At 42.4% G+C, this 288,358-nt stretch overlaps 1 protein-coding gene and 1 long non-coding RNA gene across 2 annotated transcripts; one reads left to right on the top strand and one right to left on the bottom strand.

The window, feature by feature from the left end:
• Positions 1 to 137,746: 137,746 nt before the first annotated feature.
• Positions 137,747 to 246,678, bottom strand: PROX1 (prospero homeobox 1). Its single transcript, XM_077485762.1, has 5 exons — positions 245,919 to 246,678; positions 236,842 to 238,633; positions 204,004 to 204,111; positions 171,918 to 172,112; positions 137,747 to 138,095 (listed from the first exon to the last, which is right to left on the bottom strand). The coding sequence occupies exons 2-5, from the start codon at positions 238,564 to 238,566 to the stop codon at positions 137,910 to 137,912; spliced, it is 2,214 nt and encodes a 737-aa protein (XP_077341888.1). The 5' UTR covers positions 238,567 to 238,633; positions 245,919 to 246,678; the 3' UTR covers positions 137,747 to 137,909.
• LOC143987185 (uncharacterized) lies at positions 246,286 to 248,960 on the top strand. The gene is made up of 2 exons (XR_013276609.1): positions 246,286 to 246,423; positions 247,345 to 248,960. It is a non-coding gene; the product is annotated as an uncharacterized LOC143987185 (long non-coding RNA).
• Positions 248,961 to 288,358: the final 39,398 nt, after the last annotated feature.

The raw sequence follows: 288,358 nt of genomic DNA, 5'->3' as shown, positions 1-288,358 counted from the left end.
AATGCTTTACTGTAGGGATGAGGGTGCCTTCCTTCTGTTACAAGGCTGACAAGAGTAGTGATAGCGGCAGTAATTTTAAAAAGCGAGTGACTGCTGGGTGTAGGATCCCCTTAGCTTCCACATCATGAATGGGACAGGATGCAGTTTGACATCTTTGCCCTGGGCCCTGGATGACCTTGTCCTGGCACCGTGTGTGGTAATACTCATGTGAGCAATATTGTGAATTAGGGAGAATGTCTGGGACCGGCTTTTGGCACCCAGAACCCTATTTAAAGCACTAAGGAGAATTACTGAGAGGCCGTCAACTCCTATGACAAGTGACCAAGCCTGCATCCTGCTTTCCTGTGTTTGACCCAGCTTGAGTCCTAAATAAAAAGTATGCAGATCTCTTGTTGCTGACCTTGGCTTGTCTCCTCACTTCAATACTCTAACCGCTGTTTTGGTATATCTGTTGCTCATCTAATGTCAGTTCCAGCCTGAGATCTGACCCCGCTCCTGCCTTACAACTTGTTTCTTACTCTGGCTCATCTTTACTGCAGCTTTGCTTCCTTCACCTGTCAATTCCACCCAAGCGCCCCCATTCTGCACAAGTTCCACTCTAAGCATCTTAGCGGTATCCACACCATTGCTGTGTCAGGATCCACCACAGTCACCTGTGTCACTCCTTGTCCTCCTACATCCTACTTCACTAACTCAAAGGGATATTGCATGAGGGTATAAGAGAAGCCCTTCCATCGGCTCAGCCTCTACCAGGTAAATGTCCGATGGTCAGGCTGGTTACAGCGTAACAATAAACCATGCTACATTAATTAGGGACAAAACAGCACAGTGCAGGGTTTCTACATACTGTAAAGACAAACGTTTTTAATGTTTGGGATAGAATAGGCACTAATTAAAAATTCCTGCCAAGTTCTTTTTTTGCTGTCTGTGTTCCAATGGGAAGGTTTTCTGTCACTTCCTGTCTCAAGCATACAACCAAAAGTGAGAGGCTATCATTCCAATGTAGTGGCAATCACTTTGTACACAGTTTTCACTGAAACACTTGTTCCGATTGGAGGATTCCCCTCTAATTCCTTGTCTGGTCTGGTGATAACTCAACATTTTTTATTTTCCTATCACTTTCTGTCCTTGTGACAATGGCCATCAGGACAATTAGAGCGGATGAAATTCCGCCAATGAGGACACAGACAGCAACCAAAACTTGAGAGGGGTTCTTCTAATCCTTACCTACTCCTTCCAGAAAGAAAAACAAAAATGTTGCTTCAGATACTCTTTAAAGTACACATTTCCCAATACTATGTATAGCTTCTCAGTTGTCACTGGAAGAGCATAGCCCTATACCTTAATTTCCAGCATGGTTTTAATGCTGTATATAATGGCAAGAGACGGCATGGAGAAAGTTAGAATGGCACTCACATTGTGAGGCATGAGTGCTGTTTTATTCTGCATTATGCTGTGAGCCTGGGCTGCATGATGACTCTGAGCCCATGTGTAGATCTTACCCCGAAGGGGCTGTCTAAAATGTACCCAGCTCTTCAACAAAAGTACAGAGGCTGCCAGTCACACAAGCTCCATTCCACACACACCGACAATTCAGGCTCAGTCTAGGGGATGTCATTTTAGTATTTATTATTATATAACTTCAGCAGGAGAGTGGTTTAGGATCGCAGGATACTCCCAACTGATCAGTAGCAACAATAGGAGTCCAAGTCTTTCTCTAATCTTCCACTAGCTGTTTTTCCTGGAGGCAACAGGGAATGGCCAGTATATCCAGGACCCCTCAGCAGCAGTCCATATGGCAACCTCTGGAACAAGTAATAGTCCCTAGTAACGTTCTAACTCACAGTGTCCCAGGAGCTGTCTGCCACCCTGGTAGATCCTTAGTGAGAGAGATAACAAAGTCCTTCTCCAAAGCAGGACTTAAAGATAGCACCCTCCAGTGTGTATAATTCTTTGACACTCTTCTCCAGGCCCTAAGCCCAACAGCTGGTGAGGCCCAGGCTGCAGTCATTGGACTCAGGTCTTCTTCCCCTAGAGACAACAGCCCCAGGAAGACTGGAACCCTCTATGACGAGGAAAGAACACTCTGGCCAGGCACCGTTTGAGAGCATCTGACCGTTTGAGAGCATCTGTAGATCCAGGCCCCACTCTCCTGGTCTGATATCTATGATATACTCAGCTCTGATCTCTAAGAGGAGACCTCCAGTGCGGTCTTATCATTTGCAGTGGAAGAGAGAGTTGGGGAAGAAGCTTGATCCGGAGGATTGGCAGGCAATGACCCTTGCCATATCCAAATGCTCGCGCCAAGTAGTAATTTTGGAAAATGCATATAAGGTATTGTACCGGTGGTATTATACCCCAATGCGCCTGGCTCGCTTTCTCCCAACCTGTTCCCCTCTTTGTTTCAGGGAATGTGCCCAAGGGGGCACTATGGCCCATATTTGGTGGACGTGCCCGCAGGTGTGCAGACTATGGGTCAGGGTGTATGCATTGCCTACTTCGAGTAAATCTTTAAAAAGATCCGTTTGAGGCACTCCTTGGCAAACCAATCACTGAACTATTACTCCCAGAACGACAGTTGGCGCAACATCTCTTTACTGCGACTAAGTTGACAATAGCCAGAGCATGGAGAACCCCAGCCCTGAGTTTTGAGGCAGTCAAGAACCGACTGAATGATGTTATGGTCAATTAAAAATTGTCTTCTGTTCTTTCTGACACTCATGCCAAGTTCCTACGGGTCTGGCAACCCTGGATCACATACCATTATTCTCCTAGATTCGATGTTGCTATATTGTCAATGTAAGGACCGGTTGGGCACACCCTGTGAACCCATTCTCTTCCCTCTTTCCCCCCTCTCTTCCTCGACTCCTCTTCCTTCTCTTTTTTTGACCCTCACTACTCCTCCCCTGCTTTTCATTCTACAATCTCTTTTAATCAGCTCTTGACTCTTAGAACATCTTCTTCTCTCCCTCTCCTTTTTTCGTCTTACCAATTTACTGTAGATGATTACTATGGGCTGTCTATGTATTGTACGACACGCTTCTGTTGCAGTCACGTGAAAACCCGGGTTTGCCCGGACACAGGAAATGTTGACATTACTTAGGCAACAGCCTGCTATAATTTACACTATACTGTGAAACACCTGTACTGTAATCTGAATGCAAGCCTATTGTATTGGAATGTAAACTTGTTAATTAATAATAAAACTTTTGTAAAAGAACACTCTGGCCAGGCTTCCTAAATATTTATCACCTCCCAAACACCCTCTAGACACCTCCTTCTAGGGATTGTACATGGTACATATTCACACTGATCATATTACTCTCCCTGCCTTATACTCTGGAAACTTCTTTCAGAGGCAGACGGGAGGAATCAAACTCTCAGCTCAGGAAACACTGAACAGACCAAAACATTCAAACACTGCTCCACTCACTACAGTAAAGCCAAATACTAAATGTATCTTAGCAGCTACTAGAGGAGGCAGCAACACATGGGCTTGCCACTGACAGACTCAGCTCACAGGAAAAGGTTGAATGACACTGGGCATCACTTATCTAAAAAGCGGGATACAGAAGACAATGGTGGACCATGGAATAGGTCAGTGATGGCGAACCTTGGCACTCCAGATGTTTTGGAACTACATTTCCCATGATGCTCCACTACAATGCAGAGTGGATGAGCATCATGGGAAATGTAGTTTCAAAACATCTGGGGTGCCAAGGTTCGCCATCACTGGAATAGGTTATTGCATGTTTAACTTATTATTTATTTTTTACACATCGGATTAAGATTTTTTTTAAAAATCAAAGCTGGTTGGGCTTTAATGTATACCATATAACAGAAAAATCAAATGCATGTCTTATATATATATATATATATATATATATATATATATATAGTATATATGGTGTAATACCATATCCCTCTGTATCCAGAAATATCTAAGTGGGTCATCTGGTTTATGCTTAAATGCCAAAAGCCTTCTAGAGTGGCTTGCCGGCTTGAACACATGTGTAAAGTTGGCACCATTCCTTATCCTGCAGATATATTAATTTAGTATTTATCATCCAACTTCTCTGATTAAACCTGCCATTAGTTGATGAACCAAATAAATACACCGTGAGCTTCCTCTGAAATGGAATCAATAATACATTGCTAAGTAGGCAGTCTTCAAGGGGAGTATTGTTGTGTAAAATAATATATTTATTGCATGATCATAAAAATGATTAACAAGAGGGCACAGATGTAGTTTTGGGACTCAGTTTAAATAGATAATGGAAAGGCAAATCACACACTCTTCTGTAGAGCAATCTTCTGTGCCTGTGTTCCCAGCTCCACCCACCTCCCGTATGATCTCACTTTCAATACTGGATAAAATCATATAATTTACAGTACTGTGTATCTAGCAGGTTGAGGAAGACCCCCTTGCCTGACTTTTCCAGGTATCATTAGACTGGTTGTGTAATGCACTGGGTCCTCTCCCTTTCTGGTCTGATGTTGCATCTGTCCCCCCGCTGACTCCAAAACTGAGAATCAAGCAATCAAACACCGCTGATCGCTTAGTTCTGAGAGTTCCATGAGCAGCGAGGTGGTTAATAAGGATGAGCCGAACACCCCCCGGTTCGGTTCGCACCAGAACCTGCGAACAGACCTAAACTTTGTGTGAACTTTAGAACCCTATTAAAGTCTATGGGACTCGAACGTTCAAAATCTAAAGTGCTAATTTTAAAGGCTAATATGCAAGTTACTGTCCTAAAAAGTGTTTGGGGACCTGGGTCCTGCCCCAGGGGACATGTATCAATGCAAAAATAAGTTTTAAAAACTGCCATTTTTTTGGGAGCAGTGATTTTAATAATGATTAAAGTGAAACAATAAAAGTGTAATATTCCTTTCGTACCTGGGGGGTGTGTATAGTATGCATGTGAAGGGGCGCATGTTTCCCATGCTTAGAACTGTCCCTGCACAAAGTGTCATTTCTGCAGGAAAAAAAGTCATTTAAAATCACTCGCGGCTATAATGAATTGTCGGCTCCCGTAATACAGAGAACACTCATTGAAAGTCATTGATAAAAAAAAAGCGGGGGGTTCCCCCTAAAAATACCAGACCCTTTATCCGAGCACGCAACCTGGCAGGCCACAGGAAAAGAGGGGGGGATGCGAGAGCACCCCCCCCTCCTGAACCGTACCAGGCCACACGCCCTCAACATTGGGAGGATGCTTTGGGGTCCCCCCCAAAGCACCTTGTCCCCACGTTGATGAGGACAAGGCCTTCATCCCCACAACCCTGGCCGGAAAGATGATCATCCGTCGCTGGATAGCAAGAGTGGATTTCCCCCGCTGGAATCTTTTTATTTTTTTTGTAATTTTTAATAAAGGACTTTTTCAAAAGTGTGTTTGTCTTATTTAACTATTTTTTACACTTTCTTTGTGAAATGGTAGGGGTTCTTTTGTACCTCCTTACCATTTCAAACAGGGGGGGTGGGATCTGGGGGTCCCCTTGTTAAAGGGTGTTTCCTGATTCTGATAAGCCCCCCGCCCGCAGACCCCCACAACCACCGGCCAGGTTTATGAGGATGAGGCCCTTGTCCTCATCAATATGGGGACATGGTGCTTTGGGGGGGACCCCAAAGCATCCTCCCAATGTTGAGGGCATGTGGCCTGGTACGGTTCAGGAGGGGGGGCGCTCTCTCGTCCTCCCCTCTTTTCCTGCGGCCTGCCAGGTTGCGTGTTTGGATAAAGGGTCTGGTATGGATATTTAGGGGGAACCCCACATCATTTTTTTTTATTTGACGCGGGGTTCCCCTTAATATCCATACCAGACCTGAAGGGCCCGGTAATTGAATTTTGGGTAACCCCACGCTTTTTTTTTTTTAATGACTTTCAATGACTGTTCTCTGTATTATGGGAAGCCGACAATTCATTATAGCCGCGAGTGATTTTAAATGACTTTTTTTCCTGCAGAAATGACACTTTGTGAAAGGACAGTTCTAAGCACGGGAAACATGCACCCCTTTACAGGCATACTATAGACAGCCCCCAGGTCCGAAATTTAAAGGAATATTACACTTTTATTGTTTCACTTTAAGCATTATTAAAATCACTGCTCCCGAAAAAACGGCTGTTTTTAAAACTTTTTTTTTGCATTGATACATGTCCCCTGGGGCAGGACCCAGGTCCCCAAACACTTTTTAGGACAGTAACTTGCATATTAGCCTTTAAAATTAGCATTTTAGATTTCTCCCATAGACTTGTACAGGGTGTTCCGCGGCTTTTCGAATTTGCCGTGAACACCCCAAATTGTTCATTGTTTGCCGAACAGGCGAACATGCAATGTTTGAGTCGAACATGAGTTCATCTTGAACTCGAAGCTCATCCCTACTGGTGACTTAGGCCACCTCTGTCTGCTCTGCCGCAACCCCCCACCTGTGCTCACTGGAGCGCTGGGCTATGGAGGGGCCAGGAGAGGCTGGTGCCGAACAAGGCTTCTGGGTGGATCCCGACCATATGGTTGCCAGGAGCGGCCGGTCCATAAGGGGCACAGGGATAGCTTTGCATGTGGTTTTCATGCGGGGCGCTGGACTCAAAGCTTGCTATGTTTTTTTTGCACATGATTAGAGCCTGAGGGTCTAATTGGCTTGAAAAAGGTTGGGCTTGGGGCGCAGAGCACTGCACCCTGAACCCATCCACTTGGGACACTAGTGTTACTAGAATTAACATTCGCTATTGGCTTCTGGCTACCCCTCCAGGCCAATCAGGGCAGGAGGGTGGATCTGAAGAAAACCGGTTTGACTGGGAGGAGAGTGCTACTGTAGTATACAATTCTGAATATACTTCTCTGTGGTGATAGTGTATGGAAGAGCCCTGGGGCAATCATAGAAATAAAAATAAAATAAAAAATACAGAATTATGAGTTTGAAAAAAACTTTATTTTATTTTTTTACAGAATTCTGAGTTTCATTTTTTTTTTTTACAAAATTCGGAGTTTGAAAGTCAGAATTCTGACTTTGAATCTCAGAATTCTGTGTTTCAAAGTCATAATTCTGAGATTCATAGTCATCTGACTTTGAAAGTCAGAATTCTGACTTTGAATCTCAGAATTCTGTAGAATTTTTTTTTTAAACATACAACTGAGTTTCAAAGTCCGAATTCTGACTTTTAATCTCAGAATTTTGTTTCTTAAACTCAGAATTCTGACTTTCAAACTCAGAATTTTGTAAAAAAAATAAATAAATTAAACTCAGAATTCCTTAAAAGAATAAATGTTTTTTTCAAACTCATAATTCTGTATTTTTTTATTTTTATGCTGGCCCCAGGGCTTTTACATAATAGTATGTGTTACAGATGTTTATTTTAAAATCATAATTGTCATTGCTAATATTGTGAAAGGTTGATAGGCCCAAAGCTATCTGGTGGCAGTGTAAAGAGTTAATTGCTTAGTTAACTTAACCCAGTGACAATCGCTCCCAGCCTGCTGGCAATAAGATTGTGGTCCTGCAAGCTGGAAATTTTTTGTGCAGGGTAAGGCTGAGAGTGGCATTGTTGTGCAAGTGACAGTGCGGTGTGAGTTGACCAGTCCTTTGTGATGAGTTGGTGAAAAGGGCATTATACCACATTTGTCATGCACCCCTTTGAATAACTTCCCACCAGGCATTAAACAGTTAACAGTAACTTTACTGAAGACTTGCCGCAGTACAGTCAGGGCTTTTTTTCAGCGGGAATGCAGTTCTGGCACCTCCAGCACAGAATGTATGCAATGGCAAGGGGTGCCAGGATTTGATAGAGGGTCTACAGTACTGACGCTGGCTGCTGGAGGATCTATTGTTGCTAGAGATCTATTTTTGTGTTGATGGTGGAGCATCTATTGTTACTGGGGGGTCAATTGGTGCTGGAAGGGATGGCCTACTGTTGCTGGCTTCTGGAGAGTCTATTGATACAGGTGGTGGTGAGATGGATGGATGGCTGGCTGGGGGGGGGGGCTCTAAGTTCTCCCCTGAAGTTTATGTGGTAGCAGGGGGCAGGACTCAGAAAGCTCAAGAAAGAGTCCAGACATAGTTAAACCCTTCCCATCCAGGGCACATGCTAAATAAAGCATGATGCACACGCAACATTTGAATAACATGACTTTGCATAGAAACACAGAACTCTAGCACAAAGTTTTACAAAATTAAAAAACACTTACATTTTGTACAACATTGTAAGCATCTGCAGGAATGGGTGTTCTTAAACAGATTACCTTTGCCCGCAGGCCACCCTAGGTAATGCCCACATATGCTGGGCCTCCATGATTGAAAGAACTGAAATCCAATGGATGAATGGGGTGGGCCAGGGACAGTCAGGCAAGAGAGGACTGGAGGGGAAGATGCTGGATGTAATGCAGGCTCCACCCAATTATAATGATTTGAAGCCCCCTTTATCAATGAAGCCCAGATGATACTAGATTTGAGGTGGGCCCTATCTGGCTTCCTGTAGCTTCTAATACACACTATGAGATGCTAACAGTGTGCGGTGAATTCAGAGTAAACAATTTCATGACATGTGAAGGACCTAATCCACAGTCGGTTAAGCCACCCGTTACACATAATATCCAAACCCTCCAAACCCCCTCACAAATGACATGACAAGATTTTTGGAGTAAATGGCCTTGACGGCCTTTTATTAACAATTACTTTAAACTTAAACAAATAACATTTTTTTAAATAAATCTTAACCCAACTTATGTCCTCTTGGGGTATTCGAGGGTAACACACATCACTGGTCACTGCGACAAACTTCTTTTAACTTTAGGCCTCCAGTCGCAAGCCCCCGGAGACGGTACTCAACTTTCGCAGTGACCTACCTTTTACCCCTTCCAGGTTAACCCCTCATTAACCGGAAGGTACCTGATAACCCCATCCACAGATGGGTACCACCATGTTAATCCCATACCACAAATGGGTACCAACCATGTTAACCCCATACCACAGATGGGTACCAACCATGTTAACCCCATACTACAAGATGGGTACCAACCATGTTAACCCCATACTACAAGATGGGTACCAACCATGTTAACCCCATACTACAAGATGGGTACCAACCATGTTAACCCCATACCACATATGGGTACCAACCATGTTAACCCCATCCACAGATGGGTACCAACCATGTTAACCCCATGCCACAGATGGGTACCAACCATGTTAACCCCATGCCACAGATGGGTACCAACCATGTTAACCCCATACCACAGATGGGTACCAACCATGTTATATATGCATATAACATCCATATTCTCATCCTCCGAAGACCCAACCACTGCCACAGGCTTTCCTTACCGCCCCTACTATAATGAACCATACTCGGGAGGGTGGGTGGGAATCTTCTCCACCGTCGCTCAGTGCTGATGTCACTCCCCCTCCTTCCTGCTAGCTTCCTAACCCAAGTGCCTCCCCTGCTCCGGCCACTCCCCTTTTCTTAAAGGGGACACATTTTTCTTTCCCAATAGCCTGACTGTGCTGTCCACACCTGTCATGCCATCCCTGCGCTAATTCTTTTCTCTCCTTCTGCTCCGGGACTCTCTTGACATGTGAAGGACCTAATCCACAGTCGGTTAAGCCACCCGTTACACATAATATCCAAACCCTCCAAACCCCCTCACAAATGACATGACAAGATTTTTGGAGTAAATGGCCTTGACGGCCTTTTATTAACAATTACTTTAAACTTAAACAAATAACATTTTTTTAAATAAATCTTAACCCAACGTATGTCCTCTTGGGGTATTCGAGGGTAACACACATCACTGGTCACTGCGACAAACTTCTTTTAACTTTAGGCCTCCAGTCGCAAGCCCCCTGACCCGGAGACGGTACTCAACTTTCGCAGTGACCTACCTTTTACCCCTTCCAGGTTAACCCCTCATTAACCGGAAGGTACCTGATAACCCCATCCACAGATGGGTACCACCATGTTAATCCCATACCACAAATGGGTACCAACCATGTTAACCCCATACCACAGATGGGTACCAACCATGTTAACCCCATACTACAAGATGGGTACCAACCATGTTAACCCCATACTACAAGATGGGTACCAACCATGTTAACCCCATACTACAAGATGGGTACCAACCATGTTAACCCCATACCACATATGGGTACCAACCATGTTAACCCCATCCACAGATGGGTACCAACCATGTTAACCCCATGCCACAGATGGGTACCAACCATGTTAACCCCATACCACAGATGGGTACCAACCATGTTATATATGCATATAACATCCATATTCTCATCCTCCGAAGACCCAACCACTGCCACAGCACGAAAGGGGTAAAACCTTACCCTTGCGTGCGCCTCCACACCCTCCTTGCTCACTGTATGCTTTCCTGCAAACCCAGAGTCCAAAGATCGTTTCCCACCTCATTAAAGTGCACCCCATCGCTCCTAAGATACCTCCCTCTAACCACCTATAGCACTCCCTGACGTATAATCCCACCCCTGTTCCTAATCACAAACTCACTCACTTCCGTGTTTCCTTACACTCGGGTCCCCCTCAACCTTTTTAGCTGGACAAGACGTACTGCCCGCCATAACTGCCCAATAACCATCCCGGCCGGGCTTCCTGACTGGAGATGCCCCACTGCCTACTGTTCAGCTGAACATAAGCTCTTCCGGCCCACCCCAGGAAATATATGAGTGACCCAGGATCCACTTGGCCAGCCTCTGCACCTGTAAACCATAAAATGACCGACCAACCAGCAATTTCCCCCATACTTAACACCAAAATAAAGCCTGAAAAAAGCACATCTGTAAACCAATTCTGCCACGAATGTGGGAGACTATATAACTCAAATCTGTTCGAGCCCCACATACCAAGGTGCCTATGTGTTTCATGATGGAGGATGGCCCAGGAAGCCTCCGTGTCCGCCCCAGTCCAGAAAAACTGGGAGGCCTAAATTTTTTGGATCATAGCCACCGCTGTCAACCATTTTCAAAACCTGGCCATGAACTGTAGCAATGGCAAGGACGACCCATCACTATATCTCCGCACAGAGCCCGTGAACCCAGGCCACTTGTCCCCAAAGATCATGCTCCTCTCACCGGACAAATGTGTGACTTAAGAGTCCGGAACCTTGCAGTCGCATGTACTTACCGGTCAGACCGGTTGTCTGTTCTTTGACCACCTTACCCACCTACTGACCGAATCTCGCAAATACCCACAGCCCTCCATCAGCTGTCCCCCTGGAGACATTTTAAAGGGGGTTGCCAAACTCGCTTATCCGCAACATCCCAAAGAAAAGCAGTGTGAAGGCCGAGCGGAATACGGCACATTCATACTCTGAGCTACCAATGTTGCTCAGCCCCGAAATCAGGCCGTGTAGCATGGCAATGGAACTGGTTGCCTCATACTTTGAAAAGAAAGGCCAATTCTGCCAATTAACAATCAAAGGCGGCTGCCGCCATACCTCTCCCAAATCTTACCTGAAGAAAAATTAGAGACCTGCGTGGCCTGCCTATCGACCCTCAGAGGCAGTGCTGCACCTGTACCAGCCTACTCCAACTTAACTGCCCTGCCGTGGAATAGCCCCCCCCCCCAAGTTGTCGCAACCACAGGGATTCTAATCCCCTGTGCTGCGATCCCCAAGGCAATGCTCCACCCAAGTCAGAACAGCTGACCCGTGTTGTTCCACGTCCGGTGCCAACTCCCAGCACCTGGCCTGCTGAAAACAAAACAAAGCTGCCGCCAAGATGTTATCAATACCTGGCAGGTACACCGCGTAATCGAAAGCATTCCATTTTGCAAGCAGCACAATGCCCAATGTCCCAACCACCGAACCACCGGCCAGCCATTACGAACCGCCACCCCCAGGTTGCCACAAATGAAATGCACCTTTAAGTTCCAAAAGGATTGCACCCACGTTTCCATCCCCATCCCCATTGGAAACAGTTCCAGGAGAACAAAGTTCCTCAAGAACAGGCCTACCCCCCCACGCTGGGGGGCAAACGGTGGCGCTACGTTTCTCCCGACAGAAGGCCCGATAGCACGCGGAGTCTGAAGCGTAAGTGAACACCCTAACCCGTCATCGCTGATGGGACCAGGCCTCCGTAAAGCGTGCCCAGTAAAGACCCCAGGAATTCCCGCACCCCTTGCACCCCCTGCAAGAGACCTCTGTGCTCACAGTTGAGCTCACAAAGCACTCCGGGGGCATTGACTACAGCAGATGTTGCCGACAGTTGACGGCCAAACCCTACCTATGGGAATTATATGGCAAGCAAAATATTGCTCCCCCACAGCAATTGTAACTGACGCTGCTGTACTCGCGCCTAGGAAAGGTCCCACGATGTCTGCCTTGAGATTTTCTGCTTGTCCGTCGACAATCGGCAGTCCATGCCATGAATCCACTGCAATTCCCAGGAAAACAAAGGTAGACGTGGGGATTTGCTAGCAGGACCCCAAATGTACCACTATATGTTGCAATGTCCCCCAACAATGCCAATATTGTAACCTGGTTGAAAAACGCATACGAAGTCACCCATATAGTGAATGACTGAGTTGATCCCGGGAACGACCCGTACTACCCAATTTATGAAGAAAGCGCCTGACGTGGAGCCTCTCCTTGGGAGACAATGATCCACGTATTACGCCACCTTCCAAGTACAACCTGGCAGATGGCAATTGACTGGACGAACTGGCAAAGGCCGTAAAGCTAAGCCAATATCCGCTTGGAAACCGTGACCCCTACCCAAAACGACAAACCCAAGATATTGCTGCACCAAACAAGTCTATGATACTGCCCACCCCTCCGGAGCAATCCAGTCATTAACCAACCCCCTAAGGAAGGAAAAGTGGTGAATCAATCAGAGCTTATTTGACCTCGGACGGATGTAATTGGGCCAAACGTAAAACTCGACGCTAATGAGCATTTTATCTTGAACCCGCGTGAGAAACCCAATTCCAACACCTGAGCCGCTTTTTTGGTCGGGGCACTCACTGAGAAAAGGAAGTGTCCGATCCCTCCACTGGCGTCATCCCTCCTCATTAGAACCACCTGCCAGTGCATGGGAACCCCCGCGGCCAGAACGTGTGCGATTGGAGAGACAGCTAACCCCAAACTCACCTTTTCAGTCGGTTATCCAGAGGCAGCGGTACCTCCGACCCCTCCTGAAATTGCTCGGGAGCCCGCTCCGCTGTCTTAAGCTTCACACACAGGCGAATATCCACGTAATCTCCATCGGCGTAGCTGTAGGGCGGCCCCATCGTCGTCAAAAACAGTTTGCCGCACCGCAGCCATGCCCTAACACCCTCCGTCAGATGTGTCTCGCTAATGGCCTCCAGGCATACTAACTACCCCAAGAAGGCAAACGCCTGCAACTAAGTTGAAAAAAAAAAAAGGTATGAGGACTAGCAGATCACTGCGTTTCCACTCCCCAGATCGAACTGCTCTAACGGCACTAAAGTCAAGCCCTCCACCTATTCCCCCCTTTCGACTTCCTGTCCCTGATAAACTGCCCACAATCGGGGACCCAGCGTTTTTTTTTTTTTTTTTTTTTTTTTTTTTTTTTTTTTAAAGAAGAAACAAGTAAGGAAGAATTGCACTCACCGGGCTACCCAGGACAGTGCCCACTAGCCGCCACTCTGGAATCCGCCGCTCCCGAATGTCCCTGGTCCTCGCCCTTCCCGGACCCGGACAGTTCTCCCTTCAATCCGTCGTTGTTATCCTCTGGATGAACGACCCCTGGCTACACCCCAGAGGGTCCTGCGCCGGTTGCCGGGGGTCCGCATTGCTGTTCCCATCCTTCTCTCCGTCCTGATGCACCAGACTAGCTCGTGGCCGCCTAGCGGGGCTCCTGGTCCCACTCCCGGTCTAGGCATTTGTTGCTCGACCTCTGACCTCGCTCCCATCTTCACAGCGCTCCTCCTGTCCTCCCATTGGTCACATAGGACAGCGGGCCTACCCTGCCGCCTGACCCGCATCACGGCTCTCCCTTGCTGGGCCATCTGGTTGCTCCGACCTTCTCCTGCAACCCTGGCCTCCTGTTCCTGGGGGGTGGGGGGGTGTGTGGAGCCGAGCCATGTGTTGAGCTCTGCTCCCCCACCCTTGTGCTCCTGTCCCAGCGCTGTGTAAGTCTTGATCCCCTTTCCTGGATCCCCTGGGGCTGCTGTTCACTGGAGGGGGGGAGGGGTGGATGTTCTCTCCCTCACCTCGGCTGTGATTGCCCGCCACCGCTCCCCTGGTGAGGTAGCGTGCGGAAGTGCTCCAGCGGTAATGACCGCTGAGCACGTGGAGTCACTGGTCCCCCCCCTCCTCCATGGTGGCGCCGCTCACTCTTCGTAAAACAGGCCCCTTACCTGTGCCAGCCACAGTCACATCCCCCTGTGCCGCTGCCGCTATGCTCAGTCGCTCCGGAAGGCCTCCTCCGCCGCCATTACCGTAGTGTATAGATGGGGAGAACGAGCGGTGAGAGCGCGTGTAATCCTCTCCGCCGCCGCTCGCTACTCTCAGTACAGACTGGCCCCTCACCTGTGCTTGCCACAGGCTGTCCCCCGTGCCGCTGCTCTTGGTCGCACAGGGATGCCTCCTCCGCCGCCATTACTGTAGCTTATAGGATGGGGAGAACGAGCGGTGAGAGTGTGTGGAATCTTCTCCACCGTCGCTCAGTGCTGATGTCACTCCCCCTCCTTCCTGCTAGCTTCCTAACCCAAGTGCCTCCCCTGCTCCGGCCACTCCCCTTTTCTTAAAGGGGACACATTTTTCTTTCCCAATAGCCTGACTGTGCTGTCCACACCTGTCATGCCGTCCCTGCGCTAATTCTTTTCTCTCCTTCTGCTCCGGGACTCTCTGTACAGGAGAGGAACCTGTATAACTGTGCAAGACTGAAGAGAAGGCTGGAGTCCAGCTTTAACTTCATGACATTCAGCAACTTTTCCTAACACTGTCATCTTTCTCTTTCAGCTTTACAGTTATGCGTTTCAAAAACTTAAGAGCAGAATTAAATATAATTTCAGATTTATATGTCTTTTGTTCACTTCAATCTGAACTTATAATAAAAGCTTTGCGAAGACATTTTTTTTATATTTTCCAGCTTGGTGAGGGGAAGGTCAGCACCTGAACTTTCACAGGTCTATCCCTTTCACATGGACTTCATTCTCAGGTCAGTTCTTGATAGCATTGTGGTATGACCTGAAGATGGTGGGAAAGATAAAGTAGACTACCTTTGATTTTCCTACTTTGCAACCAGAAATGAAAACTTCTCTCCTATGATTGATCCTGGCCTTTGCAACAAATGAAAATGTATGTGACCTTTTCTATAGTTTGCTGGGACCTTCAGCTAATTGCAAATTCGGCACTACCACAAATGATTGCAATGGACTGTGTGTCCGACCCATCTAGCATTCCTATTGAGGTTCTTGTGTCTCAAAAATAGTGACAGCATAGTAATGCTGACATCTTGCACTGTGCAACAAAATCTGTTCTTGCAATTAAAGTGTCTGTAAGGCCCAAAACTTTTTCTTTATTTCCAGGTTTCTAATGCTGTCTTTGTCCCCATGGTGGAGATTCTTGCTCGTGTGTCATGTTGCCATTGTCTTCAGAAGCCAAGTGATAGAAAATTAAAAATGGGCTGTCATAAGAACACAAGGTGAGCCGAAATCTTCCAATGGGATCACCTGTTCTGGTGACAACAGTCTAATAGAGGATTTCCCCTGACTTTGGGGAGATTTTCTCTCTTTTTCTGTTGTGTTGTTGGGACAGGAAGTCACTGCAATGACTTATTCAAGAGGAAGTAAACCCTGATGAGTTTACTTCCTCTTTCATTCCCTGCAAAGGTAAAGCATAATGGGCTACTATGCATCGCATAGTAGTCCATTATGTGTCACTTACCTGAGACAGGAGCCAGCGAAGTCACCGCTGTCCCCTGTAGTCCGGCGCATCCATCTTCTCAGTGGGTCACGCTGCTCCGCCGCTGTCATTCGGCGAATGACAGCATGCGCACGGGAGCCGCCACTCGCGGCATATCGCTGTGGATTGCAGCGCCATTGCCCGCCGTTGACCGCGGTGCCTGTCTTTCGGAAAAAATCTCCTAAACCGTGTAGATTTAGGAGATATTTCTTGGACCTACAGGTAAGCCTTAATCTAGGCTTACCTGTAGGTCAAAGTTGGTTGTAAGGGTTTACAACCACTTTCAGTTGTGTGTGTAAGTTATGTACAGTGCCTTGAAAAACTATTCACACCACTTGAAATTTTTTTCATGTTACAACCAGAAATGTGAATGTATTTTATTGGGATTTTATGTGATAGATCAACACAAAGTAGCACATAATTGTGAAGTGGAAGGAAAATGATAAATAGTTTTCAACATTTTTTACAAATAAATATGTGAAAAGTGTGGCGAGTCAATACTTTGTAGAACCACTATTCGCTGCAATTTCAGCTGCAAGTCTTTTTGGGGAAGTCGCTACCAGTTTTGCACATCTAGAGAGTGATGTTTTTTCCCATTCTTCTTTGCAAAATAGCTCAAGCTCTGTCAGTTTGAATGGAGAAAGTCTGTGAACAGCAATTTTCAAGTCTTCGCACAGATTTTAAATTGGATTTAGGTCTGGACTTTGACTGGGCCATTCTAACACATGAATATGCTTTGATCTAAAACATCCCATTGTAGCTCTGGCTGTATGTTTAGGGTTGTTGTCTTGCTGAAAGGTGAACCTCTGCCTCAGTCTAAAGTCTTTTGCAGACTCTAACAGGTTTTCTTCTAAGATTGCCCTGTGTTGGGCTCCATCAACTCTTCTCATCAACTCTGACCAGCTTCCCTGTCCCTGCTGAAGAAAAGCATCTCCACAACATGATGCTGCCACCACCATGTTTCGCATTGGGGATGATGTGTTCAGAGTGATGTGCAGTGTTAGTTTTCCGCCATACATAGCGTTTTGCTTTTAGACCGAAGAGTTAAATTTTGGTCTCATCTAACCAGAGTACCTTCTTCCACATGTTTGCTGTGTTTCCCACATGGCTTCTCGCAAACTGCAAATGGGACTTCTTATGGCTTTCTTTCAACAATGGCTTTCTTCTTGCCACTCTTCCATAAAGGCCAGATTTGTGGAGTGCATGGCTCATAGTTGTCCTGTGGACAGATTCTCCCACCTGAGCTGTGGATCTCTGCAGCTCCTTCAGAGTTACCATGGGCCTCTTGACTACTTCTCTGATGAATGCTCTCCTTGCCCGGCCTGTCAGTTTAGGTGGACGGCCATGTATTGGTAGGTTTGCATTTGTGATATACTCTTTCCATTTTTGGATGATGGATTGAACAGTGCTCCGTAAGATGTTCAAAGCTTGGGATATTTTTTATAACCTAACCCTGCTTTAAGCTTCTCTACAACTTTATCCCTGACCTGTCTGGTGGGTTCTTTGGTCTTCATGGTGCTGTTTGTTCCCTAAAGTTCTCTAAAAAACCTCTGAGGGCTTCACAGAACAGCTATATTTATACTGAGATTAAATTATACACAGGTGGACTCTATTTATAGAATTTTAAAAAACATTTATCATTTCCCTTCCACTTTGTGTTAGTCTATCACATAAAATCCCAATAAAATACATTTATTATTTTGGTTGTAACATGACAAAATGTGGAACATTTCAAGGGATGTGAATACTTTTTCAAGGCACTGTATAGCACCCTCCTAGTTAAGTTGCTAGTAGGATTAAGGAAAATGTAATTGTTGGCTCCTCTGTAGCCAGTGGGGCAAAGTTTGATTGCTTTTGGCTGTTCTGGGTTTTTCTGGTTGCAGGCTCAACTACTTCCCCATTTTCTAGTAAGTTCTAGAATTTTGTGGGTTGAAAGAGGCAAATCCTGGACAAAACCTCAGCCAATTCCTGGGAAGAAGAATGTCCAATAGGATGCTGAAGTGTGTATAAATAGGCTGGGGCCTGCAATAACAGGGTCCTTGTCCTGGTGTTGGAGAGCAGGGGCCCTCTGGATCACTTAGCTGAAGTCCGCAGGAGGCCAATGAGGTCCCAGCTCATTGAGAGTCAAAGGACCTCATTCTAAAGTTGCTGAGATCAGTTTGGAGGAAGTCCACTGAGATTCTGACCTAGAAGGTCACAGTACAGAAGCTGGTACTGGAGGAAGGCATCCAATTAGACAGGGCACAGTGTGTAAGAGTTGGAGTAAGAGGGACCCTTTTGACTGTTCTTGCTTGGAGGGACTATTCCAGAATTGCTGTCTTAGGATTGCTTATGCATTGGAGCTTTATGAACTGTGTGTTCATCTACCACTAGTCAAAAGGGTTGTTCACCCTGAAGAGTTCAGATATAACCAGAGAGGGTCCTCTGTTGTACTTTGCACTTAATTTGGAGTTTTCCAGGGCTCACCCTACACCCTAACCAAGTTTAACCAGCATTAAACTACAAGAAGATATGCACTGCCTGTTTCCTGAGTTCTTGAGTGCAGGGTAGCCATGTACCTCACAGGGAATAGAACCTGGGGCAAAACTGTAATACTGGATTGGGGTCTCCACTATATATGGATTAAGTTTGTGGACAGCAGGCTTTTTAAGAAAAAAAAAGAATCAAGAAAGCAGATGCTGAACACAGCATTGGGTCAGAGTGCTAGCTTCTGTGTAGAGGAGGGACAGCCGACAATGGATGTCCCATAGTATGTCTATGGCGCCTTCCGCAGATCCGTTTAGTGGAGTCTGCCAGCTAAGCAGGAGATCACTCCATTGACAGGTGGATGACAGGTCCGTCTTTGCTCATTGACCAGGGAGGGGCCTGTCAATTCCTATGGGGAGATCGGATGAAATTGGACAGCATGTCCATTTTCATCAGACCTCATCCAATCCACCAGATGAATGGCTGAACGTATTGCCATATGTCTGATTTTAGCGAAGTGGAATTCCACTTGTATTTAGGATTTAAGGAAATGTGTGGTCTTTTCAAATATTTTTATTGCTAAATATATAAAAGAGATCAGTTAAATGTATTTTTTTTGTATCATATATAATATATGTACATGGGGACAGCCCTACTTACTGTTACATGAGCTTGTAATCCTCTTATCTGATCGAATTAGTTTGCTTGCTTAAAAACAACATACTTGTGTAGTTCCTGATAATGTGAAAATACCACAATGCACCAAGTAGCCTGTGACCACATCATCTTTACCTAGGTTGTAAGAGACATGCTGAATCTTAGAAAAGTTTACTTTTCTTTATTAAAAAATGTGCATTTTGGAAATGCTGGCATGACCTGTTGATTCATGTGTACTCTTATTTTTCATGATCGGTTCACTTTAATCTGCGAGTGTACATCTCTGTACATTGTGCACCTTCACTGCTGCATAACAGTGGCTGAGCTGGAGTGCTGACAGCCAGAGTCACCTGGGTGCAGAGCGAGGACTGGACTAATCGCTGTGTGTGACTTGATAGTAAGTGCTTTGGGAACTGAACATACAACCATCTAGTAGCTTTATTGCTGCACCCATTCTTGACTGGGCCTATTCTCATGTGCACCAATGGTACAACTGGACCCCAACACTAGCCAGCTGAAGAGTTAGGTCTAAAGACTTCCCCTTTACCGCTGCTATACAGAGACATTTACCTATTACCTATGCTAAGAGGTACCTCTCAGGGGACATTGCGCCACATCTTAGCCATTCTCCTAGAATGCACTCTGTACTAGTTATAGTACTATTATTAATTTGTCAGTTAATGCTTACTGGCACTGTGTTATTGCTTACTTTTCTGATTCATACGTTAATCCCAGTCTAGTGGTACAGAACTATGCTCTAAGTTTCCAAAATGTAAGGATTATAGTGTCCAGCAGACTGTGTCTGAACCTTCCTTCTGTGTGCTCATTTATACTCAAACCACCATTTATTCTAACCTGTACCAATACATTGAGCTCATTTACCACTAAAATGTCTTGTGTCTATTTCCTGGTGCTAATTCACAGCCGAGTTAAAGTAATCTACACTTGTGTTCTTATAAGTGCTTGCAGTAACTTTCAATCAACCTGTTGTGTCAGGGGGACTGGGGTTGTTCTTGAAGTCAAGGTGCAGAACAAAGAACCCAAATCACCAAACAGCTCCTTCGGAGGTAGCATTGGGCATTCGTTCCAAAATCATATGTTAAAAGCAAATTAAATGTTGACGTATTTTTGAATGTTATTCTTCAAGTCATCGAATGTCCTGAGAATTATCATATGAATGTATTTACATTTATTATATATATTATATATTAGTATAAACTTTCAATCATAAACTAGTGTATGGACAGCTTAACACTGATACCGTTCTAAAAATAGAAAAAAATACATAATATATACGAGGGATCTTCAAAAAGTTTCCACACTTTTATATACTAAACGTTTTGAGGTACCCTCGTACTTAATAAAATCTGACATTGTTTTGGTAAAAGCAGAGGTTCTCCCTTCACCCTTTTTCTCTAGTGCCGCCACCTTTACATGGGCAGACTTTGCGTGAGTCCCTTTCAGGGCTATGTGCATGTGCATAAATGCCGTAGGGTCTCTGACAGTACTCTGGCAGACCCCAATGGCGTGCCCGCACACGTGCGACATTTCACAAACAACTTCTGAGATGTAACACCACACAGCCCAGGAGCTAGCTTGCCAGATGTTGTGTATGTACAGATAGTACTGGCAGAGACCCACAACGTTTCTACACATGCAAGCCGGCTGTGATGTCATCCTAGCCTGGGCCAGGATTTAGAGAGTAAAAACAAAAAATATTTAACATTTTTATTTTTGCTAATGTGTAAAAAGGAAGAGGAGAAGGCAAAAATTAGTAAAGTCCTGCTTTAAGTTCAACACATCCCTTCCCTGACTTGGGAACACTACCACTAGGTGTCAGGCAGACATCTCTGCAAGCTTGTAGGACACAGAACGGAGATAATGTACAGTGATTCCCAAGCAGAACTTACTAAGTGATCGCACACAATGCGCTGAACCCATTCCATGAATAACCCCTTCTGAGCTCAGCTGGAATTCACCCTATCATCAGCATGCACTCTCTTCCCGCAGCAATTAAAGGGTGGACCACTAATGCTTGTTGAAGGTCCATTTAAAGCACCCCTTTATAATATCTCCCATTCTGCTTTCCAACATAAATTATAATTATATGTATACAGCACTGGCTAATTCAGAAAAAACAAAGGTGATACATAAAAGCAAGGGAAATGAAGAAAAGTGAAGAGCACAACAGTGTAAAATAATGCAAAACTTGTAATGCAAGGACACAACATGGTTGAAAGTTACAGTTACAACCTGTTCTATCTTTTTTTTTAGCTTTTTGTTTATGTTTTAATTTATAAAGCATTGATGTTTTTTTATAGAGTATATGGAATTATTTTCATCACATCTTGGTACCATCAATTAACTTTACTAGATGCTGCCATAGATGAAGTTCCAGAAGGAGCGCAAGTCCTAGGGAGGGTGCATCGCTACGGGCGTGTTTAGCTCTATAGGTGAGTGCAGAGGTGCTGCATGAGACAGGTGCATTGTCACGCATCAGTGTGTTCACTTTGAGCACTGACATGCATTACTGGCTGCACCAATGAGTTTTCGATTGGATAGAATTAACTGCCATTGACCAAGGCATGTTAATACTAGGGCTGTGAAAATTAAAGATTAATTCCTTGATTAATCATTAATTTTTTTGATCGATCAAATTTTTTTGATCAATCAAAATTCTTTTGACTGGTACTCGCCTCTCCGCTGACTTCCCGAGTCTTCAGGGAGTTCCGCCGGAGATCCGGTGACATCACCGGACTCCTCCCCTCTTCCCCAAGTGCCTCCGTCTGCTAACGAAGGGAAGGGGGGAGGAGTCCGGTGATATTGAAGTTTCTGATTGAACATAAAGTGTACGGGGGAGGAGCTATGCATGACGCCCCCCGATGCTGCTCTACGGAACTAACACGATTGTCGGCTTTACATGCTGTGTTTTTATCATCTTTATGTGAGTAGTTTGTTTGAACACAAAAGTTAAATCCTATTCTTAAGCGGTGAGCACTTTGATCTTTTCTTTCTACCCACGACCTGAGATTGTGAGAGAAGTTTATGGTCCTTGTTAACCCTTTTGATACCCGCATGCATGACCACCTGTTTGCACAGGGGTGCATGCCATAAGATGAGAGTGATTCATTAGACCGGAGGTGGAGGGCTTGTCACGTTACTGTAGGGAAAAAAAATTACTTACGTCAGTGCTACAGTTTGAATTTAAAACGTTTGTGTGAACTGTGAAGTTAAGTCATGGATTGTGAAAACTAAGTAGTGTCAGGTGATTGTATATAGTGTATACCACATTTACCAATGACTTATGCAGAGTTGCAATGCAAGGAGATCAGCTAAAAGTAGTTGTATGTGCGTTATAATTAATCAAAATTAGTCGATTAATCGATTAAAAAAATATATTGATTAATCGAACACAAAATTTTTGATCAGTAACAGCCCTAGTTAATACCTGTTGCCAATGCATCAATTGCATGTAAGATGCACTTGGGTACATTGACTTTTATGGGTCTCCCAATGTATCAGAAGACAAGAAAAAAACAAAAATGTTTTTTTCCAAAACGCACTGTACTGCAATTCTGAGATAAGAGTGGGTGCTATTTTTATTATGGGGAACTTGGATTCATGAGATTTTGATACGTGTGTTAAAATGTTGCCTTGCCTTAGGCCCCTTTCACACTGTCGGACCGTTCAGGTCCGCCTGTCAGTTTTGACGGCGGACCTGAATGGGCACTCCATACTGGTCTATGGAGTGACGGATGTCAGCGTTGACATGTCCACTGACATCCGACCCGGTCCGATCTGCCAAAAGCAGACGGATGTCCCTATGTCCGGATCCGTCACTGGCTGATCGGATTGGGTGAGATCTGATGAAAACGGACATGCTGTCTGTTTTCATCTGATCTCTCCATAGAATCCAGCGGCGCTCGACAAGCCCCTCCCCGCTCAGTGAACAGAGAGGGACTTGTCACCCGCTGGCTAAGCGGATATCAACGGAGAGATCTCCCACTGAGCCGGCGGACAGAGGCAGACTCTGTGGAAGCGGATCCACCTCTTGGGAATGAGGTCTTACTCTCAATGGTGATGGAACTACCACCACCATTGAGAGTAAGCTAAGGCAACGTTCGAAGAATCCTCTGACTGGAAAAGGTGGAGAGCATGATATCATCACTTTACCTCTATACCCTGTCCACCCAGAGAGTGCTTTGCATTCTCTGAATGGCACCCACGCTGAGCAGCCAACCTCCTGTGTTCAGGATGCAGCAAGTCAGCCTCTCACCACTGGACCTGGAAACAATTGGAGATCCCTGGAGTAGTGGTGTCTACTTCTGTGATTTACAGCTTCCAAGGGCATTTGCCAAGTATGGTTTGTACATAGTTACATTGGTCCTAGCTGGAGCAATGTCACTCTGTATAAAATATCCATACCTGGATTTCATCAGTAAACAACCATGGCTAGAAGACACCTATGAGGGCAAGTCGTCTACTTTATATGCAACTGTATAAAGCACCAAACAAAAGAAAGGAGAGATGGTTTCATTCCTATATACAACAGCCCAAATATCAATTAAAAAGCAAGAATATATATTTTCTGGGTGAAAGGGGGGGGGGGGCTAGCGGTGGTCACATGGCCACTTGGTCCCCTTCTTGTTCCAAAGAAGAGGGCTGTGGGTGAAGATTGCAGAGGACATTACAGGTCTCAGGCAGTGGCGGCTGGTGACATTTTTGGATTGGGGGGGGCGCCAGACCCCACCTATCATTTTTGACCACTCACACTTCTCATAAACCACACCCCTTATATAATCCCACTCCGTCCCCTGTATTCCACTTGCTTCCACCCATAGTGTCAGGAGTATACAGCTCAGATCATAGGACAGAGTATACAGTCCCAGTATCACAGGACAGATTACACTGCTGCGATGCAGGAACCCTGCAAATCCACTGCGGGTTCCTGCATTGCACCCGACATGCACGGCAGTTCACAATGCCATATGCAAACCTCTGGGGAGTGTCATAAAATGTTAATGATACCCCAATTTCAGCTCGCATATCGCACTGTGAACTGACAGTTCGGACATGAATTGGATCGCATGGGTATGAATTGGATCGCATAGGAGTGAACACCCATGCGATCCGATTCTGATCCGAACAAAAAAAAGAGTCCTGTACGTGTTTGGACTGAATGCGGTGAGATAACAACCATACTATCTGTATGACTGAAATCGCATCGCACAGACATCGCATGTGATGTGAACAGCAGTGCGCTGTGAATCACATGCAATATCTGGCATCACAGCAGTTTGAACTGGGCCTTCAGAGGCCTTCACAAAAAAAACTCAAAAACATAAATATATTACTCCCTCCAAAAAAAAAAAAAAAATATGTGAATGTGAATGGGTAAGGGTACATTGTACCCCTACTCATTCACCAAAAAAGTCTCAAAGTAAAAATGACAGGAGACGGTTTTTGACAGTTCCTATATTAAGAAAAAAATAAATAAAGTGTCTCGCAATGTCCATCCTTCTTCAATCACGGCACAGACGGACCTGAAAAAAAAATCTCTGCCTCGATGGGAGGTGCCCCGCCGACTGCTGTCTTTTCGCGATCACAGCTGGTATATAGCTAAGGGCGGGGCCACCAAGTGACCCCACCCCCTTCTTACATCACGTGACTTCAGAGGGGGACTGGGTCACCCGTTTAAGTCACCAGGTGGCCCTGTCCTTGTCTATACAACAGCTCCCAAAGCAAAAAGACAGCAGTCGACAGGACGCCTCCCATGGAGGCAGAGTTTTTCTGTTTTTTTCAATGATTTTTTTACATTACAGCCGCGAGCACTTTTAAATGATATAATTTTGCTGCAGTACTGCTATAAACATGGAAACGATGCGCTACTTTACAGGCAGTCTAAGGGGACCCCCAGGCACGATATTTAAAGGAATATTTATTTTTTATTGTTCCACTTTAATCATTATTAAAATCACTGCTCCTGAAAAAATGGCAATTTTAAAAACTTTTTTTTGCATTGATACATGTCCCCTGCAGCAGGAGTCGGGTCCCCAAACACTTTTTATGGCAATAACTTGTATATAAGCCTTTAAAATGAACACTTTCTATTTTTCATGTTCATGTCCCATAGACTTTAATGGTGTTCGAATATTCGCAAGAACTTTTTGACAGTTTGCATGTTCTGGTGCGAACCAAACCGGGGGGTCTTCGGCTTATCCATACTAGCCACCAACATTCTAACACCAACCTATCTAGCTCTGTAAAGAAAAAAATCAGTATACATTCCATTTCTGCAGACGATCCGACCCGATCTCCAGTGACGGAAGCTCTGGTGAGTACACATTCGACAACGGCTTTGAAATGAATCGGGAGTGACGTCCCCCAAAGACTTACTATGGGGCTTCCATTGTTGGACGTGTCCTCTGCACCTGCCTCCACAGCGAAGCCACGGCTGACAGCTCAGTGTGAGATCATAGCTTTCACCGCTGGAGATCAGGGTTGGAATGCCTGTAGAAAAGGTATATATACTCCTTTTTTCTTTACAGGGCTAGATAGGTTAGTGTTATGCCCCGTACACATGGCCGGTTTTCCCATCTGAATAAACTCCGAAGGTTTTTCTGACGGAGTTCCGCTGAAACTGTCTTGCATACACACAATCACACCAAAGTCTAATTGCTAAGAACGCAATGACGTACAACACGTACGACCGGACTAGAAAAAGGAAGTTCAATAGCCAGTAGGCAATAGCCTCCGTCTCGCACTTGCTTCAGAGCATGCGTCGTTTTTGATCCGTCGGAACAGCATACAGACGAGCGGTTTTTCCAATAGGAGTTGGTTCCATCGGAAATATTTAAAATATGTTCTATTTCTAGGTCCGTCAGAATTTTCATTAAAAAAAGTCTGATGGGGCATACAAACGATTGGAATATACAATGAAAAGCTTCTGTTTGACTTTTTTTGTCGGACATTCTGCTCGTGTGTATGCGGCATTAGAACATTGGTGGCTATAGATGCAGAGATTTTAGTTTTAGCATGGACTTCCACTTTAAATGCTTTTTTTTTTTACCACTAATATTCCTTTATGTTGGCTTTTGACATTTACAAATGCAATTTAGATACTGGATAAAAAGCTTTATCACTTAGGCCCCTTTCACACGGGGCGGATCAGTAATGATCCGCCCCCGTGATGATCCGCTTGCTCAGCGGGGATCGCTCCGTTGTCCCCGCTGAGCCGGCTGCAGACAGGGCGGTCTCCGCACACTGTGCGGGGACCGCCCTGTCAGCTCTCCGCTCTCCTCTATGGGGATCGGATGAGCACGGACCGTCTGTCCGTGTTCATCTGATCCGCTCTGCAGACGGACAGAAAAATAGGATTTTCCTCCGTCTGCAGAATCGGACATTTGCGGAGGCGGACAATAGCGGGTGTCTGCGGATGCTCATCCGCAGACACCCGCTATCCCATAGGGATGAATGTATGGCCCGTATTTCATCCGCAAACGGATGGATGAAATACGGACATACCATCCGCATGTGTGAAAGGGGCCTTAGTAACATTTTTTTAAAGATAAATAGTGCATTTTATATACAACTATATAAATCAGACCAAAATAAGGAAAGAGGGACAGAGGGACTTTGTTTAAAATCAGGCACAATCCCTTGAAACCAGGGACAGTTGGGAACTATGTGGAGAGTGGAAGAAGGGGAGAATCAGAGAAGACAGGATCAAACAGCCTTTTTACACAATGCAGATGATTAACCCCTTAAGTTCCACAGTGAGTATAACAAGTTTTGCTTTACTGCATATACAGACTGATTTTACTGTTTTGGGTATAGTAACACTTTAATGAATATATAACATTCGACGAGGTGAGAAAATAGCCAAGTAACATTCAATTTTGTCCTCATTCACACAGAATGACTATACAGGTAGTTTCGCAGAATGAATAGCTCTGCAATTCTTTTTATAAATACACCTGTTCATATTTGGTGTTGCCCCCAGTAATGCTGACGCCCTAGGTTATTTGTAATTCATCTCTGCTTGAGGAAGGCATCCCCTTGTCTTACTGTGCAGCTAATGAGATCTACCCATTTAGGAACTAAAAGTATAAGGAATCAGAAGAAAATCATTGTGGCGTGGCCTTCTGCTGTGACGCTCATATAGTTGACGACAGCTAGGGGTAAAACAATTAAAAGAAAGGCTGCACGAGAACACACTTCATTACAACCATGTACTTGTGAACCAAGCCTGTAATTGTACCGGACAAAAACTATTAGCAATAAACCTTTCCATTTTCTGTGACTGCAGTGGACCTTTTTCCTTCAGTGTTCCGTCTCTCCCCCTCTAGCACTCCAGGCGCTCCCGAGGAGGTCGCACATTACAAATATACTCACACCGCTGGGTTAATTAATGGCTCGGTTATTTGCCCTTGTGCTAATACGATCACAGCTACCTGACATTAAGAAAAGCTATCTTGAGAACTTGACCAGTTGACGGGCTTGAGAATTTAAAGGTACGATAAGGTGATAAAACCTGCTCTAAGGGAGCCAAGTCTTCTCTGAAAAGTTGGTTTGGAATGCTTATTCCTGAAGTAATTTAGTAATAAGGTGATCAAGATAAATATAATGATAACAAAAACAGTGGGTCCACTTTTAGTAAATAGATTTCTGCGTATTTGAGGGTTTTAGACTACTTGCTTGAAATAAGTTCTAAGGAATTTTTTTGTTTATGTTTCTGACTTGATACCACAATCAGAAAAAAAATACAATTAGGCACTACAATTATGAGGTTACTTTTATCACTTTGTCACTGTGGCCTGACTCTCCCTGACTTCATGGCCAAGCCCTGCCACTTGCCGTCCCTCTTACTTTTTAAACTTTAATGCAGGTCTACTTTTCAGCTGAATTCCAAGTATGGATGCTTTTGCATACAGTGCATTCGGAAAGTGTGCACAGCGCTTCACTTTTTCCACATTTTGTTATGTTCCAGCTTTTTTTCAAAATGGATTAAATTAAACTCAAAAGAGTACAAAAAAAGTAGTACAAAAAAGTACATACATATTGACAGCCTTTTCTCACAACTTTGTTGAAGCACCTTTGGCAGCAATTACAGCCATTTTAAGTATGATGCTACAAGCTTGGCACATCTATTTTTGGGTTGTTTCTCCCATTCTTCTATGCAGAACTTTTAAAGCTCCATCGGGTTGGATGGGGTGCGTCGGTGCACAGCCATTTTCAGATCTCTCCAGAGATGTTCAACCGGATTCAAGTCTGGACCACGCACGGAAATTTACAGTGTTGTCCGGAAACCACTCCTTTGATATCTTGGCTGTGTGCTTAGGGTCGCCTTCCTGTTTGAAGATGAATCTTTGCCCCTGTCTGAGGTCCAGAGCGTTATGGATCAGGTTTTCATCAACAATGGCTCTGTACATTTCTGGATTCATCTTTCCCTCGATCCTGACTAGTCTCCCAGTTCCTGCCCCTGAAAAACATCTCCACAGCATGATGCTGCCACCACCATGCTTCACTGTAGGGATGGTATTGGCCAGGTGATGAGCAGTGCCTGGTGCCTGTTTTCCTCCAGACATGACGTTTTCCATTCAGGCCAAAGAGTTCAATCTTTGTTTCATCAGACCAGAGAATTTTGTTTCGCATGGTCTGAGAGTCCTTCAGGTGCCTTTTGGCAAACACCTGGTGGGCTGTCATGTGCCTTTTACTGAGGAGTGGCTTACATCTGGCCACTCTACCATACAGGTCTGATTGGTGGAGTGCTGCAGAGAGGGTTGTTCTTCTGGAAGTTTCTCCTCTCTCTAAAGAGAGACACTGGAGTTCTTGGTCACCTCCCTGACTAAGGCCCTTTTTCCCCGATCTCTCAGTTTGGCCGGGTGGCCCGCTCTAGGAAGAATCCTTATGGTTCCAAACTTCTTCCATTTATAAATGATGGAGGCTAGGAGGCTACTGTGCTCATTGGGACCTTCAATGCTGCAGAAACAATCCTGTCTCAGAGGTCTACAGACAATTCCTTAGACTTCATGGCTTGGTTTGTGCTCTGACATGCACTGTTAACTGTTGGACCTTATATAGACATGACTATTGTACAACAGATGATTCATACTTCCCCATACCTGCCTGACCAACCCATACTCCAAGCACCCTTACCATTAACTCCATTAATGGAGACTACACCAAGTTGGAGTAAATATTGCCCGTAGCAGCCTCTTTACTAACAAACTCAACTTAAATTAACATAACTGTATAAAACATCTTTTAAACCAAAAACCCATCAGTCAATACTCACGTTGGTCTTTGCAGGAAACCCCAAACTACTATATGATTTAATAATGCACTGCGGTATCTTTTCTATCCTCGGTCTGTTACAATAAAGACAACCATTCTCTCCAGACCCTGCTATATGCAGCCCACATCGCATCACTTACAGACCATCTGATCCAGCAACCCCAAGGCAATCTTCCAAAGCCAAGTTGGTACAAGGAACCCTGTGTCACTCCACCACCAAGGCCAATTCACAAACCTGTCCCACTGAAAACGAGACAAAGTGTCAGCTATGACGTTCTCAACTGCAGGGAGGTGCACAGCATAAATGAAAACATTTAACTGCAGACAACGCAACACTAAGTGTTGGAGAACCGAACCATGGGCAGAGATGAGGCCAAAACCTTGTTGATGACATGTACCACCCCAGATTGTCCCCATGAAAGCACACTTTCAGGTCCCTAAAAGGCTCTGCCCACAGCTCCACTGCCAGCACCACCGGAAACAATTCCAGCAATACCAGATTATGGAGAAAACCTGCCTCTTTCCACAAATCCATCCAAGGCCCTGCACTCCAACAGCCCTGAAAGAAAGCTCCAAATCCGGCCGCATCCGTGTAAAGTTCCAGGTCAAAGTTACTAACCGGCCCTGATATATACAATGCCTGCCCATTAAAAGAGTCCAAGAACGAGTGGCACTCTTGCAAATCCTCTCTGTGCTGTGGATGATGGAGTTCACCCCTGCAATGTCTCAAACTACTCACTCCACAAAGGAACTGGACATCTCAAACAGTGCACACGAAATAGAATAGCCCATGGGCAGGCAGTGATCCACATATAATTCCTCCTGCCAATGACATCCAAGCAAACGAAAGCTATCTGGATAAACGGGAAGCAATCTGAATGCAGATTCAATATCGGATTTGCCCATCATAGCCCCCTTGCCCGTAACATCGTACCCAGAAAACAGTTGCATCAAAGGAAGTGTAAGATACAGATACAATACATCATTGACTGGCCCTCCCTTCGGGAAGGAAAGGTGGTGAATTAGCCTAAATTTATTGGGCTCCTTCTTCGGCATAACCTCTAAGGGTGAGATAACTAAATCCGCTAAAGGTAATGATAGGAAAGGGCCGCCCATGTGGCCTAATGCAACTTCCTTCTTTAGTTTCTCAGAAACCACTTACGCATGTTACAAGGCCGAGTTCGGGGACACTGGTGGCGCTTTAGCCAGGGTAGAAAGTATATGAAATCCCTCAGAGAAACCCAAGCCGGGTATCTATTGAGGAAAATTATACAAGTAAAGCCGCGCTTATGGGATGGGTCTTGATCAGCAGGAGTATGTATAGGTGTTAGTTTATACCTGTAACCTTGTGTTTTATATGATTTTTTATTGGTTACAATTCTTCTGTCTAATTTTTATCCTATTAGTTTAAAAGGTTAAATAGAAGCTCTCTTCGTTTTGTGAGGTTGCTGCCACCCTGATATGCAAAGGCTGCACTAAACAACCTGCATTAATGGAATGGAACCATCTATTGAGGAAAGGCTGCATTCTCTCCCATCCTTTCCACCTTTACTGGCGTCATACCTTTTGATAACAGACTCACCGGCATGACCCTTTCCCTGCTTGAAGCATTGGGACAAGGGATGGGCACCTCCACAGCCGGAGCATTCATGCTTGTGTTGGCAAGACCCCCAAACTTGCAGGAACCCTCATTATACTGCCAACAGACCCTCTTCTTCTTTGCGGACGATTTTTAGAGGGTGGATGAACCTCCGGCCTCCCCTTGAAAAAACTGATTTGGGGCCCTCGCCGATGTCATAAGTCACATCCACAGACTAATGTCCTTGTGGTCGCCCTCCGATGTCAGAACTGTTCATCGTACCTCAACCATGCAGTTCCCCCCTAGACTCTGTAAGCCTCCCAGATGGTGTTCAGATTGCAGAGGAGTGCCGAACAATGTTCTGGGTTCTTCTCACCAATCACCAATCACACTAGCCATAATGGCAAAAGCCTGTAGCCAGTTAGGGAAAGTCAGCGGGATAAGCCTGTACTGTCTCTTCTCCTCATTCTCCTTCTTGTGCTGCCCTGGTTTGACCCTATCCAGATTGAATTTCCAAAGGTAACAGTGAGAATATCTCCACATACTCACCTTTCCAAATTTTTTCCCGGACCTCCGATTTAAGGTGCACTCCCAGGGGCCCCTCAAAACACACATAGATGTCATAATTACCCGAGTCGGCCAGCCTAACGGAGTCTTGTTTGGTAGCGGCCTCCCCCGCCATCAGCGCCTTGTCCCCTGCCGCCGACTTATCTGCCACAACTAGCCCCTGTTGCTGCTGCCCCACCCCCTACTGGGGTGGCTTGTTCGCTTGTCTCAGGTTCAAACCTCTTGACCAGTTCCTACAAACCCGCCAGGAACCCCTATAACCCTGTATCCGCCGGGGCATGGTCGCGGACCGAACTGGCCTGGGAAGACCCCGCTGGCAACTCTGCCTGCGTGTACGGCAGCTCCATAATGGACTTATGCCCACCCCCTGAAACCACTCACTCATCCCCCTCAGATCCAATAGAACAAAAATAAGCAAAATTGGACCTGGCGGCTGCTGCTAATCGATTCCCATGCCGAGGTCCCGCCCCCGCTGACTCCTCATCAGGGGCGGCGCCCACATGGTCCTGCTCCTGCTGGGCTCTGTCCTTGAGGGGGATTCCTCCCAGGACCACCTACTGTGGGCACAGCGGAACACTTAGCAGGCAGTCCTGAAGTGGCCCATAGGATGTGATGCCGAGCTCTGGGGGAGGCGCCCAGGGAGAAGTGCTCCGGAGGCCGAAACCTCCAAGCTCATGTGGACTCCTGCCCCCCTGTAGTTGCTCCGGAGGCCCAATCGCTAAGTACAGTAGACAGCTGCTCCTGCAGCCACTCCGCACCCCATGATGCCACCTACGCCCGCAGCTGCGCCAACAATCTTTCCACCTCCGACATGCTGGACGCCAGCCAAGTTTGCTCCTCATGCTGCCACTGGAGGCTGGGGAGGGGCCATCTCTTTTTACTGCCTATATCCCCTCCTCCTCCAGCTACCCCAATCAGATGAGTTCTCTAATTTTTACCACTCTGTCCCCTGTTTCCCCTGTCATGTAATTTTATTTTTATTTTTTTGCTTCGGGCTTCTCTGATGTGTGCCTTTCCAAATCATGTCCAATCAACTGAATTTACCACAAGTGGACTCCAATAAAGTTGTAGAAACATCTCAAGGGGGATCAGTGGAAACAGGATGCACGTGAGCTCAATTTTGAGTGTCATGGCAAAGGCTGTGAATACTGTACTTAGACCCCTTTCAGACTGGGGCGCTTTGCAGGCACCCTGAAACAGGGCTGTGTGTCTCCAATGTGATAGCCCCGACCGCTTTCACACTGGAGTGGTGCGCTGGCAGGACGGTAAAAAAAAGTCCTGCTAGCAGCATCTTTGGAGCGGTGTGTATACCGCTCCTTCACCGCTCCTGCCCATTGAAATCAATGGGGCAGCGCGGCTATACCGCCGGCAAAGCATCTGTGCAGAGGCAATTTGCAGTGGTTTTTAACCCTTTCTTGGCCCCTAGCGGGGGGCAAAACCGCCCCGATAGCGACCGAATAGCGTGGCAAATCGGACGGTAAAGCACTGCTAAAAATAGCGGCGCTTTACCGCCGACGCTCCTCCCGCCCCAGTGTGAAAGGGGCCTTATGACATGTGATTTTTTTTCGTTTTTTATTTAATAAATTTGCAAGTATTTCAAACAAGCTTTTTCAAGTTGTCATTGTAGAGTATTGTTTGTAGAATTTTGAGGAAAATAGTGAATTTAATTCATTTTGGAATAAGGCTGCAACATAACAAAATGTGGTAAAAGTGGAGCGCTGTGAATACTTTCCGGATGCACTGTAGTTACATGTAGGTAAGTATGCATGTCCCTTACTTATGGGATCCCTGTGGAAGCCGGAAATCCCTGTAGTAGGCACCACTACTTTGGTTACCTGCACTTGCTCCAAGTCCAGTGTTAAGCCGCTGTCCTGCTGCATTGTGAACACAGAACATTGCACATTTCCAATTCAGAAGATACTTTCTGCATTTTCTAAATGAATGCTATGGGGTTCATTTATTAAAGGCAAATTGACTGTTGCTCCAGAGCTTGGTAAATGAGATAAAGCTTTGCAAATACCCAATTGCATGGAAGGAAAAGAAAAAAAAGAAAAAAACATTTTTGCATGCACATGATTGGATGATGGAAGTCAGCAGAGCTTCTGCTAATTTACTAAGCTCTGCAGCAACTGCTATTGCCAAAAGTATTGGGATGCCTGCCTTTACACGCACATGAACTTTAATGGCATTCCAGTCTTAGTCCGTAGGGTTCAATATTGATTGACCCACCCTTTGCAGCTATAATAGCTTCAACTCTTCTGAGAAGGCTGTCCACAAGGTTTACGAGTGTGTCTTTGAGAACTTTTGGACCACTCATCCAGAAGCGAATTTGTGCTCATGTTGGAACAGGAAGGGGCCACCCCCAATCTGTTCCTACAAAGTTGGAAGCATGAAATTGTCCAAAATGTCTTGGTAGGCTGACGCCTTAATGCCCCGTACACACGAGCGGACTTTTCGACATCCAAAGTCTGACGGACTGAGTCCGTCAGACTATTCGATCGTGTGTGGGCTGCAACGGACTTTAGCTTCGCTAAAGTCTGACGGACTTTAGAAATGAAGCATGCTTTAAATTTTCCCGACGGAACTCCGCCGGACCCGGTCCCCTTCGAAAAATTTGCTCGTGTGTGTGCTACTCCGACGGACTAAAACCGACGCTAGGGCAGCTATTGGCTACTGTCTATGAACTTCCTACGTCGAATCCAGTCGTACGTCATCACGTTCGACTCCGTCGGAGTTTGGTGTGATGGTGTGTGGTCAAGTCCGTTCGGTCGAAAAGTCCGCCAGAACTCCGTCGGAACTCCGGCGGAACTCCTTTGGAGGTCTGTCAGACTTAATCCCTCTCGTGTGTACGGGGCATAAGAGTTCCCTTCACTGGAACTAAAGGGCAAAGCTCAACCCTTGAAAAAACAACACCCCACACCATAATCCCCCCTCCACCAAACTTTACAATTGGTACAATGCAGTTAGGCAACCGCCAAACCCAGGCACGTTTATCGGATTGCCAGACAGAAAAGTGTGATTTGTCACTCCAAAGAACACGTCTCCGTTGCTCCAGAGTCCAATGGTGGATTGATTTTCACCACTGCATCCAACACTTTGCATTGCACTTGGTGATGTAAGGCTTGGATGCAGCTGCTCGGCCATGGAAACCCATTCTATGAAGCTCTCTATGCACGGTTGTTGTGCTAATCTGAAAGCCACACAAAGTTTGGAGGTCTGTAGCTATTGACTCTGCAGGTAGTTGGTGACTTCTACGCATTGTGCGCTTCAGCATGTGCTGACCCCGCTCTGTCATTTTACGTTGCCTACCACTTTGTGGCTGAGTTGCTGTTGTTTCCAGTTGCTTCTACTTTGTTATAATATCGCTAATAGTTGACCATGGAATATTTAGTAGCAAAAAAATATATATTTATTTATTTTAATTTTTTTGGGGAAGGAAATTTCTTGGATGGACTTATTGCACAGGTGGCAACCTATCAAAGTACTATGACTGAATTCACTGAGCGAATTCCTGAGAGCGACCCATTCTTTCACAGATTTGTAGATGCAGTCTGCATGCCTTGTTGCTTAATTTTATACACCTATTGCCATGGAGGTGATTGGCGATTGGAGGGGTGTCCCATTTTTTTGCTGTCACTCTTCCTCTTTATCACCAGAACTTCCCTCAGTGGCAAAGCCATTGAAAGTACTGAGAATATTTGTATGAATTTCTAAATAAATGCTATGCTCATACAACCGTTTGTTCGAAACTCTACTAGTGTATGGACAGCTTTAACTCTCTAGTTGTCTTGGTGACTGTTGTTTTGATGGGAAACCCAAAATTTCACAGTTGTCACCAAAATGGTAGGTGAGGGTAAATATGCTGACAACCTCTACAACAGGAATCCCTCTGACTTTATAGAGCAGCTATGATCAACCAGGGTATATTGGGACCCTAGGGTTCCTCCAGAGGTTGCTAGTAGTTTCTTGAGCTGCAGTGGGTGGGTTAACTTCCTATCTAATTGTGTGTGCATGATGCTGGGTACAACTTCACTTGGCAAAGCCAGTGGCATGACACCAAAGATCTATTAAGCTGTTTGTGAAGATGGCATTTTGACCATCACTGCAAGGAGCCTTCTTCCTGCTGATCCCTGATGAATTATTTTTTGGCAGGGGTTCCCTGAGACCCAAAAGCAGAAAGTGCAGGGTCTGAAGGAGCCACAGCTGCAGGAGAGGTGTGAGGGCCACATGCAGGAGTGACCTGTCCATTGAGGGTGCATGGGTGCCGCCCCCTCTCTCTAGCCACTCCCTCAATGACTAATGAATATTTGCTTATCTAACACTGAACCACCTCTCCGCCAATCAGGTAGCATGGGTCTAATACCCATAACCTAATTGGCTGAAGGAACAGATGTCCCGATTGGATGCGTGGAGGACACAGGAGCCGTCCCACAGCTCGCCTCTGTCACAAGCTGCCTAACCCGCCATTTAGATGGGGTAAGTGCTGCGCAGACAGCGGGTGGGTTTACAATGGTGACATATGATGGGCATGAGTGGCTACATATGACGGACACAAGTGGCTGCATTTGATGGGCACAATGGCTGCATATTATGGGCACAGTGGCTGCAAATGATGGGCACAGTGGCTGCATATGATGAGCACAATGGCTGCATATAATGGGCACAGTGGTTGCATTTGATGGTACAAGTGGCTGCATATGATGGGCACAGTGGCTGTATATGATGGGTACAGTGGCTTAATATAATGGGCACAGTGGCTGCATATAATGGGCACAGTGGCTGCATTTGATGGGGCACACATGGCTGCATATGATGGGTACAAGTGGCTGCATATGATGGGCAAAATGGCTGCATATAATGGACACAGTGGCTGCATTTGAAGGCAAAAGTGGCTGCATATGATGGGCACAGTGGCTGCATATGATGGGCACAGTTGCTGAATATAATGGGCACAGTGGCTGCATTTGATGGGTACAAGTGGCTGCATATGATGGGCACAGTAGCTGCATATGATGAGCACGGTGTCTGTATTTGATGGGCACAATGGCTGCAATTGATGGCACAATGGCTACATTTGATGGGCACAGTGGCGGCATATGATGGGCACAGTGGCTGAATATAATGGGCACAGTGGCTGCATATGATGAGCACGGTGTCTGTATTTGATGGGCACAATGGTGTAATTGATGGCAAAATGGCTGCATTTGATGGGCACAATGGCTGCAATTGATGGGCACAATGGCTGCAATTGATGGAACAGTGGCTGCATTTGATGGACACAATGGCTGCAATTGATGGGCACAATGGCTGCATTTGATGGGCACAATGGCTGCAATTGATAGGCACAATCGCTGCAATTGATGGAACAGTGGCTGCATTTGATGGCCACAATGGCTGCAATTGATGGAACTGGGGCTGCATTTGATGGGCACAATGGCTACATTTGATGGACACAGTGAGGCTGCAATTGATTTTTTTTATAGTATTTTTCAGTTTGTTTGTGCCCCCCCCCAAATTTTTTTTAGCTCCAGCTGCCACTGGCCACATAAGATGGCCTGGCGGGCCCAGATTCAGCCCACGGGTCTTGTGTTTGCCACGTGTGTTTCAGAGAATTCCTTGCACCACGTGTTGCATATTTGGGACAGATAGTAATGGAAGATCTTCTCAATAGGGCATAGACTCTACCCTGTTCTGTCCAATACTAAAAAGAAAAGTTTTGTCTATGCAAACACTTTAAGACCCAGAACTATCTAGCACTTCTAAATAGAAATCCCCTTCTTTAGAAAAAAAAAGGTGAACAAAATTGATGACTAATCCCACGGGAAGTATCTGAACAAATAATCTCCTGTAAAGCACTAAGAATTTACTGAGTTTACCCACAGGCGTTGCAGTTAAGCCCTTCCTAATAATGACATGCATGAGTGTGCGTATCCAAAAAATCCAAACTCACTCACCTGGAAAATGTCATCACATGACCTGGCCTCACTTCGGAAAAATACACACAGGGTCCTTCTAGACCCAGTGAATAGGGAGATGCTGCTGGGATAATACATCCGCTGTGTCAGGAGCCTGCCGAACAAAAGCAGGCTAATACAGTTTTATGGGTTTTCTATATTTTATAAACGCCACAAGTGCTCTGCAGTTTTTCTTTACAATGGTGCTCATCGATGCACGTGAAGGCATTTAAGCCTCATAATGAAAATGCCAGTGCTTTTCTTTTTTTCATGTTAATAGGTGTCTTCAACTTATTGTCTGTAGAAAAAAAATAAAAAATCTCACAATGAATAAATGCCATAAATGTACAGTGGAATAATAACAAAAAATTCTATACCATTGTAAGACAAGACAGAAGCGCATATCGCATGACTGCTACACGTACATCACTCGGAGCGATAAAGAGGAGTCAACAATTATAAGGGAAAAAAAAAACTAAAAGAAAAACGAAAAAATAATAGAATAAAATACATGAAATGCAGTTAAGATAAGACCTGATTATGATTATACAGCGTGTGATTGAATTAACAGATGGGAGTAATTTAATAATACAAAATACAGTTTTGGAAGATTGAACAGGTTGGATTGCTTAGGCTGCTCAATAAATTTTTTAAACACTTGACCTCTTGAAGATTTACCCCCCTTCATGAGCAGGCCATTTTTTTGTGATATAGGACTGCGTTACTTTAACTGACAATTGCACGTTCATGCTGTACCCAAATAACATTTAGGTTATTTTCTTCCCACAAATAGAGCTTTCTTTTGGTGGTGTTTGATCAACACTGTGTTTTTATTTTTTTGCACTATAAACAAAAAAAGACCGACAATTTTGAATAAAAAAATATTTTTTACTTTCTGCTATAAAACATATCAAATACATTTTTTTTAAAAATCAAGTGTTCTCATAAATTTAGGCCAATATGTATTCCTCTACATGTTTTTGGCAAAAAAATCCCAATAAGCGTATATTGATTGGTTTACACAAATGTTATAGCGCTAACAAACTATGGTATATATATATATATATATATTGGAATTTTTTTATTAATTTATACATTTTTTACTACTGTGATATTGCAGCAAACAATCAGACACTAACTGACACTTTTTGGGAACTAGTGACACTAATACAGTAATCAGTGCTAAAAATATGTACTGTCACCATACTAAGGACACTGGCTGGGAAGGAGTTATACATCTAGGGCGATCAAAGGGTTAAATGTTTGCCTAGGCAGTGTTTTGGTGTACATTGTGTGCTGTTTTCACTATGGGAAGAAATGCATTGCAGTCCTCGCTTTGCAGGAACATAGCATCTATTCCTCTCCCCCTGTCAGAATGGCGATCTGCCTTATTTATATAGGCAGATCACTGTTCTTTGTTTTTGTACCGGTGATCGGTGGGTGCCAGAGGACATCGGGTGCCTGGCACCCCCATATTGGCTTCTACTGTGAATAATAACAGCAGAAGTGGCCCTCTTCTGGCAGAAATGCCAAATCACGTATATATACATGATCTGGCACAGCGTTGCCACCCTGTAGCAGTAAAACTGCTATAGGCCGGTCAGCAAATGGTTAATAGTAACTTCAAGGTACAAGTAAAATCATTCAGTCCACAGCTTGTACTACACTAGATTTGTGCTGCTCTAAATTTTTTATATACATTCAGAGGATACTTTACTAGGTACACCTGCTCTGGAAATAGACAAACAGTGAATCATGTGGCATGAAAACATGGTCAAGAGGTTCAGCTGTCCTCTGACCAAGCATTAAGATGGTGAATAATCAAAGTGACTTTGATTCTTAGTGGCACCTCAACAAATTGCTGACCTTCTGGGATTTTCAAGTGCTACAGTCTTTAGAGCTTAATGAGATTTGGGCAAAAAAATAAAAAAAACATCCAGGGTGTGAAAAAGATACCTCAATAAAATGTATGTTAACCTAAAAGATAAAAGTTGGGGGCTGATTTTCTTTACCCCCCACCTAAATATATTTGTTCTTTTTATCTATAGACAACACCACAGCATAGTAAATATCTGGTGATCCTGCCAGCTCTGAGAAAAAAGCCCTTCCTGTTTATTCTTCACCATGCTAAGTATAGAAGTAGATCCATGGTGCAAAAATGGTCCTGGATCAGTGAGTGTGCATGACTACTGGTCATCACTAGCAATCTCTGCCCCTACTCCTTGGTATAGCGGTATAGAGGTTATAACAGGATGAATAATCGGCTGTGTCTACATGTCTACTTTGGTGGGGGCTGAGTGGGCACCTTGCATTCTTTTGGGCCTCAGCAGCACTATGAAAACCTTCCAATATTATAGTATGAACTTTATTTGCTCCCTGTCAAACTGATATAAGCCTCCGTTTTATACACTCAGGAGGAACTACAATTACTGAAGTCCACTTGTATGCCCTCATTCCCCCTGCAGTTCCATGGAACAGTTTTTTCTAGGCCTGCATCCATGGACATAGCATAAGGGGATGCAGGGGTCACAATCGCAACCCCGCCCCTAGCTCTAGGGGGCCCCTTCAGCCTCCCTGTCATATTATCATATCCTCCACAAAGTGCAGCTCCGATTTGCCCTAGGACCCCACAGCCAAGCTCCAGTACTGGGCTTCCACTTTGCCTTCCACAGTCCACACCCCTCGGTTCTCATTGACTGGGGAGAAGCTGTGAGCCATTTCCTGAATGGAGAGGAGCAAGGGGTGAGAACAGCCCAGGATGGGGAAGTGTCTGTGCTGTGTGCTGGCAACATATAATGGTAACCGAGCTCAGCGAGTTAAGAGGAGAAGAATGCCGGCCTGTAGCCATGATGGGACTGATGTCACTGGTGAGATATGACACTGCTCAGTGTCTTCTAGTCACCAGCTGGGATTCTCTGTACCGCCCCCCTCACCTGGGGATGTCCGCTTACCCCACTTCCCTGACAACACGGACAGAAAAACCTTTAGAAACTGCTAAAACAAATTCCTTAACACCTCCTGAGGGGTCCCTGAGGGGCTGCAGGCTCCAGATTTCATGTCACATGGCTTTACCCCATTAGATCTAAGTTGCGCCCCCCCAAAAGCCCCCGACCATCCTCTTCGCCCTGCATGCTATGCCCGCCTGCTGAGCTCCTTTCCCATTACAGCACTCTATACTGTTCCTTCTCTGCAGGGCTAAAAATCACATTCCTTTACAACACCGCCAGCCAGCCATGATCTGCACAGGGGGTATCTGCCTACTGTAACTACACTGCTTTTCTGATCAGGGGATTTCACAGGTCAGAAGGGCAACATAAATGCCAGATACACCCTGTGAAGGCTGACAGACTGTGTGTAAAGGAATGTGATTTCAGTCCTGTGTATTGTGGTGGGGGGGAGCTGTATACAGTGCTGGGATGGGAAAGGAGCTCTGCCAAGTGACCTGCCAGGGGTCCCTGTCCTCTGATCCTCCCGGAGTGATCTCTGTCCTCTAATGTAAGGAGGAACTCTGGGAACTCTAAACTCTTAAGCCACTTTGAGTATTTTGGCGTGCGGTGGGTATATCTTGCACACACAGTGGAAGAGGTGGTGGTAGTGGGGAGGCCCATTTCAACTTTTGCACCGGGGCCCACAAATTTCAAGCTACACCTCTGCCTGCAATGGAAGGCAAAAAGCAAATATGATGTAAAGTCCCATTACTGCATGAAGAAGCAGATCTTGTGTGACACGTTCCCAGCTTTTCGGTGCTGACTACCTGGAATTTCAAGTATTAGTTGAACCTGTTGCAAGTACTTGAGATCCTTATGGATACATAGGAAATGGCGTAATGTATGGGTAGAGGCATATAGAAATATACTGACTACAAATGTAAGGTGACTTTTGATTGAGTTTACGGATACATTTTGAAAATAAAAATGTATAAATGTTCACCTAATATATGTTTGTAAACTCTTCAAGTAATTCAAATGACCACATGCCCACCATAAAGAAAAATTCCCTTATTTTTCATGTGAAAAGACCTATTTTTTTTTTTATTATTTTTTTTAAAAACGATGTCAGGATGTGGTGCTACCAATAACATACAAGGGGAGCTAGCAATTTTATTCCACTCCTATTGAGGAGGGGCTCTCCACAGTTGCAGGCTTGCTGGTCCTGGCAGTAAAGGGCCTCCCACCTGGCTGCAGATCACATGCTCAGCTAGCTCCGCCTCATTAGGGGTTGCAGCTGAGAGCTGTTTAGGAAGGGAAGCAGAGAAACATATCTATCCTGGGAGTGTCCAGGACGCCAGGGAATTATGAGAAAAGAAGTTCATTAGCAGATAGTAGAAAAAAACTAATGACCACTTTATATCAATGCAGAGCACCACTACATATGGTGTGTACATTATGGTGGGCTCTGGTACATTGTGGGTCGCACTCTACTGTAAAGAGAAGCCCTGAGTCAAAGAAATTAAAGAAATAGAGGAAGGGTGGGCATGACAGGGTTAACAGTGGGGGAAATGGATGCAGGTGGGATGTAAGGAGAATGAGGATTGGGTGGAAATTAGATGGGGAGGAGCTGAGATCATTTAGGAAGTGTGGGTCCGTCCCCAGATCAGTGTGGAAGAAGGAATGAGCTTCCCACCCTCCCTCTCTGATTGTGGTGAGTATGGGGTTTTTATTGTTAACCCATATGAGTTTGCTTTTACAGAGTGGTGGATGTCGTGGCAGAGGCGGGGTGTTGGTCTTTGCGGGTGAAGGAAGAAATCCCGGATATGGAAGAGTTCGGGACTCATCGGTGGTATGGGTCCCATTGGTGGGATTCAAGCTAATGGTGGTTTAGCTGGAACTTTGGTTAATGGGGGCACTGCAGTCAGTGGTTTGTTGTCTCCGAGCTAGTATGTCAGCTGGAGGCCTAGTTCAAGTTTAAGGTACTGCAGTGCCGGAGTGGATTGAGTGGCAAGATTGTTTTTTTTTCCTGAAGAGTTCGGGACCCATCGGTGGTATGGGTGCCATTGGTGGAATTCAAGCTAACGGTGGTTTAGCTGGAACTTTGGTTAACGGGGGCACTGCAGTCAGTGGTTTGTTGTCTCCGAGCTAGTATGCCAGCTGGAGGCCTAGTTCAAGTTTAAGGTACTGCAGTGCCGGAGTGGATTGAGTGGCAAGATTGTTTTTTTTTTCCTGAAAAGACCAACATGAGTATTTAAATGATGGGGGTGGTCAGAACAGATGTTTACCTAATGTTAATTTTATTTGAGTGATTAATAAAATGACTGCTATGGCCAAGATTTACTCCAGCTTGGTGTGGTCTTAGTTTTTGGGTAAAAGGTATGAGGGGAAGTAGTAGTAGCTAGGGAGTTGGTCTGGCAATAGAGTGTAAGCATTTAACATCTGTTATACAATAGTCAAGTATGTTGATTTGCCATTCACAATACAGTAAATGGCTCCCCGTCACACCACCAAAACACTGAGTGTAAATGGGCTCTTTATGTATGTGGTGTGAGGAAAGTAACAGGAACATCAGTCAGAATCAGCCAGGGCCAATATAAAAATGAAGCTGCGGCAGGCACAGTATTAACAAAACTGATTTGGAGAAGTGTCTATTATGACAAATCTATATTTCTGTTGCTGCAAATCATAGATTTGGAATTTTTCTAGCGCATATTAGGCTCCTTAGTGTCAACTGTGCTTCAGTTGAAGATCACAGCTTGCCTGATTATTATTTCTGACCATGAGCTTATAATTGGCATACCTAACAAAGGGGCTGCTGACTGTACATCTCATTGTAAGACTAAAAATGGCTTTCAAAAGGGACTACAGCCTCTTTCTAGTTTAGTTCTAGTCGGTGGATCTTCTGCCCATAAGAAAAAAGAAAAAAGTAGTGATATTAAAAATTGTTCTTACTGATCTCCAGATTACTAAGAAAGAGGAGTGGGGTGAACTGATACAATTCATCAAACTCTGGAAGAAAAAAACAGGTGCACTAAGCAAATAGGATCTGCTCTTCGGACCTTGTAACATTTCATTTAAAATTTTGACTATCTTTAAAGCTAAACAGAAGTCAGTGGCAGCCCGTCCATGCCACCCGCCCCCCCGGCAATATTGGCTGAATCGACAGGCGCCACTATTGGACGCCTATCAGGAGGTAGGAAACGCATGAAGGACCCCGATCGTCGCCATCACCAGCTGCCCCACAGACACAGGGTTAGTGCCGGGCAGACGGCGAGCAGGTGGGTGGGGGGCAGCATTTAATGGGCACACTACCAGCATTTAATGGGCACACTGCCAGCATTTGATGGGCACCCTGGCAGCATTTGATGGACACACTGACAGCATATGATGGGCAGTTGGGCACATTGGCAGCATTTGATGGGCACACTGGCAGCAGATGATGGGCAGTTGGGCACACTGGCAGCATTTGATGGGCAGTTGGGCACACTGGCAGCATTTGATGGGCACACTAGCAGCATATTATGGGCACACTGGCAGCATTTGACACAGTCAGCATTTGATGGCACAGTGGCTGCATTTGATGGCACAGTGACAGCATTTGATGGGCACAGTGGCAGCGTTAGGCACAGTAGCTGCGTTTGATGGCACAGTGGCTGTGTTTGATGGCACAGTGGCTGCAATTGATGGCACAGTGGCTGCAATTGAACTGCAATTGAACTGCACTAAGTCATACTGTAATTATTGACCCCCTCCCCTTTTCCTTTCCAGCTCCTCACAGCAAGTGTTAAATTCAGTCCAGGGGATAAGGAATAAACAGGAATAGATCTATTATTCCTCACCAGCATGGTCCTGTATCATACAAGAGGCCATCAAGGGTCCTCCAACATATGTTACCTGCTGAAAATATCATCTTCTAGGGAAGCTAGAATTAAGGTCGAGTATTTCTGCTTATCATTTAGCGTGTAAACTAAACAAGGAAATCTGGCCCACCACCCTTTGCTCCCATAAGTATGTAAAAAAAACTTAAGCTGGAAGCCCTTTTTCTAACCAAAACCCATGGCCATGTGACACGCCATGTCCTGAGCATTCTATCTTTTTCAATGTAGAGAAGGAGGATTTTAATTAGGATGATCGCATTGCGCCTTAAATGATATGTACACTTTCTGATGACTGTCCATTGGTGGATTACCTTATCCACGGAAGCAGGGCCAGTGATGGACATAGATGGGGGAATTAGGTGAGTAATGAGGAGCTTCAAAAAAAATATTTTCTTAAAGCTGATAAATGGATGGAAGGGGATCCCACTTTGCTTGGAGGTGGCCTTTAAATGGAATTGAACAAGCTATTTTTAAATATTTGACCCCCCCCCCAAAAAAACAACCTTATTAGTAGCATCACCATGGTTGCACTGAAGGTCCTTGAAGCCTGTTCTTTCTATAGTTATAAAGATGAGTCAGTGTAGATCACCTATGTAGATAAATCTGACAACACCACATGTGAAGTTCATCTGTGTTTGCAAATAACTCTACATTACAGTTGTTTCTGTTTTAACAAACTAAATGCAAACAGATGGGCCTAAGTGCTTCATTATTATTTGGCAGAAATATGCTCTCTGCTTAACAGGTCTCTTGGAGACATCGGTTAAATAAGAGCTCTAGAAGGTCACTGCAAAATTGCTAAAACATTTGTATGTACAGTTATGGAAGTAAAACTATTTTCAAGAAAATTATTACTATTATTATTTTTTCAGCGTGCCTATAGTAAACAACTTTAATATGCAGTATTTTATGTTGGTAGATTGCAATGTGCATGTCCAGGAAATATTATATTTAAAAAATATTTTATATTGTTGGGCATGCAAAAGAAGCAAAGGTAGGTGAAAACATCAAAGACAGATATGGCAAGAGGTAGGTGAAATCATCAAAAACTGAGATATGGAAAGACATATAAGAAGACTTATATGTTACTCACCAGGCTCCACCTATAAATACGTATCCTTTTTGAGTGGATTGACCTTTTAACTTTGCAAGAAGAGTCATGTTCCATGGATTAAGGCTTAATCTAAAGTTTAGACATAGTTAGAGTAGTCTTTGGTGATGCTTCACAGTTATGGGCCCTAGGTTTAGTTCTACCCACATTAGCAGCATGGCAGCATGGAGTTTGTGTATTCTTCCCAAGAGCTGTAATTTCTTTCTACAAGGCAGAAAAACCCCCATACCAGTAATTCAAATGACTTACATACACATTGGCTGTAGACATTGACATATGTGTTTTGTGTTTGGCCACTCTCTGTGTATGAGTGCAGGGTGAAGTGGTGATGATTCCCTGGGTGGGGGGTCCACACACTCATGGGATGTCCCCAGAGTTGAAGACTGAGGCCATATAGTGATAGAAGGGAATTATTGTAGGGGACACCCTACATTAAATCCCTTTAAAAATGCTGCCATTATTAACACATATCTGTTGTTGTCCCAGAATTCCAGTTTGTTCCCAGCTTTCCGTTTAAGGCTAACAATACAGTGCCTTTTTTTGTACTGAAATCCCAAGCAGTGTTTTCAGTCTTGCCTGCTGGAACACAGAACTCCATCTATCCCCTGCCATTCTTCATGCGCATTGACATCTTTCCCACTGAAACAATTTAGCTGTCTCTACTCAAAAGAGCTCTTTGGTGATGTAGTTCTGGGGGTGTGGCTACGTCAGTAGAAACCTACTTTGCAGAAGCTGCCCTTGCAAGAATTGTACAAGCCTTTTTTACAAGACCATGGCAAAAGTAGAAAATGCTGGGGCATGATCAAGAGGTGTAGGGGGATATTTGGGTGTAAAGGCGGGTAATGCTCGGACATTCTCTTTAAAGCTGAATACCAAGTATGGCTATTTTTGCCTAGTTACATTGGAACAGCTTGGGCCAATGTAACTATGCATGTGGTATACCTGGAAGATCCCTCTGAAAACTGGAAATCACTGTAGTAGAGGTGCTAGCTTCCGGGTCCCATCAGTGATTGCTGCTAGCTTCTTTCTGAGCAGCTGCCCTGCTGCTTAGTGAGCACAGGAGGTTGCATACTTAGCACAAGTGCCATTCAGAGAACACTTAGCATACGCTCAATGAAGGGGTTGATTTACTAAAGGCAAATAGACTGTGCACTTTGAGAGTGCACTTGCTCCAGAGCTTAGTAAATGGGGGGAAGCTCTGCTGACTTCCATCATCTAATCTTGTGCAAGCAAAAATTTTGTTTATTTCCTTGCTTGTGATTGAGTATACTTTGCAAAGCAACGGTACTTGTGTAGCACTTTCTAGTGTGCTAGGTATATATGAGTTTAGTTGTTAAGCTTGGAAAAGCTTCCAGAAGTAGTGGGTGGAGATTAGGAGGAGCTGCTTGGTGTATTTATGAGGGCCCCAACCATTCCCCAGCAAATGGGCTGGCAGGGGGCAGGCCACCTCATTAATACTCATGGCTCCTGCCAGTAGGGAGTCAGGTGGAGATGGAGTGCTTGAGGGTGCCCCCTAGGTGACCTTGGGCCTGGGGCTTGGGTGCTGGATGGACCCTCTACAACATATGGAGGAATCCTATCCTGGATGGCATGGGAGCAAGGAGATGACAGCGGAAGAGAGTCAGCATGTCTTAGAGATCTCCTGAGGAATTAGTCGGGTGGGCTGGTGAGTGTTTCAATCTGTATAGGCCAGTGGAGAAGTTAGCCAGGAGGGCTAGTGAAATGGGCAGATGCAGCCAGGCATGTTGGCAGTGCCTGAAGAGGTGGTGCTGGATCAGTAGCCACTGGGATGTATGCTGGACACTGAAATTTGCTACACACTTATAGGGAGCCTTGGGTTCCTGCCTGTAAAGGGCTACTGATTTTGATCTGACTGAGTGACTTTTTGTGACATCCACAAAATAGTGTGCTAGCTGGAGTTCTGCAAGCAAGTTAGTGTCGGAGGAAGAGAAGGAGTGTATATAGACTGTATATATGAAAGTTGTCCCTGAAGTTGTTTGAAGTCATATGAACATCCCATAATTTCCCAATCCCTATCCAAGTTCTAATCCCTCAATAAAACAAAAAAAAAACACTGGACTGTTCTCTGACTTGAAGTGCCTGTGGAAATTCAGTGTGCCTGGCTGTGCAGGATGGGGGTCCCATTCTACTTGCAGCTCCTTAGGGGGTGCGCTATATTTGGGGGAGATTTACAAGGAGTGGACTGCAGCTGGTGTCACTGCTTCAAGAGTCACCACATACAGATGTATCCCAGATGTAGGCTGTTGCATTACTTGTGTCAAACCACTCCTGAACCAGAGACAATGCCAGAAGTTGTCCAAAGTCCTCTTGAAAGTAAATTTTGCATTTCATTTGGAAATCAAGGTCCCAGAGTCCAGGGGAAGAGTGGAGAGGCACAGATTCCAAGTTGCATGAGGTCCAGTGGGAAATTTCCACAGTCAGTGATGATTTGGAGAGCAGTGTCATCTGCTGGTGTTGGTCCACTGTGTTTTATCAAGTCCAAAGTCAGCACAGCCCTCTACCAGGAAATTCTAGAGAACTCCAAGCTTCCCTCTGCTGACCAGCTTTATTGAGATACTGATTTCATTTTCCAGCAGGATTTGGCACCTGCCCACACTGCCGAAAGTACCAATACCTGGTTTAATGATCATGGTATCCCTGTGCTTGATTGGCCAGCAAACTTGCCTGACCTAAACCCCATAGAGAATCTGTGGGATTTTGTCAAGAGGAAGATGTAAGACACCAGACCCAGTAATGCAGATGAGCTGAAGGCCGCTGTCAAAGCAACCTGGGCATCCATAACACCTCAGCAGTGCCACAGGCTGATCACCTCCATGCCATGCCGCATTGATGCAATGATTCATGCAAAAGGAGCCCCCCGACCGAGTACTGAGTGCATACTATACTGTACATGGAAATACTTTTCAGTAAGCCAACATTTCTGTATTAAAAATATTTTTTTTTTTTTTTTTTTTTTTTTATTGGTCTTATCTAATATTCTAATTTTTTGAGATACAGAATTTTGGGTTTTCACTAGCTGTACGCCATAATCCTCAAAATTAAAAGAATGCAATGCTTGAAATATATCACCCTGTGTGCAATGAATCTATATAATATATGAGTTTCACGTTTTGAATTGAATTATTGAAATAAATGAACTTTTTGATGATATTCTAATGTTTTGAGATTCACTTGTATTTACATTTACATGTAACTATACAAAAATAGCCATACCTGGAATTCGGCTTTAACATTTTCCAATTTTAGACTTCAAAATGGCACAAAGAACAACATAAGTGAGGACACATTTAAACAGCGTGTGCTTAGATCTGTTTCATCCTTGGATGTAGTGGGATTGAGGTACTTCTAAGATACCAGGGATTCAGCATGTAATTGATGACAGTGAAAATATTCCCGCTAGGCTGTTTGTTTTGTTAACATACTCTTTGAAACAAGGCTGATTCATTCTTAGACAAGGAAGGGAGTTTGTCATTGTTCGGCACTCGCACCTGAAACTTTGCCATAGAACAATTAGTTGGACTGTAGATTTAAGAACTTCTTCAAAAAAGATAAAAGGCCATTATGAGTACTTACATCGTGATAACAATACGCTGTTTGTGCTTGAAATAGAAAAGTCGTGTCAAGGAGGAAGTATTAAGTTTACTTCCCTGTGAAAACCTTCCGCACATGTCTTTACCTTATAGAAAATACTTCTTTAAAGTAAAGTACATTGGTATGAGGTGAATTGTTTACAGGTTTTTTATTATTTGTATAAGGATCTTTATTGTATGTAAAACTGGCCATGGTTTATTCATTTTTTTTCATCAGCCAACGAACTAGGTGAATGGAGGACTTCACCTTGCTATGCTATTATAATCTGACAGCGGGGACTCCTCCACTGTCAGAATGCACTGATCAGCACTGCAGCTGATTGGTTGCAGCCCGCTGATCAAGAAAAAAATTCTAACAGTCCCTCTTGACAGAAATTGATCATTATATTATTTTATATAATATATAATCGCCTGCATCCCACTGAACTCAAGGATATAGTGAGAGAGCTTTAACCCTGTCCTGCATATTTAAGCCTCTTCAGCCAATCCTTGGTCAAGAGAGTGAGTGACCAGCAGGGGACTGAGAGGGGTATAAATAGGCTGGGGCCTAGAACAGCTTCCTCTTGTTCCTGGGGGAGTAAGACCTAGCTTGAGGGCTGAGACATTCCTGGGAGATTACCTCCAACACTAAATACATTATTTTGGGGTCCCGGCTCCTGTTAGGGCTTACAGACCTCTGGCCTAGCATCCTGAAAGCACACAGAAAGTTCTACTGAGGACCCAGGTCACTGGCAACAAGTACAAAAGCTGAATGATACTGCAGGTGGCATTATAGTACACAGGGAACCTGAGTGAGTACCTGCCATGGGGATTCTAGAGTATTTTCTTTGCATTATTTGGGAGAGCTTACTACAGTACATTTAGAACTATAATCCTGTTGAGGAGTACCTGTTTGAATTCTAGTTATTCTTCTAGAGGGCGGTTCTCACCCTGAAGGAGCAGATCAGAATTAGAGTCCTTTTTTAAAGTTTTAATGTTTTGTCGGAGTATCCTAAGGCTCACTCTATCCCAGTTCTCCTAACAAATAAACAGCAATACGGCATGCACAGACTGTTGGCTCAAGTGAGAGTGAGCTTCTGTGTGATTGACTGCTATGTGCCCATCAGGGAATGGAGCCTGGGACCAAACAGCCAGACCAGTCCCAGTTCTGTGCTACGTTTATTTTCTTAGTATGTTCTCTTGGGTCACTTTATTTGACATCACTTCCTTTTAAGCACATGACCAACATTGCTATCTCTGAAATTGTTTGATCTCAGAGCAGCCTTTCTCAACCTTTTCAACACAGAGGAACCCTTGAAATAGTTCTCTGGTCTCAGGGACCCCCTGCTAAAAATTAGAAATCTACAACTCATGATACATTAGTGTGATGGTCAGTGGGAAGAATGGTCCTTAGACTTGTGGTCATTGGGAAGAACTACCTCCTTACATATTTTTAAAAAGATCAATGGTGTCAGTGAGAACTTATCTGAAAGGCAGAAATTGCCCAATGCTGAAGGAACCCCTAGCAACCTCTGGAGGAACCCTGGTTGAGAATCACTGCCTTAGAGGATAGACAGTTACCTTAACTATAGCAGCCCTAAGTCAAAGATGGAGTCAGTGGAATAGACATAATTTCTGGTTGAACCATCTTCTGGTTGAGAATAAGAAAAAGGGGCAGTTCTGGACCCTGTAGAATGACTTGCTAAGATACTTGGACAAATTGTTCAACTATAATTAAATGAGGGCATACAGGGGCCATACAAAACTAATAGTAGTCAACAGGGTGTTTGAACCTTTACAAGTACAATACAGGTGAACATTTGAAACAGGCCTATGACCATACAGTAATGAATGCTACCCTTAAAACTTTACTTGTTGCATTTAAACAAGAAAAGATGTAAATAAATGAATTCCTTGTAATTAGAAAGATTAATAAGAGTTCATGGTCCCGGTAGCTGTCTAGAAGTTGACATGATTCAGCCTATTCTACTCATCTACATTACCAACGCAGAGAATAGAGATCAATTTATTTTTAATTGAATTAAATTGTTCACAAAGTACAGGAAAGATACCTTCATCAAATATTCATGGCTTCATGTGGTAAGCAAAGGCGACCTCACAGCTCCCTTATCTCGGAGCTTTCATTGAACATGACCTGCACCGCTAACTTCCCCGCCATCCTAGCCTTGCCTAATGCTCTCTAGAAAGGGAAAGCTGTTTGTTCTTCGTTATCTGTGTCTGCAGAGGGAACAGAGAGTGGAGGGTTAGGGTTTCCAGTGAGTGCCATACAGGTCCTGATTTACAGATCCCTCAATCTTATTAAGCTAATAGGACTCCAAGGACTCCTAATGTTTATTTCTTTTAAACTTAGAATTGGAAAGCCATGAATGGGATGTATAATTACCGGAAAACAAGCAAATTCATTTAGACTCAAGGGATAGTGGCACTTCTAAAACACCCTGGCACATTTTATATACTTTATATTGAGACTATGAGCAAGTTTGGAAAGTAACCTCTTTCCTCTGTCTTTTCTGAACACAGACCCACACCTGTGTAAGTAATGCTTTGTTTATATTCAGCTTGTCTGCAGTCTTCACTGTATAGTGCAGAGAGCAATATGTCTGTCAAAGTTTTCATCCAGGTCATAGTTTTGCTTATATTAACTAACCATATTTAACTGGATTAGTTCTGTAATGTTGAAGACATTTCACTGTTTATGTGAGCAGCATCTTCACTTAAAGAGGAAGTAAACCCTGATGAGTTTACTTCCTCTTTCATTCCCTGCAAAGGCAAAGCATAATGGACTACTATGCATCGCATAGTAGCCCATTATGTGTCACTTACCTGACACAGGAGCCAGCGAAGTCGCCGCTGTCCCCTGTAGTCCGCCGCATCCATCTTGTTGGTGGGGGTCTCGCAGCTCCGCCGCTGTCATTCGGCGAAGCCGCGATGACGTCACTCCCGCGCATGCGCACGGGAGCCGACACGCGCGGCAGCTCCGTCGCTGAGAATGCCGCGCTCAGTGCGCCTGCGCGCCGTAGACAGCGGCGCCTGTTTTCGGGCAAATATCTCCTAAACCATATAGGTTTAGGAGATATTGCTTGGACCTACAGGTAAGCCTTAATCTAGGCTTACCTGTAGGTCAAAGTGGTTTGTAAGGGTTTACAACCACTTTAAAGTGTTGCTAAACCCACAAAAGTAAAATCAGTGTATATATGCAGCAAAACATGCTTGTTATACTCACTGTAGAACCTAAGGGGTTAATCCTCTGCATTGTGTGAAAAGGCTGTTTGATCTCATATGCACAAATCCTCCTCTTCTTCCACTCCAGAACAGGTCCAGATAAGACAGAGTTACTGGAATCAGGTTGATCATGCTCAGTTTGGTGTGTACAGGCATACCCCACTTTTAAGTACATAATGGGGATTATTTACTAAAACTGGAAAGTGCAAAATCAGGCTCACATCTGCGTAGAAAGCAATGAGCTTCCAGATTTTATTACCAAAGCTTAATTGGACAAGCTGGGTTTAGAAGCTCATTGGTTTCTATGCAGAAGTGAGCCTGATTTTGCACTTTCCAGCTTTAGTAAATAAACCCCATTGTTTACTTAAAAGTGGGGTATTCCTGTATTGCTAGAGAGGTTTTCTCTTGGGAGTATGCATGTGATCAGCACAGGGCCAATCAGCACAGTCCAGAAAGAGGGTCATGGATACCTGATCCTGCTAGGACAGCTCAGTGCAATATAAAAACTCCCCCTACAAGCTTTAACCAGGAATTGATCGAAGTCACAAGGCTGCCATATACTGCTGATGAGAAAAGGCACTTAGCAGTTTATATTTACTAAAATGAATGCATTTGTTCTGTGTACTGTGGGAGACCAGATATAGTGAAGTCACTGGCATGCATGCGCAGGAGTGCAGTCATCCCAGCACACAGGCACTGTGCCAGAATGTAAGCTAAGCTGTGTATGCGCAGCTCAGTGTACATTCTACAGAGAATTGCAAACAGGCAGGTAAGTGTGTTGCATGTTTCTTCTACAATAAAGAGAATGACTGTTCATAATATTTTTGTTCAACTTTAGTTCTCCTTTAATTAATAAAAACTTTTTTTATTGAGTGACTACTGTAAGTTTATGCTTTGACATGTCCTCTCTAATGCAGTTTGGGACAAAAAAAATTGTTAGGTTCCCATGATGCAGAATGCACTTCCCTGAAGCTGGCCATACACGCATACATTTATTTTGTTCAGTCTGCGTGCTGAACAAGCTAAAACCTAACAAATTCCTCCATTCATGGTTTACAACACAGCACAAATCTCCCACTGGGGCTAATGAATTCTGTCAAAATACCCAAGCAGTGCCTCCAGTTGAGTGGATGCAGGTGCTTTTTGGCCACCAATTTTCCACCTGGACCCTTTGATTTTTATAGGTAAGGATGTCAGGCAGGAGGGTGCTCAAAGGACCACTTACACAGCTAAATTTTGCTGGTCAGCTTTACACATAGTTATCAAGATACAGAATAGATTGAATAAGCTTTTTAGGCTGCACATTATTAAAGATCAGCTCCACCCTATTTGCCTTTTTGCTTTAGTTTTGGATAGAGCAGTGGTCTCCAAACTTTCTAAACAAAGGGCCGGCTTACTGTCCTTTAGACTTTAGGGGGGCCGGACTGTGGCCATCAGGAATAGAAAATGTTATAGTATCAGTTAGAATAAACAATGCCCCATCTTTCGTGGTATTGGTAGAAATTATGTCCCATCATTGGTATCATTGGACCCCGTCCTTTGTGTCATTAGTAGGAATTGGGCCCCATCATTGGTGTCATTGGGAGGAATTGAGCCCCATCATTGGGAGGGCTCATACCCCATCATTGGTGTCATTGGGCCCCATTGTTGGTATCATTGCGAGGAATTGGACCCCATTGTTGGTGTCAGTGAATGCAATATTGCCCCGGGGGTCAGATAAAGCAAGCAAAGGGCCACATCTGTCCCCCGGGCCATAGTTTGGAGACCACTGGAATAGAGGATGGAAGGGTTAAGCCGGGCCATAGACGAACATGGATTGCAGGAAAGAAATTTGCTTGATTCCTGTCTGTGTTGATAGGGGAATCCCTACCACCCAGCCATTATGTTCTCCCAGCTGGGGAGGCAGGGGAAGCTGCCCCCACTGGGCAAACACAGTGAAAATTGCTAGTAGCCCTAACTGCAAGCAATAATAGCATGTAACATCCAACAGGATGGTTGTACCCAAGTTGATCGATCGATCAACTTGGGTACATGCCAGCCTGCCCATACATGGTTTAAATGTTGGCTGGTTTCTGCTGAACCGACTATGGCTGGCTTTCTAATTTTTGTTTTAAATACCATCTATTGGGCCCTCGCTTAATTTTGACACTAGTCACTTGGACAGGAAGTTAAGAGAAATTTGCCCATGGGGAAAGAGACAGCAATAAAATCTAGACATTGTATGCAAAAGTAGTAACAATTCGTTACTCTACTAGAATATAAAATGTATTGCTACTTATGTCTTTGTTTGAGGATATATCTTATTTCTTTTTCTGTCTGACACTGATCAAATGGAGAGGGCGTGGGTATAATTTCCCCCGCCTTCTGTTTTTGCATATAGCCATCAAATAGAAAGGCAGAGGGTAAGGGCAATTAAACAAGAATACAAGCAGCAATGAAAACCTGACAGGTTCTAGCCCTTACACCCACTCTAGCCAAATATAGGTCTTAAAGCGGTAGTAAGCCACATCCAAAAAAAACATTGCCCCCAGGCAGTTTTACTAGCACATTATGACAGCACTCATCAGTGTATTCTGACAGTGGAGGGGTCAGAATGCAATAGAAAAACGGGGAGGATTCCTCTATCCACCTAGCTTATGTGGATAATGGAATCTGTTCATTTTTTTTTTTTTTTAAATGAGCCCACTGGCTAATAAAAAAAATGATCCATCTATGGGGAGCTTAAAGTGATTCTAAAGGAAGTAGGTTTTTTAATTACATTTTAATGCATTCAATGTGCAGCAGCCCCCCTCAGCCCCCCTTATACTTACCCGAGTCTGATCTTCCATCAGCGATGTCCACGAGTGCCTCGGCCTTCCGGGACTCTTCCTCCTGATTGGCTGAAACACAGCAGTGTGTCTGAATGGACACACAAAGCTGCAGCTCGTCTCCGGTGACCCCATAACAAGCTGCTTGTTGTTGGTGCACTCAATAGGAGCGAGGGGCCAAGAAAGCCGGCAAGGGACCTGAGAAGAGGAGGATCCGAGCTGCTCTGTGCAAAAACACTGCATAGAGAAGGTAAATATGACGTGTTTGTTATTTTTAAAGAAAAAAAAACAAGACTTTTGTATCATTTTAACCATTTGCTTACCGGGCACTTAAACCCCCTACTGCCCAGACCAATTTTCAGCTTTTAGCGCTGTCACTCTTTGAATGACAATTGCACGGTCATACAACACTGTACCTAAATTAAATTTTTATAATTTTTTTCACACAAATAGAGCTTTCTTTTGGTGGTATTTAATCACCCCTGGGGTTTTTATTTTTTTGCTAAACAAACAAAAACAGATGGGATTTTTTTTTTTTAATTAATGTTTCATAATTTGTTATAACATTTTGCAAACAGGTAATTTTTCTCCTTCATTGATATGCGCTGATGAGGCGGTACTGATTGGCACTGATAGGCTGCACTGATGGGCACTGATAGCACAGATAAGGTGGCACTGATAGCCACAGATAAGGTGGCACTGATGGGGATAGATAAGGTGGTACTGATGGCCACAGATAAGGCGGCACTGATGGCCACTGATAAGATGGCACTGGTGGGCCCTGATGGGTGGTACTGATGGGTACTGAAAGGCACTGATAGGTGTTAATGATAGGTACCACTGATAGATGGCACTGATGGGCACTGATAGGTGTCACTGATGGGCACTGGTAGGTGACACTGATGGGCACTGCTAGGTGTCACTGATGGGCACTGGTAGGTGACATTGATGGGCACTGATAGGTGTCACTGATGGGCACTGGTAGGTGACACTGATTGGCAAGACTGTTAATGAGGCACTGATTGGTGACATTGATAGGTGGCATGGTGGGCACTGATAGGTGGTACTGTGGGCACTGATGGGTGGCCCTATGGGCACTGGTAGGTGACGCTGGTGGGCACTGGTAGGCGGCACTGTTGTGCACAGATGAGCTGGCGGCTGTTCTCCTTGATCGGGACTGATGTCCTTCTGACAGCCGCTAATGATCGGCTTTTTTTTCTCCTCGCACTCTGTTTACATCACATGATCAGCTGTCATTGACCAACAGCTGATCACGTGGTAAGGGGTCAAGATCGACCCCTTACTCCGATCTGCGATCCAGCAAGTCTCATAGACTCGTTGATCACAGAATGCGCCACACACGCCCTGCATGGGAGGGTGTCTATTGACACCCTCCCGGCAAAGTAGGTCCGCACTGTATCCATCATTGGGCTATAGCGCGGATCTAAACTGGTTAAGCTTTGTGGCTATGATAGCAGAGCTCCGACCGAGAGAGCACGAAGCAGCTCAAAGAGCCAATCATTTGTGCTACAGTCCTCATAGAGTAGAACAGAGAGATAGAAAGATGTGCTGATCAGTGATCAATCTGCTGATTCTCCTTTCAGTGTCCAATCACAGGAAGGGGGAGGGACAAGACCTGCAAGTGTTACTTAAATTCAGCAGAGAAACATCAGGTCTTCTTCCCTGCCAGACAGGGCTGTGCTGTCTGGAAGAGCTGTGTAAACCTTATTGGATAGACTGGATAGATGGACAGAACTTCAAATCCTTTGAAAGATAAAGCAACTCCCATATATACTGTATATATATTTCATCTGTGTATTTAGTTATTTGACATGTGTTCAGCTTTAAGCTGATCCCATTGACACAGACAGAAAAAAATTATAAATTTAACTGTAAAAGGCTGTAGTTTTTCTTTCCAATCCTCTGAAGCTAAATTTCAAATGGAGCTTAGGCCAAGAAAATGTATGGCCTTTTCCCATAAGTATAAAGGAATATCATATATCCCGAACAGGCAACAAATAAGTGAAAGATTGTGAAGTCTTATACTGAATGACAGCCAGCTAACAAGCAGAACACACAAGTGCAATAAGTCTTTTATTTCACAGCTTAGCGTTTTTTGTTATTAAACTGGACGTAATCCCGCCGAAGTGCTTTTTATGTTCCAGACAACTTGAAACAAATGTGACCTTTGAGCGAATGCCTTCTATTCATGAACTTATCAACATAGATATATTTAAGGTACAATATATCAGACATCTATTGTAATGTAGCGACTCATTAAGAATAGGCTCTTGTAGGCACAGTTGTTGTACGAAATTGAGCCGGAGAAGAGTAACTGGCATGCTAAGAGATTTGCCCTCATACCAGGCATTCTCAGTGTGCGGGGCTTGCCGATGAAGGAATGGTCAGGCCCTTTGGGGAATACGACTTGTGAGATGCATATGTTTCTCGTTAAGGCAGAAGGACAACACAAGGTATTACAAGCATGCCAGCTACAAGTGACGGATTGCGATAACAAAGGACTTGTTTGCAAGGAATGAGGGGCCAAAAGGTCTTTCTTGCTATTGTTCTGGGACAATCATAGACATGTGAGTGGCTATAATAGCACTGAGGTCAGGTTCTTTTAATGCTACCTTTAAAATATCTGACGTATGATTACCCCTTAAAGCTCCGGATGATCTGTTTCAAAGTTTTTATCCCTGACAATATGCCATTCATGCTTTAATACATTTAAAGTGGACATCCTCCCTCACAATATTAAACCCCAGCTTTATATTGCCAGTATTATACACAATTTCAGATCCCATTTCCTATTTTTCATCATCAGTGTCCATAACCTTCTTCTTACTTTTTGGAGTCGATTCATCAATGACATAAATTCCTTAGGAAGTCTTAGCCCCCGTACACACGATCGGAACTGACGTGATCGGATCATGTTGTCGGAAAATTTTATAGCCAAGATGTAAAACTTGGTCCGTCGGATATTCTGACAGAAACAGTCCGATGGAGCCCACACACCGGACATTGTCCATCGGAATATCCAACCGTGTGTACAAGGGCTTAAAGAACACATATACAGTATCTCACAAAAGTGTAAATATTTTTATAAGTATTTTTTATATATTTTCATGTGACACTTTGCTACAATGTAAAGTAGTGAGTGTACAGCTTGTATAACAGTGTACATTTGCTGTCCCCTCAAAATAACTCAACACAGCCATTAATGTCTAAATCACTGGCAACAAAACTGAGTACACCCCTAAGTGAAAATGTCCAAATTGAGCCAAAAGTGTCAATATTTTGTGTGGCCACCATTATTTTCCAGACCTGCCTTAACCCCCTTGGGCATGGGGTTCACCAGAGCTTCACAGGTTGCCACTGGAGTCCTCTTCCACTCCTCCATGATAACATTACGGAGCCGGTGGATGTTAGAGACCTTGCGCTCTTCCACCGTTTGAGGATTCCCCACAGATGCTCAATAGGGTTTAGGTCTGGAGACATGCTTGGCCAGTCCATCACCTTTACCCTCAGCTTCTATTGCGAGTCAGTGGTCATCTTGGAGGTATGTTTGGGGTCGTTATCATGTTGGAATACTGCCCTGCGGCCCTGTAGTCTCTGAAGGGAGGGGATTATGCTCTGCTTCAGTATGTCACAGTACATGTTGGCATTCATGGGTGCCTCAATGAACTGTAGCTCCCCAGTGTCTGCAGCACTCATGCAGCCCCAGACCATGACACTCCACCACCATGCTTGACTGTAGGCAAGACACACTTGTCTTTGTAATCCTCACCTGGTTGCTGCCACACATGCTTGACACCATCTGAACTAAATACGTTTATCTTGGTCTCATTAGACCACAGGACATGGCAATCCATGTCCTTAGTCTGCTTGTCTTCAGCAAACTATTTGCAGGCTTTCTTGTGCATCATCTTTAGAAGAGGCTTCCTTCTGGGATGACAGTCATGCAGACCAATTTCATGCAGCACATGGTCTGAGCACTGACAGGCTGACCCCACACCTCTTCAACCTTTGCAGCAATGTTGGCAGCACTCATATGTCTATTTCCCAAAGACAACCTCTGGATATGACGCTGAGCACATGCACTCAACTTCTTTGGTCAACCTTGGTGAGTCCTGTTCTGAGTGGAACCTGTCCTGTTAAACTGCTGTATGGTCTTGGCCACCGTGCTGCAGATCAGACCAGAGCCGCGATGATGTCACTCCCGAGCACGCGGAACACTAGCTGAAGCAACAACAAAACGTGCCATTGCTTCAATGTCTACATAGCACAAAATTTTTTTTTATTGCAGCTTACCTTATTTAGATGCTCTGTTCTGGGCCCTCCAACAGGGAAAAATTATTTGTAGTTCTCTTTGTTATGAGGGGGCTGGACAGCTGTATTTGCCATTGTTAACCCTGTCTGTACTTAGGTAGATCTTCATTACCAGTTGTAACTAGATTTGAACAAAGGTTTAAAAGTGCAGAGGCTGCTCTTCTTACATTGCATGTTAATGAGAGCAGACTTGGGATGGGCTCATGCTAACAGCTTGCAGTTAGCCGCGACACCTCCTTCTAAGAAACATCCTAAAGAGAAGACATTTTTTTTACATTTTTTAAGCATTCTGTTTAAATGGGACCAAATAGTGAATATATGAAGTTTTCTGAAATTTGACTGCAAAAGTAGAAATACTCTTTAACCACTTAAGGACCGCCTCATGCCGATATACTTCAGCAGAATGGCACGGCTGGGCACAATCACGTACTTGTACGTGGCTCTTTAAGTGCCCAGCCATGGGTCGGGAGCGTGTCGCCGGCAGCACGCTCCGGACCCGATCCTGAGCTCCGTGACCATGCCCACGGGACCAATGGACCCGATCGCTGGTGTCCCAAGATTGGGTCACATAGCTGAAGAACGAGGAGAGGTCTGTGTAAACAAACCTCTCCCCGTGCTTCCTAGTGTGGCTGTCCCTGATCGTCTGTTCCCTTTTATAGGGAAAGACAATCAGAGACGTCACATGCCAGGCCACGCCTCCTACAATAAAAAAAACACATAACGTCACACATAACCCCTGCACTGCCCCCTAGTGGTTAACTCCTTCACTGCCAGTGTAATTTACACAGGATTCAGTGCATTTAAATAGCACCGATTGCTGTATAAATGACAATGGTCCCAAAAATGTGTCAAAAAGGTCCGATGTGTTCACCATAATGTCACAGTCACAATAAAAATCACTGATCGCTGCCATTACTAGTAAAAAAAAATATTAATAAAAATGCTATAAAACTCTTTTGTAAACGCTATAACTTTTGTGCAAACCAATCAATAATCGCTAATTGTGTTTTTTTTACCAAAATATGTAGAAGAATACGTATCGGCCTAAACTGAGGAAATTTTTTTTTATATATATTTTTGAGGGATATTTATTATAGCAAAAAGTAAAAAAATATTGCATTTTTTCAAAATTGTCGCTCTATTTTTGTTTATAGCACAAAAAATAAAAACCGCAGAGGTGATCAAATACCATCTAAAGAAAGCTCTATTTGTGGGAAAAAAAGGATGCCAATTTTGTTTGGGAGCCACGTCGCAGGTATGCGCAATTGTCAGTTAAAACGGCAGAGTGCCGAATCGCAAAAATGGGCCTGGTCCTTTGGCTGCAAATTGGTCCGGGGCTTAAGTGGTTAAAGGATAAGTTCACTTTAAAAAAAATAAAAATAATTGCCCATTTTTTGAAAGTAAAGAAATTTGCATTTATTATTTTGTTCTTTTGATGCCTGCAAAGCATTGCACCAGCAGAACGCTGGTGCCATGCAGGTCTCCCTCAGATCTGTCAGTATTTCTGTATCCCCATACATCCCGTATGGGCAGGTAGATACACTGACAAGAAGAAATCAATGGATTACCATGACACTCCACAGCGTGGTGGTAGTTCATTGAGAACTACAAGCCGACAACTGCAAAGGATGTCGGGCTTGTAGTTAATTCACACACAGAGCTGTGTAAAGGAATGATGTGGCCATGTGGATGGAGCTCCACATGGCTACGCTGATTCTAAAAAGTGACAGTACGGGAAACTTCTTCCCCTACTCTGCCACGGGTGGAACATGTAACGCCTAGAAACAGGTGCAACATGTAACGTTCCCAAAGGTGAACTTACAGTATCTTTTAGTTCCACCATAATGAAAAAAAAAAAGATATTTATCGAAATGTAAACCAATAGTCTGATAAGCGATTTTGGAAGAGTGAGGTGAAAGGAAAGAAAAGTGAGTAAGTTCAAACTTTGGTGAAGCGCCTGTGGGGATCTTCTCCCGGCCCCGCTGTCACTATTTAAAAAATAACGTGGCCATGCGGGGCTCTGACCACATGGCCACGTTATTCATTTACAGTTTCCTGTAAATGCATAAACTACAACTACTGTCAGCCATTGCGACTGACGGCTTGTAGTTTTGAATGGACTGAGAGGTCGCTGATGAGCGGCTTTGTAGTTCATTAAAAAGCCCTGCAGCTTGTAAGCAGTCAGCTCATATGGATGACTTGTGTTCAGGAATCTGGCCTTGCAGCTGTGATCCACTGATCTTGGGTGGATTGCTTTCTAGGCTCCTTAGGGAAAAACTAATAAATGCACATTTTTTTTCCCCTGCAAAAAATACAGTATGTGCATTTATTATTTTTCACAAAAGGTGAAGATCTCTGCTCTGCCCCTTAAGCGCTCATTGGAGCACGAGGCTGTGGAGTGAGCTGGCTCAGGCTGAGCCAGCTGCCAGTCAGGAATCTTGGCTTATCCCAACATTATTGTAGGGATCCCTGCAGAGCCTAGACCAGCTCTGTGACATCAGTAAGTGCATTCCTGTGACCCAGAAGAGAAGTATGACCAAACTAACTTTGACCAGACCTCTCTTTTGATACATTCAATTTTTTTTTTTTAAATATGTAAAAATTTCTCTGCAACTTACTCATCTTCCCCCACAATCTTATCTACAAGTCCTAATCCATCCACTAGAAATAAAAGAAATGTAGATTGACAAAAAAAGCCTAATTCCGCGTACAGACAATCGGACTTTGTAACAACAAAACCGTGTATTTTTTTCCGACAGATGTTGGCTCAAACTTGTCTTGCATACACACGGTTACACAAATCTTGTCAAAAATTCCGAACATCAAGAACGCGGTGATGTACAAGATGTAGGACAAGCCGAGAAAAATGAAGTTCAATAGCCAGTGCAGCTCTTCTGCTTGATTCCGAGCATGCGTAATTTTGTGCGTCAGAATTGTGTACACACGCTCGGAATTTCAGGCAACGGATTTTGTTGTCAGAAAATTTGAGAACCAGCTCTGAAACATTTATTGTTGGAAAATCCGACCGTGTGTATGCTCCATCAGACATTTGCTATCCCTGCCCTCTTAAAGCGGGAGTTCCGCCGTTTTTTGTTTTTAAAAGTCAGCAGCTACAAATACTGCAGCTGTTGACTTTTAAAATAAGGACACTTACCCGCCCAGCGCGCCCGCAATGTCGGCACCTGAAGCCGATCTCTCGATCGGCTCTTGGGTGCTGCCGCCGCCATCTTGGCTATGGGAATCAGGAAGTAAAGCCTTGCGGCTTCACTTCCCGGTTCCCTACTGCGCATGCGCGAGCCACGCTGCTCAATAAGGATGGTCCCCACTGTCTCTGGGATCCGTGTGTTTCCCAGCAGACAGCGGGGGCCCCGAAGGAAGTGGCGTAAATACCCGCAGAATCTGCGGCTATCTATGCCGGAAGTGGGTGCAAATACCTGTACTATACAGGTATCAGCACCTCCCCCCCCCTGAAAGGTGCCAATTGTGGCACCGGAGGGGGGGAGGGTTCCAATGAGAAGAAGTTCCACTTTAGGGTGGAGCTCCGCTTTAACTACAAGGAAAAATATGGGTTTATGTGTATAAGATTTACCCACAACCCCATGTTTTTCTCACACAGCTAAGAGGGAGAATGAGAATCTGCTGCTGCTGCTGAAAAGTACAAGCTAAATCATATATTATTACGCTATATGTTATAAGACAATAATTTATTATTGATCTATTTACCGTGAAATTACTGGTTGGAAGTTATAACTTCAAACTTCAGTGTGTCCATTAAGCCCCCTGCTTGAGTACAGATTTTAAAAATATAGTAAATGACCTTAACCACTTCCCGACCAGCGCACGACGATGTACGTCGACAGAATGGCACGGGCAGGCATATTGGCGTACATGTACGTCCAACGTTCGTTGCCGCCGTGCCATCGGGAGCGCGCCGCCGGCGGCGCGCTCCCGCGCTGGTCGGGACCCCCGTGAGTCCGGTCGCGGGACCCGCGGACTCGATCGCCGCGGGCATCCCCGCGATCGTCTCACGGAGCGGCCGAATGGAGGAAATGCTGTATAAACAACATTTTTCCATTCTGCCTAGCAACTAGTGACGCTGATCTCTGCTCCATGTGATTGGAGCAGAGATCAGTGTACACTAAATGAAAGCCCAACCCCCCCACAGTTAGTAACACACCCCTAGGAACACTTAACCCCTACACTGCCACCCACTGGTTAACCCTTTCACTGCCAGTGTCATTTACACAGGAATCACTGCATTTATATAGCAGTGATTACTGTATAAATGACAATGGTCCCAAAAATGTGTCAAAAATGTCCGATGGGTCCCCCACAATGTCGCAGTCACAATAAAAATCGCAGATCGCCGCCATTACTAGTAAAAAAAAAAATAATAAAAAATTATTAATAAAAATGCTATAAAACTATCCCTATTTTGTAAACGCTATAACTTTTGCGCAAACCAATCAATAATCGCTTATTGCGATTTTTTTTTACCAAAAATATGTAGAAGAATACGTATCGGCCTAAACTGAGGGAAAAAAATTTTTTTTATATATTTTTGGGGGATATTTATTATTACAAAAAGTAAAAAATAATGCGTTTTTTTCAAAATTATCGCTCTATTTTTGTTTATAGCGCAAAAAATAAAAACCGCAGGGGTGATCAAATACCACCAAAAGAAAGCTCTATTTGTGGGAAAAAAATGACGTTAATTTTGTTTGGGAGCCACGTCGCACGACTGCGCAATTGTCAGTTAAAGCGACGCAGTGCCGAATCGCAAAAAGTGGTCTGGTCTTTGACCAGCAAATTGGTCCGGTCTGAAAGTGGTTAAAAACAATATATAATAATTATTTGTATATTACTTATGGTAATTAACTCCTTGCCACCCAGGCCAATTCTGACACTTCTCTCCTATATGTAAAAATCATCATTTGTTTTGCTAGAAAATTACGCAGAACCCCCAAACATTATATATATTGTTTTAGCAGATACCCTAGGGAATAAAATGGCGGCTGTTGCAACTTCTTACATTACACGGTATTTGCGCAGCAATTTTTCAAACGCATTTTTTTTTTTAAAGAATCTGTTTCATGAATAAAAAAAACAAAAAAAAAAAAAAACAGTAAAGATAGCCGGATTTTTTTGTATAATGTGAAAGATGATGTTACGCGGAGTAAATAGATACCTAGCATGTCACGCTTTAAAATTGAACACACTTGTGGAATGGCGCCAAATTTCAGTACTTAAGAATTTCCATAGACAACGCTTTAAATTTTTTTAGAGGTCCTGTTTAGCGTTACAGAGGAGGTCTAGTACTAGAATTATTGCTCTCGCTCTAACGTTCGCAGAATATGTAATTATGTAACCTGTGTGTATCTGGCTTTGATGCTAGCCAGTACCTCACCAGCCACTGACCGCCCCGCTCGTCCTTGGCGTTCCCCCTATTTATGGTGTTACAATGAGAAGAAGTAGGTGAAAATATTTGTAGTGGGGTCACAAACTAAAAAAAAAAATATCTCTACGCAATGCAAAAGTAGAAAAAAAAAAAGACTGAAATTAGGCTTTAGGAAGAAATTAGCACTGATGCCATTACTGGATTTTATTTTTAGTTTCTACGTTCCCAACTTCCCATGAGTATAAGTATGGAAGAGCCTATACAAATGACTATATGGCCTACAGGAAAACTTTGTTTTTCTTTAATAAAACTATCATCTTTGTACATTTTATTCCATAAGTTATTTAAAATTGTTTGGTATGTTTAAGTGCAAACAGAATGATTTAACTTTTACTTGATTTCCCATGTTTCCTCTCTTCCTCTTACTCATTAATGGCACTTATTGACATTTTAAATAGTCAGGTTTAAATCTGTTATTAGGAAAATGATTTTTGCATTTCCATTCCCTGTAGAGGCTTTGCAGATGGAGAAATAAAGGTAATTATTCTCAACGAGGGCCAAGTCATCCATTAGGTTACCATAAGGGTGTTATTACATTCACCTACATGTGATCTTTTCTCTGCACCGATGACCTTAAGAAGGAGGAAATGATAGGCTATGCACCTTTAAGAGCCTTCCAGCCTTAAGCAGTCATAAAAATAGGACAATGTTTGTGCCACTGTCTGTCAGTGGACTTGTTAAGGTTTGTCTTTCCTCTTTTCCTACAACATATATATTGATCCTTATAATATTTAAAGGAAAGGTATTGGGTTTTTGATTAATTTTATTTAAAGCCAATCTCTGGATGTATCGTACATAAATCCCCCGTCAATTTCCTCCCACCCACCCTTCTGTCTATTATAAAGGTAAAACACTCTACTCACCGTCTATGTCCTCTTCCTGCAGTGGGTCTTGTCGCCTCTTTTTGTTATATCATCATACTGTTGCAGTCTGAGATGATCCTGCCACTGGAGAGCTGATAGGAAGTGTCCAGTGTAGGAGATATTGATGGAGGAAGGTTATTAACCACGTCAATACCGGTCACTTTCGCCCCTTCCTGCCCAGGACAATTTTCAACTTTCAGAGCTGTCGCACTTTGAATGACAATTGCGCGGTCATGTAACACTGTACCCAAACTAAATTTTTATAATTTTCTTTCCACAAATAGAGATTTCTTTTGGTGGTATTTGATCACCTCTGTGGTATTTATTTTTTGCTAAACAAACTAAAATCGACCACATTTTTTGAAAAAAGAAATTTTTTCTTAGTTTCTGTAATAAAAATTTGTTTTCTACTTCACTGATGGGCACTGATGAGGCAGCACTGATGGGCACTGACAGGTGGCACTGATGGGCACTGACCGGCAGCACTGTTGGGCACTGATAGGCAGCACTGAATGGCACTGACAGGTGGCACTGATGGACACTAATAGATGGCACTGATGGGCAACACTGATGATGAGGCAGCACACGGTACGTCCATTACACAACCTCTTAAACAATATTCTCTACAGTGCAGACCACTTTACAGCCTACAGCTATCACAAACACATCACGTCCAGCCATCTTTCCCCTTGCTCTTCGGTGAGTCCCCCAGCAATTGGTCCTCACATCAGGTGTCACTCCAGAATTAACGTGGTTGTAAACCCTTACATATACCCAGTGAAGTGACTGGGCTCAGGTGATATACAGAGATGAAACAAATGCTCCTACATATGTTGTATCTGTTTATATGCAGTGTTCTATTCCCTACAGCTATTCAAAGTCCAGATATTCTATAGCTTGTCTGAGAGTTCAGAAAAAAAGGAGGTGGGGAGCTGAAGTTACACTACAGAGCTCAGTAAGGAGAGGTCTGAGGGCCGATTGGAGGGAAGGGACACCCCCCCCCCCCCCCTTTCGCACAGCACACAGGAACATAGCTGAGGCTGTCAATCAGCTAGAGATCCTTCTCCTTTCACCTTTTTTCACTTGGTGTCAGGAAAACTTGACAAAAGTGATTCATACTGATAGCAGAGGAAAGAAGCGGCAGACAGAAATGACACTTAGTGCTCTTAATTGATACAAGTACACTATAGAGGCATATGCTTTATGTATATTTCATGTCTGAGGTTAACAACCACTTTAAAGCGGTAGTAAACCCGCAATTTTTTATTTTATTTTTTTAAACCTGCAAAGCAAAAGGCATAATGAGCTAGTATGCACCGCATACTAGCTCATTATGAAATACTTACCTTAGAACGAGGCCCCGACATCTGGCCCGATCCATGCCGAGGGAGCCGACATGCTCCCTCGGCGTCTCTTCCGGGTATCGCGGCTCCGGCGCTGTGAGTGGCCGGAGCCGCGATATCGTCACTCCCGCGCATGCGCGCGGGAGATTTCAGTCCGGCCGCACGAGCGCCGCCGGATTTCCATGGAGAGAACCCCCTTGTGCGCATGCGCCGCTGCAGTCAGCGGCGCATACCGAGGGGAATATCTCCTAAACCGTACAGGTTTAGGAGATATTTTTTTTACCTACAGGTAAGCCTTATTATAGGCTTTCCTGTAGGTAAAAGTTAAAAAATTGACCATACAAACACTTTAAGTACTGAAGGCCTCCTCTGCTGTAGGTTACAAGCTTGCTTATAAAGGTCAGGGGTGGCTAAAGTCCTTTTGCTTCCTCACTTATTAGTCCCACTCGTGTGTATCCTCCACTTCATCCAACTGGCAGTTCAGCTCTGCAGAAATCTCTCTATCACACTCTACACAGAACACAGATGTACATAACGTTGGTCAGGGGTGTCCTGTTCCCATACCTAATTCATTGGCCCCACCAACATTGGCTAAAAATAAGGGGGCACCAGCTCCACCCACTGACATCACCAGGGGAAGGGCAATACTAAAAGGGCACTACATCTTTCCCCTGCCAACACTTTGATTGGACATCAGCTTTAAAATCCAATTTCATACATAAAGTAAATGTAGCGCCGGCTCCTGAAGAGCATGCGCTATGTGTTTTTGAAATGTAATATTACCCTTAAACCGCAATTTGGTTTGGGTTTGATTACTCTAAATTTTGACCTCAGCATCAGTCTGACTGGACTGAAGGGTGTTCTGCCTGGCCATAGGGAGCGCTGTCACTTGGTATGGAGCACAGTCTAGTTGGGTGCTTTAAGGTTACCAGCCCAGTGGGAGTGCTCTCTTGGAGGAGGTACTTAAGATGCGGATGTCACGTGTTTCGGGGTTCCGGTTCAGAAGTATGTTCTGACTGCATGGTCCTGGTCCTCCTGACCAGCCCCCAGGACTTTTATGGCCTGGGGTGCGGATCCATCCGACTTTAGGCGAGGAAACTGAAAAAGGATTCGGAGGTGGTCCAGTGCCTTCTCGGTTAGTGGAGAGGCCCAGCAACTGTGAAGTTATCCAGGGGAGGACTCTTCGGGAGAAGGCCATGTAAGGGTTGACTTCTCAACAAGAGCCTAGACAAGCTGAAGGACCCAAGTGAATCCAATCCCGTGCGGTATCGCCGGACCGGCTGCAAGATACTGGTACCACACAAGTGTCCTACAAGTTTTCAAGTTTCCTTTACATGTTCTATAACAAAGTCTGTGGCAGAGACTTGTTCCTGGCTCAAACACCCTGTTGGCTGCTAGGCCTGGTGAGAGAAGGACTATCCAATTAGGGTGAGGATCCAGCTGTGAATGGCTATTCTCTGGATTTATTCAAAGTAAGAGAGTTATTCTTCATTCTGACTTTGATGCTAAGACTTGGACTTTTCACCTAAACCCTCTGATCCTATACTGAAAGACTATTTGTTTACCTACTTTTTGCAAATAAAAATCCCTTTAAGTGGATCTGGCGTCAGTCTCTGCAGTTTTTGGGCCATCTACCTCGGGAAACCCCTAGACGCATACGAGCTGAAGAAGGTAACGGTAAGCCCAATAAAATCAGCCGCTCCTTCGGGAGTCAGTGCTACATAAATATATCAATATACAGTGGGGCACGCAATGCCAGTGCTGATTTTTATTTGATCAGGGAGCGGGCCAAGGGTGGGCGGGGCCTTGACCTCCACTGACACTGTGGCCCTGGCCCTTACTGTGCTGCTTGCAAGCAAGCGTGATTGGACTCAGAGGAACAGAGGCCTCGGTAGGAGGAGTCTGACCATGGCACGGAGTAGAGTGGGGTCAAGTGAAACTAGCAGCAGCAGTGTGGAGGGATTGATCAGATTCGGAGCTGAGCTGGCCAGGAGGACAAGGTAGGTCTTCTTTCTCCTCCCTTGGCTCCTGCACCCCATGTGTAGAACAGGAAAAGTAGAAAGTTTTAAAATTTAATGGGCACACTGGCTGCATTTGATGGGCACACTGGCAGCATATAATGGGCACACTGGCAGCGTTTCATGGCAGTGTGGCAGCTTTTGATGGCACAGTGGCAGCGTTTGAGGGCACAGTGGGAGCGTTTAATGGGCACAGTGGCAGCGTTTAGCACAGTAGCAGCATTATCATATTTGGGTCAAGAAAGACTGAACAGTTTAGCTTTACTTGCTAAACTATGAGTTTGCCAAAAGAAAAGTTAGAACTAAAAAATTGTAGGGAGTTTCTTATTGCTATAATCTTTAAAAGGCATTTTCTGCATTACAGAGTATTTTCAGTCTGTACAATTAAAGCCAGTTATTTTCAGTGTTCTCATGTGTGGAGATATGTTTTTAATTGATCTATTGTAGCAGTCATCAATAAAGGACGAGAATGGTGGGGGGTGTGTGTGTGTGTGTGTGTGTGTGGGGGGGGGCATAAATGGACCCGGTCTTGGGGCGGCAAAGGGAGTAAATCTGAGCCTGCTTACTCCCATGCTTTAACTGCAGTAGGACTCCCCCCCAACCTGGCTTGTATATTGGCACCGACTCACCCATGACATCACTACAGGAGAGCTCTAACTAAAATGGGCCTAACACCTGACGATACTGCTTTCTGTAACCAGACAGTACTCTGGAAGAGAGACACCTAGTGGCAGACTAGCTAGCTGCACCTGCTTACAATCCCCTAGTTCTAACTCTCCCTGTAATTCTAACAGCCACCTCATGCTGACAATTTCTTTTCTATGGAATCGCTAACCTACTAATCTTACAGCAGTTTGTAGCTCAGTTGCTTAGTGATTGAGTTTGTGCAGCTTCTCATGTTAGTGACAATCTCAACAGTGGCAACTACTCTGAAATCATGTTTACGGCTTAGCTGCAGATCGCTGATAGAGAGTGCTTTGTAGCTGTGAACTCTAAAGTATTAATGCAACGCGTATGACATGTAGCTGCAAAAAAATGTCACCAACTACAGATCGCTGACATTGATGATAACTCACCAGTCTGACATACTGTAGCTCCAACCCTGTTAGGCTGCTATCACACTTATTGTTTTTTCTTCGGTTTTTGCAGAAACGGAAGAAAAACACATGACCACTAAATCCTTTGGAACTATTCACACTTTTTATTTTTCAAAGTCCTGCAAGCTGCATTTTTGGTACATGTTTGGTGCAGTAAATAAAATAAAAAACACACCAAAAACACACCTCCCTGTTGAAATAAATGGAAAATGCATGAAAAACTTAAATGCATTTTTATTGCGTTTTTGAAATAGAGCAGTGTGAAACTAGCCTAACCACTTGATGATCAGCTGCAGCAGAATGGCATGGCTGGGCAACTGACGTTATGTAACATCGCTTTTCCCTGTGGCCACTAGGGGCGCGCGCGTGCTACTCGAGGCGTACGCGATGCCCCCTGCTCGCCCGTGGAGCAGATGCAAGTGCCAGGCAGTCGCGATCACTCGGGGCATGCGGAGAACTGGGATCTGTGTGTGTAAACACACAGTTTCTGGTTCTCTGAGGGGAGAAGTGACAGATCATTGTTCATACAGAGTATGAACAGTGATCTGTCATCTCCCCTACACAGTCCCCTTCCCCCTTCAGTTAGAACACACACTAGGGAACACAATTAACCCCTTGATCGCCCCTAGTGTTAACCCCTTCCCTGCCAGTGACATTTTTACAGTAATCAGTGCATTTTAATAGCACTGATCACTGTATTAATGCCAATGGTCCCAAAAATGTGTCAAAATTGTCCAACGTGTCCGCCATGATGTGGCAGTCCCGATAAAAATGGCAGATCGCCGACATTACTAGTAAAAAAAAATTAATAATAAAAATGCCATAAAAATATCCCCTATTTTGTAGACGCTATAATTTTTGCACAAACCAAAAATACGTAGAAGAATGCATATCGGCCTAAACTGAGGAAAAAAATTGTTTTTTTAAAATATATTTTTAAGGGATATTTATTATAGCAAAAAGTAAAAAATATTGAGTTTTTTTCAAAATTGACGCTCTTTGTTTGTTTATAGCGCAAAAAATAAAAACCGCAGAGGTGATCAAATACCACAAAAAAGAAAGCTCTATTTGTGGGAAAAAAGGACATCAATTTTGTTTGGGTGTAACGGCACAATTGTCAGTTAAAGTGACGCAGTGCCGAATCCCAAAAAGTGCTCTGGTCAGGAAAGGGCTAAAATCTTACCAGGCTGAAGCGGTTAACTTTAACCCTTGCACTAACCCACCTTACATCAAAATCCTATCACTAACCCTTTTTGTAACTCTAAAGCTCCATACGCACTATTAGATTTTCTACAGATTTTCTTCAAATTTACCAAAACCATGTAGTGCAAGGGCCTGCCTGATTGCATACAAAATGAAGCTCTTATGCCGCGTACACACGATCGGAATTTCCAACAACCAAACCGTGGATTTATTTCCGATGGATGTTGGCTCAAACTTGTTTTGCATACACACGGTCGCATAAATGTTGTCGGAAATTCCGATCTCCAAAAACGAGTTGACGTACAACATATACGACGGGACTAGAAAAAGGAAGTTCAATACCAAGTGCCGCACACTTTGGGCTACTTCTGCTAATCTCGTGTTAGTAGAAGTTTGGTGAGAGATGATTTTCAGCCTCGTGCTTTTCAGTTCATTACTGCTCTTCAGTTTGTGCTTGTGGGTTTGTATCTGTTCTTCAGTGCGTGTAGTCAGTTTGTATCTGTTTTTTAGTGCGTTCTTGTCCGCTCGTTTTTGATTTTCAGCTCGCTCTTCTCAGGTCTTTCTGATTTTCAGTGCATTCTGTTAGTTCGTTCTGACCAGTCAACTGATTTGAAGCCATGTTGCGGGTACGTACTCGGGGCTTGGTGTTGGGGTTCTTACGTTGACCCAAGTCCAGTCCATGAACAGGAGGAGGAGAAGTTCATGGACAAAGAATTGGTTGCTCCAGCATGACCAATTCTCACATGTGCCTTTGTTGTGGGAGATCCAGGAGAATAATCACAGATACTTTTGTTGAGCGCAGGAACAGGCAGAAAAATTGGGCCTTAGGCGATGGTGGTGGTGGCACAACACTGTAAAGCCTCACAGATACTTTTGTTGAGCGCAGGAACAGGTCCTGCTCTAAAATATTAGATCAAAAATTGTAATTACGCACCCCTGTTAAACAGGGGCATAAAAATTGGGCCTTAGGCGGTGGTGGTGGTGGTGGTGGCACAACACTGTAACGTCTCACAGATACATTTGCTGAGTGTTATCCTCCACCTCCATGCTGATACAATCCTCCTCCTCCTCTTTTTCTTCCTGTGTGATTGGCGGGCCTCCAAGAATACTAGTATCTGGATAAAGGTGGCCTTGAGAGGAAAGATAGTCCTCCTCTTCGTCCGGCTGTTCTGCCTCAAGTGCTCTGTCCATTATTTCACAAAGCGTGTGCTCCAACAGGAAGACAAGAGGGACAGTATCACTGATGCATGCACTGTCAGTGCTCACCATCCTCGTGGCTTCCTCAAATGGTGACAGGACAGTGGCGAAAAAAAAAAACAAGCTCCTCTGACTCTGTCCTGGTGCCATACTCACACAGGTACTCATTGATGACCCTCTGCTGCATGTGCATCCGCTGCAGCATTGCCAACGTTGAGATCCACCTGGTGGACATGTCACGAATGAGGCAGTTCTTGGGCAGGTTGCATTCTCTTTAAATGTCAGCCAGCCAAGCACTGGCATTATATGACCACAGACTTTCCCGGCCTGCCTCAGGAGATCCTGTTAGCCCGGGTACCTGCTCAAGAACCGCTGCATCATCATATTCAGGACGTGAGCCAAACAGGTAACATGGGTCAAGTGTCCCCGTCGGAGGACGGAGAGGAGGTTGGTGCCATTGTCACACACAACCATTCCTGACTGAAGCTGGCATGGCGTCAACCACCTCTGAGTCTGCCCCTGCAGAGCTGACAGAATCTCTGCCCCAGTGTGGCTCCTGTCCCCTAAGCAGACCAACTCAAGCACCGAATGGCATCTTTTTGCCTGAGTGCTTGCGTAGCCCCTTGAATGCCTATGTAGCACAGAGGAGAAATTTGCATAGGAAGAGGCCATAGAGAAAGAAGAAGAGGAAGGGGCGAAGGGGAGAGCTCTGGCAGAATCACCACTACTAGCATTTTGGAGGCATGGTGGTGGAACAAGCTCCAACAATACTGAACCCTGTCCTGCATCCTTACCAGCTGTCAGTAGAGTTTCCCAGTGCACCGTGAAAGAAAGGTAACGTCCCTGTCCATGCCTGCTGGACCATGAGTCAGCAGTAATATTATGCACCTTACTGCTGACCGCGCTGTCCAATGAGGTCAAGACATTGCCTTCCACATGCTGGTAGAGAGCCAGAAGGGGCTTCTGTGAAAAGAAATGGCTTTTGGGAACCTGCCACTTCGGTACTGCACATTCCACAAATTCACGAAAAGGGGCAGAGTCTACCAGCTGAAAAGGCAGCAGTTGCAGTGCTAGCAATTTGGCCAAGCTAGCATTCAGACGCTGAGCATGTGGATGTCTGGGACCAAATTTCTTTTGACGGTTTAGCAACTGGGGCAGGGAAATTTGCCTGCTAAAATCCAATGTTGGTGTACCACTAGCAGATTGGCCGCAAGTACTTGGGACACCTATTTCTACACCTTCATTCCTCTCAGTGCAGGTTTCTGAGAGGACTGGAGGTATAGTGGGGTTGGAGATCCCAGCGGATGAGGAGCAAAGAGAGGTCCGCCTTGTTCTTTGATGTGGGTCTTTTAAGTACTGTTGCCAATGGAGGGCATGGGAGGTCGTCATATGTCTGGTCAAGCATGTGGCTGCTGTTTTGGCCACACTTGATACGCTTCAGACATATGTTGTAAACAGCAATGGTGCGATCTGCTGCACATGTGTCAAAAAAGGCCCATACCAAAGAAATTTTCAAAATATGTGGGGAAGTCAGCAGCGCCCGGCACCTGCTTAGCTCTGCGGTGTGATGCAATAGGGTGGCTGCCCTTAAGCTGCCCTTAAGCTGCCCCCTGGAGGGCATCCTGCCTCATTGGAGATGTGCCTCCTCCACCTTCTCTTCTCTTCTATCAGGCACCCAAGTAGAGTCAGTGAACTCATCATCCCCTCCGTCCTTGTCACTGGAGCAAGCTTGGCAGTATTCTGCAGCTCGGGAAACATGACTGCCAGTTTCTTGACCTTCTTGGGCACCCCCTCTCTCTAGGCTCACGTTACCCCCTTCCTCAACCTGGGTACCATCATTGGAGCCTTCAAATCTCTGTGCATCCTCCTGCAGCATATACCCAACACTGTGGTCGAATAGTTCGGGGGACTCCTCTGTGCATGATGGTGGGGCTAGGGAAAGAGTGACTGTTGACATGGAGCAGATGGAATAGGCCACTTTGGCAGCTGCATTGACAGACAAACTACTCTGAGCCTGGGTGACAGAGGATGAGTAGGATGACAAGGGCTTTGTTATCTATTCCACCAACTCTTCTGCATGTTGTGGCTCACTAACACAGCCAGCTGCAGAAAAAAAGACAAGCGTGCCCCACGGCCATGTTCTGAGGATGCACCGTGTCCATGACCAGCACTGCCGACTGCAGACACAGAGCCGGCTTGCCCCCTATATATAATATATATATATACACAAGTCTGACTATATACGGTATATATAGATATATATATATATATCTATATATAAATATATGCTGCAGCTAGCTGAATAATCTGCCTGCCTGCTCAATCTACATGAGACTCTCTCTCCGTCCATGCCAACAACTCACTACACGAGGCCGACGTGCAGATGGCCTTATATAGTGTGGGGCGTGGACTTAGTCCCCCTGAGCCATGATTGGCGAAAGGCACCCTGCCTTTGGCCAATTATGGCTCTCTTAGCTGAGGGCGCTGTGATTGGCCAAAGCATACAGGTCATGGTGCATGCTCTGGCCAATCATCATACAGCAATCGCTCGATTTTGGCGCAAACGGCCGATAATTTTCGGTTTTCAACGAACGGGCAGACAGCCAATATTCAAGTCTAACTCATGTTCGTGACCTTAACAGAAAGCTCATCCCTAAGGCTCCTTTCACACTGCGGCGGTGCGGGCGTCGGCAGTAAACCGCTATTTTTAGCGGTGCTTTACCGTCGTTTTAGCGGCGGTCTGCGGCCGCTAGCGGGGTGGTTTTAACGGGCGAAAAAGGGTTAAAACCGCCCGCAATGCAGTGCTAGAGCAGCGCTTTGCCGGTGGTATAGCCGCGCTGCCCCATTGATTTCAATGGGTAGGAGTGGTTTAGGAGTGGTGGGACTTTTTTCACCATCCTGCTAGCGCATCGCTCCAGTGTGAAAGCCCTTTTGGCTTTCACACTGGAGTGAAAGCGGCCAGTTTTTAAGCCCCAGACCAATTTGCAGCCAAAGGACCAGGCCCCTTTTTGCGATTCGGCACTGCGTCGCTTTAACTGACAATTGCGCGGTTGTGCGACGTGGCTCCCAAACAAATTTTTTTCCCACAAATAGAGCTTTCTTTTGGTGGCATTTAATCACCTCTGCGGTTTTTATTTTTTGCGCTATAAACAAAAATAGAGCGACAATTTTGAAAAAAATTCTATATTTTTTACTTTTTTACTATAATAAATCCCACAAAAATATATTAAAAACATTTTTTTCCTCAGTTTAGGCCGATACGTATTATTTTTGGTAAAAAAAGTGCAATTAGCAACTATTGATTGGTTTACGCAAAAGTTATAGTGTTTACAAACTAGGGGATAGTTTTATAGCATTTTTATTAATACTTTTTTTACTAGTAATGGCGGCGATCAGCAATTTTTATTGTGACTGCGACATTATGGCGGACACATTGGACATTTTTGACACATTTTTGAGACCACTGTCATTTATACAGCAATCAATGCTATTTAAATGCACTGATTCCTGTGTAAATGACACTGGCAGTGAAGGAGTTAACTACTAGGGGGCAGTGTAGGGGTTATGTATGACGTGATATTTTTTTTTTATTGTAGGCTGCATGGCCTGGCTTGTGACGTCACTGATCGTCCTTCCCTATAAAAGGGAAGAGACGATCGGTGACAGCCACACAGGGTAGCATGGGGAGAGGTTTGTTTACACAGACCTCCTCTCGTTCTTCAGCTCTGTGGTCCTGCGGCCACGGTCACGGAGCACAGGACCGGATCGGGAGCGTGTCGCCGCCGGCATGCTCCCGACCCACAGCTGGGCACTTAAAGAATCACGTACCTGTACGTGATTGTGCCCAGCCGTGCGATTCTGCCGACGTATATCGGTGTGAGGCGGTCCTTAAGTGGTTAAATATGCCTTAAAATAAATGTTATACTGATGTTGGCCAAAAATGGTTGTGTCTAATCTGCTTGCAATGTTATGTGCAAAATTTTTTGTTTTTCTTGTGTGACTAAACAGTTTCATTTAACCCCACAGGAATTGCAGACTGTGGCATCCCACTTTGCCCAGTGGTGGGACTTTCCTAACTACAGAAGGGCAATCAATGGGCAACACGTCCACATCGTATCACCCCCCAACTCGGGGTCATACTATTATAATTACAAGGGGTTTAATAGCATAGTGATGTTGGCAGTGGTGTTGGCGACATACGAGTTTTTGTATGTGGACATGGGGAAGAATGGCAGGATGTCGGATGGTGGAGTCATCGCCCAGACGGAGTTCTACAGACAGCTTCAGAATGGTGGCTTGGGCTTGCCACCTGTGGAAGATAATGTGGGTGGTCTTCCATTTGTTTTAGTTGCTGATGAAGCGTTTGGGCTAGGAGAACATCTGATGCGGCTATTCCCTATGAGGACCCTCACCCCGGACCAGAGAGATTTAATTACCAGCTGGCCAGAGCCAGAATAGTGGTGAAGAATGCTTTTGGAATAATGGCCAGCCGGTTCCACCTATTTCTAACACCAATCCACATGGCGGAATATAAATTCAACCATATTGCACTTGCCTGCTGCATTATGCACAATTTCCTACGTAAAAATACTATGAACTATGTGGCCTCAGTTGGGACTGAGGCGGGATTTCCTGATCAATCAACCCTGATGGCAATTGAAGCTGGCTGTCCTGGCTTGCCACCCCAAAGCTTCCGCAAATTCAGACAAAAATATCTGGAGTACTTTGCGGGTAGGGGGGCCATTGATATGGCAGCAAATGTGTAAAACATTTTTTTGATACATTTAAAAACATTTTTTTTATATTATATTGGATTTACTGCTTGTGTTACTTTTAGCTGTCTCCGAGCCACTAGAGATGAGCCGAACAACCCCCGGCTCGGTTCGCAGCAGAATACGCGAACGCCGTTAAAGTCTATGGGACACGAATATGAAAAACCGAAAGTGCTAATTTTAAAGGCTAATTTTAAAGGCTACGGTTCGGGGGGGGGGGGGGTCTGGCATGGATTTTTGGGGGTTCCCCATGCCATTTTTTTTATTTTTGCGCGGGGTTCCCCTTAAAAACCATACCAGCCCTGAAAAGTCTGGTATGGATTTTGAGGGGGACCCTCACGCCATTTTTTTTCAATTTCGGCGTGGGGTTCCCCTAATATCCATACCAGACCTGAAGGGCCTGGTATGCAATTTCGGGGGACCCCCATGCAATTTTTTTTTACATTTTGGTTCGGGGTTCTCCTTAATATTCATACCGGACACAAAGGGTCTGGTAATTGACTGTGGGGGAATCCCATGCCCTTTTTTCAATGACTTTTATTATAGCCGCAAGTACTTTTAAATTACTTTTTTTCTTTAGAAATGTAATTTTGCTCTCGGACTGTTCTAAACACGGGAAACATGTGCCACTTTACAGGCATACTATAGACACCCCCCAGGTACTACATTTAAAGCAATATTCCACTTTTATTGTTTCACTTTAAGCATTATTAAAATCACTGCCCCTGAAAAAACGGCTGTGTTTAAAACTTTTTTTTGCATTGATACATGTCTCCTGGGGCAGGACCCAGGTCCCCAAACATTTTTTATGACAATAACTTGCGTAAAAGCCTTTAAAAGTAACACTTTTGATTTTTCATGTTAATGTCCCATAGACTTTAACGGTGTTCCGGCACCTTTTGAATTTGCCCCGAACACCGCATATTTTTGGTGTTCTGCAGAACACCCGAACAACCAATTTATGCTCAGGCTAAGCCATTCGCCCATCCCTACTTTTCAATCCAAATGCAGTAAGCCGGCTGCATGAGAGGCATTTTCCGTATGTCCTAAATAGTACCCCTACCCAATGACCCCTCCAAAGAAGATGTAGTGTCTGTAGGAGGTAATTTCACCACCACAGTTAAAAACAAAATGGTGCATGTATGCCCATCAGTAGAAGTGGGTGGATGAAGGGAGGTATTCTAATAGTGGGCATACCCACCGATCAATCTCTTTTTTTCATTCAGCCCACAGGCTGCATGAAAAAAAAAAGATTACAAATATATGCCCAGCAAGGACCAGCAACGTACTGGTATGTTGCTGGACTGTGAGTGGTTATACCAGAATGATGCCTGCGGGTTTAGGTATCATCTTGGTATCATTCTTTTCAGCCAGCGGTCGGCTTTCATGTAAAAGAAATCCTAGAAACGAATTAGCCTCTAGACTACTTTTACAAGCAGTGGGAGGGAACGTTCCCCCCCCCCCCCCCCCCCACCGTCTTCTATGATTTTCTCTGGCTCTCCTGTCCCAACAAGGAACCAATCATTTATATGGCCTAAGAAATCGGTGCCATTGGGAAAGCATTTTATCACCGATCTTGGTGTGGTCAGATGCTTTGGGGGCAGAGGAGATATCTAGGGTCTAATAGACCCCAATTTTTTTTCAAAAAAGAGCACCTGTCACTATCTATTGCTATCATAGGGGATATTTACATTCCCTGAGATAACAATAAAAATGATAAAAAAAATTAAAGGAACAGTTTAAAAATAAAATAAAAAAGCAAAATAAATAATAAAAAAAGCACCCTGTCCCCCTCTGCTCTTGTGCAAAGGCAAATGCAAGCGTCGGTCTGGCGGAATATTTAAACAGCAATTGCACCATGCACGTAAGGTACCACCGCGAAGGTCAGATCGAGTGCAGTAATTTTAGCAGTAGACCTCCTCTGTAAATCTAAAGTGGTAACAAACAGGTAAAGGCTTTTAACCACCTCAATACAGTGCACTTACACCCCCTTCCTGACCAGACCAATTTTCAGCTTTCAGCGCTCTCACAGTTTGAATGACAATTACTCAGTCATGCAACACAGTACCCATATGAAACTTGCGTCCTTTTTTCCACACAAATAGAACTTTCTTTTAGTGGTATTTAATCACTAGTGGGTTTTTTATTTTTTGTGCTATAAAAAAATAAAACGTAAATTTTGAGAAAAAAAATCATTTTTCTGTGTTTCTGTCATAAATTTTTGCTAATTAGTAATTTTTCTTCAGAAATTTTGGCCAAAATTTATAGTGCTACATATCTTTGGTAACAATAACCTACATTAGTGTATATTATTTGGTCTTTGTGAAAGTTATAGAGTCTTCAAACTATGGTGCCAATCACTGAAAATTTATCACATCTGATCAGGCCTTCAGTACATCAAGTGTACCTCATTTCTTGAGACACTAACAAGTCAGGAAAGTACAAATACCCCCCAAATTACCCCTTTTTACAAAGTAGACATTCCAAGGTATTAAGTAAGTAGCATGGTGAGTTTTTTTTAAGTTGTCATTTTTTCCCACAATTCTTTGCAAAATGAAGATTTTTTTTTTATTCTTTTTTTTTTTTTTTTTTTTTACAATATCAGGTTATTTCTCAAGCACAGCATATGCATACAACAAATTACAAGCCAAAATACATTTTGCTACTCTTCCCGAGTATGGCGATACCACATGTGTGAGACTTTTACACAGCCTGGCCACATACAGAACACCAACATTGAAGTAGTACCTTCAGACGTTCTACAAGCAAAAATGACGCATCTCATTTCTCAACCACCTATTACATTTTGAAGGCCCTGGAGTACCAGGACAATGAAATTTCCCATAAAATGATACCATTTTGGAAAGCAAACACCCCAACGTATAATCTTTGAGGCATAATGAGTCTTTTGAACGGTTCATTTTTTTCCAGAAGTTTTTAAAATATGTGGAAAAAAATGAAAACACATTTTTTTTACACAAAGTTGCCAATTTATAAGATATTTCTAATACATAGCATGTATATAGCAAAAATTACACACCAAAACACATTCTGCTACTCCTCCCGAGTATGGCGATACCACATGTGTAGGACTTTTACACAGCCTGCTCACATAGAGAGGCCGGACATTGAAGTTGTACCTCGAGGCGTTCTAGGAGCATAAATGACACATCTCATTTCATTCCTACCCATCACACTTTTGAAGGTCCTGGAGCGCCAGGACAGTGCAATTACCCACAAAATGACCCCAAGACTCTGAGGGGCTGGTGACAGGTACTTGAGTACTCTGATGGCCTGGTGACAGGTACTCGGGTACTCAGATGGCCTGGTGACAGGTTCTCTGATGGCCTGGGGACTGGTATTTGGGTACTCTGAAGGGCGGTGATAGGTACTCAGGTACTCATATGGACTGTGACAGGTACTTGGGTACTCAGATGAACTGTGACAGGTACTCAGGTACTCCGATGAACTGTGACAGGTACTCTGATGAACTGTAACAGGTACTCGGATACTCAGATGGACTGGGACAGGTACTCAGGTACTCAGATGAACTGTGACAGGTACTCAGGTACTCAGATGGACTGGGACAGGTACTCAGATGGGCTGTGACAGGTACTTGGGTACTCTGATGGGCTGTGACAGGTACTCGGGTACTCTGATGGGCTGTGACAGGTACTCTGGGACTTTGATGGGCTGTGACAGGTACTCGGGTACTTTGATGGGCCGTGACAGGTACTCGGGTACTCTGATGGACTGTGACAGGTACTTGGGTACTCTGATGGGCTGTGACAGGTACTCGGGTATTCTGATGGGCTGTGACAGGTACTCGGGTACTCTGATGGGAAGTGTTAGGTACTCGGGTACTCTGATGGGCTGTGACAGGTACTCGAGTACTCTGATGGACCGTGACAGGTACTCGGGTACTCTGATGGACTGTGACAGGTACTCTGGCACTCTGATGGGCTGTGACAGGTACTCGGGTACTCAGATGGACTGTTACAGGTACGCGGGTACCCTGATGGGCTGTGACAGGTACTCGGGTACTCTGATGGGCTGTGACAGGTACTTGAGTACTCTGATGGACGGTGACAGGTACTCGGGTACTCTGATGGACTGTGACAGGTACTCGGGTACTCAGATGGACCGGGACAGGTACTCGGGTACTCTGATGGGCCGGGACAGGTACCGGGGTACTCTGATGGACTGTGACAGGTACTTGGGTACTCTGATGGACTGTGACAGGTACTCGGGTACTTTGATGGACTGTGACAGGTACTCAAGTACTCTGATGGACTGTGAGTGACATGTACTATGAGGGGTGGTGACAGGTCCTCTTTATTGGGGGGGCAATCAGTGTGATTGGTGTACACTGTAAGCGAGATGTTACCGCAATCTCCTCCTCACACACGATCGGTGTGTGAGGAGGAGAACCCGGTAACATCTCGTTACCGCGGTTTGTTTACACTTTAGTGATCGGCTGTGAAATGATCACAGCCGATCACGTAGGTAAACAGCTGGCTGTTTACTATCGTCGGTGACGAGCAGTATTCCCGGGGAACACGCCACCACCGACGTGCACGCGCAGCGCGCTCGCAATCGCGCGCATGCGCCGTGCACAGTGGGGGTGTGACCATCTGTGATCGGCCGTGACTTCATCACGGCCGATCACGTGGTAAACAGCCATACCCAAAGGCTGTTCACCCCCTTCGGTGGCGAGAGGTGTCTCCGTGACAAGCCGCCACCGAAGAAACAGGGATGCGCGTGCACGATCGCACGCATTCCCTGTTTAAATGGGAGGACATCATATGATGCCTTCCCGTCACAATAGGTCCACCGCCTGGCCGTCATTTGACAGCCACCGGTCGGAAAGTAGTTAAAGGCTTTTAAAAATGTATATAGTTTGTCGCCGCACCACGCTTGTGCGCAATTTTAAAGCATGTCATGTTTGGTATCCATGCACTCGGCCTAAGATCATTTTTTTTTATGTCATCAAACATTTGAGCAATATAGTGTGTTTTAGTGCATTAAAATATATGTTTTTCCAAAAAAATGTGTTAAAAAAATCGCTGCACAAATACTGTGTGAAAAAAAAAATGCAACACCCACCATTTTAATCTGTAGGGCCTTTGCTTAAAAAAAAAAGTAACGTTTAGGGGTTCGAAGTAATTTTCTTGCAATAAAAAATATTTTTCATGTAAATAAAAAGTGTCAGAAAGGGTTATGTCTTCAAGTGGTTAGAAGAGTGGGTGATGTGTGACATAAGCTTCTAAATGGTGTGTATAAAATGCCAGGGCAGTTCAAACCCCCCCCCCCCCCTCAAATGGCCCCATTTTGGAAAGTAGACACTGAAAGCTATTTGCTGAGAGGCATGTCGAGTCCATGGGATATTTTATATTTTGACACAAGTTGTGGGAAAAAGACAATTTTTTTTTGCACAAAGTTGTCACTAAATGATATAATGATATATTGTTCAAACATGCCATGGGCATATGTGGAATTACAGGCCAAAATGCATTCTGCTGCTTCTCCTAAATACAGGGATACCACATGTGTGAGACCTTTTGGGAGCCTAGCCATGTACAGGACCAGTGGCGGCCCGTCCATAGGGGGCACCTTGGCACCCTGCCCCCCCCCCCCCCCTCCAGGCAGTCACAAAAAAAGTAAAAAACATTTTTTTTAAAGCTGGCTCTTTAAAAAAAAAAAAAGCTCCTTAAGTGCACTGTGTTCGGATGTCGGGACACAGTCCGACGTCGGACACAGTGCACCTATGGGAAGCGCCACATCTATGCAATCACGAGATTCATTTGCGGACGTTTAGCCTGCCTTGCGGCGCTTTCTAAAGCGTCGAGTAACTTCCACCCGCTCGTAGTATATATTACTACGGCCGGGAAGTTTGATTGACATCTGAGTCTGATGTCACTTCCTGTTTTCTATCTCCAATTGCGCTCAGGAGAGAGGAAACAGGAAGTATGAGAGGACGGACCTCTCCACAGGACACACTGCTGGAGAGGACAACACACTGCAAGGTAAGTAAGGGGGGAGGGGGGTTTGATGTGAGGCTGCTGCAATTTGGTGGGACACATGCTGCTGCAAATGATGGTGACACATGAAGCTGCACTTGATGGTGAGACACAATATGCTGCAATTGATGGTGACACATGCTGCTGCAATTGGTGGTGACACATTCTGCTGCAATTGATGGTGACACATGCTGCTTCAATTGGTAGTGACACATTCTGCTGCAATTGACGGTGACACATTCTGCTGCAATTGGTGGTGACACATGCTGCTGCAATTGGTGGTGACACATGATGCTGCAATTGATGGTGACACATTCTGCTGCAATTGATGGTGACACATGCTGCTGCAATTGGTGGTGACACATTCTGCTGCAATTGATGGTGACACATGCTGCTGCGATTGATGGTGACACATGCTGCTGCAATTGGTGGTGACGCATGCTGCTGCAATTGATGGTGACACATGCTGCTGCAATTTGACGGTGACACATGCTGCTGAAATTTGATGATGACACATGCTGCTGCAATTTGGAGGGACACATGCTGCTGCAATTTGGTGGGACACATGCTGCTGCAATTTGGTGGTGACACATGCTACTGCAATTTGGTGGTGACACATGCTACTGCAATTTGGTGGTGACACATGCTACTGCAACTGGTGGTGACACAGGCTGCTGCAATTTGGTGGTGACACAGGCTGCTGCATTTGGTGGGACACAGGCTGCATTTTATGTGACACATGCTGCATGTAAGGAGGGACTCCACTGGGGGCACCTGATGTAAGGACGGACTCCACTAGGAACAACTGGTGGCAGGCAACGTGGCTAGTAACATGCTCAGGGCTCCCACTGATTCTGCATTATGGTGAGTTGAATGATTTCATTTTATATTACAATGTTATAATAGAAATAATGCGCTTCAATCATCCTGACACCATAACAACCATGGTGCCGGGGTGATTGAAGTGCTAACACCAGGTGTTTGGAATATCTTTATCTGCTGATTGTTAAACATTCTAGAATACATGTATTTCTATTGTTGTGTAGGATCTGGGCCTGCTGTCCCTCCATACCTCTCTCCCTCTCTCTCTGTCCCTTGTTCATCTCAGACACTAACCACACCACCTTAGAGCCACGCCCACTATTTCACTGAAATCATGCCAATTTTCACCAAGTGGGAGGGGTCAAAAAGGAAGGGCAGGGTCTGGCGCCACCCCATCCTAAAACTTCACCAGCCGCCACTGTACAGGAGCCCAAAAACCAATCACCGCCTTCAGGCTTTCAAAGGGTGTAAATTTTTGATTTCACTCCTCACTGCCTATCACAGTTTTGGAGGCCATGGAATGCCCAGATGGGACAAAACCCCCCAAATGACCCCATTTTGAAAAGTAGACACCCCAAACTATTTGCTGAGAGGTATGGTGAGTATTTAGAAGATCTCACTTTTTGCCACAAGGTTTTGAAATGTAAGGTAGTGAGGAGTGAAATCAAAAATGTACGCCCTTAGAAATCCTGAAGGCGGTGATTGGTTTTCGGGGTCCCGTATGCGGATAGGCTCCCAAAAAGTCTGACACATGTGGTATCCCCGTACTCAGGAGAAGCAGCAGAATGTATTTTGGGGTGTAATTCCACATATGCCCATGGCATGTTTGAACAATATATAATTTAGTGACAACTTTGTGCAAAAAAAAAAAAGGTTTGTAATATTCCCGCAACTTATGGCAAAATATAAAATATTCCATAGACTCAACATGCCTCTCGGCAAATCGCTTGGGGTGTCTACTTTCCAAAATGGGGTCATTTGTGGGTGTTTTGTGCTATCTGGGCTTTTTATGGCCTTCAAAACTGTGATAGGCAGTGAGGAGTGAAATCAAAAATGTACGCCCTTAGAAATCCTGAAGGCTGTGATTGGATTTCGGGGTCCTGGACGTGGCTAGGCTCCCAAAAAGTCCCACATATGTGGTATCCCCATACTCAGGAGAAGCAGCAGAATGTATTTTGGGGTGCAATTTCACATATAACCATGGCATGTCTGAGTAATATATTATTTAGTGACAACTTTTTGTAAACATTTTTTTTTGTCATTTTTCAGTCACTTGGGACAAATAAATGAAATATTCAATGGGCTCAACATGCCTCTCAGCAATTTCCTTGGGGTGTCTACTTTCCAAAATGGGGTAATTTGGGGGTGGATTGTACTGCCATGCCATTTTAGCACCTCATGAAATGAGACAGGCAGTCATAAACTAAAAGCTGCATAAATTCCAGAAAATGTACCCTGGTTTGTAGACTATAACTTTTGCGCAAACCAATAAATATACACTTATTGACATTTTTTTTACCAAAGACATGTGGCTGAATACATTTTGGCTTAAATGTATGACTAAAATTGAGTTTATTGGATTCTTCTTATCAGGGCCATTTTTAAGGCAGGGCAAAAGGGGCAGCTGCCCTGGGCCCTGTTATTGTCGTGGGGCCCAAAGCAGCTGCCTCATACTTGCCAACTATCCTGGTTTAAATTCCCTTGTCCCTTGAGGTTTTAGTCCTGTGCTGTGTCCCGATATCTCAGTGTGAAGTGATGCTACTAATGCTGCCCAGCTCTGCCCTATTGTTGTGTACAGATGACTCACCTGCAGACCCTGTGTTTCCATGTAAATTACCGGAATTCATATGTAAATAGCGGCGGCCAGTAGCATTGATATGTATATCATGCCCCCATGAGGTCATATCCACAGTAATCTCTAGCAACCAATTAACAAGCAGAAATCATGTGTTGTAACCTCTAGCAACTAATGAGTGAGCCATAATGTGTGCTGTAACCTCTGGCAACCAGTCAGTGAGCGGTAATGATGACACTGCAACCTCTGCAAAACAATCACAATTGCTGCCTGATCTGATTCAGTAAACTGATTTTGAGTCTAGCTGCTTTTTATTGTATGTCTCAAAGCAGGTGGAGAGCAAAACTGCATGGGGGGGCCCCAAGAAAAGTTTTGCCCAGGGTCCAATCAATATTAAAGATGGCCCTGCTTCTTATAACAAAACGTAGAAAATATAATTTTTTTGAAAAATGTTGATCTTTTTTCGTTTGTTTAGCAAAAACTAAAAAACACAGTGGTGATTTAATACCACCAAATAAAAAAGCTCTATCTATCTGAAAGAATGAAAACATTTTTGTTTGGGTACAGCGCTGCATGACCGCGCAATTGTTATTCAAAGTGCAAGAGTGCTGAAAGCTGAAAACTGGCCTGGGCAGGAAGGAGGTGAAAGTGCCCTGTAGACAAGTGGTTAATGGCCCTGTAATCAATTTTTCATGAATTAATTTACTGTGTTTTCTGCCACCTTTTCGTGTCCTCTATGAGCTCCTGAACCTCTCCATTTGCCTCTCACTTCCATTTAGAATAAGCAGTGCATGTTAGTTGCGGTCACATGTACTGTTTTATGTGTGCACACTACTAATAGTCTTTTTTGGCAGTGAGCAAGGGAGGGTGGCTATGCTCCTACATACAGTGGGACCACGGAGACCGAATGTAGCCACCCTCTAACAGGAAGCCAGATCACAGCTGAAAAAATACTTGTGAGATTTGAATAAGGCTGAGAGCAATAGAAGGAACTTTTAATATTATTATTGAATATAATTTTTCAGGGCACTTTAATGCTATCCCTTTCTGTAACCCTAACATTAACACTCCATTGCACCGCTGTCCATTGAAAGCACCCTTTTTCGGCCAAAAGCAGGGGGTTAAAAGCATCCCGCTAGCAGCTGAAAAGCGCCACAAAAATAACGGTAAAGCGCAGCTAAAAATATTGGTACTTTACCGCCGACGCTTGCCCGGCCCAGTGTGAAAGTACCCTTACAGTGAGACCCATAGGAGATAATGGACGGAGGGGCTGCATGACTAGGGGAGGAACAGGGGTCAGGTAACGGTCAGCTAGGTCAGAGGTGGAGGTATGGGCATAGATCTTACCTGATTGGAGGTAGAAGTCAGAAAGGGCAGGGTCCAAAGGAGAGGGACTTGCGTGGGGGGAGGATCCTTCATCATTCCAAGAAGTTAGGAGAAGAGACAACTACTTCCTACCCTTCCGCCCTGGTGTTAGGAGTTAGAACACTAGACAGGTAATGGGCGTATTGGGTATATGGTGTTGGGTGAATTGTTATGTTTTGATGTTTTTTTGTTTGTTTGTTTTTTGTATGTGTTATTAAAAAAATAAAATAAATATATATATATATATATATAGATATATAAATAGAAAATGATGGGCCCCATCGAAGGTATGGCGCTTACATTTGGTTAGCGGTGGTTCTCCCAGGAGCTAGGCCCCCTGGGGGACGGTAATATGGAAGTATGTGTGATGTCAGAGAGCCCTCGAGCCGGTTGAGGCACAGCTGAGGACATAGACTGTTCCAGTTATAAATTGTGCCTTATAAGACACCCAAAGACCTCTTGCTTTGTTAAAATTGGCACTTACGGGTATGTTTTACATGTTTTACATGATGTTATTTTATTCTTTGGTTAATAAAATTGGGCTGCTGTGACCTTACAAAACTCGTGTCACGCGGTCTGTGTCTTTAATTTAATGTTAAGGCCCAAGGTTGACGAATCCTTTAGTCATGTAACTCTAACCCTAGCACTAACCCTTACTGTAATGCTAACCTTTGCTGTTACCATAACCCTACTACTAAACCTGGCCATACACTGTTCGAATTTCAGTCAGTTCCCGGGGAACCAGACAGAATTCTCCTTAAGGATGTCAGGTGGGTGGCCCCCTGCCACCTGACATCCTTCAATTGAAAAATCAAATGAGCCAGGCCGAAAATCATTGCTCAAACAGCAGCTGTAGCCAATCAGATGCAGCCGCTGGTCAAGTATGCTGACAGCTTCTGTCAGAATACAATAGCCTGGCTGGGAAAATTTGCTTATCCACACAGCTAGTTTTTTTTTTTTTTTTTTTATTTAGTTCGAAGGCTGAACAAATATAATCTATTAGTGTATGGTCAATATAACCCTCCCAACAACCATAACATGAACCCTACCTGCAGCCCTAAAGCTAATCGTCCCTGTACTCCTAAAACTTAACCTACTTGTAACAACCACACTGACTTTCACACTTACCTTCCCTAAAATTCTCACATCAATCCTTCCTAACACTTCCTACTCTAAGCCCTTGTACACACGGTCGGAGATTCCTACAACCAAATCCGTCAGATTTTGTCCGAAACTGTTACATACACACGGTCGGACAAAGTTATCGGAAAATCCGGCGTGATGACGTTATTTAGTTACGACGGGACTACGTTCACGCTAGTAGCCAATAGCTTTGGTGTAGCAAATTGATCTGAGCATGCGTGGCACTTTGTCTGATCGGAATTCTCTACACATGATCGGAGTATGTCCGATCGGAGCATTTTGTCGGAAAATTTTACCAACAAGTTGGAAAACTTGGTCCGTCGGATACTCCGACGGAAACAGTCCGATGGAGACCACACACAGTCAGAATATCCGACAAAACGGTCCGATCGGACACATTCCGTCGGAATCTCCGACCGTGTGTACAAGGGCTAACTCTCCCTTAAAGTGGAAGTCAACATTACTACATGTCCCCTTCTGCAATCTGCTTGTTGGTACCATCAAAATTGTTCAAAGCTGTTTCATTCATGAGATATTGATGTTGTTAAATTCAGTGACATCACTTGCACATGCTCATTTACTCTCACATTCACAGCGTCCTGGCCATGCAGAAAGAGTGCCCTGCTATGATGATATCCTCATCTGTCTCCAGCACAGGATCTTGCTCTTGCGAGTCTTTGTTCACTTCACTTCCTTCATGTGACTAGCAGCCTCACAGGGGTTGGGAACTCATGTCCGGTTTTAGTCACAGTGAGCCCTTGTAGATCACCAATTCGGGGTTCCCCAGGGCGTGGAGTCTAAGCTCCAGCCTGCTTCTTTACCAAGGCCCTTTATGGTGGGAACGGACCTGCAGCAAGCTGGAACCGGGTTCTGCCCCCGGGTATGCCCAGCTGAAGACACAGAGACCACTCACATGTGCATGTGTAGAGTACAAACAGCAGGAGACAGAAGCAAATCCAGGAAACAAGCCAAGGTCAGTGCGGCTGGCATGCAGGAAGCCTGAACTGGTGTTGGCACATGGGAAGTAAGACACTAAATACATGTAAAGGAGCTCAGAGACCTAGGCAGTTGATCAGGCAATGCAGACTGTACCGAACACTATAGGGAATCAAACTCGGAGGCAGGCCTGGAAGTGATAGAAGGGAAAGGAAATAAAACCCCACAGAATAGCAGGCAATGCCCATCGGTGAACACAGAAGCCAAACAACACATGAATAGAATCACAGGTCTAGGAGAACCTCTGCAGCAAGGAGGTAAAAATTACACAGGCAGGAACGCTGCAAGCTAAATCTTGCCAACCCAGTGCGGTATAGGAACCGAGGAGGAAGCCTGCTCCATGGCAAACTTGAATTGAAAGCAAAGCCTTACTTTTTTGGCCTATGCATGTGCGAGATTTGATGATGTTTGTAGAGGGTGGAGGAAGAGATAGGGGAAGCAAACATTGAAACTCGTACAAGATGGTCCCTGCTTCAGCAAGGGCGGGGGCATGGCAAAGTGTGCAAGGCCACAAATACAGGTCTTCTGAGCATTTTCCAAGTATTTGCTGAACCGTGGAACTGGAGTTCAGAGTGTTTGTGTCAGCAGGCATCAGAGTTTTCCTCCGCTTCAATCTTTTGCATGCCTACATCTCCTGCATCGGTGCTGAAGCCTAAACAGTAAACACTTTACACTGAAAATCCTACAGTCTATATTCTGGTGGCAGAAACTACTCCTTATGGGGTTGATATAATAAAGTCAAATAGACTGTCCACTTCGCAAATGAAAAATGAAAAAGGGATCTTTCCCAGAGGTTAGCTAAAGTGGTTGTAAAGGATCAAGGTTTTTTACCTTCATGCATGCAAGAAGATAAAAAACTTTCTGTGTGCAGCAATCCCCCCCCCCCCCGCCTCGTACTTACCTGTGCATCATTGATACAGTGATGTGCACGGGAGCAGCGGCTCTCCTGGGTCTCTTCCACCTCATTGGCTGAGACAGCAGTGAGAGCCATTGGCTCCCTCTACTGTCAATCACAGCCAATGAGGAGAAAGCAGAGGCAGGAGCAGGGCCGAGCTGCGCTCCATTATGAATGGATACACAGGCTGGGGAGTGAGCCTGCTCGGGTGCCTCCATAGCAAGCTGCTTTCTATAGGTGCACTCAGCAGGAGGGAGGGTCAAGAAGCGCTGGCGGGGGGACCCAAGAAGAGGAGAATCAAACTACTTCACAGTCCCTAACACTTTTGTTCTCGTTTCTTTTCTACTTCACAGAGCAGGTAAGTATAAGGCGGCGTACACACGGGCGGACTGTCTGCCGAAACTAAGTTTGTCAAACAGTCCGCTCAAACTTTTGAATGAACAAACTTGCCCACACACGGCACTTTTTGAGCGGACAAATACGGCAAACTTAGTTCGTCGTACTAAGTCCGCGCAACTTTTGAAATGAACGGACTCGCCCACACACGAGGCAACAGTCCGTTCATTTCGAGCGCGTGTCAAGGTAGGCGGGGCCCGCGACGGAGACGTCGCGGGCTCCGCCGCCTGGAATGAACTTAAAGGGGAAACCCAACGCCGAAAAAAATCGGCGTGGGGGTCCCCCAAAGTCCACAACAGACCCTTGTCCGAGCACGCTACCCGGCCAGCCAGGAAAGGGGGGCGAGCGAGCGCGCCCCCCCCCTCCTGAGCCGTACCAGGCTGCGTGCCCTCAACATGGGGGGTGCCTTGGGGAAGGGGGGGCCGCGTGGCCCCCCCACCCCAAAGCACCTTGTCCCCATGTTGATGAGGACAAGGGCCTCTTCCCGACAACCCTGGCCGTTGGTTGTCGGGGTCTGCGGGCGGGGGGCTTATCGGAATCCGGGAGCCCCCTTTAATAAGGGGGCCCCCGGATACCGGCCCCCCACCCTATGTGAATGAGTATGGGGTACAATGTACCCCTACCCATTCACCTGTAAAATAAAAGTACCCAAAAAAAAACACAACACACGAGATAAAATATTTTATTGCACAGCTCCGGGGGTCTTCCGTCTTCGGGGGTCTTCTCGCCGGACTCCTCCGCTATCTTCTTGTAGCTCTTTTGCTAGCGGAGGAGTCCGGCTTTCTTCCTCCCCGCTGCCGGCCTCTTCTCCCGACTTCGGGGGTCTTGTCCCCCTCTTCGGTTCTTCTGCCGGGCCACCGCGCCTTCTTATAGCTCTTTTAGAGGCGGTGGCCCGGTCTTTAATATCACTTTAACAAAGTGAAGCTTTGCAGACTTCCATCATCCAAGCATTAGCAAGCAAAAATTCAGTTTTTTTTATTTTCATTGCATGTGATTGGGTATTCCTTGCACAGTAAAACTTCACTGCATTCACTAAGCTCTTGTGCAACTTCCCTTGCAAAGTGAACAGCTTATTTGCCTTTAGTAAATCAACCCTCTATCAGCCAGCCTAAGTTTAGCAATAGCCATAATCGGACAAATGTCTCACCGAAAGTGGTGGTTGGTAAGATCCCATTTGACTGTAATACTAAGCAACAGATGGAAACGGCTCATGTGTGGAGACAAACCCATTCCCCTCAATAAACAGATAAGGGAAAGATGTGTTCGTTCATACAGAGATATTGTCCTGCAACTTGAAAATCTATCTGCATCTCTATTTATCTATGATGGTTCGATGGTCAAAGACCCTTTTTATCATGTCCCCCTAGAGATACCCAACAAAGCTTGATCCTTGGCCAATTGTCTACAAGCTTGGATCAAGTGCAAGGCTCACCATGTCATCTATGAGCACCCTTTCAGTGCTCAAAATGAATATTTGGTGAACATAATAAGCTAGCTACCTTTAAAATCATTAATACATGTTTGGAGAAATTAACATTTATTTAATCCCACAAAAAAAGGTGCTTTCCAAAACAAAGGTTGGAGACAGTTTGTGCGCCTGGGCTCGACAGAGAGAAATGTTTCCTAATATTGCTGTATCCTCTCTCTGCCATTCCCGTTTCATTATACAGCTACAGAGGGAGGATGCGACGCTATGCTTGCCTTCACTCGCCATCCTGTAACTTGGAACCCACGACATCTCATCAGCTTCCAGAGTGCCAGTCTTCTACTTCATTAGGCAGGCCCCCCGTTTAATGGTTTTCAGCAAAAGCCATCATTTTAGCCCAACTGCCTTGACTAAATTAAAAATTCCAATCTCTGTTTTAGTGTTCTGTAACTGATGTATACATAAGCAGAACTGGTCAACATCTGCCAGTGGGCTGGCCGCAAGTTCTGCAAAGATGTACTTGTCAATTTCCGAAGGCCTCTTTAAAGCAGCGACGTCGCCGGTTCCCATACCCCCTGGGGGGCCATCGGCGCTTTCACTTCGCCATTTGCTCCAACACACTTAAGCAGCGTACAAGCCATCGCATTGATTCCCCCCTTGGTTGCCGTTTTTATCCGTAGTGTCATTTTGAGCAATTGGGGTATGGTCGCTGATCAACTTTCAGGTTCCTCATTGGTAAAGAGGGACTCTGTTGGCACCAAGACACTGTTACCGCTCGTCCTTTTGGTGCCTAAGCAAGTGTCCCCCCTTTTGCACTTGGCTGCGTTAGACCATTAGGAAATTAGCTTATTAGAGCAACTAGTGAAAATATCTTTTTTTTTTCCAATCCCCTGGTCAAAAGAGGGGAAAAAAAAGCTGAAGGAATATTTTAAGTGAACATGAAAAATGGTAAAACGCACATATTTAGCCAGTGATCTGTGAAAGTTTTTGAATTGGTTTTTAAAGCTTTGTTAAGACCAGGACGCACAGATGTTGAAAACAAGTTCAGATGTAGCGACAGATGGTATTTGATTATGAAGCAGACTGTTCCTATAATACAAAGATGCTGCTTCTGCCATACGCAAGTAACAGCGTAGAGTGCAATAGAAAATTTGGAAAGGAGGCCGTTCCAGAGGTTCTTTGTGCGGCAATAACTTTTACATTTTCCCAGCCGAGCCTAGATTGCATTTTTTTTGCTAATTTTTTTTTTTTTTTTATAATCCTTTGTTTTTTTTTTGGTTTTTTAATACTTTTTATTTTCTCTCTGTCTCTCTTTCTCTCTCTCTCTCTTCCTAGTTCCGAGTTCAACACTAGTTTGAGTCTCCTTTATTCTGGCGCTATTTGATGTACGTTAAAATGCGTGTTTGTTATTAAACCCATTGATGTTTCGTTCTTTGAAGGCCTTATTCATGTTGCTATAAAATAGGGTCAACATTCAATAGACACAAACTTTATTTGTATTGATCACTTCGGCAGATCAAAGTGACATCATCGGATCGTTTTTTTTTGTTTTGTTTTTTTGTATGCTGAAATCCATATCAAAAGAAGCTGAGCGGAGACGCAACGCTGGCATTTAAATCAGCATATTTACTTGTTGTGGCTGGGAAAGAACATGTGAAATGTTTTATGTAGATTTTGATCAGCGAAAAGCATTGCTTTTTAATGGGGCAGCGCAAACTGGGATGAATTTCAAAGGGTGAAAAGATCTTTCAGCTTGAAGTACAGAAATTAAAGATTCATTATGTGGCTTAGTTTTAATGCTTATGTTAATATTTTTTTTTTTTTAAATGTGCTTTAGGCTATATGCTCTCGGGCTTGATTTTTCAGGTATTTTATTTAAATGCCAATAAACATAAAATAAAAGTTAAAGGTACACTCCAGTCAAAAGTTAACATTTTGCATTTAAAATCACCCAGGGGGAACACAGTTTACCTGCTGCGTGATTCTAATTTCCATCCTGGAATTCATCCTGGGCAGCTGTCCTGCCTGTTAAATAATTGCGACTGCTGCTCTCCTTATTTTTAGATTGATTCTTGATATGAGCTGGCAAAAATGCAGGCAATATACACTGCCCTCTATAGTGCTGAGAAGAGTACAGCAATAGCACAGGATCATGTGATTATAGGTTGCAATCCTTTTTAGAAGCACTGTGAAAATTCTGCACAATCTGATAGCTATTGTATATAAAAAATGAAAGTAAACTTAACAGATTTTATATTCTTAAAGAATATGTAAACCCAACATTTCATATCCTTGATATGTGGCTGCTATACCATGTACTTGTATGAAAGAGTATCCTGTTTTTTTTGTATTGCTTGTGTAAAATCCCTTGTCTTCCTGTCAGTCCCTCAGTTTTCCGATTAAAAACTGTCCACACTGGGGGCATGGCCTGGAGCCGCAAGGCGTAGGGTGTGCAGAGTGAGAGCTCCGTCTGAGAATTCATCCTTTACATCAATCCTGTGGGGTAAACCTCCCTTTAATACATTGACAGGCTACCTGTAGTGTCTCCCTGCAATCCCGCACTCAAACTGGATAAATATCGCCATGAGGGACGAGAACAGACGGAGGAAGATGGTGCCACTCCTCAATCAGGAAGCAGAAGAGCTACCCTCCAGAGACACTGCCAGAATCGTTGAGGCTGTCTTCCTGTGCCAAACAACTCTCACTTTTAAAACAGAGGAGATGAAAGTCGACATCTCTGTCATCTGCCAGGACATCCACGATTTGAGGGAGAGAGCGACTGAGACTGAACGCAGGGTAAATCACATGGAGGCTGAAAACCCACCATTGCAAGTGACCACTGAACGGCTGCAGCATCAGCTCAGTGTCATCCTAAGTAAGCAGGATGACATGGAGAACAGACTCCGCAAATGCAATCTTTGATTTGTGGCCCAAGAGAGGGCTCTCATCCCCCCATATATCTTGAGAACCTGCTTATAAAAACCTTCAGCAGGGAGGTCTTTTCGACAAAGTTCGTGGTGGAACATGCTCATCTCCTGGCTGCTCACCCTCCGCTGTCTGCCCCCCCCCCCCCCACGCACCTTTATTGCAAAGCTCCTAAACTACCGCGACCGGGACACTGTTCTGCGCTTAACCAGCAAGAGAGGCAACATCCCATTCGGAAAAGTGAACGCCTCTGTGTTCCCGAATTTCTCAGCTGAAGTACAAAAGAAGAGGGCACAGTTCACCGAGGCTAAGCGACAACTCCACATCCACCACCTAACCTATGCAATGCTGTTTCCAGTGAGGCTCCGCGTGGTCTGTGATGGCAAGGCACAATTATTTGAAGTAATTTGCAGTCCTTTCATGGCTGGAACATTGCGACGTGGCTGGCCCTGCACCCGCCTAGGTCTTCAATCAACTCCCCTCTTCCTCCGCATGTGCCTCATGAGTCCTCTCGATTATGACCCCACAGTTTTGGTCAATTTTCCACTAAACGTAATTCAGGCACTGCCTGTTATTTCTATCAGCCCCCCCCCCCCCACACCCATTTTTATCCTTTTTGGCCAGTCCTGGAGCTATCTACACCCCTTGTTCCATTGTTGTAACCCAGGTCACCACCCCATCCCCTTCTACTCCCCACTAATGATCCTAAATGTCTTTAGACACACCTTAGATGCACCATCTGCACCCACCTGAACTGCCGGTAAACTTTCCACCCCACACCGCTGTGTGCTCTTCAGTTACTAGCCTGAGCCCACCAAGGTCCCACTTGAACTCATGTTCCTTTTTCTGACCTGCCGAACACAGGCGGTTTTTTAAGTTTTGTTTCCCTGGCCAGCCGCTAACCCCACGGCCATGGCAGGTAGTCTTTTTTTATTCTGCCATGCTGGTCCAGTGTAGGTTCATGTGTTCTGTGTATTAAGTTACTTACATTTGACTTACCTCATATCTCAACCTCACTGTATTCGCTATATACTGAATTCTCATGGTTATTTGCTACCCTCCTTGGCTCTCTGCAACCAGAACTAACAGACCGTTGGCCCCTGCCGTCTTGTTGCACAGACCTGCACTTGCATATGTAATGCTTTTTTTCTGGTACTGCATGCTGTTCTGCACTGTATTTCAAACGTTTGACTGCTCTAAAGGAGGCTGTTCCCAGTGGGCACGACTGAATGCCCAAATACCCCCAAAACTGCCATGGCTTCTTTCAAATTAGTTACATGGAACGAGCGTGGACTACGCGCTAAAACCAAATGCGTAGCTGTCTTTTCCCTCCTCAAATCTGCCGCAGGGCCCCCCTTCCCCAAAGCACCCCCCCATGTTGAGGGCACGCGGCCTGGTATGGCTCAGGAGGGGGCGCGCCCGCTCGTCCCCACCCCCTTTCCTGACCGGCCGGGCTGCGTGCTTGGATAAGGGTCTGCTATGGACCTTGGGGGGACCCCATGCCGTTTTTTCAGCGTAGGGCTTCCCCTTTAAATCCATACCAGGTAACGGGGCTAGCGAGGTGTGAATCTTGCCGATGGAGGCGGCGACATTCACTACCTTTGCTAGTCCCGGCTACCTGGAGCGACGTTCAAAATGAACAGACTTTTCTCTGTGTGGACAAGTCCGTTCATTTCAAAAGTCCGGTGGACTAGCACACACATGGGTGGATTGTCCGCTGGACAATTTTGAGTCAAAACTTCTTGCTAAGTCTGCCGGACTTTTGGAAAGAAAAAGTCCGCCGGAGCCCACACATGGGCGGATTGTCTGGTGGACTCTGTCCACCGGACCAAGTCAACTGGATAGTCCGATCGTGTGTACGCAGCATAAGGTGAGCACATATTTTAGTAATTATTGCAGGTATTTCGTTATTTTTGCAGTATGTAATTTTAACTTGACATTGGCATAACTCTTCCCAAGAGCCAATCCACTGCTTGTATCAGGGCTGAGGGCTCTTGAGAGGAGTACCGAGACAGGGTGCTATAATGTTTTCAGGAAGCTATTTACATCACCCTACTGGGCCCTTCAACCAGCCATGATCAGCCCGCATTGAATAGAAAATCTGACCGACCGAATGATAACATTATTTAAAAATATCATTAGCATTTTGATGTAGAGGGGGCAAAACCAGAAAAGGCAAAATATAAGCAGATTAAATGACAACTTTAATGAAGATTTACCATTATAATTTGTATTTTACAGTTCTGTCCCTGTACATTTTGTAGTTTGTCCCATGTTGCTAAGTACTTTCTAACCCTATTTATGAGTACTAATCTGCACCCCCTCCCCTCCTGCCATAGTCGATCTGACAACATCTATGGAAGAGATGTCTAATTCATAGCCGCAGCTTGTCTCAGATGTGAGAGATTTCCAGAGACATGCATAAGCAAGAAGAACGCAGGCTAACACCTGTTCACCCTCTCTCTGCATTTCTCTTGCCATTGCTTGTCTTTAAGCTGTTGTTTCTCATTTTTTTTCTGTCCTTGTTTGATTGTTGACCTATATGCAACTAAAACTGCAATGACACGGTTGTGCAGCCGGCTGCTGGCTGCTCTATGCAGCTGCCGACTTATTTGCCTTCGCCTGCCTTGCCTACACTGTCTTGCTGGGAGCCAGAGCAGCCTGTGAAAATCCTTTTCTCATGCTGGCTGTGCTGCACTCCTGTGTGAGACCCTGCCCTCTTGCTAACCCCCCTCTTTCTGGCAGCAGAGCAAAGGACCAATCAGGGTGCAGGAGATCTATCAAAGCAATTCCATGGATTGTAGTGCAGAGTGCTTTGAATAATGGGAGAAGTTAAAAACAGCATCTCTATAATGCAGAAATTGACTTCCTGAACTAAAAATCAATATAGACTCTAAGACTCAGGAGGAGCAGGAGGAGGACACAGGACTGCTGCAAAGCACACCACACTGGGACATGTAATCCCTTGGAGAGACTACTATACTGTGTGTAGGAATGGTTGCAGAACTACAGATCTCAACAACCTCAGTTGATTAGTAGTGAATTAAGAAGTTTTGTCACATTGCACAGGAAAAGTAAGGGGTCTTTGGTTCCAGAGCGGAGAAAAAGGCAAACATCCAGGGAGAGTGTTAAGCTCCAAGGCACTCATCCACAAGTGCAGTGCAGCCTATTTATCTGCACCCAACACCCTACAGAGCGGGATCACCGCTCATCATCTGCGGCTGCAACCATACAGAGCGTGTTCTCTGGAGCTTAAGCCACCATTCCAGGAGGGGCCCCTCTGCCGCCAGAACACACAGTTGAAGCCCGGGTTGGTGAGAGGGTTACCAACCAGCACAAAAACCTAGCGAGACTTCAGTTAAACAGTTTGTCATAAGGCTCCTTAGACAATACTGTACTTATGCAGCATACCACTGAGCAGTACCATATCACCTGTTCTGGATTACCTTAATAGCTCAGATCCACTTAACCCCTCTCTGTACTTGTTGCTTGCACTTTTCATTACTGTTAAGCATCCTTCAAATTATTCCTACCAGAGATCTTCCTCAAATCCTTACCTTCTTGAACTAGGAATATATGGAAGTCACTTAGCATCATCGTTATTACACCACTGAAAACACCCCAACCATGCCGGCAGAAATAACTATTTTTTTCATGTTTGTGGAGAAGTTTCCTCCCTGTTTCATTGCCAAAAGGTTGGGACTTTAAAGGTGTAGAAACCTTTTTTCAGAATCATTATCCGAACTCAAACATAGGTTAAAAAAGTTTTTATTGTTAAAAAATTCATTAAAATTGTGTTAGGGATATGGAGGAATCACTACCTTCAGGGGTGTTGGGTTTTGAAACATTCGTTGGTAAAATTAGTTGAGACAGATTTATTTGGTTTAAAAAAAAGAAAGGGTGTGAGAGAGAAAATCTCCCTCAGAAGATAGTGGGATTTTAGTGACACTTTTTGCAATTTATATAATGTTATAGATGCATGCTGGGCCTTCTTGAAGAAGCAATTTGTGAAACACGTCGGCTTCTCCGCATATTTAAAGCACCTTTTTCTTATCGTGTGCACTAAGTATCTTCCTTTGGTCAAATTTTAACTGACCTATGATATTATTGAATTATTACTTTTTAACTATACTTCATTGTAATAAATCTTTTGTAAAAATGTTACATTATTTACATGTTTTTCTCAGCCTGACACTTTAAACAATTTCACTAAAATCCCACTATCTTCTGAGGAAGGTTTTCCCTCTCACCCTTTTTTTCCAATAGGGATGTGGAATTGTTGATCTGTCCCTAGAAACCATCCAACATCTTCAATATATTCTTTGGTTTTAAGGGATGTTACATATTGTAACCCTAACACAATCTTTATGAATTTTGTAACAATAAAAACTTTTTTAGCCTATGTTTGAGTTTGGAGAATCATTCTGAGAGGCGGTTTCTACACCTTTTCCGTTACATCAGAGGGGGCGGGGTCACCCGCACGTCACTGGGGAAGCCCGGGTTTCCCCTTGCGTCAGAGGGGGCGGAGAGGGTGACGGGTGGCCCCGTCCTCCTCAGCTAAGACGTGTCAGGCTGCCGGGATTCCCGCAGTGTCTCCGGTGGAGACAGGATGGATGCACTGAGCTGGAGGGAGAGATCACCCATCGCTGGATCAGATCACCCATCGCTGGACCCCAGAGAAGAGATTAGCCATTGCTGGATAGCAAGAGGGGATTACCACCGCTGGAATCTTTTTTTTATTTTTTTATTTTTAATAAAGGACTTTTCCCAACGGTTTGAGTGTGTTTTTAACAATTTTTTACACTTTCTTCGTAAAATGATAGGGGTACTTTTGTACCCCCTTACTATTTAAAAGGGGGGGCCAGGATCTGGGGGGTCCCCTTGTTAAAGGGGGCTTCCAGATTCTGATAAGCCCCCCGCCCGCAGACCCCCACAACCACCGGCCAGGGTTGTGGGGATGAGGCCTTGTCCTCATCAACATGGGAACATGGTGCTTTGAGGGGTCACAGACCCCCAAAGCATCCTCCCAATGTTGAGGGCATGTGGCCTAGTATGGTTCAGGAGGGGGGGCGCTCTCTCGTACCCCCTCATTTTTCTGCGGCCTGCCAGGTTGTGTGCTCGGATAAAGGGTCTGGAATGGATTTTTGGGGGGAACTCCACGCAATTAAAAAAAAAATTGGGGTGAAGTTCCCCTTAAAATCCTTACCAGACCTGAAGGGCCTGGTGATTGAATTTGGGGGAAGCCCACGCTTTTTTTTTTATCAATGACTTTCAATGAGTGTTCTCTGTATTACGGGAGCCGACAATTTATTATAGCCACGAGCGCTTTTAAATTACTTTTTTTCCTGCAGAAATGACACTTTTTGCAGGGACAGTTCTAAGCACGGGAAACATGCGCCCCTTTACAGGCATACTATAGACACCCCCCAGGTACGAAATTTAAAGGAATATTACATTTTTATTGTTTCACTTTAAGCATTATTAAAATCACTGTTCCCGAAAAAACTGCCTTTTTTAAAACTTTTTTTTGCATTGATACATGTCCCCTGGGGCAGGACCCGGGTCCCAAAACACTTTTTAGGACAATAACTTGCATATAAGCCTTTAAAATTACCACTTTCGATTTCTCCCATAGACTTTTACAGGGTATTCCGCGGCTTTTCGAATTTGCCGTGAATACCCCAAATTGTTCGCTGTTCGGCGAACAGGCAAACAAGCAATGTTCGAGTCGAACATGAGTTTGACTCGAACTCGAAGCTCATCCCTATCTGTCACACACACTCCAAGCTGAGACTGTATGAGGCCATTTTTAACCACTTCAGCCCCGGAAGATTTCACCCCCTTCCTGACCAGAGCACTTTTTGCAATTTGGCACTGCGTCGCTTTAACTGACAATTGCGCAGTTGTGCGATGTTGCACCCAAACAATATTGACATCCTACTTTTCCCACAAATAGAGATTTTGATGACATTTGATTACCTCTTCGATTTTTACTTTTTGTGCTATAAACAAAAAAAGCAACAATTTAAGAGCAACAATTTAAAAAAAAAAAGGCAATATTCTTAACATTTTGCTATAATAAATATCCCCCAAAAATATTTTTTTCCTCAGTTTAAGCCGATATGTATTCTTCTACATATTTTTGGTAAAAAAATTGCAATAAGTGTATATTGATTGGTTTGCGTAAAAGTTATAGCATCTACAAAATAGGGGATAGTTTTATGGCATTTTTATTATTATTATTTTTTATTAGTAATGGCAGCGATCTGCAATTTTTATTGAGACTGCGACATTATGGCGGACACATCGGACACTTTTGACACATTTTTGGAACCATTGTCATTTATACAGAGATCAGTGGTATAAAAATGCACTGATTAATGTGTAAATGACACTGATGGGGGAGGGATTAACCACTAGGGGGCGATGAAGGGCTTAAGTGTGTCCTAGGGAGTGACTCTAACTGTGGGGGGGATGGGCTACAACTCACATGACAGCTATTACTGTTCCTGATGACAGGGAGCAGTGATCTCTGTCATGACACAAGGCAGAACGGGGAAATGCCTTGTTTACATAGTCTGCCGGTCCCGCAGGCACAGTCACGATGTATGTTGCTGCGCCCGCTAACCCCACCGTTTAAAGGGGATGTACATGTACACCAATTTGCCCACCGCTGCCATTGTGCTGACGTATATCGGCGTGCGGCAGTCGGCAAGTGTTTAAAATACATTGCAAAAATAGTACAACACGTATTTAGATTAAAGAACATATTTCTTTATTACAGACAGTGCTTTATTAAACTAAATATCATTCAGTTAGGGTATACATATACTTTAAAGTGGATCTAAACTCTCTAAATCAACATTTTTAATCCTTATGCTGTATTAATACCACCACTAAATGACAATTTCCCACTGTGCAAACCACAAGCATCTTTGGTTGACAACTCCTGGCCTGCAGCTGAAAGTAAACAAAAGGAAGGGTATCAATAACCAAATATGACCAAATATGGTAAAGGAAGGGAGGGAGAAAGGAAGGAAATAAGGAAGGAAGGGAAATATATATACTGTAGTGTAGGATGCTAGGCAAATTTACTTTTTGGCTCACTCTGCTGCAAGGGAACAGTGATTGTTTGTTCTGGTCTGTTCAGAATTTCACAGGTTGGAAGTTTAATTGCTTTCTCCCTGCCTCTGGAAGATCTTCCGAGAAGCTGGCTGTGGGACTTCACCATAGGGATCTGGTCTGAAGAAGTATTGTCTCCCTCACTGGACCATGTCTGAAGGAAGCTGGAAGGTGGCAGCAGTCCTGGGGAATTGTAAGCAATAACCCTGACTTTATTCCTGGTGACTGTGCTCTTTTTGGGGGATGTAGGTATCAGTGATAGCTATGAACTGAGACAGCTCAGGGCCTTAGAGCCCAGGCCATTCCCCTGTCTGCAGCTGGATCCTGGAGTGTGAGCTTGGAGAGAGAGTGCCCCTATTACTGTGCAGTGTTCTTGAACCCGCACTGGGTACCAATAGTTGTACAGTGGCACAAGGTAACCAGATGCCTAAGGAACTTGCCTCATGGTCCACTGCTGTGAGGCCCTAGACTGTTCAATGTTCACAAAACGCTTAAAGCGGGAACCCCGCAATTTATTTTTATTTTTTTTAAAACGTCAGCAGCTACAAATACTCAAATAAGGACACTCACCTCTCCAGGGTCCAGCAATGTCGGCACCCGAGGCCGAACCGTCCCTCAGTCCTCAGATGCTGCCACTGCCATCTTCGGTAAGGGAATCAGGAAATGAAGCCTTCCCAGTTCCCTACTGCACATGTGCGAGTCGTGCTGCGCAATCCAAATACTCCCTGCTGTCTCTGGGACTTGTGTGTGTCCCAGCAGACAGCACGGTGGGACGGCAAGAGGCGTAGACTCCCGTGAGAGTCTATGCCTGGAAGTGCGTGCAAATACCTCTCTTAGATAGATATCTGAACCCCCCTCCCCCTGAAAGGTGCCAAATGTGACACCGGAGGGGGGGGGGGTTTACGAAAATCAGAGGTAAAATTTTTGTGTGAACCTCTGCTTTAAGGAGAAGATTATCCTCTCATAGCTATTTGCTGAACAGCATTTTGAAGTATCCCATACCTCTCCTGTTTAAGATTTTTCAAGCAGTAAAATATCAAAAAGACATCCCCTAGGCCTAGACTGAGTTATAGGAGCCGGCGTATGTGGACTAGTGCTTATGGTGTGGGCAGCCTCTGCATTATTAAGAAAGGACCAGCTATTGCCAGCGGCACCTATGGGGGTAGGGCTACATATACTGTATAGTTACTAACCTGCACCTTGCAGTAAAAATAGGTAGAATGAATGTTCAGGTCGAAATAGCTTCATATACAGTGCCTTGAAAAAGTATTCATACCGCTTGAAATTTTCCACATTTTGTCATGTTACAACCAAAAACATAAATGTATTTTATTGAGATTTTATGTGATAGACCAACACAAAGTGGCACATAATTGTGAAGTAGAAAGAAAATGATAAATGGTTTTCAAATGTATTTGCAAATAAATATCTGAAAAGTGTGGCGTGCATTTGTATTCAGCCCCCTTTACTCTGATACCCCTAACTAAAATCTAGTCTAACCAATTGCCTTCAGAAGTCACCTAATTAGTAAATAGAGTCCACCTGTGTGTAATTTAATCTCAGTATAAATGCAATTGTTCTGTGAAGCCCTCGGAGGTTTGTTAGAGAACCTAAGTGAACAAACAGCATCACAGAGGCCAAGGAATACACCAGACAGGTATGTCAGGGATAAAGTTGTGAAGTTTAAAGCAGGGTTAGGTTATAAAGAAAATATCCCAAGCTTTGAACATCTCACAGAACACTGTTCAATCTATCATCCAAAAATGGAAAGAGTATGGAAAGAGTAACTGCAAACCTACCAAGACATGACCGTCCACCTAAACTGACAGGCTGGGCAAGCAGAGCATTTATCAGAGAAGCAGCCAAGAGGCCCATGGAAACTCTGGAGGAGCTGCAGAGATTCACAACTCAGGTGGGAGAATCTGTCCACAGGACAACTATTAGTTGTGCATTCCACAAATCTGGCCTTTATGGAAGAGTGGCAAGAAGAAAGCCATTGTTGAAAGAAAGCCATAAGAAGTCCCGTTTGCAGTTTGTGAGAAGCCATGTGGGACACTGCAAACATGTGGAAGAAGGTACTCTGGTCAGGTGAGACCAAAATTTTACTTTTTGTCTTAAAAGCAAAATTCTATATGTGGTAGGAAACTAACACTGCACATCACTCTGAACACACTTTCCCTACTGTAAAACATGGTGGTGGCAGCATTATGTTGTGAGGATGCTTTTCTTCAGCAGTAGAAAAAGGGGGGGAAAACACAGCGCTATGCTAAACCAACACAGAAAAAATGAAAAAACAACTGCCAACACTTCAAACAAACAAAGTTCAACAAATATAAAACAACAAATAGTGTAGCGCTGAAATGGATAACAAATCTATATAAAAAGATATTGAAATAGTGAAAAGGCAAAATATTAATATACAAAAAATCGTGAATACTGAGAACAAGTAAAACACGGTAGACAAAGTCCACTTGAATAAACTAGTGCGTAAATATTGTGGTAGATCTTCCTCAAAAAGGAATAGGAGTTTCAACAGGGGACATACTTTAACAGAGACATACTTTGTCGAAACGTGTCGGGCTTGCATCTGGCACCCCACATTGCTTTTATTCTGCTTTTTGTGATCACATGTCATAACTTCTGTCCATTTTTATGACCTTTTAAATAAAACCTAACCTGCACCATTTGGAGCTTTCTTTTTTCTTTTACTATATTTTTGTGAACCCTCTCCTACATTTGGGGCTGGAACCCCAAACGGGCCATACCTGATCCGGATAACCTGAGGAATACTCCGAGAGACGTCCTTCATGGGCTCCCTTCGTTTGAAGTCTCCCCAGCACCCGGTTTGACCATTTTCAATCCATTATTTGGTTCCATGTTTGGATCCCAAGCGTTTTTGACTCAACTGTCATAAGACTGATGAGTCCACCTGCTCTGGTAAGAGTACTCTACCTACCTTTTAGATCACTTCAGACAAGTTGATACATCTGGTTGCACTTGATCAGTGAAACTCCTATTCCTTTTTGAGGAAGATCTACCACAATATTTACGCACTAGTTTATTCAAGTGGACTTTGTCTACCATATTTTACTTGTTCTTAGTATTCACGATTTTTTGTATATTAATATTTTGCCTTTTCACTATTTCATTATCTTTTTATATAGATTTGTTATCCATTTCAGCGCTACACTATTTGTTGTTTTATATTTTTTATTTTCTTCAGCAGTGACAGGGAAGTTGGTGAGAATTGATGAAAAGATCGATGGAACCAAATACAGGGCAAGAAAACCTATTAGCCCTTGTACACACGGTCGGACATTCTGATAACCAAATCCGTTGGATTTTTTCAGACGGATTTGGTCCGAAACTGTTGCATACACACAGTCGGACAAAGTTGTCAGAAAATCAGATCGTACTTAACGTGATGACGTTATTTCATTAGGACGGGACTACGTTCAGGCTAGTAGCCAATAGCTTTGGTTTAGGAATTTGATCTGAGCATGCGTGGCACTTTGTCCGATCGGAATTCTCTACACATGATCGGACAAAGTCCGATCGGATCATGTTGTCGGAAAATTTTATAGACAAGTTGGAAAACTTGGTCCATCGGATACCCCGACGAAAACAGTCAGATGAAACCCACACACAGTCGGATTATCCGACAACGCGGTCTGATCGGACACCTTCCGTCGGAATGTCCGACCGTGTGTACAAGGGCTTAGAGTCTGCAAAAACTGGGGTGGAGGTTGACCTTCCAGTAGGACAACAACCCTAAACACACAGCCAGAGCTACGATGGAATGATTTAGATCAAAGCATATCCATGTGTTAGAATGGGCTAGTCAAAGTCAAGGCCTAAATCCATTTGAGAATCTGTGGCATAACTTGAAATTTGCTGTTTACAGCCGCTCTCCATTGAATTTGACAGAGCTTGAGCTATTTTGCAAAGAAGAATGGGGAAAAATGTCACTCTCTAGATGTGCAAAGCTGGTAGAGAAGTCCCCAAAAAGACTTGCAGCTGTAATTGCAGCGAAAGTTGGCTCTACAAATTATAGACTCAGGAGGGCTGAATACAAATGCACCCCACACTTTTCACATATTTATTTGTAAAAAATATTTGAAAATGATTTATAATTTTTCTTCCATTTCACAATTATGTGCTACTTTGTGTTGGTCTATTCTAGCATATAGAATCTCAATAAAATACATTTACGTTTTTGGTTGTAACATGACAAAATGTGGAAAATATCAAGGGATATGAATACTTTTTCAAGGTACTGTATACAACACATGAGAAACTGAATGGGTGTTACCACCAGAGAGGGATCACTTTGAGGCAGTTGGCCAGCTTGAACATGTATTGCAATATATGGCAACCAAGAATCCCCATTTTATAAGCAACAGTTTTCTATAGGAAAGGATTAACAAGTGGTAACACCCATTCAGTATCTCATATGTTGTATATCTGAAGCTATTTGGACCTGAACATTAATTCTACCTATTTTCACTGCATGGTGCTGGTTGGTGACTATTAAGGGCAGGGATACCTGAAGTTTCTAATTTACTGAATAGAAGTGTATGCTCACTGTGCTGTAACCCCTAATGCCCTGTACACACGACCGGACTTCCCGCCAGAAAAGGTCAGACGGAATCATTCTGTCGGACATTCCGATCGCATGTGGGCTTCATCTGACTTTTTCTTTCTAAAATTCTGATGGACCTAGAAATAGAACATGTTTCAAATCTTTCCGCCGGAACAGTTCCTATTGAGAAAACCGTTTGTCTGTATTCTGTTCTAATGGACCAAAAACGACGCAAAGGCAGCTAGGCTACTGGCTATTGAACTTCCTTTTTCTAGTCCTGTCGTACGTCATTGTGTTCTAAATGATCGGACTTTGGTGCGATTGTGTGTAGGCAAGTCCGTTTCGGCAGAACTCCGTAGAAAAAGTCCTTTGGAGTTCAGTCTGACGAGAAGTCAGCTCATGTGTATGCGGCATTAGTAATATATATATATATATATATATATATATATATATATATATATTTATATTTCTCTTCGGATTGAGTTTATCATTCATCTATATAAATAAGGAGAATAATGCAGAATACCTTTCTTTATAAATGAAATAGCGCTGTAAAATGAATGTTGCGCATATTGTAAAGGTTGAGAAAAATACATTTTTTCCAAAGCCAAGAATAGCTCCTGCATTACTTTAGAAAAGTGTCTGCAAGAAACAGTGTCATGCCCCTAGCAACCCATCAACTTTTTGCTATCATTTTGTCCAGTGCACATTTCAGAATGAAAGTAAAAATGTTTGATTCCTGTTGTCTGTCCTGATTTAAGGCTGGATTCACATCTATGCATTTTTAGTGCTTTTTGCATTTTGCAGATTTGCATTACAGAACATGTTCCATAGGAATCCATGTTAAATGGATTGTAGTGCAAATCTGCAAAATGCAAAAAACACTAAAAATGCATTGGTGTGAATCCAGCCTAAATCCTTTTAGGTCTTGTTCACACCATGGTGCAGAGACATAATTTTTTCCGCACATGTTCTGCAAGGGCTAAAAAACAAAAAAAAACAATGATTCTCAAAATAAAGAAAACAATGTGTCCTGTTCACACCACACTGTGCAGATTTTTTCTGCGCAGGAATCTTTAAGGCCGCGTACACACGGGCGGACTGTCCGCCCAACTAGGTTCGTCAAACAGTTTGACAAACAGTCCGTTCAAAATTAGCATGAACGGACTTGACCACACACGACGAACGAACAGTCCGCTGAAAACTTGCACGATGACGTGAACGGCACGTACGACGGGACGAGAAATTCGGCGTCCGATACACTGCAATGCAACCTTCGCCGTGTAAATTCTTTCTGAGCATGCGCGAGACTTAGTTTGCCGAACAAGCCTACACACGAGCGGACTGTCCGCTCAAACCAAGTTTCAGCGGACAGTCTTACGGAAATTCCGAAAAACTTTGTTCGTCAGACTGTCCCTGAAGCCCACACACGAGCGGACTGTCCGCTGAAACACTGTTCAGCGGACAAAGTTGGACGAACAGTCCGCCCGTGTGTACGCGGCCTAACGTGTATGCAGTTTTCTGCACAGGGAAAACAAACTGACATGACATCAACATTGGTGTAAATACAATAGGGCATATAACTGACACACATGAAAACTGATAACATTGTGCATAAAAACTGATGTTCATGTGCAGGGGCATACTGACCAGTCGGTCCATTTGCCCATGGTCCGAGGGTCCGACCACGGAAGATGGCTCGCTGGCCTAGAGTCGCCACCTGTCCTATTTTAAAGGATTCAATGCCAGTCACAGTGCCATGATTGCTCCAAGCCCAGCTCAGCGATGGGCGGCAAACACCCTGTGATTGGCCAAACGGGGTCATGTGCAGGTGGCCGACATGGGTGTCTGCGATTGGCCCGGATGGAGCTGGTCACGTGTGGAGGCGGGGCTGGTCTGTCGATGATTGCAGCCACGCTGTGTCTTCTGAGGTCTCTCTCTCATCCCCTCTCTGTCAGTGCCCCCCTCTCTGTCAGTGCCTGCCCCTCTCTGTCAGCCTGGTCCTCTCTCACAGTAGAGAGCCAGGCCAGCCACCCACAGCAGAGTGCACTGTGATGGGAGTCACTTTGGACGGGGGGCTTAGGGAACCCAGGTTACCTTGAAGAGCACTGTAAGCTCCTTATTCAGCTTTCCCAGCCCCCACTAGGTGTAAGTAATATTGTGACAGAGAACCCCAGTCTGACCTCAAGAATATATGAAAATAAAATGCACAGTTCATCGGAGACCATTGCTAGATGGTTTGAGGTTGGGTGGGGGTTGCTATGTGTTTGTTAGGTGTGGCTGTATCCCATTGTTCTATTGTGTCTGTCTGCCTTAAAGTATTATGGAATATGTCTATGTGTATTTGCTGTGAGGAGGGAGGGGGGAATTCCTCCCACAGCTCTCCCTGCTGATTGGACAGTCTTCTGATGAGAAGTTTGAATATCTCTATATGCCTGTGTTCAAATAAACAGTTCATGTTCAGCAGCCAAAATGAGTACTGCATAGTTATTGGTTGTCAGCAGTTGGATTATCTGATATCTATATTCAGACTGGAAGGAAGCTGCATATGACAAAAGCATTCAAGCAGAGAGTTGGACGTTTTGTTACATTGGTGATAAGTAGTAGACATGTGCATTCGTTTTTGTCCGAATGCATTTTCATCCGAATTTCAGGTATTTTCGTTATCATTTTGACAAACGATAACGAAAGCACAGAGTCCGAAAAACGAAACTTCCGACATAAATAAATGCTTTATTTTCGTTTTCGTTTTGACACAGTTTGATACAGATAAGAGATTCGACGTGACTCTGACAATAACAATCTGTGTCTATTGAACTTGTATCATAACAGTCCATTCACACAGGGGCAACACGACTTCCAGCACGACTTTGGGAGGCAAGGCAACAAGGACACGACTTGAGTGTGAATTACAGCATGACTTACAACACGACTTTAATGCAAAAAAAAGGCATTAGTTCCCCTTCAAGAGCATACCAGGCCCTTCAGGTCTGGCATGGATTTTAAGGGGAACCCCACGGCAAAAAAAAATGGCGTGGGGGTCCCCCTCAAAATCCATACCAGACCCTTATCCGAGTACGCAACCTGGCAGGCCGCAGGAAAAGAGGGGGGACGAGAGAACGCCCCCCTCCTGAACCGTACCAGGCCACATGCCCTCAACATTGGGAGGATGATTTGGGATCCCCCCAAAGCACCTTGTCCCCATGTTGATGAGGACAAGGGCCTCATCCCCACAACCCTGGCCGTCTCTTCTTCGTTCTCGGGCCATTCCGCCCAATGGAAGGCTCCTGCTGTGTGACGCTTCTCTTCTTCTGACAGTTCTTATATAACGGAGGGTGTGGCCACCTGGTGACTCCGCCCCCTCTGATGCATGGAATTGTGCGTCATAGGGGGCGGAGTCACCGGGTGGCCCCGCCCTCCACTATATAAGAACTGTCAGAAGAAGAGAAGCGTCACACAGAGGGAACCTCCCATTGCGTGGAGTGGCCCGATAACGAAGAAGAGACGCCGTGGAGGAAAATGCCGGACAAGAACACCGGAGCAAGAAGAAGCGGAATGAACGAAGAAGAGGATGGAGGAAGAAACCGAAGGATGAAGAAAGACCAGAAGAAAGAAGATGAAAGAAGACTTTAATAAAGGACTTGTCAAAGACCGTTCCCTGTCATTTTTAACACTTTTGTCACTTTTTTGGTGAAATGGTAGGGGTACCCCTTACCATTTCACACAGGGGGAGAGGCCGGGATCTGGGGGTCCCCTTGTTAAAGGGGGCTTCCATATTCTGATAAGCCCCCCATCTGCAGACCCCCACAACCATCGGCCAGGGTTGTGGGGATGAGGCCCTTGTCCTCATCAACATGGGGACAAGGTGCTTTGGGGGGACCCCAAAGCATCCTCCCAATGTTGATGGCATGTGGCCTGGTATGGTTCAGGAGGGGGGGCGTTCTCTCATCCCCCCTCTTTTCCTGCAGCCTACCAGGTTGCGTGCTTGGATAAGGGTCTGGTATGAATTTTGAGGGGGACCCCCACACCATTTTTTGGGCGTGGGGTTCCCCTTAAAATCCATGCCAGACCTGAAGGGCCTGGTATGGATTTTGAGGGGCATCCCCACACCATTTTTTTTGTTGGCACGGGGTTCCCCTTAAATTCCATGCCAGACCTGAAGGGCCTGGTATGGATTTTGAGGGGGACCCCTACGCCATTTTTTTTTGTTGGTGCGGGGTTCCCCTTAATATCCATACCAGACCCGAAGGAAACTGATGTCTCTGCAAGTGAAATCTGCACGGTTTTCCTATCAGTTCCTATCAGTTTTCATGCAGGTATGGTGTGAATGAGCCCTTAAAGAAGTCATATCTATTGAGGGGTAGTGATGGACGAACTTCTGATGGGGCGTTTCGCGAACGTGGACCGCGAACGCGGCCGATAGTTCGCGAACCGTAACGTTCGCGGCGGGCCCCATTGACTTCAATGGGAGGCGAACTTTGCAAACCTACAGGTCAAATTTGCAGCCACAAAATAATTACTAGCTGTGCAAACATAGTCCCACCACATGGCCAATGACATAACACATGTATGAGGTGAATCTGGGATCGACAACTACAAGCATTATTTTTTTATATGTGAAATTGTTGTGACAATTCAGGACTGTGGAGCGCATGAAGGCAATGGAGGAGAGGGAAGGTCAGGGTAGGCAAAGAAGAGGGTGCTGGAGATGATCACCAGCAGCGTGACATACAGCAATGACACCTGCACCGTGATAGAGTCATCTGACACCAGTACCGTGATAGGGAGCACTGACATCAGCAGCGTGACATACAGCAATGACACCTGCACCGTGATAGAGTGATCTGACACCAGCACCGTGATAGAGAGCACTGACATCAGCAGCGTGACATAAAGCACTAACACCAGCACCTTGATATACAGCACTGACACCAGCACCGTGATAGAGAGCACTGACATCAGCAGCGTGACATACAGCACTGACACCAGCACCGTGATATACAGCACTGACACCAGCACCGTGATATACAGCACTGACACCTGCACCGTAAGCAGTACCAGGAGGAAGTCAGCATAGCACAGGGATGGTGGGAGCCCCTCATAATGAGCATAGCACAGGGATGGTGGGAGCCCCTCATAATGAGCATAGCACAGGGATGGTGGGAGCCTGTCATAATATGCACAGCAGAGGTACAGCCCCAGGAGGAAGTCAGCACAGCACAGGGATGGTGGGAGCCCCTTATAATAAGCAGCCCCAGGAGGATGTCAGCATAGCACAGGGATGGTTGGAGCCCCTCATAATAAGCAGCCCCAGGAGGAAGTCAGCACAGCACAGGGATGGTGGGAGCCCCTCATAATGAGCATAGCACAGGGATGGTGGGAGCCCCTCATAATATGCACAGCAGAGGTACAGCCCCAGGAGGAAGTCAGCACATCACAGGGATGGTGGGAGCCCCTCATAATAAGCAGCCCCAGGAGGAAGTCAGCACAGCACAGGGATGGTGGGAACCCCTCATAATAAGCAGCCCCAGTAGAATAATGACACTGCTCAACCTCTTCAAACAGGAGGGTACGGGCATATAGTGCGGTGTGCTTTTTTTGGACAAGGAAGTGAGCCAAATGAAGAAAGGAGGTCTGTGTGCTCGATTAAAAAAATTGTTTATAGACATATACATGGTCTACTGATCACATGTGTTGAATTCCTCCGAGATCCATGCCTCATTCATTTTTAGAAATGTGAGGTAGTTAACACTGTCGTGAGCTAGGCGAGTACGCTTATCGGTCATGATCCCCCCTGCTGAGCTGAATGTCCTTTCGGACAGGACACTGGACGAGGGGCAAGCCAACAGTTCGATTGCAAATTGGGCAAGCTCCGGCCAGAGTTCAAGCCTGCCCACCCAGTAGTCCAGGGGTTCATCACTCCTCAGAGCGTCCACATCGGCCGTTAACCCAATGTAGTCGGACACCTGACGGTCCAGGCGTTCCCTGATGCTGGATCCGGATGACACCTGTCGATGGGTCGGCTGAAAGAATGACCTTATATCCGAAGTAACCAACCCATCTTCAAACCGGCCTCTTCTTGCAGGCATTGTTGGATTGGTACCCGCAACTCCTTCTCTGGGAGTGGGAATTGATCCTCTGCCAGCGCACGCAAAAGCAGAATGCAGCATTTCTCGAAGCAAGGCTTGGAAGTGCTCCATTCTGACAGCCCTCTGTGACGGCAGTAACATTTCCGCCATTTTGTGTTTTTACCGGGGGTCTAAGTACGTTGCCACCCAGTACTGGTCCTTGACCCTTATGCTTTTTATACGGGGGTCCCTATTAAAACACTGGAGCATGAAGGCCCCCCTTTGCACTAAACTGGAAGCGGTGTGGTGGCCTGGCTCCTGCTCATCATCCAGGATAATGTCGTCCTCTTCATTCTCCTCTCCCCACCCACGCACACAACAACAGGGATCCCAGAAAGGTTTAAAGCATGCTCTTCTTGCTCCTCCTCATCCGCCCTGGCACCATCCTCCTCTGACTCCTCTTCAGACTCCTGTTGTTCACTTGTCTCAGATAGAGTAGCCCCCCTGGGAATTCATCCAGCATTGCGACTTCCTCATCTTCCCGCTCCTGCTCCTCCACAGCTTGATCAATGACACGACGCAATGCACGCTCCATAAAGAAGGCATAAGGTACCATGTCACTGATGGCGCCATGGCTGCGACTGACCAGTTTGGTGATCTCCTCAAATGGCCGCAGAAGTCTGCATGCGTCGCGCATGAGCAGCCACTGGCGCGGTGAAAAAAATCCCAGCTCCCCAGAACCTGTTCTGCCGCAGAGTTCATACAGGTATACGTTAACTGCACGTTTCTGCTGGAGCAGCCTATCAAGCATATAGAAGGTTGAGTTCCATCGCGTCGGGCAAACGCAAATAAGACGTCTGACCGGCAGATTGTGTCGCCGCTGAATGTCAGCAAGGCGAGCCATGGCCGTGTAAGATCTTCTGAAATGGGCCAAGATTTTCCTTGCCTGCCGCAAGATGTCCTGGACCCCAGGGTATTTGGCAACGAATCGCTGCACGACCAAATTTAAGACGTGTGCCATGCATGGCATTAGCGTCATTTTGCTCTGTTTCAATGCGCTAAGCAGATTGGCACCGTTGTCACACACCACTTTACCAACTGTCAAATTGAGCAGTGTTAGCCACTGATCTGCCTGTGAACGCAAAGCTGAAAGGAGTGCCGGGCCAGTGTGGCTCTTGGCTTCCAGGCACAACAGACGCAGCACGGCATGGCAACGTCTCACCTGGCATGTCAAATAGGTTCTGGGGAGCTTGGGCGGCGCAGCGGAAGAGACACTAGCAGCGGAAAAGGAGGAGTCAGCCGAGGAGGAAAGGGAGGAGGATGGAGTAGGAGGAGGAGGAGAAGAGCCAGGCCTGCATGCAATCCGTGGCGGTAAAACCAAATCTACACGGGTGCCACGGGTTACATGCTTGACGGCCGCCAGAAGGTTCACACAGTGGGCAGTAAAAGTGATATACCTTCCCTGCCCGTGTTTGCTAGACCACGTGTCTGTGGTCAGATGTATCTTGGCACCGACACTGTGTGCCAGAGATACATTCACTTGCCGCTGAGCATGGCCATATAGCTCTGGGATGCCCTTTTGTGAGAAATACTTCCTTCCTGGGACCTTCCATTGTGGTGTTCCAATGGCCACAAATTTTCAAAAGGCCTCCGAGTCCACCAGTTTCTATGGCAGTAGTTGGCGGCTATCAGTTCTGACAAGCCAGCCGTCAACAGTTGGGCAAGAGGGTTATCCGGCGTCATCATTTTTTTACGCTCGAACATTAGGCCCACGGAAGCCGGCCTTTTTGCAGAAAAACGTGAGCTTGGCGTGGTGGAAGGTGGAGTGAAGGACAATTGTGAGGAGAGAGGAGAAGGAGAAGTAGAAGACGAGGCTGGACGGTGAGAGCCTGGAGTGTGGCTTTGTGTGTTCCGTTGCTCCCACTGGGCTCGGTGATGGCTGCTCATGTGCCTTCTTAAGGCGGTCGTCCCTAGATGAGTATTGGGCTTACTGCGACTAATGCGTTGACTGCAAAGATTGCAGATGGCAACGCTATTGTCAACAGCGGACACGTTAAAAAAAGCCCACACTGCGGAGCCATGTGCCGGTGTCCTGGGAGTGCTAGATGTGACTGTACATGGTCGATGACTCGCTCCTGATACATTTGCAGTCTGCTTTGTCCCTCCTGTGCAATGTAAGTTATTCCTGCTTCTCCTCCCTATCTGCTGGTCCATATCTCCCTCTGAACTCCCCTCCTCTTCCTCTCTTGTGTGCACCCACGTGACATCACTAGACACGTCATCATCGACGTCACGTAGAGATCTCGGAGTAGGCAGCAACACCGGGGACCAACCTCCTCCTTGGGCTGATCTGGGTACTGTCGTCAGACTGCTGAGTAGCGGTTGTTGCTACCTCCTCTTCCTGATCCAATACCAAGAGTGGCTGCGCATCAGAAATGTCTTGATATGGATCGGAAAATAATTCCTGTGACTCAAGCGGAAGGTATGTGGTGGTGGTGGTGTTGTTGGTGGGGGTGTCTTTGGGGGTGCACATAGCAGAGAGTGAAGAAGAGGGTGCAGATCGAGAGAATGAGGAGGATGCAGAAGAGTAAGGCTGAGTGAGCCACTCAACCAAGTCTGGTGCGTCCTTTAAAGTAATTGAACGCACCTTCTGCAACTTCCCACTTTGGCTCAAGCCTGTTGCTCCTGCCCTACCCCTACCACCCCTGCGGAAGGGCCTGCCTCTTCCTCTGCCTGTCATTTTTTAAATGACCCTGTGACAAAACTCTCAGTCCCTATACTGATAAAGGACTGCTGCAGTATAGGGCAGCAGTCAGCAGTAGTGCACCTCAACACTATGTATTGTGGACCTATACCAGTCCTTAAGGAATAGCAGACTGTACCTCACTCAACCCTATGTACTGTAGTACCCTAGACCTTACCAGTCCTTATAAGGACCTTTGTGGAACAAGTAGGTTGTGAATGATTAGCAGACTGTACCTCAGTCCCTATACTGATAAAGGACTGCTGCAGTATAGGGCAGCAGTCAGCAGTAGTGCACCTCAACACTATGTATTGTGGACCTATACCAGTCCTTAAGGAATAGCAGACTGTACCTCACTCAACCCTATGCACTGTAGTACCCTAGACCTTACCAGTCCTTATAAGGACCTTTGTGGAACAAGTAGGTTGTGAATGATTAGCAGACTGTACCTCAGTCCCTATACTGATAAAGGACTGCTGCAGTATAGGGCAGCAGTCAGCAGTAGTGCACCTCAACCCTATGTATTGTGGACCTATACCAGTCCTTAAGGAATAGCAGACTGTACCTCACTCAACCCTATGTACTGTAGCACCCTAGACCTTACCAGTCCTTATAAGGACCTTTGTGGAACAAGTAGGTTGTGAATGATTAGCAGACTGTACCTCAGTCCCTTTACTGATAAAGGACTGCTGCAGTATAGAGCAGCAGTCAGCAGTAGTGCACCTCAACCCTATGTATTGTGGACCTATACCAGTCCTTAAGGAATAGCAGACTGTACCTCACTCAACCCTATGTACTGTAGCACCCTAGACCTTACCAGTCCTTATAAGGACCTTTGTGGAACAAGTAGGTTGTGAATGATTAGCAGACTGTACCTCAGTCCCTATACTGATAAAGGACTGCTGCAGTATAGGGCAGCAGTCAGCAGTAGTGCACCTCAACCCTATGTATTGTGGACCTATACCAGTCCTTAAGGAATAGCAGACTGTACCTCCCTCAACCCTAAGTACTGTAGCACCCTAGACCTTACCAGTCCTTATAAGGACCTTTGTGGAACAAGTAGGTTGTGAATGATTAGCAGACTGTACCTCAGTCCCTATACTGATAAAGGACTACTGCAGCAGAAGGGCAGCAGTCAAGTATAATATTCTTTCTATATTTGGAAGAAAGAATATTATACGTGTACAAGCCTATTACCATACCAGTCCTGAAAAGAACCTTTGTGGACCTAATAGTAACAGCTACTGATTAAACTGACTGTCCCTCACTGCCTCACACACAGCTTCCTGCCTGACCCTATTTAAACTGACAAAACAGAGGCTGCTGGAACAATAACTTGAATAGCACTTTTGCGGACCTAATAGTAACAGCTACTGATTAAACTGACTGTCCCTGCAGCACACAGCATACTGTCCCTCTCTCTACACCGACAAGAGACAGGCTGCTGCAACAATCAGTAGCACAGCAGTGCCTCAAACCTATATCCTGAACTACACCTAACACCTATACCAGTCCTGAAAAGAACTTTTGTGGACCAAATAGCTAGCGATTTGGGTCACTGCAATCTCTCCCTGCTCCACACAGCAACCTCTCCCTATAGTGACAGAAGAAAGAATGTAAAATGGCCGCCGGATCGGGTCTATTTATAAGTTAGGGGGAATGTCCAAGTGTCCATGTGCTGTAATGTCTCAATTGGCTGTCCTGTACCCCATGATGGATGTGTCATCATAGGTCAAAGTTCTTTTACACAGTAAACACGGAAGTCTGTTGGGCGAACGGCGGCAATAGTCCGCCGATCGGGAGGACGGCGAACAGTCGAAATTCACCGCGAAACGACCGCCGGGCGAACCGTTCGACCATCCCTATTGAGGGGATAATTCTTTTGGAAAAGAACCAGTAAATGTTATTGAAAGAGGAACTCCTGTCAGATATAAGAGACTCAGATTATTGCAGCTCTGTATTTTTTTTTTTTAATGCAAGCAGTATAGGTATCTGAATTTGATGGGAGTGGCAGGCTCAGGCTCTCAGCAGCTCACTGAGAGGCTGGCCTGGGTTCTGGTTCAGGCATGTGGATGGATCCCGACCGCATGGTCACGATCTTTACCGAGCCTGGACCAGCTCTGTGATGCCTGCTGTCTGCTGAAAACGGGTCACAGAAGTGCAGAACAGACTGCCCTCCTGTGGCCCACAGGGGAAGTACAGACAAACAAGCTTTGTACTTCTCCTTTAAGGCCCTGGCTCCCAGGTTTTGCCAAGCTTTGGTGAGTGGACAGAGTAGAGGCAAATACCCTGTCTGTTATCGACAGTAACAGAGCTAGGGAAAGGTTCCTGACAAGGAGGGTAAGCATTGGGCCTCATCTCTTCTGACCAACCCCAAATGAGGACTAGATGGCCAGGCCGTATTCAGTTCCCACTCAACAGACGCTGTCATTCTGGATGGAATCTACTCTGTCACACCACTGAACTGTGAGTTTTCCCAGCTGGGTGGCCATCCCACCAGGCTTGTTGTGAACTTTTGTTGCATTTCTTCAATACAAGTTCTATTGCCTGTGTGAATTATTGTCTCTGCACCATGCTGCACCCCACCTACAAGGTGCTAACAAGGAGGATGCTGAAAGAAGGAGACAGCAGAGTGATAGAGAGATATGCCAATCAGTGTGGTGATTTTCCTTTCACTGTCCAGTCACTGGCTGGGGAAGGGACAAGACCTGTATGTAAAAATCAGGTCCCCTGCCCTGACAGACAGACCTCCATATATCTCAATACTGGGTGGAGAGGACTACAAATCGTTTGACAGCTAAAACAGCTTTTTACCACTGTATTTAGCTGTTTGCCTGGAGTTCAGCTTAAAAGGAAAGAACTGCATGAACATAATATTCAAGGTCTTTATTTCTGGGTGATTTCCATGGTTTCTGACTATGAAAGAAATGTGGTGCTATCATCGTAAAGCAATATTTTCAAATCCGCAATAAGAAAAACGATCATGATAATCACTGTCCGCTCTGTACTTTTTTAGGCAAAAATATTATTACTTGTTATTCTGATGGGCAATTTGTGTCTATAATTTCGGCACATTGAGAAAAATACTGGATTTGAAGTGTCACCGATCGTCAGATGGGAAGCTACTGTATTGCACTGTGTAGGTATTTTTCTGCAGCCGGCTTAGAGCCTATTGCAAAAAAAAATAAAAAAATTGTATAGCAGAAAAGCAATTTTTGACAAAAGAACTTATTGAAATTATAGGCATACAAACAGCCTACCAAGCTATTTGATTGTAAGATTACTTGAGTCTGGCCCTCCCGTGTAGAAGTTAATTGTGAAATAACCGGCACATTATAGCAAGACAACGGCCGTTTTATCCTCTTCGTTAAGCTGTTAGTTATCATAATTAAGAACGTCCTAATCAAAATGTTGGTGATTATTGAACTGTGGATGCTGTGACACTTATCTCGATCATCTATTTAAACTCCTCACTTAACTTCCTCGAAGTTCAGGCCGACGATTATTGGTCATAAATTCATAATTATGAACGTTTCATTAAGGGGCTATTAAAAAATGGCGTTAACCTGTTCCCAGCCACGGGGCTTAAACAAGTGCGGTCTGGAATGCTGATGAGAACAGAAAGGCTTATCAACCCCCAACTCCAAGTCCTCATGAAACAAAGGGTCACTCTTTCAACTGTAATGTATTTGTGCGTTTTTCTCATCACAAACATGCACAAATACTCACACAATTATCTAGGGCTAATTTCCCTTATAGCTTCATTGGAGCACAGTATATTGTTTCAAGGTGATTTGTAGGGAGGGGAACCATTAATTGCCTCTCCAAGCTGATGGGAAGATCTTATTAATAGCGATAATGTAATACGTGAATGAGAATGTATAATCTATACACTTAAATGTCTCATTGTATTTCCTGCATTTGCATACAAAACTGCCCTCTTGTTTTTCCACACATAGAAGATATAGGATTGTTTTAACTCCTTCTTTCCATGTACATCTGTAGTTCATTGCCTAATTACTGAAAGGCTAGCTGGGTTAGGTTAACACTAGGTTCATACCTATGCGGTTTTTAGTGTGTTTTGCAGTCCTAAGGTGGACATTCACAAAACGCATCAAAAACACATATTCAAAACACACCGCAAAGCACGCTTGAAAAGTGCATCAACTGCACCTGCAAATTTCTCTCAAAATGAAATACATTTTGCATTAGTTTGAGGCAGAGGCTTAAGTAGAGCCTTCAGGACCCTGGGGCAAGAAACCATGAAGAGCCTTTCTCACCCCCAGACAGGGCCCTTCCCTACAAGGCCCGGTGGCAAAAAGCCAGGGGCCAGTAGAGTTGCCATTTCATTCCTTTAAACCCCAACACCTTTGAATTAAACAGGTTCTGAGGTTAATTAAATGCAGATAAGGCACCAATTGAGTTTAATTACCAACTTAATCAGTCACAGAACCAGTGTTATTAATATGTGTTTGGGTTTAAAGGGATGAGGTGACAACCATAGGGCCCAGTGTCAAGTGTAACCTTTGCAACCCTGGTAGTTCAATATAGCTCACCGCTCTCCCGCTATCCACCTTAGCAACAGCATCAAAGCCGAGCTGACACTCCACCCATTTCCAGAGGGGATGGAAACCACGGTGGGGTGAAAAGAGACCTTCATCCGCCTCCCCTGGTGTCCCAAAGGCATCCAATGCCGTTGATGTTTCCGTGTTATAATGCCTGCATGTAGATAGGGTACTCCAATATCTTTTTCAGATCTCCCAGGGAATACGGAGGGTGGTTGTCCGCTAGTTGGTGGTCTGTACTCACTACAAAGAGCGTGATGGCATCATGTTGATGCGTTTCATTTGTGACCCTGAGGTTCTTCAGAGCATGTGTGAACGTCTGGTAAGTATCCTTAAATAGCCCATGTGAGATACGGCACAGGGTTCAACAGACGTCCACTTCTGGTTATTCAGCCATTCACACAGTAACAATAGACATGGCTGGCCATGGAATGCAGCAGAGCTCCGAACACATCAAACTAATTAACAAAAATGGTAATAAACATTGAAAATAATAAAAATTATCATAATAATGAACAAAAAAATTAAAAATTAAAAAAGTATAAATGCAAATAAAAATAAAAATAATATTAAACAAGAAAAATAATAAATAGAAAACAAAATGAATATAGATGAGATATAAAATGAATGATAGAAAATTTAGAAAAATGAAACCCACGTAAGAATTCCCCACCATACCATGGTAAATCCTTGATGTAATCCAGATTGAAATAACTACTGGAATGTATTGAGAACCAGGAAAGGGAGTACCTATAGATATAGAAGAGGAGAAGGGGTGGGGGAGGGGAAAAGAACAGGAAAAAAAACAGAGTCCTTAATGGTGGTATATAATTTAGCCTAGGGAAACTCCTTATTTAGGCTCATATTGGCCTCAGTTGGGAAGTAAGGTTGACTGGAAGAGGCGGGTGATAGGTTCTGGGGTTCCAAGTAGGTCTTAGGGTTCAAGGAACACAGACAGATTGCATTAATTGTTGAGCCCCAGGAGTTGCATACTATTTAAATAAAAAACAACAACCGTTTTAAATGGAGATACATTTTTTACTATTTGAAATGCAAAAAACGATTCTAAACCCAAACATGGCTAAACGCGGCATGTAAACATGGCATGTAAATGCAGAACAACGGATGTTTTTAAACGTCGGTTACTATCTGTCAAATTAAATCGTTCAGGAGAGGTTTTAAAACGTCCCGTGTACATGAAGCCTAACTCTATCAGTTACATGCTCTGTCTTCAGTCTCCCATCCCTCCAACCAGCAAACAGGTACCCAAAACCTTTGCCATCCTTCTCTTCTCTATTCCTTCCTACTACCTGGCCACTTCTGTCCACAACAGCTCACTCTCTCATCTTCTCTGGACATGCTTGCTCCCCTCTCAGTACACACAGGATTAAGCCCTGTCTGCTACAACCCTGGCATACAGATGACAACAGTGATACGCCAAAGCCATGTTCTGGAGTGACTGTGGTGCAAAACTAAATCCCTGCAAGACTTTTCCCCTATTTCATCACTTTAAGAGGAATTACACTTTTGTTGAGAAAAAAACATCCCCCTCTGGGTGATCTATGTATATTGCAAGGATTTTAACATGCTTTGTGGCAGATTCCTACCTTTTGTTATTGTGAATAAATCCATGTGTGTTTGTCTATGCCCATGTGCTCAGTGAGTCTAATGGGAGTGGTTTCATAATTATCTATCAGCTGCTGCACCTTCAGAGCTCTAATGAGGAAAATTTCTGGCTCTGCATCCCTTTAGACGTGATTCCCTGTTAAAAATTTAATTTTTTTTGCAGGGGATGCCAAAAATCTGACTTGTATCTTAGTGCAGACTTCTGGGAAAATCAGTAAGCCAATCACACAAGCAGGAAATTATGTTTCTGGTGGGAATTCTGTACACATTTTGTGTACAGAACACCTCTAGGTTGCCATATTGCATTGCATTTTGTAGAAAATGACAGAGCTGCAGATTGAAAAGGAAAGGTAATTTGTAATAACATTCAATTACATTATGACTTGTGTTGCAATTGTATAGGACATGTTGTTTTTTTGTTTTTGCTATTTTATTCCAATGAAAGTAGAGTTGCCATTTAACACTCTCTCATCCAGTTTTTGTCAACTCTTTTCTACTTTTAAGGCTCGATGCACACAGGATTTCCAGTCTCCGTGGGTGCAATCCCTGTCTTTTAGTATGCTAGTCCAGCCCTACTACCTGAGGCCTGTCAAAGTCCATGGCAGGCTGAAATACACTACGGCTTGACGGGGCTTAACAATGTAAAGAGCGGTATTCATGTCCAGGGTCCTAATTCCTCAGCGAGGAATGCCCGGAACACTGAATACCATGCCTACAACCACATTTGGTACTTTCCTTATTTGACTCTGTTAATACAGAGCAGGTTGCTAAACTATTTTCTGATGCCCACCTAACCCCCTGCCTCCTGGACCCATTTTTCCTACAACTACTCCTGTCACCCTCTATTCTATGCATCTCTCACTCTGTGAGAGATGCATAGAATAGAGGCATCTTTTCCAATAGGCATGTTTTCCACCCCCCCTAAAACATGCACTGACCACCTCTATATTTAAAAGAAGCCCTTGTTGGACCCCATCTACCTCTTTGATCCCATGTACCTTCAAACTTCTAGAATGCCCAATCTACAACTGACTTAGGTACCTGCTAAATAACAAAAACCTTCTTGACCCCTTTCAGTCTGGTTTTCCCATGCAACATTCTACTGAAACTCACTAATGACATTATACCTGGTAAATCCAATGACACTACTCTATACTCATACTCATAGACCTTCTGACCACTCTCTCTTCCTCAGAATGCTCCACTCCATTGGCCATCGAGACTTTCTTTTTTTCTGGTTCTCTTCCAGCATATCTCAATACACCTTCAGTAAAGCCCACAAGTCTATCTTCTTCTCTCTTTTTCTTTCTATAGGAGTCTCCTAATGCCCTTCTAATCTCTATCTCTACCCCCTCCCTGAGTCATTTGATAACTTCCCATAGCTTCCAATATCATCTCTATGCTGACAACACCCAACTTTCGTCCTTTTCTCCTCAGGTCACCCCTTCAGTCTCTTCACACATTGCTAATTAGCTCATACTACACCACTCAAACTCAATATTTCCAAAACTGAGTACATAACCCTTTCTTGCCCATGTTCCCTACCCTGACTTTTCTATCCATATGAATAGCACAACCATCAGCCTTTGCCCTTATGCCAGTGCGCTAGGTGTAATCCTGGATTCTAATCCTGACCACTGGCTGATTTTTAATCACTGTCCATAGCTTGCTGCCTTTACCTCAAACATATTTTCATAAAATGTCCCTTCCTAACAAATAACAGCAAAAAGCTAATAGTTTACTCCCTTGTTATCTCACCTGCCTTGAGAATTGCAACCCCTCCCTTGTTGGCCTGAATTTACACAGGCTATCCCCCCTCCAGTTTATCATGAATGCTGTCATCAGCAGTGACGGCCGGTGGTATGTTTTTTTCTGCAAACAACCACCCCCCCTCCTCCCCAGTCAGCCGGCGGCACCCCCCCCCCCCCCCCCCCCCCCGGCTGCTGCTCCTACTCCTATCTGCGAACTTATCCACCATTGGGTTCCACTCGCCAATAAATTAAATTCAAATACTAACAACAACATTCAAAGCCATTCACAACTCTGCCCAAAGCTTTATTGCCTCTTTCTCTCTAGCCCCCTCATTCTGGAACTGTCTACGCCAGTCTGACTGTCTCCCACTCTGTCTGCTTTTAGGTTATCTCTAAAAACTCATCTCTACGGGGAAGCCTATCCTGCCTCCACCTGAAACCTGTAGTTTGCTTTTTTCATCAGCTCAGCCCTCACAATTATCATCTATTCTTTTATACCACTTGCCTCACTATCTTTGATTGTTTTAATTTGCTTTAAAAATATCCAGTTAATCATGTGAAAGGATCCTAGAGCCCCTGCTGCTGGTTGGAATTAGGTAAATGTCAAAAATTCATATGCATATTTCATATTTACCCGTTCAGGGCAGGACCAAGGGATAAGCAGAAGGGGTGACCGCATTGGGCACATCAGCAGAAGTAGGGTGCAAAAAAAGGGAACACCTGCAATCTTTGTTGCTGAGGACGTTTGTTAGCTGCTCAGCTTATTGTCAGTAGCAGACTAACTGCCCTCTTGCTACAGAGAAACAACCCACTGGTTGCAAGCATTGCTGTACATCATGAACATTTTTAATTATCATTGGCTGTCTACAACCAGCCCAAGTGCACCATTGGGCTATCATATGTCTGTCAAGGTTACACCTAATTGTTAAGTCATCAAAACACAGCATTAATATGCTATATTATCTTATCTGGTATGGATGGCATGTGAAATCATCATACGCCAGTGACTCTCCTATTGATGGCTCATTTAATTAAACAACCAAGCACTTTTTATTCCGAGCCCAACAGCAATCTTCCAATGGTACCCTTGTTCCAGTAACAACTGTCAGAGGTGGGATTGCCATTTATTCTGTAGAGAGTTCCTCCTACACCTTGTTTTCTCTCTGGAGACAGGTATTGCAGGGAAAACTTCCAAATGGGGTCAATGACATTAAATAAAGCCTGATAAAGGTTCGAATGGTGTAACTAAAAAGTTTTTGCTCATGGGTCCAGGGACAACTGAAACCTACAAACCTACTTTTATATTTGAAATAATCCCAAGGAAGCATTGACATTATGAAGGAATAAATGTAAACAGACACAGTGAATTTGTAATTAATATTTTATTTTGCACAAGCTTGCATATATACTGCACATACATTCAGTTTAGAGAAGATGGAAGGCACACAAGGCAATTGAACTACTTAATCTTTCAAGTGGTACAAAGCGAAAAGGTTAAATCTGGAGAGAATACAAAAGCTTAAAACACACTAAATAAAATACCCTTAAACCCACCAACTGACCCTGTCCCCCATCTCCTTTTTTTTCTAATTGACACTGAATTAGCTGCCAAGCATCAAATTTGGAAATCAACTGTCTACTGCAACCTTATTTTTATTCCATTTATGGAATGGGCATTTTATTTATTAATTGTGTAATCAAATATCATTCTTCATTACAGTACATCCTTGGCAATACAAATAATGTACACCTTCATCGTAATAAATTAGGATAAATTAAACCAATAAATTATGCAACGTTTTCAGAACATTTGACAAAGAGAAAGAAAAAAAAAACAATCCACAGTCGATAAATTGTGCCTAACTAGAAAAAAAAAAAAAAAAAACTCATTTATTATACTATCTTAAAATTATATGATTTTCATTAAAAAAAAGAACATAAGAATGCTATATACAACATATTGCTAAATAATATAAAGGCAGTGTTTCATCACAATTTATAATTATTTACACATACATAAAGACTCATTTTTTAATTTATCTATCAACTTTTTCACTCATTTGAATAATGCCAGTTTTATTAATTTATTTGTTTCCTATCAAAACAGCAAGAGCAAGCAACTCATATCAAAAATTGTAAGTGTAAAATATACAGTACTTAGAAATGATTATAATATTGTAGCGGTTTTGGCTAGGATAAAAGGGGCAATGATGAAGAAAGACCTTCTTATTCATAAAATTCCACTCAAGGTCTTTTTTTTTTCAAACTGTTTTAAATATAAAACAGTTGGAGGGTTAGATTGCAGAAGTTGTTTATATTTGCAGAATATTTTCCAGTTTATTTTCTTATTATGTATATAAAAGTAAAAGATTGTGCTAAGTGCAATAAGACAACTGCTATATCTTTAAAATGCAGCTTCTGTTTTTTTATGTTATACATAAAAGAAAGCAGTAAAAAAACAAAACAAAAAAACTGGGAAGCTAATACACAGCTAAAGCAGGGAAAAAGATAACAATGAATACGCGATTTCATATACTGTACTGAACATATAATACATAACAGTTAGCAAATAGATTTTTAACCTGGTCTTTTCTCAGATAATACTTACAAGCAATTATAAAACTCCAATAGCACTGTATTGTACAACATTGCTGGTGAAAATCTTTATTTTTTTTTATTTTAACAAAGTTAAAATTAATTTCTAATAGGCCTTGAGCTTTTTATAGTGTCACAAGGGTCTACAAGACCCTTCCGGACACAGGTGTCTACATCAACAAATAGTTTATCTTGTATCATATAAAAAAAAACACGCTTGTATTTTTTATGTACATCTTACCATACTAAAAGATTTTGTTGCTTTTAACTTGTAAAATTCTAAACTTTGAGCAATGCATGTTACAATTGTATCTATTTTTATACAAAGTCAACAACTTCAATTTTTTTTTTCATTTTGAATCCCTGGTAAACTTCATAATAAATTTATTATATACACTGTTTTATAAAAGTTCCCCCACCCCTATTTTGTACATTATACTCTTTCACACAACAAACATGTCCACAAACATAATACTCAGAGGCACAAAGCAATCCTTAAGAAAACTGTCTTAATTAACAACTATATCGTAATGTTTTCACATATCAAGGAGTTAAAGACCTGGATACGGAAATAATTAAATGTGCTGCATTTTTTTTAATCAATTACCATAAATGTGCTAAATATTGACATTAAGACCAGGACAACAGAAACACATAAGTATAAATGAGTATTCTAAACAATGGTTAAGACGTCGTCGATGTGTCGTAACCAGGAAAAAAAAATCAATAATTTCCCCAGCATAGTACAGACTAATAACAGCATATTTTTGTTAGGTTGTTTAAGAAAAAAAGGTTTTTCACTAAGGTATTATGCTATTTACGTATTATGAGGCAGTACTCTCTTTTTTTGTTGATTATAGCACTACGGTAGAGGCTTTTTCTTTAAAAAAAAATAAAAATAAAAATACTTCTAAAGTTATAGTCAGTTCTGAGCTATACTGCAAGGGACTAAAATTGGCATGACTATTTTTTTTTCAAAACTCTGAATGAGCCCTCCCACACTACACCATTACATTGGTATAACAGAACTGAAGTTATGACAAAGTGGACATTAAGTAAGCCATTATTGTGTAACAAGTATATAAACAAAGAATAATTGTCTTTTGCTTTTTAATATTGGTAAATAATAAGAAAATAACTTTATTAGGCTGTATTTGAAAAAAAAAATCCAATAAATCACACAAAAAAAGAACATGGGATGATAGTTTATTAAAAGTTGGCCAACTCACCACTTTAGGTGTGATCCTAGTAACCAAACATCAAGCATGCACAGACCAAGGCCAAAGAAGGTCTACTTAAAGTTAATTACTAGTAAGAAAGCATGTGGTTTAGCTTTATTAGAATTTATTAGAAAAAAATGCTTAATTTAACAAAACCAATATATGTACAAAATAACTAACCTTTACTTTTCACCAATAAAAATGACAATGTTGTACTTTTTAAAGCTCGAAGGTTAGATGTTTTGACCTTATAGTCAAGTTAAACCACATGGGTCCTTACTGGTAACCACTTTAAGTAGGCTTAGTCCAAGAAATATTTGAAGTGTATCTAAAGCCAAAACTGTTTTATTTTATTTTATTTTTGAAGTCCGTGAGGGCTTGTTTAAAAGCTTTGAAAGATTTTGTAACTTTGTGTAAATTTGAATGTCCTGGCTACAGTTCCACTTCTAAAGCCGCGCACACACACGGTCGGATTTTCCGACGGAAAACGTTTGACGTGAGCTTGTTGTCGGAAAGTCTGACCGTGTGTATGCTCCATTGAGCATTTGCTGTCGAAATTTCCACACACAAATGTTTGAGAGCAGGTTCTCAAATTTTCTGACAGCAAAATTTGTTGTCAGAAAAGTCCGATCGTGTGTACACAAGTCTGTTGCACAAAAGTTCACGCATACTCTGAATCAAGAAGAAGGAGCCGCACTGGCTATTAAACTTTTTCTTGGCTTGTCCTATGTGTTGTACGTGTAACTACAAGCAAAATGTAAAATGAAATATATGATGCAATCTGCCACTAGCATTAAAGCCGATTATACACTGAGCGAATCTTGTTTGGTTCTTGATGAACCGGCTGAACTTCGCTCCATGGTTGGCCCTGTGGGCAACCTTCTGCCTGCCATCCTTCGGTTGGAATATAGAGGATTGGAAAATTGTCAGCTGAACGTCTGCATTGAATCAGATGCAGTTTAGCCTGCAGGCCGAATGCAAAAACACATCAGTTTTTGTTTTTCTAAGCCCCCAGTAAATCCCTCTGTAAGTTCCCCTGAAATATGAATCACCTATTCAGCTTGCTGGTAGTTCTGTTGCTTTTTGACTTCCTGTAATGGAGTGGCAATGCAGGCCATTCTGAAGTGTAATTTCACAGCATCATTATGAGCTCATGGATAGTGTAGTCTTAGATGGATACATTGTTTAAAATCAGGGGTCTCAAACTGGTGGCTCTCCAGCTGTTGCAGAACTACAAGTCCCATGAGGCATTGCAAGGCTGACAGCTACAAGCATGGCTCCCACAGGCACAGGCATGATGGGTCTTGAAGTTCTGCAACTGCTGGGGGGGCCACCAGTTTGAGACACCTGTTTTAAATGGAATTAGGTAAACAATGGTTTGTCCTGTTACACGAAGTTAAAAAAGTATCTACTGGCAGGATCAGCAGAATATTAAACTATGTTAGAAGGAAGGACTGTCATGTTAATTATTTCGGTAAACTGCATCATATCTCTTATTTTGATTTTGCCCAGAGATGCTTTAAGCAATTACATTAAAAATATCCAATCCCTAATGATTGACACCATACAAATCAGAGTACACTAAACCAAATACTTCACCATTAAATATCCAGTAACTACAGCAAGCAGCACTGATAGTTTGCTGATTGCATTCATTTGCTTTGTTTTAACAGACAGGGCTCATCCACAAACAGGTAACATTCTGCTGTAGGAGAAAGTTGAAAAAAATGGTAGAAAGTGTGATAAAAGAACAATCCCTAATGTTCTTTCACATGTCATTACAGACTCATTGGTACATTCCTATTTAGTTTGTGTAAACTTCTGTGCTTTGCAGCTGTGTTGTTGTATCATCTGTCTAAATGTGCTTATTTTGCCAAACACAAAGCTGCTGTTGGAGTCATAAACCGAGGCAAAGAAAATAAACAACAGTGCAGATATGATAAAAACACACAGCAAACTATTATAAAAAATAGAGGATGTTTTTACAAAACTTTCAGAAAGACGTGTACAAGCTAACAATCTCTGGCCTTTCTGCTTCTGACAAACGAAAGGTCCGGCAATGTGTATCAATCACAGTGACATAGCTAGGGAAAGTCAGACTGATCCACTTCCAATCTAGGCCACACACAATGCAAAAGGACTATATTTTTTGTGCGACAACATAACAAAAAAACTACCATTGGGATGATGAGAGGAAATCGCTTTAACGGAGCCTAGCATAGCAGTAAAAACCCAACAGGGGTTCTAATCTCTAGTACTCCCCACTCTACAAAACAAAAAAAAAAAATTTTAAGAAGGTAATTTTAGAAACAAGTGCAAAAACAATTATTAGTTAATACATAACTAAACTTAAAAAACAAAATGTAATATATTGCAGCTTACCATCTCTTATGCAGTGATTGCATTCAATTTCTTTTTTTACTGTTTTCAGGTGATCCATGCTTCTTGTACTAATGTGGCAATGCTCACTCACTCTACTTTATCTATGTAGGGAGCCGAAGTTGTCACCCTAGGTTAGGACTACAAGAAAATCTTTCTTTATTGATTTTCATTACATAGGTGGGGGGATTAGTAGTTTGTCTATGCTTTCAGTTCAGCTCACAGGAAGTGACAAGGACACTGGATTTCTGTCTAGATCAAAACGTGTATTCTGTACTTACTGAAAATGCACTTGCCTCAAAAAGAAACCAAATGCAGTCACTACATTTAGGCCAGCTTCACACTGAGGCGGTTTTCAGGCGTTTTAGTGCTAGAAATATCCTCTAAATAACGCCTGAAAACCGCCTCCCATTCATTTCAGTGTGACTTTTCACACTGGGGCGGTGCGCGTTCATGGGACGTTAGGAAAAATCCTACAAGCATCATCATTGGGGCGATTTGGGAGCGATGTATACACCGCTCCCAAAATGCCCTGTCCATTGAAAAGAATGGGCAGCACTTTCAAAGCGCCTGAAAAGCACAACACGGGTCTGTTTAACCCCTTATTCGGCTGCTAGTAGAGGTTAAAAGCACCCCGCTAGCAGCCAAAAAGTGCCGCAAAAACAAATGCTGCCATGTGAAACTGGCTTTAAGAGCTGCTAAGCAGCAATATATTACGTTTTTGTTCTTGGCTTTATATAACCTTGATTTTGCAATTAATCTCCACAATATTGCCTTGATGCTTTCTTATGTTTATAAATCAAAATAATAATAATTTAGTATTCATTTATTAAAAGTGAAGTCAATTAGGCTTATTTACTAAAAGCAATGAGTAAATCTTTCTTAGCAGTCGATAAAGAAGTGGCATTTCTGATTGGCTGTAATGGGTTGCCGCATTGGCTCGTGCACTTTACTGCATGAGTCTGAATTTTTTCATTGGCTAAACAGAGATTGGTTGCTTGTCCCTTGCTAGTCAATGGGACAAATGAATTGTTCAATTGAAGGGACTTCAAGGTGGCAGAGACTAGGCTATGAAACTCATATAACTGTCAACATTTTCTTGTGTAGAGGAGCCTAACTTGTGCATTGTTTAAATGTCCAGAATTGCCTTATTGCTGCTTTCATATATCCTTCTACCTTGGAATTGGCTCAAACTGCCTCGAAACTTGCTCTGGTACACCGCAGTTCAGGTGCATTGTGTGCTTATTCCATTGACACTGTCAATGCCTGTATATAATGATAGCTCGTCATAGGATTGTCCTGGGTAGCTTGAAGTCAGCAGGTTTTTTTTTTCTAAGGTTTTGTGCTGACAATAATCGCTTTCATACATTTCAATCTCTCAGCAGAATTTGCTGTAAATGAAGTAAAATGGCATAGATCAGGTTAGCATTGTGTTCAAGTGGATACATTTTCACTCTTCAAAGTCAAAATGGGAAATTGAAATCATTACACTAAAAAAAAAAAAAAAATGTACCTGCCATTTGTGTAAAAAAAAAAAAAAAAAAAGTCTGTACACTGGAGAGAGAGGAAATTTCCAGGCTGAATGTGCAGAATATTATTGCCACTGAGGCATGAGGTACCAAGTACCCCATCATTTAACAGTTGTAGGCTGCATTGTCATTAACGCTGAACTCCAGGCTAACAGCTAAATAAGTTGATGAAAAACATACAGTGTATGGGATCTGTTTTACCTGCCATAAAATTTGTATTTCTGCCCATCCAGTCTTGAAAATAGTATAGCCCTGCCACATGGCACAGCCGTCCCTGTCAGGGCAGGAGACCTGATTTTTCTCTGCTGCAATTATCTAACACTTATAGATCTTGCTCCCTCCCCCAGCCTGTAAAACAAGAAGAAGAGACCAATCTCTTTATCACTCTGCTTTCTCCTCCAATCAGCATCTTGGGTGTTAGCACTGCAGCACAACTGATTGGCTCCTTGTGCTGCTCCTCCCTCTCCTGGTCTAAGTTCTTCTGTACAGGGACTGCAGGAGGATAATACCAGGTCAAGTTCTGGTACTTACACTGCTTGGTTTTTAAAACGACATGCAAGGGCCCTCTGATTCCTCCGGTACTGAATTATATTGTAAATGTACTGCCTACCCTCATGGTGTAAAGCACTGCACAAGCTGTTGGTGCTATATAAATCCTGTATAATAATAATAATAATAATAATGTATTAATAATAAAGAATGCATACATTTGTGCCTTTTATATTTGCCAGGAGTTCAGCTTTAATGCTAACTGAGTAATTAAACGGTTTCCATAGGAATTGAAGAAACATGTTAATGTGCCCTTAGACACTAGACAACTTTAATCTACTTAGGGAACATCTGCTTTCTTTGAAGGCAAATTTAGAACTTGAATAAAATTATTTCTTTATAAGGGATTTATTTAATGCGTTCATCTCTAAAGGATGCCTCATAACATTACATGTTACCATAAAAAGCACCACTCTACCAACCTGCAATTTGTGTGCACGTTTAAATAAAGTTCTCTGGTTCAAAATGTTCCAGTTTACCAATATCCTGAAACTGACATCTCTAAACGTGTCTACATTCTGGCTTCTACCTTAGGGATATATTAGAAATTTTCTATACAAGCTGATTTTCTTTAAAGAATTCACCCAATATGGATTCCAAAGCAGAAACCATATTAATAAATGATCAGACTGAAGAATATATCTTAGGCCTAGATGGCATAGCGAAAGGCAACCATCCAGGATGGCCAATGACTCTGCCCAGGAATCTCACTATGGCACCCATGTCAAAGAACACAACATTTTACCTGATTACCCTTTTGACCATGCCATGTCATTTTTACCATTGATTAGGTTCAAAACGGCACATGGTGGCCATATTAGTTGACATGAACAAATGAACACAAAAAAGTAGTTTTCTGAATTAGCCCCCTGAAATCTCATTAACTGGCCTCTGCATGTTTTTTTTTTTAATAATACGTAAAAACAAATAGACTGTACCACCTTTGTTCATCTCTACATTGATGGATGTAGCCAAATTTTGGACCAAGGTGGCACAAGGCAGGGCCCATTCAAAAAGGAAGCCATGGAGGCAGAAGACTAAAGCCTGTATGGTGGATTTAGCCATATTTTGGACCAAGGTGACACAAAGCAGGGCCCATTCTAAATGGAAGCCATAGTGGCAGAAGGTCAAATTCTCTATGGGGGAAGTAACCATATTTTGGCTCAAGGTCACATCAAACAACGTCCATTCAAAGTGGAACCCACAGAGGCAGAAGACCAAAGCTAGGAAATGATCAAGGCGCTCAACAAATTTAGATTTTTGCCACTGAACTGATTTCAATAGGTATTCAGACTTACCTCCCAAACACAAATAAAATCTGAGTGGTGTTACTACTTTTTTGAATACTGCTCAGCCCTCCCAAAATATCAACCTTACTACTAAAGTTCAAAAGGTCACCTTTAAAACATAAAAGGAACCATGTACCCAATTTTCCCTTTTACTTCTGTAATTCCTACTAAAAACATGCCATTTAGGATAAAAGTCTAGACATTTTCTAATTTCGATTTTTTTTTCATTTATAATCTGGTGCAAAGAGCAAGGATGCTAAGTGGAACAGTAGCTCAGTGATCACTATTCCTCTGTATTGAGGAGGGGTTGGGGGTTTGCTAAAACATCTTCAGTACAATGGTATATTTGTATGAAGATCTTGCAATTGTAGATAGGGATGTTAATAATTACATGAAAGTCCAAGGCATTTTAGGACGAGACTTCATAAGTGCCAGTGACACGGTCAATGTGGAGGACAGTCCAGCCACAGGTATGTACTTTAAACTTTTATGTTGAAAGGCCAAAAGATAGCAAACACAGCCCTCCACTTCCTTATAACTGTCCTAAATATTTCCTGAGGGAAGATGGGTTCGCATTTCTAAAATATTTTTTATCATGGTCATACCGTTCTGGTTGCCATTGTGCTATAGCCCTCATGTTAGTTTGGACTGGAGCACTCTATAGGCTTATTTAGTTGTCAGTGAGTGGGAAAAGTTTAGATATCCCGTAGCAACTAATCAAATGTGGATTATATATAGGCAGATCAGGATTTGTCATATTTAATAAGACATATATCCATATTCAGTAAATGCCTACACATTTTAGGGCTCACCACACAGAAATATTTATAGGCCCATGGCCATACAACACAAACTACTCCTCTATTTGTGGCACCCAGGAGTCCTATCTGCTGTGTAATTCCAGCAACAGGAATGAATTACATATGTGTACACGTATGGGCGAATTTTGCAGATTGTGCATTTTGAAAAATATGCCCATATGTGTGCATGTGTAAACGCAAGTGTATACCTGCATACAGTGTATTTTGTAGTTCATTCCAATGGGTAGAATTACACAGCAGCTTGGGCTCACAATTTTAAGCTGTATGGCCATAGGGCTGCATGTACGTCCATGTGCATGAGCCCATAAATCCATGTCAGTAGACCAGTCCAATATATAAATAGTGGTGGTTACAAGGAGCAATGCAGGGTCTATAGCTTGCACCTATTGTGGGTCTATAGAAGAAAGTAATATCTGCATCACTGTAGCTTGTAACAAACATACCTCAGTCAACCCGACTGAGTTTAGACAAAGTTGAGACTTGCCCAAGGCATGGGATTTTTCACTTGATATCTGGTGGAAATCAGGTGCTGCTAAGTACTTGTAAGTAACCCTTTAAGCCATATTCTACAATAACCATTATATACAAAACTAGAAATTCTGGCAATATAACTGGACCCCACCTATACAGACATTGGTGGCAGCCATTTTGTGGTCAAACAACCATTCATGCCAAAACATCTTATCGATTTCACCAACACCCAGCAATATCAACACTTAGAGAATAATCACTGGACTATTTCCACATATTAAGCCCATCATAGGTCACAAGCAAACTCGTTGACGCTACAACTGATTCCAGATATTACAAAGTGAAGTAGAGGTAATACAGCACGATAGCATACTCAGTAGTAAATCACTGTACAGTAAAAATATGTAGTGTTACCAAGGAAGCCAATCAAAGATCAGCTTTTAAGAAATTAAAGTAGTAGCAAAAAACGGACTTCAAATTGTAATAGGCTGCTAAGAGTTACTTCTGTCTCTTTATGCCATTTTTTGAAAAAAATTTACATAATGCAGCCTACTGCTTATTTGGAACAAATAACAGCCATAAAGTCAATTTTCATTGGCCCACCAGGTGGCAAACCTATATAGTGCTGGCCAATGCTAAGCCCCTAAGACTTAAGCCAGCCTGTTTAAGAGGCCCAGTAGGTTTAAATGAATATCCTATTTTAGTTTAGCGAGCTTAGTTAACAGAAATGAGTAAAAGTGCAACCCACTGCAATCAATGAGAAATCAGCTTTTTAGCAGATCAGGCAGTGAAATAAAAAACGGACTTCTGATTGATTGCTCTAGCTTAATGATCGCACACCAACTGTTCTTTGAACCGCGTTACTTAAAAATGCCTATATACACTATACCTATGTATTAACTGCTCTGAATTAAAAGTAATATCACTTAAACACAAATTAAAGGATAACCTTTTTTATTGTAACCTATAATTATTTCTAGCAGGGATAGCAGCAAAATGTCAAGTTCTTTGAATTCCAGTGATGAGGAAAGTTCACCCAACTCCGTTACAGTGGTCCAACCCTCCAGGCACTCAAAGGGTTAGTTATGCCCCTTTCACACCTTTTCTGCTTGAAGCTTGTAGTTCTAAAACGCTCAACAAGCCAAATCCCATTTATTTCAATGGCCCCTGTTCACGTCTGAGCATTCTGTCACCTGAAGCAAAATGCCTGAAGTTCAAAAAAGTACATAAGCTTCTTTTTTTGGCAGATTACAAGCGTTTTTGGCCCCATAGACTTCAAAAGAAACGCCTGACTTGAGGGTTTTACGAGCACTTTATGAGCTTTTTTATGAACATTTTCTCTCCACCCCTAATTGCCTCTCCTTCTCCTCCCCCTAGTGCTTTCTATTGGCTAAACGACAACACCTGAAGCTGTAAAACGCTTGTAATACGCTTCTAAAATGCATTAAAAAAGCCTGTAAAAAGCTACAAAAAAGCTTTAAAAAACACCAGTAAATCGATATGCTCAGGTGTGAATGGAGCCTTAGTGTTGTTGTGCAGGTACAGTTCTTGTTCCTATAACATGCATTATTTTGATGAGGTGGACAGACGTTTCCAGTTATTTATGGCACACACTGGACCACACATATCAAAAGCGGGTGTGTCACTTAAAGCAACCAGTTTTGAAGCAAAACTAAACTCTCAGATTTACCTGTTACAGTCAAGGCATACTGTGAAAGATAACTGGAACAGTTGCTTGTTGCTGATGGCAAAGCTGATCATATGTGCAACGCCATGATGACTGCAGATCAAGCAGAGGCTAAAATGGCAGCTTCCTTGTCTGTAAAGGCTAGAAAGGTTTAGTTCCACTTTAAATTAGCAAAAAAAGAAAAAAATATCTAGTTGCTATGGGTGACATAGACAATTTTGCTAAATGAGGTCTAGTATTTCCAAGAGAAATTCATAAATGGTGTCACCTCACCTGAAATGGCATTTAAAACAATATATATATATATATATATATATATATATATATATATATATATATATATATATATATATATATATATATATATATTAAAAAGGTTGTTTGAGTTCTCGAATCTTCACATGCAAGCTGAGGGTATACACTCAAAATAAACACTGAGGCTGGGTTCACACTATAGAACACAGCGGCTCACAATAGGAGTCTGGTGCATCTCCATTCACCGTATCAGGTCCAATTTCAGCCCTAATTTTGGTCTGAATTTTGGAAACGGGGAACCCAGCCTAAAACTGTATAATGTGGTTTGACTACCACATCACAAATCACCAGTTTCCTGCTGGCCATGATGGTGGCATTACACCTTCAACATGCAAGATGACTGCTGGTCTGCTGGCATGTTCAGTCAAGTATCAGAAATAATAACTTTTTTATGTGCCATGTTAATATATATATATATATATATATGTATATATATATGTATATATATATATATATATATATATATATATATATATATATATATATATATAGTATATAAAACTCAGGTTCTGACTATCCCTGAATAATATAAAAAGGGGTGAACTTGATTCCTCACATTGGCTAGATCATATTTTTCAAGCAACACTAAAAATGATTCAGGAATGTCTAGATAAAAGTGTAAACACTGCTCACACAGTGGAGTCGGCCATTTTTAGAGCTGAAAAAAAAAACTTTAAGAAAGGATAACCCTTAAAGCAGAACTTTTTTTTCATTTTGAATAGAGTAAGGGAGGGTTATAACCCCTGTCAATTTTTTTGCCATATGTGTTCCATTAGGGAGATTTCCCTTCACTTCCTGTCCCATTGCAAAAACAGGAAGTGAGAGAAAAACCCTCCAAACTCAGGGAATCCTGAGATGTCACCAGGGTCATTAGAACTAGTGTTCCCATTGAAAGGTTTCTCCTCTATTTTTGTTCTGGGGAAAACCCAAAATTTGGAATTTTTGGTTGTTTTCAGTTTCGATGATGAGGGTAAACATGACAAATAGAGTGGGTGAATCTCTCTAACGGGGACACAGACAGCAAAAACACCTGACTCATTTTGTAATCCCTCTCCAGTATATACAAAACTAAAAACAATATTTCCTACTAAAAAATGACCTCCACATAGTGTGTGAATGACAGGTACACTTTACCATGACCTCCACCATAAACTTGCCATACTGGCATTTTTTTCCTTCCTGAAATAAAATGAAGTAAAAGCAGATCTGAAAACCACAGACTGACAAAAATAACAACGCATACATATAATAATCTTTCACGTATCAGGTTAAAATGAACTAAAATGCTATATACATGTCAATCTCATCTCTCCATACTCTAACAGAGAGCTTCATGAATCATTTAGTGAAGGGGGGGTGACATATAACAGCTAGCCCCATGCTTATAATTAATAAAGAATATAAATAAAATTCAATACAGAGTTTATATGTCGGGGTATTGCAGATGCACAGCTTAAATCACTCACACGCACGCTGAAATGGGGGGGGCGTTCTCGGAAAAAGAGAAGGGTGGGGGGGTACAAAGTCACTTTTGTACATTCAGAACCAGCCATGGAATTTTTGTTTTTTCATTCGTGGAGAAGCTCCTGGAGGCAGTTTGGGGAGCGAAAGATTTCAGGGACCTCGCTGTCCAGTTTGCAGATGACCTTGTAGATGGCCTTCTTCCAGGAAGGATCAACGTCTTTGCCTGCGATAATGGCATTGAAAAACTCTCGTAATGTGATCTGAGCCACTTCCAGGAATCTCTCCGGAACCTGCTGATACAAGGAGACAATGGTATTAATAAAGTTTTTAGTTTCAAGTCCCTGGTTCTTCAAAGGGGGGAGGATTGAGAGTGTTCTTCCTAGCAAGGAGAAGGCTTAGCAGACACCTGCACATTCTAATTATGGCAGACGCTTCCATTGTCATCTGCGTTTTAAGGGAGGCTATTTATAGGCAAATTTTAATGACAAATGGCCATCTTTGTAAAAGAATAGGGAAGGAACTTAAGCTGGTGAAGGCTGGAGATCTTGGCAAGAATTTTCTCTGTCATTGTCTACTGCCTGTCTGTTGAGGACTTACACAAAATGGCTGCCTGAGGTCATTTGTGTTCTTTCCAAAATGCAGAGGGTCTTTATGGGCTGTGATTGTGTGTTTTGTTTTACTGACAGAGGCAAATGATGACAGATTGTTGAAAGCTTTGCAGTCATTATTTTTCTTATACAACATTATTTTTATGCAGCAAAAAGTGGACATTGAAGGTTGTTTGTATTGAGCTACAAAAGCTGAAAATAACATCAAACTCACAACAATACGATTGGATTGTCACCCCCATTCCATTTCTTTCTTTACTCACTTTATTTTAATTTATAATATATAATATATCTACACAACAGTCCGGGCTCTGTGGTTGCTTTGCCCAGTGCAGTGAATAGCATCTTTTGTATTGCATTTGGCAAAATTTACACCGTCAGCCCAAGGAAGGAGAAACACAAACTGTCTCTTAAAGTGGAACTAAACCCTCCTATGCTTTTCAGCCAAGAAAGCTGCCATCTAAGCCTCTGTTTGATCTTCAACTGCCATGATGCTGCACATGAGATCAATTACAACACCAGCCATTTGCAGGTTTGACAGTTTGGTTGAGAGCACAAGCAAATGTGACAGTTAGCATTCCTGGCATGCCAGTAATGTAACTGTTTTTTTTTTAATTGATGGGTTTAGTTCCACTAAGTGCCTGTTAACACCACAAAAACGTCCTCCATAGCTGTTTCGGATGCTTGTTTTAAACTCTTTTTTGTGTGTTTTGGTGCATTTCTGATGCATTATGGGATGCATTCCACATGAATGAATGAATGAATGAAATACTTGTATAGCGCACAATGCGAACTGAATCGCCACATAGTCTTTTCTTCTTTTTTGATGCATTTTTGTTGCAACATGGCTTGTGTAGCAATTGTATATGCTATATTATTATTTTTTGCCTTATTTATATATATATATATATATATATATATATATATATATATATATATATATATATATATATATATATTTTTTTACAAAAGTTAAATTTTTTTACAAAAATTACTCTTTAAATATCAGTCTATACCTGCGCTAAAGTATACTCACTTAACTCTACAAGGAATCTGCAGCAGAAGGATATTTGGAGTCATAAAGTGACTTCCTGCACACCATCACTTTCCCCAAATTAAAGTGGCACATTAATAGACGTAGAATATCAGATTAAATGCTTGGTGTCATAATTTGTGTCCATTTTACATGCAAGATGACCTGTTTTATGAACTAAATATATAGCAACAGAATATCATATCATCTAATTGGAGTTCAAAGTGCTGGTCTGATGTGCAAAAACACTCAGGGCTCGTTCACACAAGCCTCTTCAGCGCCTGTTTTAACCCCTTGATGCCCTCCCTAGTGCACCTCAACTGCAGCTTGCAATGTGGCCTTACTCACTTTAATGGGTTGCTTTCGTTGGGCATTCTTGGGGATATAGTTATTGCAAAGCACCCTTTTGCAGCCGCAGCATGTGTGCACCCCTGGCTGCTGCCTCTGCAGCTAAAAGGGATAGCGGTTGGGGGGCAATAAAAGCGCGCCTTAAGCACAGGCTTTTACCACCCCATTCATTGGCTTGAGGATATACTGAAGACACTCAGAGGATATACTGAAGACACAGAATAGATGCAGCCATGTTGGATCTGCTGTGGCTATTAGGGAATAGGGATAAAAGAAGTAATTTGGTAAAATTTTGCAAAAGGTCTTGCTAATTTCACTAAGTTTCCTGGACAAAATTTGCTTGAAAAACAAATAAAATGTCTCTTTTTCCCCTCTTAATTTAATTTATCCCTAGTGGCTATATACTGTAAAGGAAGAGGATGCAGACAGGCCTTTATGCAGGGAATGAAGTCTTGAAGAAGCAGAACTGCTGTTCCGGTTGAGGGATTTATTATGACCAACCATTATATATGAATATTTAACATTCAGGCTGGCCTACAGCTAATGTTCGATGCAGGTCTTTGGGACTCCTTTAAACTAGTGGCTATAAAGGAAAAGACTCTGGAGGACAGCTGTGGTCGGAGAAATAAGCAACGTTCTGCCTCCTCAGCTACATTTTGTAACTTGGTATAAAAACTTTGGGCAGTTAATGAGGAGGATGTTGTAAGGAGACTTTTCTATTTTGTGGAATCACAAGTTTATCTCCTGAGCTTAAATTAAGTTTTCATAGCTGAGCCAAAGCTTGTCAGGACTGTACAAGTTCAAGCTATGGGTCAGGGATGTGCGGTGCGGTCAGTGGCTGGTAAGGCACTGGTTAGTATCAGAGCCAGATACACACAGGTTACATACACTGCGATCGTTAGAGCGTGAGAAATAATTCTAGATCTCCTCTGTAACTTTAAACCTGTCATCTGTAAAAAAATGTAAAACGTCGCCTATGGAGATTTTTAACCACTTCCCGACCAGCGCATGACGATGTACGTCGACAGAATGGCACGGTCAGGCATATTGGCGTACAGGTACGTCCAATATTCAATGCCGCCCTGCCATCGGGAGCACGCCACCGCCGGCGCGTTCCCGCGCTGGTCGGGACCCCCGTGAGTCCGGTCGCGGGACCCGCAGACTCGATCACCGCGGGCATCCCCGCGATCGTCTCACGGAGCGGCCGAATGGAGAAAATGCCGAGTAAACAGCATTTCTCCATTCTGCCTAGCAACTAGTGACGCTGATCTCTGCTCCATGTGATTGGAGCAGAGATCAGTGTTCACTAAATGAAAGCCCAACCCCCCCACAGTTAGTAACACACCCCTAGGAACACTTAACCCCTACAGTGCCACCCACTGGTTAACCCCTTAACTGCCAGTGTCATAAGATGGCCTAAGACCAGCACCAGGAAGAAGCCAGAGAGAAGATGCCAGTAGGGGAGCTTGTGAGCTTTGGACCGTTCAAGAAAAGGTAAGTATTGCCCAAGTTAGTTCTGCTTTAAGCAAGCAACCAGCAAATGTTTTTTAAGCAGTTACAGCAACAGTTTTATTCCTTTGTGAAAAAATGTTTTCTACGTCGAGAATAAAACCTGATCATTGTAAACATCTTTGTCAGTGTAAGGATTTATCTCAACCCCTGTAACTGTAAGTTATGCTGGATAGCTTGGTTAAAGTGATTGTAAACTCTTATTTTTTTTTTTAAATAACAAACATGTCATACTTACCTGCCCTGTGCAATGTCTTTGTACAGAAGCCCCGATTCTCCTGTGCTCAGGTCCTCTCCCCAAGGCATTTCTTATGAGGGCACTCATGAATGCTTACTCCCGAGCTGGCTCTGTGTCCACAGACACACAAGGGTCAGCTTGGCCCTGCCCCACCCTGCCTCCTCAGTGGCTGGCCAATGGCTCCCACTGCTGTCTCTGAGCCTATGAGGAAGGAGGGAGCTGCTCTTGTGCACAGCGCTGGATCAAGGTCAGGCTCAGGTAAGTCTAAGGAGGGGGGCCTGGGGGGGAGCTGCACTCAGAAAGTTTTTTTACCTTAATCCAAAAGAGTGCATTAAGGTACAAAAAACCTTCAGCCTTTACAACCACTTTTACAAATCAGGAGAGAATCGCATTAAAGTGGAACTAAAGGCAAGAATACTCACCTCTGCTCCAACCATCCAACATCCATGAGGTCCCTCACCAGTGCCAACATCTTCTCCCCAGCTTCTTTCACATGCCAATCTTTGGCCGTCTTGGGTTCACCGGTGTTAGGTAAAATCATGCTAACGCATACATAGCCATTCATCTCAGCACCTTGGCACTGTGCCGGAAATGTAAAGGGAGCTTTGTATGCCAACAGGCAATTAGGTGTATTTTATTGTGGAAAAAGACATAGCATGTTTCTTCTGCAGTAAAGAACTGCCTGTTGGCAATGTATTTTTTTTTTGCCTTTAGGTCTACTTTAAGGTGGAGAAAAATATAAATGAAGGCATATGAATTTATAATAGGAATTCACATACTAAATACTGCAATTGCACATATTGACCCCATACAGTTACCAGAATACGGTATTTTGGTGATAGTGGTCCTTTAAATTTTTCCTGTTGCATTTAGCATTGTTGTAGTCATGCAGTGCAAGATTCCCCTCGTTCCTCCTCCTCCTTCCCCATTGCCTTACCTTCAAGGCTGATTTGTTTTATTAAACTGACTGTCCCCAGCATCTGCAGTCCATAATAAAAGCCTGACATAGCAGCCTGGCTGCCTTCTGTGTCCTGCAGATACTCATCATAAGTGTCAGGACATACCAAGGTTAGCGGTCACTGAAACGCGTGCGCTGCCCCAGTCTTGCCAAGCGCTCTTGGCAGCTGAATGAATGTCACAAAGAATAGACAGGGAATTACAAAAGGTTAAACGGAAGGCGGCCTCTCCTGTTTTCCAAAGAAGCACCAAGCGCTTTTTTGAAACACTTGTAAAACGAACGCCGGCTTGTTTGCAGTCCGCTACCCACACTTTGGTATGATCGAATAACGTGGGCATTGTTTGCAGTGGACTGGGTATTATCTCTTAGATCGACCAACCCAAATGCCTACCATGGATGTTTTGTCTTCTCTCCCGGTTGAAGAGGACCAATTTTCAACTAGCAGGATTTTAACCCTTTGCTGGTGTTTTATTCGATCCTACAATACTTTTCAATGGATTTTTATTCAACGCTATCAGTCCCTCCCCAGAAGAGCCTACAATCGAATGGCACTATCCACAGTCATACAAGGACATCATACTGCATGGAAGCTCAGTAAATTTGACTTTACAAGTCTGCATGAATAAATTCCTGACATATCACAATATACAGCAACGGTATTATTTTATCATATTGTTCTATTTATATCATCATTATATCAATATTTATCATGAAAAAGACAGCCCTTGAGCTCCAGTCCTATACTAAGACGATGTCATCAGTCTGCTACAAGCAGGAGGAAGCATTTTCTCAGTCTCCCCCCCCCCCCCCCCCAAGTCATCACACAGACTGTACGCTGTAACTTTGTAGCATGTCTCAAAATTAGGGGCTGCAACAGAGGGCTGATTTGCACCAGATGTTTGTTAAAACAGAGCTCCACTCCCCCCCCCCCTGCCACATTTGGCATTTTTCTTGGGAGGCAGGGAGCAGGTATCTGGTTTTGACAGATATCCGCTCCCACATCTGGGTACAATCGGCGCTCTACAACATTTCTGGCTCCACATCCTTCCCCCTGTTGCCTTCTGGGACGCACACGGGTCCCAGAAGATGTTGGGACCATTCAGAAAGCGCAGCTCGACTTCGGCATGCGCAGTAGGATACTGGCAGTTCCCCTTTCTTACAATGCCAGCGCCTGAAGCTGATTGACAAAGTGGCTCAGGGTGCCGACATCGCTGGATCTCTGGACAGGTAGGTGTACTTATATTAAAAGTCAGCAGCTACAGTACTTGTAGCTGCTGACTTTTTTTTTTTTTTTACAGACTGGAATTCTTTTTAACACAGCTGAGAACTGCACAGGCACCAGGGGTTAATATAACTATATCATTCCTGAACTGGTATCCCAGTTCAGGAAGTAGATGCTGACACTGGATGATGCCTGAACATAGATGGTGCCTGACTTCAAGTGATAAAGGCATTGTCGGGGGAAGTCTTATCTATCTATATTACCTAGTTTTCGGTATGTATACACTTAACATGAAAAGTCTTAAAAATAATGTAAATGTACTTGCATATTACTTACTACTTCCATCACAAATAAAAAAAAGAGCTCATTTCTTATTAGGGAAAGCAGGGGGGGCCCTGAAAATCATTGCCTTATCTCCTTGTAGCCAACGATGCATCCAGAACTGCTAGTTTGCAGCAGCCTAAGATCAAAACCCGGGTGGCTGTCAGCATGTTTCAAGTGTTGGCAGCATCTTGGTGTAATCCTGGCATATCAATCTTATGTCTGTGTTGTGCTTATTATAGTTACACTCTATTTGTCACTGACTGTGAATGCAGAGTGCACTAGTGGATATAATGCCCTGTACATTTTATATGCAAGACTTTCCATTGTATTTCCTAAAAATGAAAAAAACTGTTAAAAAAATACGACTATGCACTGCCTTCAAAGTCGAGAGTCTTGAGACTCCCCTCACAGCCCCTAGCATCACTATTTACATTTATATTTATTTATTTAGTTAATCCTAAACGCAACAATTTAAAGGTTTAAAAAAAAAACAATTACATCCTGGCATTCCAGGAATTCTAACTGTCACATTTTCTTGTGCTTTCAACCAAACAGTCAAACAATCCAATGGCTGTGGTCATAACTGATCACATGTGCAGCACCATAGCAACTGCAGATCAAACAGAGGCTAAGATGGCAGCTTTCTTGGCTGAAAAGGATAGGAGGGTTTAGTTTTGCTTTAAAGTGTAGAAAATAAAACAATCCCTTGGACATACTAGAAAACTTTTATTGCCCAGTCACTTATATTGCGACACATGAATTCTGCTCACTTCCTAATTCCTGCAGTCTCTTCCCGCTATAGTCAACATGACCACTGGGAGCAGCAGGGAGCCAATCACATGAGCATAGAATGACCATTCCGCGAGCCTTCCATATACCAACTGTTGTCACAATGACCCAATACCAATTTTAGAAACCCTATATGGCCTCAGATTGATTAGAAAAGTAATTTTTTGTTATTACTAACATACAAAAAGGCTTGTCTAGCAATCATATATATCAATATATATATACATAATTACAATCTTATAATCTGCGTGGAACATGCATGTTCTCTCTGTGTTTGCATGGGTTTCCTCCAAGTACTCTGGCTTCTTTTCACATTCTGAAGGCATGCTTGTAGGTTAATTGGCCCTAGTATGTTTGTACAAATTGGCTACACGTACACGTGTTATCAAACTTTGCCCGCCAGTTACAAAGCCCAAGAAATTAGAGGGGGTGTCATATCACATTCGGCTACCCATCACATTTTGCTATCAGCTGGAGTGCGCATGAGCGCGGCCATATGCGTTCCAACACTGTTGTAAGACACCACTTTGCTTCGCTAGGCATAATTATAATCAAACTCTATGTCCACTTGAATGGTGGGGCTTGAACCTGGACTCAGGGGTGTGGCCACTGTGTTGGAACGCATATGGCAGCGTCACGCATGTGACGCATACATGATTCATGATATGACTGGATGTATATACTGTATATATATATATATATATATATATATATATATATAAAACTAGTAGTTGATATATTATGGTATATAAGTATATTTATTGATATACATATATATATAGATTTTCCAATATATTTAATATATACTCTATCTATATATCTATCTATCTATCTTTATTTTTATATTATATATATATATAATATAAAAAAATATATTTTATATATTATATATTATTATATATTATATATTATATATATATATATATATATATATATATATATATATATATATATATATATATATATATATATATATATATATATATATATATATTTAATGCTGCTTAACTTGAAAGTTTGCTGGGGTGCCCTTTTTGTATGTTTACATGTGCATCTTTCTAATTTTTGCTAATTTCAAACTCATCTGAGCATCGGCCATTGTTGATATATATATTTATATTTTTTTTTTTAACGTGGAGTTACCTCATGTATTTAGCAAATTGTTCGTTGGCCTGGAGTTCCCCTTTAAATAGATGGACTGGACCTGAACCGACTTCCAGGGGAGAGAGCCGGACTATCAGGTGAGGCGTTTAGCTGGCATCAGCTGGAAAGTGCGAGTTATCGGTATCTTTACTATAAAAGGGCACCACAGTGCTGACAGTAAGGAGAAGACAATGTCAAGGAGAAAAGGGTATTGGTATTTTGGATACTCTTGACTGCTCGGCTTGGAGAGAGAGTTATTCTTGTCACAAATCCTTTTGTCTGCATCTGCTGACTGCTTGCCTGTAGCCAGCAGCATACTTTAACTGTTTTGTCACCTCCTAACATCACATGGATCAGCTGTCGCTCTTTTGTTCCGGGTATTGTAGAACTAATCCACTGAGGCCATTCTCCTGTGCAGTAAATAAAACACAAACTGCTTCTCAGACAATTCTCCATGAATATTTCAGATGGGGTTTTTACAGCCCTGATTCACCAAAAAAAAATTCACTTTGTTCTCGCCTCGGACAGTTTAGGGCCGGAGGAGTCAAACGTCTGGGGCCCATGTAGCCTCTTTTGCAATTAATTGTAAAATGTCCATTTTTCTCGTTTACAGTTTTTAAACTTTTTCTTGGCCATTGGTGTGAGATCACACAAAGTGTATACGTCGCAATCATACCTTCATTCACAGAGTGTGAAAAGAACATAGAGTACAGGAGACTTCAGCATCTAGATTTACCCTTTACTTTTTACTCTTTACTTTTTACTTTTATAGTGCTGTTCAGAATGCCCCCCTCACAGTCATGGTTCTGGCTCAGCCAAGGGGTATTGGCCGTGTAACTATGCAGGCATCATCACATTGGTGGTCAGTTAACCATAACTTCAGCCTATGTTCACACTACTGCAATGCGATGTAGTGTGGATTTGATCCGTTTTTTGTCCTGTATGAGGTGGGAATTTGCCTTGCATTTTGAGGTAGACTGGTGCAAATTTACTGCAATTTTTCTGCAAATTTTGGGAGGCAGACAGGGTACAATTCTCAGAGATGTGAACTGTGTGCTGTGAGTTTACTGCAAGTTCAATTGAAGCCTGTGAAGATAAAATTTGCACTGCACCATAGGAATTCGCATATCACCCAAAGTCAATACGCACAGGACCCTTTTATTTCTCGCACCAAATTCGCAATGCACAGATGTGAACCAAAGCGATGGAATACTATGCATTTTACATGACCTGTGCATCTGTGTGTTCCTAAACACATCAAGCCTGCTGTAAATTCGAATCAGTGTGAACCCAGGCTAAAGCTGAACTAAACACATTGATATAATGGTTTAAAAAAAACAGTTACATTCTTGGCATGACAGGAATGCTAACTGTCGCATTAGCTTGTGTTCACAACCAAACTGTCAAACCATCAAATAGTTGGTATCATAACTGATCACGTGTGCAGGACCGTGGCAGTTGCAGATCAAACAGAGGCTAAGATGGCAGCTTCCTTTGCAGAAAAGGATAGGCCCCTAGAACAGTGGTCTCCAAACAGTGGCCCGGGCGTCAGATGCGGGTCTTTGCTTTCTTTTATCCAGCCTTTAGCATCCAACAATGGGACATAGTTCCTGCTACCGACACCGATAATGGGTCACTATGCTTCCCACTGAAGCCAATGATTGGACACTATTACTGACACCAGTGATGGGACAGTATTCCTCCCACTGACACCAATGATTGTGCATCATATCTCCCACTGATAGCAATGATAGGGCACTATTCCTCCCACTGACACCAATGAAGGGGCACTATTCCTCCCAATGACACCAATGATGGGGCACTATTGCTCCCCCTAATACCAATGATGGGGCACTATTCTTCCCACTAAAACCAATGATGGGGCATTGTTTAAACTGGCGGAAGGACATTTTCTTCTCCCAATGGCCACAGTCTGGCCCTCCTAAAGTCTGAAGGTCAGTAAACTTGCCCTTTGTTTATAACGTTTGGAGACCCCTGCCCTACAGGAACCCTGGTTCAGAATGGCTGGTTTAGACATTTGATTCACTTTAGGCTCTTCCCTAAACTAATTTATTTAGTCTGTGTCCACTTTAAGACAAGCCTGGCCCCTTAGGCTTCAAAAAATAGGGCAAACTCATTAAAATTGGGATTTTTGGGTTACTCTGCTCTTCTTTTTAAGTATTTATAAACATTTATGGAATAGAGAAAATAAAAATTGGCACTGATGGGAGTTTTGTTAATAAAATCTCAATATTCCAAGTTCACTAAAGGTAAAAGAACAAACTAATCCACATATGTTTGTGAATACTTTACAAAGTTCTATTTTTCAGGTTTGATGCCCTTTTACCAGGTTCAGAGTCTACTGTGCACATCAGCCTCCTAAAGAAACCCAAATATCAAAGGTGAAAGGGAAAAATAACAGAATTGTATTCATATGATACCTGAGGAAAAGAAGACAAACAGTTCAAGTACTTTACCGAGGATTCATTCACCCTTGTGTGCACATGATTCCTCTGAGCAAACCTCCTACTGTTTGTCCTGTCAATATTGATGGAGGAGAAATCTATCTCCTGACACACTGGCATATGCTGTCTTCACTTGGACATAACTTGGATGAGGTGAGGGGTCACTAAAATAATAAAGATATATTAATACCCCCCTACACCCCCAAAAGAAACTAAAAGGTGTATGTACTCCTGAGTAGAACATCAAGTCAATAAAAAGTTCCAATCTAAGAATACATACACTTTTTAACACATCAGTGTTATTTTAAAATATTGTAGAAAATCAAGCAAGTTTGCAAACAAGTGTTTATCTTTTTCCTTTATCTTGCTATTGCAGGGGAGTTTTACAGAAAACCTGAAGTCAAAATTATTAGTTGATGGCTGATAAAGAGGCCTGCAGTTGTTTTAAAACCTAGATGTAGTTATATTACCTGGATATACAGGGAGGTACAGCGAACTGGAAAACTTAAAGACTTTCCATTGATTTCCTCCTCACTGCACTGAAACTACAGAATATCCAATGCTCCTCCAATTTCCTTCTGTATTTCTTTATTCCTAAGTATACATTTGGTGTGTAGGGAAGAAATGGACTCCAGAAATTAAAATTGTTGGGACTTTATGCTTCTCAAGGAAGCTTGGGGAGCAACATAACAGTTGAAGCCAATGCCTCAGCATGACAGCTAGGAAACTCCCATGTTTAAAAGAAATGGTCAGCATCAGCACCATATATAATCATCTCAAGACAGCGATACTTTGGGTACCTTTTGAGCATTACAGCAGTCAGATCATCATAGTCATCAGTTACAAAATTTTAATAGTTCCTTAAAGTCCAATTGAACCTGAAATAGCTAAAAACAATGTCTGACTATTTGTATTCTTGCTAAAACGGTTACAAAGTAGAAAAGGCTGTCCCCTCCCAGCAGCTACAGAGTGGGACCCTTTTTTCTCTGTAGGGAATCAGTTGCCTCTTTGCAGAGGTGCAACACTCCCCCTACTGAGTCAGAATTATGGTTCTGCAACCGGCAAAGCTCAAAGCTCCCTGCTGATTGGAGAGCTCTGGCTGGGTCTCAGCAGGAGGCGTGTCAGACTTCTGAAGAAAGACCACTGCTTCTGCACAGAGAAGGTTCTCCTTTGCAGCATGCTGGTAGGAGACAGGCTTTTCTACTTAGGCTGTAGCTGCTATCTAAAGAAAAGAACATTTGCACACACTTTGTTTTGAGCTGATTTAAAATGAAGGTTTAGGTTGGCGCTGCCTATAGGGGTATATCTAGTCTGCGCATCAGACTGGTCTTTTCCCAGCCACCAATGATCACAGTCTTCGATAGCTAATCTCTTGGGACATGCAGTTTTGTGGCTTGTACGTACATCAATCAGATGTGCTGTGCAAAGCCTCATAGAACCAACTTGGTATTCGCAAGAAAATTGTCAACTTATGGTGACAGATATAAAAATATGACTTTTCTGTATGGCCATTGAGGCAATTGACATTAAAACAAATTTGTGTATGGACTGCAAATTGGGAGAGGAAAGACTGGATGTGTTACAAGCTTCTTCTTAACGATCAGATTTAAAGTATAACTAAAGGAATTTTTTTTTTTACATTTAGATAGCCGAGAGGGAGTATAATATCTGTCATTTTTTTTTTTTTTAATACTACTGTCTGTACCCCCATTAGGGAGAGTCGCCCTCAAACTGTCCTGTTGACTGTTCACCAAGAGTGAAATAAAATCACAAATTTTGGGTTGTCACTAGAACAGAAATAGGGGGAAAATCTTCTAATGGGGACTCTAGCTCTGGTGACCCTGATGGCAACCAGAGACTTGATCACTTTGGAGGAATTTCATCTCTATTTTGGCTATGAAACAGAAAGTGAAGGGCTATCTTTCTCCAATGGGACGCAGATGGCAAACAAACTGACATGGGGTTACAACTCTCCCTTGCGCTATCCAAAGATAAAAAAAACAAAACAAAAAACCTATAGTTCTACTTTAAGAAATGTTATTGTGCTTCCGCCTATGGGATCTATTGAACAATACTAACAAAGCCTCCATACACAATTAAACGCTGTTTTCCAAATTCAGTAGCATTCTTTTGGACATTAATTTAACAAAATCAATAAAGCATGAGCTGGATTTCAGCTTCTAGATAAACACTAGCCAGGGAGACACTTTGTCAAATAGAAATGACTTTTCTCTTCCAGATAAAGTCGGTTTCTACAGGGGTCAGTGTGTTGCAACTAAGGTTTGAAAGCTATGTGACCTTCACATGTTTTGCTTACTTGCACTACAAAGCTAGGCAAACAAACTTCAGAAAGATAAGATGTGTTTTGGGAGATTTTTTTTGTTTCAATTTTTTTCTTTTTTGCGTGGCATAAAATCCCCAATTGTGAAATTGTGGCAAGACCTCCTGTATGGAGCCAAGTAACTGATAAACAATTACACTACAAAACATTTTTTTTTCGAGTTACAAAACAGTGCTTCTTACTGCCTGGACATTAGGCCTTCTGATGGTCTTCAGTCCCACCAAAGGGTCCTACCCTGTGACCACTTGTCAGAAGAATAAATAAAAGCTACCGAACATTTGTGCAGGATCTGAACAGACCCTTTCATGTCTCATTTAAAAAAAAAATATGATTTTGTTCAGCCGTTGATCTGTAAATTTTTAACAAATTGGATATAGTCTCTTCTTTTTCAAGAAGTCTAATAATTCAGCTAAAATAGCAAAGAAAATAGATATATCATTTATTTTTAGTTAGGGTGCCCATAGACAGCAGAGGTGCACAGGTTAACATAAATGGATAGCAAAGGGTTTGTGGGAGTGAGGAAGAACCAAGGGTCCACCGGAAAAAAGAAAAACCTAGGTTTAGTAGGAGTGAGGAAGCATTTAGGGTCCGTAGGAGTGAGGAAGAGCAGTGTGGAGGAAGCAATGGTCCACAAGAGTGAGGATAACCCAGGATACATAGTAATGAGGAATTACCCAGGGTCCAAAGGAGTGAAAGAGACCAAAGGGGCTGTAGCAGTGAGGAAGAACCCAGGATCCATAGGAGTGAGGAAGAACCAAGGGGTTGTAGGCGTGAGTAAGAACCCAGGGTCTGTAGGAGCAATAGAAGAACCCATGGTCCGTAGGAGTGAGGAAGAACCAAGGGGTTGTAGGTGTGATTAAGAACCCGGATTTTGTAGGAGTGAACAACCCAGGGTCCATAGGCATGATAAAAATCCAAGGGTTTGTAGGAATGAGTAAGAACCCAGGGTCTGTAGGTGTGAGGAAGAACCCAGGGTCCATAGGCATGAGGAAGACCAAGGGTTTGTCAGAGTGAGTAAGAACCCAGGGTCTCTAGAAATGAGGAAGAACCAAAGGTCCACAGGAGTGAGGAAACACCCAGGTTCATAGAACTAAGGAAGACCCAAGGGTCTGTCACAGTAAAAAAGAACCTAGAGACCATAAGTCTGAGTAAAAACCCAACTTCACCAACATGCAAATGAAATAAAATGAGCATATCATGCAATACAGGCAGATCGTAGGACATAGCTTCCTGAAACAATGTGTGTGACATTAAAATATGTGTGACATTGAAATGTCATTCCAAATGTTCAAACTTTAAATCTTTAGCTTTCATTGGACCAAAAAAACAAAAATAAAAACAACTTGTGGTTCTGCATTGACGGATTTTGTTCAGGGACTTCCTGTTAGGGGTGACAACTGTCTCCAATTTGTGTTCCTGCCTTGTCACATGCACTACTGTTGATCACTAAATTGTGACAATACCAATGTACATTGCGCAGCATGGACCGCTATTCTTGTCACTATCAGGAAGCTGACCTAAGAACAATGCTCTGCAGCAAGACTGGAGCGAGCGCATGTAGACAGGAAGCGACTGAAAGAAACTGGAGGAGATCAACACTGAGATGAAAAGAGTGAAAAGAGTATTTTATGGAAAATAAAACATGGCAATGGTTTATATGCTACAAACTAAATCTGATTCAGTTATGGTTTATATCTACATTTATTTTATTTCTTTTTTGTCTGAAAGCCTAGAACCAAACAGTTACTGCACAATAAGATTCGCCTGGAAAATGTAAGACATGTTAGTAACTATGCATGTAAATATTTGAGTACAACTCTTATAGAAAACGACAATTTAACTACGCTATTTTTTTTTTCCTTTTAGGCCGCCGAGGGGTAAGATCCAGGCTAAAGGTCATTTTCGGTCAGCGCGGTCCCACAGGGGTTAAAGAGTCATTTTCTTCTCCCTATGTGACTCGGGAGATACGGGAGAGAGGGAGGCATGCAGACATCTGCTCTTTAGAAATTCAAGGAGATAAAAAAGCACAAGAAATGCAAAGATGACTAAATGAACAAGCAGGCACAAAAGGAGCTCAGATTTGGGCATTCTTGTCTGGCAAGGAGGCAGTCACTAAGGCTAATGAAGCATTGGCGATACGGGACGTATGCCAGCGTAACAAAGAAGATGTACATCAGTGGCGCAGATGAGCCAAAGACCCCCAGAGTAAAATAATGACATAATCACCATCGGTGTCACAGACCAGACTGTACACAAGGTGAAATAGGGGAAAATAAATACGAGTCTTTAACGTCCCTCATGCATGTACATCGGGAGGAGAATCACTATTTCTTATTTGTAGCGGCTTTATACACAACGATGGAGATGCAGAGCAATGCCAGAGCTTAAATAGATCGCATAATACAAAGCAGACAATCATTAGAGGAGACGGTTAGGCTGCTAACATATTAAGGCTTGATTTAAGAAATTGAAGAATCACCAATAACAAATCAAATACTTTCTTACTGGTAAAATGACAGCCAATGTCTGACTGCTGTCATCTGATTGGTTGCTAGAAGCAACACAGATGCTTTTCTATATATTTCATTATTTTGTTTAGCTGTAATAATGAACATTTATTTTTGGTTGGGCTTTACAGCTAAAGTTTAATCTCCTTATATTTTGGTTTTCATCAACATAGTTACAACCTATAAAAGGGATAAAGAAAAAAATAAATCATTTTTTAAAGAAATCTACTGAGCTGGAGAGAATCAGCTCAAGAGAGTCTATATACGTTTTCACAGCTTTTACTGTGAAGAAACCTTTCCGTATTTTGGAGATTAAATCTCTAATTCTAATGAAATGATAAAATAATACCTTTTGCCATTACATATCTAATTTTAGTCCCAATGACCTCACCACTGTGTCTCTGCGCTTCTCTATGCAATGCAGGCAAATTATAGCTGGTGGGAGGAGTTGGCAGGGGTGTGTACATAGCTTCCTAAAATCAGGAAACTGTGGTAACACCCACATATGATTCTGAGCCTCCCTGATTGAAAGAACGCAAATCCAATAAATGAAAAGGGTGAGTAGGGACAGTCAGACTTTGGAGAAAAGCGATAGATGATGATGGATGTCCTCTAGCCAGGGAATAAGGCAGCCTCTATCTTACCTTTTTCATGGCTGCTGTATTCTTAGCAGCACTTTGTAGTACTTTAATAAAATTTTTCTCCAGTATTAACTCCCTTTCCTATAAATGCCAATGGCTGGCAAAAGTTTAGCCGTCAGGACAAATCCCAATGATTTGGAATGTAGAGGTAAGCATTCTACAGTTCTGTTGTGCAAATGAAGGCATCCATAGAACCCTTATGGATGTGCTTGCTCATTGCTCCTCAGGGGTGGAGCTTGGGGGCTTGGCGCATGAATACTAGAGTGATACTGGAGAGGCTGTCTTTTTATTTTTCTGTACCTACGTTTGAAGGCCTAATCAAGTGCTTTCATCAGCCACAAGACAAAAGTATTTTTCTTGCTTATTCTTTCAGCTTAGGGTGTCACTACCAAGAAATTATGTCAGTGAAATATGAACCAGACACAACAGGAAGTAAGAAGACATTTCTCCAAATCGAGAGATTGTAAACATGGCCCTCCTAATGTTCTTGTATTGAACTGTACCGTCTGAACTGTATTATCTCCCTTTAGTGTTGGTGCTATATAAATCCTGTAAAATTAATGTAGAGGAGGAAATATAGATTTAAAAAAAATAAAATAATATATATATATATATATATATATATATATATATATATATATATATATATATATATATATATATACGCATTGTTTATTTTCAGCTGCAACTTTTGTTATATTTATATGTAAATAAATATATATAAAAAATAAATATGATATGTATATTATATATATATATATATATATATATATATATATATATATACACACACACACAGGTGCATCTCAAAAAATTTGAATATCATCAAAAAGTTTATTTATTTCAGTAATTCAGTTCAAAAAGTGAAACTCATATATTATATAGATTCGTCACACACAGAGTGATGTGTTTTAAGCATTTCTTTCTTTTAATCTTGATGATTATTGCTTACACCTAGTGAACACCATTTTTATACTGTGATACTGTGTCTATATAATTATTTTCATATACACTATATATATATATATATATATATATATATATACATATATATATATATATATATTTATAAAACTGTAGATGCTATGGAACTATCGTATCTTTGTATATCTTTATATATTTTTTATATATTATTTTTTAATACATTTTGAGTGGACTTTTTCTTGTATTTTGGCCTGTAGAAGGGCCTGATTGCACACCTATAGCTTTATATATATATATATACAGTATATCGATATAGACATATCTATATAAATACATTATTTTTCCTTCCATATATTAATTACACGTTTTATACCTCCTATTCCCATATTTTTATTATTCACTTAACTTATTGCAATTTCATATAGAATTCAAAAAATATTATTATTACACAGGATTTATAAAGTGCCAATGTGCACAGTGTTTTATAATGTACAGGGAGACAGTGCAGTTACAACACAATTCAATACAGAAGGACTTGGAGGACTTGGCTCCTGAGAGCTTACAATCTACAAGGGAGGGGGAAGTGATACAAAAAGGTAATAACTGTGAGGGATGATATAATATTAATTATAAAATAGAGTCTTATGAAATGTATTGTTTTTGTTTCCTTGTTTTAGGGTTATCATTCTATTTTAAGATTAGCAATCAAATCAGGAATGATAATACTTGCTACGCACATCCAAAACCTTTGTATAACATGAATAAACATTATATCCATGTAAAAAAGATGCTTGTATGTAGCCTGTATCTCAGGAGTATATAAAAAAATCTATCTTGGTAATAGTTTGCCAGTCGGGTCATCAGTACAACTGCAGTCTCCTTGGCACTTGGTCCTCATCCAGCTCCTGCTTTGTAAGTGCATTTGTTTATATTGTTAATTTCTAAGTGAGAGGCCCTGCTGGAAGATTAAAACGTCGCCTGCAGGAAGCATGGTTTTGTTGTGATGAAAATAAGCGACGGGTCTGGAAAGTGCTAAGAGGCCCCCGTCACCTGACAGCGCCTTTCACTGAATACGTTAGGTGTTTGCACTCAGGCAGCTGCCTGTCTGCTTCAGAAGTGACTTATGTCGTTTTTTTTTTTTTTATTAAAGTGAACGTCGGCTTGAGAAAGTGAAAAAGACAATAGCGAGCAACCCCGAGGAGAGTCAGAAAACAAAACACTTGGCTGTGCCCGTGTCCCTTTTCATTGCTTCCAATTAAAGATTCATAAGAAGGGCTTAAATTTTTGATGAGACTTTTTTTTTTTTTTTTAGTTTTGCATGGCTGTGTGAGCTGTGTCTACCTACCATAGAATCTGTACTTTTTTCTTAAGTAAAGGAAACCTGTTGGATGTGTTTCGTGGAGCACAAGCTTGTTAGCTCTTGGTTCTCTGCTGACAAAGCCACCATGTTCTCTAATAAGGAACCATAGGATCTTCTCAATGCCGATCTCTCTGAGGTTTCGGACAATTTTCCAAAGCCATTTAACACCTTGCAGTTTCCTGCAGGTGAGTGACACCGGCGACCGAGAGGTCAAATTGCTCAGCACATCAGTCAAGCCGCTGACAGAGATCTCAACTTTACTGGCGTATCCACATCAGACTCAACGTGCTTAAAGAGGACCTTCAGTCACTTTTTCAACTTTCCATCTATTAAATCTTCTGCCCTTGTTGGTATATAATAATCAAAGCGAGGATGGCCATCATTAAAGCAGAACCCAATTTGAAAGAAAAACTTTTTTAATGGTTACAGATGAAAAGGGATGCGTTTTCATATTTAGGCAAAAATTTTGCCCATGTTGGTAAAACACAGATGTCAATGGGGAAAGTTAAATTAAGATGGATCTTAAGGGCGCAAAGGCTTTAGAGCAGACCTTCAGTCATTTTTTTCAACTTTCCAGCTACTAAATATTCTGCCCTTGTTGTTTTAACTTTGGATAGTTAAAACAACAACAACAACAACGTAAATATACGTCAAAATACCTTATACAGCCCACTTCCTGTTTCTTGTCTGGTCATTAGCCTAGGCTTATGACCTCATGCACAGCCCTCTCTCTCTCTCTCATGAGAGTTGGCCAGGGAGGGAGGGGGGATGAGTCATAAGAGGGCCAATGAGAGCTACAGAGCTGTAGGTGTGTGTCTGTGTAAATCCAGGCTCGCAATCAGCGCTCAAATTCCTCCCAAAGGTGTTCTATAGGGTTGAGGTCAGGCCAATCAAGTTCCTCCACCCCAAACTCGCTCATCCATGTCTTTATGGACCTTGCTTTGTGCACTGGTGCGCAGTCATGTTTGAACAGGAAGGGGACATCCCCAAACTGTTCCCACAAAGTTGGGAGCATGAAATGGTCCAAAATGTCTTGGTCTGACGCCTTAAGAGTTCCCTTCACTGGAACTAAGGAGCCAAGCCCAACCCCTGAAAAACAACTCCACACCATAACCCCCCCTCCACCAAATGATTTGGAGGGGTGGCTCAATGCTTTTGGCAACACAGTGTACGTTGTTCTTCCATATATGTGAATCAACCACTGCTTTAGTAATGGATAAAAATTCATAGTGATGGGCAGTACGATGCTACGTAGCTGGCTGTAGAGTCTAAATATAAACCCTAATGGTCCACATATTTTGTGATACTTTTCCCTTTGTATTAGAATATAAAATTATGTTTCCATAGTAGCAAAGGGAAAAGAGATAGGAAATAAGAGTTAGGCCTCATGCACACGAGACGCAGATGAAACCTCTGTCAAAAAAAAGCTGAAACGCGCGTTTAGAAACGCGCGTTTTGCCGCGTTTGCATGTCGCGTTTAGACGCGTTTAGACGCGTTTGCGTTTAGACGCGTTTATAAAGATAACATCATGTAGACCCTCCCCAAGCTCTCAAAGCATTTTTTTTAACTATTTCTGCTATTTTGATCAGAGTGAGCAGCAGCAGCATAGAGAGCAGTTGTACACTTGCATTTGCCGTGTCACTTGGCACGGCACCTGCCACAAGTTGTGGATTGTCCACTTGCCACGTCACTTGCCACAAGTTGGGGATTGTCCACTTGCCACATCACCTGCCACAAATTGTGGATTGTCCACTTGCCACGTCACTTGCCACATCACCTGCCACGTCACTTGCCACGAGATGTGGATTGTCCACTTTCCACGTCATCTGCCATGCCACCTGCCACAAGCTGTGGATTGTCCACTTGCCACGTCACCAGCCACATCACCTGCCACAAGTTGTGGATTGTCTACTTGCCGCGTCACTTGCCACATCAAATGCCACGTCACTTGCCACATCACCTGCCACAAGTTGTGGATTGTTCACTTGCCACGTCACCTGCCACGTCACCTGCCACAAGTTGTGGATTGTCCACTTGCCACGTCACTTGCCACAAGCTGTGGATTGTCCACTTGCCACATCACTTGCCACGTCACCTGCCACGTCACCTGCCACGTCACCTGCCACGTCACCTGCCACAAGTTTTGGATTGTCCACTTGCCATGTCACTTGCCACGTCAGCTGCCACGTCACTTGCCACGAGATGTGGATTGTCCACTTTCCACGTCATCTGCCATGCCACCTGCCACAAGCTGTGGATTGTCCACTTGACACGTCACCAGCCACATCACCTGCCACAAGTTGTGGATTGTCCACTTGCCACGTGACTTGCCACATCACCTGCCACGTCACTTGCCACATCACCTGCCACAAGTTGTGGATTGTCTACTTGCCGCGTCACTTGCCACTTCACCTGTCACGTCACTTGCCACGTCACCTGCCACAAGTTGTGGATTGTTCACTTGCCACGTCACCTGCCACATCACCTGCCACAAGTTGTGGATTGTCCACTTGCCACGTCACTTGCCACAAGCTGTGGATTGTCCACTTGCCACATCACTTGCCACGTCACCTGCCACGTCACTTGCCACGTCACCTGCCACAAGTTTTGGATTGTCCACTTGCCACGTCAGCTGCCACGTCACTTGCCACATCACCTGCCACGTCACCTGCCACAAGTTGTGGATTGTCCACTTGCCACATCACCTGCCACGTCACTTGCCACGAGATGTGGATTTTCCACTTGCCATGTCACTTGCCACGTCACCTGCCACGTCAGCTGCCACGTCACTAGCCACAAGATGTGGATTGTCCACTTGTCACATCACCTGCCACATCACTTGCCACATCACCTGCCACAAGTTGTGGATTGTCCACTTGCCACGTCACTTGCCACAAGATGTGGATTGTCCACTTTCCACGTCACCTGCCATGCCATCTGCCACAAGTTGTGGATTGTCCACTTACCACGTCACCAGCCACATCACCTGCCACAAGTTGTGGATTGTCCATTCGCCACACCACTTTCCACGTCACCTGCCACGTCACCTGACAAGATGTGGATTGTCCACTTGCCACGTCACCAGCCACATCACCTGCCACAAGTTGTGGATCGTCCACTTGCCACGTCCCTTGCCACGTCCCCTGCCACGTCACCTGCCACAAGTGGATTGTCCACTTGCCACGTCACTTGCCACGTCACCTGCCACAAGTTATGGATTGTCCACTTGCCACGTCACATGCCAGTCACCTGCCACAAGTTGTTGATTTTCCACTTGCCACGTCACCTGCCAAGTCACTTGCCGCGTCACCTGCCAGGTCACTTGCCACGTCACCTGCCACAAGTTGTCTATTGTCCACTTTCCACGTCACTTGCCACTTCACCTGCCACGTCACTTGCCACAAGTTGTGGATTGTCCACTTGCCACATCACTTGCCACCTGCCATGTCACTTGCCACAAGTTGTGGATTGTCCACTTGCCACGTCACTTGCCACAAGTTGTGGATTGTCCACTTGCAATTGCAATTGTTTAAAATATTTTTCTAATGGTTTTTCATCATTTGCAATCATTTTTGAGATTTTTAATGTAAAAAAAAAGGTCACCTTTAAAAACGCATATAAACGCAAACGCGGCTAAACGCGGTTGCCGCGTTCAGCCGCGTTTAGCCCCGTTTTGCGTCTGAAACGCAGAAATTTTTGTCTCTGAACGCATTTTTTTGCTTCTGGAAAAACGTGATTAAACGCAACTGCATATAAACGCAAAAAAACGAGACTGTGTGCATGGACACATAGGATAACATTGAATGAGTTCAGGTGCAGTTGAAAAAACTGTCCAACTGCATCTGAACGCGCGTTTAACTGCGTCTCGTGTGCATGAGGCCTTAGGGTCAGGGCTGGGCAACCCTTAGTTCATGAGCCTAAAGAGTTTCAAACTGCTGGTCCACAAATAAGCCGCCCCTGCTTGTGTACCCCACTGCACTCTTGGACAAGTGAAAATATTATTATTATTAGCACATTTAGCTTAGGATTGTCTTTAGCATTTATCACAGGTATAGAGTTTTGGATACATTATCACCATTTAGCGCCATGATTTCTACTTCATTATATTTTTGAGCTAGGAATACTTATACACAGCCTAAAGAATTTGCATTTTCTACTACCCATGTCACAATTCCATGGCATGCTTGAAAAATTCCCTTGTTAGTCATTAACTATTGTTCCCCTTTCCCCTCTAGGTTGGGAAATGGTCTATGCTTATATAGCCAAATAAAAAATCAATTCAGGCAATTAATCCATCTGTACTTGTGGTGTCAGGAAGAATTTTTCTCTCCTGCAATGCTCAGTGGGTTTTTTTTGTGTTCGTCTTTAAAACTCCAGGAGTTTGTGGAAGATGAAATTGACTATCATGTGTTTATTAACCCAGTTAAAGTGGTAGTAAGCCCTAAAACCCAAAAAATAAGATATTGCAGCCTACCAAACTTTAGATGCGGTGGCTGCATTTGTTTTCCTTTTTTAGGCTATTTTCCCTTTATTGTCAACTGGCCAGTGCCACTCTTCCTGTATTCACTCTGGATGGAGAAACAACGGCGACACCTTTGGACAGCAGCATTGTCAACCCGTAGAGAGGGTAGTGTTAGATGAACTCGCAGATTTAGATGGACTTGGTTAACAATTTAAAGCCAAACTCCAACTAACACTTTTTAAGCAGTTACAGGAACAGCTTTCTTTCCTTTCTGGGATAAAAGTTTCACATAAATGAATAAAAGCTGACCATTGTAAGCACCCCTGACACTTTTGCTGGACTGCTTAGCCTGTTGAAATATAACTGGCTTACTGGTCAGGTCATCAGGTGAAAATAAAGGAAAAAATTGCGAATAACGAAATGTGGTCATCAAATCTAAGAATTGGTAAGCTGCACTAAAATACTATTTACTTTTTTAACTGACCTAAAGCCCGGTTTCTGGTAAAACCTTTCGGAGAGAGCATGGATGGGTTAGAACCTCTAGCAGGTTTTTATTGCTATGTTCCATTTGAGAGACATCATATCCATTCCCACTTTCACTGGAGCAGGTTAAAAAAATATATATGATGATCTTGCTAGAAGTCTCATCAGCTTATATCTCCCAAGTCTGCCTATGATGTGCTTTTGTCAGCTACATCATTCTAAGCCCTTGTACACACGGTCGGAGATTCCAACGGAATGTGTCCTATCGGACCGTTTTGTCAGATATTCCGACGGTGTGTGGTCTATATCGAACTGTTTCCGTCGGAATATCCGACGGACCAAGTTTTCCAACTTGCCGGTAAAATTTTCTGACAAAATGCTCCTATCGGACATACTCCGATCATGTGTAGCCTACTCCGACGGACAGAGTACCACGCATGCTCAGATCAAATTCCTAGACCAAAGCTATTGGCTACTAGCCTGGACGTAGTCCCGTTGTAACGAAATAACGTCATCACGTTATGTACAATCGGATTTTCCGACAACTTAGTCCGACCGTGTGTATACACCATCACTTCCGGGCCTCTTCCGGAATTAATCCGTCAGAATTACTCAGACGGATTTGTGTGTACAAGGGCTATGACATCTTTGGGGACTACAGACCACCTCTCCTTTTCTCCATAACATAGGAGGAGGTGTTCTTAGTGTTTTTACGTATATACAGTACAGTGAGCAAGCCTAGGATAGGGAATGCATTACTAGCAGGATCACCAGGTGAATCTGGATTGGTAAAATGCAATATACTATGTTCTTGGGTTTAGATACATTTTAACTATACATCTCTGTAATGCAAGTTACTCAAGTTCAGGAAAAAGTTACATCAGACTTAGTGTTGCTGTAAGGCATAAAATATTCCTCATCACTTTAAAAATAGATTGCACATATGTACAACATTGGCCCACCTTCTTAATTAGCAGGCAGAAATTCTGACATCTCTGATAGGAACAATATAACCATATACCTGCAAAATCATAATAACGCACTACAGAGCCAGGCTATCTGACAGTGATAGGATTCCCTCCAATTGAAATCAAATTACACACAGTATATACCTCCTAATTAGCAAAATTATCTTGTAAGGCAAGAAAAGAGAAAGTCATGATACTTATCAACTACAAGTCTCTGCATGAGTGCTCACCAGAGAATTGGAGTTTTAGATACAATATATAGGACTGGTATAGCTTAAGAGTCTACCATCATACACATTTTACATTGTCCTTGAATAAGCATCTCCTTTAATGTTTTCTGGGTACATTTTGTTCAGGTCTAAAGAACGTTATAGATACCTCGGGAAATTCCACTTTATCATAGTAAGGGTGAATATATATGGATCGAAATTTGACTGGTCCATGCTTCGATCCATGTATGGCCAGGTTGGTTTTACAGAAGTCGATCTACAGATCAACTTTTGTACAATCAGCCTTTTGGATTTTTTATGAAATGATCAGTGCGCCTGGCTATACCTGGCAGCACTGACCTGTTCAATAGCTCAGTGGGAGTGATTCACCCATCCATTGAATGTGTGGATGGGGAAATCTAGTCATTACTTTTTTTTTTTCAACCCACTGGTTGACCAAAAAAAAATAAGATTAATGTATGGCCAGCTTAAGCCTTGCTTTATCCGTTAACAGCCATTCTTTACCATGAATGAAACTTGTACCTATTTACTGACTCTTTGGTGACCACTAGACACAGCTTGGTTGTTGGCTAGTTGTATGTGTATGTATAAATTGGTTCAGTCATATCCTACCCCTGGTTATTCTATGGGCCAGCTCTCTGGCACCATAATTAAGACAAGGCTTATCAACCGGAACACATGAGCCTGTTTGTATCTTTTAATCTTTTTCATGTGTCAATAAAATGGATTAAGGATTATTGGAGTTGCCGGATTCTGAATTTGTGACCATGATTGAGACAATTGAAAGCCTTTTTCTATAGAATTTTCTTGCCATTTTTTTTTACAAGGTAGGCTGCCAGATCTATCCTCAACTGCTCAGGCTTGGGAATGGTGTGACGAATGTGATAACACAAATGTATAGCTAATTTACAGAAACATACTAGGGCCATTTAAGTAAAAAAAACTACCAGCATGTCTTTAGAGTGTGGGAGAAACCCCACATAAAGACAGGGAGAACATGCAAACTTCATGCATGTCCTGGCCAAGATTCAAACCAAGGAACCCCCTGCTGGAAACCACTAGCCACTATACCAACCTTGAGGTGGTCATAAAAAAGTTAGTCACTAAACTCACATCTGCATTCAACAATGACAGCCATACTTATTGACACTTGTGAATTCTATCTGGCAGACACAGGCACAATTGGGTACATTTAAGGACATTTATATGTCTAAGCCATTAAAGAGTTTGCCACTGCCACTGCTAATCCAAGTTTTCTGGCTTGCATGTTTACCCTCTTGCTTCAAAATGTTTTGTTGTTCACCTGGACCAAAAATTTTAGAAAGGCATTTGACTATACTCTGAGTTTACACTTATACATACTTGTTCCAGGTCAGTGGCTTCAACCTTACTGAACCCAGTTGGGTTCAATAACTTGACAGCTAGCATCTTCAGGAGGAAACCTTCAAGTGATCCTCAGTAAAGATTTACTTTAACACACAATTAGCAGAAATAATCTCAACATCCCGCACAAGACAATCATGTATAAAAGAGAAGTTTCATCCAAAACCACCAATCTATTTCCAACTGCCATTTTGTTTTTCAAATTTGAAAGCAAAAACAAGAATCGGATTAGTTGCTACAAGATCCGTTACCTTTCCTTTTTTATATATAAGATCTAGATTTTCTACTACCCCCTCTTTTTATGACCCCTTAAGAATTTAGCGGAAGTACTATATACTATAATCCATGCAAATAACAATTTTTAAGATCTGAATGTCTAAATTAGAACTTGTTCTTCACAAGACTTTTGGAAAAAAATGTACTCCATGGCCTCTGTAGTTAAAGAAGCATGATCACTCAAAACACTGAGCATCAACAATTGTCAGCCGTGTTAAAAGTGACTCTCCCCCCTTCCCTATACAGAACTGGAGAATCAAATTGATTTCTGCCCTGAAAGCCATATTAATCATTAGCAGCTGTGAGAAATAAGCCCATGCTAGGCCTATTGATAACCTTTATGTGCAATGAAGGGGATGTGAGTGTCAGACAATGAGCATCACCCGTGCACACTGCCTTTGAACTTTCCCCATCTCCAAAGGACAATTAATTACCAGGGCCTTAAGGGTAGGTCACAGCAAGGGAAAGCCTACTGCTGCCCAAGCAGGATGCGTTGGCTGTTGTCTGCACAGGAGGGGAGAAGCAATCACAGAAGCAGCCAAAGTATCAAATAGAGGTGGGAAGACGGGGAAGGAAAAAAAATAAGTTTGTTTTGTATGGGGTTCTGTTATTGCATAATTGTATTCTGCCTGTGAAATCATCCGTAGACAAGACACAAGACCGCACTTTTTCTCTGTCCCTCTCTCCAAAAGATCCACAGGGTAGGTTACAGCCAGAAATGGCGTATTAAAAAGGACGCTCCTTTCACCAAATCATTTCACAGATGCAAAACAGAGCGACACAAAGCGCTGGGACTTTTTCTCCTACATTAAATGGAGTAACTGATAAGGTCAGACATATGATACCTAAAGACATGGAATCTGTGAACTCTTGAAGTCAAAGGCCTGCTCTGTGCACAATCTTTCAAAGGAAAGAGATCACAGGACTCCACTGAATCCCCTTTAAACTTTATGAAGCAGGAGGAGAGAAAGCTCTAAGTAGGGAAGCTTGACAGAAGAGCCTTGAACTATTTTCTGAAGGAAAGATGAGACCCTCCCTAGGCTGCCACAAAACATCTTTTTTATTCCAAAGGCTCCTCTGAACTTTGATATGTGCCAAGACACTGCTATTGAAAGCTGTATAATTATGGGCTATAGCCACTGTGGAAAAGGCTTTGTTCGGCTCAACAAAGGACAATAAGAAAAGTAAAGCAATGTTACACTGTATCTTTTTCTTTAAGGATGTTGAAAAAAGGTCACGATATGGTAGAACTAATAGACGTTGAGTAAGGAGGTTTAAAGTGGATCTCACAGGGCTTCGGATGGAGCCAATGATGTGAAATAAAGAAGGATGACAAGAGGGAGACACAGCCGTAATGACTGACGTAAAAACAAAGAGGACAAACCAACCGCTTGGTCTGTCACTGTAATCAGTGAATGTCGGGGTTGGGACAATGAGGAAGGGGCAAGAGGGAAATATAATTATCGATTAGGGAAGGATATGGCAAGCAGGGCTGAGATGACTTTGGACTTTCATAATCTCTACAGTTGGAGTTAATTAAAGATTTCTGTAGTTTTTTATTTATAATATGATAGATGGGCAGAACTGAGTGAGCATAAATTAGAACCTAAAAATTCTGGTGGCCTTAGGTAGGATTTTCAGAATTTCAGAGGCGTGGCTGTGCCCAAGCTTTGACCTTTCTGGCTCCTACACCTAATACTTGTATGGCAATTCTGTAAGTGGAAGACAGATTCCCCTAGGTGTGTGTTAAAGTGGTTGTAAACTTTTACATATACCCAGTGAAGTGTCCAGCCTCAGGTGCTACACGGAGATTAAACAAATCCTCCTACATAAACTGTGCCTATTTATCTGCAGCCCCTTCTCCTCTACAGAACCCCAAAGCAAACATTTTACACATCATTTTTGAGCTCCAGAGGTCAAGGGGCAGGGATCAGATGTTGCACACTGCACAGCAGAGAGCTAAGTGTAATCTGAGACCTGAGTGGATGTAACCTATAAACCTATGTGAAAAAGCATGTAAAATGTGAAGGTCATTGCAAACATAATGTAAAGGGTAACTTCACACTACTCATTTGCAATGTGTACTAGCTTCATATTCACTATAAATTATCTTTAAAGCCTAACTGTAGCCTTTGCCATTCCCTAGCCCTGTTCTCTTCCAACTCTTTCCCTGAAGGCCCCTGCCTTATACATCATACATGATACATACCTTAAATTCAGGTGTCTTCCAGCCAGTCACATAACAAGTGGGGTCCTTCCTCTTGTTGTCCATTGCTGCTGGTGGGTGGACCTTATTGCTGTGCAGAGCAATGCTCACATAGCAACATATGAGCACAGCTCTGTACAGTGGTACTATAGGCCTAGGCCAACATTAAAGGTTGCCGTACACCAGTAGAATAATGCTCAAATATTCAAACAGAAATACTGAACAAAGTTCTTCAGAGCATCTGATCTTGTCACCATTGAGTCAACTAATTTAGTTTAAAAACCCTTAAGATTTTGTCCAGGCCTGCTGCTTGAATGGAATCCCAGACATATTAATCGTGCTCCTTTTGTGCCCAGCACATGTGCACTACAATACTTACAATTTTACCAAAACCACATTTGTGGTTATAAATGTTCCTATGATTCTTGCCTTGACTATGGTTGAAACTGATCATTGATTTGACCCCACTAACCATTAGAAAATTGAACCATGCTCTGAAAATATTTTTTTTCAACAAAATTCTACTGGTATTTAGCTAGCCTTACTTCTTACAGCCTAAGTAAAAGTAAAAAAAAAAAAGGTTTAAAAAAAATCAGCACAAGGGACAGTACTTAATTAGAAGTGTCCTTTGTGCTGGTGCCAGCTGTCCTAGTTGAAATCGGAAGCCCTCCTTCCCCCCCACTATATGGCAGCAGCTGTAATATTCCAGTTCTGCAGGGGTAATGTAAGGCTGAACCTCTCATAGGCACTCTAAGAGTACAGACTATGCCCGCCCTTTCCAACCCCCCTCCTTCATTCATAGAAGCTATACTGTAGCTTTATGAATGGAAAATCACTCTATGAATGGAAGACAGCATGAATGAAAAATCTGCCTCCTCCATTCATAGAGTGCTTCTCGTTGTAACGGTACATCCCTTATGCTGATTTTTTTTTTCATTTTGCTTAAACTTAGGCTTTAATTCTGCTGGTGTGCAGACATAAATCAGCTATATTTAGTCCCTTCTCAAAGGCTAAGATTCAATTGGTTGTCCAGAGCAAACTGGTGCCGTTTTCACACTAATTAAATAACTGCTTATTTTTTTTAAATCCATAAAATCTACAAGACAAACAAGGTCCCTATGTATTTGCTGTAAAACAGAATTCCGCATTGAATTACTTTGCATTTCTTATCCCCCTCCCCCCCATGTAAAAATGTAAATGTATAAAATTTTGGTCATCAGCAGAGAATAATGGGAGCCATTGTATTCTAGCACAGTAAGCACCGCTGGGTATTGGCCATAAGGCTACCGCTTAAATGACAAGGCCAAAATCTTCCCCTACATCTAATGTGACTTTGCTTTTAACTGCCTGACGCAGGGCACACTACAGGGAATGGCAAGTCACTGACACGGTTTATGACGGGACAAGTTCACTGCTTAATCATCTCTGGTCCTTAACCTATATCGTCAGTGGAAGTGAAAGTCAAGTGCGTTTGAAAAAGCACGCTGGGGTAAAAGAAGCATCTGAAGAGCACGCCGGTGATTTTACAGAAACAGTCTCCTCTCCAGCTTTAATCACGTTGAAAGATCAGCAAATTGTGTCTGCAAGGAAAGGGACGAGGCTAAATATGGCAAATGCTCTGTTTGCTAAAAAAACTCTCCGTCTCCAATTTCATCATTAGCTGCCGATTTTTATTCCTTGCAGTAGGAATAAGGAGGAAGGTTAATGCCGTAATCAGCAGGCACAGATCAGTCACCCTCAGCTGAACAAGAGCATGAACCCAATGTTATGTGCCGCCACATATGTAATATAAGAGACGGGTTGCTCAGGTCTGCTAAGAGGATATTAAAGTCAGACATTTATATCTACTATTGTGGCGATCTCTGGAGAGTGGATTTTTACCATCTGTTGGAACTACGTACGCCTTAAAATGATTAAACTTTGCAAATCGATGATCATCTTCCAAAATGTGTCAACTTTTCAGAGGTAGTTACATTGTCAAGGTGGACTAGCTTTCAAATTCAAAGCACAACTAAAGTCCCAATACTTACCTCCCTTTTAACGGTCCAACGCTCCTTTGCTGATCCCGGGATCATCTCCCCGGTTTCTTCCAGATGCTAGGTTGCAGTCATCTTCATTGGCTGGTGCGGGGTGGTGTCACTCCTGAGCATGCGCAGGAGTTCAGCTACCCTGGGACACACACAGGTGCAGCAGATATGAAGGTAGCCGGCTGACTCATCGAAATCTCCATTAACGTCACTTCTGGTGACTCTCCAGCAGCAGATTTCAATGAGTTGGCTCTACTGCCCATGTGCTTGTGTGCACCTGACAGAATAACTCTGTATGCACTGGCAGCTTGTGGAGAAATCGCTTTTCAAAAAAGGTTAGTGACGTACTTTGCGCATGCGCACTGCGGTGATTGGAAGAACCGATCCGGTGTACACGTGCGCATGGGTAGTAAAACCAACTTGTCGAAATTTGCTGCTGGAGAGTCATCGGAAGTGACGTAATTGGAAATTTTGACCAGTTGGCTATTTTGACAGAACACCAACACCATGGTAGATCATAGCATAAAATTAGTCTTATTAAACAGTGGTGTATATAGCACAGAATGCCAATGCCTTTAAGCCTCAAAAGCCTTACTCATGGATCCTGATTAAAGATGTTTGTGGCTGAATATGGATACACTGCGCTCTACCATGGTGACAACTACCTTCGTATCTACAGTGTATTGGCTGCTTTCAGCAATCGCTCTGAGGAAGAAGGGATCTCCCCTCGAAATGCGTCAGTTATTTGGAAGGTCCTCTGGCATGTCGGACACAGTCCTGGTGACCTGGTTGCTTTTTGTCCATTGTGGAATCTGATATGCTTTTACCATCCACTTGTTTGTGAGTGTGCTTCCTTCTTTTTGATTTTAATAAATATTACTTGGGCAATGCGCAAGTTTGGAATGCCCTCTCGTCACTCTTTTTCAGCAACCCACGCCTGACTAGCGGTAATCCAGCCATGGATGATGATTGGGAAGGTAGAAGCGCTGCATATCTGCATGATTCCAGCGCTAGACCTCCTCTGTCATCATCTTTCACATTATATAAATAAATTGGGCTAACTTTAGTGTTTTGTTTTCTTTTCATTCAAAAAAGTGTATTATTTCCCAAAAAATGTATTTGAAATACCGCTGCACAAATACAGTGTGACATAAAATATTGCAACAATCGCCATTTTGTTCTCTAGGACAGTGATGGCGAACCTTGGCACACCAGATGTTTTGGAACTATATTTCCCATGATGCTCATCTACACTGCAGAGGGAAATGTAGTTCCAAAACATCTGGGGTGCCAAGGTTCGGCATCACTGCTCTAGGTTCTCTGCTAAAAAAAAGTATATAATGTTTGGGGGTTCTAAGCAATTTACTAGCAATAAATACTAATTTAATCTTGAACACAAAAAGTTATAGAAAAGGCCAGGTCAGCAAATGGTTATATCTGGGACTTTAGTTCAGCTTTAAAGCACCTTCATGTTTGGTGTACTGATGACATTCGAAAAAGCTTGCTAAACCAAAGCCAGCACTACGGTAATATTGAGGCCATGGTCCTCCAGAAAATGCCAGTTGCTTGGCTGGCATGCTAATCCAATGACTTTATTACTTTCTGAACTATGCAGATCAGGAGATTTACCATTCATTCGAACTTATAGGCTTGTTCCAGAGCTGTGATACAGAAACCATTTTGTCCAGAGAAGCTAGGCAAGTAACATTGATAAAGAAGGCTCAACAACGCCTGCTGTTTCCTTTGGGGTATCGGGATTTCAGCCCAGGCCAAAAGGTAACGGCAAGGGAAAACACTGGATACCAAAGCAGGGGGAGCTTGCATTTTTCAGTATACTGGTCATTGTGAGATGGGTCCTATTTTCCTTGGCACTGTTTGAAACATTTGACCTAGAACAAAGTTCCTTATCAGTTAGGGTTCCTGGCCAGATATGGAAGTGCAACTACACTGTCTATGACAGACATAGCTTCTGGCTATTTTAGTAGCTACAAATTGATCAGTGGTTATTGCTAACCTTCTAGGCATGGTCTACACACAGCAAAATTATGTGACCTCATTCCCATAGCAAATAACTGTTTCCTATCGGAAATCCATGTATTGCTATAGAAGCTTTTAACAGACCAAGATTGAACAGTCCAGGCAAACTGACCCCTGTAAGTAGCTAAGGGCTGCACACTGAAACATTTCAGGTCAGGGACCATTTTTAATTTAAGCCCCATTAGGCCATAATTGCGTGGGACGCCACCACCTCTCAAGGTTGACAGACACTTAATAAATAATCAGGATATTTGAACATATTATTTCTAAATGTAATAAGTGTAAAAAATTAATTGATCCAGTGTTACCCATACATGAGCCCAGTTATCACACAGCACAAAAGGTTGTGGTGCGGCCCTGTGACTATTTAAGTGCATGGAGTGACAGCAATCTTAGCACTTCGCCTGTGTCTAAAGCCAAAAACCTTTTTTTGTTTATTTTTTTATTTTGGAAAGAGAGATTAGGGGTTAGAACCTGTGTCTTTTTTTTAACTACCATCTGTGTTACTGCTTGGGAAATTCACCTTCTCCATTTCTTTTGGCAACCATGGTCACTTAGACAGAGAGTGAGGGTAAATCCAAAATTTTCAGAACAAGAATAGAGTGGAAATCTTCCAATGGAGACAATTGATTAGGGAAGTATTTACCTCACTTTGGAGAGATTTTCCCTCACTTCCTGTGATGTCTATAGGACAGAAAGTGAAATCTCTTCAATAGATGGCCAAAAATAGGAAAAACAACTGTTCAGGTGGAAATTTCTTCTACTTTGGAGAGATTTCCTCTCACTTTTGCTTGTGTCTCCAGAACAGAAAGAGAGCTGAAATAGAGAAGATCTTCTCTACGTCTGACCTACTCTAACCACAAGAAAGTTTTGGATTAATATAGATACTTTAGGCATCACAAAACTGAAGTACATGGGAAATTGGACAGTAGACTTATTGGCATTGATTTACTAAGGGGAAATAGACTGTTCACTTTGCAAGGGAAGTTGCTCTTTGCAAGGGAATTTGCCCCAGAGCTTAGTGAATGTGGTGAAGCTTTGCTGACTTCCAGGATGCAATCACGTGAAGGCAAAAATGCATTTTTATTTTTTTTATTTTCCTTGCACATAATTGAGTATTCTCTGTAAAGTGAAATCTCACAACAGTCACTAAGCTCCGAGGAAAATTCCCTTGCAAAGTAAAACTTTCCTTGCAAAATGAACTTCTTGTTTGTCTTTAGTAAATCAACCCCACTGCATGCCTTTAAATGATGTAATGCAAGAGGACTTCTACCTCTCCGCTGTGGTCAACTCTACAGTTGTCCAACCAAAGTGTTAGATTTGGGTTATCCTGGTGGGTTCTGACACCCATATCAAGCCTGAGAAAATAGTAATGGCCATTATTGTCTTTTCATGACAGAATCTTTCATCATATCACTGGGATATCTTCTATTCTATACCAGTTTGCTCAAGAAGCTAGGAGTGGCTCATACATAGATAGATCATCACTAGAAAGGATTCATGTGATCATTTCTTTGTCTGCATATACAGAATATAGGGTCTGACCAATTCTATTTAGAAAGCATAAATACTTCAGTGTATATAACATGAAATGTGGTAATGTAGGTGATGTACAAGAATGGCACGCACCTCAAAGTCATTGGCTTTGTTGTAGTGCATGTTGAGGGCTCGGTAGAGTTCACAGTCCCGAGTGATGGACAGTTCATCAGTGCTGGTCACCCCATCATTGATGGATTGCCTGGCATACTTCTCCATCTGGATGTAGTAGAACTCTCGGAAGTTGCTGAACCACTTGATGAGCTGGGAGGTAATGCACCTGTTGAACTGGAACACAAGTAAAGGGATCATGTAATGTACAATAGATATTAACAAATAAGTGCACTGATATATTCTAGGAAAACCATCAGTTTTGAAAATACGACCTTCTCCCTTTACTTTACTATCTGTTTAGAGCTTTACAGGAATCATCCAAAGTCCAGCTATTTCTGATTTCCCAGTTTACTTGGTGAACACAAGCAGAGGTCATTGTGCTGTGTGTATGGAATTGTCCCAAAAACAACCCTAGATGCCTTGCCTTTGCGTCTGGCTTATGACTGAGGAATAATCTACATTTTCAGTTTTTTTTTTGTATACATGATTTCTGGTATTGAGCTCAAAGCAGGTCCTTACTAGAAACCTTTATTAATGTTCTAATGGTTTTCATTTTAAAATTTTAAAGGTGCTCTAATCCTTAGAAGTTGTCCCAATTTTTTATAGTTTTAGATGGAGCAGGAAGGGATTAGAACATCTGTCAAGTTTTTATAGCTCTCTGTGTTTCCATTGGAGAGATTTTAACTTGCTTCCTGTCCTAGGCGTCACCAGTAGGAACAAGACATGAAGAGAAATCGCCATGAAGGCTCACAGGCTGCATAAATAGCTTAAAAATGTTTTTCATACTGCGTTCATTTCCCTTCCTGTCTAGGCACCAGTCACCAGAACCGATATTGAAGGGAAGTCTCCCTGCTGAGTTTCTAACCTTTTCGTACTCCAAAAATAACATAATACATTTTGGGTGGAGTTCAACTTTAAAGGACTACTAAAATCATAATTAAAACTCTTAGGTGCACCCTTCCTTCTGCTGCCAATAAAATAGGTATTTCTAAAGTCAAATAGGTATTTCTAAAGTCAAAAGTTTTTTGGATAGAGTAGGGATGGCTTAAATCCAATGTCAATTTCCCATCAGAGAGATTTCCCATCACTTCCCATCCTGTAGACTCAACAGTAAGTGAGAATATATATTTCCAATGTAGGGGACATTCCCTCTAAGACATTTGTCATGGGAAATGTGTCCCCATTGGAAGATTTCCCCTAGATTCCTATTTTGGTGGCAACTTAAAATTTTTAATTTACCCTACCTTTCATTTTCTGTGAGATTTTTGAACTAGACAGTTAAAGATAGTGAATCTCCCTATCGGGGACACAGACAACAATAACAATTGACAGTAGTTTTAACCAATCACCACTCTATTCAAATGTAACAGAAATTTTTGCCTTTCGGTATACTTTATTGACATACTAGACCTCAGACGGAGTTATGTGTATGTTTTAGCTTCCTGACCTATCTGTCCATCTTGTGGTGCATGCCATGTTTGTCCTTAGGGTCCTTTCACATGAGCTGTCCAATCAGGTCCACCAGTTTTTCAGGCAGATCTGATTGGATCCTCCAGTCTCTTCCATTGAGCGGCGGATGTCGGAGGACACGTGTCTGCTGACATCCACCGCCATGTCTCCAAAAGCAGACGGAGGTGGTCCTATTTTCCATCCGTTCGGCGGATCGGATGGAAACGGACTGTTTCTATCTGATTTCCCCATAAAGGAGAGCCGGACTGTGTCTGTGTCCGCTCTGCAAAGCTGAGCAGACATGAACCTGTCATCCGCCTACTCAGCGGGGATCAGCGGAGCAATCGCTCACTGAGCAAGCAGATTCCGTTAAGCGGAGGCGCCCCTGTGAAATGGGCATTAGACTGTACGTAGCTTCTTAAATACACCAGAGATGCTCAGAATTCTCTGAAGGTCTAAGCTTCCACCTGATAGGCCCCAAAGTCCATCTCCTCCCTCTCCCAGTCTTAGTGTTGCTGTACAGGGGATTGCAAGAGGCTGAAATGTAGTGACATTCAGGTATATACACTAGCTGCAATTAAAATACAGTTGATTTTTTTCACAAATACATCACTGTATTCATTGGTGTTTTTTTTTAATTATCTGCCTGAAGTTCAGCTTTAAGTCAAGCGGAGTCAGGCAACTTAGGTCGTCCATCAGCTTGAGCTTAAGCTAATATAAGGACGATGGAAAACAATGCTCAGCCATAATATTTATACGTGAATCTCCATGACAAAGACAAGCACATGTGGCATTGTCCAAGCTATTAATAAAGCCTAGATCCCTGTGAAGTCAAGTAAACTATAATAAGAGTGACATGCAGACGTGCTCTGTTACTGGAGATAATACAAAGGTACAGCTGCGGCTTAGGACAGCTTCGAAGGAGAGGCAAGGTTGGCCGTGCAGTCTTGTGCTCTAAAAAGGCAGTCATGTTTATCCTCCCCGGGTCTCCCGAGATACACTTTATATAGAAGGTAATCTCTAATGCACAATGAAAACATTTGGTAACGCGAGCCTCTGCTACATCTGTGTGCTGGGATGGCACTGCTGGCACAGATAATAATCTCAATTGAACTTTAGTGGAAGCTGCGCTAAGATGTCATTTGTTGCCATGCTTTCTCATTAGGCTGTTCCCATAAACTTCGCTCAGTTATTCAGTTTCATTACATCAAGAACGGCAAGGCCATTTTCTGGGAGTCGTTACAGGGGTCATTTACTGCACTCTGATACACATGGTTAAAAATGATTATAAAGATAAGAATTTAGTACACAAAGTCCTTTATTTAAAATAGATTAAATGAATTTACCCAGATATGCAATCCCTCCTTAAAGTGTATGCAAATCCTAACAACGAACTTCTCTTCTAGTTCAAACCTCCACACATCCAGCACCACTCCAGACCATGCAATCTCCATGGGCGTCTAGGGTGCTGGCCTGTCTCTGCTTGCTGTTGAAAGATATAGATGAATAGGAGCTGCACACCAGAGATCTCTTCCTTCTAAATATTCTTTAGTGAACCATCCATATTATAGCCACTTTATGATGTCACAGCCCAAGGATCACCTTGCCTCCACACGTTTCATAAAAAAGGCTTGATTACAAGATACCTTGTGATCAAGTAGTTTTGTTGAAATGCATTGGGGCAAGGTTATCCTTGGGCACGGACATCATAAAGCAGTATATTATGGATGGTTCTGTAAAGAAAATTTAGAAGGCAGGGATTACTGGTGTGCAGCTCCTATTCATCTATATCAGTGGTCTCCAAACTGCAGGCCTGGGACTGCATGTAGCCCTTTGCTTGCTTTTATCCATCCTTGAGGCAATATTTCTGCCACTGACACTAACAATGGGGCATGATTCTTTACACTAACACCAAAAATGGGACATAAATACATTGACAACAAAAATGGGGGAACTTTTCCTCCCACTGACACCAACTATTTCTCCCTCTAATACCAAAGATCGGGCATTATTTACTCCCAGTGGGCAGAGCCTGGCCCCCCTGAAATCTGAAGGACAGTAAACTGGCCCCTTTTTTGGAGACCCCTGATCTATATCAAAGAACGTTTCTTATTTTTCCCTTTTGGTCTGGTAAAATATACCACCGAATGCATTTTGTTATAACAATTCAATAAGTACAAAAAATACAGGTTGATTCTGCCAGAAGTCCAGCGCTGTCCTGGAATGTTATATCTAGAGCTGTATTGCCAAACCAGCACAGGTCTCCCTTATGTAATACAGAACACCTGCTATGGCACTGAGAAGAGGGGAAAGAATTTGGTATTCCTAACATACTTTCTTTCCTGGAATGACAACACCGATCCTCTATAAATACAGTACAGTGAGAGTCAACCTGTACTACTGGCAGGATTACCAACTAAAAATAAAGGGGGAAAAAAAGCCTGAAAAAGAAAACAAATGCACTTTCATCTAAACATTTGCAGGCTTGTGTTGGGGAGAGGTGTTCTGTTAGATCTCCTCCATGAGCAAAAAGGATGATGGTTCTTTCATTGCTTTTCTTTATGCTAGTTACAGGTCTGTGATCTTCTACAGAGCTTTCATAAATGATAGGGAAAGTGACTTTTATGGCTGCCATGTAAAACTTGTGTTCCCCTGAAGTTCTTTCTCTTTCTGGAGAAGTTCATTTGCATACAATTACAAGGGAGTATGACTTCAAAATCTCCATAATTTATATTTTCTAATCCAGGTAGGGCTTTAAAACCTGTAACTCTACCTTGAGGCAAAAGCTCAGGTGAGGCAACACAGGCCAGCATCCAAACCAATAACAAATGGGTACTAGCTGTTTTTTAAAGAAGAGCCTCCAAATAAAAAAAACATGGTATTGTGAAAAGCCGTTGACTGCATTTCAAGGATAGGTGTACTTTTTTTGCATCTATTTTATTCCTCCCAAATACCCATCCTCGCTCTTACTATCCCATAACTATACAATTCCACTGTGTTTAGCTGAGCTGGTACTCTCCTCTACTGGCCATGGCTAACTCCTACTAAGGAGGTTCCAGTCCTTTCCACTGAGCTTGTGGGGTTAGGTACTTTGTAGCACCTGTTGGAAAAGCATCTGTTTGCAAAATCATGGGGGAGGGGGGCTGTTCCTGTTGGGTTAGGAAGGGATGGGAAGGTGGGGTGGGGAAATGTGATGATAAATATAACTTAACTTTTTACTACCTAAATTTACCACAGTACCGGATAAACTTGAAGACTTTGTACTTGTGCCTACCTTCTTCAATACATAACATATTCTCCCTGTAGCACACTTAGCCATCTGAAAAAAAAAACAAAAAAAAAAGTCTGTTGACCTGAGTTGTCAATGATGGCTTTTTTTTCTTAAAGAGACTCTGCATTTTGCCAATTTTTCCAATCACACCCACTTTCCCATTGGGGCCAGGAATGCCAAACCTGTGAATGTTCTGTACTGAATTTGGTTGGAGCTTTCATGACGTAATTTTTCTTCCCAGGTGACAGTATTCAGGCCTGGTGATTGGCCACTCAAACTTGAGCACTGCATCCTGGGAGGAAGTAACATGCTACCCCATACCCAGAAGTATCAGGTATTTTTACAGGGCTCTGAAAGAGTAATATAGCACTGCATGGCCAATACAAAAATAAGGTCTTTTAAGAGTCTTTTTAAACCAACAAAATGGCTGCCACCATTGACATCAACAGGTGCCTTACCAGTGATACCTTTTTATTCTGAAAATTAAAGCTTTAGGTATACAGCTGTGGTCAAAAGCACCCTTTAGACACATTGCCAAGTATTAGCAGAAGCTTCAAAATATTCTTTTGCACAGGAGTGGCATACATTTATCTAGAATTTCCCTTGAAAGAACAGATGAGACTCTAGCTTGCCAAGCCAAAGCCAATAAAGCTGAGGCTTTAAATCAAGCAAGCTGATATGTAAGGCTCCCCCCCTCCTGTCTTTTGTCATCACAAGCATTCACTTTTCCTAAGCTCCAGGAAGACATGTACATTAATCAAAAATCAACAAAGACCACTTATCCGAGGCTGCAGTGAGGACATCCAGGCCTCCATCAAGATGACAGCTAAAGTGTGCACTGGGGCTGTAATTACTGCACAGAAAGTTCGTCCTATGTTAACAGAGATAATGAAGTGAATGAGGATTCGTGGCAGGGAATCTGAGGAAACAGGGGCAGGGAGACTGGTGTTTGTCCCAAAAGGCCATCTTGCATCATAATTGCCATGCAGTTGCAAGGGTCCTTGCAGATAATTGACCGAAAAATGATTAAGTCATCATCAAATCTCTTCTGCTTGCAAGAGTTCAAACATGTACTTAACCTATCCAAGAATTATATTTTCTCTCTGCGTGTCTGTTCTGTCTCTGTTCAGCCTTGCGGGGATCCTGATTAAAAAGACAACTAAAGGACCCCGCTTATCTGATCTTCTGGTTTTTGCCGATCTCAATAGAACTTAAAGCCATTACGATATGCTGAACTTGGACTTCTTTTTTTTCCCCCCATTTTATCTGAGCAGTAGAATACACTGTCCAAAATTTCCAGACACTGAGATAAGGACAACAGGGCCCCCGTGACGGCTTACTGTTCCTTTTTTAATTCTTTCAAGAGAAGAAACAAAACATTACAAAATGATAGCAGCCTGTGCACTGGGGAATGAAAATTGCTTTGACATGGAGATTAGGCTCCTGTATTGTTACAAGACATTGTCTCACATGGACTGGAGTACTGTAGAGAACCGAAAAAAAAAAAAATAGAAAGGGTATTTTTTTTTCTTTTCTAGAATGCCCATGAATGACCTAATGAAGGCGAGAAAAAGTGATTGCGCATGCCATCGTTTAGCAACAGAGTGTGAAAAGAGATTTTAAGCTTTTTTACTTTAAATCTTTATTGAAGCGAGAGATACTAGTGTACAGAAACAACAAAAGCAAGCAACACGGAGTCAGAAGCATCAGCAGAAAGGCAAGCCCACACTTCCTGATGGAAAAGTTATAAGGGCTTAACTTCTTGTCTACTGGGCCCCCCTTACTTCTTTTGGTGGTAATCACCACTGTTTTATTTTTTATTTTTTGCTAAGCATATAAAAAAAGACCAAAAGAAATGGAAAAAAACAATATAAAACTTTTTTCTTAGTTACTGTTAGAAAATTTTTGTAAATAAGTAATTTTTTCCCCTTCACTAATGTGCACTAATGAGGCTGCACTGCTGGGCTTTGACAGGCTGCACTGATGGGCACTGAAGATGTGGCACTGACGAGGCTGCACTAATAGGCAGCACTAATGGGCCCTCATAGGCAGCACTGATAAGTATCACCGATGGGCACTGACAGGCAGCACTGTTGGGCACTGATTGGCAGCACTGATGGACACTGATTGGCAGCACTGATGTTCACTGTTGGGGCTGCCCTGATAATCAGGACACATGATCTGTGCCCTGATTATCAATGTAGATGTCTCCTGTATGAATAGCTGCTTACCGGCTCTCCAGGCTCTCCTGCTAACCAGGAAATCCTGTTTATATTGTCATCAGCTGTGATCGGACACAGCTGATCACATGGTACAGAGCCGCTGTGATTTCCTCTTTACCCTGATCTGTGATCACAGATGCATGCCAACGCACGTCGCAGGGGGTGCAATAGAAGCGAGATCACGGAAGGACGTCAATAGACACCCTCCCAGAAATGTGCGACCATGCTGTAGTTGTCATTCAGCTATAGCGCAGTCGGGAAGAGGTTAAAACTGAACTTCAGGCAGATATGAAAGACAGAAATGAATGCAGCTCTGTAACCATTAATATATCATTATGGGCCAATTCACACTATATGTGGTGACAGGTGTTTTACTGCATAGTAAAGCGTCTGTCACCGCAGGGATCCACAGGAAAAAATTGTTTCATATGTGCCCCATTCACAATGTAGACTAGCACTGCGTGCAGCATGTTGCAGTGAAATACAGACATGCTGCATTTTATCTCAGTGCACAGGGCCGAATCACACTGCAATGTCAGGCAGTGCAGTGCATCGCACTGCCCAACATTGCAGTGAATGAAATGTATGTTTTGTACACTTCACATAAAGCTGGTAAAAAAAAAAGGGAGCCATGTGATGCACTGAATCACGCTCCACACTGCCCCCCTGGTCACAGGGCTGCTCTGCGATTTATTGACTTACTTTTTTTCTTTAGTAATTCAATCCCTTATAGCCTACTTTATAAGCAGAGATGAACAGATAAAACTTTTGAACATGTTCCCTGATTGGTTGCTGTTGTTCATAATGCATTAAAGGATAGCTAATGGTAAATGTAAGCTAGATTTAACGTCTAACTGAAACTTTGGTTCAGGTACATGTCAGAAAAATGATCACAGGTGCAGGGAAAGCATCTCATAGATAAAAGATGGAATTCTTTGCTGGGTGCTCTGGCCCGAATGTCCTCCAGCCAAATGTAGCCGGCAACTCCCGTATCTATTAAAAGATCTTTATTGCTACATAATAGTCATTTTAAAAAGGGCTAATGCATTTTAACATATAGCCTTGATCACAAGGCAATATACAGCCTGTGATCAAGGCTATATGCTGAAATGCGTTAGCCCTTTTTATACTGACTATTATGTAGCAATAAAGATCTTTTAATGGATTATGGAGTTGCTGGCTACATTTTTTTTCAGGTACATGTATATTGTAGCTTTCCCTGCCCCTTCTGCTAATTATCCTCACCTGTCCACGATCCAGTGATATATTGCCAATGAGACCACTTGACAGAATTTGGACCACACATGTACTGTGAATTCTCCATTCAATCCTATGAAGATTTCATACTCCTCCAAGACAGAATGTCAGCATTTCCTTTCATTCTTGCCCTTTTTTGCTTTCAGCACATGGCCAGTAAGGCAATCCATACAAGTGATGGCCCAAGAGAACTGTGGAAGTGGTGGGAGGAAATGAGCAAGCTCTGACACTACCTAGAAGTCCCATCAGGTGGGTTTGCAGGGAACAACTAAAGCTAGCTACACTGAGGGATGCACTTTACACCTACTAGCCTATTTTTTTGTCATTTAAAGTACACTTGCAATATATCCTGGTAAATTAGAAAATTACGGAGAAATTTTACTTGCCACGTGTGTTGTTAAAGGTTGTTTTTTATGCTTTCTTTATTATGCCAGCACTACTACCACTAATAATAGCAAATGTTTGCATGCAAATTATCATCTGGGCAAATTTCACATTGGCCAGCCTGGGTTATAAAATATGCACATGTAAAATATAACTGCATTGAAAAGCATGACATGAATAATTTTGTGTACTTAAATGACACAACAATAGGGAATTCTGCCTGCAGTTGTGTTCCACTGTACTTTCTGCAGAAGTGCGCATAAGAGGAGTTTTATTGTTTAATTTTCCTAATTGTGCACCATCCTCTCTTTTGTCTTGCAGAGACAGAATAGGGAAAGAAGGAACGATTGTTCTGGAAAGATAAGCTAAGACATCTGTAGTGTGTTCATATAGCAGTGCTAAAATGAATAGCAATTAAAAAGAGCCTTGGTTTCCTGTCGGTAAAGCCGCGTACACACGGGCGGACTGTATGGCCAACTTAGTCCGTCAGACAATCCGACGGACAGTCCGTCCTACTTTCGAATGAACGGACTTGACCACACACGATGCACAAACAGTCCGTTGAAAGCTTGCGCGATGACGTGTACAGCACGTACGACGGGACTAGAAATAGGAAGTCTAATACACAGCAATGCAACCTTCCGCCGTGTAAATCCTTTCGGAGCATGCGCCATACTTAGTCCGTCGAACTAGCCTACTCACGAGCAGATTGTCCGCTGAAACCAAAGTCTGACGGACAATATTACGGAAATTCCGAAATACTTAGTCCGCCAGACTGCACGCTGAAAAAGTCCGCTGAAGCCCACACACGAGCGGACTGTCCGCTGAAATGTGTTTCGACGGACTAAGTTGGCCAGACAGTCCGCCCGTGTGTACGTGGCTTAAGAGTCACAGCGAATCATAAATTTTTCCCACGAAACAGCTGACCCCCAATTTAAGGAAATTCCTTTATATGTCAAGTAGATCCCCATATTACATTTGGTGCTGTATTGTATATGTTCATGTTAAATGGGATTCTTTTTTTAAACCAGGTTCTTTAAATTTGTTTGGTGGTCTTGGCGCCTTACTAGATTTAGTGACTATATAAATGTGTATGCAAACTCTGACTTATTCTCATTTGCTCCCTTTTTGATTTGTTAAATATACCAACGGCCACTGATGGTCCACGAGAAAATTTTGGTGGTCCCCAGGGGTTCTGACATAAATCAACATTGTGGTGCATGGATAACCCCCTAAAGTTGTTTTCAGTGTTGTTCTCAATGCGTGCTGACAGGCAATACTGCAATACTGCCGCATTGATACACAATGCCTCCTCTGTAGTCCTGTGAACTCAGAGGGAGGTGCCAGGAGTAGTGCAAGGAGCAGGAGGTGAAGAAGGAGGGGACTTCCAATGGCAGTGTTGATCACAGACTGTGAGAGGGAGCACAGAGTTGGAGCAAATCCAGTGAGGTGAGATCCAGTGATGTGTAAGGCAGCAGTGTGATGCAGAGTGCAAGGGGGAAGTGGGGGGGCAACGAGTCGAAGCATTGTGTGTATAATGCATGTAAAATTCATGTTAGTGGTCTGCAGAATTCAAAATTGTGAGTTTAGTGGTCCATGAGGTCTGAAAGGTTGACGACCACTAAAACATACCATTGAGCCCTGGGTTCACACTATTGAGATGCAGGAACCAGCGCGATTCCGGTGGCGGTTCCTGCATTGCATCTCCCCCACAGGCAATTCACACTGCCTTGTGCGCTGCGGGTGTCAATACAAAGTTAATGGTTCACAGATCGCAGTGCGAACTGTGAACTCGGACAGGAATCAGATTGCATGGGTGTGAACACCCATGTGATCCGATTCTAGTGCAGGGAAAAAAAAAGGTTACAGCACTTTTTTTGTGTGAATCCAATGCGAGTCCGGCCATACAACTGCATGGCTTTGTGAATCACATGCAGTGTCTGTGTTCACATACATGTGAATCTAGCCTGAAAGTGTTTTGTTATATCTGTTTGATAAGTACAAAAAAATATGTATTGGTCCCGCCAGAAAGCTTGTCAGTTGATCCTGCGCTCTCTGTCAGTGTTGCAGTCTTATCAGTCGCATTGTTCCTAGCCATCTCTCAGGATTACAGAATCCCTCCCTTCTATGTTATGGAGAATAGGGAAAGTTATTTTAGCCCCTTCCTAGAGTGACAACACTGCTTCTCTGTAAATATAGTGGAGAGAGTGAACGCTGTCTCCTTAGGACAGGCCAGATCGTTAGGTGAAAATAAAGAAAGAAAAAATTTAGGTAGCCACATCTTAACATTAATAAGCTGTGATCGCTGTGCAAACTGTTGGCGCTATATAAATTCTGTAAATTAATAATTTTTGGTTTTAGATATTACTTAATTCACCCACCCTTGTAATTTAAGTGAAATAATCAATTTGGGATCACACTTTTTGCTTGGTCAAGTGCTATGTTATCAACATTTTTCTTTTACAAACCCACATTGATTTCCCCTGCCCTAGATTTTATTAGCTCTCAGGGAACTGGATTATAAGGATTTGATCACGATTGGTGGTAATGCTATCTAATGAAGAGCAAGTTTATAAAAATGTGTTCATCTTTACCGCTTGATCACATTTCCCAAAATGGAAAAGAAGGACACATTAAACCCCAGTCTGGACAGCACTCTCTCATATTAATTGTTGTTTGTGCCCCCATTGGGAAATCTTACCCTCTACTTGAAGCACTGATCATTGTCCCCTGAACAGAAAGTGCGGTAGATCCAAACTTTTACATAAGCGTAAGGATAAATCTTCCAATGGGGAAACCTGTTTGGGTCATAACTGTCTAAGAATTCTCCTAACTTTTGTAGATTTCATTTCAGAATTACATTTTTGGGACAGCAAGTGAAGGAAAAACTCACCAACAGTAAACAAACAGCAGAAAATAACCAGAAACCCTGATCTAGCCCAAAAAAAAGTTTAGCCTATTTATCTGCTCTGCTTCTTCCTTTGACCCCTGACTAGATGTGCCGAAGGGCTCTGCCTGGCCTACGGCTCCTTGCAAACTCCCTTAGCACATCGGTACATGTGTAGGAGATTTTTCCTCAATGCTCAAAGATGGCAAATTTTTGGACATAATTGCTATGTTTGTGCATGCTTAGGGGAAACCTGTGCAAGTACATATGTGCCTCATGGCCTACTCGGGACCTGAATCCCTCTGGGGACAACACACATCATTCTCACCTAGGCAAGAAATGAGGAAGTGCTGTTTTGCAGCACAAATAAATGTAGAAAGAAAAAATGAATTTAAAACCATAATATTTAATTGTGAAAGAGGGAGGGGCAGGGAGGCAGGCCAACATCACATTTGTTTAAGGGTGGAGATCCTCCTTAAGTTCCACAATTTTTGGAACCTGCTTAGAGATATTATTTATAAATGAAAAAAGAAAGATAAAGGGAGTGTGGCAGATTTAAACATATGCACATATATGAACAATTTTTTAAAGTAGTATTTGTGCTTCAAAAGGCTTTCAAGGACCCTTGTTATGAGTATGGGTTAGAAGATCCTAAGTCAGCATAGGTAAAACGACACAGTTTTCCAACTGAAACTAGGCTTTATGAGATCTTTTGTTGATTTCTTATTGGCAATTAAATAATAGCTAAAAATAAGAAAAAAGTGGAAATGTATTCTCCTCAATAACACTTAATATAACAAAATTATCAACAATGTATCTCTCTGGAATTTTTGAAAGCTTATGTGTAGCTCCAAATCTGCTGCCGCCATGGAGAAAAAGTTGCATTGTGCAAACAAAAAACTTCCTATTTATTCATATCACAACTGGTGAGAACATTGACAAAAGACCAGATGATTGCAGTTCACAATCACAATGTATCTGCATGTGTAATGTGCAAATTGTTGATGCAAATTCTCCTTCAATTAGCAAATTACGCTAATTCTCTGTTTAGTAAATCTAGCACATGTAGGGAGACTATAGTTTCATTCACACGGGCTCCAGCCTGATTGCCCAACAAACAACAATGGCTCTTGTCTTCTTCATGTTCATTTATGCGAAGAGCATCATGTTGGTGATCAATGAGCTACAGTTTTTCAACTGAAGAACTTATGAACAGTCTGAGGACCAGAAGGCCAGGACCAAGTTGTATTATTCCTATCCTGATATTGTTCATTCAGATTAACAGAAGAACACGTCAAAACCTCTCTGTTAAAGTAGACTAACAGTACTGCTCCCTTCCTCCACCCCAAATGGTAACCTAACATTTACACAGTAGGTACTACATTTCACTTTTTATGGCAGTGAATGTCATGTGTCCTTTTATTTGTAGCATAAATGCAAAGAACACTACATTTCTGGTGATGTTGAAAGGCTTCCTGTTTGTTTATGACCAGGATAAACACAAAAGAAGATCGTGCTAGATTGGTCAGCTTCCTTCTTCTCTAAGCCCTTGTACACACGGTCGGAGATTCCGACGGAATGTGTCCGATCGGACCGATTTGTTTGATATTCCCGAATGTGTGTGGTCTACATCGGACTGTTTCTGCCTGAGTATCCGACGGACCAAATTTTCAAACAAAATGCTCCGATCGGACATCCCCCGATCATGTGTAGAGAATTCCGATCGGACAAAGTGCCACGCATGCTCAGATCAAATTCCTACACCAAAGCTATTGGCTACTAGCGTGAACGTAGTCCCATCGTTACGAAATAACGTCATCACGTCGGATTTTCTGACAACTTTGTCCAACCGTGTGTATGCAACAGTTTCGGACAAAATCCGTCAGACAAAATCCGTCAGACAAAATCCGACGGATTTGGTTGTCGGAATCTCCGACTGTGTGTACAAGGGCTAAGACCTACAGAACATGCCACTATACCAATGCACGATTGGCCTGTAGTTATGTAGTTAGCTTATGACACCACAGGATATATCCCCTCCCCTCAATCTCCAACCACCGACCTTAAATCTTGGGGAGAAAGAAGGGCAATAGTAATGATATGACTGCAAGAAGAATGAGGTAATAAATTTTTTTTTTTAAATAATTTATCAACCATTTTGTAAATAGTTGATAAAGCATTTGCAATGAAACTTGATACGTTATATTTTTTCCATCTACTTCTACTACTAGGTTTTTACATTCAAAAACACATTCAATGATCGTAAGTGGAAGAAAACGTATTATTTGATGAATGTGGCTGGCTCCCAACAACTTGTGAAATCTGAAAATGGCTTACTGGCTGACGTATCTCTAAAGCCCCGTACACACGAGCGGACTTTTCAACATCCAAAGTCTGACGGAATGATTCCGGCAGACTATTCGATCGTTTGTGGGCTGCAACGGACTTTTGATTCGCAAAAGTCTGACAGACTTTAGACATGGAACATGCTTCAAATTTTTCCGACAGAACTCTGCCGGACCCAGAAATCCGCTCGTGTGTGTGCTAGTCTGACGGACTAAAACCGACGCTAGGGCAGCTATTGGCTACTGGCTATGAACTTCCTTATTCTAGTCCAGTCATACGTCATCACGTTCGAATCCGTCGGACTTTGGTGTGATTGTGTGTGGCCAAGTCCGTTCATTCGGAAAGTCCATCAGAACTCTGTCAGAACTCCGTCGAAAGTCTGCTGGACTTAAGTCCTGTCGTGTGTACGCGGCATAAGACCTTTAAGGATCAGTAGCAGACATGTTCGAGTTAAACTAGAATGTGAATTTTTTGCAAATTCAAAAGTCATGGCTTCAGTTAAACTGCTGAACCCTCAGCATTGGTTACCGGCATCATGTTTGCTATACTGGAGCATTTGGAATAGATTCTTTCCAGAACTTGTATAGGAGGACAAATCTTTTAGATATTTTGTTTGTACATATGGTATTCTATGTACAAAATTGCTTAAAATTGAAACCTGGTTTAATGTGCTAGGACAATTTTCAGGACATACATTAGAAGGTCACGATACAAAGCTGTCAAGATTCGCCACACATAAAATAAAACTCTAAGGCCGCGTACACACGCGGGGACTGTTCGGCCAACTTTGTCCGTCAAACAGTTTCGGCAAACAGTCCGCTCAAAATTAGCATGGACGGACATGGCCACACACGACGTACGAACAGTTTGCTGAAACCGTGCGCGATGACGTGAACGGCACGTACGACGGGACGCAAAATACGACGTCCTATACATTGCATTACAACTTTCGGCGTGTAAATCCTTTCTGAGCATGCGCGGAACTTAGTTTGACGAACAAGCCTACACACGAGGGGACTGTTCGCTGAAACCAAGTTTCAGCGGACAGTTTTTCGGAAATTCCGAAAAACCTTGTTCAGCAAACTGTTCGCTGAAACTGTCCGCTGAAAGCCCACACACGGGCGGACTGTCCGCCGAAACACTGTTCAGCGGACAAAGTTGGCCGAACAGTCCCCGCGTGTGTACGCGGCCTTAGGCTGGGTTCACACTTATGCGAATTGGATGCAGGCTGAAATCGCACCTGAAACGGTGAATGGAGACGCACTGGACTCCTGCTGGGAGCCGCTAAACCTAGCCTAAATCTTGTATTTACGTTAAGGCTGTAACAAGCCATGGTATTTAGTTGCCCACTTTGGTCAGTTACAGGTTTTACCTATTAGGAATATTATGAATAATGAAAGATGATTTTGATTTTGGTTAGGAATGACACATGTCCAGAAAGTGTGGCTCATTTTCCACAGCTTGTCTGTTTTGTATCTGGATTGTAGGAAAATGCAGAAGGTATGGCTAGGTGCGCTGTCCAGTCCAATCAAACCACAGAAACTGTCAGACTCTCATAGAGTTGCAGAGGCTAACGGCAGCAAGCTGGATGGGACTCCTGTGCCCTCCATCCGTCCTTGGATGGAGGGCCCAGTGTGCATGGGGCCTTACATGGACCTTGCACCTCCTCCCCCCTTATAAAAAAAGCTGCATTAAACTGAAAAAAGAAATCTTATGGGGTGAAAAAAAGTTAATAATACTCTTAAATTTCTTCTGTCTTTTGCTCACAGTGCCTAGGGGAGGGTACCATCATGATCCTTGGGATGATGAAATCCTACAGTGTCCTCAGTAGCCCGATCCTTGTGATTAGATGATCCTGCACGGTGTTGCAGCATCTTTTTGTGAGTAAATTGTCTTTTTTCTCCCAAAGGTGTTTCTTTAAAGTCGAATGATTCATTTTAGCAAGGGGAAAGGGACCACACTAAAAAAGCTGACTGTACTTGGAGTGCAAGGTCTGTTTTAAATACGTACTGAATATCAAGGTCTCAAGGCCAAATCCAAATCTGAAGTTCAGTGTTATCTTTGGTGGTATGGATTTTCAAAAGACTTTTGGGAGAAAGGGACTAAAGACTGCTTCATAGAACTGGTAAATAATAAGTGCCCTACTTCCCTCCCATCCCATCAGAAACAGTGTATGCACATGGGCAGATGTATGCCCTGTCTTTCTGTTTGGGGCTACCCTAACCCATCTATGGCCAACCTCATTTTAATGCATAAACATGTACCAGTATTAGCAAAATCTTTGTACTATATTCATAGTGAGCACTCAACTGACTGATCACTTGCCCTTTTGATATATTTTGAAAGGTAAAAGCTATCACACTTGGAATATCTTTGTTTTTCTCTATGGAAAATCAATATATTTTCACAACAGAGCAGTCAGATTTGCAGTAAAGTGTGCTGTCCACAGAAAGGAAATCCCTGTTGCATGAAGGCCTGATTCAATTATGTGAATGATTAACCGTTTTGTTACTGGGAAACCTGATGCTTCCCTACAGCTGTCCCAAGTCAAACAGTGTCATTGAAGACAAACCCCTAAAATTAAACCACTTGTGATATGGGGTATAGAGATAACCTGTTTCCTCTGCAGCTTTGTTCGGCTCAGCTCGCAGCCTGTACGCTGTTAGAAGGCGAAGTTTGAGAGAATAGGCAAGATGCTGAGCGATACAGGATAAAAGGATTCTTTATGCTTGACCCCACGGTGCCTCTCAATCAGGATCTAATGAGGTCAAAGCTGGCTATTCCCACTGGGGCACTACAGAGGGATTCCCAGGAGGCCACACTTTACAAGAGATTCAAAATTAATTTACAAATCCAAGTCAGAAGAAAAGCTATTGCAAAACCTCTGTTAAAATCAATAATTACCTATGTAATGTTTAATAAGCGTGTTTAGTTGAACATGGCGGTGCAGTTAGGGCTGATATCTTACAAGGTCGGTGTCCAGGTTTAATTTTTCCACTGGGAACTATAGTAGTGGTCCATCAAGTCTGGCCCATTTATTTGAGTTAAGTATGGTTGTTTTTTTTTTTGGGGGGGGGGGGGGGGGGTTGTTTGTTTTCTTGTCTGGATATACAGCTGTGATTGTCCCAAACTTGTTTAAATCCACTTTTTGTTACTGTTTCATCCAAGAGGTCCAGAAAACCAAGTTTAGTAACAAATTACAATGTAGTTATTGCTAATATCTTACGAGATTGGTTCCAGAATTAATGTCTCACCAGAGTCCCTACAGTTATTAAACTGTACCCTAAGTTGGTGGGGATTTTAGTTCCAGAGGTGAAAGCCGACCTAAATGGTGTCCTTACACTTTTTTTAGAGGCAAGGATCAGAATGTCCAATCTATAGACCCTCCATCTCACCTTCCCACCTGGAGCATAGTAAACACATAGTTAAACCTGCCTACTGACCAATATTTTATTTGTTTGATCTGATTTTGTGTGTGGGGGGGGGGGGGGGGTCTGGGCAATCTACTAATCTATTTTTGACAATTTGGGGTTGGTATTTTCAGATTCAAAACCCACCCCAACCTGTTAAGGAGAGATGAGTATATCAATGAATTGCTGAATTTCCAACTGCATAGAAACTGCACAATGGACAGCAAATTTTAAGGGGGAAGACTGAAATTACCGAATCACCTGGCAGTGTCTTTTGTTGACTTGTAGTTTCACAAATGTGGTGGATATATATACCTTTTGAATACAGGTACACAAGCTGTTAGTTCGGAAACCACAAAATCTGCTCTAAGGCTCTTTCCTGTGACCTAAGGGCCAGGAAATTTAGATCACCTGAGCACAAGGAGTTCTTAAAGAGTATGAAAACCCAATATTTCATATTCCTGATATGTGCCTGCTGTACAATGTACTTGTATAAGAAAGTATCCTGTTCTCTTTGTATTACTTCCTTTGTGTGAAATCCCTGGTGTTCCTGCCAGTCCCTCTGCTTTCCTAATAAAAACTGACCACACTGAGTAGGAGAACATACAGTGGTCAGTTCTCTAGCTGTGCTGAGAACTCAGTGTGCTATACTCCAATGATCAGACTTGTCCTGACACACACCCCTTGCACAGCCTTTTGCTGGGAAGTTCAGGGTGCTGCTGTTTCTCCTCCCCCCAGCTCTTATGCAGCTGAGAACAGAGGGAATGTGATCACTTATAAAAAAAGGTAAAAAAGGTATTTAGATGGGGTTTTTTATATCTATAAACAAATGTTTTGCCTTTCTTTTCTATTTTAAACTGAATGGGTTGTTTTTCAAGGTGATTGTTTACAACAACTTTAAACAGATACTGCAGATGGTCCATTGCTTTCTGTTAGACTGTCCCTGCTTAGTGTTTTTTTTTCCTGAAATTGGATTGGGGTTATGTCATTATTGAACAATCTTTAAACCCACCCTACATGTATAAACTATTGGATTGGTCACCTGGTATTCAGAGCAGAGTGACAGTGTCTCCTGAAAGCCCATCCCCAGTAAGGTATACCCACCCAGCTGCTCTGCTTTACTACCACCTCACTGCAGAACTTTACCCTGGGTAGCATCTGATTTCAAATGGTATCAACGCTTACTGAAGTGGATGACAGCACTGCGTCGTCCCATGTAACAGTGTTTGAGTGTGATGGTTGGCTGCTCAGGCCCAAGCACTGTCACAGAAAGAATTTAGAGCAATGGAGGGGGTGACATGAAGGGTATCCTTAAATGGGCAAAGTAACAATGGCAATTTCACTGACTTGCAGACATTGCCAATCCAGCTGCTCCAAAAATCAAAATATGCTACAAGAATGCACATTTGCCCTGGACAGAGAAAAACTGAAAAGAGTGCCTAGGGCGAGGGGAGTGCATAGCATGTCGACACCAACTACCTTGAGTAAAACAATAGCAATCACCCAGAGAGAAAGTCATTCAGTCAGTAAACTCTGTCCTTGAGAAAGATCGGGTACAATTTGGTGTTTGTGCTCTGGTGTGACTTAGAGACATACAAATGTTCTTCCTGATCTGAGGCAGATTGAATGAAAAGTCTCCAAAGTGTGTAGGTATCTCTAGGCAAGGTAAGAAAGAGATCGGTTTAAGAACCGAGCAGCCCTTATCTCTTGAACTGGTCGTGCTGGATGGTCTGAGCTTAGATACAAATAGAGGACTCAATAGATAGGACCCCAATTCTGGAATGTTCTGATTGATGACAAAATGTTTTGCTTGGTTGCTATGTGGTTATATACACTATTATTGCTCTTTGCATCGCCTCATTAATTATGCCTCTGTCTTATAAAATTCTGCCCTTGCTCTGTGCAAGACCTATTAAAGCATTACATGCAAAGTGATTACATTCACCTCCCAGCAGCTGTTCTTTTTTCTGCTTCTCTTGACAGCAGTAAAAAAGGCTTAGTTTTCTTTCTAAATCTCTTCTGAACCCTCCTGACCCTTGAGGTGATAACACCTGCAGAGCCTACAGCCAGCTTTGGATGAGGGAGAGAGCCATGTGGCCTAAAGACCTGCACAATTAATATAACACTAGGGTGAAATCAATTCTCTTATCTGGGCTCTGACACTGCCTCTCACAAAGGCTCCTGTTTCAGAAAGGAAGCGGCACCAGACGTAAAACCACTCTGGCACAAAGGCCTACTCCGAGCGCTATCACCAGTGATACTGTTTGTGCCAAACCAGGAGATGTTTGAGGCTAAATAAAGCCTTCTACTCTTCCAGGTGGCACCTCTTGAAAAAAGAGAACGGTGTCATTTGCCAGCTCAGAGGTTCTCAACAATTTCTTGTTTTTTGCAACATTTTATTATTAGATGCTGTTTTGGAGCTCTCATATATTTACATCCAAAATCAGCAATAGGCATGGTGGGTAAGTGCTGCGAGACTGGGGGAGTATGGCCTCCTAATGCGCACAGCTCTTATATTAATTTCTGTAAAATGATAGCTTTGGAATTTAATGTGTGTGGCTTTCATTCTGGCATCATTATTTTGAAGTTCACTGGTAAAACCCTTGTGGCTGGTGATATCCTTATTATCTAAATGGTCCCAAATCTGAGCCTGAAAAAATGGAGGCCAGTACTTTCCTTGGTTCCAACCATTTACTGTTGTTCTCATAAAGGGACTTTTTTACAGAACCGTAACAGGAAACTCAAGTGCCACATAGAAGCTTTGTGAAGCAGCAGAAGCTGAATTTGCCTATAATGTATTAAATTAACTTTAGATTGGAACAAGTTTGTGATTTCACTTTGCAGTTTATGCTTGCTACTTTGAGAAGAACGTTTATTTTATGCAGTTATAGCGGGCATAACCTACTCATAAATGAAATGCTTTTCAGCGCATACATTCCTCTGTTCCATCAGTATTTCACCTACTACATAGCTAATATAGACCTTGTGCATGAATTAGTAGATTCTATCTCTGGGACTTTGGCTCTTTTCACATCGGAAGGGTTGGTCTTGATACAGAGAAACCTGGCACTGTAGAGGTGAGTATGCAAGGAAGGGGTTACGTTTACACAAGAATGGTTGAGTGATAGGGTTAGAATTAGTGATTAGAATTAGGCATATGGGGAGGTTTGGAGTAAAAATTACAGTAAGGGTCAATATAAGGGTTACAGGGATGGTTAGTGTTTGGAATACAGAAAGGGTTAGTGTAAGCCCTTGTACACAGGGTCGGAGAATCCGTCGGAATGTGTCCTATCGGACCGTGTTGTCGGATAATCCGACTGTGTGTGGTATGCATCAGACTGATTCCGTCGGAATATCCGTCGGACCCAATTTTCCAACTTGTTGGAAATATTTCCCGACCAACTGGGCCGATCGGACATACTCCGATCATGTGTAGAGAATTTTGATCGGACCAAGTGCCACGCATGCTCAGATCAAATTCCTACATCAAAGCTATTGGCTACTAGCCTGAATGTAGTCCCATCGTAACGAAATTACGTCATCACGTTCTGAAAGATCATATTTTTCGACAACTTTGTCCGACCGTATGTATGCAACAGTTTCGGACAAGATCCAACAGACAAAATCTGACGGGCAAAATCCGACGGATTTGGTTGTCGAAATCTCCGACCGTGTGTACAGGGGCTTAGAGTTACCAGGGGGATTAGAGTTAGATTCACAAGGAGCATTGGTAATGGGAATACAGAGCACATTAGAGCTAAGATTACAGGAAGGGTCAGTGTTAAAGTTTCAGGGAGGATTACCATTTGGGTTACAAGGAGGGTTAGTGTTAGGGTGACAAGATGGGTCAAGGTAAAGTTACAGGGAAGGTTATTGTTAGACTTATGGAAGTCAGTGTTAAAGTTACAGGGAGGGTTAGTGTTAGGGTGACAGGGAGGGTCAATGATAAATTTATAGGGGGTTATTGTTAAGCTTACGAGAGGGTCAGTGGTAAATTTACAGGGAGAGTCAGTGTTAGGGTACAAGGAGGGTTATACCGTGTACACACGACCGGACTTTTCGACGGACTAGGTCCGACAGTTTTCCTGACGGACTTTCGGCGGAGTTCTGGTGGACTTTCTGAATGAACAGACTTGGACACACACAATCACATCAAAGTCCGAAGGATTTGACCATGATGACGTACGACCGAACTAGAATAAGGAAGTTCATAGCCAGTAGCCAATAGCTGCCCTAGCGTCGGTTTTTGTCCGTCGGACTAGCATACACACAAATGGCTTTCTCGGTCCGGCGGAGTTCCACCGGGAAAATATAAAACATGTTCTATTTCTAAAGTCCGCTGGATTTTTGGCAAGCAAAGGTCCGATGGAGCCCACACACGATCAAATTAATTGTCTGACGGACTCGTTCCGTCAGACCTTTACTGTCAAAAAGTCTGGTCGTGTGTACGAGGGATTAGTGTTAGGGTGACAGGGAGGGTCCGTGGTAAATTTGCAGGTAGGTATATTGATAAGCTTATGGGAGGATCAGTGGTAAAGTTACAGGGAGGGTTAGTGTTTGGGTTACAGGAAGGGTCAATGTTAGGGCTACAAGGGGGGTTAGTGTTAGGGTGACAGGGAGAGTCAGCAGTAAAATTATGGGAGGGTCATTGGTAAAGTTACAGGGAGGGTCAGTGTTAGGGTTACAGGGAGGGTCGGTGTTAGGGTTACAAGAGAGGTTAGTGTTAGGGTGACATGAAGGGTCAGTGGTAAAGTTACAGGGAGGGTTAGTGTTTGGGTAACAGGAAGGGTCAGTGTTAGGGTACAAGGAGGGCTAGTGTTAGAGTGACAGGGAGGGTTAGTGCTAAATTTACAGGGATGGTTATTTTTAAGCTTATGGGAGGGTCAGTGGTAAAGTTACAAGGAGGGTTAGTTTTATTGGTAACAGGGAAGGTCAGTGTTAGGTTTACAGGGAGGGTCAGTGTTAGGGTTACAAAGAGTCTAGTGTTAGGGTGACAGAGGGGGGTTAGTGTTTAGGTAACAAGAAGGGTCAGTGTTAGGTTTACAGGGAGGGTCAGTGTTAGGGTACAAGGAGGGTAGTGTTAGGGTGACAGGGAGGGTTAGTGCTAAATTTACTGGGAGGATTATTGTTAAGCTTATGGGAGGGTAAGTGTTAAATTTACAGGGCAGGTTCGTTTTTTTAATTAGGGAAGGTCAGTGTTGGGATTACAGGGAGGGTTAGTGTTAGGGTTACAGAGAGAGTAAGTGTTAGGGTTTCGGGGGGTTAGTGTGAGGTTTAAATGAAGGGTCAGTGTTGTCTGAAAATTCCAAGGTTGGCAACAAAAGAGTCAGTGACTGTGCCAGACTTCACCTGTACCTGAAATATCACTTTTGAATCATTGGCTTCCTTTTTTCAACTGAGCTGCCCACACCACATCAAGATAGTCCATGAATATTTTTGCACACTCTCTACCTTCTGACAAATGCCATAACAGTTAAACAGCCAGTCGACGCCTGCAATTTATGTACTAGCTATAGATGAAATTCATATGCGTAGAACTAACGTAAACCTACACTCTAACACCAAGCGGCTTCTGACTATTAAATAAAGTGGACAAACACAGCTGACTTGTTTCAACCACACAAGAGCCCATAATGATTAACGCCACGTGCCCGGTATAATTGAAGAAGAGTTTGTTGCTTTTTAAAGCTCTCGCCTAATATAAAATTAGTGATTACAGCTGACAAGAAAAGACAGGTGGCCGTCTCCCTATCAAATCTGCAAAGCTGTATACAAACTTAATAAAGCTTTCAAACTAGGCATCTGCTTTAAGTTAAACAGCCTTTTATAGTTTTATCAAAGCATCAATGTTAGGGTTCTGGGGCTGGTCCGCATTTGAATATATACTGATAAGAGGAGCAAATCGGTACAAAGCAGGAGCAGACTTTGTAGGAATACTAATCAGAATAGCAGCTTAAACAACAGAGATGGAAAATTGCAGTCTTATGAATGCTTCACTTCAGATGGTGTTAATTATTGATTATGGATGGGTAATTATTAAGGCTAGTAGTAAATAGTAATATTCAACTGGATTATTTTTTGTAATGTTATAAAAATGTTTTGCAGCTTCTCCAAGCCACTTCTTCAGTTCCACCTGAACCTTTATATCAACACATGTGGCACCAACACCTTAAAGAGAAAGAAAAGCCTAACTCTAACAATTCTTAAAAAATGTTCCCCTTCCTCATACCTATCTTGCATAGCCTGTATAAACCTATCTGTGTACTTACCTATTTTTATCCAATCTGGTCTGGTCACGTGATCGAGCAGCTCCGGCTTACCGTGCCAGTGAGCGGCTGCTGCAGGGGAGAGGAAAAAACGACCACAAGGGCTGGGCTATGGGTGCCTTTGGGTCACGTCACCACTGCGGGAATTCACAGTTGTTGAGCGCTCCCTTAAACAGAGCTTCAGGATCAGATGACCGGAATGGATTGAAAATAGGTAGGTACACAAATCTTTTTTACACAGGTTAGGCAGCAGGAGGGGGAAGGGAACATTTTTAAGAATATTTATAGCCAAGAGTTTCTTCCACTTTAATCCAACTGATGAAAGAGGTTGGAGAAGTTGCGTCATTTCTTCAAGGTTACAGAACAAATACAGCTGAACGTAACTAGCTATACTAGCTGTACTAGCTATGACCTGGTTAATTAAAGGGGTTGTAAAGCTTAGTTTTTTATTTTCTAAATAGGTTCCTTTAAGCTAGTGCATTGTTGGTTCACTTACCTTTTCCTTCCATTTCCCTTCTAAATATTTTTTTTCTTTGTCTGAATTTCTCACTTCCTGTTTCTCCTCAGTAAACTTCACACCATCATCTGAGCGGTGTTTAGTCAGCCAGAACAGCTTACTGAGCAGGAACAGGAAGTGAAAAATTCAGACAAAGAAAACAAAGAAAAAAAACATTTAGAAGGGAAATCGAAGGAAAAGGTAAGTGAACCAACAATGCACTAGCTTAAAGGAACCTATTTAGAAAATAAAAAACGAACCTTTACAACCCCTTTAAGACCATTCAAAGACAAATCAGTAATCAAGGTAAAGACCAGTCATAGCATGCCAGTTATATTACATACGTTCTTAGTGTATGTCCAAACAAAACCTTTTTACTTAGTTATTGGTAGAGTGGAGAAGGATTAGAAACCCTGCAAGTTTTTATATCCCCTCTAGAAAGATCTCTTCTTCAATCCTTTCCTGCTGATAATGGTTTACCAGACAAGAAGTAAGAGGAACTCTCCAACTAGAGTTGCCACCTCATCCCTTTAATCCCGAACACATATTAATTAGGCAGGTTATGTGGGGGATTAAGGTGGTAATTTAACTCACTTGGTGCCTTACCTGCAATAAATTAGCCTCAGAACCTGTGTAATTCAAAGGTGTTCAGGTTTAAAGGAATGCAACTCTATCTCCAACAGCAACACAGACAGAAATAAAATGCTTTAATGCTTTTCTTTAGTAGAGTAGTAGAAGCCTAGAACTCCATCAGATTTATATTTCTGTCTATGTCCTCGTTGCAGATTTTCCCACACTTCCTATCTGGTGAAACCATTGTCAGGATGGTAGGATAAATCTTTCTAATGGAGGCTTGAACAACTACAAAAACCTTAGCAAGGGTTCTTCCTTCCATGCTTCATCAAGAAACATTTTTTAGCTTGAACTTTTCCCTACCTTTTGCAGCCAATTGGTAGGCTAAAGTCCTGTTATAAGGGAACCATGTTACCAATCACTCTGGTCGCTGACAGTGGTGATCTCAGTGCTGTGATGGAGGAGGGAGTGTCTAGGGAGCACATAAATGATGATTCATAAGGGGTTGGGGGGGGGGGGGGGTTGACAGTGCCTCTTTAAGAAAAGTTTTAGTTGAGGTTTTTGATTTGTTCATGACTTTGGATAATAACAGGTGCATACCCCCCCCCCCCCCTCCCTGCCAGTCAATCTCGGCAAAGCTTGACATGTTAGCCTTTTTCAGCCAATTGTTTGTGAACAGATGAATCTTAGTGGTGCTGGTTTGCATTTCTCCTCCTTTTCCCATAGGGTTAATATCTGAGGTCAACGGGGTCTATTTTCTAAAGAAGAGGCTGTATACACTATGAGGATGAAGTCATGTTCAAGGGAAATCAGAATAAAACAGGATTTATGCTTGATTACGATTGGATGATTGGTTTGAATCCAACTTCAGCTAAGTTAACATTCACTTTCCAAAGTAAGAATATCCTACTCAAGTCTTTCTCAAACGTTTTACCGTTGAAGAACCCTTGAAAACATTTTTGCATCTACAGATCACAGATAAAGCAACAAAATAAGCAGCTATAGCAAACAGTATTAAAATCTAAAACAAAATTGAACATCTGAATAACTGTCACAAAATAATGATGTGCATTGGTGCTCAGAGGTAACACTAAAGCTGGCCATACACTGTTAGCTATAACAAGTTCCTCTATCCGTGCTAAACAGCATGTATGGTTGAATCCCCCTGCTGGGCAACTGTATACTGACAGCCAGTGGCGGCAGCTGCCAGAATACCCATACAACGGTTGCATCTGATTAGATGCAGCATCTGTTTTGATTAAAAATGTCCAGCAGGCTTGTTCCACCAAAGTCACATGATTGGCTTTAGTCGAACAAAGCAAGGCTGGCAGGGTCACCTGGTGGGGAAAAAATCCCATCAGAGTATGGCCAGCTTTGTACTGGTGCTCAGTGGCAGCACTAATGTTTAAATGGTGCTCATTGCAAAAGTCCAACTTTGCCTGGATGTTCAGGGGAAAAACTTTAACATTGCATTGGTGCCCAGAAATGTCAAAGACTGCACAAAAATAGAAGCCAATAAAAAAGTTATTTTTTTATTTTTTTTACTAAAGTTCTGAAATTAAAGTAGCAATAAACCCAAAAGCAAACACTTATTTTGCAGCTTACCAATTCTTAGATGTAATGGCTGCATTAGATATCATGTTTAGGCTTTCTTTCTTCTATTTTCATCTGGTGATCCAGCCAGTAAGTCTGTTGTTCAAAAGAACAAGCTCACTTGCAGAGGTAGCAGTTACAGGGATGAGACTAAGCATTTAATAGTGGCAGGGGTGCTTACAATGATAAACTTTTATTTATGTAAAAGCTTTATCCCAAAAGGAAAAAAAATAAAGTTTGCTATAACTGTTATAAAGTGCAAGCTAGATTTTGGCTTCAATTTGTTAGTGTATCCAAATCTGCTAGTACATTTAACACTTCCCTCCCCCCAGGCTGACAATGCTGCTGTCTGCTGTACCCCCTGTACTCATTTATCCAGAACTATGTTACAGGAGATGTGTTACTGGATCACCAAGTGAAAACTGAGGGAAAAGGCCTAGAAAAATAAAATGAATGCAGCCACCACATCTAATGATTGGTAAGCTGCAATATATTACATTTTTGTTTTGAGTTTAATACTGCTTTAATCAGCAGGAGATAAAAGTATTAGTAATACCACTAGCAGTGTATATACAGGCAGACATTGGGGGTTATTTACGAAAGACAAATCCACTTTGCACTACAAGTGAAAATCTGAGGGGTAGATCTGAAATGAGGGGAAGCTCTACTGATTTTATCATCCAATCATGTGCAAGCTAAAATGCTGTTTTTTATTTCCCTTGCATGTCCCCCTCAGAATCTACAGTAACTGCGCTTCCAAGTGCACTTTCAGTGCAATTTCAAGTGCACTTTGCACTTGTAGCTTGCACTTGTAGTGCAAAGTGGATTTGCCTTTCATAAATAACCCCCAAAGTGTAACCTTTGATGCACTGTACTAAGTCAAGACTGCCATTACAACCGTCGGCATACCACAAATCTGACAGAGAATATCGATTTTAACAATTGATCACTAAATGTACCACTATTTTTATTACTTTTTATGTTCCATTTGAACGTACTGTACAATCTATGAATTATTTTGATGTTCCTGTAAGTTATTTATATCATGTTTAATTTTTCTATAAACTAGTCCTGATGAAGAGGGAAACATATCGCCTGAAACGTGCTGGCTTCTCTTCCTACTCTAAGGCCCGTTTCAAACTGGGGCGGGAGGTGCATCGGTGGTAAAGTGCCGTTATTTTTAGCAGCGCTTTACCGTAGTTTTAGCGGTGCTATTTGGCCACTAGCAGGGCGGGTTTAACCCCTGCCAGTGGTCAAAAAAGGGTTAAAACCGCCCGCAAAAGTGCCGCTGTAGCGGCGCTTTGCCGGCTGTATAGTCGCGCTGCTCCATTGATTTCAATGGGCAGGAGCCGTTTAGGAGTGGTGAATACACCGCTCCTTCACCGTTCCAAAGATGCGGCTTGCAGTAGTTTTTTTTCCGCCCTGCAAGCGCACCACTCCAGTGTGAAAGCCCTTAGGCTTTCACACTGGAGACAAAGCAGCGGCTGTTTCAGGGCACTTTGCAGGCGGTATTTTTAGCGCTGTAGTGCCTGCAAAGAGCCCCAGTGTGAAAGGGGCCTAAGGCTTTGTGTACAATACAGCTCCTAAACTTTAGGAGCTTTTGATATTTCTTTTACCAAAGCTCCTAAACTGAACTCCATAAATGCCTATATGTCAATATACACATAGGCTTTTACAAGAGTTAGGAGTTGTTGCAATTAGGGGAGCTTTGACCTCCCTCAACCTTCATCTCCTGAACGCCGAAGAATCGCATTCAGGATAGAAACGTTTTGACAACACAGCCGGCGGTCAAAGTAGGCCCCTTTCACATGGGCAATATGATCAAGTCTGCCTGTCTGTTTTGTTTTTTTGGCAATATTATCTATTAATCTCTATGGACCTCAGGGTCCCACCAGGCCGGCTAAAAATCAACCTCCCCTGTTTAGGTAAAACAGATTGAAGGTAGCCGAGTGTAAATGAACATCGGAGTCCATTTACTCCTAGTTGCCCATAGAGCAGAGCCCCCTCTTCTCTGATCAGTGGGGGATCTGTGAGCTTTTGTCAAAAAGGGGCCTTTGTCAAATGAAAATTTGGACTGAAACTCTGGAAGTGTTATGAACTTTTCTACCAGGGCGCCCCTCAACCCTAATCTTTTACAAATCTGAGATGGAAACTTAGAACTCCTTATTTGGCTTTGCAGGAAATCTTAGCATCCACTTCAGTCTGCAACCTTTCCATTCAAAAGGCACTGTGCTTGTAGGAGAGTCAGGCCTATCTTCTACGCCCCAGGAATCAGACCTATACGCATATCATCAGGCTAATATCAATCCACCTGGTGGTAATAAATTAGTAGTAGCTGCAGAGGGAAAAGTAAAGCCACCACTGGGCAGATATAAATCTACTGCAACAGTGGCGGAACCCTGGATGAGGAGCCCTTTTCTACTCCTTCAGTAAATCAAGCTCAATAAAGAGCTTCAGGCAAGTGACACTTCCGAGCGCCAAATAATTTTTTTTTTCTTTTTCTTATGTCACCAATTTAATGTGAAGAGGCAAAAATACCATATGCAAGATTAGCATAATGAAGACCAGATAATGCAAAACTTAAAATTCTCAACATAAACTCCAAGACAATGAAATATTTACATCGGTAAAAAAAAATAAACAAATAAGAATGGAGCGCCCGATATTGTGTGTATTAAAGGAGTGTGCAGCTGGAAGTCAATGCCTTTCATACCCTCATTTGAATAATGTGCCCTGAATCTGTCACTTTGTTCATCTTCCTTATGCTCCGCGTAGACGGCATCAACAACAAATTAAGTTGTAAATAAAGGACAATCAACACTTTTGTTTTTTCGGTTTTTTCTTCCGTCCGCAAGTGCAGGGGGAAAATGTCAAAGCCGTGTTTTCTTTAGAAAGGGAGAGTGGCAAGCTACTGTTTGCTTATATAAGCAGAAGCATGGGAAAGTGGCGCAGACGGGGCCAATTAGAAGAATGTCCCTGAACGGAGTGGAGGCTGCCCTTGGACGTCGTTTAGGCGTCCCTTGAGTTTTATCACACGATTATTACTTAATGTGTAAACAATGTCTTACTGTGGACCAGAATGGCTGAACCGCGTTTCCTGTTTACACGCAGCCTATCTGCCTTTTTCTTCATCAAAGATCGGTAGAAGATATGAAGCGTTGCTAACTTTTTAATTGTCCTAATGAGTGATTAAAAAAAGCAGCAGTGAAGGGCTGAAGTTTTTCTTTTAGAGTCTAACTACAACCAAAACCAATGGCAACAGGTAATGTTTGAACACATTGAGCAAAATTTATCGTCTAAATGATATCATTAAAGTTTAAACTTTTTTTTTTTACTATCGCTTCAGTTTTTTTTTAGTGTATTACATCTGTCAGATAGATAAAGACTTTCCGGGTGAAAAATAGCAATAGCAAAAGCAAAAAAGTTTGTATTTTGGGAACTTTATGGAATTAAAACCTGTAATGATAGCATAACATATTTAAATTTTTTATTTCACGTCTTTATTTATTTACTAAATAATACATTAATGTTTGAATAAATTGCTTGAAGTCTATCATCTATATTATTTAAATAATTCATTATTGTTTGAATACATTGCATGAAGCCCACGATTTAAACTTATATGTATATTTAAATATCATTACATTTTGAAAGTTTTGATATACTTTTACTTAGACTTAATTAGATCTGTCAGATGGATATGATTACATTTACACAACTTTACTGGTGAAAACTACAATGAAAGGAGCTCTGTAGCAAAAATATTGTATTCTGTATATACTTATAGATTGTAAGCTCTAATGAGCAGGGCCCTCTGATCCCTCCTGTATTGATTTGTATTGTAACTGTACTGTCTGCCCTCATGTTGTAAAGCGCTGCGCAAACTGTTAGCGCTATATAAATCCTGTATTATAATAGTAATAATAATAATAATAATGATGATGTATTAATAATATATATATATATATATATATATATATATATATATATATATATATATATATATATATATATATATATATATATATATATATATATATATATGTACTGTTTAACCACTTAAGGACCAGGCCTCTTTTTCAGACTTGGTGTTTTCATGTTTAAAACTGTTTTTTTTGCTAGAAAATTACTTAGAACTCCCAAACATTTTATATTGTTTTTTTCTAACACCCTAGAGAATAAAATGGCGGTCATTGAAATACTTTTTTTTACACCGTATTGGCGCAGCGGTCTTACAAGCGCACTTTTTTTTGAAAAAATGCACTTTTTTGAATAAAAAAATAAGACAACAGTAAAATTAGCCCAATTTTTTTTTATATTGTGAAAGATAATGGTATGCCAAGTAAATTGATACCCAACATGTCACGCTTCAAAATTGCGCCCGCTCGTGGAATGGCGTCAAACTTTTAGCCTAAAAAATCTCCATAAGCGACATTTAAAAAATTCTACAGGTTGCATTTTTTTGCGTTACAGAGGAGTTCTAGGGCTAGAATTATTGCTCTCGCTCTACCGATCGCGGCGATACCTCACATGTGTGGTTTGACCACCGTTTTCATATGCGGGCGCTACTCACATATGCGCCCGCTTCTGTGCGCAAGCTCGTCGTGACGGGGTGTTTTTAAAAAAAAAATTTTTTTTTTCTTATTTATTTTAATTGATTTTATTTATTTTTACACTGTTTAAAAAAAAAAAAAATGGATCACTTTTATTCCTATTACAAGGAATGTAAACATCCCTTGTAATAGAAAAAAGCATGACAGGTCCTCTTAAATATGAGATCTGGGGTCAAAAAGTCCTCAGATCTCATATCTGGGCTAAAATGCAAAAAAAAAAAAAAAAAGAAAATCTGACATTTAAAAAAAAATATAGCTTTAAGAGGTATGGGTGGAAGTGACGTTTTGACGTCGCTTCCGCCCTCCTATGGTATAGAGACGAGTGGGGGCCATCTTAGCCTCACTTGTCTCTATGCCCAGCTAGGAAGAGGACCCGATCGCCTCCGCCGCTACCGACGGCTCCGGTAAGCGGCGGAAGGTGCGGGAGGGCGGCAGGAGGGGGGTGGCACCTCTCCCGCTGCCGATAGTGGTGATCTCGCGGCGAATCCGCTGCGGAGACCACCGTTATCTTACAGCCGACCGCCGCCTGAAGAGATGGATATCTCGGTTGTGGCAGCAGCTGCTGCCGTTACCGAGATATCCCTCTTCAAAAAAAGGACGTACATCCCCGTGAGGCGGTCCACAAGTGGATATATAATACAAATATAATAATATAATAACAAATAACAAATAATAACAAATATAATAATTCCAGTGATTATACATTTCTTTTTTTTTTTTCTTACCTTGCGTGCCTTTATTTCTATTTTATTCACAGTTAAAGACCAAGCTGTCCAGCAAAAGAGTCAGTTATAGGGTTTGGGACAAACCATATAACATGGCCAGGGGGTGCTCACAATGGCTTACAAAAGTTGCCACCAGAACAGGTGTTTCTTTCTGTTCCTGTTCTGACGTAGACTGTAAGATTTCTCTTCACTCTCCATCTCAGAGACAATGGCCGTTAGTAAAGTTAGGAAGATTTGCCAGGGGGAACTCAGAGAGCAAGAAAAGCCTGACAGAAGTTCTAACCCTTCCCCATTCTAGCCTAAGGTTTTGACTGTACATTTATTTCAAAGCCAAAGACCAATTTATTGTCAAAAAGTATTGACCGGTAATAGCTTTTTCCCCTGTATGTATCAAGCAATAATAACACCCATTTTTGTTCTGTATGTTTTTGTGTTTTTTTCTGGATACACTTTAGGCCTTGAGGTGAGGGCCAAGCACATAAAATCCAACATGAAAACCCTCACCGCTGGAACTGGTGGATGATTCCAATCATTACAATACTGAGATTATATGTACAACATGAGAGGACTTACCTTCACATCGGAGAAGTAGGTTTTCAGCATGTTGGAACTGGGGTAGCGTGTGTAGAAAAACATAAGCTTGGCCTTTTTCAAATGATTAGGAGACAGACCTTCCTGCATGTAGAATTGTGCTAGTCAAGGAAAAGATTTCAAGAAACTAAAATATATACAAATTTGAATTAAAAATGTTAAATGATGTAGTTTTAATACATGTATGAACCATTTGTATGAACAATATAGAAGTCTCATGCATATAGAAGCAACCATATTATTGTATAGCAGGTGGATAATATTCCTTTCTAATATACGCTTTAGTGGAAAACATATTCTTTCACTAGGTAACATTTAGTTATATCCTTATATTTATATCCATATTTATATTTATATCCTTATATCCAGTATATTTACTATATATATACAACAGACAGATATGAATTTTATAATGAGTAATGGACAACGGTCAAAAATTCAGTGTGTTCTTCAGTTATTTCATATAACACTGATCTATTCACTATTGAAAACCTCTAAATACATTGCTCCAAATTTACAAGTAATGAATCTTGTCCTTGTGGTCAATTTCAGAGTATTTAAAAAATCACGACAATTATTTTTTTTAATTTTTTTTTTAAGATTCTCCATTTAGAGGAAACCTGTAATGAGAAAAAAATATCAACCACCTTCCGGAAATATTGCTGGACTGCCACAGTGTTGCTCTGGCTCCCCAAATAAATACGTTTGGAAAATATATGTAGCTAGTGAAGGCTGAACTTCCATCCTGCATGCATGCTAGGGGCTTACTAAATAGTGAAGCCAGGGGGTTATGATGACTATCAAGCAACTATCAATAATAAGGAGAAAGAAAAGAAGGAAGGAAAGAAAGAAAGAAAGAAAGAAAGAAAGAAAGAAAGAAAGAAAGAAAGAAAGAAAGAAAGAAAGAAAGAAAGAAAGGGAAGGGAATGAAATGGAAGGGAGGGAAGGGAAGGGAAGGAAGGAGGGAAGGAAGGAAAGAGTTTTCATTTTTAAAAAAAGGTAACTAGTGGAAATATACTAAGCAAATATAAAATTACATTTCCAAGTATAGAGAAATGACATGTTATGTTTGCTTTCTAGAACCTAAAAGTGATGTCTATAAATCCATTGGGTAGAACGGAGCTCACCAGTCCTCGGAGGACAGGCGACGAAGCCTAACACTTAGGACTTTTCATTCTCCTCCAGCACTTCTTGGCATTTTAGTGAGCTGTAAGCCTGTCTGCTTAGGACACATCTGTGCTGCAGGCTGGTCCCTCCATCTCCCCAGCAAATTAATGGCTTCATAATTTATCAGAAATGAAGATGCATGTGGAGAAAATCAATGTAGCCCCCCAAGGTCAATTAAGTCCTCTTTCCTACTGTGTTTTCGGGATTCTTCTAAGCATTGGAAAGATGATCGCTTGTAAATGAACTTATTGGATGACACTTGTGTAAGTGACACATCGCAGGTTATATAAGATACAAAGAATTACATTTTTAAATAGAAAATACGAATTATCTATCTATTGATCTATATTTCAATCTATATTTAAATCTATGAAACGATAACCATTAGTAGCTGAACTTGTTGACTACCACTTGTATAAATTACATTCTACAAATTATATAAGCTCCAAACAATTATACCTTTACAAAAAAATAAAAAAATAAAAAAAATAGAGATAATCATAATCTATCTATCTATCTATCTATCTATCTATCTATCTATCTATCTATCTATCTATCTATCTATCTATCTATCTATCTATCTATTTATTTTTAAATCTATGAAAAGATAACCATTAGTAGCTGAACTTGTTGAATACCACTTGTATAAATGACATTCTACAAATTATATTAGCTCCAAACAATTAAATCTTTACAAAAAATAAAATAAAAAATACATTAAAAAAATAGAGATAATCATAATCTATTTATCTATCTATGTATTTCTATCTGTCTATTTCTCAGTCTATGGCAAGATGTTGATAAGTGTAACAACTCACTAAAACACACAGGTGTGCGACATTCCACTGATTCAGTAATATTCAAAGAATGAAATTGTCACACTGAAAACACTAATTATCCTAATTAATTAATTTAATTGTCTGTTTGTTTTTCAATCTATGGAAATATGATAACTTGTAAAGGAACGTATTGGGTAACCCTTGGGTAAGTGACAGTCTGCGTAAACTGCATGAATTGCAAACAATGAAATCTTTATATAGAAAATACAGCAGATGCTGCAAGTTATATGCGATCCAATAAATTAAATTTTTCCCTAGAAAATACAAGACCTCTATCTATCTATCTATCTATCTATCTATCTATCTATCTATCTTTCTATCTAGCTATCTAGCTATCTATCCATTATCTATCCATCTATCTATCTATCGGTCTGGTTATAACACACAACTTACATTTACCGAATATAAATCACGTTAATTAAAGAGATATAAGGAAGTGTCTACAGCACACCCATATGTAAATGTTTACCAGAGTTCCCGATATATAATTGTAACAGTTTCTGCCTGTGAGGTTTAATCATTACAAAGAAAGGTAATTTCGCTGACATACTTCTTGTGCCAAGAGAAGAATTGAAAGAACCTTCGGTTACCTCCATTAGACTGATGGAGAAGTCTAAAAGTGCATTATACTCTCCAGTGCCATCTGTCAAAATGCATAAATGAAATAACGGCAGCAAGCTGTCACCTACTGCTCGCAGATAAGGCTCACTGGAAAGTCAAAACTTCTGGATAAAATACATCTTTCTATCTGCACGTCTTAATACATTGTAAAATTTGAGGAAGAAAAGTGCAGTTGCTACTTAAAACATCATGACATTTGCTCTATTATAGTAAATTATTTTCTTATTGTGACACTCTACTCCTATTTACTGAAAATTAAGAAAAAAAACACATAATCTGAACATTTATGCAGATATATGCCTGACTTCAATATAACCTTGGGTTTCTATTATTCCGATTTCTTACATGATGTAACTTTTTAAGATTCTGGTTTGCGATGGTGGGAATAAAATGAGTTGCACTGTGTATGACTTACAATTACAGTCAGACTAGGATTATTCCAAGAGACACTTTTGTTCCATACACATCTTTGATGTACAGGTCTTCCATGGCAACCTAAAAAAACAAGTAAGGCCAAAAATACAAAAAGAGAAGAAACACAATGGAGGACCTGATTAAATAATTATGACAAATTAATATATGTATGGGGGATATGTCACATGTAGAACATGGAAGACCATCTAAGGAAGATAGATACAATATCATGTGTATTTATTTTAACTAAATCAGCCTTTTTTTGGTGATAATAACATGTGCTAATTGGTCATGGCTACTTTGATTTCCACCCAATTATTTCTCCTTTGTTCTTCCAGAATAATCTCATCCTGAGGCTGCTGTAAGACAAACTAAAACAGCCCTGATGTCTGCTGGTTTGCATCACGCAAGAGGTGTCAAAGGAGAATGAAGATTGTAATACAGGGAATCCTAACTCTTTAACAGTGGTGGACAACCTACTGCAGGGTTTTAGCCACCTTGAATGTAGCCCTAGGTTTGAAAAGTGTCCCTAGGTTTGAAAAGTGTTGCATTTTACTATTTAAAAGTTGCTTAAAGTGGAACTTTACTTGAAAAAAAATGTGAACAGGCATACTTTTTTTTTTTTTACAGAAGAGACATACTGGGGAGTTTTACAAAAACTGGAACACTCTGAACTTGGTGCAGCTGTGCAAGGTAGCCAATCGTTTGAAAATGGACAGGTAGTCCATTTTCATCCGATCTCCCAATAGAGGAGAGCAGGGCTCTGACAAGCCCGTCTCTGTCTCTGCACAGTGAGCACAGATGGACCTGTCATCCGCCTGCTCAGCGGGGATCAACGGAGCGATCCCCCGCTGAGCAAGGCGGAGCCTGCCAGGATGACCATCCGTGTGAAAGGACCCTAAGGCCGCGTACACACGCGGGGACTGTTTGCTCAACTTTGTCCGCTGAACAGTGTTTCGGCGGACAGTCCGCTCGTGTGTGGGCTTTCAGCGGACAGTTTCAGCGGACAGTCTGCTGAACAACGTTTTTCGGAAATTCCCCTCGTGTGTAGGCTTGTTCGTCAAACTAAGTTCCGCGCATGCTCAGAAAGGATTTACACGCCGAAGTTTGCATTGCAGTGTATAGGACGTCGTATTTTTCGTCCCGTCGTACGTGCCGTTCACGTCATCGCGCACGGTTTCAGCGGACTGTTCGTTCGTCGTGTGTGGGCAAGTCCGTCCATGCTAATTTTGAGCGGACTGTCCGCTGAAACTGTTTGACGGACAAAGTTGAGCGAACAGTCCCCGCATGTGTACGCGGCCTAAGAAGCCATATGATCTAGGTACCTGAGCTGGCCAAACACTGCCCTGAGAGTCAACCATTACTAACGTCAATGTATACCCAACAAGGTTAATTCAGTGTTCTGGGTGAATACTAGAGTTGGCCTATCTAATACATATGTGTTCAAGCACAAATGGTATTATATGTATAACATCGGCAGAACATAGATATTTCCAACCATGTTCTAATTGTTATTCATACGCTTCACTCCCAGTGAAGACTGTTACATGACCTGATCTGCTGACTCACATATGTTAACATTACCTGTATTAACTATTTTATTTCTTTGCTTGAAACAAAGTTTTTTTTTTTTTTAAATCCCCCATGGTCTTCAGATGCCAGGTGCACTGTGGGTGTATTACATCATTAGAGACTGCAGAGTGTCTATGCCAGTGATGGCAAACCTTGGCACCCCAGATGTTTTGGAACTACATTTCCCATGATGCTCATGCAGTCCTCAGTGTAGTTGAGCATCATGGGAAATGTAGTTCCAAAAACATCTGGGTTGCCAAGGTTCGCCATCACCGGTCTATGTTTTCAATCAGATTGACCTTGTCGGCAAGATAAGAGGATCAGCTGGAAGCAGAGCATTGATATTTACATGTAGTTACAAATTATGATTTAAAGAAGTTGAAAAAAAGTTTACACCAGGACAAAAAAAAAAGTCTCATCTACATATCAACATTTCCATAAGTTAAAGCCCTTTAAAGACAATGCAAGTACTGAAAATATCTGTTGATCTGTGATCTTGCAGAAATCCAGCTTGCTTCTGATTCCCTTTTTCAGTTGACATTACAATGCCTTTGGTGCACCGAAATCCCTATAAGCATTTCCATCCTGCCTGATGGACTACAAAACTTTCTTGACTCTCTAAAGTCTGCCCACACACTGTTTATAGTTAAAGAACTCTTGGCAGAAGTAGTTCTGGTGGATAAGCCTGGGTAGGAAAAACAGGAGCAGATTGTTTTAAAAAAAAAAAGAGCTGGTTGCATTCCTAAATGCACAACATATAACTGGACATTTATAGGTAATAACACCAGTGATTGTTGATCCAGAGAATATCCAATTGCCTTTGGGGGGATCAGGAAGGACCTTTGTTTTCCACTGCTGCAGAGAGTTGAATTTTTTTTTGCCTTCCTCTGGATTAACTGTGGATATAGAATTCTGTAAATTAAGTTTTTTCTATTAATTTATTGTTGCTATTTGTTGAACTATTATTGAGCCCCGTACACACAGGCCAAATGGCAGGCAACATCGGCCAGTTCAATAAAAATGCTTTCTGTTGGACAAGCACACTGGAAAACCAGCAGCAGACCGACTCCCGATCAGCTCCCCTCCCCCCCCGTCAGAACGCAACAGCTCAGTAGGGGAGATCGCTATACTAATGTCGGTTTGTTAGGACAGCAAATCCGTCCTGAGCTGACAGTTTTTTTTTATCGTTCAATGGAAAAAACTCTTAGTGTGTACCCGTCTTAAGTAACAGGGGGAAAAAAAGGTTTGAAGGTAAACTTAGGCAATGCATGGGTGTAGACTTTAACACATTTCAATGAAATTTTCTATATTATCTTATCTTTTTTTACATTTAAATCTAATAAAGACTAAAAATAGCCTAATGTTCTTCCTTTAATCGATCTTTAACCAATTGAATCTTCCTTTAACCGATAGGATCTACCACTGACAAGGCATCAAGTCAGCAGGAAAAATGAGTGCAATGCCTTCTTGCAAAGGCGCAGTTTAGTAAATAAATGGACGATGGGTGCGTTTCCCTTTTAGGTGATTGCACTGATGACCCAACTGTTCTTCCAAGAAAACCAAGCCGGTTTCCAGGATACTTACACACGCATAATGAGTCATGATGGAAGCGACTTGGTAAACATACAGCTGTACCGAACACGAGCTAAGCCCCATTCAAGGCCAGGAAAGAAAATGAGCACAAATAAATATTAAGGAGCTAAGGGGGGGGGGGGGGGGGGAGTGATGGAGGGAGGGAGGCAGGGTGACGGGGGTGGCGGGAGGGGAAGGTAAGTGTGTACACGGCTAGAACAATTTTCTAACCCAGAAGTTCATGCAGCCTGCCTGGATGCTCATAGCTCTAGCTTTGTGAAGACAGATGACATTCAATTCTACATGCAATGCAAAATAGACAATAACTGCTGAAACTTGAGCCAGCTGCCAGGTGTAAAAAAAAAAAAAAAAAAAAGAAGATGATAAATCCATAAATTAATGAAAGACATCTGCTCAGGAACATAAAAGATCACAGGAACAGTGTACTGCAGCTGAACCTAAAGCAGTATTCAAACAGCCTGAGACTTGTGTTGTCTGTTTACAAAGTACAATAATATAGCCTTAAGTAAACAACAGCAACACAAAAGTGTATGGAAGAGGCTGGGGCGTGTGCAGAGGATGGGTAGACGGCGGAGGAACACGGCGGCCTCAGACTTTACTGTACATCCTGACTTGCTATTGACAAGGTCCTCTAAACTCAGGTTTTGCTATTCAGATTTAAAAAAAAAAGTATTAATTGTAATTATTCATCACCTGCAAAACAGGAAACAAAGTCGTCGTAGCAGACTTATGTTACAAGACGAAAGAATGATTTTTGGGCAATCCAGGCGTAAATTGTCATCTAAAGCTAAAACAATTTTTTTGTGGATAAGGGATAGAACTCCTGATAGTGTTTAATGCTTAACCCCTTGGAGCCAACCTTCTTTTCTGGTGATGACTCAAGATTTTGGCTTTTCCCTTGATTTTATTTCCAGTTTTTGTTATGTCCAAGTGGGAAGATTTTCTTTCACTTCTTGTAGAACCAACAGAAAGTTTGAGGAAGCCTCCCAAAAGTGAGGGAAATGCCCTCTTGGACAAAGAGTGTTCCCATTGGGGGTTTTCCAGCTACCCCCTTTTCTGGTGATGACTCAAGATTTTGGCTTTTCCCTTGATTAAATTTCTAGCAACAACAATCCCCTAGCGGGGGGCAAATTAACGTCTGGACGCTGGCTGAACACAAGGTAAATGCATCAAATGTAGCTGAGGCTACATACAGCATACTGCACTGTGTTCTGGGTTAGAACCGAGACTTTCTGTCTTATACAAGCAGAAAATACCCAAGCTCAACCGCACAATTGGGAAATACTTGCCGAGGATCGGTGCTCAGGCTGGGGGGATCCCCACTCCCCTATACGAACATTCAAAGCAGAAAATCAGCCGGCAACTCGATAACTCCTAAGTATTAGCCTTTATTTGGCTATATCATATACACAGGATCAATGCTGACATGTTTCGGCCATTACAGGCTTACTCCTAGCTATGAGTAAGGCTGGAATGGCCGAAACATGTCAGCATTGATCCTGTGTATATGATGTAGCCAAATAAAGGATAATACTATGCAGTTATTGAGTTTCCGGCTGAATTTTGGCTTTGGACTTTCTGTCTTATACCCGGAACACATTAGAGGCTATCTGATCGGCATTCAACCATTCGGAGAAAGCAATGTATTCTAGCAATGAATACAAAGCTTCCTCTGATTGGCTGGGTCAGAGAGGTGGGCTGTTGATGTCACAACCTCTGACTTGGCCAATCAGAGGAAGCTTTATATTCATTGCTAGAAAATTCGATCAGATAGACTCTACTGTGTTCCGAGTATAAGGCAGGAAGTTTCGGCTCCAACCTGGAAAACAGTGCGGTATGCTGTATGTAGCCTCAGCATCCAGCGGTCTAACATGTTAGTGAGGGACATGGTACGTTTGGACCAAACTGGAAAGTTTATCAAAAGCTGGAGTCCAGCTTTAAATGCTTGTTAAGTATAGGGACAGCTAAAGACGTATTACTTACGACATTGTCCTCTTCTATGTGAAGCTCTAGCTATGCGTGATCCCTCAATGTCATCACGTACAATGCATGGCTACCAACCCTGCATTATATATGGAGAAGGAAGGCGCGCAACCGTAGCCAGGAGTGCCTTAGAGAAGAGGCTTCTTGGAAGAGGTTGCACAGATGGAGGTAGCCTACAGCAATGATTAGGGTATTACTCCCTATCCCCAGAATCCTAAACGCAACAAGCCGTTAACCCTTACAGCGTGGAGACCCTATGGCAAAGAACATTATTTTCTTTTGCCTGGGGTTGGGCTTTAAAAGGCACACTTGCATGCAGTTATGTAATTATTAATAAAATATTAAGTGCATTTTAAAGGCAACAAGAACCAGAATTTGTTTTCACACCAGCTTCCTAAAATCTCTTGTGCAGTAGAGTACAGACTGGGAGAAGGGCACATCCTAATCACCTCGTGCGCGTGAGCATTATCACTCTATATGCAGACTCGGAGATGGGAATAATCTCCCTCTTATCGGCTCTGCCATAAGAGAAGTGCTTATGGCTTGTTGAGCATTTTAGAACTACGAGCTTCAAGTCTTGCTAAGCTGCAATATAATACATTTTTGATTTTGGGTTTATTACTGCTTTAATTGCAGGAAAAAAAAAGTGGGGGTCACCAACCTAACATTGCTGTTTAGCGAAGAGGAGTAAATCCCCAGACTGGGCACTTTGACTGGCATTCTGCTTGAAGTAACCAAACAGCCACTTCTGGACCACCCACTGTATTTATATGTCATTACTTTGGCGTCACATACCCTGCTTATGGCAGCAGCTAGCTGTCATAACACCAAAAAAATTTTCAACAGTAGGCAATCCTCTTTCACATAAAAGTGGTCCGGGTGGCGGATTCACCACGGGATCACTTTGTTGGGCAGCGGGAGAGGTGCCCCCTTCCGGCAGCTTCCCAGTCGTTTTCCCTGCTTATCAAAGCCATCGGTATCAGCGAAAACAATCCGATGCTGTGGAGCGATGGGCAGGAAGTTGAGTGAGGGCAAGATGGCCCCCCACTTGATTCTATGCCCCTGGAGGACCGGAGCGGCGTCTGACGTTACTTCCGCCTAACAGCCTTAAAGGGCCACTTTTTTTATTAGAAAATGTAAAATGATATTATTATTTTATTTATTGTTTGCTCTTAAGTGTAATTCCACGTACACACGACCGTTTTTTTCCGTCAGAATAAATTCTGATGGTTTTTCCGACGGAGTTCAGCCAAAGCGCACTTGTCTACACACGATCACACCAAAGTCTGATCGTTTAGAACACGGTGCCATACAACACATACGACGGGACTAGAAAAAGAAAGTTCAATAGCCAGTAGCCAATAGCTGCCCTTCGTCGTTTTTGGTTCGTCAGAACAGCATACAGATGAACGGATTTCCTGATAGAAATTGATTCAGTCGGAAAGATTTAAAACATGTTCTATTTCTAGGTCCGTCAGAATTTTCGATAAAAAAAAAGTCCGCTGAAGCCCACATATGATGAAATGATTCCGTCTGACTTTTTCTGCCAGAAAGTCCGACCGTGTGTACATGGCATAAATGTGAGATCTGAGGTCTTTTTGACCCCAGATCTCGCAATAAAGAGGACCTGTCATGCTTATTTCTATAACAAGGGATGTTCACATTCCTTGTAATAGGAATAAAAGTGATCAAAACATTTTTTTTTTTAAAGGGATTGTGTAAAAAAAAAAAATGTAATAAATAAGAAAAAATAAAATTTTAACGCGCCCTGTCACTCCGAGCTCGCACGCAGAAGCAAGCGCATACGTAAGTCGCGTCCACATATGTAAACAGTGTTTAAACCACACATGTGAGGTATCTCCGCGATCATTAGAGCAAGACCAATAATTCTAGCACAAGACCTCCTCTGTAACTTTAAGCAACTTTAACCTGTAAACATTTTTTTAATGCTTTGCCCGTGGAGATTTTTAAGTACCATAGTTTGTCGCCATTCCACGAGTTTGCGCAATTTTGAAGCATGACATGTTAGGTATCTATTTACTCGGCGTATACATCATCTTTCACAATGTACAACAAAATTGGGCTACCTTTACTTCTTTTTTTTTTTTTTTATATGAAAGTATATTTTTTCCCAAAAAATTGTGTTTGAAACACCGCTAAGCTAATACAGTGTTATATCCGTACACATGATCAGACTTTTTGACAACAAACATGCAAATTAGCTGTTTTAAGGCAACATCCAACCGTGTGTACGCTCCATTGGACAAACTTTTGTGGGTTTTCATCGGACAAATGTTGGCTGTGCGAACAGGCAAACTTTTCGACAAGTCCGATGGAGCAAAGTCCGATCATGTGTACTGAAAACCATCGGACTTTACAAACACACATGCTCAGAACCAATGCAAAAGATCAGACAACAATACAGAAGTTGACCAAAGGTGGAGGTAAACAGCAGAAAAACCACGTGATTTGGTGAAAGTTGGCTGAAAAAGTCTGATCGTGTGTATGCAATACAAGTTCACGGCCGACGCCCTCTGTACAAAAGTCCACGGGGAAGTTTGTATAAAGTCTGATCGTGTGTATGCGGCTTATGTATGAATGTGAGTTAGGGACCTTAGAGTGTAAGCTCCTTAAGGGTAGGGACTGATGTGAATGTACAATGTATATGTAAAGCGCAGCGTAAACAGACAGTGCTATATCAGTACCTGAAATAAATAATAATAAATAATATGAAATATTGCAACAACAGCCATTTTATTGTCTAGGGTCTTTGCTAAATATATATATATATATATATATATATATATATATATAAAATATTTAGAGGTTCTAAGTAATTTTCTAGCAAAAAATACAAATTAAGCCTAGGTTCCCACTGACATTAGGAATTAAATCATCAGCTGAACTCGCACGATTTCATTCCCGCATGTCAGTCCCGACTTGGGGGGTGATTTCAGAGACATCTGTGTGGGTTTCTGTACAGATGTCTATTGAAATTGCACCCTGAAGTTGCCAAAAGTAGTACAGAAACCAATGCATTATCTCACCAAATCGTGACGGTGCGATTGCCGGCAATAACTGCCGATTTGGCATGCGATTTGACAAATCAAATCGCATGCCAATATGCTACAATGTGAGCCTGGGCTTAAACTTTGTAAACAACAAATGTCAGAGAAAGACCCGGTCCTTAATCGGTTAAGGAACATCTTCGGCTATCAGCTATATTTACCGTTCGCCTACAAAATACAATAATGACATGGTGTTTGCAAGCCTTTTGTGCAGCTGAACACTCCACTTCCCCCATTTAAGGTTAGAGAAAGTGCACCTGTACGCCTGGAGCCGGGTTTATAAAGGCGCTGGCAGTCTCTGCAAGTGAATATGTTTAATCAAATATTAAGTTTTATTCAAATAGCAGAAAGAAATAGCAGGCAGTTGTTGTTTTTCTGTCACTGATTTCCTTGCCATGGATCTTTTTTGCATCTTAAGAAAAGCAGCCTCGTCCAAGCCCAGAATTTGCATTTATCAAACTGAAGCACAACTAAAGGAGTGTGCGCACCGGGGACATCTGCCCAGGTGGAAACACGTCTTCCGTGCAGATGACAAGGCTGTCACAGGATTGGCACGGCTCCTGCAGCAAATTCCGCTTCTCATTATTGACACCCATCGCTGTCAGATGTTGGAAAGATTCTTTTAAAAATGTAAAAAATTTAAAAAAATTACACAAAATATATTTTTCCTATGTATTTTTTATTTTTTTTGTTCAGGACCCTAAGGGTCACTATATACATTGCAATCTGTGTAGAATCAGCTTTAGATTCACCATAACGATGGAATATTAGGACCTACCTAACCCATACCTCCCAACATTTTGAGATGGGAATGAGGGACACCTACTAGCAAATGTATGTAGGTATAGGACACACCCCTGCCACACCCCCTTAAAGGAGAATTAACCAAAAAAAGGTTAATTGAATCCACAAGGGACTTTTGTTTACCACTACTGGGCAATGTGGGATCATGTGAGGTGGGGGGGGGGGCACCACAAGGAGATTGGGGGGAGGGTTTTTTGTTGGTGGGGGAAGTTGGGGGGTGGCAGGTAGTAAGTATTGTTCTAGGAGGGGAAAATCGAGGGTATGCTAAGAGTGGTGATTTAGGGGGTTTTGTGTTGGGAGGGGGGGATGGGGGGAAGAAAGAATGTTTGTGCTAGGAGCGAGGATTTGGCATGCTTGCCCTGGGATCTAGATGACCTTGTCTCGGCACTGCCCCCATGGACCGGTGGTGTAAACCTTTTACACCCACCAACCACTGAGCTGATATGCCAAAAAAACGAAAAAAATAAAAACTAAAGGCGATCTCTCTTCCTCCATCTAGGTGGATCGTTTTGGAGGGCAGATCCTCTGGTGACCAAAACAGTCTGCCCCATGTGAAAGGGGCTAATGGTGGCCATACACACTTCTAGTGAGCTTAAAGTGGTTGTAAACCCCTGACATGAAATATAAACAAAGCATATCCCTCTACAATGTGTTTTTGTCTCACTTCAAAGCACTAGGTGTCATCTCTGCTGCTTTGTTCCTCTGCTATCAGCTTAACACTTCTGACAATTTTTCCTGACACAAAGAAAAAAAAAGGTGACAGGGAAGGGATCTCCAGCAGATTGACAGCCTCAGCTCTGTTCCTGTGTCCTGTTTAAAGGGGGTGTTTCCCTTCCCTCCAATCAGATCTCAGAACTCTCCCAACTGAACTCTGCTGAGTGTAACTTCAGCTCTCCACCCCCTTTTTTCTGAACACTCAGACAAGCTTTATAAATTCAGCACTTGGGATGTAAAGAAGAGAAGACTGCAGATACACAGGTAACAAATTATGTGGGGGGGGGGGGGGGGTTTGTTTCATCTCTGTGTATCACCTGAGGATAGTCACTTCACTGGGTATATAGAGGGGTTTACAACCAATTTACAGCTCTCTGTTCCCTTTTTTTCAGAATTTTCAGACAAGCTTTATAAATCCAGCATTTTGAATGGATGTAGAGAAGAGAAGACTGCAGATAACCAGGTACAACTGACATAGGAGGATTTGTTTAATCTCTGTGTATCTCCAGAGGATAGTTCTTTCACCGGGTATATGTAAGGATTTACAACCACTTTAATAGTGGCCATAAATGATCAATTTCTTTTCTGATTGGTCTCTTCCAATAGGGATAATCGATCTATAGTGGACAGTGTGTGGATTTTGATCCATAGTTAAGATACAATCCTACATACAATTGTAAGTTATTGATCGCATCTCTGTTTCCACCACATAATCACATAATCTGATTGATCAGGTATTCATGAACAAAGTATCCCAATGCTAAGGATCAATGCAGGTTGACTCAGTTTATTCAAATCCAATCAAAATTGAGTCTAAATCGATTGAAAGAAAAGTTATGGCTATGTTATATGTTTGCAGATTCAATTGTTTTAATTAAATCTCACATTGATTGGATAAAATAATCGAAGCGAGTATGGTCACCATTGAAGCAGTACCCAATTTGAAAGGAAAACGTTTTCAATGGTTATGGATGAGTAGGGATGGTTGGTGAAACACATAGAAGTCAATGGGGAAAGGTAAATGAAGGTGGATCATAAAGGCGCGAACGGCTTTAAATTGTGTCCAAGGGATAGGAAAATTCAATTATCCCGAATTTGTGGAAAAACAGCTTCTTATTAGCTGGGAACATTAGATCCTAAAGACAGCCTGTCACCGACTTATAAAATCGCAGTTAAAAGCACAGAAAAATCAAGTATTTTAAGAGCTCATTTGCCGTGTTTTTCCTTTCCATAAACTATTTTTTGTATTCACTTGCGATCTCTGAACTAGTTTGAAAATTTGACGTCTTTAGGAGTCAATAGTATAATTTACATGCTCCTTTCATGTCCTAGTGCTCTCCTCTTCTGGGAGTGTCAAACTACTCTCTGTGCTGGCCCAGCTCCTCTGACCCTCCCCTCCCTATATAACTTTTTTTATGCAGTAGCTGCAGAAGGAGTGAAGGGGAATACTAAAGAATGTCACTTCATTGACAGCATTGAGGCTGCTGACAACAACCCCTCCAAGTTGGTGGCCCCAGCAGTGGTCTCAGGGTTTTGGGGTGTCTACACAATTGAGGCTTTTACAATAACATTGCTAAAAATACATTACATGCACATATAATGGGTAGATTGTTGTTGAAATAAATAGTCTGTCAACAGGGTCTATTGCTGACCATGCACACTCCAATTTTATTATCCATTTGATGTGAGAATCAATTTAACCTATTCAAATCAGCAAGAAATCGATCAGACATAACTTCCCTTCTGATCAATTTAGACCAGGTTTGATCAAGTTGAGTCAATCGGATGGGGTGCAAAATTATTGATTGTGTCCGCATCACTGAGATTATTATTATTATTATTATTATTATACATGATTTATATAGTGCCAACAATTTGTGCAACATTCAGGCAGACAGTACAGTTACAATACAATTTAATACAACAGGAATTAGAGGGCCCTTATCGTTATGTTTTGTTCGTGAATTTGATTGCATTTCAATCAATCAGATGATGAAATTGCTTGGGCAAAACAGAGATGTGTTTGATAATTTACGATAGTATCCACCAATTATCGGTCTAAATCCACTTCCCCATGTGTGTCATATCGATCGAATGGTTTTCAATTATAAATTAGTTATTCCTATTGGGAGAGATTGGTTGGAAAAAAAACAAAAAAACAATCATTATAGAGGTGTTTATGGCCACCATAAGGGACCAAAGACCCGCAAACTCTAAAGCCCCGTACACACGACCGGACTTTTCAACATCAAAAGTCTGACGGAATGATTCCGGCAGACTTTTCGATCGTGTGTGGGCTGCAACGGACTTTTGATTCACAAAAGTCTGACAGACTTTAGAAATGGAACATGCTTCAAATTTTTCCGCCAGAACTCCGCCGGATCCAGTTCCTATCGAAAAATCCGCTCGTCTGTATGCTAGTCCGACGGACAAACAGCGACGCTAGGGCAGCTATTGGCTACTGGCTATGAACTTCCTTATTCTAGTCCAGTCGTACGTCATCACGGTCGAATCCGTCGGAGTTTGGTGTGATTGTGTGTGGCCAAGTCCGCTCATTCGGAAAGTCCGTCAGAACTCTGTCAGAACTCTGTCAGAACTCCGTCGAAAGTCTGTCGGACATAAGTCTGGTCGTGTGTACGCGGCATAATGCCTTGTACACACGGTCAGACATTCCAACCACAAAATCCATCTGATTTTTTCTGACGGATTTTGGCTGAAACTTGTGTTGCATACACACGGTTGGACAAAGTTGTCAGAAATTCCGATCGTTCAGAACGAGGTGACGTTTGTTGCGTACGACAGGACTACTTGGAGGCTAGTAGCCAATAGCTTTGGTCTCGTAATTTCATTTGAGCATGCGTGGCACTTTGTCCGTCGGAATTCTCTACAAACGATCGGAAAAAGTCCAATCGGATTTTGGATCCAGCTCTCAAACTTTTTCCATCTGAATATCCGACGGAAAAAGTCTGATAGAGCCCACACACGATTGGATTTTCCGACAACATAATCCGATCAGACCTTTTCCGTCTGAATATCCGACCGTGTGTACAGGGCATTAGGCTATTCTTAATTCTTTGTTTATAAACAAAGCCATGTGATCGCCATGTCAGGACTATTAATGTTTTAACTTAACTAGTGACACTAAACTCTGGTTTAAAAAAATCCCATTTAAGTATTTATTAATTACTCAGATGATTGAGGCAAACCATTTACCACTCACAGGGGTGCTCACAATGAACAGATTTATTTCATTTAAGAAAAAACAGCTGAAACTGCTTAAGAAGTGTTACCTGGAGTTCAGTTTAGTTTGTTAGTCCATCTACATCTGCTAGGCTATCCTAACACTACCCTCTCCCCTGATTGACAATACTGCCTAGTTTAAAATGCTTGTAAAATCCCATAATCCACTCTATTACAGTAGTATATAATGTGCAATGTGTGTGTTTCTGTAATATAATTGTGCCAAATACCTTCGGTACATCGCCGCTCAGCTGACCTCCCACTGCTCTCCTCCTCTTCTCCCAGCTGTCAGCGGGGGATCTCGGAACTCCCCCCCCCTTTGACGTGCTCGGAGCGGGGAAGAGAGCCCTGGCGGGTCACAGAAGCACAGAGCAGCACAATAATGAAGGTATTTGGCACAATTATATTACAAAAACTCACACATTGTACATTATATACTACAGTAATAGAGTGGATTATAGGATTTTACAAGCATTTTAACTCAGTTCACATTGGGGATTCCTGACAGGCAGGGAAGGGGGGGGGGGGGGGGGGAGAAGACAGCACACTACATGATAAGACCTACCCCGAAAATAAACCCTACTGTGTCTTTTGTTGCCAAAATTAATATAAGACCCGGGCTTATATTAAACACGGTAGCAGTCTTGTGACTTCTATCAGTGTCTGATTAAAGCTTTTAGGATGAGTTTTCATTCTCCTCTGACCGTCCTCTCCATGAGGCTGCAGGACCCCTGACCCTCTGTCTAGACCAGGGGTCTTCAAACTATGGCCATCCAGTTGTTCAGAAACTACAATTCCCATCATGCCTAGTCATGTCTGTGAATTTCAAAGTTTTACAATGCCTCATGGGATGCGTAGTTCTTGAGGATCCCTGGTCTAGACAGTACTAATTGGCCTTGTGCTGATCACATGCACCCTCCCAAGACAAAAAAAAAAAACTCTCTAGCAATACACACCAAACTGAGCATGTGCAGCTTGCCTCCAAAGCTCTGTTCTATCAGGAGATGGATTGGGGAGTTTAGAAGAAGGGGAAGAACATAGAAGACAGGATCAAACAGCTTTTTTACACAATGCGGAGGATTAATCCCTTAGATTCCTGAGAGTATAACAAGAATGCTTTACTGGACATACAGGCTGATTTTACTGTTGTGGGTTTAGTAACTAAGAAACTAAGATTGGTAAGCTGTATTATATTACATTTTTGTTTTTTTGGGTTTAATGCTGCTTGAACTCAAAAAATTCTCTTCTTTTGCACTCCAAATTCCTTTTTTATTGCTGATGTGATGTGACTTTCTGTTAGAGGGTGTCTACGTTCCTTGGGAGTCCCAATGGATATAGGAGCCTTGCGACCCTCTCTTGCTCTCTCACTTTGGGACTATGGGATTTACAGTGGGCATAGAGCAGTCCACAGGACCACAACTACCATGTACTGCTTGTTCCAAACCAATGCAAGTGAGGGTGGAAGAGGAGAGGGTCAGGATCTCGTGGAGGATGTTACAAGGAGGTCAAAAAACAAGAAACAATTTCATGAACATGAAGATTACAGGGCCTTCAAGTAGCGGATGCATATGGATTATTTTTGAAGAATAAGAATATTGTTTAGTGCAACTTCAAAAAAATTACAAGTAATATGAAAAAAAAAAAAATACTAATTGCCATCCATTGAATTCCCCCCGGAACAAATAAAAAAATAAATGACATTGATCCATTAGCTCATTAGTTTAATGTTATCTGTTGTTAAATTGCCCTGTAATTCTTTGGACTCTGGCTAGAATATATAAATAATTACATACTTTTTAATAATAATTGCTTGAAAATATTTAAAAAATTTGCTAACACAGGTCTTCCTATCCTTTACGGTTATGGACAGTCAGCCTATCTTCAGCCTGTACATACAGTATATGGCAATCTCAGTTACACAGGATACATCTGTATTTAAATATCATGATAAAATGATCACCTTAAAGTGTTTGTTACCCCAACATTTCATACTCCTGATATGTACTTGTACGAGAAAGTATCCTGTTCTTTTTTTATTGCTTCCTTTGTGTGAAATCCCTGGAGTTCCTGACAGTCCCTCTGCTTTCCTATTAACAACTCACCACACTAGGCAGGAGAGCACAGCATGGTCAGTTCTCTAGCTGTGCTAGCCTGCTCTCCTCCAATGATCAGACTTATCCCGAGACACCCCCTCCCCCCTACACAGCCACTCACTGGGAGGATCAGTGTACTGTTGCTTCACCTCCCCCCATATTGTATGCAGCTAACAACAGAGAGAAACAGAGGGAATGTGATAAAATTAAAAAAAGAGAAATAAAAATGTATATATAATTTTTTTATTTTTTTTATATCTATACACAAATGTTTTGGCTTTAATTTCTATTTTAAACCGAATGGGTTGTGTTAAAAGGTGATCGTTTACAATCACTTTAATGTAAATATAGACATCGGTGTGTGTTCAAATTTCTGTAGATAATGTGTAATTATTAAAATTAGTGTTACCATATCGGTTCATTAAATAGGAATTCTTACATATTCAAATTCTACTCCCAGAGAGGGACATACAAGCAAAAAAACACAATGATTTTTCCCAAGATTTATACAACTTTCACATATGATTCACCTATTTTCACCTATTTTTTAATGGACTCTTACATGAAAAATGTGTGAACCCTAGTCGAAAGTTGTGTGAAACTTTGACACATACATACCAGTCTGGCACACACATGTCCCAGAAGGCAACGGGGCCACTCGTTGAAAAGGAGGAAGCGCCACGGAATAGGAAGAGGCAGATTAAGAAGACTTCCTAGCAACAGCAGTTTCAGGTACGGTAAGTTAAATTTATATATATATATATATTACTATTTATTCAAGAATATTAATGCAATTTTTTATTTTAGGGTGGCCCTCCACTTTAAAGACTGAAATCGGACTTCCAGCCTCTCAGTTCTAGAACAGACACTGATCTGAAGACACCTTGTTCTGGGTCAGATCATAGGACAGGTTGTTTTTTTTACCATAATTTGAAAACTGCTTTTCTAGAACAAAGTGATTGTGTGGATTGTGTCTTCATCTGCCAAGATTATCCCCCACAAATCAGTGACGTCATCTGCCCTTCTCTGATATGATTCTGCTGGATTATACTCATCGAGGTTTAATAAGTGGACGGAATGTAGAAGATATATTCACACACAATACTGAATTCTCTTTCCAAGCGACTGTTTATAGGATGCATATGTGCAATTTTCATACATTATCTATCTATCTATCTATCTATCTATCTATCTATCTATCTATCTAGCTATCTATTCCACTGATAGATACTTTTCCAAACCATTTATCTACGGGATATGCAGTTTTCCATCCAGCATCTAATTATCTATCTATGTAGACTGTGGGGTTGATTTACTAAAGGAAAGTAGACTGTGCACTTTGCAAGTACAGTTGCTCTAGAGCTTAGTAAATGAGCAGATGCTCTGCTGACTTCCATCATCCAATCATGTGCAAGGAAAAATTCATTTTTTTAAATTCCCTTGCACGTGATTGGGTACACTTTGCAAATTGAAGCTTTAACTCATTTACTAAGCTCTGGTGCAACTGAACCTGCACAGTGCACAGCCTATTCGCCTTTAGTAAATCAACCTCAATCAGTCTACCTATTTTACTGATTCATTCAAATGTGTTCTTATTTTCTCTCTTACTCTATCTAAATATATCTCACTATATACTATGTTCATGTATATATCTCTATATCATTACTTTTGGCAGTTAAAATTTGCTTCTCTCACTTCATCAAATCATTTTCTGTGTAGCATGAATATAATCTACCTATCTTTCAGACTATGGAAATAGGATTGCTTGTAAAAGAACTTACTGGATAACACTTGGGTAGGTGACAGGCGGTGAATTACAAGTAATGTTATCTTTAAATGGAAAATACAAATGATCTATCTATCTTTTGGGCAAACTGCCTAAATATTCTATTGATAGTTAATTAATTTACATTTGCTTTTTCCAAACCATCTCAAAGCTATTTTCGTATCTATTGAAATATTTATCTACCGAATCATTCTAACTTGCATTTTCAAAACATCTATCTATCTATCTATCTATCTATCTATCTATCTATCTATCTATCTATCTATCTATCCCTTTTTTCTCTTATTCTCTTTTTCTAGCTTTTCTATTTCTGTACCTTCTCCTCTCACTCTCTATATAAATATATATACAGTATATCTCTGTCTGTCACTCTCGTTTTCTCCATCTTAGAGACATAGTAAACGATCACCTTGTAAATCAACCCATTCAGTTTAAAAATAAAATGAAAAGCAAACATTTGTGTATAGATATAAAAAAAATTATAAATACCTTTTTCCCCATTTTTGATAAGTGATCCCATTCCCTCTGTTCGCAGCTGCATAAGAGCTGGGGGGAGCAGAAGCAACAGCACACTAATCATCCCAGTGAATGGCTGTGCAGGTGGGGGGGGGGGGGGGGGGACAGGACAAGTCTGATCATTGGAGGAGAGCAGGCTGAGTTCCAAGCATAGCTGGAGAACTGACGACGCTGTGCACTCCGGTTTAGTGTGGTCAGTTTTTTAGGAAAGCAGAGGGATTGGCAGGAACACCAGGGATAGCACACAAAGAAAGCAAAAAAAGACAACAGGATACTTTTTCATACAAGTACATGGTACAGCAGGCACATTTAAGGAATATGAAATGCTGGAGTAACAAACATTTTAAGCTGGCCATATATGGATCGAAATCTGGCCAGTTCAACAGACATCGTCTGATATATGGGCATCCTGGTTTCAAACAAGTCAATCAGCCTGTTGGGTTTTTCCTTAACTTAAGTGGCACCGGCTATAACCGGAAACACTAATCATTATGTCCTGCTGGCATGGAAGGCTTCTTGCCGGCAGAACACAATAGCACTGACTATGTTGATATGGGGATCTAGCAATTTTCCTTCTGTTCACCTTGGGCCTATCTATCTATCTATCTATCTATCTATCTATCTATCTATCTATCTACCCGTTCTACTAATAGTTAATACATTGGTTAAATGTTCTTCTTCCAACTGACTTACCTACTGCATATGTAGTTTTCCATTCAGTGTCTAATTATCTATCTATCTATCTATCTATCTATCTATCTATCTATCTATCTATCTATCTATCTATCTATCTATCTATGTATTAATCTGTTGTTGTATGTATTGGGATATTTGTCTACTAGAGATGCACCGAAACATATTGGCCAAAAATAGTGTTATCAGCATTTTGCTGATAAGAAAAAAAGATAATGGCACTAAAACGACCGTGATTTTGCAGCAATTTTACCGTGATTTTGCTGCAATTTTACTGCAATTTTTCAATGATTTACTGTGCTTATTGTGTATTTTTCATAGGTCATGTGACTTAAAACCGCATCAAAGGTAACATGGGTGCGTTTTTTAATGTGTTCTTGCTGCTTTTTTTAATGCATTTCAATGGGGAGGTGCGTTTTTGGTGTGTTTTTTTTAACTGACCAAAAATGCTGCAAGCAGTATTTTTAACACCACAATGGAAGCGCAAACGGTCCATTGTGAAGACAAAGGGATACATTTTTCTTGAGCTTTTCTTGCACTAAAGGTGCCAATAATGGCCAACAATAAATTAATATTCATTTAAATTCATGATATTAATTAAAAAGTCAAATATAATACAATTATATCTAAAAATACATATATATCCTGCACTTTCGGTTTCCATTTCCATTCCATTCAGAGCACCTCTATTGTCTATCTATCCTACTCATTTATATATTTATATATATCTATCTGGTGTTATTTATTACAACAAAATAAAAAGTTGCCTGTGACCAGCCAGGTTCCTTATTTTATTTTGCTAAAGAAGACGGGAAAACTGGAGGTGCAACAGGGTCACGTTTGGACAGCAGCATTGCCGGTCTGGGGAGAGTGTAGCGTTAGATGGATTATCAGATGTAGATGGACTTGACTAATCAATGAAACTAAACTCCAGCTAACACTTTTTAAGCAGTTATAGGAAACAGTTTTTTTCATAAGTTAATTAAATCTGATCATTGTACGCACTGTGAGTGAGTGATCATTGTGAGTGGTAAATGGTTTGTCCCAACCTTCTAACTACTGTTTTACTGGACAGCTTGGTCTGTTAAGGGAAGTAAAAATAAAACAGACTTACTAGCTAGATCACCAGGTAAAAATAAAGAAAAAAAAAACGAACAAAATTACAAAACCGATGCACTACATTTAAGAATTGGCAAATATATATATTTTTTAACCCCCCTGACGGTATTCCCGAGTCTGACTCGGGGTGGATTTTTCATACCAAAAGCGGTATCCCCGAGTCAGACTCGGGACAGCGTCGCTGGATCCAGGAGGAGGTTTACTTACCTTCTCCCTCGGATCCAGCGTTGTCTCCCCGCTGTACGAGCGAGCCGTGTCTCGCTCGATGCATCACACCGCCGATCTCCGTGCCCTGCGAGCGTTGCGACGCACGGGCACGGAGATCGGCGCCAAATTCAAAAAGTGAAACAAACAGTAAACATACAGTATAATGTAATCTTACAGATTACATTGCTGTATGTAAATATTTCACATCCCCGTTGTCCCTAGTGGTCTGCCCAGTGTCCTGCATGCAGTTTTATATAATAAAAACTGTTCTTTATGCCTAGAAACTGGAGATTGCCCATAGCAACCAAAACTGTCACTGTACATCAAAAATGATTTTAGAGCAGCTAGAAAACAGCGATAATAAATTAGAATCACTCGCAGAATTGAGCGATAGCGATTTGTAGGGAGATCTGTCATCAAATACTGAAAAGTAATGACAGCGACAATTCTGCAACTGAGCAAATTTCAGTGTTTTTGATTTGATTACATTATTGAATAATTTTTATTATTGTTATATTATTATTTGGTACAATTATTTATAATTATTTATTATATTATAATTTATGATTTAATTTTTCAAACTTTATCATACCCGGGATGTCTGCTAGACTCTGGTTTGGACAGATTTAAGAGAGTTATTCCTAAGAATTGCAGGACTACAATATAAAACGCCAAATTTTCATGCAAAATAATGGTACCGCTTTTAGCACCTAAAATCCGAAATAATCGTACCGCCAGGGAGGTTAAACCAGAGCTTAGTGTCACATCAAGGAGAGAAGATGTATCCATACAGAAATCTCATTGATAGGGAGGAGGATATTCAGCCACATCCACAGCAACCAGGATCTGAGATGGTCTTATCAGGAAATAAATAAAAAAAAGATAGCAAAGGCAACTCCTTGGTAGCTTAATACAGCTGAATTGTGTGTTTAATTGTGCTCAGTGGCTTTCCAAAATAATTTGCTTTGTGTACGTAAGGACAAAAGATTTCTATGTAAGGCTCACCAGAGGTTAATCATGCATAGCAGGCAGCTGCATGGAGCCTGCAGAGCGGACTTCTGGCTGGATGGGGCAACTCTGTGCAGCCGGAATACATCAGTACCTGTGTCTTGGTGCCTACTCACTAGAAAACACACAACACACATCTCTTCTACACATACAGACCCCTATCACACATAGCAGGGGGTCTCCTTTCAATTTTATGCTTCCGTCTTTTCAAGGGATTTAACCAAAAATTCAAAATCCTAAACTACCTACAGTGTATCTAAACCACAGAACAAAAACTGAAAATATTGCCAGTTACCTGTCCTTAGATGTGGCACTGGTTTCGTTTTTTTTTTTGTCTTTTTTCCCTTTATTTCCACCTTTTAATTCTGCATGTAAAATTCTCCCTGTCCTGGGGTGACAACGCTCACCCACTGTACTGTATCTATGGAGGAGGAGTGTTGTCACCAAGGATAAGAAGTGTATTAGGACTACAGGGCTTCTTCCCTTTTCCTCCATTATATAACAAATGCGGTGGTGTTCAGGACACAACTGGATTTCACACTGTATCGGATCTATCTATCTCTATCTGCTTTACAATATAAGGAAGTATAATAGCTTGTAAAGGAACGTATTGGATACCACTTGTGTAAAAGAACTGTCTATCTGTCTACAGTTGACAGTTAATTATCCAAATTAGCCTTTTCTAAACTGTCTATCACACGCAGTTGTCCATGCAGCATCAAAATCTATCTATCTACCTATCTACCTATCTATCTATCTATCTATCTATCTATCTATCTATCTATCTATCTATCTATCTATCTATCTATCTATCTATCTATCTATCTACCTATCTATCTATCTATCTATCTATCCCTCTATCTATCTATATATCTATCTATTGGACTATCTGTCTTGCTATTCTACTATTTCATTCAAGCTAGCCTTTTCTAAATATCTATCTATCTATCTATCTATCTATCTATCTATCTATCTATCTATCTATCTATCTATCTATCTACCTATTTGCTTCACTGTAGGGCACTGTTTAAATGTAATATACAGCAGCCTACAAGTCCTTTTATGTGGCTGCATTCGTTTACTTTTTCTGGCTTTATAATACTACTGCAGAGTGCCCAGGACAAAACTGGATTTCAGACAAGATCAACAGGTCATTTTTTTTTTACATCTATTGAACAAGTGTAGCAAAATGCAGGGGCAGCTTAGTGGTTAGCACTTCTGATAACCCCAGTTGTTGGCACTGGGGTCCTCGGTCTGAATCCTGGTCAGGGCAGTATATGCATGGAGTTGGCATGCTCGCCCTTTGCTTGCATGGCGTTCCGCCCACAGACACGCTGATAGGTTAACTGGCTCCTAACTGCCTACTTCTCTAGTATGAAATTCTACTGAATGCACAATATGGCTTCATCCCTGGCCCAACACCAATTTGATAAGCCATGCTGATAAAGCAACCAAGCTTTTTTTTTGTCCAATAAACTATATGAATTTCAGAATGTCTTGATGGGTTGGTGTCAGTGTGGAAAAGTGGGCACACAGATGACCCTCGGTGACACCCACATTTAATTATGAACCTCCATGATTGAAAGAACTGAAATCCAGTAAATGAAAGGGGGAGCCAGGGACAGTTAGACCCCTTTCACACTGGGTCGCTTTGCAGGCGCTATTGCGCTAAAAATAGCGCCTGCATACTGACCTGAAACAGCCGCTGCTGTGTCTCTGGGGCGGTGCTCTAGCAGGACGGTAAAAAAAAATCCTGCTAGCAGCATCTTTTGAGTGGCTCCTGCCCATTGAAATCAATGGGGCAGTGTGGCTATACCCCGGCAAAGTGCCTCTGCAGAAACGCTTTACAGTGGTTTTTAACCCTTTCTCGGCCTCAAGCAAGGGGGGTAAAAACTGCACCGTTAGTGGCCGAATAGCGCTGCAAATCCGATGGTAAAGCACCGCTAAAAATAGCAGCACTTTACTGCCGACGTACCTCTCGCCCCAGTGTGAAAGGGGCCTTAGGCTGGGGTGGCAAGAGCTATATGATGCTGGACAGAAAGAGAAAATATATATAGTACAGTATGTATATATATATATATATATATATATATATATATATATATATATATATATATTAGAGCAGACTTGATAGACCACTTAGTCTTTCTTTCTGCCGCCAGTCTTCTATGTTTCTTTCATCCAGGCAGGACCGTATCTGGGCTATATCTGACGTAATGCAGCTTCTAGTGCGCACTGTGTGAAGCTTATATTTAAGTAATTTGGGTAAGCAATTTCAATACGGGAAAGTAGCCTGTATAATTGTGCAAGACTTGAACATAAGGCTGGATCCCAATTTTCAAATTGGTATTGCTTATCAGACAGGAGTTCCCGCTGAGACTTCAGTAACCATGAAATGCACTGTCAGGTTCAGACAGGTAGGAATCAATACCTCCCTAGTTTATTAGTTCCCCTGTATTCCCCATCTATTATTTCCCTAAAAGCTGTCACTTTCTTTGACTCTCTCCCTTTTCCTTTATCCCTTTATCACTCTTTCATTCTTTCCTTTGGATAATTTTTACAGCTGATCATCAGTTGCTCTGTTCTTTTCATAAAGAGCTTTTCATCACATGGTGCAACTTTAGATTGTCAGCTCAGTTGCTGAGGAAATCCAACGATGACAGCTCGAGAAGAGATTGGGTTTTGTATCATCACCTCTTATTCCTAGTGACAGATCAGGCTGTGTCCTCTCACAGTCTCATTCCCATGGACCCCTGTCTTTCTCCCTTCCTTTCTCATTTCCAGATCTTTATGCTTTCCCCTTTATTCCTCCAGCTCTTCCTTCCTTCCTCCTTCCTTTCTACTTTCCTGATCTTTCTGCTTGTCTTTCCCTCTGTATTCCTCCAGTTCTCTTTTTTTCTTTTTTCTTTCCTTCCTTCAATCCTTCCATCCTTTCTTAGCTTTAACGCTTCCTCAATCTCTCTCCTTTTTTCTCTTTCTCGTCTTCATTGTTTCTCTTTCCTTCCTAGTCTCTCTCTGTATTGCCTCAGCCTCTCCCCTTCTTCCTCTTTCCTTCTCACCATCTCTTTTTGTTTTTCTAATTTCTTTTTTTTCTCTCCCTCTCTAACAAGATAGTTGTCTCCCGTAATAATTAACCTAAGATTTCCATGAGATGGGAGTCAGCCGTTGACTCATACTTCCCCTTATCTTTCAGCGTTAGCTAGTGTTTCCATATTCCAAGGAAGCAGGTTAAAATCGTCTGCGTCACGCATTCAGCTCACCCCAGCCAAACTACGAGCGTGAACACTTTTTGTTTTTAATGCCTGCCTCTGTCAGAATGCTAATAAAAAATTAAGGGTGTAAGTCATGGTGCCCCTGCCTAAATGCAGATTGGAAAACGCAGGGCCTTTTCAGTGGTTTCCAAGGCCCTGGGCTCTTTTATATCCATGTTCTGCCAGTGCTGTGAACCTAGCCTCTCCAGAGTCTTATTCACTAAGCAATCATAAGCTGAGACTTGTGCCGTCCAAGACACCATACTCTTCAGTTCCAAATTTGCTGGGTGAAATCCCATAACGATAAAGGCAAACTTTTATTAACTTTGGGATGAAAAGAACCTCGCTAGAGATTGAGGACCAAATGTTGCCCAAGGCAGCTGGTGACATTTTACCTCTCATTTTATTTCTATTGCTCAGAAATGTAAAGCCCAACTGAAGTCTTGTTTTTTTTTTTATACTTGTTATGCGGTCAGGTTGAATATGGCATTTTTTTTCACTTTTTTTAACGTATTTGTAATTAAAACAATAAGAAGCTTCTTGCTTGTGGTGTCAGCATGCTGGAGAGTCAGGCAAATTCTTTCACATAAAGCACATTGGTCTGGGACTCCAGCGTTCCGAGACACTCCCTGCACAGTGCTCCAATCAACAGTGTTGTTCAGGGAGCATGAGCATTGCTGAATGTAGTACTGTTCTGGGGGTATATTGGACTTCTGAAGACCTGGACCTCTGCGGTGTGTGTCTGACTCTCAAGTGTGCTGGCAGCACATTACTGTTTTAATCATGAAAACAAAAACACTAAATTAAATAATGCCTTAATCTTTTTTTATTATGCAGCCTGACTACATAACAACAAGTAAAAAAAAAATACTCCAGTTGAGCTTTAGCAAATAACTCATATAATAGAAAGCAGGATATAATTAAAGACAAACTTTCAACAAATGAATTTCTGTAGTTAATAGTGCCAGAGCTACTTGAATCTTTTGATATAAAATAATAACAATTTTGTCTCAGTTACTATACTAATATAATGTATAAAAACTTTAAATAATGAGGCAAATTTGGAGCTGTTTTTTTTAGCATAAGGAAATGTCCAGGATTAATAAGTTATTCCAATGCATTTTTCCCAAACTGCAAAATTTCTCCCTTTCCAAATTCCATCTTTTTTTTCCTGGTTCAGACATGTTAGGCTTCAACATGAGTTACCAGCAAATGGTTACTTACAGCTCCTATTTTTATGGAGAAACAAAAAGGATGTGTTTTAATATAGGAATGGTTTATGTTTTTTCCTTAAAGCGAACTGTGATATTTATTATTTGGTCAGTATAGATACAAAAAGGAGTTTGACAGAGTCCCTCTTTAAATCTGATCGGTTATCATCAGCAACTATACCACTCCTTTCCCTCATTTTTCATAAAACGGTCCATCAATGCACCGCTGACACAATGAGGGTTATTTACGAAAGGCAAATCCACTTTGCATTACAAGCGCACTGCAAGTCGCTGTAGATCTGAGGGGAAGATCTGAAATGAGGGGAAGCTCTGCTGATTTTATCATCCAATCATTTGCAAGCTAAAATGCTGTTTTTTATTTTCCTTGCATGTCCCCCTCAGATCTACAGCGATTGCTCTATCCAAGTGCACTTGCAGTACAAAGTGGAGTTGCCTTTCGTAAATAACCCCCAATGGGGTTGATATTACTAAAGGCAAATGAGCTGTTCACTTTCCAAGGGAATTTTCCTTTAGCTTAATGAATCAAGTGACAAGCAGCTGACTTCCATCATCCAATCATGAGCAAGCGAAAATACAGTTTTTTAAAATTGTCCTTGTACGTGATTGTGAATTCTTCGCAAAGTGCATTTTTACTATATTCATTAAGCGAAATGAAAATTCCCTTGCAAAGTGAATGGTCTATTTACCTTTAGTAAATCAACCATAGTGAAGTACTGGAAATCTTAACACTCAATCAGAGATCTGCTTACATCCCATAAATAAAAAAGAAAGCAAACAATGGGTTGTTTGGACTGCAGCCTTATATACCTGTGCAATTAGCAGTGCATATACCATTTGTGTGTATATGCAGCTGCACAAAGTCCCTTTGGGACTTAGGGCCCTATTTATACTAGATGTAGTCCTGATAGTTGCTTGGACCCTTTTCTCTGTCTCAAAGACTGGGAACATAGATTACTTCAATCTGGTGGCCAACTGATTGAGTGAAAAAATATTTGTTGCATTGGGGACCTAAAACCTGTTCATGCACTGGAACCTTTTGGTGACTCCTTCTGCCAATGTGCGGCTCAATGAATACCAGCACCCCAGAAGTATACAGAGCAACACTTATGTGTAAAGTGGAAAAAAACCATAACAACCACTTAGATTTCAGTTTAGTAAAAGCCCATTTCTGTTTGGCAGTTTTATTGAATAAGCCTAAAAGTGAACAACAGCTCTCAAGATACTCAAGACTCTTCAACAGATTAAGGATAAATATTTCTCCCCTCAGCTGACAACATACAGTTATATTCAAGAGCAAAACACATCACAAGAACTTTACATAATCATACATCATTGTCTGCGAATATAAACCAAACTAATGTAGACCTCTTCTGCCATGTAGAGACCCGTATTCCCATTCCTGAATAGAGAAAGTGGCAATCAGATTTATACTAGATGAAATTAAAGCTCTGATTGGCTGTTATAAAATGCTGGGCCTCTGTTTTATGGTTACATGTCAAGCACTTTTCCATATTAGTAGCTCATTTTAAGTCGTATTCCCTTTGATGGACATCATAATCCAACCATAAAAAAAAAAAACTGTGTCTAACAAAAGAGGCAGTTTTTCCCCCCAAACTTGCCTATCATATTCATTATGTATTGTGTTAGTGTGCACATATACATCTAAGAAAAAAAAAATTATAGTAGTAAAATGGTCACCTCCACCCAAAAATGAATACATTGTTTTCATGCATGTTGTCAACTGAAACTACATGCTGGCTTCAGTTCTTATATATTTCAAGGATTCCAGTGTTGAGGTTTTCTGATCTGAGTTTCTAGTTTCATCAAACTTTCAAGGTGATTACAAAGCTAAATTATGTTGGCACTTTGTCCATATGGCCTTTCCATAATGTAAGGGCCTGAGATTCTCTAAAACATGTTGGGTTTGTCTTCTAACAGCTACTTTGTTGTGGGACCCCTGAAACATTTATCAGTAAAGCCTATAAAATCTAATATTATAAAAGCTAATCATAGAAAGAGTACTTGGGGAGCCAATTTAGGTTTCCAATTCAAATTTGCATACTTAGGAAAGAGGATACAGACAAGGGCAACATGGGGGCTATGTAGTTAGAACACACGTTATGTAGCCCTGGGTTCGATTTCTACCAAGGACTCTTGTCTATGTAGAGCAGTGTTTCTCAACTCCAGTCCTCAAGGTGCTCCAACAGGTCATGTTTTCAGGATTTCGCTCAGATGAACCGGTTGTGGTAATTACTAAGGCAGTGAAGCTGATCAAATCCCCTGTGCAAAAAAATGGAGAGCTTGAAAACACGACCTGCTGGGGCGCTTTGAAGACTGGAGTTGAGAAACACTGATATTGAGGTTGCATGTCCTCTGCATGCTTTTGCTGTGTCTTTCCCCTTGGTTCTCCAGTTCTCTAAAGCCTACCCAAAAGCATTTGTTAATTAACATTCCCCAAACTGACCTTATTATGTGTACATGGATGTATCACTGCATTAAATTATATTAGGTAGCTAAATTCCTCAGGGACTGCAGTGAATCTTCAGTGCTGCCCTGTTAGGCACTACGGCAGTTTGGTGCTTTATAAATGTGTAAAATAAAAAATAATTAGGGTGTCCATCTTAGTAGCATGAGATTTTGTCAAATGGGAGTTGTGACCCTATACAATAACACTGCCACTGATTTACAATAGAGCTGGAGGGTGCAGAGACTAAACTCATTGGGAAACCTTCCTCTGGAAAATTTGAGAGATACAAGATTCTACCAAGCTATATCAGTTTTCAAAGGGTTGGCTTTTAGGTCCCAAGACATAATAAAAAAATCTTTGGAACATCAAACGTGTTGGTAGTATATATACACATTTTTCAAGAGGAGTGGTGGTCACCATTTCTAAACAAAAATGTCTATCAGTGCTTGGCCAAATGCATTTTGCAAGCGAATCAAGGAAAAATGTTGGGTCTGGCAGGAGGGTAATCTTCATGAGATCCATAGCGAGGGATCTTTTTGTATATATCTGGTCATAGTCAGACAGTGTCACGTAAATTATACAATTCCTATCAAAGTTATCTGACACTTGAATCAAACATGAACATTTACAGTTCCTACCTGATGGTAATAAACATATTAGTTGTATAATTGTCAATGTTAAATGTTACAGTAAATGTTATGACTAAAATGCCTTAATGCTGTCAATTAAAATAACCCTTATAATATTACCTTTCAGCAGCACAAACAAAGCTCCAGTGCATAAGGATTGGGTAAGAAGGCAGCAAGAGAGAGATACTTTAAGTAACACTTTGAATTGCAAAAAAGTTTAAACAGTAGCAGTGAGTTTTAACAACAGTTGAAGATAAGCATAGGGGGTTATTTACGAAAGGCAAATCCACTTTGCACTGAAAGTGCACTTGGAAGTGCAGTCGTTCTAAATCTAAGGGGTAGATCTGAAATGAGGGGAAGCTCTGCTGATTTTATCATCCAATCATGTGCAAGCTAAAATGCTGTTTTTTATTTTCCTTGCATGTCCCCCTCGGATCTACAGTGACTTTACTTCAAACGTGCACTTTAAGTGCACTTGCAGTGTAAAGTGGATATTCCTTTAGTAAATAACCCCCACAGTAATCACTTTTTATCATGGCAAACATCATACTGTTCACTTTTAAATGGAACCAACTAGGTAAAAACAACAATAAAGATTTTTTTTTGCCAAGTTTTGAATATACATTCACCCTCATATTCTATGTCTTTGTTGTCACATGTATTTCAAAGCTGAAAAATTAAGAATCAAAGAATTCTCAGATATCTTTACCCACTACGGTGTCCAACAGTTGTCCAATCACTGAAAATTGACTGAAAAACTGTGATGGTAGAATAAAAATATTCTACATTGTTTAAGTATAGCTATTTGCAGTGTAAGTATCCTAGTATCCTGAGTAATCATTAACCATATAAAGTATATATATATATATATATATATATATATATATATATATATATATATATATATATATATATATATATATATAACGTATATAAAGTATATATATATATATATATATATATATATATATATATATATATATATATATATATATATATATATGTATATATATATATATACGCATATATTATCCATTTAAAAATATTCTAAATATTTGGAAACATTATGGCCCTTGTTGACTTGGCTGGATAGATCTAATATATTATGAGAGCATAGTAATTTCAAACCCGCATAGAATTACCAAAGAGGATTACCTCATAGCTTGGAGAAATATCAATATGAGTATTACCTTATAAACATGTTAAGTACAGCGGACTGGACGGTTATTCAGTGGCCCATATAAGCTGCCCAGCACAGTAGCATGCGCAGTCCTCTACATTAGCATGCACATTTAAATATTCCAAGCTAAAATTGCACACACATAGGAATGGTAACACAACATATGCTTGAATGGTGTTGACCACTAATTTTACACAACAGTTAAACAACTTTGGGCAGATACCCTTGGTAACATCATAATCTCAACACTCTAAAAACTTTGTGTCACAGGAGGCCCCAAGTAGATGCATCATGGAGCAGCAAAAGTCACATTTATTGCTAGCGCTGGTCTATAAGAGTCACACCTTGGACTCTTGTGAGCTATAATAATCCCTGGAAATAACTGTAATCTAATTCCACTGCCACTGATTTATAGCATAGAGTAGTATGCCCTGCAAATATTTACATTCTTCTCAACAAATTAAAGATGCAATTCTCTTGTTTTTGTCTTTCGGACAAGTACATTAACTATAAAAAAATGTAAAAGTCTAACTTACTTACCAAAATTATTAATATGTCATATACATTATGGAGACAATGACATGTTTACTATATTTATCTTAATAAACACTTTAAAAAGGATATTGCACTTCCCGAGTAAGGTGAAATGTCAGACATATCTTGCATGTCTCCACACTCCGATTTGATGAAGGATAAGGAAAGCCCATCTGTTGAGCTGGGTGGATGGGCTGGAGAGCAAGGGTGGTGGTTCATGTGGTGGGATGACATCTTGGTCCTCAAACTGGTAGTCTCCCTAGTCAAGTCTAGGGACTCTGGGGATGACCTGTCTTTTCCTTGAAAGGCTGATGATGGGGCACCCAAAGGATTTTGAAATGGGTAAGCCATAAGTGGAAGAGGGAATGGGTGGCGGAAAGAAGAGGATGAGAAGCTGGCAGCAGCTGATAGAGGGGACTGATGTAATGAAGGATGGTGACTACCAGGTGGAGGCCCAGCAGCAGCCTGCTCATTTGAATTTTTTCGGACAACTAATGGCAGCGCTTCAGTTTGGTCATTGGAACTAGGCATAGGAACGTTGCCAAATGTGTCCAGGGGGTTTGGAATGATGACATCGCCAAAGCACTGCAGACGTGGGTTGGTGGTATGAAAGTTGTGGTTTTCTCCACTCATTGCAAATCTAGCCTGAGGCATTTGGAGGGGTGGGAAGACCTGAGGAAGTTGGCGTATAGGTTTGGCAGAAAACACTTTGACCACAGTGTCCACTACTTGGGACATGGCTGTGTTCAGTTCTTGTTTTAGTGTTTCTGCCAAGTGTTTACCTTCAGGATGGAAAGTGCTATGAAAATGATCTTTGTCTTTAGGTCCCTCTCTTTTGGGTTGATTATCTGGTGCCATGTCATGCTCCCTGATAAGGGCTCGAGCACGATCAATAAACTGCGCAGCATCTAAGTCAAACATTTCACTGTCTGACCTGCCCACAGAATCCCGGGCCCTAGCATCAATGAGTTCAGAATTCATGCTATCTTCGGAAAGATTGCCATCTTCGTTATTTTCTGAATCAGTGCTATCGTAGATCTGGTAGAACTTCTCCTGCAGCTGGCGCAGCTGTTTTTGCATGTCCTCCAGCTGCTGTTTCAGCTGTCTACGTTCCTCTCGCTTCTGCTCTTTTCGAGCTGAAACCAGCTGCTGGAAACTCTGTTGCTGCTGCTGAGGCAGTTTTTGTTTGCGCTTGTTCTCTCGATAGCTTTCTCGGGGGCTTATGGACCGAGGGGCTCCCTCTCTTTCATTTTCATTGCCCCTCATGGCCAAATTTGGGGAATGGCTCATACCTCTAATTATATTTTCAACCCGGGCACGCTTTGCTCTCAGGTGTTCATCACACAACCGTTCCATTTCTAACTGGCTCAATGTGGGCCTGCCAAAAGGAGAAAGACACTCTTGGGGGCTGTCTCTTGAAGAGTTGCTGCATACATCCTCCTGATGTATCTCGGAGCCTGTGCTGGAGAGCCCACTGGCTGGGAAACCAGGCTCAACGCCACCATTTTTGTTCATGTTATTTTTCAACAGCTGGGAAATGATGGTCGCTCCTGGAAAAGGCATCATGGCATCTTCGTAGGAGTTCGCTCTCTTCAGCAGCTTGCGGAGTACATTTGACTTTTCCCCATCTGCATGCTGGACCACTGAATACTCAACATCCTGCTCGGAACCTTGGGGATTCATGGCACTGTGAAATGCAGCTCTTGCTTTAGCAAAAAATGCAGATGCTGTCCCTACAGTCCTTTTCACTCCAATGTCAACTCTTCTTCTCTTGGTCTGCCTGCTTAAGAGAGCTGCGCTGTCATGGTCAGGCATCACTGGACTGTTATTGTGCCATCTTCAAAAGCTTGTCAGCTGGGCACAGCTCGAGAATCCTGGGACCCTGGCCAACAGAACAAAAGGACTGATGAATCATTTTCTTTAAATTTCTCCAAATTTCCTGACCTCAATCCTGAATAAAAATGCAAAATGCATAGGCTGTGGGATTTATGGCACATTACAATTATTGCAATTTATTATGCACTCTGCCTGAAATGAAACATTTTTAAATATTTCTGCCTCACTGGTTTAAGATGGATTAAGATTTAAGTAAAAAAAAAAACAAAAAAAAAAAACAGGAATACAAAATAAAATAAAAACTGCTTAAGCACCCGTAATATGATTCTTTTGCTCAAGTGCTTAAAAGGATATGGTTTATCTCCAATAGTAGATTAGAAGAATCCTACTATAGACAAGCAATTGATTACATTTAGATATTATGGACATAGATGAAAGTACTATCTACTAAGGAGAAGAGAAATACAAGATGAGAAGTACAAGCAGAAAATCATTTCAGGCAGAGTCATATTATAAAACTGATGTGCTTAAATACTATAGACCCATAACTAGGTTGTACATGCTTTTATCAAATGCCCTTGGTATCTAAGATTTTTTTGACATTAAAGAAAAATCACAATAAAGAGAGAAAATAGATAAAGTAATTTTTTTTATTTTCTTCCTGTTTGGACTACCCAATTTCCTTGAGTTTCCTGGTGAGGAAGCTAAGTTTACTGTAGTACATGGCACTTCATAGAAGTTTTCCTGCAAGTTATTAAATACTACTTCCACTTTTTTTGTATGGCACCAAAAATTCTGTATTTACTAGGATTGATAAATAATTAAAAAAAGAGACATGGGTCTAGTTTACATTAATAAATGAAGCAATTAAAAAGAAAAAACTAATGTACAATGTACAATGGAAAATAACACACATTCTGCACCCAGGGATGACTTACTAAAGGATATATAATTTTATACGTTTATTTTGATTGGGCCAAAAAGAAATTTAAAATTGTGATGATGACTGCAATGGACAAGTTTATGAAAAGTCAGCTTCCTCTTATAAATAAACCTTTGCCATAATTTTATATTATAGTATACTATTTGAAAAAATGAACTGTGATTTATCTTCGTTTCAGATCCATCACAGAAACTTATCTTATGGTAAGTCCGACAATTGTATATTTTTTCTTGTTCATGTAACCTAATAACTAAGTGGATAGTATGTACAATTCAATGGTGTTTATTTTACTACTACAATTTTTTGCCAACTTGAAGTCGAATATTCATATGTGTGAACTGCCTTTATTTCCTGTTTGCGCAAGACCCTTTCTAGCCCTCTAGATCTTATGCTTCGTTTTATGGAAAGGCTACTAGTGCAAACAGATCTTTTCCTAAAGGTGTCATGTGACCTCATGTTTGTCCATCCCTGTGTGGAAGACCACATCTTGTTGCATGCCTGGTACGTACAAAACATTTTAGTGACAGAATGAAAAAAGAAACACAAAACCGTTTTTGTAAACGGATGTGTCTCAAATTTTCTAAACTGCCATTGCCAACTCAGCAGTAAAGTTAAATAACTAAAACAAGTTGGCCAACTAACTTAGAAAAAATAAACTTTTAACGTTGCAGTCATCTCTGTATTTCTCTTTATTTTACTATGATTGCTTCTCTATCTCTCTCATTCCCACACCCCCCCCCCCCCCTTTTTTTTTGCATCTCTATCTATTTTTCTCTCTTCTTGAGATGGAAATGAGCATAGGGAAAAAAAAGCTATTTTTTCATGGTGTGTTCACCTAATATTAAACTATGCATTTGCTTAACAGAGCACATCTTAGAAATCATAGGGTATATTGCCAGAGGCTGCCTGCAGACTTTTTGGAATTGGTCCCATCTTTTTCGGTTCACCTGTAAAAACATCTACGCGCTCCCTAGGACTGCATCTGTGGCTAGTTTTAAAGGATGACTGTTCATGCAAATAGGCATCATTTCAGCATGACAAAACCATCACTTATCCAGAGAGTAGTCATCAAGAGCGTGTAAAAAGATAGGTCAACGTGGAAGAAGATGACAACACAGGTCCAGTTAAGACTGGCAGACACCATTATTATAGTAAGAGATTTTCTTTTCTTATTTTGCCAAATAAAAAGTCAACCAGGGATATATTGAATGACTATAAAATGCTTAGATTGCAAGGCAAACACAAATTTACCAATGTCAAAAAATCTTTACGAAAACATAAAATGAGATAAGAAGCATAAAATGGGTCAAAATGCAATTGGTCATAAAGTACATTTATTAGCACCATCACTCTAAAATATGAATCGCAACTAGAAAAATAGAGAAGTGACGGCAGAAAAGACCAAGTGGTCCATCAAGTCCGCCACCCTTTTTTAACATCTTCTTTTTTCCTTTATTTATTAATCAGGGTTTTGTGTTATAATTTAATCTTTTTCCCATCTGCGTATAGACCTGTGTTTATCCTTATCAGGTTTAATTTCACTTGTTGATTGAACTAGGCCTTAATCCTACTATGAAATGAAAACTAGTGCACACATATGTACTCTTACCCACGCAATGTTCTTACATATAGATGTACACACACCTCTGTAGGTAGAGTAAATGTTTATTGGCACAAGATATTAATAAATATTTATTCATATAATTCCCTTTCCTTTATTTATAATGCTTTGAAAATGTTTCTTATATTTCTTTAAACTTCCTTAATTTTTGGCATATGTGGGTAATAGGGCTACAAAGCTATCACAGCAAAATGTATATGCAGCGTATTACTTAATGTGAACCTGTACTTATATTTTAGACCTATAGTTAATATATAGTTCTGCATGTTGTTTTAGAACAGGCAAGCCTATGATTTTCTGTATTTCAATTTAAAAGTTGTCTAAAGTGTTCCTGACATTCACTGTCTGTAATTTATCTCAGACACAAAACAATGTTTAAATTCAATATAAGAGCAAAATAATTAATAAAAAGAAATCTGTTTAAACTAGAAATGTTTAACTGCTTGTTTTGTTCTGGTTTTGCAGCTGCCAGCCGGTGATAAATTGACCCATTTAGCTACATGTCAGCGGCTGTGGAATACACATGTTGATCTTGAAAATAAAATGAAAAAGAAGAAAAAAGATTTAAAACATTTTAAATGACTATGTTGCTAAACTATTCAATATTACACCCTATGAAATATTTGTGGGTCAATAAAATATTTTCATATAGTTAAATTTGTAGCACCCAAAACATCTGTTTATTCCTTATGAGATATTTTTTTGTTAAATATTACCAACTCCTTTTAACAATAAAATGTTTTTGGAAACATATTCACTGTCAATAATATGGCATATTTGTTTGTATTATACAATAAATTGTGTTTGTTTTAATTAATTAGGTACAATATAATATATATTGAAAAGGAAATACGAGTTTAACCAATAAAGAAAATTTTAAATGAACTTTGAACTATATCAGGTTTATTGCAGATGATAAAAATACATAATTGCTCATAAGGGGGACATTTGTTATTAAATAATTATATATATATATATATATATATATATATATATATATATATATATATATATATATATATATATATATATATATATATATATATATATATATATATTTTTTTTTTTTATCTGCTTCACAAATAATATTAAAGCATTTCATTCTCTAAAAAAGTTACAAGAAGTATCATCGTAACTTGTAAGAAATGTCATCATAACTTGTATATTATGTTAACATGACACCAGTTTCCAAAGTGTGCAAATTTCATGCACGATACATTTTTTATTTTTTATTTCTCTCTACAGGTAAATGTATATTTTTCTCATATAATTCTGGGCAATACCAAACTATTACCTGTACTAGTATTCCTAAAAATACAGAAATGCATACATTTTATATTTTTACAAAAACATTTACATTTTACTTATTTCAATTTGTATTCAGTTTGATGCTCACTTAAACATATATGCTTCCATTATACTATGGAAAAGTTACAAGTTTTTTTTTTGTTTTTTTTTTTGCTTTACATGCTACCTTCGCTTTAAACTGTCAGCAACTGTAACAACCTAAATCGTGAGTTTCACTCACACACATATATTATATTTTCATAGATACTTCCACAGAAATTGTTTTGGATTGCACTCTCCATCAATGTTAAAAAGTTTATTTTAACAAAATGCAAATCCATCGTGTTTTTGGAGAGGGAGTGTATTGAAAGCACTATTTAAGGCTTAAAGCTCTGGCATCATTTTAAAAATATTCCAGATTCTAAAAATTTACAGGAACAACAACCAAGTCTCAGTTAACTTATCCAACACCACAATATAGTCAAGTCAACAAAATTGTAGCCAATATATCTCTGTATGTCAGACCAACTATGTAGAATGATTTTAGCCATATAGATTATTTGCATAGCATAAAAAGGACTAGAATAATTGTCTGAGCTGCATAAATAAAAAAGTCAAGGGTACCAATCATGCAAAACAAAACCAAAGAAATTCACAACTCAACTCACCGACCGTACCAATCATACCTGCAAATACACAAGAGGTGGCCACACTCTCTGTAATATAGACACTCCTAGGTGTGGGTAGTTACACTTTTGAAAACTGTAGACAGACCAGCTTGCTAGTTTGTTAAGAGTATAAAGAGTTAATTGTAACTATCTTATAGCATAAAAAAAGACTAATGTCAGGTGCAGCAAAGCACTGCAATAAAACTACACATGCCACTTGCACATCCAGCTAGTTTATACCTTTATATCTTAAGTTCCTCCTTGTATGATTAATAAAAAGCAGAAGTGTCGATTGTACAAAGGGGCACAGAAGTGGAAAGTGGAACTGTCACGAAGAAGCTGTTGCTGTTTAAAAGGATCAGATAAAGCTCTGTATCCAAACAGGTTCAAGGTAATCTCGAAGACCCTAGAATCTGTGACTTAGTTTTCAGGCAGGGGCGCTCCAAAATTGACCCTGTGGACAGATACTTTTGTGATCCATATGCCCCGTACCTTGTTGTAAAATGTAAAATACAAGAACGATAATCAACACAATGCTATAAATGCTAGCGACAAAAAATTGTGAACAAGATATTGTTTGGTTATGGAAAATGTTTAAAATGGGTTGAGTGATTCTTAAAACTCTAAAGGAAAAAAAAAACCCCATAAGGTAATCAACAACAAATAAAATTTAAGAACAAATGTTGTTTTTTTTTCATATGCAGTTTTATCAACAATGTAAATCTTTAATTTAAAGACTGCATAAAGCCTAAAGGGGCGAAAACTGCACAATATCAGTGGTTTGTGCGAGAACACCTGTACTAGAGAGGGAAAGGTCAAGAGTGATATTAGAAAGTATTATTTTACAGAAAGAGATGTAAGTGCTCAGAGAAAACTGCTGGCAGATGTAAGGTGCAAATTAACAGTAATAGAAATTATACATGGCCAGCATAGCCAATAAAAATCTATCTTTAGACATTTGTGATAGCCAAGAAACCTCTCTCCATCTGCCCCAAGCCATCTATCCTAAGGTTAAAAACAAGCAAAGGAGAAGGACCAGGTGGTCAAATTTTTGTGTTGATCTACTGTTAATTTGCGACGAGCCAATGTTTTTTAAACTCAAGAAAGGTCTGGTGCACTGTGGAACTTGTTAACCAGCTTAACTTATAAATGCAGAAGTAATGATAAAGGAACAAAACTGCTAAAGTTTACTTTCAAGCATTCTGGGAAGCTGCACGGTTTAATGATAGGCAGGTAAGCAACAGACCCTCTCAGTCCACCTTCGGATTCCCCATAAAACCGCCACGAAGGGTAAACCTAGAACTTCACCTTTTGGTTTGTGGAAAATGATGATTAATAATAGAGTCGGTGCTCAGCATGCAACACAGCTTGATACAAAAAAAGCCTCACCAGGTCTGTTTGCAAGTCCCTTGCAGAGCTGGGAGTCCTTATCTCAGAACTGACCATAAACTCATAAACCACTCAACAATAGTCGTCTGGTAAGAACCTACTGAACGAAAAGTTGCACCTGTCTTTCTTGACACAACGCACCTGTCTTGTGTTGCCCATGCGCGTTTTGTTATGGTCCTACAATAGCAGAGAGCAGGGAGGGGAGGGGGACAATATAAAAAGAAAGAAAAAAAATCTTTCATTGCAAATTAGTCAGCTCAGCTGCCTTCAAGTGAGGTTAATCTTGCAGAGCAAATAAGCTCATAAGAACAAAAGAAAATTATCTTAAAATCTAAAAGAAAAAAAAGGGGAAAAATAAGTGACAAGTGTCTATGGTGAAGTAGTTTGCATACAAGAGGATGCATGCTCCTTCTGTTTCTGAACTTCCAAAAGAAAACAGTGCTCCTTCGATTTCAGCACTGAGCAGTTCCTTATGAAAGCAACAGCATGTGCTCGATGTGTGGCTCTAAACCGTCCCCACTCGCAGCAGTTATCTCACTACGGAACGCACTTGATCTGAGTTGCTCTCTTGTACAGCTTTCAACGTAGGCTGTTCTGCTGCAACACAAGGCGATCGCCAAGGAAAAAAAACCTTCACCATTTAAATGAATACTTGAAAACGGCAGTCTCTCTGTCTACGACATCAATGCTCTCCATCCTTAACCCTGGTGATGCTGAAGACATGATGCCAGGCACAGAAACACAGGGCCCCAGTTCTACAGCTATCACAACCATTGATAGTAAATTTACCTTCAAAATTAAAAATAAACCTTGATCTAACAATCCAAGAAAATCAGGTTCACACCAAAGTCAACACTGCCCTACAAAGTGCCCTACAAAGTATAAGGGTGGGCAACAAGCATCCCAAACAAGCCAAGACTAAAAACTTATCAGTAGCACCAACTTTCCGACCATCTTTTACAATTAAACCATCACGGCCCTTAAAAGGGACCCATAAAGTCATCACTGTTAAATATGATATGTTCAAGAAGGGGCAAAGTACTACAAAAAAGGGGAAGTGCAGGATGCATGCAAATAGCAAGCAAATCAATACAGACAGCAAGAAAGCACCTTTAGCACATTGAACTAAACAGGCAAAAAATAAATAAAAAAATAAAAAGTTAAAAAGCTTAAGTTTAACAGCATTCAAGAACAAGTAAGAGCGGCGCAAATAAAAACAAAAAACAATCAAAAACATAATAGAAATCAAAAACTGTCAACTTAACAAAAAAGATTCCATCAACAAAAAAATAATAATACTCAGTTCACTTACTCCACTTAATGCTTATCTCATTTAAGTTCCCATTCCATTCAAAGGGAAAAATCCTTAGCATGGACTGGCGAGAAGTTATCTAGGGGAAGCCAGGCTGTAGGCAATACTTACTCAAGAGAAGCTGTGCAAACTGATCCTTCTTGCCGGTCAAAGACAGAAACCACGATGCTTAGTCTATCTGCTGATGAGCAGTACAATTTGACAAGGGAGGGAGGATGTGTGAGTGCTTGTGTGTGTGTGTATGTGTATGTCTGAATGACTAAGAGACAGAGTGTATGTGTGTGTATGTGTGCGTGTGTGTGCGTGTGTGTGCGCGTGTGTGTGTGTGTGTGTGTGTGTATGAAGCTAACAGAACAAACAGGAGGCAGAGTACAGAGAAGCTGGGAGAAGGCAAGAGAGGGAGAGAGAGAGAGAGGGAGAGAGAGTTCTTTTGTGCTCCTCTCCTTTGGCTGGCTGTAATTGTATTAGTTCAGCAGGCAGAGCTCAGCTGAGGCTCCGCGCTACCACAAGATTTACTTTAAGACACAGCTGGAGGAAACAGGAAGAATCAACGTCATATTCCGAGTGACGTAAGGGAGGGGGAGCACACCAATCAGGAGACAACTTCAGAAGCAAGGTGGGACAGCTAACAGTCAACTTGGAGAAGCAATAAAAAAAAAAAAGGGAAATTCAGATGGGGACATGAGAGATGGATAAGTCTGAGCCTTGCCTGGTCATCAACGCATCAAGGATTTTCTTTTATTTATTGCGCTCCTTTAATTTAGAATTTTGAATTTTTAAAAAATTTTTGCAACTGAAGAATCTAGAGAACCCAACTAATTTTTCATACCAGCGTCTTCTCTGGGCAAAATTTGTACGCCACTGGACAGAAAAACGTCACTTTTGTTTTGTCCGAGTTGACATAAACGTTCATACAAAATTAGCCTTTTTTTTGGAAGGGCTGTTTTTTTTTAATGAAGACCTGGCTACTAAAGGGTTGGTGTATGTCAAAGTGTTTGGTGGCTCCTACGTTGATAAGTCCTCCTATAAGCAAGCAATGAGCTTCACTCCAACTGAAAAGCTTTACATGGTTCCCGGTAGTCTACTGAGTCATCAGTGGGACCAGTAAATGAATATTAATAATCAGTTGGGTTTAGGAAAAAAAATGTGATCACTTACTTAGGCGTGTGCTTCGTATGTCAGGGCTCTTCTTCAGCCCCGATACAGGAAACAAATTCAAGGTTATCCAAACTGCCCAACACTAGTCGTGGTAGTACGCCTAACGACATCTGATGATCTTATAGAAGGCATTGATTGACTTTGATAAGTATGCAGATGTACTTTAAATCTGCATGTTAGAGGATGTGTATTTTATCACAAAAATCGAAGGTTTCATTATTAATATTGATTATTATCATTGATCATTCAATATTATTATAGCGCATTTAAAACTTTGTAAAAAAATAAGAAACAGTAAAGGAAAAATAAATATACATAAGTAGATATATATTTTGCAAAAAAAAATTATTTTTAAAATTTTTTTTTCTCTCATAAACAGAAAATAAAAAGACCTTAAAATGAATGGACTGAACCAGGCAAAATCAACCATGGACTTGAAACTGAAAAAGAAGTGTAGATTTAAATTTGAGACAGATTATGCAAGATAATACGTAGATATGTTCTCTCTTATCAGTTGGGAATATTTCAGTGATTTGTAAATGATTGGTTGTCTGATGTTGCTAATATTATTTGCTTATCACAGTTGCAGTTTGTTGGGTTTACATACTTTCTTATGATACAAAGTGACACTTATACATATTTATGTTTGTACAAGTGGTAAGGGAAAAAAAGAGAAGGGTCTGCACGGTACACTACACTGCCGTGTCTCTAGTCTCTCACTATCTCCCTATAATTGACATCTCTCATTGTGCTTCCCAAACCACAGCACGCTAAATAGCTGCTTCTGATCTAGCAATTACTGTGTAACGTCTGATGGACTAGATAGAATTTCTCGAGGAATCTGAAGGAAAATGTCCAGAATGTTGTTAATATTCAGAATATGACAACCATCTCTCATGTCAGTAATCCTGAGGGGCAGAAAAGGTGACCCACTAATCGAAAAAGACGAAAGATATGTCAACACTTTATAAATAACATTCATACACACACTTATGCGTCTTCTACATGTAAACGCACTACATACATAGGTTTTATCCAATGTGTTTAGTACTGCCTGCATCAATTTATTGTCCAACAATAGGTGTGCCAAACACAAGGGCATTTATATGTGTTTTACAGTGCGTTTACATCGTGTTTTTAGTTCTTTTAGACCTGACAACATTGATAGACTGCATAGCAATTAAGTCCAAGACTGTTGAAAAAAAAACGCAAGACACCAGTACAATGAAAATGCATTGGATTTTGCTTGTAATCGCTCATACCAAAGCCCCCCACCCACCCAACCTCCCCGAAAGTCAAAAGCATTACAGGGCAGCCGGATGACAGATTTTGTCAACACGGGACACCTTGACGCTCTGTCTGTTTATCTAAGTGCATCATGGAAAATACTAGCTTGGAGGACTACAAATCACTATATAACCAATCGTGACACATTTACCGAATTGGAGTATAGATATTTTAATAAACATTAACTTAAAAAAGCCAAATTGCTTTGACAGGTAACAAAAATCGCTCTAATTTACAGAAAACTGGCATGTTTTTCTTTAAAAATAGTCTAGTTTGAAAAACCAGGGGCAATGTTTTTCAGGAACAAATCTTGGACCCCTCAGATTCAGCCTGGATGTCAGGGACAGCCGATGACTGAGAGTTTAATTAAAAAAATAAAAACTGGCCAGGAACGATAGCACTGTGTAGATTACTAGAGTGTATAAGGAGAAGTTACATGAGTATCTACAAAAGATGTCTGAATGTCACCGATAGCCATTAGTAATCTTTTGCATGACTATGACTCAAGTCTTCATTGTTCTGGATTGTTTTCCAACTAGGCTGAGATAAACAAAGTACCCAATTCCGGTTCCATACATGTGCATAGGCTGGAAAGGTTCGTAAAAAACAAAACCGCAAATGTTCCATAGAAATCTAGTTCTCGGCCTCTAGTATTTGAAGAATGAGTTTGTTCTGATTGGGAAAAATAAAAACGAGATGGTGAACAAATCATTTTTCAAAAACTTTTTGTTTCTTTTTTGAAGTCAGAAAATACATTAAAACAGGTAGAAAACAGAACCAAAATTCTGCAAATTTCTCTGTTACATAAAAAATACTATACCTTTGACACAGTCTTGTTCAAATGTTTCAAGGATAACTCTAGGTAAATATAAGAAAAAAAAGCCTTACTTCAGTTAGATTTTAACTTAAAAGTCTTCAAAAGTCAAAGTCTTAGTTACACTGCTAGTGTAATGACCTGCAATATATATTTGCAGTAAATTGATGCAATCCTCTGCACGCCTGGGTGAGAATCAGGCTGAGAATGGGAATGGCATACATCTCAAGGAGTCAGGCTCTGTTGCATTGCAGTGTGCTGTCATCCTAACAAGTTTCAGGGATGGGAGGAGTTTGGGCTCCTTGTAGAAGGGAACAGCACAGGGAGGACCTCATGGGAGGGGTAGCGATTTGGCTATAAAGTATATTTATTTTAATTTTAATATTTACTGCTTACATTGATGTGTGACTCACAAGTTTGGATTGACAGAATGACAATTATGGCATGTCAAGCAGTTCTATGTGTGTTTTATTTTTGTATATTGGGTGTATTTTGTTCTTTATAATAGCAAAATATGTACTATGAGAAATATAGGCATTGCTGACCTTCTCCGGAAAATTCTAACTTCCTGGCTGCCTTAGGCCTGAATGTTTTCTGAGTCACAGAATAAGCATGCAGCTAGTCAGAGGAAATCAGTTCTGATCTGTACAGTGGTGGCCTGTCCATAGGGAGCGCAGGGGCGCCACCTCCCTAATCCATGCATTCCGGCCCCAAATCTACATGAAGAGCACTGAACACATGGATTTTTTTTTTGTAAGCAGGTGATTAGAGCCTGAGGCTCTAATTGGCTTCAAAAAAAGGTGGACTCGGGACGCAGAGCACTGCGCTCCGAGCCCATCTAGTTGTGTGGCAATAGCAAATTAATATTAAATATTTAATATTAAATTAATATTCGCTATTGTCTTCCTGATTCTCCTCCTGGCCAATCAGAAAGCAGTTCCTGTTCTTCCAGGAGGAAAATCAATGGCCCGGCTCTTCATTCCCCCTGGCTCCAAAGGTAATTCCCTGATCGCCGCCATTCCGTCCAACTCCCATGGGTGGGGGGTTGTTCGATCGCCGCATTCCCGTCTGTCTCCCCCCGGGTGCCAGGAGGTGGGGGTTCTATCACCGAATTCACATCCGTCTCGGGGGGGGGGGGGGTGGCAGGGTGGGCTGGGATGTGTGCAATCACCACATCCCTAGCTGTCTCCCACACCCACAGGGGGGTTTGGTCTTTGTTTGCCGCCCCACCCCCCCAATATATTAAGCACCAGCCGCCACTGGATCTGTATACTTGTTCATGTCAGTTTCCAAAATTTGGGTACAGCAACAGCAGCCTGCATAGTGTCTCAGTACACATTTCCTTAATGTAGTTGTAAATCTCAGACAAATTAAATGTGAACAAAGCATATACCTCTATAGTGTGTACTTGTCTCAATCCAGAGAACTAAGTGTAATTTCTGTCTGCTGCTTCTTTCCTCTGCTATCAGCATAAATTGCGTTTGACAAGTTTTGCTGACACCAAAAGAAAAATGGTGACAGGGGAGGGACCTCAAGCTGATTGACAGCCTCAGCTCTGTTCCTCTGTGCTGTGTGAAGGGGAGTGTGTCCCTTCCCTCCAATCAGCTCTCAGAACTCTCCTCACTGAGCTATGTAGAGTGTAACTTCAGTTCTCTGCCCCCTTTTTTCCAAACGATCAGACAAGCTTTACAGATTCAGCACTTTAAACGGATGTAAAGAAGAGGAGACTAAACAGGTAACAATGTTACCTGAATAGGGGTTTTTGTTTAATCTCTGTGTATCACCTGAGGATAGTCACTTCACTGGGTATATGGAAAGGTTTACAACCAATTAAAGCTAAAAGCCAGTCGGTCTGCTCCTGCCCGGCAATGTGGACAGGCAGTCAATATCATCAGTAAAATGCAGGACCAGTGGAGACCACTGGTCTTGCATGGTACGTAATGCTGTCAGTGAAGGGCAGTCACATGACCAGCAGAGCAGCGGTTTCATAGGACCGGTTGTCAGTACTGAGACTAGGGGTGAGGAAGCCTCCAAACTGTTTAGGGTATCTGATTAAGGTAAGTGATGCTCTACATCCCTCCAGATCAAACAAACTTTAGACCCTTAATTCCTGGTTGGGAAGGGGGGGAGGGAACCTACATGACTGAAATTTACCTTTAAAAAAAGCCTACCAAAGTGATAAATAGATGTGAATATCTGTATAGAATGTAATTGTAGAGTACAACTGATACAACTGGAGGAGAAGCAGACATTTGTGGCACCTCTTTATCCTACAGAGAGCTGCACGCCCCATGCCCATTCCTGCATGGGGGGAAAATCCAGGATTTCCAAATTTTCCTTTTAGTTGTAATGACCTATTCTGTAGATTTAAATTAACCTTTAAATTAACCTTTTTTCAAGGAACATCACTTCTATATAGGTCTGTAAATCACAACAAACTATCTTTTGTAGGACATCTAACCTTCTGTGACCTTGCCTTCTCTATTTTGTATAGTATTGCAATAGGTCAGCCATTCTCAACCAGGGTTCCTCCAGAGGTTGCTATGGGTTCCTTCAGCTAATTGACTATCTAGCTTAGTTCTGGGTGCAACGCCACATGAAAAAGGCATGATACCAAAGATCTTTTAGGCTATCTGTAAAGGTGGCATTCTGACCACCAGGGGCGTTACTAGGTCTACAAAAAGATCTGGGGCATGTATTTTATGCATGAAGGTAAAAAACATTCCGTGTGATGCCACCCCCCCCCCCTCCCCACAGACCCCCCCCCCCCCCTAATACTCACCTGAGCTCCCTCTCAATCCAGAAATGTGCATAGAAGCCTATCCCAGGACTCCCTCTCCTCATTCACTCCCACTGCTGTAAATCACAGCCAGTGAGCCAATGAGGAGAGAGCAGGGGTGGACCCGAGAAGAAGAGGATTGGGGATGCTTTGTGCAAAACCACTGCACAGAGCAGGCAGGTATGACATGTTTGTTATACACAACTGAAATGCACTATTCACCTGCCAATGGATTTTCAAATCTGCCCAGCCAGTCTTGTGATCCGAGCACTCCTGCAGACTCCTGTGACCTCTCTGCTCCCTACACTGCAGGTAAAGCTAAACTCCAGGTATGATTTTTGTTGCATTGGTCAAGCTTGGACCAATGTTGGTTTACACACACACACACACACACACACACACACACACACACACACACACACACACACACACACACACACACACACACACACACACACACACACACACACACACACACACACACACACACACACACACACACACACACACACACACACATATATCTGATCGATCACTGTGGAAGTTGACAATCAATGTAGTAGTCAGAGCTAGGACAGTGATAGTCAGGGGGTCACTCACTCAGCACTGCTGCCATTCACAGAACACATTGGGGGAAATTTACTAAAACTGGTTCCCGAAGCTCCTAGGTTGTATAATCAAAGCTTAATTGAAGGCAGAAGGCTTAGTTTTTGTCTAGACTTTTAATAAACATGCACTCACCTGTCCCACGGTCGAGCGGTGCAGCTGCACAGAGCCCTGCTCCTCTCTTCCTCCTCACCACGGCGCCTCCATTGAAACCTTGGGCACAAGGCTATGACAACTTGTGGTTGTGAGCACAAGTCATGCTGCACTCACTGAGTGGACAGGCAATCTTCTGGGACCTGTGCCATGTCCTAGAACAGTGATGGCGAACCTTGGCACCCCAGATGTTTTGGAACTATATTTCCCATGATGCTCAAATACACTGCAGAGTGCATGAGAATCATGGGAAATGTAGTTCCAAAACATCTGGGGTGCCAAGGTTCGCCATCACTGTCCTAGAAGATTACTGAGAGGGAGAGACCACATAGGGAGAGAGGAAAAGTCGCCTCGGTGACCCGTACTCGGAAGAAGGAAGTCCCACTCAAAACTAAGCACCCACTCCCCACCCCAAAAAAATACATGCCAAATGTGGCATGTATGGGGGCGAGGAGTTCTTAAAGGGGAAGTTCCACTTTTGGGTGGAAGTCTGCTTTAAGCAATGCAGGTTGGTCCAAAACCCACCCAGCCTGTGATCTGCTAATGAAGTAGCTGCATCTGAGGACATCCCTACTCTACCCTCCTGCAAGCATGTTAACAGTGTTAGACTGAGAAAACTGTGCAAACCCGCACTGATTATCTTAGAGCAGAGGTGTCTTTTTAAACAAAGGGCTAGTTTACTCTCCTTCAGACCTAAGGGGGGCCAGACCGTAGAAAAAAGTCCTGGCCTCAGTGGGTGTAAACAATGCCCAATCTTTGGGATCAGTGAGGGGATTTGTGCTCCATCATTGGTGTCACTGGAAGGAGTTGTGCCCCATAGTTGGTGCCATTGGTAGGAATTGTGTCCCATCTTTGGTATCATTGGAAGAAATTGTGCCCCATTGTTGTTGTCATTGTGAGGAACTGTGCCCCATTGTTGTTGTCATTGGGAGGAACTGTGCCCCATTGTTGGTATCATTGGTAGGAATTGTGCCCCATCGTTGGTGTCAGTAGGAGGAACGGTGCCCCATAGTTGGTGTTATTGGTAGGAATTGCGCCCCATCTTTGGTATCATTGTAGGGAATTGTGCCCCATCTTTGGCATCATTGGAAGCAATTGTGCCCCATTGTTGTTGTCATTGGGAGCAATTTTGCCCTATTGTTGTTGTCAATGGTAGGAACTATGCCCCACCTTTGGTATCATTGGAAGTAATTGTGTGCCATTGCTGTTGTCATTGGGAGGAATTGTGCCCCATTATTGTTATCATTGAGATGAATTGTGCCCTATTGTTGGTGTCATTGGTAGGAATTGTGCCCAATCTTTGATATAATTTGGAGGGATTGTGCCCCATTGTGGAAGTCAGTAGATGAAATAGGACCCAAGGGCCAGATAAAAGCAAGCAACAAAGATGTCTATACTCACAAGCTCTGTGCAATGGAATTGCACAGAGCAGCCCAGAACCTCCTCTTTTTGGGTCCCCCACCTGCGCTCCTGGCCCCTCCTCTCAGTCCATTGCCCCCAAGGGAAGCCCCATTGGGGCACTTTTGCATGCTCGCTCATGAGCCCCATTGCTGCGTCCACTTACACAGAAAGCATGACTCGCCCCTGCCCCCCGCTCTTTTGTCACCCTCTTTGATCGGAGTCAGTGCCCCAGCAAAGCCAGTGAGACCCAGAAGTGAAGGGAGAGAAGAGCTGCACATGTGCACAGCGCTGGATCGAATCAGGGCTCAGTTAAGTAAAATGGGCGGTGGGCAATACTGACGACTGAACTTTTTTACACTAATGCAAGGAATGCATTAGGGTAAAAAATGTTTAGGCTTTACAACCACTTTAATGATCATTTCAATGACTATATAACAATTTTTTTCCACATCTGTCTGGAGTCAAGCTTTAAAAACAAACAGCCAGAAAAAAAAAAAACATTCTAAAGATCGACCGTATTGTTTTATAAGTTCCTTCCTTAAAATACAGCCTGAGCTGTCAACACATCTGCAGCGCTGAAGCGAGTGCACAAAATAGGTAAGATGGCCCAAAGGTGCAGACACGTCACAGACAAAAACAACAAGCGCACACAATGGGCAATAAGAAGACAGATCCTCAGCTGTCAGGAGGAATACTATTTCATTTTTTTACACAGGAAGCTGGCCCTTTAATCTCTAACCTCACATGGACTGAGGGCACATGGGAAGTATCATTCCGATTCTGATGGGTTTCCTGGTTAATCTGAGTAAATAAGCCTGACGGTTAATACAAATCACCTGCAGTTGCTGTACTGTACCAGTAGAGAGTGCTCTACCATAAAAGAGATTCCTCCATTCTCTCCAGGCAAGTTGTAGCACTTGATGTATGACTTCAAACTTTGCTTTACCCCACATCAGAAATGACATTACAGACAGATAAAAAAAAAAAAAAAAGTAAATAACAAAAGGAGGATTTTAAAGATTTTGAGACTAAGGACACATTTAGATCTATGCATGTGCATTTTTTTTCTATAGCATTAGGTAGTTGCATTGTCAATAGTCGAGTTTCCCTTATGTGTTGACGTGTATTATTGACAGCCATTGACACGCATTTCCAATGCGCTTTTAAACGTAGGATTTGGAGAGGATAGCGTTAACAGCTATTGACCAATATCTGTCGCCAATGCAACAATACCCATGTTACATGCGTTTTGATGCGTTGCCATTGAGTATGGGTCTCCAAACGCACTAAAATACTAAAAAAAAAAAAGAGCATGTTGGATTTTTCAAAGTGCGCAGTGATAAGAATAGGCAAAACTTTTATTATGAGGAATTTGTATTTTGGTCCTTTGTAATGCATGTGTTAGCCCTTGTACACACGGTCGGACATTCTGACGGAAATGTCCGATCGGACCGTGTTGGATAATCCGACCGTGTGTGGGCTCCATCGGACTGTTTCCGTCGGAATATCTGACCGACAAAGTTTTAGAGCTGGGCTATAAAATTTTCCCACAACATGATCCGATCGGACTTTTTCTGATCGTTTATAGAGAATTCCAATCGAACAAAGTGCCACGCATGCTCAAATCAAATTACAAGACCAAAGCTATTGGCTACTAGCCGCAACGTAGTCCCGTCGTAACAAAATAATGTCATCAGGTTCCGAACGATCGGATTTTTCGCCAACTTTGTCCGACCGTGTGTATGCAACACAAGTTTCGGACAAAATCCGTCGGACAAAATCCGACGGATTTTGTTGTCGGAATGTCCGACCGTGTGTACAAGGGCTTAGAATTAGAGGTCCACTGAATGGAAATTTTGGTACCGAAACTCAAAATGTAGGATGCACTTGGCTGAATAACGAAACGAAAATGACAGTTTAAAAAATAAATAAATAAATAAATATAATATCATGAATTAAAATTAATTTAAATTTAGACTTTAGGCTGGGTTCACACCGCTGCGGGTGAGAGATCCGGATGTGATTCGCACCGCACTGCAGTGGAAATCACATCCGATCTGTCTGTGCGATGCGAGTTCAGCCATACAGATAGTATGGCTGAATTCGCATCGCACCCGCCGCAAACTCGCACAGGACCCTTTTTTTGGTCCGCAGCAGAATTGGATCGCATGGGTGTTCACACCATGCGATCCGATTCCTGTCCGAGTTTGCAGATCGCACTGCGATATGCGGACTGGTCTGGGGGTGTCATTAAGATTTCATTGACACTCCCAGCAGTCCGCATAGGGCAGTGTGAACTGCCCGCGGGAGGCATGCGATGCGGGAAAACGCCACGGATTTGCGGCGTTCCCGCATCGCTATGGTGTGAACCCAGCCTTAGTGGCCCCTTTAGTGCACAAAAAGCTCAAGAAAAATGCATCTCTTTAAAGTGATTGTAAAGCCCCATACACACTATCAGATTTTCTGCTGATTTTTGTCTTCTGATTTATCAAAACCATATAATATGAGGTCAAACCTTAGGAGTTTCCTTGTCAAAAAGATTTTATTGAACATACAATAGAGTATTTGACAATAAGTTTAGTACATAATATACAACAGAAGTAATGATGCTCAGAGTTATATATTCAATACAATGCAAATGATATATTCAACTATAATTACTACTATAACAATAACGCATATTAATGGTATGGTTTATTAGAGGAATTCGCTTCTTAAGTAGGAAAGAGCTTCCAAATCATAATAGGAATAGATAGAGAAGAAAGGAAATATAGGAAGAGTAGAAACTAGGAAGGGAAGAAGAGAGGTCCGCAGGGTCGAGTCGAGGGCCGCCATATCACTCAGGATCCATATACTGTAATCACTTACCCATCGGGTCAGCTACCATGGTAATAGAACTTCTTTGTTAAAATTTGATGGTAAATAATTTTTATCCACGGATGCCATACTTTTTCAAATTTGATAAGCGTGTCAGCTTCAAGAGCTGCCATTTTGGCTTGCGTCATAAACCTTAGGAGTTTCAATGTGTATGCAATCAGGCAGGCTGTTGCACTACATGGTTTTGGTAAATCTGAAGACAAAAATCAGCAGAAAATCTGATAGTGTGTATGGGGCTTTAAGGTAATTTTTTTTTTAAATAACAAACATATACTTACTTCCACTGTGGAGCTCATTTTGCACAGAGTGGCCACGGACATCCTCTTCTGGGGTCCCTCTGTGGCTCTCGCGGCTCCTCCCCACATCAGATAACCCCCTGGGAGAAACGCTTTCCCTGGGGGTTACCATGCGGGCTCCCAAGTCCAGCATAGAGGCCGAATGCAGGACTCGGTCCCGCCCCCCGGCGTCCGCGTCATTGGATTTGATTGACAGAAGCGGGAGACAATGGCTGCGCTGCTATAAATCTAACCAATCAAGAGTCCAGAACCCCGGGCAGAGAGACAGCGCATCCCCGCCGGGTAAAGTTTGAGGGTGCAGGTAAGTAAAACCAGGGCCATAATTAACCTCCCTGGCGGTATGATTCAGTCTGGAATAAGGTGCTGAAAGCGGTACAATTATTTTGCATGGAAATCTGGCGTTTTATTTTGTAGTCCTGTAATTCTTAGGAATAACGCTCTTAAATCTGTTCAAACCAGAGTCTAGCAGACATCCCGGGTATGATAAAGTTTATAATATAATAAAGAATAATAAAAAATATTCAATAATGTAATCAAATCCTAAAACACTGAAAAAGGGACACTTTTTGGTTGCTATGGACAATCTCCAAATTCCAGGCAGAAAAAAACTGTATTTATAATATAAAAGTGCATGCAGGGCACTGCACAGACCACTAGGGACAAAGGGGGTGTGTATTTTTTAATACAGTACTGTAATCTGTAAGATTACAGTGCTGTGTGTGTTTTGTGTACTTTTACTTTTTTGAATTTGCCGCCGTTCTCCGCTCCCGTGTGCCGTAACGTCGCAGGGAACGGAGCTCGGCGGCATTGGGCACTGTAAATCGAGCGCAGGGCGGCTCGATCACACAGCTCGGCGGACATCGCTGGATCCAGGGGACAAGGTGAGTAACTCTCCCTGTGTCCTTCCCTGCAGCGAGCGAAGCGATCCCGAGTCTGGCTCAGGGTTACCGCTCCTGTAATTAAAATCCCAACCCGAGCCAGACTCGGGATTACCGCTAGGGGGGTTAATATTGATTGGACCCTGGGCAAACATTTTATTGGGGGCCCCCCCACCTATTTTATTGGGCCCCCCCCCCACCCCCCATGCAATTCCACCCTCCACCTTCTCTGAGACATATAATAAATAGCAGCTAGACTTAAAATCAGTTTACTGTATCAGATCAGGCAACAATTGAGATTGGTTGCCAGCTGTCACAACATATCATTACTGCTTACTGACTGGTTGCCAGCTGTTACAGTACACATTACGGCTCACTGATTAGTTGCTAGAGGTTACAGCAAATGATTTCTGCTTGTTAATTGGCTGATAGAGATTACTGTACAGTAATACTGCTCACTGATTGGTTGCTAGGGGTTACAGCACATCGTCTCCTCACTGCAGGGAGGCATGCTATACATCTGAATGCTGCCTTTATTAACATGAATGCCACCGGCTGCAGCTGTTTATTTATGAATGCCGCCGCTATTTACATATGAATGCCAGTTATTTACATGTAAACACAGGGTCTGCAGGTGAGTCATCTGTACACAAAAATAGGGCAGAGCAGGGCAGCATTAGTAGTAGCACTTCACAGTGAGATATCGGGACACAGCACGGGACAAAAACTTCAAGGCACAATGGAATTTAAACTGGGATAGTTGACAAGTATGAGGCAGCTGCTCTAGGCCCCATAAAAATGACAGGGCCCAGGGCAGCTGCCCCTATTGCCCTGCCTTAAAGACGTCCCTGAGTAAAACGAGGGGCGGGGGGGTCGGTCACTGGTAGTTTTTTTTTTTTACCTTAATGCACAGGATGCATTAAGATGAAAAAACACAAAGGTTTACAACCCTTTTAAATTATGTATGTCTTCACACTGTTCAGTTGCACTTCAATTGTGGTGTTAAAATTCTTGCTTGCTGCATTTTGGTTAGTTAAGAAAACCGCACAAAAAACACACCTCCCATTGAAATGCATTGAAAATGCAGCAAAAACGTATCAATAGTGCACCAGTGTTACATTTTTGATGCTTTTTTAGTGACATGGCCTATGAAAAGCACACCATAAGCACATTAAAATGGCTGAAAAATCCCGTGCGTTTTTTTCATGTCATTATCAGCATGACAAAATGCCCATAACACCATTTTCAACTGATATGTTTCAGCCTCCGAACATTCTGGTGCATCACTAGTTAAAATGCAACAGTGTAAATGAGCCCTTAAAGAAAGGACATTAACCCCTTCCCACCCAGACCCAGCAACCCTATAAATGGATCTTTATGCCCGGTAGGGCGAGGCGGACTTCTTGATCACGTGACTACTATAATTGGCTGTCGCAGTGGTCACATGATCAGGAGCCTGTTTTGCCAGCTCCCAATCTTGACTAGAGACCAAGAGCTGTCTATGACAGCTCAGTCACTATGCTGGGAGGGCGAAGTGTGCATGCTCTCAGCACAGAAATCTTGGCCGGCAATGGACACATGTATAGCATACTTTTTTTTCCACCACACATACAGTTGTGCTCAAAAGTTTGCATACCTTGGCAGAAATTGTGAAATTTTGGAATTGATATTGATCATGCCAAAAAACACTATCTTTTATTTAAGGATAGTGATCACATGAAGCCATTTATCATCACATAGTTTTTTGGATCCTTTTTAAATCATAATAACGGAAATCATCCAAATGGCCCTGATAAAAAGTTTACATACCCTGGAATGTTTGGCCTTGGTACAGACACAGACGGTGGCGCACTGAGGTTAGAATGGAAATTAAAAATTAATTTTACAATTGTTTTGTCTTTTTAAGTCACAATTCGTTTATTGTCTGTGTATAAATAGACAATGCGTTTGTTAGCTCTCATTTGGATGCCCTAAGCAGGCTAGACACTGAGCCACGAGGAGGTAGAAAAGAACAATCAAAAGACCTGCATAACAAGGTAATGAAACTTTATAAAGATGGGAAAGGATAAAAAAAAGATATCCAAAGCCTTGAATATGCCAGTCAGTAACATTTAATCCCTTATTAAGAAGTGGAAAATTCTGGGCTCTTTTGATACCAAACCAAGGTCAGGTAGACCAAGAAAGATTGCATCCACAACTGGCAGAAGAATTGCTCAGGATACAAAGAAAAACCCACAGGTAACTGCAAGAGAAATACAGGCTGCACTCCAAAAAGACGGCGTGGTTGTTTTTAAGGCGCACAATTCAACAATACTTGAACAAAAAAGAGCTGCGTGGTTGAACTGCTAGAAGGAAGCCTTTATTGTGCCAATGCCACAAAAAAGCCAATGAGGCGTGTCAATGTGTTGTTGGGCATATTGTAACCAGGCTTTTTTTGTGGAACTTGTACAGTAAAGGCATCTTTCTGGCAACTTGACCATACAGCTCTTTTGTGTTCAAATATAATTGTATTGTGCTCCTTAAACACAACCACACCATCTTTTTCCAGAGCAGCCTGTATTTCTCCTGAGGTTACCTGTGGGTTTTTGTTTGTATCCGGAACAATTCCTGTGACAGCTGTGGCTGAAGTCTTTCTTGATCTACCTGACCTTGGCTTGGTATGAAGAGATCCCCAAATTTTCCACTTCTTATTAAATGATTGAATACTGACTGGCTTTGGATATCAATTCATGTCCTTTTTCATCTTTATAAAGTTTCATTACCTTGTTACGCAGGTCTTTTGACTGTTCTTTTCTGCTCCCCATGGCTTAGTATCTAGCCTGCTGAGTGCATTGATGTGAGAGCTAACAAACTCATTGACTATTTATACACAGACACTAATTGTGATTTAAAAAGCCACAAATTAATCTTTAATCTTTAATAGCCATTTTAAACTGTGTGTGCCACCTTCTGTATCTGTCCCAAGGCCAAACATTCCAAGGTATGTAAACTTTTTAGCAGGGCTATTTGGGTTATTTCTGTAATCATTGTGAGCCAACAAAAAATCTGTGATAATAAATGGCTGCATATGATTACTATCCTTGAATAAAATACTTTTTTTGGCATATTTTCACTATAAATGCCAAAATTTCACAATTTATGCCAGGGTATGCAAACTTTTGAAAACAACTGTATGTGTTACATAGGCCAAAGAGGTTAAAGGGTAGCTCCAAGCAAGCAAATTCAAAGTTTTTCCACATAATAGCGGAGATGTTTGTAAAGTAATGTGCATACGTTTGTGATCCACACACTCACACTATGCTATGTGACTAAAAAGAATTAGGGAGGTGACAACACTTTTGAAAGTCTGCAATTCAACAACGCTTAGTACAATTGCTCCCCCCCCTTTTTTTTTCTTTCTCAGCCAGTAAAGGGACTCTATAATAGTGATAGCCATCTAAAGCAGTGTTGGTCAAAATTCAACAGCAGTGTTAACAATTATACAGGGATTCCAAGTGCTGCCTGTGACTCTTTCAGAGAGCTGCACAATACCAGCGCATTTTCTCACCTCAATGCCCGAAAATGTTGGTCCTGTTGCATTTTTTGCAGCATATCGCAATGCACACTGAAGAAGTTGGAGTAAAATAACCCCCAGCATTGGTGTCCTTGAGTGCAAAAAAAATCCCCAGAATTCTGCAGAAATAAAAATCACCAGCATTGGTGTCAGTGAGTGTAATAATAATCCCCAACATTTGTGTTAGTGAATGAAATAATAACCCCCAGCATTGGTGTCAGTAGATGCAATAATAATCCCCAAATACTGTTGTCAGTGGACACAATAATAACTCCCAAAATTGGTGTCAGTGGACACAATAACAACCCCCAAGATTGGTGTCAGTGGACACAATAATAACCCCCCAACATTGGTGTCAGTGGACACAATAACAACCCCCAAGATTGGTGTCAGTGGACACAATAATAACCCCCCAACATTGGTGTCAGTGGACACAATAATAACCCCCAGCATTGGTGTCAGTAGATGCAATAATAATCCCCAAATACTGTTGTCAGTGGACACAATAATAACCTCCAACAATGGTGTCAGTGGACACAATAATTTCCAGAGGGTCTATCTAGAATTTTTAATGTTAATATGTGGTCACATCCCTTTAGCACATTATAGATTAAATACATGTACAAACTATTGGGATTTGAGCACAGGCATACAGTATCTCAAAAAAGTGAGTACACCCCTCTCATTTTTGTAAATATTTTTATTATATCTTTTCATGGGGCAACACTGAAGAAATGACACTTTGCTACAATGTAAAGTAGTGAGTGTACAGCTTATACAGCAGTGTAAATTTGCTGCCCCCTCAAAATAACTCAACACACAGCCATTAATGTCTAAACCACTGGCAACAAAACTGAGTACACCCCTACGTGAATATGTTCAAATTGGGCCCAAAGTATCAATATTTTGTGTGGCCACCATTATTTTCCAGCACTGCCTTAACCCTCTTGGGCATGAAGTTCAGCAGAGCTTCACAGGTTGTCACTGGAGTCCTCTTCCACTCCTCCATGATGACATCACAGAGCTGGTGGTGGATGTTAGAGAGCTTTCACTCTTCCACCTTCCATTTGAGGATACCCCACAGATGCTCAATAGGGTTTAGGTCTGGAGACATGCTTGGCCAGTCCATCACCTTTACCCTCAGCTTCTTTAGCAAGGCAGTGGTCGTCTTGGAGGTATGTTTGGGGCCGTTATCATGTTGGAATACGGCCCTGCGACTCAGTCCCCGAAGAGAGGGGATCATGCTCTGCTTCAGTATGTTACAGTACATGCTGACATTCATGGTTCCCTCAATGAACTGTAGCTCCACTGTATCGGCAGCACTCATGCAGCCCCAGACCATGACACTCCCACCACCATGCTTGACTGTAGGCAAGACACACTTGTCTTTGTACTCCTCACCTGGTTGCCACCACACACACTTGACACCATCTGAACCAAATAAGTTTACCTTGGTCTCATTAGACCACAGGACATGGTTCCAATAATCCATGTCCTTAGTCTGCTTGTCTTCAGCAAACTGTTTGCGGGCTTTCTTGTGCATCATCTCTAGAAGAGGCTTCCTTCTGGGATGACAGCCATGCAGACCAATTTGATGCAGTGTGCGGCATATGGTCTGAGCGCTGACAGGCTGACCCTCCACCCATTTGACCTCTGCAGCAATGCTGGCAGCACTTATACATCTATTTCCAAAAGACAACCTCTTGATATGATGCTGAGGATATGCACTCAACTTCTTTGGTCGACCATGGCGAGGCCTGTTCTGAGTGGAACCTGTCCTGTTAAACCGCTGTATGGTCTTGACCACCATGCTGCAGCCTAGTTTCAGGGTCTTGGCAATCTTCTTATACCCTATGCCATCTTTATATAGAGCAACAATTATTTTTTTCAGATCCTCAGAGAGTTCTTTGCCATGAGGTGCCATGTTGAACTTCCAGTGACCAGTATGAGAGAGTGAGAGCGATAACACCAAATTTAACACACCTGAGACCCTGTAAAACTAACGAGACACATGACACTGATGAGGCAAAATGGCTAATTGGGCCCAATTTTGACATTTCCACTTAAGGGGTGTACTCAGGGGTTTAGATATTAATGGCTGTGTGTTGAGTTATTTTGAGGGGACAGCAAATTTACACTGTTATACAAGCTGTACACTCACTACTTTACATTGTAGCAAAGTGTCATTTCTTCAGTGTTGTCACATAGAAAAGATATAATAAAAATATTTACAAAAATGTGAGGGGTGTACTCACTTTTGTGAGATACTGTATATTTTCTCTGTGGTAACGCAGGTCAGTGACCAGATCTGAACCTAGTCACTCTTCTCCACCTTGTGTCTTCATGCCCCATGTTAGCATGGTGTCCACTTTAGTATTTGCAGTGGCAAAGCAGGGTAGTACTGGCCATAAGAGGGATTACCTTGACACAGTTGGCCAGCTTGAACATGTATTGCAATACATGTGAACTAAAAATCCCTGTTTTTCAATGCATAGTTTGCTGGAAAAGGTGTATAGCAGTGTACAGAGGGTCCAGCCAGAATTTGTAGTGGACATCATAATAACCCCCAACAATGGTGTCAGTGGATGCAATACTAGCCCCCAACATTTTTGTCAGTGATTTCAATAATAACCCAAAACATTCATGTCAATAGATGCAATAATGATCCCCAGTATTGGTGTCAGTGGACACAATAACAACCCCCAACAATGGTGTCAGTGGACACAATAATAACCCCCAGCATTGGTGCCAGTGGATGCAATAATAACCCCCAACATTGATGTCAGTAGATTAAATCATAATCCCCAACATTGGTGTCAGTGGATGCAATAATAATTCTCAGCATTATTGTCAATGAGTTCAATAATAACCCTGAACATTCATATCAGTAGATGCGATAATAATCCCCAGTATTGGTGTCAGTGGACACAATAACAGCCCCCAACATTCTCGTCAGTGGACACAATAATAAACCCAAACAATAGTGTCGTAATGATAACCTCCAGTATTGGTGTCAGTAGATACAATAATACTCCCCAGCATTGGTGTCAGTAGATTAAATAATAATCCCCAGCATTGGTGTCAGTGGACGCAATAATAACCGCCAACATTGGTGTCAGTGGATGCAATAATAACCCCCAACATTGGTGTCAGTGGATGCAATAATAACCTCCAGCACTGGTGTCAGTGGACGCAATAATAACCCCCAACATTGGTGTCGGTGGCCACGATAATAACTCCCAACATTGGGGTCAGTGGATGCCGTAATAATCCTCAGCATTATTGTCAGTGAGTTCAATAATAACCCCAAACATTCATGTCAGTAGATGCAATAATTATCCCCAGTATCGGTGTCAGTGGACACAAATAACAACCCCCAAAATTGGTGTCATCAGATTAAATATTAATCCCTGGCATTGGTGTCAGTGGACGCAATACTAACCTCCAGCATTCGTGTCAGTGGCCACAATAATAACTACCAACATTGGTGTCAGTGGATACAATAATAATCCTCAGTATTAGTGACCGCATTGGTGGTCATGGCAGTAAAATTTTACCCCGCCTGCATTGATGGTCACTGTCAGTGAAGTTTAACCACCCCCACCCACATTGGTGTTGGCAGTAAAATTTAACCCCTATGCCCCCTTGGAAGGCAACATCATCAATGTCTTTAGGGAAATCCTGTACCTAAACTGCAAGATCTTCCATTATTGCATACTACGCATGCGCTGTACAAAATTACATTCATTTGCTGGAGAATAGACAGATGCCGAGGCGGTGGTCTTCTTTAAAGGAGAAGTCCAGCCTGAGCTTTTTAGACTGGGCTTCTCCTCTGGGTCACAGGAGTGCAATTCGTTTTGCACTCCTGTGATCCGTTTTCAGCCGAGAGTGGTCTGAAGTCCGCTCTCCGCTGACGTCACACAGATCAGTCGAGCCAGTGCATCATCCTGACTTCGTCTGGATCCGCCAGCTGCCTTGATTGATGGCAGTCTCATCCTCTCCGCGAGCTGCTGAGACCCTAAGAAGGCCACTCCCCACCCCTCCACAGTTCAGTGCGCCAGTGAATGAGCGTGGAGAAGCAGAGAGGAGAGACGCTGACTGACAGTCGTAATAATCCTGACTGACAGGTATCATGTGATCACTATGATTGGTAATAGCAATCACGTGATAATGTACACAACCTGTCATGAATGGCTTTCCAGTTATGAACTACTTGCTTAGTGTTGTGATCTGTGTCTACCCCAAAGCAATTACATGGTACCTGGCTACCTGTACCGTGTGATTAGTTTAGCCAATCACAGATTACAACTATAAGCAAACCTAGTGTATCACTATTGTATATGCAGTAGCAGTGTAAAAACTATGGTGACACTGAGCTAATCTAAATGTAAAAAATAAAATATGAATGAAAAATTTATGAATAAAATAAAATTAATGAAAAAAAAAGAGAAATTTTTTTTAAATACAATGGAAATAAAAAATATTATTATTAATATTTTTGTTTTTACTGTCACCGGTCAGTATCCCTAGTCATCACAGTTATATGGTGATGTTGTACTGCACTGGTGACAGTATGTTAAAAAAAAAATGGGGATATTTATTATAGCAAAAAGTACAAATAATGTTTTTTTTTTTTCAAAATTGTCGCTCTTTTCTTGTTTATAGTGCAAAGAATAAAAACTGCAGAGATGATCAAATACCACCAAAAGAAAGCTCTATTTGTGAGAAAAAAACGACATCTATTTTGTTTGGGTACAGTGTCGCACGACTGCACGATTGTCATTTAAAGTGACGCAGTGCCTTATCGCAAAAAAAATGGCCCCTCATTGAGAAGCCAAATCTTCCCGGGTTGAAAGTGGTTAATAGGAGAAGGCTGAAAATAATTAAGATACAATGTGGATATGAATATATGATTTTATATGTTGACCATAGAAGAACTGTAATAAAATCTTTGGAATTTATAGTAACATAGAGAGTAACTCCCCTCTTTATCTACATTGCAGGGATTTTAACCCCTTCAAGGGTAAAACAAATATAAATGCCTAAGCACACTTTTTGCAACTTTGACATGGGTTAGTAAAACTGTATATATCATCACAACTACTTTGTGTATCCAGAAGGATTATAACGTGTTTTTTTTTATCCAGACAAGTTGGGCTTTCATTTGATGGTAATGGATGTCTCTTGATTTTTTTGTTTCTTATTATCAAAGGACAAATTCGTTTAAAAATCTTTTTTTTTTTTTTTAAATATAGCTGTATATGTGTTGCTATTATCATAATTTACCACCAAAGAACAACCCAAAATAAATTCTCCTGCTCTTGGCGATTGCAGTGATACCACATTGTATCCGTAGTACATAGTTACATAGTTAGTAAGGTTGAATAAAGACACCAGTCCATCCGGTTCAACCTGAGTGAGTGTCTGCAATTGTCCCTATCCCTGTACATTGCACACTCACATCGGTCCCTACCTACAGCCCACAAAAAAATGTACGCTCTTTGCTTTTTTTTTTATCCTCCTTAAAACACAATGACACTGACACCAACTGACACTGATACTAATTTAATTGGGTAAAATTACCCAAAATATGCTGCCCATGACCTTTTACCCTGCCCTTGACCTTTGACCTTGACCTTGACTCTAACACTAACCCTGGCAAACTTTAATCTGGTTCTATTTTCTTTTTTTAATCTTTTATTTTGAATATCTACAGTAGTACCTTGTATTACGAGCATGATCCACCCCAGAAGCATGTTTGTAGTCCAAAGCACTTGTATATCAAAGCCATAGGAATCAATGGAAACTCAGATAATTAGTTCCACAGTGACTGCTGGTGTATGCAGTACTGTATGTGGCCAGAGGTGCAGGGGTGTCAGCGTATGCAGTAACGCATGTGGCCAGAGGTGTGGAGGCGCCAGAGACACTCGGAGATGCTCGGAGACACTCAGGAACCGAGTGTCTCTGAGTGTCTCCGAGCGTCTCAGAGTGTGTCTAAACATCACCGGTGCCCCTGCACCTCTGGCCAAATGCGGTACTGCACACCCCAGCGCCTTGAATTCTGCTCATCTTTTGCGAGACAACGCTCGTAAGTCGAGTCAGAATGTTTTTGTTTTTTAATAGCTCGTATTGCGAAACGCGTTTTTCGCAATCCGAGGTTCCACTGTATTTGATTTTTTGATTTGTTTATACATTTTGTGTTTTTTTTACATTTTCCTCTCCTAAAAGAATAGGAAGATACAATGTATATTTCTCTTCATGCAGAAGAAGAAGTAAGCACAGGGGCGGGCTCACAGTGACTGATTACTGTGATAGCCAATCAGAGGCTATCACTATCATTAGTATAAGACCCGGGGGTTCTCAGCAAGAGCCCGATCTCTGTGCTGGGAGTGCGCTGTGTGCTGCGCTCCCAGCACAAAAGGAGATAAGCATATATACAGCCCCACAGAAAACAAAACTCCACTTCCGTGCAGTCGGCAGGAAGGGGTTAACTAACTTTGTTGTAGATTCCCACCTTATTATTCTGAAGAAATAACTGTTTGTGTGTGTCTGTGTCCATGCGCAGAGTGAATGGGAATGGGAGTGGTTTTATAATTATCAATCAGCTGCTCCACTTGCAGGGTTCTAATGAGGAAAGTGGCAGGGTCTGCATCCCTTTAGACATGATTTTCCTTTGAGAGTATCTCACCAAACATCTAAGATCTGGTAAGCTGCCATATCTATTTTTTTTTAAATTGGGTCTTGCTATGCATTAGTTTATGTATATCTGTACATTATATCTGGAAGAGGGGCATTTAAGAGATAGAGAGGGATTTGATTTACATGAAGGACTGTTCCTGCAAACTCAGGCAAGTTTTGGGCGCACGCAGGGTGCCAGCAGCAGAAATCAACCAGCATTACAACGTGACTTTGTGAGGATACAAAATCTAGAGAGGTCATACAGAAGTTGTAGAGAATAGAAGCCTTGACATCATCTGGTTACAGAAAAGACTTGTGTTACAAAGAGGCTTTACCCATGGAGGCTTCTCTCCTATTCTCTCTTTAGACAGGGCACAGCTGATTTTAGGAGAGTTGACAATTCACATCCTGGATAAATCTCCCCTTTCTTCTCCAGAGTCTGATCTGCTGACGGGCTGCATCAGGTACTGTGTGCAAGCAGGATGACATAATGCATGACGGAGGTGAGGGGCACAGGGGGTCAGCTTTGGGTCCTTTGCTTACCATTCAAATACTTCTAGAAGGATTCCATGTAAGACAAACACTCATCGCCAATAACACGGGGGCCAAGAATTGCTCACCCTCCAAATCTGCCACATGCAGCATAGTAATCCTATTCCTCTGTTTGTAAAGTCAAAGCCAAACTCCAGGTGGATATAAAAAAAAAAACGAAAAAAAAAAAAAAAACGAAAGCAGCTAGACATTGCTAAAAAATCAGTAAAGAGACCCTGTCACCATCTTACAAAATTAAAGGTAAAAGCACACAAAAATCTAATATTTTAACCACTTCAACCCAGGAAGGTTTTACCTACTTCCTGACTAGGCCATTTTTTGAGAAAACGGCCCAATGACAATAGCGCGGTCGTGTGTCGCTGTACCCAAATACAATTGATGCACTTTTTTTTACTACAAATAGAGCTTTCTTTTGATGGTATTTGATCACCTCTGCAATTTTAATTGTTTGCGCTATAATACATAACAATACATAACATAAATAATATAACAAAAAAATAAAACAATTGTGAAAAAAAAAACAACAACATTTTTGACTTTCTGCTATAATAAAAAGAAAAAAAAAGCCAATATGTATTCTGCTATATATTTTGGTATAAAAAAAAAAACCCAATAAGGGAATATTGATTGGTTCCTGTCTACAAACTACGGGATAGATTTAGGGACTTTTATTTTTTATTTTTTTACTGGTAATGTCGGCGATCTGCGATTTCTAGCAGGACTGCGACATTGCGGCGGATAAATCTGACACCTTTTGGGGACCAGTGACACCAATACAGCGATCAGTGTTAAAAAAATGCAACTGATATCCCCCACACCACTGCTACTGCCACTGAGTGATACTCCCCACACAACCACTACTGATACCCCCCCACCACCACTACTGCCACTGATACCCCCCATACCAGCACTACTACCACAGATACCCCCCACACCTCCAATACTGCTACTGATACCCCCCACACCACCGCTACTGCCACTGGAGAAGACTGATCAGAGATGCAGCCAAGAGGCCCATGATCACTCTGGATGAACTGCAGAGAACTACAGCTGAGATGGGAGAGTCTGTCCATAGGACAACAATCAGTCGTACACTGCACAAATCTGGCCTTTATGGAAGAGTGGCAAGAAGAAAGCCATTTCTCAAAGATATCCATAAAAAGTCTCGTCTAAAGTTTGCCACAGGCCACCTGGGAGACACACCAAACATGTGGAAGAAGGTGCTCTCGTCAGATGAAACCAAAATCGAACTTTTTGCCCACAATGCAAAACGATATGTTTGGCGTAAAAGTAACACAGCTCATCACCCTCAACACACCATCCCCACTGTCAAACATGGTGGTGGCAGCATCATGGTTTGGGCCTGCTTTTCTTCAGCAGGGACAGGAAAGATGGTTAAAATTGAGGGGAAGATGGATGCAGCCAAATACAGGACCATTCTGGATGAAAACCTGTTGGAGTCTGCAAAAGACCTGAAACTGGGACAGAGATTTATCTTCCAACAAGACAATGATCCCAAACATACAGCAAAATCTACAAAGGAATGGTTCACAAATAAACGTATTTAGGTGTTAGAATGGCCAAGTCAAAGTCCAGACCTGAATCCAATCGAGAATCTGTGGAAAGAGCTGAAAACTGCTGTTCACAAACGCTCTCCATCAAACCTCACTGAGCTCGAGCTGTTTTGCAAGGAAGAATGGGCAAGAATTTCAGTCTCTCGATGTGCAAAACTGATAGAGACTAGGGATGAGCTTCGTGTTCGAGTCGAACATACGTTCGACTCGAACATCGGCTGTTCACCCGTTCGGCGAATTCCGAACGTTATGGGCCGTTCGCGCCAAATTTGTGTGGCGCTCACGGCCCACAATGCACTGCGATGGCGCAGTGCATTGCTGGCTCATGATTGGCCAAGCATGCACTGTGACCCCGCATGCTTGGCCAATCACAGCGCCGGCAGCGAGGAGAGCCATGATTGGCCACAGGCAGGATGCTCAGGCTGTGTAGTACACGCCCCACACTATATAAGGCCGCCAGCGCGGCGGCCTTGTGTAGTGTGTTGGCGTCTGAAGCAGTTAGTGGGTGTTCTGTGTACCTTTAACACAGTATACACCGATCATTATCGGCCGATTTTTCGATCTTGCTCTTCTGTAGTGGTTGTTGTCTGCGTGCCCTGACCGCAGCATACACCGCTATATTCACCTATATAGCTAGCGATGTATCTATCTTTTATAATAGAGCTTGCAGTCAGTGTTAGGAGCTTGTGCGTGCTGTCTGCGTGCTCTGTACCCAGTACACACCGCTATATCCACCTACATAGCTCTTCTCTATTTGAGTCATCTGCAGGAGTTATTGGAAGTTGTGTGTGCCTCCAGCACAGCACAGTATACATCTGTATTTACCCTTTATTGCTGGTGTTCTATAATAAAGGCATCTGCAGGAGTTAGTGGGTGTTGTGTGCCTCCAGCACAATATACACCTGTATCTACCCTTTATTGCTGTTCTCTAATAGAGCCATCTACAGGGCTTAGTGGGTATTGTGTGCCTCCAGTACAGTATACCCCTTTATCTACCCTTTATTGCTGGTGTTCTATAATAAAGGCATCTGCAGGAGTTAGTGGGTGTTGTGTGCCTCCAGCACAATATACACTACCCAATTGCTGTTTTACCCAACTCCCTTCAGGTCATTACCATGTCTGGAAGGCCAGCAAGGAGAGGCAGACAGGCGCGAGCCGATAAAAGAGTGCAAGCAGGCTCTGTGTCTAGAGACAACAGTGCTAGTCGTGGACGTGGTGCATCGTCATGAGCACGTGGCCATGGGACACGCTTATCCTTCTTTTCGGCAGCTGGACATGTTGAGCCGCAACATGCCAACGACTTGGTAGAGTGGATGATCAAGCCCTCTTCATCCTCCTCATCCTCTCTCACCCAGTCTCAGGGTACTAGCAAAGCAGCTGCCAACGCATCGTCTTCCCTCGTCTCAATGTCATCATCAGTGACTCCTTCCCTAGACCCACCACGTCCTCCTGAGGAGTCTCCTGAACTCTTTGAGCACAGTGTTGGGTACATGCTCCAGGAGGATGCCCAGTGTTTTGTAGGCTCTGATGATGACAATCAGCTAGAGAAAGGCAGTAGCGTGAATGCAGAGAGAGGGGATGCTCAAGAAGGACAGCAATCTGGCAGTCATGTTCCACAAGCTGCAGCATACTGCCAGGTTTGCTACAGCGATGAAGAGGGAGGGGATGATGAGGGCACTGACTCCATGTGGGTGCCTGATAGGAGGGAGGAGGAGGAGGAGGAGGCACATGTCCAACGAGGCAGGATGCCCTCCGGGGGCCAGCTTAGGGGCAGCACACCGACTGAATCACATCGCAGAGCTCCGCCTGTGCAGGGCGCTGCCTCTGCGCGTTATTCTAAAAGTTCTTTGGTGTGGGCCTTTTTTGAGACGAGTGCATCAGATCGCACCACTGCTATTTGCAACATATGTCTCAAGCGTATCTCGCGTGGCCAAAACATTAGCCACTTGGGCACCACATGCTTGACCAGACATATGTTGACCTGCCATGCAGCTCGTTGGCCAGCGTATCTCAAAGACCCACACCAAAGAACAAAGCGGACCTCTCCTTGCTCCTCATCAGCTGGCATCTCCAACCCCACTAGACCTTCAGTCTTCTCTGAAACCTGCTCTGAGAGGAATGAAGATGTAGAATTAGGTGTGTCACAGCCAAATGCTTCCGGGCACTCTGCTAGCAGTACACCCACGTCCGATTATAGCAGGCAAATGTCCCTGCCCCAGCTGCTGGACCGGCGAAAGAAGTTCACTCCCAGCCATCCACATGCCCAGCAGTTGAATGCTAGCTTGGCTAAATTGCTAGCACTTCAACTGCTGACTTTTCAGTTGGTAGACTCGGCCCCCTTCCGTGAGTTTGTACAATGTGCGGTTCCTCAGTGGCAGGTCCCCAAACGCCACTTTTTCTCACGGAAGGCGAATTCCGGCTCTCTACCGGCATGTGGAAGGCAAGGACATTGCCTCGCTGGACAGGGCAGTCAGCGGTAAGGTGCATATTACCGCTGACTCATGGTCCAGCAGGCATGGACAGGGACGTTACCTGTCTTTCACGGCCCGTTGGGTCACTCTTCTGGCAGCTGGGAAGGATGCAGGACAAGGTGCAGTAGTGTTGGAGGTTGTTCCACCACCACGCCTCCAAAATGCTACTATTGGTTGTGACACACCTCTCTCCTCCACCCCCTCCTCTTCTTCTTCCTCCATGGCCTCTTCCAGTGCTCTGTCCTCAGAACCAGCGGTGCTCCGTAGGCGTTCCAGGGGCTACGCAAGTACGCAGGCAAAACGATGCCATGTCGTGCTTGCGCTGGTTTGTTTGGGGGACAGGAGCCACACTGGGGCGGATGTTTTGTCAGCTCTGCAGGGGCAGGCCGAGAGGTGGTTGACGCCATGCCAGCTTAAGCCAGGAATGGTGGTTTGCGACAATGGCACCAACCTCCTCTCCGCCCTCCGACAGGGACAACTGACCCATGTGCCCTGTGTAGCTCACGTCCTTAACCTGGTGGTGCAGCAGTTCTTGGGCAGGTACCCGGGCTTACAGGATGTCCTGAAGCAGGCCAGGAAAGTCTGTGCGCATTTCCGCCGATCATTTAATGCCTGTGCTTGGCTGGCTGAGCTCCAAAAAGAGTTGAACCTGCCCAAGAACTGCCTTATATGTGACATGCCCACCAGGTGGAACTCAACATTTGCCATGCTGCAGCAGCTGCACACGCAGCAGAGGGCCATCAATGAGTACCTGTGCGACTACGGCACCAGGACAGGGTCAGGGGAGCTTGGTTTTTTTCTCACCACGCCAGTTGGGCATGATCAGGGATGCATGCACTGTCCTGTCACCGTTTGAGGAGGCCACAAGGATGGTGAGCAGTGACAGTGCATGCATCAGTGACACTGTACCTCTTGTCCACCTCTTGGAGCATACGCTGCGTGGAATAATGGACAGGGCACTTGAGGCAGAACAGAGGCAGGAAGAGGAGGACTTCCTTGCCTCTCAAGGCCCCCTTTATCCAGACAGTGTTCCTGCTGTGCCACCCATCACACAGGAAGAGGATGAGGAGGAGGAAGAGGAGGAGGAGGATGATTGTGTCAGCATGGAGGTGGAGGCTGGCACTCAGCATCAGCAGCAGCAGCAGCAGTCTTGTAGGGATGATTTACAGTCCCAAGAAACCCATGGACTTGTACGTGGCTGGGAGGAGGTAGCTGCAGATCATGTTGTCCTTAGTGACCCAGAGGACTCCGGACCAAATGCCTCTGCTAACCTACACTGCATGGCCTCCCTGATCCTGCAAAGCCTGCGGAAGGATCCTCGTATTCTTCGGATCAAGGAGAGGGACCATTACTGGCTGGCCACTCTCCTTGATCCACGGTACAAGGGTAAGGTTGCCGACCTTATCTTGCCATCGCAGAGGGAGCAGAGGATGAGACATCTCCGAGAGGCCTTTCAGAAAGGTCTCTGTAACGCGTTCCCAGAGACTGGGAGGTTACAAACTCCTGGTCCTGGACAACGTGTTGCTGAGGCATCGGTCAGAAGGAGCGGTGGAGAAGGTGGCCGTCTGACTGATGCTTTCAGACAATTTTTTAGTCCGCAGCCCCAAGGTATGATCGGTTCCAGCAACCATCGCCAGCGTCTGATTTACATGGTGCAGGAATACCTAGGGGCAAGGTCAGACTTGGACACCTTTACCACCAAAAATACTCTGGCTTACTGGGTCTTGAGGATGGATCACTGGCCAGAGCTTGCACAGTATGCAATTGAGCTACTGGCCTGTCCTGCATCCAGTGTTCTTTCGGAACGCACCTTCAGTGCTGCTGGTGGCTTTGTTACCGATCACAGGGTGCGCCTGTCCACCGAATCAGTTGATCGACTGACCTTCATCAAGATGAATCAGTCTTGGATAACCCACAGCTACCAAGCACCTGAAGCTGATGTAACCGAATAATTTTTTTTGAAATATCACATCCCTTCAAGACTGCCTATGCTGATGCTGAGTGACTGTCCTGTTATGTTGATTGTCTATCCTCTTCCTCCGCTGATATGTTGGAAGAACATTTCTGGTTCTGGGTGATGCCATCAGCCCAATTTTTCTGCCCCTGTTTAACAGGGGCGTTTAATTACAATTTTTTGATGCAATGCTTTGCAGCAGGGCTAATTCCTGCAATAAAACTAGAGTATATGGGAGAGGTTGCAGTGTCGTGGCACCAGCACCAGTGCCTAAGGCCCAATTTTTCTGCCCCTGTTTAACAGGGACATTTAATTACAATTTTTGATATAATATTTCACAGGAGGGCCCCTTCCTGTGCCCACCCAGAGTAACTGTGAGGACTTATAGTGTTGTGGCACCAGCACCACAACCACCAAAGGTCAATTTTTCTACCACTGTTCAACAAGGGCATGTAATTACAATTCTTGATATAATCGTTCACAGCAGGGCGCTCCAGCGCCCACCAAGAGTCACTTTGAGGGCTTACAATGTTGTGGCAAAACCAACACCTTGTTCCGCCATTTCTGCAGAGCATATAGGGCAGGCCCCTACTTTCAAACATCCAACTTACAAACATCTCCTACTTGTAAACGGAAGGAGACAACAGCAAGTGAGATGAAAAAAGATGGACGAAAAAACAAATTATAAAGGGGTGATAACCCTTCCCTATGTTTTCCAAAAAGCTTAAAAATTGTTTTGTTGACTGGAGCTACACTTTAAAAATGTACCAGTTGAAAATTACAAACAGATTCAACTTAACACAACAAACCTACACAGTCCCTGTCTTGTTTGCACCGCCTGTATACTGCTGTTCTGAGTATATAGGGCCTGGGGGCCACACGCACTTCCTTTTTTTAATATGGGTACGGGTTCCCCTTAATATGCGTACAAGACCCAAAGGGGCTGGTAATGGGCAGGGAGGGCTACCCATGCCATTTTTCTCAATGATTTTCAACCATATTGCAGGAACCAGATACCGTATATACTCGAGTATAGGCCGACCCGAATATAAGCCGAGGCCCCCAATTTACCCCCAAAAAAACTGGCAAACTTATTGACTCGTGTATAAGCCGAGGGTAAGACATGCCTGTCCATCCCTGTGTGTGTGTCCGTCCATCCCTGTGTGTCCGTCCATCCCTGTGTGTCCGTCCATCCCTGTGTGTCCGTCCATCCATCCCTGTGTGTGTGTGTGTGTCCATCCATCCATCCATCCCTGTGTGTGTGTGTCTCCATCCATCCATCCATCCATCCCTGTGTGTGTGTGTCTCCATCCATCCATCCATCCCTGTGTGTGTGTGTGTGTGTGTGTGTGTGTGTGTGTGTGTGTGTGTGTGTGTGTGTGTGTGTGTGTGTGTGTGTGTGTGTGTGTGTGTGTGTCCAGCCTACCTGTGTCCTGAGCCTTTGTCCCGAGCCTCCGTCCCGTGCCGAGCCTCCTTGCCTCCGTGCCTCGCCGCCATGCCTTGCCTCCGGTCCCGTCCCGTCCCGTCCCGTGCCGTGCCGTGCCGTGCCGTCCTGTGCCTTGCCTCCGTCCCGTGCCCTCTTCGTTCGGCGGCCATTGTAAAATTCAAAAGCTGCGCCGCCGCCTTCGCCTGTGATAGGCGGAACACTGAATTTCCCAGCAGCCTGTGTTCCGCCTATCACGTACATCGTATCATCCTCGTCCGTAGTACGAGGATGATACGAAGTCCGTGATAGGCGGAACACAGGCTGCTGGGAAATTCAGTGTTCCGCCTATCACAGGCGAAGGGGGAGCCGGAGGCGCGGCTTTTGAATCAGAATGGCCGCTGTCTGTCTGCTCGACACGCTGATCGAGCGGGCAGACAGCGATGACTCGAGTATAAGCCGAGGGGGGCACTTTCAGCCTCAAAAAAGAGGCTGAAAATCTCGGCTTATACTCGAGTATATACGGTATAACATTAAAACCGCAAGCAGTTTTAAATGATGTTATTTCCGTTTAATGTCATTTTGTGCAAGGACTGTTCTAAACACGTGGCACTTCACAGGCATACTACAGACACCCCCCAGGCACGATATTTAAAGGAATATTTCACTTTTTTTTTCACTTTAATCGTCATTAAAATCAGTGCTCCCGCCAAAACGGCCATTTTTAAAAACATTTTAGGCATTGACCCATGTCCCCTGGGGCAGGAGCCAGGTCCCCAAACCCTTTTTAGGACAGTATCTTGCATATTAGCCATTAAAATTAGCACTTTTAATTTCGAACGTTCAAGTCCCATAGACTTCAATGGGGCTCTAAAGTTCGTACGAATTTGGGGTCCATTCGAAAGTTCTGGTGCGAACCGAACCGGGGGGGGGGGGGTGTTCGGCTCATCCCTAATAGAGACATACCCCAAGCGACTTGCAGCTGTAATCGCAGCAAAAGGTGGCTCTACAAAGTATTAACGCAAGGGGGCCGAATAATTTTGCACGCCCCACTTTTCATTTTTTTATTAGTTAAAAAAGTTTCAAAAATCCAATAGATTTCGTTCCACTTCACAATTGTGTCCCACTTGTTGGTGATTCTTCACAAAAAATAAAAATGTTATATCTTTATGTTTGAAGCCTGAAATGTTGCAAAAGGTTGAAAAGGTCAAGGGGGCCGAATACTTTCGCAAGGCACTGTAAACATGTTACATGCATGCAGTGTGCAGTTCTGCTACAATCTATTGCAGCCACCTATGTTCTAGCAACAAAAGGACACTAGGGGGCAGAAGGACACTAGGTGACCTCCTTCAGAAGCTGCCTGTATCCTAGCAACAGAAGGGTGGTAGGTGGCAAAAGCCACCTGCGTCCTAGCAACAAAATCATTATACTGTTGTGAAGTGATCAATGTAATATATTTTTAGCTGTTATTCTAAAGATCCATGGTGTGTCGGCGATATATGCTTTGACTGGCAACAAAAAGATGCTAGGCTGCAGAAGCCGCCTGAGTCCTAGCAACAGAAGGATGCTAGACGGCTTTCTTAAGAATCTGCCTCAGCCCTAGCAACAAAAGGATGCTATGCGGCAGAAGCAGCCTATGTCCTAGTCACATAAGGGCTCTAGGCAGCAGAAGCTGTCTGTGTCCTAGCAACGAAAGGACACTAAGCTGCAAAAATCGCCAACATCCTAGCAACAAAAGGATGCTAGGTGGCTTTCTTTAGAAGCCAACTGCATCCTAGCAATTAAAAGATACAAGGTGGCAAAAGCTGCTTTAATCTTTGCAACTAGTGGATGTTTGGCGGTATCAACCTGCTGCACCCCAAAAGGGTGCAGAAGCTGCCTGCATCCTAGCAACAAAAGGATGCTAGGAAGCAAAGGGTGCCTGTGTCCTAATAACAGGAGAACTCTCACTGGGGGAAGCTGCCTGCAATAAAAGGATGCTACGTGGCTTTCTTCAGATGCTGCCTGTGCTCTAGCAACAAAAGGAAGTTTGGTGGCTTCTGACACCCTCCCTTTGCAACAAAAGAAAGCTAGGTGACAGAAGCCACCTGTGTCCTAGCAAAAGAAGTATGCTAGATGACTTTCTTCAGAAGCCTAGCAATAAAAGGATTCAAGGCGGAATCAACCTGCTGCATCCCAGTACCAAAAGGATGCAGAAGCTGCCTGCGTCCTAGCAACAAAAGAACACTAGGAAGCAGAGGGTGCTTTCATCCTAGCAACAGCAGAACATTTGTCGGGAGAAGCCACCTGCATCCTAGTAACAAAAGCATGCCGGGTGGCATACTTCAGGAGCTGTCTGCACCCTAGCAACAAAAGGATTCTAGGTGGCTTTGACTGCCTGAGCCCTAGCAACAAAAGGATGCTAAACATCTGTGTCCTAACAACAGAAGCTCCAATGCAATACTCCCAATGCACAAGTACCTGCACAAATGGCTGTATCTTAAATTGGGTGCTGAAATGACCAACGGCTGGAACCGACTGCAATCATGAGAAGGAAGTATCACAAGCACACCAAGATCTCCAAAATTGGGTCCAAAATTTTAATCACATAGTATTAAAAAAATAAATAGAAGTGACGTTTCGGGGCCATGCAGGACCCCTTCATCAGGCATGTGACCCAGAAGGACACTAGCTGGCTTACTTCAAAAGCATTCTGTGTCCTAGCAACAGAGGGACGCAAGACAGCAGAAGCTGCCTGCATCCTAGCAACAGACGTTACTTACGTACTAGTTATTGTATTTTCATATAGTCATGCGGAGGTCCCCTTGTCACAGAAGACCTCAGAACAGACATTTTACTGCTGTCAGCTGTACTATCAGCAGATCCACTATGAATCTTCCCAATAATACATAAACACATATAACAGATGCAAGGCAAGAATTGTCAGGGAACTAATTGAGTGCAGTGAACCCCCAGGCCGCCTGTAACAGTGTTGTTTGGCTTTACAATGAGGTGGTTGCTGACACAGCGGGAGGGTCCTTTTTTTTTTCTTTTTTTTCTCTAAGGGTCTTGAATTGATGAAAATAGAATTGTATAAACAGAAGGAAAAAAAAAAGGGAGAGGATAGAAAAGGAACTAAACTAATCCTATTAAACGCAGTAACAGGTCTGTGAGCGCTGGAGATTAAACACAGGAAAAGGGGGTAAGTGCTGCTTCAGTTTCACTAAACTAATGTGACAAGTTGTCACTGAGAATCTTTACAGCTTGTTAGCAGATGACTAGCTGATATAGAGACGTGTTTACTACATTTCCTCCCGCGCTGCTTTCCATCGCCACCTTCAAATCCTAATCCTCAATGTCTCCTTCAAGTGTTAACAAAACTGTCTTCACAGGAGCACCGTGCACACGGCTGAGCCTCAATGGCTTCCGTCTGATGGGATTTCATCCGACAAAACAAACATGACTTTCCCAGCGTTATCCAGACGCAGAGCAGTGATGATCAAATAGGGGGGGAATCAAAGATTTCCTAATGTTTATTTCAGCTCAGTATTTGTATGCAGAGCCGCCTGATTTGCAAAGAATCATGAAACTCAGCAAACCAAGCAATTGTGAACTGCTAAACAAGTCTGCATAGGCCTGGACACTGGACATTTAGCCCCGGTGCATGAAATGTAAGGCACTAAGAAAATACACTATATTGTCAAAAGTATCAGGACACCTGCCTTTACACGCACATGAACTTAAATGGCATCCCAGTCTTATGCCTCGTACACACGGTCGGAAATTCTGACGGAAAAAGTCTGATCGGATTATGTTGTCGGAAAATCCGATCGTGTGTGGGCTCTATCGGACTTTTTCTGTCGGAATTTCCGACTGCAAAAAATTTGAGAGCTGGATCAAAAATTTCCGACAACAAAATGCGATCGGACTTTTTCCGATTGTGTGTAGAGAATTCCGATGCACAAAGTGTCATGCATGCTCAGAAAATATTTGAAGACAAAAGCTATTGGCTATTGGCCTCTACGTAGTCCCGTCGTACGTGTATAACGTCACCTCGTTCCGAACGACAACGACAACTTTGTCCGACCGTGTGTATGCAAGACAAATTTCGGGACAAAATCCGTCTGAAAAAATCCAACGGATTTTGTGGTCGGAATGTCCGACCGTGTGTATGGGGCATTGGTCCGTAGGGTTCAATATTGAGTTGGCCCACCCTTTGCAGCTAGAACAGCTTCAACTCTTCTGGGAAGGCTGCAGTGTCCACAAAGTTTAGCAGTGCATCTATGGGAATGTTTGACCATTTATCCAGAAGCGCATTTGTGAGGTCAGGCACTGATGTTGGACGAGTAGGCCTGGCTCAGTCTCCACTCTAATTTATCCCAAAGGTGTTCTATCGTGTTGAGGTGAGGACTCCATGCAGGCCAGTCAAGTTCCTCACAGTTACAGTCTCCGCTCTAATTTATCCCAGAAGTGTTCTATCTGGTCCTGACCTCACAAATGCGCTTCTGGAAAAATGGTCAAACATTCCCTTAGAAACACTCCTAAACCTTGTGGACAGCCTTCCAAGAAGAGTTGAATCTGTTATAACTGCAAAGGGTGGGCCAACTCAATACTGAACCCTACGGACTAAGACTGGGGTGCCATTAAAGTTCATGTGTGTGTAAAGGCAGGTGTCCCAATACTTTTGACAATATACTGTATGTTTTTGTGGAACCACTGCAATATTTTAAGCCCCCATCTGCAACACACCTCCTACAAAGTCCAGAGATAATAAAGCTTGTCTGAGCTATCAGTAGGTAGGGGGGCAGAGAGCTGAAATTACACACTGGAGAGCTCAGAGACGAGAGCTTTCAGAGCTGATTGGAGGGAAGGGACACACACCCTTCACACAGCGCACAGCAACAGAGCTGAGGCTTTTAATCACAGATTGTGTGCTGGAGATCCCTCCCCTGTCACTTTTTTCTCTTGATACCTGGAAAACTTGTTAGAAGTGACTCATGCTGATAGCAGAGGGACCAATCAGCAGACAAAAGTGACACTTAGTGCTCTGAATTGAAACAAGTACACACTATAGAGCAAATCCTCCAATGCCAGAGGACGCCAGTTTTGGGCAAACGCATTGGGCGGAATAAAGGCTGAATATTTCTTAGTCCAAGAACTAGGAGGGCTTATTGAAATAAAATAAGAGATGTACAATGCCTTGAAAAAGTATTCATATCCCTTGAAATTGTCCACATTTTGTCATGTTACAACCAAAAATATAAATGTATTTTATTGGTTTTTTTTTTGTGATAGGCCAACACAAAGTGGCACATAATAGAAGTGGAAGGAAAATGATAAATGGTTTTCAAAATTTTTTACAAACAAATATGTAAACAGTGTGGCGTGCATTTGTATTCAGCCCTCTTTACTGTGATACCCCTAACTAATATCCAGTGGAACCAATTGCCGTCAGAAGTCACCTAATTAGTAAATAGAGTCCACCTGTGTGTGATTTAATCTCAGTATAAATACAGCTGTTCTGTGAAGCCCTCAGGGGTTTGTTAGAGAACCTTAGTGAACAAACATCATCATGAAGGCCAAGGAACACACCAGGTCAGGGATAAAGTTGTAGAGAAGTTTAAAGTAGGGTTAGGTAATGAAAAAAATATATCCCAAGCTTTGAACATCTCACGGAGCACTGTTCAATCCATCATTTGAAAATGGAAAAAGTATGGCACAACTGCAAACCTACCAAGACATGGTCATCCACTTAAACTGACAGGCCGGGTAAGGAGAGCATTAATCAGAGAAGCAGCCAAGAGGCCCATGGTAACTCTGAAGGAGCTGCAGAGATCCACAGCTCAGGTGAGAGAATCTGTCCACAGGACAACTATTAGTTGTGCTCTCCACAAATCTGCCCTTTATGGAAGAGTGGCAAGAAAAAAGCCATTGTTGAAAGAAAGCCATAAGAAGTCCCAGTTGCAGTTTGCGAGAAGCCATATGGGGAGACAGCAAACATGTGGAAGAAGATGCTCTGGTCAGATGAGACCAAAATTTTACTTTTTGGCCTTAAAGCAAAACGCTACGTGTGGCGGAAAACTAACACTGCACATCACCCTGAACACACCATCCCCACCGTGAAACATGGTGGTGGCAGCATGATATTGTGAGGATGCTGTTCTTCAGCAGGGACAGGGAAGCTGGTCCGAGTTGATGGGAAAATGGATGGAACCAAATACAGGGCAATCTTAAGCCGCGTACACACGGGCGGACTGTCTGGCCAACTTAGTCCGTCGAAACACATTTCAGCGGACAGTCCGCTCGTGTGTGGGCTTCAGCGGAGTCTGGCGGACTAAGTATTTCGGAATTTCCGTAATATTGTCCGTCAGACTTTGGTTTCAGCGGACAATCCGCTCGTGAGTAGGCTAGTTCGACGGACTAAGTATGGCGCATGCTCAGAAAGGATTTACACGGCGAAAGGTTGCATTGCAGTGTATTGGACTTCCTATTTCTAGTCCCGTCGTACGTGCTGTACACGTCATCGCGCAAGCTTTCGACGGACTGTTTGTGCCTCCGTGTGTGGTCAAGTCCGTTCATTCGAAAGTAGGACGGACTGTCCGTCGGATTGTCTGACGGACTAAGTTGGCCATACAGTCCGCCCGTGTGTACGCGGCTTTAGAAGAAAACCTGTTAAGCCTCATCCACACGATCGGATTTTCCGACAGGAAATGTGTGATGACGGGCTGTTGGTGGAAAATCCGACTGTGTGTATGCTCCATCAGACAATTGTTGGCCAACTTTCCGTGGACAATTATTGGATGGCAGGTTTATACATTTTCTGCGGACAAATGTCTGTTGTTGGATTTTCCGAGCGTGTGTACACAAGTCTGTCGGACAAAAGTCCAAAATACAAGCACGCATGCTCGGAAGCAAGGACGAGCCAGAAGTCGATCTTGTAAGCTAGCATTCATAACGGAGAGTTAACATTTGTGACGTGGCAAATTATGAAATCTCGAAAAGGCAGCGCACAATTCTCTTCTTTAATGGGATAATAATGAAGCTGATTTGCTGGTGATAGATTTTTTTTCCAGTGATATCAAGAATAATATTATTATGCTTTTTTTTATTTTTTATTTGGGCAAGTTACCACAACACCATTATCCTGTAGTTTTTTTATGATCAAAGATACAACTTGTTGGTGTCCCTTGTTAATTTTACATTGTATTTTTTAACCTCCCTGGCGGTATTCCTGAGTCTGGCTCAGGTGAGATTTAAATACCATAAGCAGTATTCGCCAGCCAGACTCGGGATCGCATCGCTGGATCCATGGAGGGGGTTACTTACCTTGTCCCCTGGATCCAGCGATGTCTCCCCGCACTGTGACCTGCGAGCCGTCCTCCGCTCGATCTGTCACATCGCAGAGGCTCCGTTCCCTGCGAGCGTTGCGACGCACGGGAACGGAGTTCGGCGCCAAATTCAAAAAAGTAAAAAACACAGTATAGATACAGTATACTGTAATCTTACAGATTACAGTACTGTATCAAATAATTACACATCCCCTTTGTCCCTAGTGGTCTGCCCAGTGACCTGCATGAAGTTTTATATTATAAATACTGTTCTTTATGCCTGGAAACTGGAGATTGTCCATAGCAACCAAAAAATGTCCGTTTACATCAAAAGTGCTTATAGACCAGATAGAAAACAGCGATAATAAATTAGAATCACTCGCAGAATTGAGCGATAGTAATTTGTGGGGAAATTCATCATCAAACACTAAAAGTAATGACAGCGACAATTCTGCAATTCAGCATATTTCAGTGTTTTTGATTTGATTACATTATTGAATAATTTTTATTATTATTATATTATTATTTGTTATAATTATTTATAGTTATTTATTTATTTATATATATATATATATATATATATATATATATATATATATATATATATATATATCATAAATTATTATTTATATATATATATATATATATATATATATATATATATCATAAATTATTATTTATATATATATATATATATATATATATATATATATATATATATATATATATATATTATAATTTATGATTTCAGATTTAAAATTTTATCATACCCAGTGAATTATTTCTAAGAATTACAGGCCTACAGAACGCCAACTTTCCATGCAAAATAATGGTACCGCTTTCAGCACCTCAAATCTGAAATAATCGTACAGCCAGGGAGGTTAAAAATGTAGCTGCCTACTCCAAAAAAGTCATTTGAAGTAAAACACATAGCCAAGTATTATTCTACACTTTTTTTTTATTGTGCATTAAAAAAAGAAAAAGAAAATTAGACATGCTATCTGCCAATAACACTTAACCAAAAAGTGCATTCTATGCATCCAAAAATATAGACAATATAACAAATCAAGTCATTATTCAACCAAAAACATAATGTCAAAGCAATAACTCCAAGGCCAATAATAAATAACACTTTATCTCCTCCGATTCCGCAACATGTCTGGTTGACGAACAGCCGTTCAGAAATGAACCGAAAAGCACGAAATGAAAACGCAAACTGAAAAGTGCAAAAAAGAAAAGTGCGAATCAACACTCACCAAATTTCTACTAACACAAAATTAGCAAAGGGTGGCGCTAAAGAACTGAAAAACCATGTAGTATGTCACTACCTTTGTGATTGTTGGCCAACAATTGTGTGGCGTGTGTATGCAAGACAAGTTTGGGCCAACGCCCTTCGGACAAAAGTCTACTGTTTTGTTGGCGGAAAATTCACTTGTGTGTACGAGGCTTTAGACTGCAAAAGACTTGAGACTGGGCAGAGGTTCACCTTCCAGCAAGACAACGACCCGAAACATACAGCCAGAGCTACAATGAAATGGTTTAGAATTTAGATAAAACCATATTCATGAGTTAGAATGGTCCAGTCAAAGTCCAAACCTAAATCCAATTGAGAATCTGTGGCAAGACTTCAAAATTGTGGTTCACAGACGCTCTCCATCCATTCTGACAGAGCTTGAGCTATTTTGCAGAGAAAAATAGGCAAAAATCTCACTCTCTAGATGTGCAAAGCTGGTAGAGACATCCCCAAAAAGATTTGCAGCTATAATTGCAGTGAACGGTGGTTCTACAAAGTATTGACTCAGAGGGGGCTGAATACAAATGCCCCCCACACTTTTCACATATTTATTTGTAAAAAATGTTGATAACCATTTACCATTTTCCTTCCACTTCACAATTATGTGTCACTTTGTGTTGGTCTATCTATAAAAACTCTCAATAAAATAAATTTATGTTTTTGGTTGTAACATCACAAAATGTGGAAAGGGGTGTGAATACTTTTTCGAGGTACTGTATATAGGACCCCAGACAACTTTGACTAAACCAACAGGTTTATTTTTGCAAAAAGAGATTGCCAAATGTTTCCAATGGTATATTAAATGGACCGAAAGGGAGCAAATAAGAGAAGTTCATTGTTAGGGAAGATAGAGGAAGAGGGAAACAGGAAGATGGCAGGTCAGCACTAGGAGTTGGTTATGCTCTAATGCACATGAGTGCACAAACATCTAAATGAGAGGAGAAGGAAGATGAAGGATAACATATCTGTTGTTACGGTTCCTTCACTGCCCAGTTATAGGCTTGGGGCAGGGGGGTGACCAAACTTAATTGTTTTATTGTAGTAAAGAAACATTTAAGTCCCAACCTGGTTGTGCAGACTTGCAAGCCTGCATGGTTATATTGTCTCTTTGGGTCTTAAGCTCTACTCCGTAGAAGCCATGGTCTCCATACACTGCACTGATGGTGGCCATATAGCCTGAATTAGCTGTATGCAGTTTGTAACCAAAGGCTCTATAATATTAGACTATGTTTGCACTATAAACTGCATAACTGTGCCTCCATATACTTAACTATATAGACAGATCCAACCGCTTTCGGGTACTACAATCTAGGTGTATGCTTGTCAGTCCTGTTAGCAGTTTAGAAGGTTTAGCCTTAAAAGTATTTTACCCTAATGGAACTTTCAGTTTAAATCAGCTAAATAAATTCCTGATACATCAAAACAAAATGTATGCAAAGTCTTAAAGTTTCCTAAAGAAAGCAGCCATAGCCTGAGTAAAAAAGCCAATCCCCTGCCAGCATGCTGCAAAGAAGGACCCTTGCTCTCTGTGCAAAAGCAGTTGTCTCTCTGCAGAGGTCTGAGACACCCTCAATAAATGAGATCTAGAGCAGGGGTGCCCAACCTTTTGAAGAGCAAGGGCCACTTAAGCAGCTTGGTAACCAGTCGAGGGCCACAATGAGCGGAGTGGGCGGATGACAGGTCTGTGTACACTTCGCATATGCAGAGCGGACACGGACATAGCCCACTCTACTCTATGGGCCCTCCAATCTGCCCATATGGAAGGGGAGAGATCGCTTTCTGTTTTTTTTTTCTTTTTAGCGGTTCGGATTGAAGATATGCAGGTGTAAACGGACACAAGTCTGTTTACATTTGCCGCTCCATAGAGGTGAATGGAGGGTCTGAATGGGTCGGACCAATCATGTGAAAGGGGCCTGAGGCTGCTTTCACACTAATGTGCTGTGGTCTACCCAGAGCAGTGCACCTCTGGCTTTTCTGTGGGTTAGCTGCACTTTGCCATAGAATTCTATTATGTCCTGCAGGTGTTGTGCACTTTCTGGAAGCGCACGAAACCCGTAGGTAATAACAGAGTTCTATGGCTCAGTGCAGTTTGAAAGCAGCCTGGTAACCACTGCAGAACAGATATGCCCATATATACACTGTGATTATAGTATTAAACATACCTTTAATAACAGTCTTCAATTCGGGTATCGTCAGCTGCTTCTGTTCCAGGTAGAGTGCATTTGGTATCACTCCGCCTGTCACAGGAGGTGGCGCTATACAGGAAGCATCTTCTTATGTGGCTCTGCTATGAAACTGATTGCTTCCTCTACCGCCGGCTTCATTCACAACCCTGATGCTCTGGGATGCCGGGTCGGGAACCCGCGATCTGGGTTTGCTAACCAGCCATCCCAGAGCAGGAGGTTGTGGGCCACATCAGAGGGCTCCACGGGCCACATGTGGCCCCCGTGCCACTGGTTGGGCACCCCTGATCTAGAGCTTTCCAACCCACAAAGTTAATGCTCCTTGCTAATGGGAGAGCTCTAGCTGTTACTCAACAGGGGATGTGTCAGGACTCTGTTTTCGCACAGAGGGTCCTCTTCTATAGCAGACAGGCAGGAGACTGTGACCTCTTTCCATGAATTTTTTTTTTTAGAAAAAACTATTCATTCTGTGAAACTGCATATGTTTGTGTTTTGTTAATGGGGGCAAAATCAAATAATAATAATGTTACATTATTTTCTCTCATGGTTCAAAATTCTCTATTCCTTCAAAATTGAGTGAATTATGAAAATAGTGCATTATGGCCACTAGAAAGAGTTGATTAAAGGAAATAATACTTAATTACTATGATCAGTAGCACCATCTGGTGGAATTCTAGCAAATAATGGCAGCATCTATTGTCAAATCAATCGTTTCCTGATTTATTCTATGAAGAACATTCAACCTGGAGAGAAAATAGCCTAGTAACATTTGATTTTGCACCCATTCATTAGTGGTCAGTGTAAATCCGCATTACATTGGTGGCCAGCGTAGAAACTCCTCTTTATATTGGTAATCATTAAAAAAATCCAAACTTGCATTTGTGGTCAGTTTTGAATCCTCCCTTACATTGGTGGTCCATGTAGAAGCCCTTTTAAATTGGTGGTGAGTGTAAATCCCCCATACATTGGTGGCCAGTGTAGAAATCCCCCTTTATCGGCTGTTGATGTAAAATCCCCCATTACATTGGTTTTCAGTTTAACTTCTTCATAACTTTGGTGATCAGTGTACATTTCCATTTACATTGGTGGTAAGTGCAAAATTGCCCTTACACTGGTGGTCAGTGTAAATCCCCCTTTACATTGGTGGTCAGTGTAAATCCTGTCTATTGATGGGTCCCCTCACCTCCCCAATCCATGGTGTGCAGGCAGTGAGGAGATGATGTGCTGTAACCTTTAGCAACCAATCAGTGAGCAGTAAGGATATGCTGTACACTAACCTCTTGCAACCAATTACAGAGCAGTAAGGATATGCA

Source organism: Lithobates pipiens, unplaced genomic scaffold, assembly GCF_037356315.1.
Source record: "Lithobates pipiens isolate NorthernLeopardFrog02 unplaced genomic scaffold, aLitPip1_a1.2 Scaffold_18, whole genome shotgun sequence".
NCBI lineage: Eukaryota > Metazoa > Chordata > Amphibia > Anura > Ranidae > Lithobates > Lithobates pipiens.
Note: the sequence above shows the minus strand (reverse complement) of the source record. Positions and strands in the feature narration are given on the sequence as shown.

Coding starts and splice junctions, on each gene's coding strand:
- PROX1 (XM_077485762.1), bottom strand. CDS start 238,566: ATGCCTGACCATGACAGCGCAGCTCTCTTAAGCAGGCAGACCAAGAGA. Junction 204,112..236,841: donor CACCTTACTCGGGAAGTGCA/ATATCCTTTTTA, acceptor GCACAATTCTAC/ATGCAGGAAGGTCTGTCTCC. Junction 172,113..204,003: donor CCTACTTCTCCGATGTGAAG/GTAAGTCCTCTC, acceptor CTTGTGTTCCAG/TTCAACAGGTGCATTACCTC.